This window comes from Hemitrygon akajei, chromosome 28, assembly GCF_048418815.1.
Source record: "Hemitrygon akajei chromosome 28, sHemAka1.3, whole genome shotgun sequence".
NCBI classification, from domain to species: Eukaryota; Metazoa; Chordata; class Chondrichthyes; order Myliobatiformes; family Dasyatidae; genus Hemitrygon; species Hemitrygon akajei.
Window position 1 is genome coordinate 7,107,710 of NC_133151.1, and position 276,824 is coordinate 7,384,533.

Genomic DNA, 276,824 nt, shown 5'->3' on the forward strand with positions numbered 1-276,824 from the left:
ACCGTCACTGTCAATATACTGGGGGGGGGATTATCACCCCCGACATTCACCGTCACTGTCAATATACTGGGGGGGGGGGATTATCACCCCCGACATTCACTGTCACTGTCAATATACTGGGGGGGGGGGATTATCACCCCCGACATTCACCGTCACTGTCAATATACTGGGGGGGGATTATCACCCCCGACATTCACCGTCACTGTCAATATACTGGGGGGGGGGATTATCACCCCCGACATTCACTGTCACTGTCAATATACTGGGGGGGGGGGATTATCACCCCCGACATTCACCGTCACTGTCAATATACTGGGGGGGGGGGATTATCACCCCTGACATTCACTGTCACTGTCAATATACTGGGGGGGATTATCACCCCCGACATTCACCGTTACTGTCAATATACTGGGGGGGAGATTATCACCCCGACATTCACCGTCACTGTCAATATACTGGGGGGGAGATTATCACCCCCGACATTCACCGTCACTGTCAATATACTGGGGGGGAGATTATCACCCCTGACATTCACTGTCACTGTCAATATACTGGGGGGGATTATCACCCCTGACATTCACCGTCACTGTCAATATACTGGGGGGGGATTATCACCCCCGACATTCACCGTCACTGTCAATATACTGGGGGGGGGATTATCACCCCCGACATTCACCGTCACTGTCAATATACTGGGGGGGGGGATTATCACCCCCGACATTCACCGTCACTGTCAATATACTGGGGGGGGGATTATCACCCCCGACATTCACCGTCACTGTCAATATACTGGGGGGGGGATTATCGCCCCCGACATTCACCGTCACTGTCAATATACTGGGGGGGGGATTATCACCCCCGACATTCACCGTCACTGTCAATATACTGGGGGCGGGGATTATCACCCCCGACATTCACCGTCACTGTCAATATACTGGGGGCGGGGATTATCACCCCCGACATTCACCGTCACTGTCAATATACTGGGGGGGAGATTATCACCCCCGACATTCACCGTCACTGTCAATATACTGGGGGGGGGGATTATCACCCCCGACATTCACCGTCACTGTCAATATACTGGGGGGGGGATTATCGCCCCCGACATTCACCGTCACTGTCAATATACTGGGGGGGGGATTATCACCCCCGACATTCACCGTCACTGTCAATATACTGGGGGCGGGGATTATCACCCCCGACATTCACCGTCACTGTCAATATACTGGGGGCGGGGATTATCACCCCCGACATTCACCGTCACTGTCAATATACTGGGGGGGAGATTATCACCCCCGACATTCACCGTCACTGTCAATATACTGGGGGGGGGGGATTATCACCCCCGACATTCACCGTCACTGTCAATATACTGGGGGGGGGATTATCACCCCCGACATTCACCATCACTGTCAATATACTGGGGGGGGGGATTATCACCCCTGACATTCACCATCACTGTCAATATACTGGGGGGGAGATTATCACCCCCGACATTCACCGTCACTGTCAATATACTGGGGAGGGGGATTATCACCCCCGACATTCACCATCACTGTCAATATACTGGGGGGGGGGATTATCACCCCTGACATTCACCATCACTGTCAATATACTGGGGGGGAGATTATGCACCCCCGACATTCACCGTCACTGTCAATATACTGGGGAGGGGATTATCACCCCCGACATTCAACGTCTCTGTCAATATACTGGGGGGGATTATCACCCCCGACATTCACCATCACTGTCAATATACTGGGGAGGGGGATTATCACCCCCGACATTCACCGTCACTGTCAATATACTGGGGGGGGATTATCACCCCCGACATTCACCGTCACTGTCAATATACTGGGGGGGGGATTATCACCCCCGACATTCAACGTCTCTGTCAATATACTGGGGGGGGATTATCACCCCCGACATTCACCATCACTGTCAATATACTGGGGAGGGGGATTATCACCCCCGACATTCACCGTCACTGTCAATATACTGGGGGGGGATTATCACCCCCGACATTCACCGTCACTGTCAATATACTGGGGGGGGGGATTATCACCCCTGACATTCACCGTCACTGTCAATATACTGGGGGGGGGGATTATCACCCCCGACATTCACCGTCACTGTCAATTTACTGGGGGGGATTATCACCCCCGACATTCACCGTCACTGTCAATATACTGGGGGGGGGGGATTATCACCCCCGACATTCACCGTCACTGTCAATATACTGGGGGGGGGATTATCACCCCTGACATTCACCGTCACTGTCAATATACTGGGGGGGGGATTATCACCCCCGACATTCACTGTCACTGTCAATATACTGGGGGGGGGGGATTATCACCCACGACATTCACCGTCACTGTCAATATACTGGGGGGGGGGGGGATTATCACCCCCGACATTCACCGTCACTGTCAATATACTGGGGGGGGGGATTATCACCCCCGACATTCACCGTCACTGTCAATATACTGGGGGGGGGGATTATCACCCCCGACATTCACCGTCACTGTCAATATACTGGGGGGGGGGGGATTATCACCCCCGACATTCACCGTCACTGTCAATATACTGGGGGGGGGGATTATCACCCCCGACATTCACCGTCACTGTCAATATACTGGGGGGGGGGGGGATTATCACCCCCGACATTCACCGTCACTGTCAATATACGGGGGGGGGGGATTATCACCCCGACATTCACCGTCACTGTCAATATACTGGGGGGGGGGGATTATCACCCCCGACATTCACCGTCACTGTCAATATACTGGGGGGGGGATTATCACCCCCGACATTCACCGTCACTGTCAATATACTGGGGGGGGGGATTATCACCCCCGACATTCACCGTCACTGTCAATATACTGGGGGGGGGGGATTATCACCCCTGACATTCACCGTCACTGTCAATATACTGGGGGGGGATTATCACCCCCGACATTCACCGTCACTGTCAATATACTGGGGGGGGATTATCACCCCCGACATTCACCGTCACTGTCAATATACTGGGGGGGGATTATCACCCCCGACATTCACCGTCACTGTCAATATACTGGGGGGGGGGGATTATCACCCCCGACATTCACCGTCACTGTCAATATACTGGGGGGGGGGATTATCACCCCCGACATTCACCGTCACTGTCAATATACTGGGGGGGGATTATCACCCCCGACATTCACCGTCACTGTCAATATACTGGGGGGGGGGGGATTATCACCCCCGACATTCACCGTCACTGTCAATATACTGGGGGGGGGGATTATCACCCCCGACATTCACCGTCACTGTCAATATACTGGGGGGGGATTATCACCCCCGACATTCACCGTCACTGTCAATATACTGGGGGGGGGATTATCACCCCCGACATTCACCGTCACTGTCAATATACTGGGGGGGGGGGATTATCACCCCCGACATTCACTGTCACTGTCAATATACTGGGGGGGGGGGATTATCACCCCCGACATTCACCGTCACTGTCAATATACTGGGGGGGGGGGATTATCACCCCTGACATTCACTGTCACTGTCAATATACTGGGGGGGATTATCACCCCCGACATTCACCGTTACTGTCAATATACTGGGGGGGAGATTATCACCCCCGACATTCACCGTCACTGTCAATATACTGGGGGGGAGATTATCACCCCTGACATTCACTGTCACTGTCAATATACTGGGGGGGATTATCACCCCCGACATTCACCGTCACTGTCAATATACTGGGGGGGAGATTATCACCCCTGACATTCACTGTCACTGTCAATATACTGGGGGGGAGATTATCACCCCTGACATTCACTGTCACTGTCAATATACTGGGGGGGATTATCACCCCTGACATTCACCGTCACTGTCAATATACTGGGGGGGAGATTATCACCCCTGACATTCACTGTCACTGTCAATATACTGGGGGGGATTATCACCCCCGACATTCACCGTCACTGTCAATATACTGGGGGGGAGATTATCACCCCTGACATTCACTGTCACTGTCAATATACTGGGGGGGAGATTATCACCCCTGACATTCACTGTCACTGTCAATATACTGGGGGGGATTATCACCCCCGACATTCACCATCACTGTCAATATACTTGGGGGGAGATTATCACCCCCGACATTCACCGTCACTGTCAATATACTGGGGGGGAGATTATCACCCCTGACATTCACTGTCACTGTCAATATACTGGGGGGGATTATCACCCCCGACATTCACCGTTACTGTCAATATACTGGGGGGGATTATCAACCCCGACATTCACCGTCACTGTCAATATACTGGGGGGGGGGGGAATATCACCCCCGACATTCACCATCACTGTCAAAATACTGGGGGGGGGATTATCACCCCTGACATTCTCCGTCACTGTCATTTTACTGGGGGGGATTATCACCCCTGACTTTCATCGTCACTGTCAATATACTGGGGGGGTTTAAATTTGTGTGGATCTTCATTTTTAGCTCCCCCACTCTAATACTGTACAGAGAATGTTCTTCACTCCGCTTTCGAACCCATGAGAAGTCTTGCTGATGTGCTCCTCACTTCAGTGTTGGACCTGTAGCACTGTGCATTCATGCCACATTCAGTGTTTCGTGAAAAGGCAAATTAATCTAGGTCAGAATTCAAATGAAAATAATGGTCACTGTGTTCCGCAGCCAGACCGGTGACAGATGAAGAGCCACTAAACTCAACGCGAAGTCCGAGCCGGGGGAGGACGGAGCAAGTGGCCTCACCAGTAGGTAGCACGGCAAAGCCAGAGGGTAGTACGTTTGCCCTTTGCTCAGAGAATTGAGTACAGAAGTCAGGATGGCGATATATAAAACTTGCTGGACCTCATTTGGAGCATCGTGTGGCATTCTCATCACTATTCCAGGAGGCTTTGACGAGTGCACGGATGAAATTTATTATGATGCCGCCTGGATTCGAGGGTTATCAGTTACCGGGGAGGCTGGACAAACTTGGGGTGTTTCCCAGGGTGGACGTGGCTAATATGAGGGGCATGAGGGACTGAAGAATGTATGGGGGGGAACTATATGTAAATCAGGGTGGTGGGTTCGTGGATGGCCCTGTCAGGGGTGGCGGTGAAGGAAGAGATATTAGGGGCATTTAAGAAGCTCCTTAGATAGGCGTGTGGATGACAGAAAGCTGTCATCTGTGAGGGGAAGTTCATATTCCTTAAGGGCAGGTTAAAAAGGTCAGCACAACCTCCGGTTCGGAGGTTCCGAGGACGCCTTTTTAAAAATCTGAGGAACAGATAGAGTAGATGGCCAGCTTCTTTCTCCGAGGGTCGAAAGGGCTAATACTAGAGGATGTGCATTTAACGTGAGAGGGGATAAGTGAAGGGCAAGTTGGTTTTCAAAATAAAAGTGTCAGGTGCCTGGAATGCACTGCCAGGGATGATAGAGGACAGTGGAGGGAACTATGACAGAGGCATCTGAGGCACATGAATTGTGCGGGGAGTGGAGGGGCACGGACACAGTGTAGACAGAAGAGATCAAGTTAGTTAAGCATTTAATTACCAGTTTAATTAGCTCAGCACGACACCAAGGACCAACGGGCCTGTTCCTGCGCTGCGCTTTTCAAGTCAGAATCACGTTCAATATCACCAGCATATATCCTGAAATTTGTTGTCTCTGCGGCTGCAGTACAATGCATTGCATCATTGTAGAAAAAGAATGTGGATTACTCCGTGTGTGGGTGTACGGATGAGTTCACACAAAAAAGGCCGAAGGAGATCAGCAGGGCAGGTAGCAAGAGTACAGTCGACGTTTTGGGCCGAGACCCTTCGGCAGGACTGGAGAGAAAAAGACGAGGAGTAGGTTTTAAAGGTGGGGGAGGGAGAAGCACAAAGTGAAACCGGGAAGGGGTGGGGGGCTGAAGTAAAGAGCTGGGAGGTTGATCAGTGAAAGCGATACAGGATTGGAGAAGAGAGAATCTAATAGGAGAGGACAGAGACCGTGGAAGAAAGAAAAGGGGGAGGAGCACCAGAGGTAAAAGGGGACAGGGAATGGTGAAATGCCTGGGGGAAGGTGAGGAGGTCTCCATTACACATTGGAGGCTACACACACGGAATATAAGGTGTTGTTCCTCCAACCCTGAGTGTGGCCTCATTGCATCAGTAGAGGAGGCCATGGATTGACATGTTGGAATGGGAATGGGAAGTGGAATTAAAATGGGTGGCCACTGGGAGATCCCACTTCTAGAGGACGGAGCATAGGTGCTCAGCGAAATGGTCTCCCGATCTACATCGGGTCTCCGATAGTCTACACTGGGAGCACTGGATACAGTAACTGACCCCAACAGACACACGGGTAAAGTGTCGCCTCACCTGGAAGCACTGTTTGGGGCCCTGAATGGTGGCGAGGGAGGAGGTGGAGGGGCAGGTGTGGCACTTGCTCCGGTTGCAAGGATGAGTGCCAGAAGGGAGATCAGTGGGGAGGAATGAATGGATGAGGGAGTCGCGTAGAGAGCGATCCCTGCAGAAAGCAGAAAGTGGGGGCAGGGAAAAGATGTGCTTGGTGGTGGGATCCCACTGGATGATGGAACTTCCGGAGAATTACGTGCTGGATGTGGAGGCTGGTGAGATGGTAGGTGAGGACAAGAGGAACACTATCTCTTGTAGGGTGGCGGGAGGATGGGGTAAGAGCAGACGTGCGTGAATTGGAAGAGATGCGGTTGAAGGCAGCGTTGATGGTGGAGGAAGGGAAGCCTCTTCCTTTGAAAAAGGACGACATCTCCTTCGTTCCAAAATGAAAAGCTCACCCTGAGAGCAGATGTGACGGAGACTACAGGGAAAGGTTCCTTGTGGGCTGGCGGGAGGATGGGGTAAGAGCAGACGTGCGTGAATTGGAAGAGATGCCGTTGAGGGCAGCGTTGCTGGTGGAAGAAGGGAAGCCCCTTTCTTTGAAAAGGGAGGACAAACCAAATACCCTGAAACTCCTAATGAAACACAGCCTTCTTTATAGCTGCATCAACACATTGGGTCCAGGACAGATCCTCACAGATATTTACACCCAGGAACTTGAAATTGCTCACTGATCCCTCCATGAGGACTGGTGTGTGTTCTCTCTCTTGCCCTTTGTGACGTCTACAATCAGTTCTCCGGTCTTACTGATGTCAAGGGAAAGGCTGTTGCTGTTGACACCACTCAACCAGCTGATGCATCTTGCTCCTGTACGGCCTCCCATCACCATTTAAGGCAGAGGTGGGGGATTTAAATAAAGTGGTGGGTGTCTGGAACGGTGGAAGCAGATATGACTGGTGTTAGATCAAGCCATGAAAACACAGGGGATGCAGCTATATAGGTCAGACCCTGTAGAGCCAGCGTTGTGCTTGTTGCTGTACTGTCCTCTGACTCCATCAAACGAAGGTTTTGTACCACAGGTTGGACGAGACTGGAACTAGAGGTCGTGGGTTAAGGGTGAAGGGCGAAATGTTTGAGGGGAACGCAAGGCCAGCCTGTAACGCTGAGATTGGGACAGATTAGAACCGGGGGCCATGGGTTAAGGGTGAAATGTTTAAGGGGAACATGAACTCAAAAGTGTGAAATGAGCAGCCAGCGGAAGTTGGGGAGGAGGTGCATCTGAACAGGTAATTTGGGAAGGGGTATGGAGACACAAGGTCCAGGTGCAGGTCGATGGGACTGGGCAGGATGGATGGGAACAGCTGGCCGTAGACTAGATGGGACGAAGGGCTGTGGAGTATGACTCTGGCTGGATCTGTACTTGACTTTCAGTCCTCATCTCAGAGCTGCCCACACCAAGACCACCAGCTGACTGCACGTAATGGTCTCACCCAGACCATCAATTCACCGAGGGTGGGGAGGGGGGGGGGTCAGTTCGCTGCTCACACCACAGCCACGCACTTGTGTTCCAAAATTTATTCCACAGCAATAAATACACGCACAATCACAAACGGATGCTCATAACATTCGAGTGCAAACAGACAATGGCAACAACCCCCTGCCCGTCAGTTCCGCAGGGGTAAACGAGAAAGTAGGAGAACAAATAAAGTGCGCTGGGCCGTAAAATGCTGAACAGGTTGGAGGAGAAACGCCAGCACCTGCATCAGTGGTAAAAGGACGTCAAGGTGTCCCTGACTAACACTTCCGGCAGGAGTAATGCACAGAGCTGCCATCATCCCAGCAGGTCAGGAGTTCCCCACACCCCGCAACAGCCACCACACCGCGATGCAGAACAGCAACAGAATCCCCTGGAAGTGAGCGCGACGCTCTGGCAACAGCAGGCAAACCCAGCTGTGCTCAAACGCAGACCGCACCGCGCCGTGAGGCTGCTCCGGACATTCTAGGTGAGGTGCCTGTGAGTGCACAGCCCAGCCCAGGGGGAGTTAGGCAGGGTGGTGCGTTCTAATACGGAACAAGGCAGCAGACGCAGCCCATTAATCCAAACCTGCAAAACTTCGCTTCGAGAATCGGGCTTTGGATTCCAGCAAAAACTTCACCACGGAACACGGTCCTGTGACTGCCAGGTCTGGGATCTCGTGTTAGTCAGGAAAAAGATTACGACTGGTACGCTGTTTGCGGCCTGAACTAGAAAACTGCCAACCGGGCATTTAATCTGCTCCCTGTCAAAAACCTCGAGAAAGACTCCTTCCACATTCGAACCCCGAGGGTGTTATACAGAGTCCAGTGAGGCCATACCTTCTGCCGCATGGTCTATCAGTGCAGCTGGTGAAAGTATAAGGAAATCGTGGGGCCAATCGCTATCAAACAGGGAGGCATTTTCCGGCAAGGGTGAAGAGTCCAAGTCTAGGCCGAAGTAGCATCTGGAGTGGGTACAGAGGGTGCACAATGGGGGGCTTCCGTTGGGTCCCGGCAGGGAGGGCACGATCTCTTTCTGCAAGTAACTGCGGGTCGCACCACTGTGGTGAGCTGGACGCTCTCTGTGCCAGATGTAGTGAGACGGAATGGCGGCAATCACCTGGAAGAGAGAGAGAGCTCAAATCAGAGGAGTCGAAGGTCAGTCGAAATACAATGCACGGTGGAACAAATAAAGGCTCCGGCTATTTTCTAAGTCATGCGCGAATTCAGAAATCATAAGTGCAAAAGGACTGGGGAGTCTTAATGCAGGATTCCCTGAAGGACCTTAACCATCCAGGGCAAAAGGAGTCAGTGGGTGTCGTTTACTTGGATTTTCAGAAGGTGCTGCACGAGGCTGATAAATCAAGAGCCCGTGGTGTAACAAGGAAGGACACTAGCATGGATAGAAGATTGATCGACTGGCGGGAAGCTGAAGGAAAGAATAAAGGGAGCCTTTTCTGGTTGGCTGTCAGTGACGGGTGGTGTTGGAACCATTTATTTCAACATTATATGTCAATGACTCTGATGATGGCCTTGTGGCCAGGTTTGCGGATGGTATTGTTGAGGAAGCAGGGAGTAGGCAAGAGAACTTGGAAAAATTAAGAGAATAAGCAAAGAAGTGGCCGATGAAATGCAGTCGGCCCTCCTTATCTGCGGGGGATTGGTTCTGAGACCCCCCCCCCCCCCCATGGATACCAAAAAACATGGATGCTCAAGTCCCTTATTAAACGGTATGGTGGTCTTTAGGACCCAACAGAACCCCAGACTTTATTTAACATGTATCAGTGCGGTGGTCTTTAGGACCCAGCGGAACCCCAAACTTTATTTAACCTGTCTCAGTGCGGTGGTCTTTAAGACCCAGCGGAACCCCAGACTTTATTTAACCTGTCTCAGTGCGGTGGACATTAGGACCTGGCGGTGCAGCTCTGAATCCGCAGTATTTCTGTTCACAAAAATGATCACAATCACGATTGAAAATAAGGTGGAAGTAATAATGCGATCGGAAAGAGCTGAAACGCCACCGGTCATCGGAAAATCGTTAGGCTACAGCCGGTCAGCGATCGGAACAATTTTAATGGAGAATGTGAAAGGCCCTGCCCCGATGAAAGCTACAATTATTACTAAGCAATGTGGTGGTTTAATTATTGAAATACGTATGTTTCTTAAGTGCTTTATATGCATAGAAGGATAAAATATGTACTATATACTAAGAAAAACGTTTGACTAACTGACGCTAAATAATACCGGATGTATCTGTTCCGACTTCAAATCTGACTTAAAGACGGACTCAGGAACAGAACTCGTTCATAACCCGGGGACTGCCTGTACTTTCAAGTCATTTCTAGATGACTTATAATAACTAACACAATATAAATACTATGTAAATAGTCATTATACTATATTGTTTAGGGAATAATGACAAGAAAAAATAGTCTGTACATGCTCAAGCAACGAGGGCTGGAGAGAGAACTTCCGGGTTTTCCTGATCCGCGGTTGGTTGAATCCGCGCATGTGGAATCCGCGGATAAGGAGGGCCGACTGTACTGTGTTGGGAGGTGTATGGTCACACACCTTTGATAGAAGAAATAAAGGTATAGACTATTTTTTAAAGGGGAGAAAATCCAGAAATCAGAGGTGCAGAGGGACGTGGGAGTCCTCGTGCAGGATTCCCTGCAGGTTGGAGAAAATCCAGAAATCAGAGGTGCAGAGGGACATGGGAGTCCTCGTGCAGGATTCCCTGCAGGTTGAGCCGGCGGTGAGGAAGGCAAGTTCAGTGTTAGCACTCATTTCGAGATGAATAGAAATAAAGAACAAGGATATAACGCTGAGGCTTTATACGGCACTGGTCAGACCACACTTGGAGAACCATGAGCAGTCTTGGGCCCCGTTTCTAAGAAAAGACGTGCTGGTGCAGAAGTTGCGGAAAGGCAAGGGCGTAAAACAATGATAGCCTGAGCCACTTGGAGCCAAGTGAGACTGCCGGAGACACGTCTGCTTACTACAGACGGCTGACTGCGTCAGTGTGCACTCAAGCCAAACAACTGAGGCCTCTGCGGAGAGACTTTGCCAGGAAGATCATCCTAAAACACACAATAGAGGATGCTTGAGACAGATGAGATAAGGGTAACGGAAACCCACCCGACAACTAAGGCTCTGCTATTGTCTGTACCCACTTCAAAATATCAACGGCTGTCTGCAAGGAGCTTCGATCGATTTTAACATGGTGCATGCAAATAAGGAATTCGCAATTTACAATGATCAATATCCATGACTGATAAGGCAGTTCTCTATAAAACAGCAGCTTTCTGTACAGATTTCAGTGCAGTGTGGGTGACTCGGGCCTCTGCGACTCTCCATGTGTACAAGTGAAATAAAAAGAAAGCTGGGTCGGTGAGAGTGCATGTGTCCTGGGCCCAGTTATTTCTTTACCTTATTTATTTTATTATCAGTGACACCGGCATCAGAAAGGCGAGAAGTATCCCAGGAAAGAAAGGGTTAATGCTTGAGGAGCGTTTGATGACTCTGTGCCCGTACTCGCTGGAGTTTAGAACGATGAGGGGAGATCTCATTGAAATCTCTCAAATATTGAAAGGCCGAGACAGAGAGGATGTTTCCGTGAGTGGAAGAATCTAGGAGCAGAGGGGCACACAGTCTCAGAACAGAAGGTCATCCCTTTAGGGCAGAGATGAGGAGGTATTTCTTTAGCCAGACGATGGTGGATCTGTGGAATTCATTGCCTTTGAAGGCTGTGGAGGCCAAGTTGTTGGGTATAGTTAAAGCGGAGTTTGATAGGCTCTCGATTAGCAAGGACATCGAAGGGTACGGGGAGAAGGCAGGAGAATGGGATTGAGAGGGACATGATGGAATGGCAGAGCAGACTCGATGGGTCAGTTCTGCTCCTGTGTCTTGTAGCTCATCTTAAGACCATGAGGCACGGAAAGACCCAACAGGTAATGAGCAGCACCCACCTTGCACAAGTGACGGTTTATCGATCGGCATAAGGCGCTGCAAACGTTGTAGCAGCAGCACCGACATCTCACCTGCTCACAGCAGTGCCGGCTCACGGCCGCCCGGTAATTCATCTGCGCCCAGAGGTCCAGCCGGAGCTTCAGGAAATTCGGGACGAACTTCCTCCAATTCTCGCCCAGCGCCCAGGGGAATATCTCGTACTTGTACTGCTCTTCGTCCTCTTCCATGTCATTCGCCAGGTACCTACGGGAGAATCAGATGGCAGCGATCTGACGCTATTCCAAAAGGGCCGAGAAAGGCTGTTCAGCCCACCACATCTCTGCTGACTGTCACACCCACCAATACTAATCCCAATTACCCACATTCGAGAGGGCAAGTTTTCTGTTTAGAAAAGCAGAGAGGTAGGAGTCTGGAGAACATTACGGGGGTTGGTAGTGGAACCGGTTTGACGCAGTTTTAGAGGCTTTTAGATACACGCATGAATATGAGGCCAGACATCATATCACAGGATCCATCCTGGGACCAGCTCGTAAATGCCATTTCAAAGAAGCATGGTCGTGCCTCTGCTTTCTTAGAAGTTTGCACAGATTTGGCATGCCATTTAAACATGGAAACATAGAAAACCTACAGCATAATACAGGCCCTTCGGCCCACAAAGCTGTGCCGAAAATGTCCCTACCTTAGAACAACCTAGGCTTTACACCCATAGCCCTCTATTTTTCGAAACTCCATGTAGACATCCAGGAGTCTCTTAAAAGACCCTGTCGTATCCACCTCCACCACCGTCGCCGGCAGCCCATTCCACGCACTCACCACTCTCTGCGTAAAAACTTACCCCTGACATCTCCTCTGTACCTACTCCCCAGCACCTTAAACCTGTATCCTCTTGTGGCAACCATTTCAGCTCTGGGAAAAAGCCTCTGACTATCCACATGATCAATGCCTCTCATCATCTTGTACACCTCTATCAGGTCACCTCTCATCCTCCGTCGCTCCAAGGAGAAAAGGCCGAGTTCACTCAACCTTTTCTCATAAGGCATGCTCCCCAATCTAGGCAAGTCTCCTCGGCACCCTTTCTATGGTTTCCATGTCCTTCCTGTAGAATTGAACACAGTACTCCAAGTGGGGTCTGACCAGGGTCCCATATAGCTGCAACATTACCTCTCAGCTCTTAAACTCAATCCCACGATTGATGAAGGCCAATACACCATACGCCTTCTTAACCACAGAGTCAACATGCACAGCTGCTTTGATTGTCCTATGGACTCGGACCCCAAGATCCCTCTGATCCTCCACACTGCCAAGAGTCTTACCATTAATGCTGTAAGTGTGAACCACCTTACACTTATCTGGGTCGAACTCCACCTGCCATGGACCATGATAAACTTCTACAGATGCACAGTTGTGAGTATCCTGACTGGTTGCCTTGTGGTCTGGCATGGAAACCCAAGAGCGGAAAAGGCTACAGAAAGCCCCTGTGCATTACAGGATAAGCTCTCCCATCATTAAGCACATCGATAAAGAACACAGCCGCAAGAAAGAACTGAGGCAGGGCATTGGGCACTGCTAAAGAACAAAGAGATCTGAGAATACTGGTCGATAATGCTTAGAAATGTGGTTTTTGGGGTCGTAAAGAAAGATTTTGTCACATCGGCCTTCATAAATTATTCAACTCTGGAGATGGAATGTTATGTTGAAGTTGTACAAGACACTGGTGAGGCTCAGTGTCTCAGTGTACAACAGGAGGCTCAGTGTCCGGTTTGTGACAGTGGTCACTACAACCGGACGCTGAGTGCCCGTTTTGTGACAGTGGTCACTACAACAGGAGGCTCAGTGTCCGGTTTGTGACAGTGGTCACTACAACAGCGGGATCTGTGTCCGGTTTGTGACAGTGGTCACTACAACAGGAGGCTCAGTGTCCGGTTTGTGACAGTGGTCACTACAACAGGAGGCTGAGTGCACGTTTTGTGACAGTGGTCACTACAACAGGAGGCTCGGTGTCCGGTTTGTGACAGTGGTCACTACAACAGGAGGCTCAGCGTCCGGTTTGTGACAGTGGTCACTACAACAGGGGGCCCGGTGTCCTGTGTGTGACAGTGGTCACTACAACAGGAGGCTCGGTACCCGGTTTGTGACAGTGGTCACTACAACAGGGGGCCCGGTACCCGGTTTGTGACAGTGGTCACTACAACAGGAGGCTCAGTATGCGGTTTGTGACAGTGGTCACTACAACAGGGGGCCCGGTACCCGGTTTGTGACAGTGGTCACTACAACAGGGGGCCCGGTACCCGGTTTGTGACAGTGGTCACTACAACAGGGGGCCCGGTACCCGGTTTCTGACAGTGGTCACTACAACAGGGGGCCCGGTACCCGGTTTGTGACAGTGGTCACTACAACAGGAGGCTGGTTGTCCGGTTTGTGACAGTGGTCACTACAACAGGAGGCTCGGTGTCCGGTGAGTGACAGTGGTCACTACAACAGGAGGCTCAGTGTCCGGTTTGTGACACTGGTCACTACAACAGGAGGCTCCTTGTCGGGTTTGTGACACTGGTCACTACAACAGGAGGCTCCTTGTCGGGTTTGTGACAGTGGTCACTACAACAGGGGGCCCGGTACCGGGTTTGAGACAGTGGTCACTACAACAGGAGGCTCAGTGTCCGGTTTGTGACAGTGGTCACTACAACAGGGGGCCCGGTACCCGGTTTGTGACAGTGGTCACTACAACAGGAGGCTCAGTGTCCCGTTTGTGACAGTGGTCACTACAACAGGAGTCTCGGTACCCAGTTGTGACAGTGGTCACTACAACAGGGGGCCCGGTACCCGGTTTGTAAGAGTGGACACTACAACAGGGGGCCCGGTACCCGGTTTGTGACAGTGGTCACTACAACAGGAGGCTTGTTGTCCGGTTTGTGACAGTGGTCACTACAACAGGAGGCTCAGTGTCCGGTTTGTGACAGTGGTCACTACAACAGGAGGCTCGGTGTCCGGTTTGTGACAGTGGTCACTACAACAGGAGGCTCAGTGTCCGGTTTGTGACAGTGGTCACTACAACAGGAGGCTCGGTGTCCGGTTTGTGACAGTGGTCACTACAACAGGGGGCCCGGTACCCGGTTTGTGACACTGGTCACTACAACAGGAGGCCCGGTGTCCGGTTTGTGACAGTGGTCATTACAACAGGGGGCCCGGTGTCCGATTTGTGACAGTGGTCACTACAACAGGAGGCCCAGTGTCCGGTTTGTGATAGTGGTCACTACAACAGGAGGCTCCTTGTCGGGTTTGTGACAGTGGTCACTACAACAGGAGGCTCGGTGTCCGGTTTGTGATAGTGGTCACTACAACAGGAGGCTCCTTGTCGGGTTTGTGACAGTGGTCACTACAACAGGACGCTCGGTGTCCGGTGTGTGACAGTGGTCACTACAACAGGAGGCTCCTTGTCGGGTTTGTGACAGTGGTCACTACAACAGGAGGCTCGGTGTCCGGTTTGTGACAGTGGTCACTACAACAGGAGGCTCCTTGTCGGGTTTGAGACAGTGGTCACTACAACAGGAGGCTCAGTGTCCGGTTTGTGACAGTGGTCACTACAAGAGGAGGCTCAGTATGCGGTTTGTGACAGTGGTCACTACAACAGGAGGCCCGGTGTCCAGTTTGTGACAGTGGTCACGACAACAAGAGGCTCGGTGTCCGGTGTGTGACAGTGGTCACTACAACAGGAGGCTCGGTGTCCGGTTTGTGACAGTGGTCACTACAACAGGAGGCTCGGTGTCTGGTTTGTGACAGTGGTCACTACAACAGGGGGCCCGGTACCCGGTTGTGACAGTGGTCACTACAACAGGAGGCTCGGTGTCCGGTTTGCGACAGTGGTCACTACAACATGATGCCCTGTACCCGGTTGTGACAGTGGTCACTACAACAGGAGGCCCGGTGTCCGGATTGTGACAGTGGTCACTACAACAGGAGGCCCGGTGTCCGGATTGTGACAGTGGTCACTACAACAGGAGGCCCGGTGTCCGGTTTCTGACAGTGGTCACTACAACAGGAGGCCCGGTGTCCGGTTTCTGACAGTGGTCACTACAACAGGAGGCTCGGTGTCCGGTTTGTGACAGTGGTCACTACAACAGTGGTCACTACAACAGGAGGCCCGGTGTCCGGTTTCTGACAGTGGTCACTACAACAGGAGGCCTGGTACCCGATTTGTGACAGTGGTCACGACAACAAGAGGCTCGGTGTCCGGTGTGTGACAGTGGTCACTACAACAGGAGGCTCGGTGTCCGGTTTGTGACAGTGGTCACTACAACAGGAGGCTCGGTGTCTGGTTTGTGACAGTGGTCACTACAACAGGAGGATCAGTATGCGGTTTGTGACAGTGGTCACTACAAGAGGAGGCGCAGTGTCCGGTTTGTGACAGTGGTCACTACAACAGGAGGCCCGGTGTCCAGTTTGTGACAGTGGTCACGACAACAAGAGGCTCGGTGTCCGGTGTGTGACAGTGGTCACTACAACAGGAGGCTCGGTGTCCGGTTTGTGACAGTGGTCACTACAACGGGAGGCTCGGTGTCTGGTTTGTGACAGTGGTCACTACAACAAGGGGCCCGGTACCCGGTTGTGACAGTGGTCACTACAACAGGAGGCTCGGTGTCCGGTTTGCGACAGTGGTCACTACAACATGATGCCCTGTACCCGGTTGTGACAGTGGTCACTACAACAGGAGGCCCGGTGTCCGGATTGTGACAGTGGTCACTACAACAGGAGGCCCGGTGTCCGGATTGTGACAGTGGTCACTACAACAGGAGGCCCGGTGTCCGGTTTCTGACAGTGGTCACTACAACAGGAGGCCCGGTGTCCGGTTTCTGACAGTGGTCACTACAACAGGAGGCTCGGTGTCCGGTTTGTGACAGTGGTCACTACAACAGTGGTCACTACAACAGGAGGCTCGGTGTCCGGTTTGTGACAGTGGTCACTACAACAGGAGGCTCCTTGTCGGGTTTGAGACAGTGGTCACTACAACAGGAGGCTCAGTGTCCGGTTTGTGACAGTGGTCACTACAACAGGAGGCTCAGTATGCGGTTTGTGACAGTGGTCACTACAAGAGGAGGCCCGGTGTCCAGTTTGTGACAGTGGTCACGACAACAAGAGACTCGGTGTCCGGTGTGTGACAGTGGTCACTACAACAGGAGGCTCGGTGTCCGGTTTGTGACAGTGGTCACTACAACAGGAGGCTCGGTGTCTGGTTTGTGACAGTGGTCACTACAACAGGGGGCCCGGTACCCGGTTGTGACAGTGGTCACTACAACAGGAGGCTCGGTGTCCGGTTTGCGACAGTGGTCACTACAACATGATGCCCTGTACCCGGTTGTGACAGCGGTCACTACAACAGGAGGCCCGGTGTCCGGATTGTGACAGTGGTCACTACAACAGGAGGCCCGGTGTCCGGATTGTGACAGTGGTCACTACAACAGGAGGCCCGGTGTCCGGTTTCTGACAGTGGTCACTACAACAGGAGGCCCGGTGTCCGGTTTCTGACAGTGGTCACTACAACAGGAGGCTCGGTGTCCGGTTTGTGACAGTGGTCACTACAACAGGGGGCCCGGTACCCGGTTGTGACAGTGGTCACTACAACAGGAGGCTCGGTGTCCGGTTTGCGACAGTGGTCACTACAACATGATGCCCTGTACCCGGTTGTGACAGTGGTCAATACAACAGGAGGCCCGGTGTCCGGTTTGTGACAGTGGTCACTACAACAGGAGGCTCGGTGTCTGGTTTGTGACAGTGGTCACTACAACAGGGGGCCCGGTACCCGGTTGTGACAGTGGTCACTACAACAGGAGGCTCGGTGTCCGGTTTGTGACAGTGGTCACTACAACAGGAGGCTCGGTGTCTGGTTTGTGACAGTGGTCACTACAACAGGGGGCCCGGTACCCGGTTGTGACAGTGGTCACTACAACAGGAGGCCCGGTGTCCGGATTGTGACAGTGGTCACTACAACAGGAGGCCCGGTGTCCGGATTGTGACAGTGGTCACTACAACAGGAGGCCCGGTGTCCGGTTTCTGACAGTGGTCACTACAACAGGAGGCCCGGTGTCCGGTTTCTGACAGTGGTCACTACAACAGGAGGCTCGGTGTCCGGTTTGTGACAGTGGTCACTACAACAGTGGTCACTACAACAGGAGGCTCGGTGTCCGGTTTGTGACAGTGGTCACTACAACAGGAGGCTCGGTGTCCGGTGAGTGACAGTGGTCACTACAACAGGGGGCCCGGTACCCGGTTGTGACAGTGGTCACTACAACAGGAGGCCCGGTGTCCGGAATGTGACAGTGGTTACTACAACAGGAGGCTCGGTGTCCGGTTTGTGACAGTGGTCACTACAACAGGGGGCCCGGTACCCGGTTGTGACAGTGGTCACTACAACAGGAGGCCCGGTGTCCGGAATGTGACAGTGGTCACTACAACAGGAGGCCCGGTGTCCGGAATGTGACAGTGGTCACTACAACAGGAGGCTCGGTGTCCGGATTGTGACAGTGGTCACTACAACAGGAGGCTCGGTGTCCGGTTTGTGACAGTGGTCACTACAACAGGAGGCTCGGTGTCCGGTTTGTGACAGTGGTCACTACAACAGGAGGCTCGGTGTCCGGTTTGTGACAGTGGTCACTACAACAGGAGGCTCATTGTCCGGTTTGTGACAGTGGTCACTACAACCGGATGCTGAGTGCCCGTTCTGTGACAGTGGTCACTACAACAGGAGGCTCAGTGTCCGGTTTGTGACAGTGGTCACTACAACAGGAGGCTCAGTGTGCGGTTTGTGACAGTGGTCACTACAACAGGAGGCTCGGTACCCGGTTTGTAACAGTGGACACTACAACAAGAGGCTCGTTGTCCGGTTTGTGACAGTGGTCACTACAACAGGAGGCTCGTTGTCCGGTTTGTGACAGTGGTCACTACAACAGGAGGCTCAGTATGCGGTTTGTGACAGTGGTCACTACAACAGGGGGCCCGGTGTCCGGTTTGTGACAGTGGTCACTACAACAGGAGGCTCGGTGTCCGGTTTGTGACAGTGGTCACTACAACAGGAGGCTCGGTGTCCGGTGTGTGACAGTGGTCACTACAACAGGAGGCTCAGTATGCGGTTTGTGACAGTGGTCACTACAACAGGGGGCCCGGTGTCCGGTTTGTGACAGTGGTGACTACAACAGGAGGCTCAGTGTCCGGTTTGTGACAGTGGTCACTACAACAGGAGGCTCAGTGTCCGGTTTGTGACAGTGGTCACTACAACAGGAGGCTCAGTGTCCGGTTTGTGACAGTGGTCACTACAACAGGGGGCCCGGTACCCGGTTTGTGACAGTGGTCACTACAACAGGGGGCCCGGTACCCGGTTTGTGACAGTGGTCACTACAACAGGAGGCCCGGTGTAGGGAATGTGACAGTGGTCACTACAACAGGAGGCTCGGTGTCCGGATTGTGACAGTGGTCACTACAACAGGAGGCTCGGTGTCCGGTTTGTGACAGTGGTCACTACAACAGGAGGCTCGGTGTCCGGTTTGTGACAGTGGTCACTACAACAGGAGGCTCGGTACCCGGTTGTGACAGTGGTCACTACAACAGGAGGCTCATTGTCCGGTTTGTGACAGTGGTCACTACAACCGGATGCTGAGTGCCCGTTCTGTGACAGCGGTCACTACAACAGGAGGCTCAGTGTCCGGTTTGTGACAGTGGTCACTACAACAGGAGGCTCAGTATGCGGTTTGTGACAGTGGTCACTACAACAGGAGGCTCAGTGTCCGGTTTGTGACAGTGGTCACTACAACAGGAGGCTCAGTGTCCGGTTTGTGACAGTGGTGACTACAACAGGAGGCTCAGTGTCCGGTTTGTGACAGTGGTCACTACAACAGGGGGCCCGGTACCCGGTTTGTGACAGTGGTCACTACAACAGGGGGCCCGGTACCCGGTTTGTGACAGTGGTCACTACAACAGGAGGCCCGGTGTCCGGAATGTGACAGTGGTCACTACAACAGGAGGCTCGGTGTCCGGATTGTGACAGTGGTCACTACAACAGGAGGCTCGGTGTCCGGTTTGTGACAGTGGTCACTACAACAGGAGGCTCGGTGTCCGGTTTGTGACAGTGGTCACTACAACAGGAGGCTCGGTACCCGGTTGTGACAGTGGTCACTACAACAGGAGGCTCATTGTCCGGTTTGTGACAGTGGTCACTACAACCGGATGCTGAGTGCCCGTTCTGTGACAGTGGTCACTACAACAGGAGGCTCAGTGTCCGGTTTGTGACAGTGGTCACTACAACAGGAGGCCCGGTGTCCGGAATGTGACAGTGGTCACTACAACAGGAGGCTCGGTGTCCGGATTGTGACAGTGGTCACTACAACAGGAGGCTCGGTGTCCGGTTTGTGACAGTGGTCACTACAACAGGAGGCTCGGTGTCCGGTTTGTGACAGTGGTCACTACAACAGGAGGCCCGGTACCCGGTTTGTGACAGTGGTCACTACAACAGGGGGCCCGGTACCCAGTTGTGACAGTGGTCTCTACAACAGGGGGCCCGGTACCCAGTTGTGACAGTGGTCACTACAACAGGGGGCCCGGTACCCGGTTTGTGACAGTGGTCACTACAACAGGAGGCCCGGTGTCCGGTTTGTGACAGTGGTCACTACAACAGGAGGCTCAGTGTCCGGTTTGTGACAGTGGTCACTACAACAGGAGGCTCAGTATGCGGTTTGTGACAGTGGTCACTACAACAGGAGGCTCAGTGTCCGGTTTGTGACAGTGGTCACTACAACAGGAGGCTCAGTGTCCGGTTTGTGACAGTGGTGACTACAACAGGAGGCTCAGTGTCCGGTTTGTGACAGTGGTCACTACAACAGGGGGCCCGGTACCCGGTTTGTGACAGTGGTCACTACAACAGGGGGCCCGGTACCCGGTTTGTGACAGTGGTCACTACAACAGGAGGCCCGGTGTCCGGAATGTGACAGTGGTCACTACAACAGGAGGCTCGGTGTCCGGATTGTGACAGTGGTCACTACAACAGGAGGCTCGGTGTCCGGTTTGTGACAGTGGTCACTACAACAGGAGGCTCGGTGTCCGGTTTGTGACAGTGGTCACTACAACAGGAGGCTCGGTACCCGGTTGTGACAGTGGTCACTACAACAGGAGGCTCATTGTCCGGTTTGTGACAGTGGTCACTACAACCGGATGCTGAGTGCCCGTTCTGTGACAGTGGTCACTACAACAGGAGGCTCAGTGTCCGGTTTGTGACAGTGGTCACTACAACAAGAGGCTCAGTGTGCGGTTTGTGACAGTGGTCACTACAACAGGAGGCCCGGTACCCGGTTTGTGACAGTGGTCACTACAACAGTGGGCCCGGTACCCAGTTGTGACAGTGGTCTCTACAACAGGGGGCCCGGTACCCAGTTGTGACAGTGGTCACTACAACAGGGGGCCCGGTACCCGGTTTGTGACAGTGGTCACTACAACAGGAGGCCCGGTGTCCGGTTTGTGACAGTGGTCACTACAACAGGAGGCCCGGTGTCCGGATTGTGACAGTGGTCACTACAACAGGAGGCTCAGTGTCCGGTTTGTGACAGTGGTCACTACAACAGGAGGCACGGTGTCCGGATTGTGACAGTGGTCACTACAACAGGAGGCCCGGTGTCCGGATTGTGACAGTGGTCACTACAACAGGAGGCCCGGTGTCCGGATTGTGACAGTGGACACTACAACAGGAGGCCCGGTGTCCGGTTTGTGACAGTGGTCATTACAACAGGGGGCCCGGTGTCCGGATTGTGACAGTGGTCACTACAACAGGAGGCTCGTTGTCCCGTTTGTGACAGTGGTCACTACAACAGGAAGCTCAGTGTCCCGTTTGTGACAGTGGTCACTGCAACAGGAGGCTCGGTGTCCCGATTGTGACAGTGGTCACTACAACAGGAGGCCCGTTGTCCGGATTGTGACCGTGGTCACTACAACAGGAGTCTCGGTACCCAGTTGTGACAGTGGTCTCTACAACAGGGGGCCCGGTACCCGGTTGTGACAGTGGTCACTACAACTGGAGGCCCAGTTTCTGGTTTGTGACAGTGGTCACTACAACAGGAGGCCCGGTGTCCGGATTGTGACAGTGGTCACTACAACAGGGGGCCCGGTACCCGGTTGTGACAGTAGTCACTACAACAGGAGGCCCGGTGTCCGGATTGTGAGTGGTCACTACAACAGGAGGCCCGGTGTCCGGATTGTGATAGTGGTCACTACAACAGGAGGCCCGGTGTCTGGTTTGTGACAGTGGTCACTACAACAGGAGGACCGGTGTCTGGTTTGTGACAGTGGTCACTCGCTCAGTGTCCGGTTTGTGACAGTGGTGACTACAACAGGAGGCTCAGTGTGCGGTTTGTGACAGTGGTCACTACAACAGGGGGCCCGGTACCCGGTTTGTAACAGTGGTCACTACAACAAGAGGCTCGTTGTCCGGATTGTGACAGTGGTCACTACAACAGGGGGCCCGGTACCCGGTTTGTAAGAGTGGACACTACAACAGGGGGCCCGGTACCCGGTTTGTGACAGTGGTCACTACAACAGGAGGCTTGTTGTCCGGTTTGTGACAGTGGTCACTACAACAGGAGGCTCAGTGTCCGGTTTGTGACAGTGGTCACTACAACAGGAGGCTTGTTGTCCGGTTTGTGACAGTGGTCACTACAACAGGAGGCTCAGTGTCCGGTTTGTGACAGTGGTCACTACAACAGGAGGCTCGTTGTCCGGTTTGTGACAGTGGTCACTACAACAGGAGGCTCAGTGTCCGGTTTGTGACAGTGGTCACTACAACAGGAGGCTCGGTGTCCGGTTTGTGACAGTGGTCACTACAACAGGGGGCCCGGTACCCGGTTTGTGACACTGGTCACTACAACAGGAGGCCCGGTGTCCGGTTTGTGACAGTGGTCACTACAACAGGGGGCCCGGTGTCCGGTTTGTGACAGTGGTCACTACAACAGGAGGCTCAGTGTCCGGTTTGTGACAGTGGTCACTACAACAGGAGGCCCAGTGTCCGGTTTGTGATAGTGGTCACTACAACAGGAGGCTCCTTGTCGGGTTTGTGACAGTGGTCACTACAACAGGAGGCTCGGTGTCCGGTTTGTGACAGTGGTCACTACAACAGGAGGCTCCTTGTCGGGTTTGAGACAGTGGTCACTACAACAGGAGGCTCAGTATGCGGTTTGTGACAGTGGTCACTACAAGAGGAGGCGCAGTGTCCGGTTTGTGACAGTGGTCACTACAACAGGAGGCCCGGTGTCCAGTTTGTGACAGTGGTCATGACAACAAGAGGCTCGGTGTCCGGTGTGTGACAGTGGTCACTACAACAGGGGGCCCGGTACCCGGTTTGTGACAGTGGTCACTACAACAGGAGGCTCGGTGTCTGGTTTGTGACAGTGGTCACTACAACAGGGGGCCCGGTACCCGGTTGTGACAGTGGTCACTACAACAGGAGGCCCGGTGTCCGGATTGTGACAGTGGTCACTACAGCAGGAGGCCCGGTGTCCGGTTTCTGACAGTGGTCACTACAACAGGAGGCTCGGTGTCCGGTTTGCGACAGTGGTCACTACAACATGATGCCCTGTACCCGGTTGTGACAGTGGTCACTACAACAGGAGGCCCGGTGTCCGGATTGTGACAGTGGTCACTACAACAGGAGGCCCGGTGTCCGGATTGTGACAGTGGTCACTACAGCAGGAGGCCCGTTGTCCGGTTTCTGACAGTGGTCACTACAACAGGAGGCTCGGTGTCCGGTTTGCGACAGTGGTCACTACAACATGATGCCCTGTACCCGGTTGTGACAGTGGTCACTACAACAGGAGGCCCGGTGTCCGGATTGTGACAGTGGTCACTACAACAGGAGGCCCGGTGTCCGGATTGTGACAGTGGTCACTACAACAGGAGGCCCGGTGTCCGGTTTCTGACAGTGGTCACTACAACAGGAGGCCCGGTGTCCGGTTTCTGACAGTGGTCACTACAACAGGAGGCTCGGTGTCCGGTTTGTGACAGTGGTCACTACAACAGTGGTCACTACAACTGGAGGCCCGGTGTCCGGTTTCTGACAGTGGTCACTACAACAGGAGGCCTGGTACCCGGTTTGTGACAGTGGTCACTACAACAGTGGTCACTACAACAGGAGGCTCGGTGTCCGGTTTGTGACAGTGGTCACTACAACAGGAGGCTCGGTGTCCGGTGAGTGACAGTGGTCACTACAACAGGGGGCCCGGTACCCGGTTGTGACAGTGGTCACTACAACAGGAGGCCCGGTGTCCGGAATGTGACAGTGGTCACTACAACAGGAGGCTCGGTGTCCGGTTTGTGACAGTGGTCACTACAACAGGGGGCCCGGTACCCGGTTGTGACAGTGGTCACTACAACAGGAGGCCCGGTGTCCGGAATGTGACAGTGGTCACTACAACAGGAGGCCCGGTGTCCGGAATGTGACAGTGGTCACTACAACAGGAGGCTCGGTGTCCGGATTGTGACAGTGGTCACTACAACAGGAGGCTCGGTGTCCGGTTTGTGACAGTGGTCACTACAACAGGAGGCTCGGTGTCCGGTTTGTGACAGTGGTCACTACAACAGGAGGCTCGGTGTCCGGTTTGTGACAGTGGTCACTACAACAGGCGGCTCATTGTCCGGTTTGTGACAGTGGTCACTACAACCGGATGCTGAGTGCCCGTTCTGTGACAGTGGTCACTACAACAGGAGGCTCAGTGTCCGGTTTGTGACAGTGGTCACTACAACAGGAGGCTCAGTGTGCGGTTTGTGACAGTGGTCACTACAACAGGAGGCTCAGTGTCCCGTTTGTGACAGTGGTCACTGCAACAGGAGGCTCGGTGTCCCGTTTGTGACAGTGGTCACTGCAACAGGAGGCTCGGTGTCCCGTTTGTGACAGTGGTCACTACAACAGGGGGCCCGTTGTCCGGATTGTGACCGTGGTCACTACAACAGGAGTCTCGGTACCCAGTTGTGACAGTGGTCACTACAACAGGAGGCTCAGTGTCCGGTTTGTGACAGTGGTCACTACAACAGGGGGCCCGGTGTCCGGATTGTGACAGTGGTCACTACAACAGGAGGCTCGTTGTCCCGTTTGTGACAGTGGTCACTACAACAGGAAGCTCAGTGTCCCGTTTGTGACAGTGGTCACTGCAACAGGAGGCTCGGTGTCCGGTGTGTGACAGTGGTCACTACAACAGGGGGCCCGGTACCCGGTTTGTGACAGTGGTCACTACAACAGGAGGCTCGGTGTCTGGTTTGTGACAGTGGTCACTACAACAGGGGGCCCGGTACCCGGTTGTGACAGTGGTCACTACAACAGGAGGCCCGGTGTCCGGATTGTGACAGTGGTCACTACAGCAGGAGGCCCGGTGTCCGGTTTCTGACAGTGGTCACTACAACAGGAGGCTCGGTGTCCGGTTTGCGACAGTGGTCACTACAACATGATGCCCTGTACCCGGTTGTGACAGTGGTCACTACAACAGGAGGCCCGGTGTCCGGATTGTGACAGTGGTCACTACAACAGGAGGCCCGGTGTCCGGATTGTGACAGTGGTCACTACAGCAGGAGGCCCGTTGTCCGGTTTCTGACAGTGGTCACTACAACAGGAGGCTCGGTGTCCGGTTTGCGACAGTGGTCACTACAACATGATGCCCTGTACCCGGTTGTGACAGTGGTCACTACAACAGGAGGCCCGGTGTCCGGATTGTGACAGTGGTCACTACAACAGGAGGCCCGGTGTCCGGATTGTGACAGTGGTCACTACAACAGGAGGCCCGGTGTCCGGTTTCTGACAGTGGTCACTACAACAGGAGGCCCGGTGTCCGGTTTCTGACAGTGGTCACTACAACAGGAGGCTCGGTGTCCGGTTTGTGACAGTGGTCACTACAACAGTGGTCACTACAACTGGAGGCCCGGTGTCCGGTTTCTGACAGTGGTCACTACAACAGGAGGCCTGGTACCCGGATTGTGACAGTGGTCACTACAACAGTGGTCACTACAACAGGAGGCTCGGTGTCCGGTTTGTGACAGTGGTCACTACAACAGGAGGCTCGGTGTCCGGTGAGTGACAGTGGTCACTACAACAGGGGGCCCGGTACCCGGTTGTGACAGTGGTCACTACAACAGGAGGCCCGGTGTCCGGAATGTGACAGTGGTCACTACAACAGGAGGCTCGGTGTCCGGATTGTGACAGTGGTCACTACAACAGGAGGCTCGGTGTCCGGTTTGTGACAGTGGTCACTACAACAGGAGGCTCGGTGTCCGGTTTGTGACAGTGGTCACTACAACAGGAGGCTCGGTACCCGGTTGTGACAGTGGTCACTACAACAGGAGGCTCATTGTCCGGTTTGTGACAGTGGTCACTACAACCGGATGCTGAGTGCCCGTTCTGTGACAGCGGTCACTACAACAGGAGGCTCAGTGTCCGGTTTGTGACAGTGGTCACTACAACAGGAGGCTCAGTATGCGGTTTGTGACAGTGGTCACTACAACAGGAGGCTCAGTGTCCGGTTTGTGACAGTGGTCACTACAACAGGAGGCTCAGTGTCCGGTTTGTGACAGTGGTGACTACAACAGGAGGCTCAGTGTCCGGTTTGTGACAGTGGTCACTACAACAGGGGGCCCGGTACCCGGTTTGTGACAGTGGTCACTACAACAGGGGGCCCGGTACCCGGTTTGTGACAGTGGTCACTACAACAGGAGGCCCGGTGTCCGGAATGTGACAGTGGTCACTACAACAGGAGGCTCGGTGTCCGGATTGTGACAGTGGTCACTACAACAGGAGGCTCGGTGTCCGGTTTGTGACAGTGGTCACTACAACAGGAGGCTCGGTGTCCGGTTTGTGACAGTGGTCACTACAACAGGAGGCTCGGTACCCGGTTGTGACAGTGGTCACTACAACAGGAGGCTCATTGTCCGGTTTGTGACAGTGGTCACTACAACCGGATGCTGAGTGCCCGTTCTGTGACAGTGGTCACTACAACAGGAGGCTCAGTGTCCGGTTTGTGACAGTGGTCACTACAACAGGAGGCCCGGTGTCCGGAATGTGACAGTGGTCACTACAACAGGAGGCTCGGTGTCCGGATTGTGACAGTGGTCACTACAACAGGAGGCTCGGTGTCCGGTTTGTGACAGTGGTCACTACAACAGGAGGCTCGGTGTCCGGTTTGTGACAGTGGTCACTACAACAGGAGGCCCGGTACCCGGTTTGTGACAGTGGTCACTACAACAGGGGGCCCGGTACCCAGTTGTGACAGTGGTCTCTACAACAGGGGGCCCGGTACCCAGTTGTGACAGTGGTCACTACAACAGGGGGCCCGGTACCCGGTTTGTGACAGTGGTCACTACAACAGGAGGCCCGGTGTCCGGTTTGTGACAGTGGTCACTACAACAGGAGGCTCAGTGTCCGGTTTGTGACAGTGGTCACTACAACAGGAGGCTCAGTATGCGGTTTGTGACAGTGGTCACTACAACAGGAGGCTCAGTGTCCGGTTTGTGACAGTGGTCACTACAACAGGAGGCTCAGTGTCCGGTTTGTGACAGTGGTGACTACAACAGGAGGCTCAGTGTCCGGTTTGTGACAGTGGTCACTACAACAGGGGGCCCGGTACCCGGTTTGTGACAGTGGTCACTACAACAGGGGGCCCGGTACCCGGTTTGTGACAGTGGTCACTACAACAGGAGGCCCGGTGTCCGGAATGTGACAGTGGTCACTACAACAGGAGGCTCGGTGTCCGGATTGTGACAGTGGTCACTACAACAGGAGGCTCGGTGTCCGGTTTGTGACAGTGGTCACTACAACAGGAGGCTCGGTGTCCGGTTTGTGACAGTGGTCACTACAACAGGAGGCTCGGTACCCGGTTGTGACAGTGGTCACTACAACAGGAGGCTCATTGTCCGGTTTGTGACAGTGGTCACTACAACCGGATGCTGAGTGCCCGTTCTGTGACAGTGGTCACTACAACAGGAGGCTCAGTGTCCGGTTTGTGACAGTGGTCACTACAACAAGAGGCTCAGTGTGCGGTTTGTGACAGTGGTCACTACAACAGGAGGCCCGGTACCCGGTTTGTGACAGTGGTCACTACAACAGTGGGCCCGGTACCCAGTTGTGACAGTGGTCTCTACAACAGGGGGCCCGGTACCCAGTTGTGACAGTGGTCACTACAACAGGGGGCCCGGTACCCGGTTTGTGACAGTGGTCACTACAACAGGAGGCCCGGTGTCCGGTTTGTGACAGTGGTCACTACAACAGGAGGCCCGGTGTCCGGATTGTGACAGTGGTCACTACAACAGGAGGCTCAGTGTCCGGTTTGTGACAGTGGTCACTACAACAGGAGGCACGGTGTCCGGATTGTGACAGTGGTCACTACAACAGGAGGCCCGGTGTCCGGATTGTGACAGTGGTCACTACAACAGGAGGCCCGGTGTCCGGATTGTGACAGTGGACACTACAACAGGAGGCCCGGTGTCCGGTTTGTGACAGTGGTCATTACAACAGGGGGCCCGGTGTCCGGATTGTGACAGTGGTCACTACAACAGGAGGCTCGTTGTCCCGTTTGTGACAGTGGTCACTACAACAGGAAGCTCAGTGTCCCGTTTGTGACAGTGGTCACTGCAACAGGAGGCTCGGTGTCCCGATTGTGACAGTGGTCACTACAACAGGAGGCCCGTTGTCCGGATTGTGACCGTGGTCACTACAACAGGAGTCTCGGTACCCAGTTGTGACAGTGGTCTCTACAACAGGGGGCCCGGTACCCGGTTGTGACAGTGGTCACTACAACTGGAGGCCCAGTTTCTGGTTTGTGACAGTGGTCACTACAACAGGAGGCCCGGTGTCCGGATTGTGACAGTGGTCACTACAACAGGGGGCCCGGTACCCGGTTGTGACAGTAGTCACTACAACAGGAGGCCCGGTGTCCGGATTGTGAGTGGTCACTACAACAGGAGGCCCGGTGTCCGGATTGTGATAGTGGTCACTACAACAGGAGGCCCGGTGTCTGGTTTGTGACAGTGGTCACTACAACAGGAGGACCGGTGTCTGGTTTGTGACAGTGGTCACTCGCTCAGTGTCCGGTTTGTGACAGTGGTGACTACAACAGGAGGCTCAGTGTGCGGTTTGTGACAGTGGTCACTACAACAGGGGGCCCGGTACCCGGTTTGTAACAGTGGTCACTACAACAAGAGGCTCGTTGTCCGGATTGTGACAGTGGTCACTACAACAGGGGGCCCGGTACCCGGTTTGTAAGAGTGGACACTACAACAGGGGGCCCGGTACCCGGTTTGTGACAGTGGTCACTACAACAGGAGGCTTGTTGTCCGGTTTGTGACAGTGGTCACTACAACAGGAGGCTCAGTGTCCGGTTTGTGACAGTGGTCACTACAACAGGAGGCTTGTTGTCCGGTTTGTGACAGTGGTCACTACAACAGGAGGCTCAGTGTCCGGTTTGTGACAGTGGTCACTACAACAGGAGGCTCGTTGTCCGGTTTGTGACAGTGGTCACTACAACAGGAGGCTCAGTGTCCGGTTTGTGACAGTGGTCACTACAACAGGAGGCTCGGTGTCCGGTTTGTGACAGTGGTCACTACAACAGGGGGCCCGGTACCCGGTTTGTGACACTGGTCACTACAACAGGAGGCCCGGTGTCCGGTTTGTGACAGTGGTCACTACAACAGGGGGCCCGGTGTCCGGTTTGTGACAGTGGTCACTACAACAGGAGGCTCAGTGTCCGGTTTGTGACAGTGGTCACTACAACAGGAGGCCCAGTGTCCGGTTTGTGATAGTGGTCACTACAACAGGAGGCTCCTTGTCGGGTTTGTGACAGTGGTCACTACAACAGGAGGCTCGGTGTCCGGTTTGTGACAGTGGTCACTACAACAGGAGGCTCCTTGTCGGGTTTGAGACAGTGGTCACTACAACAGGAGGCTCAGTATGCGGTTTGTGACAGTGGTCACTACAAGAGGAGGCGCAGTGTCCGGTTTGTGACAGTGGTCACTACAACAGGAGGCCCGGTGTCCAGTTTGTGACAGTGGTCATGACAACAAGAGGCTCGGTGTCCGGTGTGTGACAGTGGTCACTACAACAGGGGGCCCGGTACCCGGTTTGTGACAGTGGTCACTACAACAGGAGGCTCGGTGTCTGGTTTGTGACAGTGGTCACTACAACAGGGGGCCCGGTACCCGGTTGTGACAGTGGTCACTACAACAGGAGGCCCGGTGTCCGGATTGTGACAGTGGTCACTACAGCAGGAGGCCCGGTGTCCGGTTTCTGACAGTGGTCACTACAACAGGAGGCTCGGTGTCCGGTTTGCGACAGTGGTCACTACAACATGATGCCCTGTACCCGGTTGTGACAGTGGTCACTACAACAGGAGGCCCGGTGTCCGGATTGTGACAGTGGTCACTACAACAGGAGGCCCGGTGTCCGGATTGTGACAGTGGTCACTACAGCAGGAGGCCCGTTGTCCGGTTTCTGACAGTGGTCACTACAACAGGAGGCTCGGTGTCCGGTTTGCGACAGTGGTCACTACAACATGATGCCCTGTACCCGGTTGTGACAGTGGTCACTACAACAGGAGGCCCGGTGTCCGGATTGTGACAGTGGTCACTACAACAGGAGGCCCGGTGTCCGGATTGTGACAGTGGTCACTACAACAGGAGGCCCGGTGTCCGGTTTCTGACAGTGGTCACTACAACAGGAGGCCCGGTGTCCGGTTTCTGACAGTGGTCACTACAACAGGAGGCTCGGTGTCCGGTTTGTGACAGTGGTCACTACAACAGTGGTCACTACAACTGGAGGCCCGGTGTCCGGTTTCTGACAGTGGTCACTACAACAGGAGGCCTGGTACCCGGTTTGTGACAGTGGTCACTACAACAGTGGTCACTACAACAGGAGGCTCGGTGTCCGGTTTGTGACAGTGGTCACTACAACAGGAGGCTCGGTGTCCGGTGAGTGACAGTGGTCACTACAACAGGGGGCCCGGTACCCGGTTGTGACAGTGGTCACTACAACAGGAGGCCCGGTGTCCGGAATGTGACAGTGGTCACTACAACAGGAGGCTCGGTGTCCGGTTTGTGACAGTGGTCACTACAACAGGGGGCCCGGTACCCGGTTGTGACAGTGGTCACTACAACAGGAGGCCCGGTGTCCGGAATGTGACAGTGGTCACTACAACAGGAGGCCCGGTGTCCGGAATGTGACAGTGGTCACTACAACAGGAGGCTCGGTGTCCGGATTGTGACAGTGGTCACTACAACAGGAGGCTCGGTGTCCGGTTTGTGACAGTGGTCACTACAACAGGAGGCTCGGTGTCCGGTTTGTGACAGTGGTCACTACAACAGGAGGCTCGGTGTCCGGTTTGTGACAGTGGTCACTACAACAGGCGGCTCATTGTCCGGTTTGTGACAGTGGTCACTACAACCGGATGCTGAGTGCCCGTTCTGTGACAGTGGTCACTACAACAGGAGGCTCAGTGTCCGGTTTGTGACAGTGGTCACTACAACAGGAGGCTCAGTGTGCGGTTTGTGACAGTGGTCACTACAACAGGAGGCTCAGTGTCCCGTTTGTGACAGTGGTCACTGCAACAGGAGGCTCGGTGTCCCGTTTGTGACAGTGGTCACTGCAACAGGAGGCTCGGTGTCCCGTTTGTGACAGTGGTCACTACAACAGGGGGCCCGTTGTCCGGATTGTGACCGTGGTCACTACAACAGGAGTCTCGGTACCCAGTTGTGACAGTGGTCACTACAACAGGAGGCTCAGTGTCCGGTTTGTGACAGTGGTCACTACAACAGGGGGCCCGGTGTCCGGATTGTGACAGTGGTCACTACAACAGGAGGCTCGTTGTCCCGTTTGTGACAGTGGTCACTACAACAGGAAGCTCAGTGTCCCGTTTGTGACAGTGGTCACTGCAACAGGAGGCTCGGTGTCCGGTGTGTGACAGTGGTCACTACAACAGGGGGCCCGGTACCCGGTTTGTGACAGTGGTCACTACAACAGGAGGCTCGGTGTCTGGTTTGTGACAGTGGTCACTACAACAGGGGGCCCGGTACCCGGTTGTGACAGTGGTCACTACAACAGGAGGCCCGGTGTCCGGATTGTGACAGTGGTCACTACAGCAGGAGGCCCGGTGTCCGGTTTCTGACAGTGGTCACTACAACAGGAGGCTCGGTGTCCGGTTTGCGACAGTGGTCACTACAACATGATGCCCTGTACCCGGTTGTGACAGTGGTCACTACAACAGGAGGCCCGGTGTCCGGATTGTGACAGTGGTCACTACAACAGGAGGCCCGGTGTCCGGATTGTGACAGTGGTCACTACAGCAGGAGGCCCGTTGTCCGGTTTCTGACAGTGGTCACTACAACAGGAGGCTCGGTGTCCGGTTTGCGACAGTGGTCACTACAACATGATGCCCTGTACCCGGTTGTGACAGTGGTCACTACAACAGGAGGCCCGGTGTCCGGATTGTGACAGTGGTCACTACAACAGGAGGCCCGGTGTCCGGATTGTGACAGTGGTCACTACAACAGGAGGCCCGGTGTCCGGTTTCTGACAGTGGTCACTACAACAGGAGGCCCGGTGTCCGGTTTCTGACAGTGGTCACTACAACAGGAGGCTCGGTGTCCGGTTTGTGACAGTGGTCACTACAACAGTGGTCACTACAACTGGAGGCCCGGTGTCCGGTTTCTGACAGTGGTCACTACAACAGGAGGCCTGGTACCCGGATTGTGACAGTGGTCACTACAACAGTGGTCACTACAACAGGAGGCTCGGTGTCCGGTTTGTGACAGTGGTCACTACAACAGGAGGCTCGGTGTCCGGTGAGTGACAGTGGTCACTACAACAGGGGGCCCGGTACCCGGTTGTGACAGTGGTCACTACAACAGGAGGCCCGGTGTCCGGAATGTGACAGTGGTCACTACAACAGGAGGCTCGGTGTCCGGTTTGTGACAGTGGTCACTACAACAGGGGGCCCGGTACCCGGTTGTGACAGTGGTCACTACAACAGGAGGCCCGGTGTCCGGAATGTGACAGTGGTCACTACAACAGGAGGCCCGGTGTCCGGAATGTGACAGTGGTCACTACAACAGGAGGCTCGGTGTCCGGATTGTGACAGTGGTCACTACAACAGGAGGCTCGGTGTCCGGTTTGTGACAGTGGTCACTACAACAGGAGGCTCGGTGTCCGGATTGTGACAGTGGTCACTACAACAGGAGGCTCGGTGTCCGGTTTGTGACAGTGGTCACTACAACAGGAGGCTCGGTGTCCGGATTGTGACAGTGGTCACTACAACAGGAGGCTCGGTGTCCGGTTTGTGACAGTGGTCACTACAACAGGAGGCTCGGTGTCCCGTTTGTGACAGTGGTCACTACAACAGGAGGCTCGGTGTCCGGTTTGTGACAGTGGTCACTACAACAGGCGGCTCATTGTCCGGTTTGTGACAGTGGTCACTACAACCGGATGCTGAGTGCCCGTTCTGTGACAGTGGTCACTACAACAGGAGGCTCAGTGTCCGGTTTGTGACAGTGGTCACTACAACAGGAGGCTCAGTGTGCGGTTTGTGACAGTGGTCACTACAACAGGAGGCTCGGTACCCGGTTTGTAACAGTGGACACTACAACAAGAGGCTCGTTGTCCGGTTTGTGACAGTGGTCACTACAACAGGAGGCTCGTTGTCCGGTTTGTGACAGTGGTCACTACAACAGGAGGCTCAGTGTGCGGTTTGCGACAGTGGTCACTACAACAGGAGGCCCGGTGTCCGGTTTGTGACAGTGGTCACTACAACAGGAGGCTCGTTGTCCGGTTTGTGACAGTGGTCACTACAACAGGAGGCTCAGTGTCCCGTTTGTGACAGTGGTCACTACAACAGGAGGCTCAGTGTCCCGTTTGTGACAGTGGACACTACAACAGGAGGCTCAGTGTCCGGTTTGTGACAGTGGTGACTACAACAGGAGGCTCGGTGTCCCGTTTGTGACAGTGGTCACTGCAACAGGAGGCTCGGTGTCCCGTTTGTGACAGTGGTCACTACAACAGGGGGCCCGTTGTCCGGTTTGTGACAGTGGTCACTACAACAGGGGGCCCGGTGTCCGGATTGTGACAGTGGTCACTACAACAGGAGGCTCGTTGTCCCGTTTGTGACAGTGGTCACTACAACAGGAAGCTCAGTGTCCCGTTTGTGACAGTGGTCACTGCAACAGGAGGCTCGGTGTCCCGATTGTGACAGTGGTCACTACAACAGGAGGCCCGTTGTCCGGATTGTGACCGTGGTCACTACAACAGGAGTCTCGGTACCCAGTTGTGACAGTGGTCTCTACAACAGGGGGCCCGGTACCCGGTTGTGACAGTGGTCACTACAACCGGAGGCCCAGTTTCCGGTTTGTGACAGTGGTCACTACAACAGGAGGCCCGGTGTCCGGATTGTGACAGTGGTCACTACAACAGGGGGCCCGGTACCCGGTTGTGACAGTAGTCACTACAACAGGAGGCCCGGTGTCCGGATTGTGAGTGGTCACTACAACAGGAGGCCCGGTGTCCGGATTGTGACAGTGGTCACTACAACAGGAGGCTCGGTGTCCGGATTGTGACAGTGGTCACTACAGCAGGAGGCTCGGTGTCCGGTTTGTGACAGTGGTCACTACAACAGGAGGCTCGGTGTCCGGTTTGTGACAGTGGTCACTACAACAGGAGGCTCGGTACCCGGTTGTGACAGTGGTCACTACAACAGGAGGCTCATTGTCCGGTTTGTGACAGTGGTCACTACAACCGGATGCTGAGTGCCCGTTCTGTGACAGTGGTCACTACAACAGGAGGCTCAGTGTCCGGTTTGTGACAGTGGTCACTACAACAAGAGGCTCAGTGTGCGGTTTGTGACAGTGGTCACTACAACAGGAGGCCCGGTACCCGGTTTGTGACAGTGGTCACTACAACAGGGGGCCCGGTACCCAGTTGTGACAGTGGTCTCTACAACAGGGGGCCCGGTACCCAGTTGTGACAGTGGTCACTACAACAGGGGGCCCGGTACCCGGTTTGTGACAGTGGTCACTACAACAGGAGGCCCGGTGTCCGGTTTGTGACAGTGGTCACTACAACAGGAGGCCCGGTGTCCGGATTGTGACAGTGGTCACTACAACAGGAGGCTCAGTGTCCGGTTTGTGACAGTGGTCACTACAACAGGAGGCACGGTGTCCGGATTGTGACAGTGGTCACTACAACAGGAGGCCCGGTGTCCGGATTGTGACAGTGGTCACTACAACAGGAGGCCCGGTGTCCGGTTTGTGACAGTGGTCATTACAACAGGGGGCCCGGTGTCCGGATTGTGACAGTGGTCACTACAACAGGAGGCTCGTTGTCCCGTTTGTGACAGTGGTCACTACAACAGGAAGCTCAGTGTCCCGTTTGTGACAGTGGTCACTGCAACAGGAGGCTCGGTGTCCCGATTGTGACAGTGGTCACTACAACAGGAGGCCCGTTGTCCGGATTGTGACCGTGGTCACTACAACAGGAGTCTCGGTACCCAGTTGTGACAGTGGTCTCTACAACAGGGGGCCCGGTACCCGGTTGTGACAGTGGTCACTACAACCGGATGCTGAGTGCCCGTTCTGTGACAGTGGTCACTACAACAGGAGGCTCAGTGTCCGGTTTGTGACAGTGGTCACTACAACAGGAGGCTCAGTGTGCGGTTTGTGACAGTGGTCACTACAATAGGAGGCTCGGTACCCGGTTTGTAACAGTGGACACTACAACAAGAGGCTCGTTGTCCGGTTTGTGACAGTGGTCACTACAACAGGAGGCTCGTTGTCCGGTTTGTGACAGTGGTCACTACAACAGGAGGCTCAGTGTGCGGTTTGCGACAGTGGTCACTACAACAGGAGGCCCGGTGTCCGGTTTGTGACAGTGGTCACTACAACAGGAGGCTCGTTGTCCGGTTTGTGACAGTGGTCACTACAACAGGAGGCTCAGTGTCCCGTTTGTGACAGTGGTCACTACAACAGGAGGCTCAGTGTCCCGTTTGTGACAGTGGACACTACAACAGGAGGCTCAGTGTCCGGTTTGTGACAGTGGTGACTACAACAGGAGGCTCGGTGTCCCGTTTGTGACAGTGGTCACTGCAACAGGAGGCTCGGTGTCCCGTTTGTGACAGTGGTCACTACAACAGGGGGCACGTTGTCCGGTTTGTGACAGTGGTCACTACAACAGGGGGCCCGGTGTCCGGATTGTGACAGTGGTCACTACAACAGGAGGCTCGTTGTCCCGTTTGTGACAGTGGTCACTACAACAGGAAGCTCAGTGTCCCGTTTGTGACAGTGGTCACTGCAACAGGAGGCTCGGTGTCCCGATTGTGACAGTGGTCACTACAACAGGAGGCCCGTTGTCCGGATTGTGACCGTGGTCACTACAACAGGAGTCTCGGTACCCAGTTGTGACAGTGGTCTCTACAACAGGGGGCCCGGTACCCGGTTGTGACAGTGGTCACTACAACCGGAGGCCCAGTTTCCGGTTTGTGACAGTGGTCACTACAACAGGAGGCCCGGTGTCCGGATTGTGACAGTGGTCACTACAACAGGGGGCCCGGTACCCGGTTGTGACAGTAGTCACTACAACAGGAGGCCCGGTGTCCGGATTGTGAGTGGTCACTACAACAGGAGGCCCGGTGTCCGGATTGTGATAGTGGTCACTACAACAGGAGGCCCGGTGTCTGGTTTGTGACAGTGGTCACTACAACAGGAGGACCGGTGTCTGGTTTGTGACAGTGGTCACTCGCTCAGTGTCCGGTTTGTGACAGTGGTCACTACAACAGGAGGCTCAGTGTCCGGTTTGTGACAGTGGTCACTACAACAGGAGGCTCAGTATGCGGTTTGTGACAGTGGTCACTCGCTCAGTGTCCGGTTTGTGACAGTGGTCACTACAACAGGAGGCTCAGTGTCCAGTTTGTGACAGTGGTCACTACAACAGGAGGCTCAGTATGCGGTTTGTGACAGTGGTCACTACAACAGGGGGCCCGGTGTCCGGTTTGTGACAGTGGTCACTACGACAGGAGGCTCAGTGTGCGGTTTGTGACAGTGGTCACTACAACAGGAGGCTCAGTGTCCGGTTTGTGACACTGGTCACTACAACAGGGGGCCCGGTACCCGGTTTGTAACAGTGGTCACTACAACAAGAGGCTCGTTGTCCGGATTGTGACAGTGGTCAGTACAACAGGAGTCTCAGTGTCCCGTTTGTGACAGTGGTCACTACAACAGGAGTCTCGGTACCCAGTTGTGACAGTGGTCACTACAACAGGGGGCCCGGTACCCGGTTTGTAAGAGTGGACACTACAACAGGGGGCCCGGTACCCGGTTTGTGACAGTGGTCACTACAACAGGAGGCTTGTTGTCCGGTGTGTGACAGTGGTCACTACAACAGGAGGCTCAGTGTCCGGTTTGTGACAGTGGTCACTACAACAGGAGGCTCGGTGTCCGGTTTGTGACAGTGGTCACTACAACAGGAGGCTCAGTGTCCGGTTTGTGACAGTGGTCACTACAACAGGAGGCTCGGTGTCCGGTTTGTGACAGTGGTCACTACAACAGGGGGCCCGGTACCCGGTTTGTGACACTGGTCACTACAACAGGAGGCTCCTTGTCGGGTTTGTGACAGTGGTCACTACAACAGGAGGCTCGGTGTCCGGTTTGTGACAGTGGTCACAACAACAGGAGGCTCAGTGTCCGGTTTGTGACACTGGTCACTACAACAGGAGGCTCCTTGTCGGGTTTGAGACAGTGGTCACTACAACAGGAGGCTCAGTGTCCGGTTTGTGACAGTGGTCACTACAACAGGAGGCTCAGTATGCGGTTTGTGACAGTGGTCACTACAAGAGGAGGCGCAGTGTCCGGTTTGTGACAGTGGTCACTACAACAGGAGGCCCGGTGTCCAGTTTGTGACAGTGGTCACTACAACAAGAGGCTCGGTGTCCGGTGTGTGACAGTGGTCACTACAACAGGAGGCTCGGTGTCCGGTTTGTGACAGTGGTCACTACAACAGGAGGCTCAGTGTCTGGTTTGTGACAGTGGTCACTACAACAGGGGGCCCGGTACCCGGTTGTGACAGTGGTCACTACAACAGGAGGCCCGGTGTCCGGATTGTGACAGTGGTCACTACAACAGGAGGCCCGGTGTCCGGTTTCTGACAGTGGTCACTACAACAGGAGGCTCGGTGTCCGGTTTGCGACAGTGGTCACTACAACATGATGCCCTGTACCCGGTTGTGACAGTGGTCACTACAACAGGAGGCCCGGTACCCGGTTGTGACAGTGGTCACTACAACAGGAGGCCCGGTGTCCGGATTGTGACAGTGGTCACTACAACAGGAGGCCCGGTGTCCGGATTGTGACAGTGGTCACTACAACAGGAGGCCCGGTGTCCGGTTTCTGACAGTGGTCACTACAACAGGAGGCCCGGTGTCCGGTTTCTGACAGTGGTCACTACAACAGGAGGCTCGGTGTCCGGTTTGTGACAGTGGTCACTACAACAGTGGTCACTACAACAGAAGGCCCGGTGTCCGGTTTCTGACAGTGGTCACTACAACAGGAGGCCTGGTACCCGGTTTGTGACAGTGGTCACTACAACAGGAGGCTCGGTGTCCGGTTTGTGACAGTGGTCACTACAACAGGAGGCTCGGTGTCCGGTGAGTGACAGTGGTCACTACAACAGGGGGCCCGGTACCCGGTTGTGACAGTGGTCACTACAACAGGAGGCCCGGTGTCCGGAATGTGACAGTGGTCACTACAACAGGAGGCTCGGTGTCCGGTTTGTGACAGTGGTCACTACAACAGGGGGCCCGGTACCCGGTTGTGACAGTGGTCACTACAACAGGAGGCCCGGTGTCCGGAATGTGACAGTGGTCACTACAACAGGAGGCTCAGTATGCGGTTTGTGACAGTGGTCACTACAACAGGGGGCCCGGTACCCGGTTTGTGACAGTGGTCACTACAACAGGAGGCCCGGTGTCCGGAATGTGACAGTGGTCACTACAACAGGAGGCTCGGTGTCCGGATTGTGACAGTGGTCACTACAACAGGAGGCTCGGTGTCCGGTTTGTGACAGTGGTCACTACAACAGGAGGCTCGGTGTCCGGTTTGTGACAGTGGTCACTACAACAGGAGGCTCATTGTCCGGTTTGTGACAGTGGTCACTGCAACCGGATTCTGAGTGCCCGTTCTGTGACAGTGGTCACTACAACAGGAGGCTCAGTGTCCGGTTTGTGACAGTGGTCACTACAACAGGAGGCTCAGTGTGCGGTTTGTGACAGTGGTCACTACAACAGGAGGCTCGGTGTCCGGTTTGTGACAGTGGTCACTACAACAGGAGGCTCGGTGTCCGGTTTGTGACAGTGGTCACTGCAACAGGAGGCTCGGTGTCCGGTTTGTGACAGTGGTCACTACAACAGGAGGCTCGGTACCCGGTTTGTAACAGTGGACACTACAACAAGAGGCTCGTTGTCCGGTTTGTGACAGTGGTCACTACAACAGGAGGCTCGTTGTCCGGTTTGTGACAGTGGTCACTACAACAGGAGGCTCAGTGTGCGTTTTGCGACAGTGGTCACTACAACAGGAGGCCCGGTGTCCGGTTTGTGACAGTGGTCACTACAACAGGAGGCTCGTTGTCCGGTTTGTGACAGTGGTCACTACAACAGGAGGCTCAGTGTCCCGTTTGTGACAGTGGTCACTGGAACAGGAGGCTCGGTGTCCCGTTTGTGACAGTGGTCACTACAACAGGGGGCCCGTTGTCCGGATTGTGACCGTGGTCACTACAACAGGAGTCTCGGTACCCAGTTGTGACAGTGGTCTCTACAACAGGGGGCCCGGTACCCGGTTGTGACAGTGGTCACTACAACAGGGGGCCCGGTACCCGGTTGTGACAGTGGTCACTACAACAGGAGGCTCAGTGTCCGGTTTGTGACAGTGGTCACTACAACAGGAGGCTCAGTATCCAGTTTGTGACAGTGGTCACTACAACAGGAGGCTCAGTGTCCGGTTTGTGACAGTGGTCACTACAACAGGGGGCCCGGTACCCGGTTTGTGACAGTGGTCACTACAACAGGAGGCTCGGTGTCCGGTTTGTGACAGTGGTCACTACAACAGGAGGCTCAGTGTCCGGTTTGTGACAGTGGTCACTACAACAGGGAGCCCGGTACCCGGTTTGTAACAGTGGACACTACAACCGGAGGCCCGGTGTCCGGTTTGTGACAGTGGTCACTACAACAGGAGGCTCAGTGTCCGGCTTGTGACAGTGGTCACTACAACAGGAGGCTCAGTATGCGGTTTGTGACAGTGGTCACTACAACAGGAGGCTCAGTGTCCGGTTTGTGACAGTGGTCACTACAACAGGAGGCTCAGTGTCCGGTTTGTGACAGTGGTGACTACAACAGGAGGCTCAGTGTCCGGTTTGTGACAGTGGTCACTACAACAGGGGGCCCGGTACCCGGTTTGTGACAGTGGTCACTACAACAGGGGGCCCGGTATCCGGTTTGTGACAGTGGTCACTACAACAGGAGGCCCGGTGTCCGGAATGTGACAGTGGTCACTACAACAGGAGGCTCGGTGTCCGGATTGTGACAGTGGTCACTACAACAGGAGGCTCGGTGTCCGGTTTGTGACAGTGGTCACTACAACAGGAGGCTCGGTGTCCGGTTTGTGACAGTGGTCACTACAACAGGAGGCTCGGTACCCGGTTGTGACAGTGGTCACTACAACAGGAGGCTCATTGTCCGGTTTGTGACAGTGGTCACTACAACCGGATGCTGAGTGCCCGTTCTGTGACAGTGGTCACTACAACAGGAGGCTCAGTGTCCGGTTTGTGACAGTGGTCACTACAACAAGAGGCTCAGTGTGCGGTTTGTGACAGTGGTCACTACAACAGGAGGCCCGGTACCCGGTTTGTGACAGTGGTCACTACAACAGGGGGCCCGGTACCCAGTTGTGACAGTGGTCTCTACAACAGGGGGCCCGGTACCCAGTTGTGACAGTGGTCACTACAACAGGGGGCCCGGTACCCGGTTTGTGACAGTGGTCACTACAACAGGAGGCCCGGTGTCCGGTTTGTGACAGTGGTCACTACAACAGGAGGCCCGGTGTCCGGATTGTGACAGTGGTCACTACAACAGGAGGCTCAGTGTCCGGTTTGTGACAGTGGTCACTACAACAGGAGGCACGGTGTCCGGATTGTGACAGTGGTCACTACAACAGGAGGCCCGGTGTCCGGATTGTGACAGTGGTCACTACAACAGGAGGCCCGGTGTCCGGTTTGTGACAGTGGTCATTACAACAGGGGGCCCGGTGTCCGGATTGTGACAGTGGTCACTACAACAGGAGGCTCGTTGTCCCGTTTGTGACAGTGGTCACTACAACAGGAAGCTCAGTGTCCCGTTTGTGACAGTGGTCACTGCAACAGGAGGCTCGGTGTCCCGATTGTGACAGTGGTCACTACAACAGGAGGCCCGTTGTCCGGATTGTGACCGTGGTCACTACAACAGGAGTCTCGGTACCCAGTTGTGACAGTGGTCTCTACAACAGGGGGCCCGGTACCCGGTTGTGACAGTGGTCACTACAACCGGAGGCCCAGTTTCCGGTTTGTGACAGTGGTCACTACAACAGGAGGCCCGGTGTCCGGATTGTGACAGTGGTCACTACAACAGGGGGACCGGTACCCGGTTGTGACAGTAGTCACTACAACAGGAGGCCCGGTGTCCGGATTGTGAGTGGTCACTACAACAGGAGGCCCGGTGTCCGGATTGTGATAGTGGTCACTACAACAGGAGGCCCGGTGTCTGGTTTGTGACAGTGGTCACTACAACAGGAGGACCGGTGTCTGGTTTGTGACAGTGGTCACTCGCTCAGTGTCCGGTTTGTGACAGTGGTGACTACAACAGGAGGCTCAGTGTGCGGTTTGTGACAGTGGTCACTACAACAGGGGGCCCGGTACCCGGTTTGTAACAGTGGTCACTACAACAAGAGGCTCGTTGTCCGGATTGTGACAGTGGTCACTACAACAGGAGGCTCAGTGTCCCGTTTGTGACAGTGGTCACTACAACAGGAGTCTCGGTACCCAGTTGTGACAGTGGTCACTACAACAGGGGGCCCGGTACCCGGTTTGTAAGAGTGGACACTACAACAGGGGGCCCGGTACCCGGTTTGTGACAGTGGTCACTACAACAGGAGGCTTGTTGTCCGGTTTGTGACAGTGGTCACTACAACAGGAGGCTCAGTGTCCGGTTTGTGACAGTGGTCACTACAACAGGAGGCTCGGTGTCCGGTTTGTGACAGTGGTCACTACAACAGGAGGCTCAGTGTCCGGTTTGTGACAGTGGTCACTACAACAGGAGGCTCGGTGTCCGGTTTGTGACAGTGGTCACTACAACAGGGGGCCCGGTACCCGGTTTGTGACACTGGTCACTACAACAGGAGGCCCGGTGTCCGGTTTGTGACAGTGGTCACTACAACAGGGGGCCCGGTGTCCGGTTTGTGACAGTGGTCACTACAACAGGAGGCTCAGTGTCCGGTTTGTGACAGTGGTCACTACAACAGGAGGCCCAGTGTCCGGTTTGTGATAGTGGTCACTACAACAGGAGGCTCCTTGTCGGGTTTGTGACAGTGGTCACTACAACAGGAGGCTCGGTGTCCGGTTTGTGACAGTGGTCAATACAACAGGAGGCTCCTTGTCGGGTTTGAGACAGTGGTCACTACAACAGGAGGCACAGTGTCCGGTTTGTGACAGTGGTCACTACAACAGGAGGCTCAGTATGCGGTTTGTGACAGTGGTCACTACAAGAGGAGGCGCAGTGTCCGGTTTGTGACAGTGGTCACTACAACAGGAGGCCCGGTGTCCAGTTTGTGACAGTGGTCACGACAACAAGAGGCTCGGTGTCCGGTGTGTGACAGTGGTCACTACAACAGGGGGCCCGGTACCCGGTTGTGACAGTGGTCACTACAACAGGAGGCCCGGTGTCCGGATTGTGACAGTGGTCACTACAGCAGGAGGCCCGGTGTCCGGTTTCTGACAGTGGTCACTACAACAGGAGGCTCGGTGTCCGGTTTGCGACAGTGGTCACTACAACATGATGCCCTGTACCCGGTTGTGACAGTGGTCACTACAACAGGAGGCCCGGTGTCCGGATTGTGACAATGGTCACTACAACAGGAGGCCCGGTGTCCGGATTGTGACAGTGGTCACTACAACAGGAGGCCCGGTGTCCCGTTTCTGACAGTGGTCACTACAACAGGAGGCCCGGTGTCCGGTTTCTGACAGTGGTCACTACAACAGGAGGCTCGGTGTCCGGTTTGTGACAGTGGTCACTACAACAGTGGTCACTACAACAGGAGGCCCAGTGTCCGGTTTGTGATAGTGGTCACTACAACAGGAGGCCCGTTGTCCGGATTGTGACCGTGGTCACTACAACAGGGGGCCCGGTACCCGGTTTGTGACAGTGGTCACTCGCTCAGTGTCCGGTTTGTGACAGTGGTGACTACAACAGGAGGCTCAGTGTGCGGTTTGTGACAGTGGTCACTACAACAGGGGGCCCGGTACCCGGTTTGTAACAGTGGTCACTACAACAAGAGGCTCGTTGTCCGGATTGTGACAGTGGTCACTACAACAGGAGGCTCAGTGTCCCGTTTGTGACAGTGGTCACTACAACAGGAGTCTCGGTACCCAGTTGTGACAGTGGTCACTACAACAGGGGGCCCGGTACCCGGTTTGTAAGAGTGGACACTACAACAGGGGGCCCGGTACCCGGTTTGTGACAGTGGTCACTACAACAGGAGGCTTGTTGTCCGGTTTGTGACAGTGGTCACTACAACAGGAGGCTCAGTGTCCGGTTTGTGACAGTGGTCACTACAACAGGAGGCTCGGTGTCCGGTTTGTGACAGTGGTCACTACAACAGGAGGCTGAGTGTCCGGTTTGTGACAGTGGTCACTACAACAGGAGGCTCGGTGTCCGGTTTGTGACAGTGGTCACTACAACAGGGGGCCCGGTACCCGGTTTGTGACACTGGTCACTACAACAGGAGGCCCGGTGTCCGGTTTGTGACAGTGGTCACTACAACAGGGGGCCCGGTGTCCGGTTTGTGACAGTGGTCACTACAACAGGAGGCTCGGTGTCCGGTTTGTGACAGTGGTCACTACAACAGGAGGCTCAGTGTCCGGTTTGTGACAGTGGTCACTACAACAGGAGGCTCGGTGTCCGGTTTGTGACAGTGGTCACTACAACAGGGGGCCCGGTACCCGGTTTGTGACACTGGTCACTACAACAGGAGGCCCGGTGTCCGGTTTGTGACAGTGGTCACTACAACAGGGGGCCCGGTGTCCGGTTTGTGACAGTGGTCACTACAACAGGAGGCTCAGTGTCCGGTTTGTGACAGTGGTCACTACAACAGGAGGCCCAGTGTCCGGTTTGTGATAGTGGTCACTACAACAGGAGGCTCCTTGTCGGGTTTGTGACAGTGGTCACTACAACAGGAGGCTCGGTGTCCGGTTTGTGACAGTGGTCACTACAACAGGAGGATCCTTCTCGGGTTTGAGACAGTGGTCACTACAACAGGAGGCACAGTGTCCGGTTTGTGACAGTGGTCACTACAACAGGAGGCTCAGTATGCGGTTTGTGACAGTGGTCACTACAAGAGGAGGCGCAGTGTCCGGTTTGTGACAGTGGTCACTACAACAGGAGGCCCGGTGTCCAGTTTGTGACAGTGGTCACGACAACAAGAGGCTCGGTGTCCGGTGTGTGACAGTGGTCACTACAACAGGGGGCCCGGTACCCGGTTTGTGACAGTGGTCACTACAACAGGAGGCTCGGTGTCTGGTTTGTGACAATGGTCACTACAACAGGGGGCCCGGTACCCGGTTGTGACAGTGGTCACTACAACAGGAGGCCCGGTGTCCGGATTGTGACAGTGGTCACTACAGCAGGAGGCCCGGTGTCCGGTTTCTGACAGTGGTCACTACAACAGGAGGCTCGGTGTCCGGTTTGCGACAGTGGTCACTACAACATGATGCCCTGTACCCGGTTGTGACAGTGGTCACTACAACAGGAGGCCCGGTGTCCGGATTGTGACAGTGGTCACTACAACAGGAGGCCCGGTGTCCGGATTGTGACAGTGGTCACTACAACAGGAGGCCCGGTGTCCCGTTTCTGACAGTGGTCACTACAACAGGAGGCCCGGTGTCCGGTTTCTGACAGTGGTCACTACAACAGGAGGCTCGGTGTCCGGTTTGTGACAGTGGTCACTACAACAGTGGTCACTACAACAGGAGGCCCAGTGTCCGGTTTGTGATAGTGGTCACTACAACAGGAGGCTCCTTGTCGGGTTTGTGACAGTGGTCACTACAACAGGAGGCTCGGTGTCCGGTTTGTGACAGTGGTCACTACAACAGGAGGCTCCTTGTCGGGTTTGAGACAGTGGTCACTACAACAGGAGGCACAGTGTCCGGTTTGTGACAGTGGTCACTACAACAGGAGGCTCAGTATGCGGTTTGTGACAGTGGTCACTACAAGAGGAGGCGCAGTGTCCGGTTTGTGACAGTGGTCACTACAACAGGAGGCTCCTTGTCGGGTTTGAGACAGTGGTCACTACAACAGGAGGCACAGTGTCCGGTTTGTGACAGTGGTCACTACAACAGGAGGCTCAGTATGCGGTTTGTGACAGTGGTCACTACAAGAGGAGGCGCAGTGTCCGGTTTGTGACAGTGGTCACTACAACAGGAGGCCCGGTGTCCAGTTTGTGACAGTGGTCACGACAACAAGAGGCTCGGTGTCCGGTGTGTGACAGTGGTCACTACAACAGGGGGCCCGGTACCCGGTTTGTGACAGTGGTCACTACAACAGGAGGCTCGGTGTCTGGTTTGTGACAGTGGTCACTACAACAGGGGGCCCGGTACCCGGTTGTGACAGTGGTCACTACAACAGGAGGCCCGGTGTCCGGATTGTGACAGTGGTCACTACAGCAGGAGGCCCGGTGTCCGGTTTCTGACAGTGGTCACTACAACAGGAGGCTCGGTGTCCGGTTTGCGACAGTGGTCACTACAACATGATGCCCTGTACCCGGTTGTGACAGTGGTCACTACAACAGGAGGCCCGGTGTCCGGATTGTGACAGTGGTCACTACAACAGGAGGCCCGGTGTCCGGATTGTGACAGTGGTCACTACAACAGGAGGCCCGGTGTCCGGTTTCTGACAGTGGTCACTACAACAGGAGGCCCGGTGTCCGGTTTCTGACAGTGGTCACTACAACAGGAGGCTCGGTGTCCGGTTTGTGACAGTGGTCACTACAACAGTGCTCACTACAACAGGAGGCCCGGTGTCCGGTTTCTGACAGTGGTCACTACAACAGGAGGCCTGGTACCCGGTTTGTGACAGTGGTCACTACAACAGTGGTCACTACAACAGGAGGCTCGGTGTCCGGTTTGTGACAGTGGTCACTACAACAGGAGGCTCGGTGTCCGGTGAGTGACAGTGGTCACTACAACAGGGGGCCCGGTACCCGGTTGTGACAGTGGTCACTACAACAGGAGGCCCGGTGTCCGGAATGTGACAGTGGTCACTACAACAGGAGGCTCGGTGTCCGGTTTCTGACAGTGGTCACTACAACAGGGGGCCCGGTACCCGGTTGTGACAGTGGTCACTACAACAGGAGGCCCGGTGTCCGGAATGTGACAGTGGTCACTACAACAGGAGGCCCGGTGTCCGGAATGTGACAGTGGTCACTACAACAGGAGGCTCGGTGTCCGGATTGTGACAGTGGTCACTACAACAGGAGGCTCGGTGTCCGGTTTGTGACAGTGGTCACTACAACAGGAGGCTCGGTGTCCGGTTTGTGACAGTGGTCACTACAACAGGAGGCTCGGTGTCCGGTTTGTGACAGTGGTCACTACAACAGGCGGCTCATTGTCCGGTTTCTGACAGTGGTCACTACAACCGGATGCTGAGTGCCCGTTCTGTGACAGTGGTCACTACAACAGGAGGCTCAGTATGCGGTTTGTGACAGTGGTCACTACAACAGGAGGCTCAGTGTCCGGTTTGTGACAGTGGTCACTACAACAGGAGGCTCAGGGTCCGGTTTGTGACAGTGGTCACTACAACAGGAGGCTCAGTGTCCGGTTTGTGACAGTGGTCACTACAACAGGAGGCTCAGTGTGCGGTTTGTGACAGTGGTCACTACAACAGGAGGCTCGGTACCCGGTTTGTAACAGTGGACACTACAACAAGAGGCTCGTTGTCCGGTTTGTGACAGGGGTCACTACAACAGGAGGCTCGTTGTCCGGTTTGTGACAGTGGTCACTACAACAGGAGGCTCAGTGTGCGGTTTGCGACAGTGGTCACTACAACAGGAGGCCCGGTGTCCGGTTTGTGACAGTGGTCACTACAACAGGAGGCTCGTTGTCCGGTTTGTGACAGTGGTCACTACAACAGGAGGCTCAGTGTCCCGTTTGTGACAGTGGTCACTACAACAGGAGGCTCAGTGTCCCGTTTGTGACAGTGGTCACTGCAACAGGAGGCTCGGAGTCCCGTTTGTGACAGTGGTCACTGCAACAGGAGGCTCGGTGTCCCGTTTGTGACAGTGGTCACTACAACAGGGGGCCCGTTGTCCGGATTGTGACCGTGGTCACTACAACAGGAGTCTCGGTACCCAGTTGTGACAGTGGTCACTACAACAGGAGGCTCAGTGTCCGGTTTGTGACAGTGGTCACTACAACAGGGGGCCCGGTGTCCGGATTGTGACAGTGGTCACTACAACAGGAGGCTCGTTGTCCCGTTTGTGACAGTGGTCACTACAACAGGAAGCTCAGTGTCCCGTTTGTGACAGTGGTCACTGCAACAGGAGGCTCGGTGTCCGGTGTGTGACAGTGGTCACTACAACAGGGGGCCCGGTACCCGGTTTGTGACAGTGGTCACTACAACAGGAGGCTCGGTGTCTGGTTTGTGACAGTGGTCACTACAACAGGGGGCCCGGTACCCGGTTGTGACAGTGGTCACTACAACAGGAGGCCCGGTGTCCGGATTGTGACAGTGGTCACTACAGCAGGAGGCCCGGTGTCCGGTTTCTGACAGTGGTCACTACAACAGGAGGCTCGGTGTCCGGTTTGCGACAGTGGTCACTACAACATGATGCCCTGTACCCGGTTGTGACAGTGGTCACTACAACAGGAGGCCCGGTGTCCGGATTGTGACAGTGGTCACTACAACAGGAGGCCCGGTGTCCGGATTGTGACAGTGGTCACTACAGCAGGAGGCCCGGTGTCCGGTTTCTGACAGTGGTCACTACAACAGGAGGCTCGGTGTCCGGTTTGCGACAGTGGTCACTACAACATGATGCCCTGTACCCGGTTGTGACAGTGGTCACTACAACAGGAGGCCCGGTGTCCGGATTGTGACAGTGGTCACTACAACAGGAGGCCCGGTGTCCGGATTGTGACAGTGGTCACTACAACAGGAGGCCTGGTGTCCGGTTTCTGACAGTGGTCACTACAACAGGAGGCCCGGTGTCCGGTTTCTGACAGTGGTCACTACAACAGGAGGCTCGGTGTCCGGTTTGTGACAGTGGTCACTACAACAGTGGTCACTACAACAGGAGGCCCGGTGTCCGGTTTCTGACAGTGGTCACTACAACAGGAGGCCTGGTACCCGGTTTGTGACAGTGGTCACTACAACAGTGGTCACTACAACAGGAGGCTCGGTGTCCGGTTTGTGACAGTGGTCACTACAACAGGAGGCTCGGTGTCCGGTGAGTGACAGTGGTCACTACAACAGGGGGCCCGGTACCCGGTTGTGACAGTGGTCACTACAACAGGAGGCCCGGTGTCCGGAATGTGACAGTGGTCACTACAACAGGAGGCTCGGTGTCCGGTTTGTGACAGTGGTCACTACAACAGGGGGCCCGGTACCCGGTTGTGACAGTGGTCACTACAACAGGAGGCCCGGTGTCCGGAATGTGACAGTGGTCACTACAACAGGAGGCCCGGTCTCCGGAATGTGACAGTGGTCACTACAACAGGAGGCTCTGTGTCCGGATTGTGACAGTGGTCACTACAACAGGAGGCTCGGTGTCCGGTTTGTGACAGTGGTCACTACAACAGGAGGCTCGGTGTCCGGTTTGTGACAGTGGTCACTACAACAGGAGGCTCGGTGTCCGGTTTGTGACAGTGGTCACTACAACAGGCGGCTCATTGTCCGGTTTGTGACAGTGGTCACTACAACCGGATGCTGAGTGCCCGTTCTGTGACAGTGGTCACTACAACAGGAGGCTCAGTGTGCGGTTTGTGACAGTGGTCACTACAACAGGAGGCTCGGTACCCGGTTTGTAACAGTGGACACTACAACAAGAGGCTCGTTGTCCGGTTTGTGACAGTGGTCACTACAACAGGAGGCTCGTTGTCCGGTTTGTTACAGTGGTCACTACAACAGGAGGCTCATTGTGCGGTTTGCGACAGTGGTCACTACAACAGGAGGCCCGGTACCCGGTTTGTGACAGTGGTCACTACAACAGGAGGCCCGGTGTCCGGTTTGTGACAGTGGACACTACAACAGGGGGCCCGGTGTCCGGTTTGTGACAGTGGACACTACAACAGGGGGCCCGGTGTCCGGTTTGTGACAGTGGACACTACAACAGGGGGCCCGGTGTCCGGTTTGTGACAGTGGTCACTACAACAGGAGGCTCGTTGTCCGGTTTGTGACAGTGGTCACTACAACAGGAGGCTCAGTGTCCCGTTTGTGACAGTGGTCACTACAACAGGGGGCCCGGTGTCCGGATTGTGACAGTGGTCACTACAACAGGAGGCTCGTTGTCCCGTTTGTGACAGTGGTCACTACAACAGGAGGCTCAGTATGCGGTTTGTGACAGTGGTCACTACAACAGGAGGCTCGGTGTCCGGTTTGTGACAGTGGTCACTACAACAGGAGGCTCAGTATGCGGTTTGTGACAGTGGTCACTCGCTCAGTGTCCGGTTTGTGACAGTGGTCACTACAACAGGAGGCTCAGTGTCCGGTTTGTGACAGTGGTCACTACAACAGGAGGCTCAGTATGCGGTTTGTGACAGTGGTCACTACAACAGGGGGCCCGGTACCCGGTTTGTGACAGTGGTCACTACAACAGGAGGCTCAGTGTCCGGTTTGTGACAGTGGTCACTACAACAGGAGGCTCGGTGTCCGGTTTGTGACAGTGGTCACTACAACAGGAGGCTCAGTGTCCGGTTTGTGACAGTGGTCACTACAACAGGAGGCTCAGTATGCGGTTTGTGACAGTGGTCACTCGCTCAGTGTCCGGTTTGTGACAGTGGTCACTACAACAGGAGGCTCAGTGTCCGGTTTGTGACAGTGGTCACTACAACAGGAGGCTCAGTATGCGGTTTGTGACAGTGGTCACTACAACAGGGGGCCCGGTGTCCGGTTTGTGACAGTGGTCACTACAACAAGAGGCTCAGTGTGCGGTTTGTGACAGTGGTCACTACAACAGGAGGCTCAGTATCCGGTTTGTGACACTGGTCACTACAACAGGGGGCCCGGTACCCGGTTTGTAACAGTAGTCACTACAACAAGAGGCTCGTTGTCCGGATTGTGACAGTGGTCACTACAACAGGAGGCTCAGTGTCCCGTTTGTGACAGTGGTCACTACAACAGGAGTCTCGGTACCCAGTTGTGACAGTGGTCACTACAACAGGGGGCCCGGTACCCGGTTTGTAAGAGTGGACACTACAACAGGGGGCCCGGTACCCGGTTTGTGACAGTGGTCACTACAACAGGAGGCTTGTTGTCCGGTTTGTGACAGTGGTCACTACAACAGGAGGCTCAGTGTCCGGTTTGTGACAGTGGTCACTACAACAGGAGGCTCGGTGTCCGGTTTGTGACAGTGGTCACTACAACAGGAGGCTCAGTGTCCGGTTTGTGACAGTGGTCACTACAACAGGAGGCTCGGTGTCCGGTTTGTGACAGTGGTCACTACAACAGGGGGCCCGGTACCCGGTTTGTGACACTGGTCACTACAACAGGAGGCTCCTTGTCGGGTTTGTGACAGTGGTCACTACAACAGGAGGCTCGGTGTCCGGTTTGTGACAGTGGTCACAACAACAGGAGGCTCAGTGTCCGGTTTGTGACACTGGTCACTACAACAGGAGGCTCCTTGTCGGGTTTGAGACAGTGGTCACTACAACAGGAGGCTCAGTGTCCGGTTTGTGACAGTGGTCACTACAACAGGAGGCTCAGTATGCGGTTTGTGACAGTGGTCACTACAAGAGGAGGCGCAGTGTCCGGTTTGTGACAGTGGTCACTACAACAGGAGGCCCGGTGTCCAGTTTGTGACAGTGGTCACTACAACAAGAGGCTCGGTGTCCGGTGTGTGACAGTGGTCACTACAACAGGAGGCTCGGTGTCCGGTTTGTGACAGTGGTCACTACAACAGGAGGCTCAGTGTCTGGTTTGTGACAGTGGTCACTACAACAGGGGGCCCGGTACCCGGTTGTGACAGTGGTCACTACAACAGGAGGCCCGGTGTCCGGATTGTGACAGTGGTCACTACAACAGGAGGCCCGGTGTCCGGTTTCTGACAGTGGTCACTACAACAGGAGGCTCGGTGTCCGGTTTGCGACAGTGGTCACTACAACATGATGCCCTGTACCCGGTTGTGACAGTGGTCACTACAACAGGAGGCCCGGTACCCGGTTGTGACAGTGGTCACTACAACAGGAGGCCCGGTGTCCGGATTGTGACAGTGGTCACTACAACAGGAGGCTCTGTGTCCGGATTGTGACAGTGGTCACTACAACAGGAGGCTCGGTGTCCGGTTTGTGACAGTGGTCACTACAACAGGAGGCTCGGTGTCCGGTTTGTGACAGTGGTCACTACAACAGGAGGCTCGGTGTCCGGTTTGTGACAGTGGTCACTACAACAGGCGGCTCATTGTCCGGTTTGTGACAGTGGTCACTACAACCGGATGCTGAGTGCCCGTTCTGTGACAGTGGTCACTACAACAGGAGGCTCAGTGTGCGGTTTGTGACAGTGGTCACTACAACAGGAGGCTCGGTACCCGGTTTGTAACAGTGGACACTACAACAAGAGGCTCGTTGTCCGGTTTGTGACAGTGGTCACTACAACAGGAGGCTCGTTGTCCGGTTTGTTACAGTGGTCACTACAACAGGAGGCTCATTGTGCGGTTTGCGACAGTGGTCACTACAACAGGAGGCCCGGTACCCGGTTTGTGACAGTGGTCACTACAACAGGAGGCCCGGTGTCCGGTTTGTGACAGTGGACACTACAACAGGGGGCCCGGTGTCCGGTTTGTGACAGTGGTCACTACAACAGGAGGCTCGTTGTCCGGTTTGTGACAGTGGTCACTACAACAGGAGGCTCAGTGTCCCGTTTGTGACAGTGGTCACTACAACAGGAGGCTCAGTGTCCCGTTTGTGACAGTGGTCACTGCAACAGGAGGCTCGGTGTCCCGTTTGTGACAGTGGACACTACAACAGGGGGCCCGGTGTCCGGTTTGTGACAGTGGACACTACAACAGGGGGCCCGGTGTCCGGTTTGTGACAGTGGACACTACAACAGGGGGCCCGGTGTCCGGTTTGTGACAGTGGTCACTACAACAGGAGGCTCGTTGTCCGGTTTGTGACAGTGGTCACTACAACAGGAGGCTCAGTGTCCCGTTTGTGACAGTGGTCACTACAACAGGGGGCCCGGTGTCCGGATTGTGACAGTGGTCACTACAACAGGAGGCTCGTTGTCCCGTTTGTGACAGTGGTCACTACAACAGGAAGCTCAGTGTCCCGTTTGTGACAGTGGTCACTGCAACAGGAGGCTCGGTGTCCCGATTGTGACAGTGGTCACTACAACAGGAGGCCCGTTGTCCGGATTGTGACCGTGGTCACTACAACAGGAGTCTCGGTACCCAGTTGTGACAGTGGTCTCTACAACAGGGGGCCCGGTACCCGGTTGTGACAGTGGTCACTACAACCGGAGGCCCAGTTTCCGGTTTGTGACAGTGGTCACTACAACAGGAGGCCCGGTGTCCGGATTGTGACAGTGGTCACTACAACAGGGGGCCCGGTACCCGGTTGTGACAGTAGTCACTACAACAGGAGGCCCGGTGTCCGGATTGTGAGTGGTCACTACAACAGGAGGCCCGGTGTCCGGATTGTGATAGTGGTCACTACAACAGGAGGCCCGGTGTCTGGTTTGTGACAGTGGTCACTACAACAGGAGGACCGGTGTCTGGTTTGTGACAGTGGTCACTCGCTCAGTGTCCGGTTTGTGACAGTGGTCACTACAACAGGAGGCTCAGTGTCCGGTTTGTGACAGTGGTCACTACAACAGGAGGCTCAGTATGCGGTTTGTGACAGTGGTCACTCGCTCAGTGTCCGGTTTGTGACAGTGGTCACTACAACAGGAGGCTCAGTATGCGGTTTGTGACAGTGGTCACTACAACAGGAGGCTCGGTGTCCGGTTTGTGACAGTGGTCACTACAACAGGAGGCTCAGTATGCGGTTTGTGACAGTGGTCACTCGCTCAGTGTCCGGTTTGTGACAGTGGTCACTACAACAGGAGGCTCAGTGTCCGGTTTGTGACAGTTGTCACTACAACAGGAGGCTCAGTATGCGGTTTGTGACAGTGGTCACTACAACAGGGGGCCCGGTACCCGGTTTGTGACAGTGGTCACTACAACAGGAGGCTCAGTGTCCGGTTTGTGACAGTGGTCACTACAACAGGAGGCTCGGTGTCCGGTTTGTGACAGTGGTCACTACAACAGGAGGCTCAGTGTCCGGTTTGTGACAGTGGTCACTACAACAGGAGGCTCAGTATGCGGTTTGTGACAGTGGTCACTCGCTCAGTGTCCGGTTTGTGACAGTGGTCACTACAACAGGAGGCTCAGTGTCCGGTTTGTGACAGTGGTCACTACAACAGGAGGCTCAGTATGCGGTTTGTGACAGTGGTCACTACAACAGGGGGCCTGGTGTCCGGTTTGTGACAGTGGTCACTACAACAAGAGGCTCAGTGTGCGGTTTGTGACAGTGGTCACTACAACAGGAGGCTCAGTGTCCGGTTTGTGACACTGGTCACTACAACAGGGGGCCCGGTACCCGGTTTGTAACAGTAGTCACTACAACAAGAGGCTCGTTGTCCGGATTGTGACAGTGGTCACTACAACAGGAGGCTCAGTGTCCCGTTTGTGACAGTGGTCACTACAACAGGAGTCTCGGTACCCAGTTGTGACAGTGGTCACTACAACAGGGGGCCCGGTACCCGGTTTGTAAGAGTGGACACTACAACAGGGGGCCCGGTACCCGGTTTGTGACAGTGGTCACTACAACAGGAGGCTTGTTGTCCGGTTTGTGACAGTGGTCACTACAACAGGAGGCTCATTGTCCGGTTTGTGACAGTGGTCACTACAACAGGAGGCTCGGTGTCCGGTTTGTGACAGTGGTCACTACAACAGGAGGCTCAGTGTCCGGTTTGTGACAGTGGTCACTACAACAGGAGGCTCGGTGTCCGGTTTGTGACAGTGGTCACTACAACAGGGGGCCCGGTACCCGGTTTGTGACACTGGTCACTACAACAGGAGGCTCCTTGTCGGGTTTGTGACAGTGGTCACTACAACAGGAGGCTCGGTGTCCGGTTTGTGACAGTGGTCACAACAACAGGAGGCTCAGTGTCCGGTTTGTGACACTGGTCACTACAACAGGAGGCTCCTTGTCGGGTTTGAGACAGTGGTCACTACAACAGGAGGCTCAGTGTCCGGTTTGTGACAGTGGTCACTACAACAGGAGGCTCAGTATGCGGTTTGTGACAGTGGTCACTACAAGAGGAGGCGCAGTGTCCGGTTTGTGACAGTGGTCACTACAACAGGAGGCCCGGTGTCCAGTTTGTGACAGTGGTCACTACAACAAGAGGCTCGGTGTCCGGTGTGTGACAGTGGTCACTACAACAGGAGGCTCGGTGTCCGGTTTGTGACAGTGGTCACTACAACAGGAGGCTCAGTGTCTGGTTTGTGACAGTGGTCACTACAACAGGGGGCCCGGTACCCGGTTGTGACAGTGGTCACTACAACAGGAGGCCCGGTGTCCGGATTGTGACAGTGGTCACTACAACAGGAGGCCCGGTGTCCGGTTTCTGACAGTGGTCACTACAACAGGAGGCTCGGTGTCCGGTTTGCGACAGTGGTCACTACAACATGATGCCCTGTACCCGGTTGTGACAGTGGTCACTACAACAGGAGGCCCGGTACCCGGTTGTGACAGTGGTCACTACAACAGGAGGCCCGGTGTCCGGATTGTGACAGTGGTCACTACAACAGGAGGCCCGGTGTCCGGATTGTGACAGTGGTCACTACAACAGGAGGCCCGGTGTCCGGTTTCTGACAGTGGTCACTACAACAGGAGGCCCGGTGTCCGGTGTCTGACAGTGGTCACTACAACAGGAGGCTCGGTGTCCGGTTTGTGACAGTGGTCACTACAACAGTGGTCACTACAACAGGAGGCCCGGTGTCCGGTTTCTAACAGTGGTCACTACAACAGGAGGCCTGGTACCCGGTTTGTGACAGTGGTCACTACAACAGGAGGCTCGGTGTCCGGTTTGTGACAGTGGTCACTACAACAGGAGGCTCGGTGTCCGGTGAGTGACAGTGGTCACTACAACAGGGGGCCCGGTACCCGGTTGTGACAGTGGTCACTACAACAGGAGGCCCGGTGTCCGGAATGTGACAGTGGTCACTACAACAGGAGGCTCGGTGTCCGGTTTGTGACAGTGGTCACTACAACAGGGGGCCCGGTACCCGGTTGTGACAGTGGTCACTACAACAGGAGGCCCGGTGTCCGGAATGTGACAGTGGTCACTACAACAGGAGGCTCAGTATGCGGTTTGTGACAGTGGTCACTACAACAGGGGGCCCGGTACCCGGTTTGTGACAGTGGTCACTACAACAGGAGGCCCGGTGTCCGGAATGTGACAGTGGTCACTACAACAGGAGGCTCGGTGTCCGGATTGTGACAGTGGTCACTACAACAGGAGGCTCGGTGTCCGGTTTGTGACAGTGGTCACTACAACAGGAGGCTCGGTGTCCGGTTTGTGACAGTGGTCACTACAACAGGAGGCTCATTGTCCGGTTTGTGACAGTGGTCACTACAACAGGAGGCTCAGTGTGCGGTTTGTGACAGTGGTCACTACAACAGGGGGACCGGTGTCCGGTTTGTGACAGTGGTCACTACAACAGGAGGCTCAGTGTGCGGTTTGTGACAGTGGTCACTACAACAGGAGGCTCGGTGTCCGGTTTGTGACAGTGGTCACTACAACAGGAGGCTCGGTGTCCGGTTTGTGACAGTGGTCACTGCAACAGGAGGCTCGGTGTCCGGTTTGTGACAGTGGTCACTACAACAGGAGGCTCGGTACCCGGTTTGTAACAGTGGACACTACAACAAGAGGCTCGTTGTCCGGTTTGTGACAGTGGTCACTACAACAGGAGGCTCGTTGTCCGGTTTGTGACAGTGGTCACTACAACAGGAGGCTCAGTGTGCGGTTTGCGACAGTGGTCACTACAACAGGAGGCCCGGTGTCCGGTTTGTGACAGTGGTCACTACAACAGGAGGCTCGTTGTCCGGTTTGTGACAGTGGTCACTACAACAGGAGGCTCAGTGTCCCGTTTGTGACAGTGGTCACTACAACAGGAGGCTCAGTGTCCCGTTTGTGACAGTGGTCACTGCAACAGGAGGCTCGGTGTCCCGTTTGTGACAGTGGTCACTACAACAGGGGGCCCGGTGTCCCGTTTGTGACAGTGGTCACTACAACAGGGGGCCCGTTGTCCGGATTGTGACCGTGATCACTACAACAGGAGTCTCGGTACCCAGTTGTGACAGTGGTCTCTACAACAGGGGGCCCGGTACCCGGTTGTGACAGTGGTCACTACAACAGGGGGCCCGGTACCCGGTTGTGACAGTGGTCACTACAACAGGAGGCTCAGTGTCCGGTTTGTGACAGTGGTCACTACAACAGGAGGCTCAGTATCCAGTTTGTGACAGTGGTCACTACAACAGGAGGCTCAGTGTCCGGTTTGTGACAGTGGTCACTACAACAGGGGGCCCGGTACCCGGTTTGTGACAGTGGTCACTACAACAGGAGGCTCGGTGTCCGGTTTGTGACAGTGGTCACTACAACAGGAGGCTCATTGTGCGGTTTGCGACAGTGGTCACTACAACAGGAGGCCCGGTACCCGGTTTGTGACAGTGGTCACTACAACAGGAGGCCCGGTGTCCGGTTTGTGACAGTGGACACTACAACAGGGGGCCCGGTGTCCGGTTTGTGACAGTGGTCACTACAACAGGAGGCTCGTTGTCCGGTTTGTGACAGTGGTCACTACAACAGGAGGCTCAGTGTCCCGTTTGTGACAGTGGTCACTACAACAGGAGGCTCAGTGTCCCGTTTGTGACAGTGGTCACTGCAACAGGAGGCTCGGTGTCCCGTTTGTGACAGTGGACACTACAACAGGGGGCCCGGTGTCCGGTTTGTGACAGTGGACACTACAACAGGGGGCCCGGTGTCCGGTTTGTGACAGTGGACACTACAACAGGGGGCCCGGTGTCCGGTTTGTGACAGTGGTCACTACAACAGGAGGCTCGTTGTCCGGTTTGTGACAGTGGTCACTACAACAGGAGGCTCAGTGTCCCGTTTGTGACAGTGGTCACTACAACAGGGGGCCCGGTGTCCGGATTGTGACAGTGGTCACTACAACAGGAGGCTCGTTGTCCCGTTTGTGACAGTGGTCACTACAACAGGAAGCTCAGTGTCCCGTTTGTGACAGTGGTCACTGCAACAGGAGGCTCGGTGTCCCGATTGTGACAGTGGTCACTACAACAGGAGGCCCGTTGTCCGGATTGTGACCGTGGTCACTACAACAGGAGTCTCGGTACCCAGTTGTGACAGTGGTCTCTACAACAGGGGGCCCGGTACCCGGTTGTGACAGTGGTCACTACAACCGGAGGCCCAGTTTCCGGTTTGTGACAGTGGTCACTACAACAGGAGGCCCGGTGTCCGGATTGTGACAGTGGTCACTACAACAGGGGGCCCGGTACCCGGTTGTGACAGTAGTCACTACAACAGGAGGACCGGTGTCCGGATTGTGAGTGGTCACTACAACAGGAGGCCCGGTGTCCGGATTGTGATAGTGGTCACTACAACAGGAGGCCCGGTGTCTGGTTTGTGACAGTGGTCACTACAACAGGAGGACCGGTGTCTGGTTTGTGACAGTGGTCACTCGCTCAGTGTCCGGTTTGTGACAGTGGTCACTACAACAGGAGGCTCAGTGTCCGGTTTGTGACAGTGGTCACTACAACAGGAGGCTCAGTATGCGGTTTGTGACAGTGGTCACTCGCTCAGTGTCCGGTTTGTGACAGTGGTCACTACAACAGGAGGCTCAGTATGCGGTTTGTGACAGTGGTCACTACAACAGGAGGCTCGGTGTCCGGTTTGTGACAGTGGTCACTACAACAGGAGGCTCAGTATGCGGTTTGTGACAGTGGTCACTCGCTCAGTGTCCGGTTTGTGACAGTGGTCACTACAACAGGAGGCTCAGTGTCCGGTTTGTGACAGTTGTCACTACAACAGGAGGCTCAGTATGCAGTTTGTGACAGTGGTCACTACAACAGGGGGCCCGGTACCCGGTTTGTGACAGTGGTCACTACAACAGGAGGCTCAGTGTCCGGTTTGTGACAGTGGTCACTACAACAGGAGGCTCGGTGTCCGGTTTGTGACAGTGGTCACTACAACAGGAGGCTCAGTGTCCGGTTTGTGACAGTGGTCACTACAACAGGAGGCTCAGTATGCGGTTTGTGACAGTGGTCACTCGCTCAGTGTCCGGTTTGTGACAGTGGTCACTACAACAGGAGGCTCAGTGTCCGGTTTGTGACAGTGGTCACTACAACAGGAGGCTCAGTATGCGGTTTGTGACAGTGGTCACTACAACAGGGGGCCTGGTGTCCGGTTTGTGACAGTGGTCACTACAACAAGAGGCTCAGTGTGCGGTTTGTGACAGTGGTCACTACAACAGGAGGCTCAGTGTCCGGTTTGTGACACTGGTCACTACAACAGGGGGCCCGGTACCCGGTTTGTAACAGTAGTCACTACAACAAGAGGCTCGTTGTCCGGATTGTGACAGTGGTCACTACAACAGGAGGCTCAGTGTCCCGTTTGTGACAGTGGTCACTACAACAGGAGTCTCGGTACCCAGTTGTGACAGTGGTCACTACAACAGGGGGCCCGGTACCCGGTTTGTAAGAGTGGACACTACAACAGGGGGCCCGGTACCCGGTTTGTGACAGTGGTCACTACAACAGGAGGCTTGTTGTCCGGTTTGTGACAGTGGTCACTACAACAGGAGGCTCAGTGTCCGGTTTGTGACAGTGGTCACTACAACAGGAGGCTTGGTGTCCGGTTTGTGACAGTGGTCACTACAACAGGAGGCTCAGTGTCCGGTTTGTGACAGTGGTCACTACAACAGGAGGCTCGGTGTCCGGTTTGTGACAGTGGTCACTACAACAGGGGGCCCGGTACCCGGTTTGTGACACTGGTCACTACAACAGGAGGCTCCTTGTCGGGTTTGTGACAGTGGTCACTACAACAGGAGGCTCGGTGTCCGGTTTGTGACAGTGGTCACAACAACAGGAGGCTCAGTGTCCGGTTTGTGACACTGGTCACTACAACAGGAGGCTCCTTGTCGGGTTTGAGACAGTGGTCACTACAACAGGAGGCTCAGTGTCCGGTTTGTGACAGTGGTCACTACAACAGGAGGCTCAGTATGCGGTTTGTGACAGTGGTCACTACAAGAGGAGGCGCAGTGTCCGGTTTGTGACAGTGGTCACTACAACAGGAGGCCCGGTGTCCAGTTTGTGACAGTGGTCACTACAACAAGAGGCTCGGTGTCCGGTGTGTGACAGTGGTCACTACAACAGGAGGCTCGGTGTCCGGTTTGTGACAGTGGTCACTACAACAGGAGGCTCAGTGTCTGGTTTGTGACAGTGGTCACTACAACAGGGGGCCCGGTACCCGGTTGTGACAGTGGTCACTACAACAGGAGGCCCGGTGTCCGGATTGTGACAGTGGTCACTACAACAGGAGGCCCGGTGTCCGGTTTCTGACAGTGGTCACTACAACAGGAGGCTCGGTGTCCGGTTTGCGACAGTGGTCACTACAACATGATGCCCTGTACCCGGTTGTGACAGTGGTCACTACAACAGGAGGCCCGGTACCCGGTTGTGACAGTGGTCACTACAACAGGAGGCCCGGTGTCCGGATTGTGACAGTGGTCACTACAACAGGAGGCCCGGTGTCCGGATTGTGACAGTGGTCACTACAACAGGAGGCCCGGTGTCCGGTTTCTGACAGTGGTCACTACAACAGGAGGCCCGGTGTCCGGTGTCTGACAGTGGTCACTACAACAGGAGGCTCGGTGTCCGGTTTGTGACAGTGGTCACTACAACAGTGGTCACTACAACAGGAGGCCCGGTGTCCGGTTTCTAACAGTGGTCACTACAACAGGAGGCCTGGTACCCGGTTTGTGACAGTGGTCACTACAACAGGAGGCTCGGTGTCCGGTTTGTGACAGTGGTCACTACAACAGGAGGCTCGGTGTCCGGTGAGTGACAGTGGTCACTACAACAGGGGGCCCGGTACCCGGTTGTGACAGTGGTCACTACAACAGGAGGCCCGGTGTCCGGAATGTGACAGTGGTCACTACAACAGGAGGCTCGGTGTCCGGTTTGTGACAGTGGTCACTACAACAGGGGGCCCGGTACCCGGTTGTGACAGTGGTCACTACAACAGGAGGCCCGGTGTCCGGAATGTGACAGTGGTCACTACAACAGGAGGCTCAGTATGCGGTTTGTGACAGTGGTCACTACAACAGGGGGCCCGGTACCCGGTTTGTGACAGTGGTCACTACAACAGGAGGCCCGGTGTCCGGAATGTGACAGTGGTCACTACAACAGGAGGCTCGGTGTCCGGATTGTGACAGTGGTCACTACAACAGGAGGCTCGGTGTCCGGTTTGTGACAGTGGTCACTACAACAGGAGGCTCGGTGTCCGGTTTGTGACAGTGGTCACTACAACAGGAGGCTCATTGTCCGGTTTGTGACAGTGGTCACTACAACAGGAGGCTCAGTGTGCGGTTTGTGACAGTGGTCACTACAACAGGGGGACCGGTGTCCGGTTTGTGACAGTGGTCACTACAACAGGAGGCTCAGTGTGCGGTTTGTGACAGTGGTCACTACAACAGGAGGCTCGGTGTCCGGTTTGTGACAGTGGTCACTACAACAGGAGGCTCGGTGTCCGGTTTGTGACAGTGGTCACTGCAACAGGAGGCTCGGTGTCCGGTTTGTGACAGTGGTCACTACAACAGGAGGCTCGGTACCCGGTTTGTAACAGTGGACACTACAACAAGAGGCTCGTTGTCCGGTTTGTGACAGTGGTCACTACAACAGGAGGCTCGTTGTCCGGTTTGTGACAGTGGTCACTACAACAGGAGGCTCAGTGTGCGGTTTGCGACAGTGGTCACTACAACAGGAGGCCCGGTGTCCGGTTTGTGACAGTGGTCACTACAACAGGAGGCTCGTTGTCCGGTTTGTGACAGTGGTCACTACAACAGGAGGCTCAGTGTCCCGTTTGTGACAGTGGTCACTACAACAGGAGGCTCAGTGTCCCGTTTGTGACAGTGGTCACTGCAACAGGAGGCTCGGTGTCCCGTTTGTGACAGTGGTCACTACAACAGGGGGCCCGGTGTCCCGTTTGTGACAGTGGTCACTACAACAGGGGGCCCGTTGTCCGGATTGTGACCGTGATCACTACAACAGGAGTCTCGGTACCCAGTTGTGACAGTGGTCTCTACAACAGGGGGCCCGGTACCCGGTTGTGACAGTGGTCACTACAACAGGGGGCCCGGTACCCGGTTGTGACAGTGGTCACTACAACAGGAGGCTCAGTGTCCGGTTTGTGACAGTGGTCACTACAACAGGAGGCTCAGTATCCAGTTTGTGACAGTGGTCACTACAACAGGAGGCTCAGTGTCCGGTTTGTGACAGTGGTCACTACAACAGGGGGCCCGGTACCCGGTTTGTGACAGTGGTCACTACAACAGGAGGCTCGGTGTCCGGTTTGTGACAGTGGTCACTACAACAGGAGGCTCAGTGTCCGGTTTGTGACAGTGGTCACTACAACAGGGAGCCCGGTACCCGGTTTGTAACAGTGGACACTACAACCGGAGGCCCGGTGTCCGGTTTGTGACAGTGGTCACTACAACAGGAGGCCCGGTGTCCGGTTGTGACAGTGGTCCCTACAACAGGGGGCCCGGTACCCGGTTTGTGACAGTGGTCACTGCAACAGGAGGCTCGGTGTCCGGTTTGTGACAGTGGTCACTACAACAGGAGGCTCGTTGTCCGGTTTGTGACAGTGGTCACTACAACAGGAGGCTCAGTGTGCGGTTTGCGACAGTGGTCACTACAACAGGAGGCCCGGTGTCCGGTTTGTGACAGTGGTCACTACAACAGGAGGCTCGTTGTCCGGTTTGTGACAGTGGTCACTACAACAGGAGGCTCAGTGTCCCGTTTGTGACAGTGGTCACTACAACAGGAGGCTCAGTGTCCCGTTTGTGACAGTGGTCACTGCAACAGGAGGCTCAGTGTCCCGTTTGTGACAGTGGTCACTGCAACAGGAGGCTCGGTGTCCCGTTTGTGACAGTGGTCACTACAACAGGGGGCCCGGTGTCCCGTTTGTGACAGTGGTCACTACAACAGGGGGCCCGTTGTCCGGATTGTGACCGTGATCACTACAACAGGAGTCTCGGTACCCAGTTGTGACAGTGGTCTCTACAACAGGGGGCCCGGTACCCGGTTGTGACAGTGGTCACTACAACAGGGGGCGCGGTACCCGGTTGTGACAGTGGTCACTACAACAGGAGGCTCAGTGTCCGGTTTGTGACAGTGGTCACTACAACAGGAGGCTCAGTATCCAGTTTGTGACAGTGGTCACTACAACAGGAGGCTCAGTGTCCGGTTTGTGACAGTGGTCACTACAACAGGGGGCCCGGTACCCGGTTTGTGACAGTGGTCACTACAACAGGAGGCTCGGTGTCCGGTTTGTGACAGTGGTCACTACAACAGGAGGCTCAGTGTCCGGTTTGTGACAGTGGTCACTACAACAGGGAGCCCGGTACCCGGTTTGTAACAGTGGACACTACAACCGGAGGCCCGGTGTCCGGTTTGTGACAGTGGTCACTACAACAGGAGGCCCGGTGTCCGGTTGTGACAGTGGTCCCTACAACAGGGGGCCCGGTACCCGGTTTGTAACAGTGGTCACTACCACAGGGGGCCCGGTACCCGGTTTGTGACAGTGGTCACTACAACAGGAGGCCCGGTGTCCGGAATGTGACAGTGGTCACTACAACAGGAGGCTCGGTGTCCGGTTTGTGACAGGGGTCACTACAACAGGGGGCCCGGTACCCGGTTGTGACAGTGGTCACTACAACAGGAGGCCCGGTGTCCGGAATGTGACAGTGGTCACTACAACAGGAGGCTCAGTGTGCGGTTTGTGACAGTGGTCACTACAACAGGGGGCCCGGAACCCGGTTTGTGACAGTGGTCACTACAACAGGAGGCCCGGTGTCCGGAATGTGACAGTGGTCACTACAACAGGAGGCTCGGTGTCCGGATTGTGACAGTGGTCACTACAACAGGAGGCTCGGTGTCCGGTTTGTGACAGTGGTCACTACAACAGGAGGCTCGGTGTCCGGTTTGTGACAGTGGTCACTACAACAGGAGGCTCATTGTCCGGTTTGTGACAGTGGTCACTACAACCGGATGCTGAGTGCCCGTTCTGTGACAGTGGTCACTACAACAGGAGGTTCAGTGTGCGGTTTGTGACAGTGGTCACTACAACAGGAGGCTCGGTGTCCGGTTTGTGACAGTGGTCACTACAACAGGAGGCTCGGTGTCCGGTTTGTGACAGTGGTCACTACAACAGGAGGCTCGGTGTCCGGTTTGTGACAGTGGTCACTACAACAGGAGGCTCGGTGTCCGGTTTGTGACAGTGGTCACTACAACAGGAGGCTCGGTGTCCGGTTTGTGACAGTGCTCACTACAACAGGAGGCTCGGTGTCCGGTTTGTGACAGTGGTCACTACAACAGGAGGCTCGGTGTCCGGTTTGTGACAGTGGTCACTACAACAGGAGGCTCGGTGTCCGGTTTGTGACAGTGGTCACTACAACAGGAGGCTCGGTGTCCGGTTTGTGACAGTGGTCACTACAACAGGAGGCTCGGTGTCCGGTTTGTGACAGTGGTCACTACAACAGGAGGCTCAGTGTGCGGTTTGTGACAGTGGTCACTACAACAGGAGGCTCGGTACCCGGTTTGTAACAGTGGACACTACAACAAGAGGCTCGTTGTCCGGTTTGTGACAGTGGTCACTACAACAGGAGGCTCGTTGTCCGGTTTGTGACAGTGGTCACTACAACAGGAGGCTCAGTGTGCGGTTTGCGACAGTGGTCACTACAACAGGAGGCCCGGTGTCCGGTTTGTGACAGTGGTCACTACAACAGGAGGCCCGGTGTCCGGTTTGTGACAGTGGTCACTACAACAGGAGGCTCGTTGTCCCGTTTGTGACAGTGGTCACTACAACAGGAGGCTCAGTGTCCCGTTTGTGACAGTGGTCACTGCAACAGGAGGCTCGGTGTCCCGTTTGTGACAGTGGTCACTACAACAGGAGGCTCGGTGTCCCGTTTGTGACAGTGGTCACTACAACAGGGGGCCCGTTGTCCGGATTGTGACCGTGGTCACTACAACAGGAGTCTCGGTACCCAGTTGTGACAGTGGTCTCTACAACAGGGGGCCCGGTACCCGGTTGTGACAGTGGTCACTACAACAGGGGGCCCGGTACCCGGTTGTGACAGTGGTCACTACAACAGGGGGCCCGGTACCCGGTTGTGACAGTGGTCACTACAACAGGAGGCTCAGTGTCCGGTTTGTGACAGTGGTCACTACAACAGGAGGCTCAGTATCCAGCTTGTGACAGTGGTCACTACAACAGGAGGCTCAGTGTCCGGTTTGTGACAGTGGTCACTACAACAGGGGGCCCGGTACCCGGTTTGTGACAGTGGTCACTACAACAGGAGGCTCGGTGTCCGGTTTGTGACAGTGGTCACTACAACAGGAGGCTCAGTGTCCGGTTTGTGACAGTGGTCACTACAACAGGGAGCCCGGTACCCGGTTTGTAACAGTGGACACTACAACCGGAGGCCCGGTGTCCGGTTTGTGACAGTGGTCACTACAACAGGAGGCCCGGTGTCGGGTTGTGACAGTGGTCCCTACAACAGGGGGCCCGGTACCCGGTTTGTAACAGTGGTCACTACCACAGGGGGCCCGGTACCCGGTTTGTAACAGTGGTCACTACAACAGGAGGCTCGGTGTCCGGTTTGTGACAGTGGTCACTACAACAGGAGGCTGGTTGTCCGGTTTGTGACAGTGGTCACTACAACAGGAGGCTCGGTGTCCGGTTTGTGACAGTGGTCACTACAACAGGGGGCCCGGTGTCCGGATTGTGACAGTGGTCACTACAACAGGAGGCTCGTTGTCCCGTTTGTGACAGTGGTCACTACAACAGGAAGCTCAGTGTCCCGTTTGTGACAGTGGTCACTGCAACAGGAGGCTCGGTGTCCCGATTGTGACAGTGGTCACTACAACAGGAGGCCCGTTGTCCGGATTGTGACCGTGGTCACTACAACAGGAGTCTCGGTACCCAGTTGTGACAGTGGTCTCTACAACAGGGGGCCCGGTACCCGGTTGTGACAGTGGTCACTACAACCGGAGGCCCAGTTTCCGGTTTGTGACAGTGGTCACTACAACAGGAGGCCCGGTGTCCGGATTGTGACAGTGGTCACTACAACAGGGGGCCCGGTACCCGGTTGTGACAGTAGTCACTACAACAGGAGGCCCGGTGTCCGGATTGTGAGTGGTCACTACAACAGGAGGCCCGGTGTCCGGATTGTGATAGTGGTCACTACAACAGGAGGCCCGGTGTCTGGTTTGTGACAGTGGTCACTACAACAGGAGGCTCAGTGTCCGGTTTGTGACAGTGGTCACTACAACAGGAGGCTCAGTATGCGGTTTGTGACAGTGGTCACTCGCTCAGTGTCCGGTTTGTGACAGTGGTCACTACAACAGGAGGCTCAGTGTCCGGTTTGTGACACTGGTCACTACAACAGGGGGCCCGGTACCCGGTTTGTAACAGTGGTCACTACAACAAGAGGCTCGTTGTCCGGATTGTGACAGTGGTCACTACAACAGGAGGCTCAGTGTCCCGTTTGTGACAGTGGTCACTACAACAGGAGTCTCGGTACCCAGTTGTGACAGTGGTCACTACAACAGGAGGCCCGGTGTCCGGATTGTGAGTGGTCACTACAACAGGAGGCCCGGTGTCCGGATTGTGATAGTGGTCACTACAACAGGAGGCCCGGTGTCTGGTTTGTGACAGTGGTCACTACAACAGGAGGCTCAGTGTCCGGTTTGTGACAGTGGTCACTACAACAGGAGGCTCAGTATGCGGTTTGTGACAGTGGTCACTACAACAGGAGGCTCGGTGTCCGGTTTGTGACAGTGGTCACTACAACAGGAGGCCCGGTGTCCGGTTTGTGACAGTGGTCACTACAACAAGAGGCTCAGTGTCCGGATTGTGACCGTGGTCACTACAACAGGAGTCTCGGTACCCAGTTGTGACAGTGGTCTCTACAACAGGGGGCCCGGTACCCGGTTGTGACAGTGGTCACTACAACCGGAGGCCCAGTTTCCGGTTTGTGACAGTGGTCACTACAACAGGAGGCCCGGTGTCCGGATTGTGACAGTGGTCACTACAACAGGGGGCCCGGTACCCGGTTGTGACAGTAGTCACTACAACAGGAGGCCCGGTGTCCGGATTGTGAGTGGTCACTACAACAGGAGGCCCGGTGTCCGGATTGTGATAGTGGTCACTACAACAGGAGGCCCGGTGTCTGGTTTGTGACAGTGGTCACTACAACAGGAGGACCGGTGTCTGGTTTGTGACAGTGGTCACTCGCTCAGTGTCCGGTTTGTGACAGTGGTCACTACAACAGGAGGCTCAGTGTCCGGTTTGTGACAGTGGTCACTACAACAGGAGGCTCAGTATGCGGTTTGTGACAGTGGTCACTCGCTCAGTGTCCGGTTTGTGACAGTGGTCACTACAACAGGAGGCTCAGTGTCCGGTTTGTGACAGTGGTCACTACAACAGGAGGCTCAGTATGCGGTTTGTGACAGTGGTCACTACAACAGGAGGCTCGGTGTCCGGTTTGTGACAGTGGTCACTACAACAGGAGGCCCGGTGTCCGGTTTGTGACAGTGGTCACTACAACAAGAGGCTCAGTGTGCGGTTTGTGACAGTGGTCACTACAACAGGAGGCTCAGTGTCCGGTTTGTGACACTGGTCACTACAACAGGGGGCCCGGTACCCGGTTTGTAACAGTGGTCACTACAACAAGAGGCTCGTTGTCCGGATTGTGACAGTGGTCACTACAACAGGAGGCTCAGTGTCCCGTTTGTGACAGTGGTCACTACAACAGGAGTCTCGGTACCCAGTTGTGACAGTGGTCACTACAACAGGGGGCCCGGTACCCGGTTTGTAAGAGTGGACACTACAACAGGGGGCCCGGTACCCGGTTTGTGACAGTGGTCACTACAACAGGAGGCTTGTTGTCCGGTTTGTGACAGTGGTCACTACAACAGGAGGCTCAGTGTCCGGTTTGTGACAGTGGTCACTACAACAGGAGGCTCGGTGTCCGGTTTGTGACAGTGGTCACTACAACAGGAGGCTCAGTGTCCGGTTTGTGACAGTGGTCACTACAACAGGAGGCTCGGTGTCCGGTTTGTGACAGTGGTCACTACAACAGGGGGCCCGGTACCCGGTTTGTGACACTGGTCACTACAACAGGAGGCTCCTTGTCGGGTTTGTGACAGTGGTCACTACAACAGGAGGCTCGGTGTCCGGTTTGTGACAGTGGTCACAACAACAGGAGGCTCAGTGTCCGGTTTGTGACACTGGTCACTACAACAGGAGGCTCCTTGTCGGGTTTGAGACAGTGGTCACTACAACAGGAGGCTCAGTGTCCGGTTTGTGACAGTGGTCACTACAACAGGAGGCTCAGTCTGCGGTTTGTGACAGTGGTCACTACAAGAGGAGGCGCAGTGTCCGGTTTGTGACAGTGGTCACTACAACAGGAGGCCCGGTGTCCAGTTTGTGACAGTGGTCACTACAACAAGAGGCTCGGTGTCCGGTGTGTGACAGTGGTCACTACAACAGGAGGCTCGGTGTCCGGTTTGTGACAGTGGTCACTACAACAGGAGGCTCAGTGTCTGGTTTGTGACAGTGGTCACTACAACAGGGGGCCCGGTACCCGGTTGTGACAGTGGTCACTACAACAGGAGGCCCGGTGTCCGGATTGTGACAGTGGTCACTACAACAGGAGGCCCGGTGTCCGGTTTCTGACAGTGGTCACTACAACAGGAGGCTCGGTGTCCGGTTTGCGACAGTGGTCACTACAACATGATGCCCTGTACCCGGTTGTGACAGTGGTCACTACAACAGGAGGCCCGGTACCCGGTTGTGACAGTGGTCACTACAACAGGAGGCCCGGTGTCCGGATTGTGACAGTGGTCACTACAACAGGAGGCCCGGTGTCCGGATTGTGACAGTGGTCACTACAACAGGAGGCCCGGTGTCCGGTTTCTGACAGTGGTCACTACAACAGGAGGCCCGGTGTCCGGTTTCTGACAGTGGTCACTACGACAGGAGGCTCGGTGTCCGGTTTGTGACAGTGGTCACTACAACAGGAGGCCCGGTGTCCGGTTTCTGACAGTGGTCACTACAACAGGAGGCCTGGTACCCGGTTTGTGACAGTGGTCACTACAACAGGAGGCTCGGTGTCCGGTTTGTGACAGTGGTCACTACAACAGGGGGCCCGGTACCCGGTTGTGACAGTGGTCACTACAACAGGAGGCCCGGTGTCCGGAATGTGACAGTGGTCACTACAACAGGAGGCTCGGTGTCCGGTTTGTGACAGTGGTCACTACAACAGGGGGCCCGGTACCCGGTTGTGACAGTGGTCACTACAACAGGAGGCCCGGTGTCCGGAATGTGACAGTGGTCACTACAACAGGAGGCCCGGTGTCCGGAATGTGACAGTGGTCACTACAACAGGAGGCTCGGTGTCCGGTTTGTGACAGTGGTCACTACAACAGGGGGCCCGGTACCCGGTTGTGACAGTGGTCACTACAACAGGAGGCCCGGTGTCCGGAATGTGACAGTGGTCACTACAACAGGAGGCTCAGTATGCGGTTTGTGACAGTGGTCACTACAACAGGAGGCTCAGTGTCCGGTTTGTGACAGTGGTCACTACAACAGGGGGCCCGGTACCCGGTTTGTGACAGTGGTCACTACAACAGGAGGCCCGGTGTCCGGAATGTGACAGTGGTCACTACAACAGGAGGCTCGGTGTCCGGATTGTGACAGTGGTCACTACAACAGGAGGCTCGGTGTCCGGTTTGTGACAGTGGTCACTACAACAGGAGGCTCGGTGTCCGGTTTGTGACAGTGGTCACTACAACAGGAGGCTCATTGTCCGGTTTGTGACAGTGGTCACTACAACCGGATGCTGAGTGCCCGTTCTGTGACAGTGGTCACTACAACAGGAGGCTCAGTGTCCGGTTTGTGACAGTGGTCACTACAACAGGAGGCTCGGTGTCCGGTTTGTGACAGTGGTGACTACAACAGGAGGCTCGGTGTCCGGTTTGTGACAGTGGTCACTGCAACAGGAGGCGCGGTGTCCGGTTTGTGACAGTGGTCACTACAACAGGAGGCTCGGTACCCGGTTTGTAACAGTGGACACTACAACAAGAGGCTCGTTGTCCGGTTTGTGACAGTGGTCACTACAACAGGAGGCTCGTTGTCCGGTTTGTGACAGTGGTCACTACAACAGGAGGCTCAGTGTGCGGTTTGCGACAGTGGTCACTACAACAGGAGGCCCGGTGTCCGGTTTGTGACAGTGGTCACTACAACAGGAGGCTCGTTGTCCGGTTTGTGACAGTGGTCACTACAACAGGAGGCTCAGTGTGCGGTTTGCGACAGTGGTCACTACAACAGGAGGCCCGGTGTCCGGTTTGTGACAGTGGTCACTACAACAGGAGGCCCGGTGTCCGGTTTGTGACAGTGGTCACTACAACAGGAGGCTCGTTGTCCGGTTTGTGACAGTGGTCACTACAACAGGAGGCTCAGTGTCCCGTTTGTGACAGTGGTCACTACAACAGGAGGCTCAGTGTCCCGTTTGTGACAGTGGTCACTGCAACAGGAGGCTCGGTGTCCCGTTTGTGACAGTGGTCACTACAACAGGGGGCCCGTTGTCCGGATTGTGACCGTGGTCACTACAACAGGAGTCTCGGTACCCAGTTGTGACAGTGGTCTCTACAACAGGGGGCCCGGTACCCGGTTGTGACAGTGGTCACTACAACAGGGGGCCCGGTACCCGGTTGTGACAGTGGTCACTACAACAGGAGGCTCAGTGTCCGGTTTGTGACAGTGGTCACTACAACAGGAGGCTCAGTATCCAGTTTGTGACAGTGGTCACTACAACAGGAGGCTCAGTGTCCGGTTTGTGACAGTGGTCACTACAACAGGGGGCCCGGTACCCGGTTTGTGACAGTGGTCACTACAACAGGAGGCTCGGTGTCCGGTTTGTGACAGTGGTCACTACAACAGGAGGCTCAGTGTCCGGTTTGTGACAGTGGTCACTACAACAGGGAGCCCGGTACCCGGTTTGTAACAGTGGACACTACAACCGGAGGCCCGGTGTCCGGTTTGTGACAGTGGTCACTACAACAGGAGGCCCGGTGTCCGGTTGTGACAGTGGTCCCTACAACAGGGGGCCCGGTACCCGGTTTGTAACAGTGGTCACTACCACAGGGGGCCCGGTACCCGGTTTGTGACAGTGGTCACTACAACAGGAGGCCCGGTGTCCGGAATGTGACAGTGGTCACTACAACAGGAGGCTCGGTGTCCGGTTTGTGACAGTGGTCACTACAACAGGGGGCCCGGTACCCGGTTGTGACAGTGGTCACTACAACAGGAGGCCCGGTGTCCGGAATGTGACAGTGGTCACTACAACAGGAGGCTCAGTATGCGGTTTGTGACAGTGGTCACTACAACAGGGGGCCCGGAACCCGGTTTGTGACAGTGGTCACTACAACAGGAGGCCCGGTGTCCGGAATGTGACAGTGGTCACTACAACAGGAGGCTCGGTGTCCGGATTGTGACAGTGGTCACTACAACAGGAGGCTCGGTGTCCGGTTTGTGACAGTGGTCACTACAACAGGAGGCTCGGTGTCCGGTTTGTGACAGTGGTCACTACAACAGGAGGCTCATTGTCCGGTTTGTGACAGTGGTCACTACAACCGGATGCTGAGTGCCCGTTCTGTGACAGTGGTCACTACAACAGGAGGCTCAGTGTGCGGTTTGTGACAGTGGTCACTACAACAGGAGGCTCAGTGTCCGGTTTGTGACAGTGGTCACTACAACAGGAGGCTCGTTGTCCGGTTTGTGACAGTGGTCACTACAACAGGAGGCTCGTTGTCCGGTTTGTGACAGTGGTCACTACAACAGGAGGCTCGGTGTCCGGTTTGTGACAGTGGTCACTACAACAGGAGGCTCATTGTCCGGTTTGTGACAGTGGTCACTACAACCGGATGCTGAGTGCCCGTTCTGTGACAGTGGTCACTACAACAGGAGGCTCAGTGTGCGGTTTGTGACAGTGGTCACTACAACAGGAGGCTCGGTGTCCGGTTTGTGACAGTGGTCACTACAACAGGAGGCTCGGTGTCCGGTTTGTGACAGTGGTCACTACAACAGGAGGCTCGGTGTCCGGTTTGTGACAGTGGTCACTACAACAGGAGGCTCGGTGTCCGGTTTGTGACAGTGGTCACTACAACAGGAGGCTCGGTGTCCGGTTTGTGACAGTGGTCACTACAACAGGAGGCTCGGTGTCCGGTTTGTGACAGTGGTCACTACAACAGGAGGCTCGGTGTCCGGTTTGTGACAGTGGTCACTACAACAAGAGGCTCGGTGTCCGGTTTGTGACAGTGGTCACTACAACAGGAGGCTCGGTGTCCGGTTTGTGACAGTGGTCACTACAACAGGAGGCTCGGTGTCCGGTTTGTGACAGTGGTCACTACAACAGGAGGCTCAGTGTGCGGTTTGTGACAGTGGTCACTACAACAGGAGGCTCGGTACCCGGTTTGTAACAGTGGACACTACAACAAGAGGCTCGTTGTCCGGTTTGTGACAGTGGTCACTACAACAGGAGGCTCGTTGTCCGGTTTGTGACAGTGGTCACTACAACAGGAGGCTCGGTACCCGGTTTGTGACAGTGGTCACTACAACAGGAGGCTCAGTGTGCGGTTTGCGACAGTGGTCACTACAACAGGGGGCCCGGTGTCCGGTTTGTGACAGTGGTCACTACAACAGGAGGCCCGGTGTCCGGTTTGTGACAGTGGTCACTACAACAGGAGGCTCGTTGTCCCGTTTGTGACAGTGGTCACTACAACAGGAGGCTCAGTGTCCCGTTTGTGACAGTGGTCACTGCAACAGGAGGCTCGGTGTCCCGTTTGTGACAGTGGTCACTACAACAGGAGGCTCGGTGTCCCGTTTGTGACAGTGGTCACTACAACAGGGGGCCCGTTGTCCGGATTGTGACCGTGGTCACTACAACAGGAGTCTCGGTACCCAGTTGTGACAGTGGTCTCTACAACAGGGGGCCCGGTACCCGGTTGTGACAGTGGTCACTACAACAGGGGGCCCGGTACCCGGTTGTGACAGTGGTCACTACAACAGGGGGCCCGGTACCCGGTTGTGACAGTGGTCACTACAACAGGAGGCTCAGTGTCCGGTTTGTGACAGTGGTCACTACGACAGGAGGCTCAGTATCCAGCTTGTGACAGTGGTCACTACAACAGGAGGCTCAGTGTCCGGTTTGTGACAGTGGTCACTACAACAGGGGGCCCGGTACCCGGTTTGTGACAGTGGTCACTACAACAGGAGGCTCGGTGTCCGGTTTGTGACAGTGGTCACTACAACAGGAGGCTCAGTGTCCGGTTTGTGACAGTGGTCACTACAACAGGGAGCCCGGTACCCGGTTTGTAACAGTGGACACTACAACCGGAGGCCCGGTGTCCGGTTTGTGACAGTGGTCACTACAACAGGAGGCCCGGTGTCCGGTTGTGACAGTGGTACCTACAACAGGGGGCCCGGTACCCGGTTTGTAACAGTGGTCACTACCACAGGGGGCCCGGTACCCGGTTTGTAACAGTGGTCACTACAACAGGAGGCTCGGTGTCCGGTTTGTGACAGTGGTCACTACAACAGGAGGCCCGGTGTCCGGTTTGTGACAGTGGTCACTACAACAGGGGGCCCGGTACCCGGTTTGTGACAGTGGTCACTACAACAAGAGGCTCAGTGTGCGGTTTGTGACAGTGGTCACTACAACAGGGGGCCCGGTACCCGGTTTGTGACAGTGGTCACTACAACAGGGGGCCCGGTACCCGGTTTGTGACAGTGGTCACTACAACAGGGGGCCCGGTGACCGGTTTGTGACAGTGGTCACTACAACAGGGGGCCCGGTACCCGGTTTGTGACAGTGGTCACTACAACAGGGGGCCCGGTGTCCGGTTTGTGACAGTGGTCACTACAACAGGGGGCCCGGTGTCCGGTTTGTGACAGTGGTCACTACAACAGGAGGCCCGGTGTCCGGTTTGTGACAGTGGTCACTACAACAGGAGGCTCGGTGTGCGGTTTGTGACAGTGGTCACTACAACAGGGGGCCCGGTACCCGGTTTGTGACAGTGGTCACTACAACAGGGGGCCCGGTGTCCGGTTTGTGACAGTGGTCACTACAACAGGAGGCCCGGTGTCCGGATTGTGACAGTGGTCACTACAACAGGAGGCCCGGTGTCCGGTTTGCGACAGTGGTCACTACAACAGGAGGCTCGGTGTCCGGTTTGTGACAGTGGTCACTACAACAGGAAGCCCGGTACCCGGTTTGTGACAGTGGTCACTACAACAGGAGGCCCGGTACCCGGTTTGTGACAGTGGTCACTACAACAAGAGGCTCAGTGTGCGGTTTGTGACAGTGGTCACTACAACAGGGGGCCCGGTACCCGGTTTGTGACAGTGGTCACTACAACAGGGGGCCCGGTGTCCGGTTTGTGACAGTGGTCACTACAACAGGAGGCTCGGTGTGCGGTTTGTGACAGTGGTCACTACAACAGGAAGCCCGGTACCCGGTTTGTGACAGTGGTCACTACAACAGGAGGCTCGGTGTCCGGTTTGTGACAGTGGTCACTACAACAGGAAGCCCGGTACCCGGTTTGTGACAGTGGTCACTACAACAGGAGGCCCGGTACCCGGTTTGTGACAGTGGTCACTACAACAAGAGGCTCAGTGTGCGGTTTGTGACAGTGGTCACTACAACAGGGGGCCCGGTACCCGGTTTGTGACAGTGGTCACTACAACAGGGGGCCCGGTGTCCGGTTTGTGACAGTGGTCACTACAACAGGAGGCTCGGTGTCCGGTTTGTGACAGTGGTCACTACAACAAGAGGCTCAGTGTCCGGTTTGTGACAGTGGTCACAACAACAGGAGGCTGGTTGTCCGGTTTGTGACAGTGGTCACTACAACAGGAGGCTCGGTGTCCGGTTTGTGACAGTGGTCACTACAACAGGAAGCCCGGTACCCGGTTTGTGACAGTGGTCACTACAACAGGAGGCCCGGTACCCGGTTTGTGACAGTGGTCACTACAACAAGAGGCTCAGTATGCGGTTTGTGACAGTGGTCACTACAACAGGGGGCCCGGTACCCAGTTGTGACAGTGGTCACTACAACAAGAGGCTCAGTGTGCAGTTTGTGACAGTGGTCACTACAACAGGGGGCCCGGTACCCGGTTTGTGACAGTGGTCACTACAACAAGAGGCTCAGTGTGCGTTTTGTGACAGTGGTCACTACAACAGGGGGCCCGGTACCCGGTTTGTGACAGTGGTCACTACAACAGGGGGCCCGGTGTCCGGTTTGTGACAGTGGTCACTACAACAGGAGGCTCGGTGTCCGGTTTGTGACAGTGGTCACTACAACAAGAGGCTCAGTGTCCGGTTTGTGACAGTGGTCACTACAACAGGGGGCTCAGTGTCCGGTTTGTGACAGTGGTCACTACAACAGGGGGCCCGGTGTCCGGTTTGTGACAGTGGTCACTACAACAAGAGGCTCAGTGTCCGGTTTGTGACAGTGGTCACTACAACAGGAGGCTGGTTGTCCGGTTTGTGACAGTGGTCACTACAACAGGAGGCTCGGTGTCCGGTTTGTGACAGTGGTCACTACAACAGGAAGCCCGGTACCCGGTTTGTGACAGTGGTCACTACAACAGGAGGCTCAGTGTGCGGTTTGTGACAGTGGTCACTACAACAGGGGGCCCGGTACCCGGTTTGTGACAGTGGTCACTACAACAAGAGGCTCAGTGTGCGGTTTGTGACAGTGGTCACTACAACAGGGGGCCCGGTACCCGGTTTGTGACAGTGGTCACTACAACAGGGGGCCCGGTGTCCGGTCTGTGACAGTGGTCACTACAACAGGGGGCCCGGTGTCCGGTTTGTGACAGTGGTCACTACAACAGGGGGCCCGGTGTCCGGTTTGTGACAGTGGACACTACAACAGGGGGCCCGGTGTCCGGTTTGTGACAGTGGTCACTACAACAGGAGGCTCAGTGTGCGGTTTGTGACAGTGGTCACTACAACAGGGGGCCCGGTACCCGGTTTGTGACAGTGGTCACTACAACAGGGGGCCCGGTGTCCGGTTTGTGACAGTGGTCACTACAACAGGGGGCCCGGTGTCCGGTTTGTGACAGTGGACACTACAACAGGGGGCCCGGTGTCCGGTTTGTGACAGTGGACACTACAACAGGGGGCCCGGTGTCCGGTTTGTGACAGTGGACACTACAACAGGGGGCTCGGTGTCCGGTTTGTGACAGTGGTCACTACAACAGGAGGCCCGGTGTCCGGTTTGTGACAGTGGTCACTACAACAGGGGGCCCGGTACCCGGTTTGTGACAGTGGACACTACAACAGGAGGTTCAGTGTCCGGTTTGTGACAGTGGTCACTACAACAGGGGGCCCGGTGTCCGGTTTGTGACAGTGGTCACTACAACAGGAGGCCCGGTGTCCGGTTTGTGACAGTGGTCACTACAACAGGAGGCTCGGTGTCCGGTTTGTGACAGTGGTCACTACAACAGGAGGCCCGGTACCCGGTTTGTGACAGTGGTCACTACAACAGGAGGCTCAGTATGCGGTTTGTGACAGTGGTCACTACAACAGGGGGCCCGGTGTCCGGTTTGTGACAGTGGTCACTACAACAGGAGGCTCGGTGTCCGGTTTGTGACAGTGGACACTACAACAGGAGGCCCGGTGTCCGGTTTGTGACAGTGGTCACTACAACAGGGGGCTCAGTGTCCGGTTTGTGACAGTGGTCACTACAACAGGAGGCTCGGTACCCGGTTTGTGACAGTGGTCACTACAACAGGGGGCTCAGTGTCCCGTTTGTGACAGTGGGCACTACAACAGGAGGCTCGGTGTCCGGTTTGTGACAGTGGACACTACAACAGGAGGCTCGGTGTCCGGTTTGTGACAGTGGTCACTACAACAGGGGGCCCGGTGTCCGGTTTGTGACAGTGGACACTACAACAGGAGGCCCGGTGTCCGGTTTGTGACAGTGGTCACTACAACAGGGGGCCCGGTGTCCGGTTTGTGACAGTGGTCACTACAACAGGAGGCTCGGTGTCCGGTTTGTGACAGTGGACACTACAACAGGAGGCCCGGTGTCCGGTTTGTGACAGTGGTCACTACAACAGGGGGCTCAGTGTCCGGTTTGTGACAGTGGTCACTACAACAGGAGGCTCAGTGTGCGGTTTGCGACAGTGGTCACTACAACAGGAGGCTCAGTGTCCCGTTTGTGACAGTGGTCACTACAACAGGAGGCTCAGTGTCCGGTTTGTGACAGTGGTCACTACAACAGGAGGCTCAGTGTGCGGTTTGTGACAGTGGTCACTACAACAGGGGGCTCAGTGTCCGGTTTGTGACAGTGGTCACTACAACAGGAGGCTCAGTGTGCGGTTTGTGACAGTGGTCACTACAACAGGAGGCTGGTTGTCCGGTTTGTGACAGTGGTCACTACAACAGGAGGCTCGGTGTCCGGTTTGTGACAGTGGTCACTACAACAGGAAGCCCGGTACCCGGTTTGTGACAGTGGTCACTACAACAGGAGGCTCAGTGTGCGGTTTGTGACAGTGGTCACTACAACAGGGGGCCCGGTACCCGGTTTGTGACAGTGGTCACTACAACAGGAGGCTCAGTGTGCGGTTTGTGACAGTGGTCACTACAACAGGGGGCCCGGTACCCGGTTTGTGACAGTGGTCACTACAACAGGGGGCCCGGTGTCCGGTTTGTGACAGTGGTCACTACAACAGGGGGCCCGGTGTCCGGTTTGTGACAGTGGACACTACAACAGGGGGCCCGGTGTCCGGTTTGTGACAGTGGTCACTACAACAGGGGGCCCGGTGTCCGGTTTGTGACAGTGGTCACTACAACAGGAGGCTCGGTGTGCGGTTTGTGACAGTGGTCACTACAACAGGAAGCCCGGTACCCGGTTTGTGACAGTGGTCACTACAACAGGAGGCTCGGTGTCCGGTTTGTGACAGTGGTCACTACAACAGGAAGCCCGGTACCCGGTTTGTGACAGTGGTCACTACAACAGGAGGCCCGGTACCCGGTTTGTGACAGTGGTCACTACAACAAGAGGCTCAGTGTGCGGTTTGTGACAGTGGTCACTACAACAGGGGGCCCGGTACCCGGTTTGTGACAGTGGTCACTACAACAGGGGGCCCGGTGTCCGGTTTGTGACAGTGGTCACTACAACAGGAGGCTCGGTGTCCGGTTTGTGACAGTGGTCACTACAACAAGAGGCTCAGTGTCCGGTTTGTGACAGTGGTCACTACAACAGGAGGCTGGTTGTCCGGTTTGTGACAGTGGTCACTACAACAGGAGGCTCGGTGTCCGGTTTGTGACAGTGGTCACTACAACAGGAAGCCCGGTACCCGGTTTGTGACAGTGGTCACTACAACAGGAGGCCCGGTACCCGGTTTGTGACAGTGGTCACTACAACAAGAGGCTCAGTATGCGGTTTGTGACAGTGGTCACTACAACAGGGGGCCCGGTACCCAGTTGTGACAGTGGTCACTACAACAAGAGGCTCAGTGTGCAGTTTGTGACAGTGGTCACTACAACAGGGGGCCCGGTACCCGGTTTGTGACAGTGGTCACTACAACAGGGGGCCCGGTGTCCGGTTTGTGACAGTGGTCACTACAACAGGAGGCTCGGTGTCCGGTTTGTGACAGTGGACACTACAACAGGAGGCCCGGTGTCCGGTTTGTGACAGTGGTCACTACAACAGGGGGCTCAGTGTCCGGTTTGTGACAGTGGTCACTACAACAGGGGGCCCGGTACCCGGTTTGTAACAGTGGACACTACAACAAGAGGCTCAGTATGCGGTTTGTGACAGTGGTCACTACAACAGGGGGCTCAGTGTCCGGTTTGTGACAGTGGTCACTACAACAAGGGGCCCGGTACCCTGTTTGTGACAGTGGTCACTACAACAAGGGGCCCGGTACCCTGTTTGTGACAGTGGTCACTACAACAGGGGGCCCGGTACCCGGTTTGTGACAGTGGTCACTACAACAGGAGGCTGGTTGTCCGGTTTGTGACAGTGGACACTACAACAGGAGGCCCGGTGTCCGGTTTGTGACAGTGGTCACTACAACAGGAGGCTGGTTGTCCGGTTTGTGACAGTGGACACTACAACAGGAGGCCCGGTGTCCGGTTTGTGACAGTGGTCACTACAACAGGGGGCCCGGTACCCGGTTTGTAACAGTGGTCACTACAACAGGAGGCTGGTTGTCCGGTTTGTGACAGTGGTCACTACAACAGGAGGCCCGGTACCCGGTTTGTGACAGTGGTCACTACAACAGGAGGCTGGTTGTCCGGTTTGTGACAGTGGACACTACAACAGGAGGCCCGGTGTCCGGTTTGTGACAGTGGTCACTACAACAGGGGGCCCGGTACCCGGTTTGTAACAGTGGTCACTACAACAGGAGGCTGGTTGTCCGGTTTGTGACAGTGGTCACTACAACAGGAGGCCCGGTACCCGGTTTGTGACAGTGGTCACTACAACAGGAGGCCCGGTGTCCGGATTGTGACAGTCGTCACTACAATAGGAGGCTCGGTACGCGGTTGTGACAGTGGTCACTACAACAGGAGGCTCGGAGTCCGGTTTGTGACAGTGGTCACTACAACAGGAGGCCCGGTGTCCGGTTTGTGACAGTGGTCACTACAACAGGAGGCTCAGTGTCCGGTTTGTGACAGTGGTCACTACAACAGGAGGCTCGGTGTCCGGTTTGTGACAGTGGACACTACAACAGGAGGCTCGGAGTCCGGTTTGTGACAGTGGTCACTACAACAGGAGGCCCGGTGTCCGGATTGTGACAGTGGTTACTACAATAGGAGGCTCGGTACGCGGTTGTGACACAGTGTCTAGAGACAACCTATCAGGAGAAAATCCTAAGTGCCCCAATCTTACAATCTGTAGTGCATATGAGACTGAAAACTATCTGCCAGGGTTTATACACTTGTACTTACAAAGCCAAGAAGAAGTTCATCCTTGAGTATTCACTTGTATGAAGAAATGCCCGTTTGAAATAGCTGAGGACCATGGCCAGCAAGTACTGAAAGAGAATGAATCTGTCAGGCAAATGGTTGGACAAAGCCCCCCTGCTCCACCCACCACCCACTCCGACAGTTTACTGTACAGAGAACCACTCATGTATACAAACAGTTGGGTTCTATGGCAACTTGGGGTCATTTCAGTCCATGGATTTGCTAGACTGCCCAGGATTATAGAGTTATAGAATAATACAGCACAGAAACAGGCCCTTCAGCCCATCTAGTCCGTGTCAAGCCATTTAAACTGCTTATTCCCATTGACTTTCACTGGGACCGTAGCCCTGTATAACCCTTACCACCCAAACTTTCTTAAACGTTGAAATCGAGCTTGCAGGCACCATTCACACAGGCAACTCATTCCACACAGTGATTGAAGATTCCCCTCAAATTCCCCTTAAACCTTTCACTTTTAACCCATGACTTCTGGTTGTAGTCCCACTCAACTTCAGTGGAAAAGCCTGCTTGCATTTATCCTATCTATACTCCTCATAACTTTGTATACCTGTATCAAATCTGCTCTCAGTCTTCTACATTCCAAGGAATGAAGTCCTAACCAGTTCCAGCTTTCCCTATAACTCGGGTCCACTAGACCCGGTAACATTCTTGTAAATTTTCCCTGTACTTTTTCAACCTTATTTACATCTTTCCTGTAGGTAGGTGACCAAAACTGCACTCAATACTCCAAATTAGGCCTCACCAACATCTTGTACAACTTCAACATTATCTGGACTTGGTTCCAATACCTGCTGGAGTTAACTTCCTATCCACTCCCTTAAAGGTTTGAACAGTGAGAGAGAGGGTTGCCTAATGTCAGGACAGAGTTCAGCACCAAAATGCGAACTTTCAAAATACAACTGGTAAACCACTTGGGTTTATTCTGGTGTGGAGAGAGAGAAAAACAATTCATCCATGTCACTAAACTTCAGTCCTGAGGAAAAATCGGAAATGTTGGTATTAATTCAGGCAGGTTGGCATCTATGGGAAGGTGCCCCCTGACCTACTGAGTACTTCCAACACTTGGCTTTTAATTTATTTTTCTATACAGTTACAGTGCACAACAGGGCCGTCTGGTCCAGCAGGCTGGCCCACCCAGCAACCCACCTGTTTAACACCAGCCTAACAACAGATCCACCTCTTCTTTGGACCAAATAGACTGAGGTCCTTTTCTAACCGTATCCTTTAGATTCTGAGGCACCATAGCTCCCCTCTTAAGATTACACAGAGCAGGGTGGTGTTTTTGGTGTCTTAAAGTTGTCATTGCCAGAGGAAGGTAATGGTGATGAGCTCCCGCGACCTATTAAATGCTCCCAATGGCGTGCACCTCAAACAGCCTCTGACAACCCAGTCCAGCTCCCAGCCTTCACGTGTGGCTTAGCTACCAAGCTCGGCGGAACTGTTTCTACTGACAGGAGAAGGGGCAAAGGCAGGTTATTGGTGCCTTAGAACCAGCCGCTTTGGGGAGATAAGGCTCATTAACCCAAGGTAGGCAATAAGAAGCAGAAAATTTATCTCAAATCACTGCTGCCTTGTAGCTATACCCACTCACAGGGAAGGCTTTGGGAGTAAGCCCCGAGGGAAAAATCTGGAGCTGGAGCTGGAGCCTCTAAGGCAGACCTACGTTGAGTTCAACGCAGACTGGCAATTCCTGCGACGCCACTGGTACCGATCAATAATCGGTCTCTGCCATTCCTTTGGATTCATCAGCTGCGTGAAGAGGGGAAGCCTCCTGCATGGGCAAAAGCTTGCTCTCCATATCATACTGACCTGGCTTGCATGTCACGTCGACTGCTGGGACGCAACATCCACAGTCAACCTCGCCCAATGGAGCTCCGTCAGAGGACAATTTACAATGACCATTTAACCTACTAACCAGTGCATCTATGGAACACCCGGGGGAAACCACGCGGCCATGGGGCGAACGTATAGACTCCTTACAGACGGCGCTGGAAGTCCCATCTCCCAACGCCCCAATGTTAATTTATATTAGGTTCTCATCACCTGACGGATCCTCCCCTCCCACTTTGGAACCGGACTCAAGCCAGTCAGACAAGTTAGACGGTAATTAAATGCATTCTCTGCCCCGAACTCCAGCTGAAATGGAAAAAGACAGCTCCTTCCTATTTATGGGAAGATGGGAGCTGAGTTTACAGACAGATCAGTCATGTTCTTATTGAACGGCGGGGCAGGTTTGATGGGCCGGATGGCCGACTCCCCCTACTATTTATGTTCTTACCCCACTGAGGAGCATTCAGTAATTTCAGAACTGGGGCCAAAGATGACTGACTTGGGGAGGAAAGGTGCCAAGTCTGAGTTCTGTGCTGTGCTGGGGTTGGTGTGTCTCTGCACAGAGGGAGGTAAGGGGCTCGCTCTTCTCTTGTTGCTCGTGTGTCTTGCGGATATGGTGGGCACGCTACACTGGTTTCAGAACGTGCGGCCGCTCTTTGCACCCGCTTACGGTTGTGTTGGCTGTTAAGGCAAACGACACGCGTGGGTGATAAATAAATGAATCGGAATCCTGATGACACCGATGGCCTGTGAGCCGCTCCTCTCTCGCATTCAGTGGCCGCTACCGATCGCGGTCCGGTCTGGCTGTCATTTAGCCACGGGAAGCCTGCTGAAACTCAGAGCGAGCTTTTGCACCGAGTAGCGATGAGGTACTGTAGATTCACCCGAAGAACCAGTCACCACTCCTCCTCAGGACTGGGTGTGACGGCGAGCGTACTGCAGGTCACTAAAATTAAAACTGGTGCATCCTCTTGTGCTAATATCTTTATCTATGGCAGTGGGTCCTGAATTTCAACTCATACGCAGAGCACAGGCCAGAATAATACAACATGGAAACAGGGCACGTCAGGAGTTTGTGCATTCTCCCTACCCCCCCCCCCCCCACCCCCGTGACTGTGCAGGTTTCCTCCTGGTGCTCTGATTTCTCCCCCACCCCAGTCAAAAGACGTACCGGTTGGTAAATTAATTGGTCATTGTAAATGATCCCGATTAGGCTAGGATTAAATCAGGGGTTTCTTGCACCTCCAGAAAGCAAAACAAAATTACAGTGCAGTTGCCTCTATCTTTTCTCTGGACATTTCTTGGTTTCGATGATGGGTGTCACATGGCTTGAATCAGGCTATTTTTTGTTTGTGTATCTGTTATCAATGGAATTTGTGGCATCTGGTACGAGAGGGTCACGACTACATTTTAGACTTTTATTTCTCTCTACGCTTCTCTTCCTTCTTTGCTCTTGCTTCAGGCCCCATTGTTAGCTTCCGAAGAACGCTTGGATCGCAAGAGTATTGGGACCCAACAGAGCTTTATTAACGACCTTCTCCGAGTACCTTGTCTGCAATCCTGCAGCAACTGTCCATCCACAGGAAGTCCTGAATCACCTCATCATCTGTAAGCAACAGCAGTTTGGTTAAAACGCGCGCCGTTATCACCGACTAATTTATAAACACAAGAGACTCTGCAGGTGCTGGTAATCTTGAGGAGCTCAGCAAGTCAGGCGGCATCTACGGAAAGGAACAAACAGTCAACATTTCAGGCAGAGACTCTTTCTTCATCTGGACTGGAAAGGGAGGGCGAAGAGGCCAGGACAAGGTGGTGGGGGGGGGGGGGGGGGGGAAGAGGGGAAGGGGTACAAGCTGGCAGGTAATAGGTGACATCAACCGAGGGGAATGGAAGGGGGAGAAATTACCAGAAGCTAGAGAAATCGGCGCTCGTGCCATCAGGTTGGAGGCTACCCAGACGGAATGTGAGGTGTTGTTCCTCCACCCAGAGAATCCCCCTCAGTACAGATTTGGTGTGGATCATTAAACCCAGCGGATGACTCACAGACGGATTAACTAACTCCCGGAGTGCGACTCACTGAAGAGAGAAGTGTCGGAGCAAACACTGGTGGGGGAGGCAATCCTGACTAAAATCCCAGCCATGCAGCAATGAGACGTAGAATAACGTTGACTGAGTTTCTGCCAAGGGCTGCGTGATCACCTCCCATTTCGTACACACTACTCGGCAGCCTGAACCAGAAGGCATAGGAGCAGAATTATCGAGACCGCTCTACCATTCATCACGGCTGATTTACCTCCCCTCTCAACTCCATCTTCTCCCCATGACCTTTGACACCCTTACTAATCAAGAACTAATCAACTTCTGCTTTAAATATACCCAAGGACTTGGCCTCCATAGCCACCTGCGGCGATGAATTCCACAGATTCATCATCCCTTTTCGAAAGTGACATCCTAGACTCCTCCATAATAGGACAAATCTTCTCCATGTCCACTCTATCCAGACCTTTCAATTTTCTATAGGTTTCAATGAGATTTGCCCCCCCAGCCCCAAATTCTATTGAAGTCCAGGCCCAGAGCCACCAGACACTCCTCAAATATTAACCCTTTCATTCCTGGGATCATCCTCGTAACCCTTCTCTAAATCAGGGGTTCCCAACCTGACACCCACGGACCCCTCGGTTAAAGGTAGGCGTCGAAGGCATTAAAAAGGCTGGTAAACCCCTCCTCGGGATCCTCTCCAATGCCAGCACACCCTTTCTTAGCCCTGAAGCTCTCATCCAGAGATTCTGTGTTGCGTGTGGACATTACATACCCCCCATGTCCCAAAAAACAAAACATGCAGGCTGGCACGTCGATTGGTGTGCAGGTGAAAGGCAGAATTGGGGGAGAGTATACGGGATTGTGGGGAGCAGAGATTACAGGAGAAATCAGATTGATCCTTGAGAAAGCCCAGACTTGATGGGCTGAACAGTCTTGCTTACTGAAGGGCAAATGAAAATAAGACTCTGCCTTGTTAAAATGCTAAGCGAACACTTTAGTTACTAAAGCAGCACCCACCAAACGCTGGAGGAACTCAGCAGGCCAGGCAGCGTCTGTGGAAATGAATAAACAGTCAAGGTTTCAGGCCGAGACCTTTCCTTGAGGACTGGGGAGGAAGGGGGAAGGTGTCAGAATAAAAAGGTGGTGGGGTGGGGGAAAGGGAAGGAGACTAGCTGGAAGGTGATGGGGAAGCCAGGTGGGTGGAAAAGGTCAAGGGCTGGAGAGGATGGAATCTGATAGGAGAGGAGAGTGAAGGAGGAGGGAATGATAGGCAGGTGAGAAGAGCTAAGAGATCAGAGCGGGGAATAGAGGAAGGGGGGAATTTGTTAACTAGTTTTCTTATTCCCCCCCCCCCCCAGTTAACTGCATTTCCAACACTAACTTTACAAAATGTCAACATCCTCTAAATTTAAAGTTATCTTTCATGACAGAAAAGGAAACCTTTAAAAAAAAACCCAGGACCAGCAAAAGTAATTCAGGAGGATGAGGAATTTGCCCAACATACCGAGCAGCTTAAGAAAGGCGTCCAACTCTTGGTCTTTTATTACAAATGGAGGCTCTTTTGACATCTTGCTTACTTCCCCTTCGTCCCTCTCCTGCAGCCTGGGCCTCCGAGGCACCAGATCCCGGCCGTGACGTGACAGCTTGGAGACACCCGGCTTCACCAGAACAGTGACCGAAGAGTGGCTCTCGGGGCGGGTCTGCTGGTGCCTCATGATGGCAAAGGGGAGGCAGTCAGGGGAGGTCTGCGACGAAAACAGGAAAATCAAGCCCCGATCGCAGGTGCACCGGCGAGACTCGCGCAGCGCTTTGCCCAGCCCGCGGCAGTCGCCTCGAGATCCTCCTGACCGCGTGCAGCCTCCTCCGCTGCCACGGCGAGGCAAAGCGCAAACTAGAAGAGCAGCATTTCACCTTCCACCTGCAGTCCGATCGCACCCGTGTGCCCGAGTGAGCTACTAACCCGTGTGTCTGTGGGACGCGGGAGCGCCCAGCAGAGATGGTTATAAACTCCTTGCAGCCCGGTCACTGACACCGTATTAGTGTTTGGCTCACTGCAACCCCAATAAACGTTGAACAATGAATGCACGGACATTAAATTTTCCTCCCAGCCGAGCACACCCTGTGCTCCTTCCACACCGCTACCAGTCCTCCCAAGGTCTCTCTTCCTTTGCTCACCTTTCCCAGCTCCCCCACACAATCAGGCAACATTACGCCCGCCCATCTTCCCTCCTGCTCCCCCCCCCCCATCAGTTACACATCCCCACAACTTGCCTGGTTCTCACTTCTACCTTCCACCTCCACGGGAGAAGATTGAGGACGGAGATGAGGAGAACTGTTTCTCCCAGAGAGTGGTGAATCTGTGGAATTCTCTGCCCAGGGAAGGAGTTGGGGCTTCCTCACTATTTAAAATACAGTTAGATAAGTTTTTATATAATAGTGGAATTAAGGGTTATGGGGAAAAGGCAGGCAGATGGAGCTGAGTTTACGGACAGATCATCCACGATCTTATTGAACGGCGGGGCAGGCTCGACGGGCCGGATGGCCGACTCCTGCTCCTGTTTCTTATGTTCTTATCCCTCGACCTCGTTGCACTGCCAATCTCTCAGTCCCGATGGAAGATCTCGTCAATCACCCCTTTACCTCCACAGATGCCGCTGGACCCGCCAAGATCCCCTCGCGGTTTATCTTAGCTCCAGATCACAACACCCGTCATCGCCCGTGTCTCCACGCTTAGCCATTAGTCAAGGCCGCTGGCTCCCAGAGCACCCTCCTCAGAGACATTTACCCTCTCTTTATTTGCTCTTCTGCAAGTCTGGAATTTTTTTTCTGCTGAAACGGGTAATTCACAGCCATCAATTAAACCACCAGCAAATTTCTGGCGTCCCGGAGGAGACTCCATCTCCTGGAGTGAGCCCACACGTTCGTGAGAATATGTGAACTCCACACAGACCTCCGCTTAAGGACGTGTCCCTGGAACTCCAGGGTGATGGGTCAGCTGTCTCACCAGGACCCTGAGTCCAGTACACACTTTAATCTTGGGACACGAGACCCTGCAGGTGCTGGAATCTGGATAATCTGCTGGAGTAACTTGGTGGGTCGAGCAGCATCCGTCGGGGGAGAGAAGGGAAAGGAATCGTTACAGTTTCAGGTCGAGGACCCTGCATTGGGACTGATACAAGATTTTGACCAAAACACAAGACCGTAACCAACAGGAGCAGAATGGGGCCATTTAAACCCATCGAGTCTGTTGCACCATTCACTCGTAACTGAACCCCATTTTCCTGCCTTGCCCTATAACCTTTGACACCATTACTAATCAAGAACCTATCACCCTCCTTTTCAAATATACCCAACGACTTGACTTCCGCAGCCGTCTGTGGCAATGAATTCCACAGATTCACCAGCCTCTAGCCAAAGGAATTTCTCCTCATCTCTCGATCATTCCTTCTCCCCGCAGCTGTTCCTAAACCCACCGTGTTCTACCAGCAGTTTTCTTCTTCTGGCACTTAGTTTAACCTCAACAGCTTGAAATTCCTTATGAAGCTCTCTCGGACGCTAGTTCTCTACCCACGTTAAACCCTGTCTGCCTCACTGGAGAGCTTGTTGTATCAAGGTGTGGAAACTGTAACAAAAAGAGTGAATCAGCGTAGCAGTTAGCAAAACACTACTGCAGCGCCAGTGACCCAGGTTCAATTCCCACCACGGTCTGTAAGAAGTCTGCATGCTCTTCACTTTCCTCCCTCTCTCCAGAGACGTACAGACGGGTTAGTAAGTCAATTGGTCACATGGGTGTGGGCTCGTTGGGCCAGAAGGGCCTGTTACTGTGCTAAATGGATACATAAATAAATGGAAAGTGTGTTGGTGTATTAACGAGCAGATATTAATGTACAAATGTGTCAATGCAGCAAGACTGCAGTACGAGATTATTGGAGATCTACATGGCAAGTCGCATGATTGGTACTCAGTTATCAACCAGCTGGTAGCTGGTACAAACACAATATTCCTCGTGTTTTTGTTTGGGTGGGAGGGGGTGTTGGAATACAACTAGGGGAAGGAAGAGGTGCAGGAGACTTAACGCTCTTCAGAGAGCAGGCTGTCATGGCTATAGTCTACCAGCTCAAGTATGCTGGCAGAAGCACAGAGACTCTTGCAGGCTGCCCCAAATGTCGTCCTGTTTCGGTTGGAAATTCCAGCTGATTTGATTCGCTGCAACCGAAAGTCCAGGATCCTAATCAAATGAAGGAAGGCTTTGCTACATAGACAGCCAAAGAAACAGAAAAATGAACTTACAGAAGTATCGAAATTTTGGAAGATGGTTGCAACAAGAGTTTTGTCCATTTTGAAATGCTTCGTAAACTAGGATAACTCCCAAGCCGGGGAGGGGCAGAGACGTCCATCCCGTAAAAACCAAGAGCTATGGAAACGGCAGCAGAAGCTCATAGGACCTCACTCCTGGGACAGAAAGTACTTTCGCCATAGTTGTTCAGAAGCCACAGGCCCAATCAACCTTCCGTCATCCAGGACCACCACTAGACTGGCCCAGGAGAGAGGACACAGGCAAGTTGTCATCAGCAACCTATGTTCCTGTAGGGGTGGCAGCCTTAACTAAACTAACTTGTGTGTGAGAATACAAGTGAAATAAAGTGTTCTGGCTAATGAAAGGGTATTAATTGAAGAGCATAAAGATGAATATTTTCTATTATTTCAAAAGATTCATTGTTTCATCCAAATAAAGTGATTCTTGCCATATTGCGAAGGAAGGCAGGAACCTCAGCACAAAGAATCTCAAAAAATTATTTCGTATATTTGGGTTTAAATCAACACCCAGTGATGCCGTTATTCTTGACAGCCAGTATGAACTCTTTCTTGAGAAATATGGATAAGGCAAGAGAATGGGGTTGATACAGATAATGAATCAGCCATGATGGCAGAGCAGACTTGATGGGCCAAATGGCCTAATTCTGCTCCCGTGTCTCTTATTTGCTTAGAATGATTTAACCTGGGGCACCTCAGCAGGTTAGGTCGCATCTGTGAGGGAGAAAGAATCGTTGACAATTTTTTTTTTGATAGTATAAATAAATATTGTGTAAATCAACTTTGGCCACCCAACCCCAGCCCAAGCGAAAGCAGTTAATTTCACTGCCCAGTCAATACTGGAATTGGGCTTCCCTGAATGTACCCAACGTCCTTCCAACCCTCACCGGCTCACAGAGGCGACACACAGACCACCAGAGGGGCAGTTAAGGACGGGTTATAGACATTGGTACTGCCAACATCAATAGGTACAGTTAATGTGAGTATACATGTACAATATACATTCTGAAATTCAAATAATAGAATTAAAGGGAAAACAAAATTCAGCCAGGCACCCCAAACTAGAATTAGGCAATGTTAACACGAGGAAATCGGCAGATGCTGGAAATTCAAACAACACACGCAAAATGCTGATGTAACACAACAGGGCAGGCAGCATCTATAGGGAGAAGCACTGTTGACGTTTTGGGCCGAGACCCTTCGTCAGGACTAACTGAAAGGAAAGTTACCAAGAGATTTGAAAGTAGTGGGGAAAGGGAAAAAGCGAAATGATAGGAGGAGACCGGAGGGGGTGGGATGAAGCTAAGAGCTGTAAAGGTGATTGGCAAAAGGGATACAGAGCTGGAGAAGGGAAAGGAACATGGGAAGGGAGGCCCAGGGAGAAAGAAAGGGGGAGGGGGGGAAGTACCAGAGGGAGATGGAGAACAGGCAGAGTAATGGGCAGAGAGAGAGAGAGAAAAAACAATTAAGTATGTCAGGGATGGGGAAAGAAGGGGAGGAGGGGCATTAACGGAAGTTAGAGAAGTCAATGTTCATGCCATCAGGTTGGAGGCTACCCAGCCGGTATATAAGGTGTTGTTCCTCCAACCTGAGTTTGGATTCATCTTGACAGTAGAGGAGGCCATGGATAGACATATCAGAATGGGAATGTGTGGCCACTGGGAGATCCTGCTTTTTCTGACGGACCGAGCGTAGGTGTTCAGCGAAATGGTCTCCCAGTCTGCGTCGGGTCTCACCAATATATAAAAGGCCACACCTGACGCAGTACACCACACCAGCCGACTCACAGGTGAAGTGTCACCTCACCTGGAAGGACTGTTTGGGGCCCTGAATGGTGGTGAGGGAGGAAGTGTAAGGGCAGGTGTAGCACTTGTTCCGTTTACAAGGATAAGTGCCAGGAGGGAGATCGGTGGGAAGGGATGGGGGGGACGAGTGGACAAGGGAGTCGCATAGGGATCCCTGCGGAAAAGCGGGGGGGGGGGGGGGGGGGGGAGGGAAGGATGTGCTTGGTAGTGGGATCCCCTTGAAGGTGGCAGAAGTTACAGAGAATTATACGTTGGACCTGGAGGCTGGTGGGGTGGTAGGTGAGGACAAGGAGAACCCTATCCCGAGTGGGGTGGCAGGCGGATGGGGTGAGGGCAGATGTGCGGGAAATGGGAGAGATGCGTTTGAGAGCAGAGTTGATGGTGGAAGAAGGGAAGCCCCTTTGTCTAAGAAAGGAAGAAATCTCCTTCGTCGTGGAATGAAAAGCCTCATCCTGAGAACAGAAAAGATCAATCTCTTCCCACCCATGTTCGTGACACTTCTCACACTATAAAACCCGCTGATAATGGGGGAGCTGTGTTGTCTGGTGTACTGACCTCTGCCTGGCCGAGGCACAGCGACAACTCTCTTATTTACCCCTTGATCATGACCCTACCCCTAAGAGAGCATCAGGCAGCTGTCTCCTATACAATCACCAACCTTATCAGCTCTGGGGATCTCCCATCCACTGCCACCAACCTCATAGTTCCACACCCCGCACTTCCCGTTTCTACCTCTTACCCAAGATCCACAAACCTGCCTGTCCAGGTAGACCTATTGTCTCAGCTTGCTCCTGCCCCAACGAGCTCATTTCTGCATACCTTGACACTGTCTTATCCCCCCCCCCTATTCAGTCTCTTCCCACCTACGTTCATGACACCTCACGCTTTTAATTTTTTCAATGATTTTAAGTTCCCTGGACCCCACCACCTTATTTTCACTATATACCTCCATCCCCCTCCAGGATGGTCTCAAAGCTCTTCACTTCTTTTTGGACTCCAGACCCAACCAATTCCCCTCTACCACCATTCTCCTCCGTCTAGCGGAATTAGTTCTTACTCTCAATAATTTCTCCTTTGGCTCCTCCCACTTCCTCCAAACCAAGGGTGTAGCCATGGGCAGCCGCATGGGTCCCAGTTATGCCTGCCTTTTTGTTGGCTATGTGGAACAGTCCATGTTCCAAGTCTATACGGGTATCCGTCCCCCTCTTTTCCTTCACTACATCGACGACTGCATTGGCACTGCCTCCTGCATGCATGCTGAGCTCGTTGACTTCATTAACTTTCACCCTGCCCTCAAATTTCCATTTCCGACACCTCCCTCCCCTTTCTTGATCTCTCTATCTCTTTCTCTGGAGACAGCCTATCTACTGATATCTACTACAAGCCTACAGACTCTCACAGCTACCTGGACTATTCCTCTTCCCACCCTATCTCTTGCAAAAATGCTATTCCCTTCTCACAATTCCTCCGTCTCCGCCGCATCTGCTCTCAGGATGAGGCTTTTCATTCCAGGATGAAGGAGATGTCTTCCCTTTTTTTTAAACAAAGGGGCTTCCCTTCTTCCACCATCAACTCTGCTCTCAAATGCATCTCTTCCATTTCCTGCACATTTGCCCTCACCCCATCCGCCCGCCACCCCACTCAGGATAGGGTTCCCCTTGTCCTCACCTACCACCCCACCAGCCTCCAGGTCCAATGTATAATTCTCTAACATCCGCCACCTCCAATGGGATCCCACTACCAAGCACATTCTGCTTTCCGCAGGGATCGCTCCCTATGCGACTCCCTTGTCCACTCGTCCCCCCCATCCCTTCCCACCGATCTCCCTCCTGGCACTTATCCTTGTAAACGGAACAAGTGCTACACCTGCCCTTACACTTCCTCCCTCACCACCATTCAGGGCCCCAAACAGTCCTTCCAGGTGAGGCGACACTTCACCTGTGAGTCCGCTGGTGTGGTATACTGCGTCCGGTGCTCCCGGTGTGGCCTTTTATATATTGGTGAGACCCGACGCAGACTGGGAGACCGTTTCGCTGAACACCTGCTCTCGGTCCGCCAGAGAAAGCAGGATCTCCAAGTGGCCACACATTTTAATTCCGTGTCCCATTCCCATTCTGATATGTCTATCCATGGCCTCCTTACTGTCAAGATGAAGCCACACTCAGGTTGGAGGTCAGCCTCCAACCTGATGGCATGAACATTGACTTCTCTAATTTCCATTAATGCCCCTCCTCCCCTTCTTACCCGATCCCTGACATATTCAGTTGTTTTTTCTCTCTCTCTCTCTCTGCCTGTTCTCCACCTCCCTCTGGTGCTTCACCCCCTTTCTTTCTCCCAAGGCCTCCCATCCCATGATCCTTTCCCTTCTCCAGCTCTGTATTACTTTCATCAAACACCTTCCCGGCTCTCAGCTTCACCCCGCCCCCCTCACCCTCCTATCATTCCCCCCCCCCCCCCACTACTTTCAAATCTCTTAGTATCTCTCCTTTCGGTTAGTCCTGACGAAGGGTCTCAGCCTGAAACGTCGACAGTGCTTCTCCCTATAGATGCTGCCTGGCCTGCTGCGGTCCACCAGCATTTTGTGTGTGTTGTTAGGCAATGTTAGTTGCATACTTAGATCAGGCATGTCCATAGAGGAAAAACTAATGAGGAGTTTCTATCTCACTTTTTACCCCCCCCCCCCGGAAATGGGAGAGACTTGTCAGGTAACACTACCTGTCAACCCCCTCAAGGGGGGTCCAGCCCCTTTCTACCCCTCTACCTGACAAACTGAGCCCTCAGGACTGCCCACCCTCCCCAACAGGCCGATGCTGATGCTGCTGCTGCCGCCGCCATCACCTGGCCGTCCGCTCACCTGAGGGGAGGCAAATAGCCACACTTGACGGCGCATGCGCAGCCCGCCCCGCTTTATCAATGGCTGGACGTCCCGCCCACGTCAGCGGCGCCGCGCCCAATCGCCGTGCGCCACCCCCTCCCCGCCCGCCCGCCCGCCCGCCCCGCCCAAGCCACGAGCGCTGGCGTCATTTCCAAGGGAAGACCCTTCCCCGGCTGTCAATAGTCGATCTGTGGAAATGAGGCTTTCACAATAATATCAGTGATTTTTTAAAAATATATGAGCGTGTGTGATGTCTTAACCAGGCTACCGGAAATATCTTATTTTAATCGTCGAGACGCGTTTATTACCACACGCCGGGTTCCGATTGGGTATGGCCCACGTGGGGCTGCAGCAGGTCCTGCGTTTTGATTGGCCGCGGGCCGAGGTCGGGCGCCGGGAGCGCTGCCTTTTGATTGGGTGGAGATGTCCGGCGATAATGGCGGTACGGCCAATGGGAAGAGGCCACGGACTCGGTGCCCGGAGGGGGAGGGGAGCCGCGGCGCAAAGTTAGAAGGAAGTGGGACCGAGTGGCCGAGGAAACGGGGGCGGAGGGGTGTCCGCAGGTAACAGCATCTGCCTCCAGGGGTGGTCCGAGGCATCCCGTTCCGAGGGGGTGGGACCGTTTGTCCGGGGGTTGGGGAGCCGAAGAGGGCGGATTCTGAAGGAAGAAAACGGGGGGTGGGGGGAAATTCCCCTGACGTCGAAGGGGGGAAGCAGAAAAGCGACGGACAACGCTGGGCCGGAAGTGAGGTGTCTGAGGGTATTTCTTACCTCTTCTGAGGTTGGGGGAGTCGGTCAGGTGAGGTCCGGGCGTGAAGGACTGGGGTTGGGGTAGGGGTCGGGGAACGGTGGGGGGTTCTTTGACTGCTGGGTGTGGGGGATGGAGAGGGTTCTATGCCCGAGTGGAATTAGAGATGTGCAGAGAGTGAGAATTGGGGAGGGGGTGGGGTCTGTTCGAATAGCAATCCCATCTCCTAGTTCCCTTAACAACATTTCTTCGCGGTGTGTTAAGTTATGTTAATTGATGCCTGTAAATGCACTGTCCATTTTTAATATTCCTGGCACTTACACCTGAGAGATACGTGGCTGCGACTATAAATGTTAACTTGGTACTTCAGACCCCTCCTTTACCCTTCAGCTGATGTAATAATGACCATAAATCCCTCCGCCCCAGTGAATTACTCCAGTTTCGTGCGCTATTCCAAAGCAGAGTTAGACGTATAAATACCGACATATAGTACGTCATGAAATATTTTGTGTAGTGGTAGATAGATAACGTTATTGATCCCGAAGTTACAGTGTCGCAGTAGCATTGCAAGTGTACAAATGCATTAAATATGCTGGAAGTTACAAGACACAGTGAAATTACGTATGTAGTGCGAAAGGACCTCAAAAATAGTGAGGTGGTGGTTCGTTGGGTTCTGAAATCTGATGGCAAGCTGTTCCAAAAGCGTTGAGTGTGATTTCACACAATGCAATCTCCATTGCATATAATTTCCACCTGCTTTGCCCAGTTAAGTATCGTTACTGGTTCTGTCCCCATTCCCATCTCCCGAGGACAGCTCTAGGCATTTATATTATCGAACATATGGCGTGAAATTTGTTAACTTTGCAGCAGCAGTACAACGCAATGCATGATGAGTGTAGATTAAAAACTGAATTACAGTGGCTATATATATATATATATTTAAGACTTAAATAAGTAGTGCAAAAAAAGAATTTAAGAAAAAGTCCTAAACTTTTTTTAACTCAAAACTAGTATTGAGGTAGTGTTCATGGGTGCAATGTCAATTCAGAAATCGGATGGCAGAGGGGAAAGAAGTTGTTCTTGAATTGTTGAGTGTGTGCCTTCAGGCTTCTGTGCTTCCTACCTGGCAGTAATAATGAGAAGAGGGCATGTCCTGGGTGATGGGTGTCCTTAATGATAGATGCTGCCTTTTTGAAGCATTGCTCCTTGAAGATGTCATGGATAATATGGAGGCTAATACCCATGGGGGAGCTGGCTAATTTTATAAATCTCTGCAGCTTCGATCGTGAACAGTAGACCCCCCCCCCCCCCATAGCAGACCGTGGTACAGCCAGCCAGAATACTCTTCACATTACATCTGCAGAAATTTTCATCTTTCTGGTGTGCATAATCTCTCTGTCTTTCTTTTGTAGTTCTGTTACCCCAGCTGAGGAGGCTCAGCAAGACCAGACTCGCCTGTGGTGGGACTTGCCAAGGAACCTGCGGTGGACAGCCGTGAAAGAGCTGGTTTAATTTCTGCTGCTGTCTGGTTCCGGGGACTGGAGTCCCCGGCGATCTCCCAGCAAGCTGTTTCCTGCGGCAAGGAACGAGATGGTCCGATCGATGTTGGCCACGGCCACCAGCCTGGTGCTCACCACCACGGTGATCACCCACGCCTACTACCTGAAGCGTCAGTTCTACCCCACAGTGGTGTACCTCACCAAGTCTAGCCCCAGTATGGCGGTGAGTACTGGGGGATGTGAGCAAGGTGGTGTGGGGGGGGGGGGGGGGTTTGCTGGAGTTGTTATCATCTGACTCTGGAGCTCTTGATCAAGACGCTACTGTGCGAAATGCACGACATAAAAGATGCAGTGTTATAGCCGAAAAAGCTAGCCTTTCACAGACTTGATGGCCGACACTTGTTTGAGCAAAGCTTTGTACTGTGGTAATGTGAATACCTGGCAAACAGTTTGCATTCAAAATCTTGTGACGCTGGCCAGCTGTTATCACTGTTGGTGAGGAGTAAACATTGCACAACTTTCCCTGCTCTCGAATGACGTGCGAGGTTCGGGGTACAATGGACAAAGAGTGCAGTGGGATCTGGACCAGCTGGAAAGATGGAACTTAATGTGGGACAGTGTCAGCGAATGGTGGGGCACTGTGGATTGAGGGAAATGCCAGTCTGTAATTCTTGAAACTGGCATCACCACAGGTAGGTAGAATTGTAAAGAAAGCTTTTGGAGCGTTAGCCTTCGTAAATCAAAGTGTTGGGTACAGGGAAATCTGGGATGCGGGAATCTGAGCAACACGCACAAAATGCTGGAGGAACTCAGCAGGCCAGGCAGCATCTATGGAAAAGAGTCAACAGTCGACGCTTCGGGCCGAGATCACGCCGAAGGGTCTGTTGACTGTTTTCTCTTTTCCACAGATGCTGAACAATAACAGCGTGTGTGTGTGTGTATATAATCTGTGTATATATAGTAGTTGAATTTTATTTAATAAGTCATACAAAAACAGAAATGAAGTATAACCATATAACAATTACAGCATGGAAACAGGCCATCTCGGCCCTTCCAGTCCGTGCCGAATGCTTACTCTCACCTAGTCCCACTGACCCGCACTCAGCACATAACCCTCCATTCCTTTCCTGTCCATTATACCTATCCAATTTTGCTTTAAATGACAATGCAGAACCTGCCTCTACCACTTCTACTGGAAGCTCATTCCACACAGCTACCACTCTCTGAGTAAAGAAATTCCCCCTCATGTTACCCTTAAACTTTGCCCCCTAAGTCTCAACTCATGTCCTCTTGTTTGAATCTCCCCTACTCTCAATGGAAAAAGCCTATCCACATCAACTCTATCTATCCCCCTCATAATTTTAAATACCTCTATCAAGTCCCCCCTCAACCTTCTACACTCCAAAGAATAAAGACCTAACTTGCTCAACCTTTCTCTGCAACTTAGGTGCTGAAACCCAGGTAACATTCTAGTAAATCTTCTCTGTACTCTCTCTATTTTGTTGACATCTTTCCTATAATTTGGTGACCAGAACTGTACACAATACTCCAAATTTGGCCTCACCAATGCCTTGTACAATTTTAACATTAAGTCCCAACTCAATGCTCTGATTTATAAAGGCCAACATACCAAAAGCTTTCTTCACCACCCTATCCACATGAGATTCCGCCTTCATGGAGCTATGCACCATTATTCCTAGATCACTCTGTTCTACGGCATTCTTCAATGCCCTACCATTTACCATGCATGTCCTATTTGGATTATTCCTACCAAAATGTAGCACCTCACACTTAACAGCATTAAACTCCATCTGCCATCTTTCAGCCCACTCTTCAAACTGGCCTAAATCTCTCTGCAAACTGAAAACTTACTTTGTTATCCACAACGCCACCTATCTTAGTATCATCTGCATACTTACTAATCCAATTTACCATCCCATCATCCAGATCATTAATGCATATGACAAACAACATTGGACTCAGTACAGATCCCTGAGGCACACCACTAGTCACCGGCCTCCAACCTGACAAACAGTTATCCACCACTACTCTCTGGCATCTCCCATCCAGCCACTGTTGAATCCATTTTACTACTTCATATTAATACCTAACGATTGAACCTTCCGTGCAGAACCTTGTCAAAGGCCTTACTGAAGTCCATATAGACAACGTCCACTGCCTTACCCTCGTCAACTTTCCTCGTAACCTCTTCAAAAAATTCAATAAGATTTGTCAAACCTGACCTTCCACACACAAATCCATGTTGACTATTCCTAATCAGACCCTGTCTCTCCAGATAATTATATATACCATCTCTAAGAATACTTTCCATTAATTTACCCACCACTGACGTCAAACTGACAGGCCTATAATTGCTAGGTTTACTCTTAGAACCCTTTTTTAAACAATGGAACCACGTGAGCAACACGCCAAACCTCCGGCACCATCCCCGTTGTAGTAGTGAGGTAGTGTTTGTTAGTTCAATGTCCATTCAGAAATGGGATGACAGAGGGGAAGAAGCTGTTCCTGAAGAGAGAGGGAGTGAGAGTGTGTGTGTGTTCAGGTTTCTGTACGTCCTTCCTGGCGGTAGAAGTGAGAGCAAGGCACGACCTGGGTGGTGGGGCTCCTTGATGATGGGCGCTGCCTTCCCGAGGCATCGCTCCTTGAAGATGTCCTGGATACTATGGAGCACCTTCTGACTCGATGGCCTCCTACAGACCTCTAATACATTGAAAGACGAACTCTTGATCTCCTTATCTACCCCGTGGACCGTTCACTTCATTTGTCTGCCTGCCCTGTACTTCCTCGGCAACTACAACATGAGATTGCGCATTCCATTTTCCTTTTTATATACTTGTGTATAGGCAAAGTAGAGAGTCAATGGCGGGATTCGTAGCACTGTGGAGGAACTAGGATATTGGGGTTCACATCGATGGATCCCTCAAAGTTGCCGCACAATTGGATGTGTGATTAAGACGGTTTATGGTGTGTTGGCCTTCAACGTTCCAGAGCCAAGAAGTAATGTTGCAGCTCTGTAAAACCCTGGCTAGAACACACTTAGAATATTGTGTTCAGTTCTGTTTGCCTCATTAGGAGGGATGTGGAAGCTTTAGAGGGGGCGCAGAGGCGATTCACCAGGATGCTGCCTTGATTAGTGAGCATGCTTTATGAGGTAGGTTGACTGAGCTCGTGCTTTTCTCTTTGGAGTGAAGGAGGGTGAGAGGTCTACTAGGTAAGAGGCATAATTAGAATGAACAGTTCACATTTCCCTCCCGGGTGAAGATAGTTAATTCGAGAGGGCGCAATTTTAAGGTGATTGGTTGAAAGTAAAGGGTGATGTCAGAGCCAAGTGTACTTTTTTTAATTACAGCATTAGGTGCCTGGACCACCTGATTAGGGGCGGTGATAGAGGGAGACACATTAGGAACATTTAAAAGACTGTTAGATAGGCACATGGATGGTAGAAAAACAGAGAGCAACGTCAGAAGGAAGAATTAGATTGATCTGAGAGTAGGTCGGTACCATGTCGTGGACTGAAGGGCCTGTACTGTTGCACCTGGAGCTATCACCTGTAGCTCTTGCTCGAACCTCCCCACCCACACCCGCTCTCCTATTAGGGAATCCCTGATACTGAGCAGAGTATCAAGCTGAAATGGAATTGGTGGATCCGCAATGTGCAGATTGCGAGCAGGGAATGCAATAACCGGCTGAACTAAATTGGTGTGTGCAGATCCTGGAGTTGGAATAATTGGAACTGCAAAGCTGGAGAAATGTCAGGCACCTTGGGTGTTGGAAATAAGTTTATTTTAAATAATATTTTCTATAAGATTTATACTCTTTAACAAACTTGTGTATTTTTCACACTCACTGACAGAAAACAGTACAGCAGCTAAACTAACGGTTTATCACCTTTCTCTGTTTTCATTGGCTAAGTATAACCACATGGCCCACGCGATGTGGTCAGTTTTAATGATGCAGCCTATCAACTGATTTATCAAGGGCCTCTTCATCACAGTTCACCTGTAGCCTTGATGAAATGGACTTCTTGAGGGCATGCAAACCATGAGATATAGGAGCAGAATTAGGCCATTCGTCCCATCGAGTCTCTCCTTCCCCTTCCGGAGGTCCAGAGCCAATTCCTTGGTCCTGCTGTTGCACCACCACTCAACCAGCTGAAAACCAGGCGGGTGTGAGCAAGTGTGAGGTCGTACACTTCTGCAAGAGAAACGGAAACATGGACAGTAATCTCAATGGAGAGAGACTGGAGATGGGTGACTCGGGAACCCAGCGACCTCCACTTTAAAGACGGGCAAATTGGAGCTCAGAATCAGATTGGCTTTGTGGAGGAAGAACGGTGGAAAGACAGAAAACCACTAATTACAAACACGTAGTCCAAGCAAAAAAAGATGGTGCTGATCGACCATTCAGGAATTGGGCCAAGGGGAAAAAGGCTGTTCCCGTACTGTTGACTGTGGATCTTCGGACTCCTGTCCCTCTCCTTTTTCAATTTGCAAAGATTCAGCACGCCACCAAAAACTTCGGCAGACTTTTAGCGATGCATAGTAGAGAGTATCTGACTGGTGGCGTCACGGCGTGGTACAGGGACACCGGTGCAGGAACGAAAACGTCTGTAAGATGCAGGAGCAGAATCGGCCCATCGTGTCAACACCGCCATTTTGCTCCATTTGCTTCCATCCCATAACCCTTCATGCCCTGGCTAATCGAGAATCTATCCATCCCTGCCACAAGTATATTTAATGATGAAGCTTCCGCCATAAATTCTACAGATTCATGCTGAAGAAATTCCTTCTCATCTCCTTTCTAAATGGATGTCCCTCTAATCTGAGGCTGTCCCCTCTGGTCTTGGACTCCCCCACCATAGGAAACAGCCTCTCCATATCCACTCTATCGAGGCCTTTCAACACAGCCCAGTCCATCACAGGCAAAGCCCTCTCTGCCGCTGAGCACGTCTACAAGGAACCCTGACACAAGAAAGCAGCGATCGAGGACCCCACAATTCAGGCCATGCTTACTTCTCACTGCTGCCGTCAGGCAAGAGGTACCGGAGCCTTGGGGCCCACACCACCAGCCTCAGGAACGGTAATTACCCTTCGACCATCTGGCTCCTGGGCCAACACGGATAAACTCGCTCAACTCAACACTGAACTGACTCCAGAACCAACGACACACCCAAAATGCTGGCAGGAACTCGGCAGCCCGGGCAGCACCGATGGAAAAGGGTCGACGTTTTGGGCTGAGACCCTCCATCAGGAACCTGAAAAAGAGCGCCAGCCCGGAGCATCGACTGTTTATTCCTTCTCACAGATGCTACCCAATCCGCTGAGTTCATCCAGCATTTTGTTGGTGTTGCCCTGGATTCCTGCAGATTTTCTCGTGTTCGTAATTTCATAACCCGCAGATTCACTTTCAAGAGCTCTACGACTCGTATTCTCAGTATTTATTCATTTTTTAAATATTTTCCCAAGTTGTCTTTTGCACATTTTTTCAGATTTTCAATGCAGTTCATGATTCTGTTGTGTTTTATTTTCTCGGACATACCTGAAAATGAACCTCGTGGTTTATAGTAAAGTAGGTGTACTCCTGTCTTCTATCATTTCTGCTCTCCCCTCTCCCCCTCCTGGGCCATGGCACCAGGAGTTGAGCCAGAGCGGAGAGAAACCCTGCAAAAGCGATCAGAATTTTGTGCAGTCTTTGCGGATCCTGGCGCCGAGCCAGTGTCGCTGGTCTCCGTCGGTGCAACAATAGCAGGAAGGCGGGGAACTTGTCAACAAAGGGTGCAAGCTGACGTGTTGCAACTGTGAGGATTCGTTCCAGAGACTGCGGGCCGTACGTTTACAGGCTAACCTGCACCTTCAGTAAATAGGCTATCGTTCTTCTTTAATCCCAGGAGTAAAATTAGTAGTTTGAGACTGTAAGACGTAGGAGAAGAATTTTACATCTGTAAAATGTTACAGAACATGGAGCAGTGCAGATCCTTCAGTCCATGATGTTGTGCCAACCTTTTAATCTACAAGATCCATCCAACCCTACCCTCTTGTATGGCCCTCCATTTTTTTTTCTCTGCCATCCATGTACCTATCTTAAGTGTCTCCTGAATGTCCCTGATGAAATCCGGCTATTTTCTTGATTAGTTTTTGTTCTTTGAGGTAAGCGGCTTCCCAGATTAACCAGTGGACTGATAACCAGAATCCATGGTATGCTTAAATTTTAATTTATAGTATATTTCATACGTTGCTGCAAAACAACAAATTTCACAACGTATGTCGGTATAGGCCGGCTGGTGGCGCAGTGACATCAGCGCCGGACTCCGGAGCGAAGGTTCCCGAGTTTGAATCCAGCCGGGCCGCTCCCGGACACGCTTTCCGTCCGTGCCGGGTTGAGTGTCACACTCGCAACTCATCCTCGTAAAGAATAAGAAAACTGCGCTGTGAGAAGGACGTGGGGAACCACTCACAGAATCTTTCCTTAAGGCAGCTGCTTGAATAAATCAATGGTCGCTGAGGCTCTGGCAGAGTGTGGCGCACAAAAAAAAGTCAGTGATAGTGAACCTGATTCTGATTATTGACTCTGCTTTGGAAGCATGGGTTAGAGATTTGTGATCTGCAGAGCTTGAACCTGTAGCCTACAGACGAGAGTGATTTGAACTGGGCAAGAGTGACCAGTTGTCTGGGCTTATTTTAGGAGGGTGAGGGATGGTGATAGAGTAACTGGAGTAGCGGTAACAAGTGACCTTCCCTCCCCGATGAGCTGACGGATCTTGTTCTCCTTCCTCGGACAGGTTCTGTACATCCAGGCGTTCGTCTTGGTCTTCCTGGTCGGCAAGTTCATGCGAAAGGTGTTCTTCGGGCAGCTGCGTGCTGCAGAGATGGAGGTGAGGCTGCTCAGTGTCCTGGTGTGTGTGTTGGGGGTACCCTGTTACTGCCTGGAGCTCTGGACCGGATCTGAGGTCCTTCTGAGAGGAAAAACATCAGTAAATTAGCTCAGGATTGGCTCAGTGTCGTGGGCTTGAATGACTTGTCCCACGATCTCCACTCCTATCCGATTCTTCTGCTCTTTACCTCTTCCGCCTGTCACCTCCCAGCTTCTCACTTCAGCTCTTCCTCTCCCACCCACTTTCCTTCCCCCCCACCCCTCACCTGCCAGCTTATACCCCTTCCCCTCCACCTTCAGATTCTGGCTCCTTTCCCCTTTCTCTTCAGTCCTGAACCATCGACTGTTTATTTCCACACCCACCCGCCACAATCCACTGATGCTGCCTGGCCTGCTGTTCCTCCAGCATTTTGTGTGTGTTCCACCCCCTCCCTCTTACAGCATCTGCAGAATCACCGTCCCTCTCCCAGCAGAATCTCGTTTGTGCATAAATGTGATAGCTCACAAAACCCATCAGTACCTCTTCCACCTCAGATGATTATGGATAAACTTCAACCCGAACCAAAACCCCAAGATGTTTCCTGAAAAGTATTGGAAAAAGCACTTTAAAAACTCCATATCGATTGGTGATTATATAAAATACGAATGAGCATAGAGTGAAACCGCAAGGACGACGACAATTCTGAAGTGCAATCCAACGTCCTCATGGAGAAATGACCGAGCCTTCCTTTTTGGTGGCGCTCTCCTCGTAATAACATCATTTCCAGCTGCCGATCTGGTCCACGGCCCCAATCAACCGCTTTAGAATCTGCGGCAGTGCAACCTCACATCCCCAACACAGAGACTGCCCAAGGAGAACTCTGAATTGCACCCACAAAATGCTACAGGATATTGGCAAGTTGGGGGGGAGGGGGAGGGGGAATACAGCCTCTCTTTCGCCCTGCCCCCATCCCCTCCCAGTCGTGCCTGAAAGACTCAGCCCGTAATGTCAACTGTTCATTCCCCACCACAGATGCTTCCCGGACCGCTGGAGATCTGTCTCTAACTCCAGAGGCGGTCTATCTACTGGTATCTTTTACGAAGCCACTGATTCTCACAACTACCTCATCCCACAGTCACTTGCAAAAATGCCATCCCCTTCTCTAAATTCCTCCGTCTCCACCGCATCTGCTCTCACTTTGAGGCTTTTCAGTCCAGAACTGATGAGATGTCGTCCTCCTCCAGAAAAAGGAGCTTCCCTTCCTCCGCCATCAACGCCGCCCTCGCCCATCCACCCCTCCAGGGGTAGGGTTTCTCTGACCTCGCCCATCCACCCCTCCAGGGATAGGGTTTCTCTGACCTCCCCCATCCACCCCTCCAGGGGTAGGGTTTCTCTGACCTCCCCCATCCACCCCTCCAGGGGTAGGGTTTCTCTGACCTCGCCCATCCACCCCTCCAGGGATAGGGTTTCTCTGACCTCGCCCATCCACCCCTCCAGGGATAGGGTTTCTCTGACCTCACCCATCCACCCCTCCAGGGATAGGGTTTCTCTGACCTCGCACATCCACCCCTCCCGGGATAGGGTTTCTCTGACCTCCCCTACCACCCCTCCAGGGGTAGGGTTTCTCTGACCTCGCCTACCACCCCTCCAGGGGTAGGTTTTCTCTGACCTCGCCTACCATCCCTCCAGGGGTAGGGTTTCTCTGACCTCACCCATCCACCCCTCCAGTGGTAGGGTTTCTCTGACCTCCCCCATCCACCCCTCCAGTGGTAGGGTTTCTCTGACCTCCCCCATCCACCCCTCCAGGGATAGGGTTTCTCTGACCTCGCCCATCCACCCCTCCAGGGGTAGGGTTTCTCTGACCTCACCCATCCACCCCTCCAGGGGTAGGGTTTCTCTGACCTCCCCCATCCACCCCTCCAGGGATAGGGTTTCTCTGACCTCCCCCATCCACCCCTCCAGGGGTAGGGTTTCTCTGACCTTCCCCCATCCACCCCTCCAGGGATAGGGTTTCTCTGACCTCCCCTATCCACCCCTCCAGGGGTAGGGTTTCTCTGACCTCGCCCACCACCCCTCCAGGGATAGGGTTTCTCTGACCTCGCCCACCACCCCCAGCAGCCTCTTCGTCCAGCGCATAATTCTCCATAACTTCTGCCATCTGCAACAGGATCCCACCGTCAAGCAAATCTTTCCCTCTCCTATCAGCACCCCCACCCCGCAACTTTCAGCTTTCCACAAGGATTAGCGTACTCCCTATGTGACTCCCTCGTCCACTCCTCCCTCCCCACTGATCTCCCTGCTTGCAAGCGGAACAGTGCCACCCCTCCTCCCTCACTACCGTTCAGGGCCCCAAACAGTCCTTCCAGATGAGGTGACACTTCATTGGCGAGTCCGTTGGGGTATCTGGTTCTTCCAGAGTGGCCTCCCCTATATCGACGCAGATTGGGAGACAGCTTCGCCAAGCACCTCCGCTCCATCTGCCCGAAGAAGTGGGATCTCCCGCTGGCCACCCATTTTAATTCCACCTTCCGCTCCCGTTCTGGCGTTTCAGTCCGTGGTCTCCTCCATTGTCGCGATGAGGCCACACTCAGGTTGGAGGAGCAACATCTTCTATTCCGTCTGGATAGCCTCCAACCTGATGGCATGAACATCGATTTCTTGAACTTCTAGTAACTGCCCTGCTCTCCTTCACCATTCCCCATTCCCATTTCCCTCTCTCACCTCATCTCCTCACCTGCCCATCACCTCCCTCTGGTGCTCCTCCCCCTTCCCTTTCTTCCCTGGTCTCCTGTCAGACTCCCCCTTTGCCAGCTCTGTCTCTTTTACTAATCATTTTCCCAGCTCTTCATTTTACCTCCTCCCAGTTTCACCTATCACCCGTTACCCTGTATTCTGTCCTGCCCCTACCTTCTGTCCATCTGTTTTTTGCCAGTCCTGATGTAGGGTCTTGGCGTGAAACATCGACTGTTACCCACCCGCGATGCTGCCCGGCTTGCCGAGCTCCTCCAGCATTTTGTGTGTATAGTACTGATTCTTGTTTCACCATGGGGTCCAGCCCCCTTTAGGGAAGGAGAGAGCATCTTGCATCCTGTGCAGCCGGGTTCTGGTGCTGAGCGGAATCTGCATCAGCTACTTCCTCTCGCCCCTGCCCCACACCGCCGGCATTGCTCCTGGAGTCTCCACTCCCTTCTCTTCTGTCACCCCCCCCCCCCAGCCGCCCGATTTAATCCGAGACCAATCACGGGGCAGTTTACAATGTCCGATTAACCTGCCAGTTGCGGGTGGGCTGTGGGAGGAAACTCGCGCGGTCACGGGGGGGGGAGAGAACGTGCAAACTCCTCGCAGGCAGCGGTGTGAGATGAACCCGGGTCGCTGGTACAGTCTGCCCCCTTCTGGCATGGACCGTTCATTCCCCAGATGGTTCCTAACATCTGCCCATAAACATCCAACTCAGAACCCTGTACCTGCTTTCTCTCCATACCCCCGATCCCTTTAGCCACAAGGGCCATATCTAACTCTCTCTTAAATATAGCCAATGAACCGGCCTCAACTGTTTCCTGTGGCAGAGAATTCCACAGATTCACCACTCTCTGTTTGAAGAAGTTTCTCCTCATCTCGGTCCTACTGTGTCACAGTGATACAATATACATTCTACTACTGTGTCACTCCAGCATTTTAACGCGGGGACTGTAAAGAGTATCACAGATACACACAGGACAGGGAGAGTAGTGCTAGCCACTGCACCCCCGGCCCCCCCCCCCCCCACCAACTTCCTTATCATTCCCAGCTTCCTTGTGTCCCTGTTTAAATGTTTATCAGATGGCCGAGTCTGATCATTTTTATTGGTTTATATGGTCTGGTTTATAAAATTAGAACAATTCCTTACCCCAGCTGGGGCAGTTGCCAGAGTCCTCTGTCCCGGGCCGGTCTTTCCTCTCCCAGGGACGAGGTCTCCGGAGCTTCTGTCGGCTTTTCTGTAGCTCTGGGTTTTTACAGGACGGGGTCACTTGCCCCTTGTGCAGCTGCCCTCCTCTGGGACCGTCCACGGCAGAGTTAAAACAGCTGCTCCAGCTGTAATTCTGCAACCCCTGTCAGGAGAAGGCAATTGTAAGGGAGGGGTGGTGTTAGAGGCAAGTTCCAGATGCATTCAGGGCACGGAGATCAGCACATGGGTGATGGAGAACTGAAGGACCGTGCAGGAGATCAGAAAGATATTGGGAGTAGATCGAGGTTGGCACAGTGTTGTGGGCCGAAGGGCCTGTGTTGTACTGTTCTATGTTGCTTGGACTCGAGGGCCTGAACTATAAGGAAAGGTTGACTAGGTTGGGGCTTTATTCCCTGGGAACATAGAAGACTGGGGGGGAGATTTGAGAGGGGTAGAATGGGGTAAATGCAAGCTGGCTTGTTCCACTGAGGTTGGGTGGGATGACACAACTCAAGGACATGGGTGAAGGGTGAAATGTTGCTTGCTGCCACTTACATGCGGAAGGGAGGGCAGATGGGGGGACTTTGGGGTTTGACATTTAACTGTCGTTCATTCTTTGGGGCACTCCTCTGTTTTTGTGGACAGTTACGAAGGAAAAGAATTTCAGGATGTATATTGTATACATTCCTCTGACATTGAATGTACCTTTGAAACCCTTCTTTAAGGGGAGCCAGATGGGGAACGGTGGATGCAAGTTGGCCCTGCTCCTGCGTCTGAATTGAATTGACTTTATTTCTTCAATCCTCCACATATGAGAGAAGTAAAAATATTTGTGTTACGTCTCCATCTAAATGTGCAATCACAGTAATTTATAACAAATAGAACAGTGGATGTAATAGAGAGTACTCTCAAATCAGCATGAGTTCATCAGTCTGACAGCCTGGTGGAAGAAGCTGTCCCGGAGCCTGTTGGTCCTGGCTTATATCCTGCAGTACTGTTTCCCAGATGGTAGCAGCTGGAACAGTTTGTGGTTGGGGTGACTCGGGTCCCCAATGATCCTTCAGGCCCTTTTTACACACCTGTCTCTGTAAATGTCCTGAATAGTGGGAAGTTCACATCTACAGATGTGCTGGGCTGTCAGCACCACTCTCTGCAGAGTCCTGCGATTGAGGGAGGTACAGTTCCTGTACCAGGCAGTGATGCAGCCAGTCAGGATACTCTCAACCCTGTAGAAAGTTCTTAGGACTTGGGGACCCACACCAAACTTCCTCAACCATCTGAGGTGAAAGAGGAGCTGTTGTGCCTTTTTCACCACACAGCCAGTGTGTACAGACCACGTGAGATCCTCGGTGATGTGGATGCCGAGGAACTTGAAGCTGTTTACCCTCTCAACCCCAGATCCATTGATGTCAATAGGGGTTAGCCCGTCACCATTCCTCCTGTAGTCCATAACCAGCTCCTTTGTTTTTGCGACATTGAGGGAGAGGTTGTTTTCTTGACACCACTGTGGGAGAGAGATGATTTCTTCCCTGTAGGTCCCCTCATTATTGTTTGAGATAAGGCCAATCAGAGTAGTGTCGTCTGCAAATTTAATTAGCAGATTGGAGCTGTGGGTAGCAATACAGTCATTGGTATACAGGGGGTTAAGGAAGGGACTCGGTACGCAGCCCTGAGGGGCTCCTGTATTGAGAGTCAGAAGGTTGGAGGTGAGGGAGCCCACTCTTACAATCTGCTGGCAATCAGATAGGAAGTCCAGGATCCAGCTGCACAAGGCAGGGTCAAGGCCGAGGTCTGTATAGTTCAAAGTAAATCTTATTATCAGGGTACGTGTATGTTACCACATACAACCCTGAGATTAATTTTCTTGCAGGCATACTCAGCAAATTTATAGAATAGTAACTGTAAACAGGGTCAGTGAAAGATCAATCAGCGTGCAGAGGACATTTTGATTCCGAAGTTGCCTAGTCGGACGTAGGTACTGACTGATGGAGATCTTGTGCTTCCTTGTGTGAATTCATTATTTGCATAACCATCACAGTATAATAATAGTGTTAAAAGCCAGTAGAAACGACAGTGGCCAACAATGCCTCAGAGTTTCCGTGCTTGCCTGTTATGCCGCTGGTGTTTATGTCCTCTATCTCTGGCAGAATGTTCAGAACTTCCTCTCGATTTTCACTACTACGCAAGATTCAGGAGCACTCAGGTACAGAAGGAATCTTCATTGCTATTTCAGTGACAGTTTTGTTTTGCCAGTCAGGGTTGTGAGCCCCAAACCCAGAGGACTGGTGGGCCGCTCTTAGTCTGACCTCTCTCCTTCGACCTGGGTGACCCTACCAGGAGCCAAAACGCAAAGCCCGGACCCCAGCCAGCAGAGCTCTCTGGTTCACTAAGGCATGCAGGCCCCCAACCCAACAACAAGTTTGTGGTCCTGTTGAAGGAGTTGATTTGTAGCCTGCGTCTTGTCTTGGAATGTTAGATGTTCCCAGGCTGGAACAGAGAAACTGTACAAAGGAGAGTTAGGCTTTCAAGGGCTGTGTTCAGCCTGGGAGATGGCACAGTGTCTGAACACTGTCGGCTTGTTATCTTAATGCTTGCCTGACTGAACTTCCACACTCAAAAGGTGGTACAAACGAAAGATGTCAATAAGATTGACAGAGTACAGAGAAAATTCAGCAGGTTGTTGCTGGGTCTGGAAGACCTGAGTGAAAAGGAAAGATCGAATAGGTTAGGACTTTGTTCCTCGGAGAGTTGGAGGAAGTTTGATAGAAGTGTTACAAAATGGAGGGGTCTAGATAGGGTAAATGCAAGCTGGCTTTTTCCACTAAGGTTGGGTGGGACTATAACAAGAGGTCATGGGTTAAGGGTGAAAGGTGAAAAGTTAAAAGGAAACTTCTTCATGTCTTTGAGCTGCCAGCAGAAGTGGTGCGCGCGAGCTCCATTTCAATGTTTAACGGAAGTGTGGATGGTAGGGGTATGGAGGGCTGTGGCCCCAGTGGGGATAGGCTGTTTCGGGATGGATTAGATGGGCTGAAGGGCCTGCTTGTCTGCAGTACTTCTCTAAAGGGGAGTCCAGGTCTCAACCCTATACCTCGGAGGGACGTAGAGGAATATTATTGCCTCAAGCCTCAGGAGCTAAAATGTTCAAAGTCCATCCCATCTAGATAGGTGCGAAGTGACTGCAACGGGGTGTCGCGGCGTTAGAGTAACGCTGCCGCAGTGCCACCGGCCGCAGTCTGCAAGGAGTTTGTACGCTCCACCTGTGAACGCGCGTGTTTCCTCCCACGTTCCAAAGATGTGCAAGTTAATGAGGGAAGTGTGGCCACACTTGCATGCTGCCCCCCTCACCCAGCACATCCTCGGAGGTCATTAACGTAAACGGCCACTTTGCTGTCTCCTTCAATGTACGTGTTATAACGTAAACAGTCACCAGAGACACACTATCATAGATGTAGAAACGTTTTATCAACAAAAACGAGCAGCAGGCATCGTATCGGAGGAAGAGGCCTCCCTGACCCGGTACACGACACTTTTATACATTAAGGATCAAAGTTAACAGCAGGACAATTCCATAGCTGCAATGCTTCCTTTGAATTACACATAGATTTGCCACACCACCTCCTTCGCACTCGTACTCCGGACACCCTAACTGAATATTGATCAACATTGTCTGGCTTGCAGTCAGCTCTGGGGAAAAATATTGGTTCAGAGCTACATTGTAAATTCAATCTACAATCCACGTTCAGGTCCGAAGATTGGTTGCTGGTGAAATTAATATTTGCAATGTACCTTGACTCCAGAGCATACTTTAACGCATGTCGTCCTTGCTCTCGAATGTGATCTCTGGCACGTCGAGCTGTTACTGGGAATCGTCAGCGGAGGAAGCTTCCTGTTGCTGGCTGCTTGTTTACTGTTTTTGTTTTAAAACAGTTCCTCCCAGATGGTTAGTGAGTTAAGGGTGTGCAACCGCAGACGTGAGTGAGAGGGACTCCTGCGCTGCTGTTGGTGGCTGATAAGTCCGATCTTAAAGCTTTGAAAGCTGAAGACCAGGGAGCGATGAAATGTGCAACACACTTTAACAGAGAGCGGTCGAGCCGCGAAAGAAAATCTCACTGGGAAGCTGGCTGAGCACGAGGGAGGGAGTGATAGAAAGTACAAGGAGGGTTATTGAGCATAATCTCTCCTGTGGCGTTCAAAGGCTTCTCACACCGGCAAAGAGAACAGCACGATCCCAGCTGCAGAGACGCTGGAATCTGGATTCCAGCTCAGTGGGTCAGGCTGTGACTGTGGAGGCGAAGAGATGGTCGGCCTTTCAGGGCGACAGCCCTGCGTCCAGGGTCTCGATGCTCGAGCCACATCCACAGACGTTCCAGAGTTCCTCCAGTACCTGGTCCAGGCCTTGTTTCTAAACGCAAGTGACAGACAGACAGACGTACTTTATTGATCCCGAGGGAAATCGGGTTTCGTTACAGTTGCACCAACCAAGAATAGTGAATAAATATAGCAATATAAAACCATAAATAATTAAATAATAAGTTAATCATGCCAAGTGGAAATAAGTCCAGGACCAGCCTATTGGCTTAGGGTGTCTGACACTCCGAGGGAGGAATTGTAAAGTTTGATGGCCACAGGCAGGAATGACTTCCTATGATGCTCAGTGTTGCATCTCAGTGGAATGAGTCTCTGGCTGAACGTACTCCTGTGCCTAACCAGTACATTATGGAGTGGATGGGAGACATTGTCCAAGATGGCATGCAACTTGGACAGCATCCTCTTTTCAGACACCACCGTCAGAGAGTCCAGTTCCACCCCCACAACATCACTGGCCTTACGAATGAGTTTGTTGATTCTATTGGTGTCTGCTACCCTCAGCCTGCTGCCCCAGCACACAACAGCAAACATGATAGCACTGGCCACCACACCCTCGTAGAACATCCTCAGCATCGTCCAGCAGATGTTAAATTCTGGAAATCTAGAGCAACGCACACAAAATCCTGGCAGAGCTCGCGATGGCTCAGTCACGTAGCGTTTGTCAAAAGGCTATTCCGGCACCAGCGGCCCGGGTTCAATTCCAGGGCCATGTGTAAGGAGTTTGTAAGTTTTCCACCCCCCATGACTGCGTGGATTTCCTGTGTTCTCCAGCTTTCTTCCCACGTTCCAAAGACGTACAGGTTAGTAGGTTAACTGGTCACATGGGTGTAATTGGACAGCACAGTCTTGTTGGGCTGAATGGACCTTTTACCACGCTGTACCTCTAAATTAAAACTCAGCAAGTCAGGCAGCCTCCATGGAGGGAAATAAACAGTTAATCTTGGCCTTAAAAAGTCCTTCGTTAGGACAAGAAAAGCTGCATCCCTTTTCCAGTCCTGACAAAAAAAAGTCTCAGGCCGAAACATCGTCTGTTTATTCCCGAACTTCCGCCACCTCCAACGGGATCCCACCACCAAGCATGTCTTTCCCTCCCTCCCTCCCTGATGCTTATCTCAGGGATTGCTCCTTTCGCGATTCCCTTGTCAATTCGTCCCTCCCCACTGATACCCCTCCTGGCACTTATCCTTGGAAATAGAACAAGTGCCACACTTCCCGCTCCCCCTCCTCCCTCACTACCATTCAGGGTCCCAAACAGTCCTTCCAGGAGAGGCGACACTTCACCTGTGAGTCTGTTGGGATCATGTACTGTGTCCGGTGCGCCTGGTGTGGCCTCTTGCACATCGGTGAGACCGTTTTGTCGAGCAACTGCATTCCGTCTGCCAGAAAACGTGGGTTGTTCCAGTAGCCGCCCGTTTTAATTCCACTTCCCATTCCGATATGTCAGTCTATGGCCTCTACTGTCGTGATGAGGCCACACTTGGGCTGGAGGAGCAACACCTTGTATTCCATCTGGGTAGCTTCCAACCTGATAGCATGAACATCGATTTCTCGAACTTCCGGTAATGTTTCCCCCCCCCCCCCCCCCTTCACTATTACCCATCCTCTTTTCCCTCTCACCTATCTCCTTGCCTGCCCATCACCTCGCTCTGGTGCCCCCCTCCCTTTTCCTTTCTTCCATGGCCTTCTCCAACCCTGTATCTCTTTCACCAATCAGCTTCCCAGATCTTTACATCCTCTCCCTCCCAGTTTCTCCTATCAGTTTGTGTTTCTCTCTCCCCTCCCCCCTTCCATCTTTTAAATCTACTCCCCATCTTTTTTTTTTCTGTCCAGTCCTGCCCAAGGGTCTCGGCCGGAAACGTTGACTGTACTCTTTTCCACAGATGCTGGCAGGCCTGCTGAGTTCCTCCAGTGTTTTGTGTATCATTTGGATTTCCAGCATCTGCAGATTTTCTCTTGTTTCTGTTTATTCCTGTCCATTCCTGCTGGCAGGCCTGCTGAGTTCCTCCAGCATTTTGCGAGCTTCAACACCCGTACACTGACCAGATTCCAGGATCACTTGTTTTGTTACCCTTCCCTTCCCAAAGCTGAATTTGTTCTTCTGATGCTTTTAGGTGAGGAAGCGAGTTCCAGCCAGCTAGATTTGCTTCATCAGAACCATAGTGCGTGATTAATTTAAAATTGGGCTCTTTTCTTCCCCCCTCTGTTTCCAGCATTTGATCGAGCGCTCCTGGTACGCTGTGACTGAGACATGCCTGGCCTTCACCGTCTTCAGGGACGACTTCAGCCCGCGCTTTGTGGCCATCTTCACCCTGCTGCTCTTCCTCAAGTGCTTCCACTGGCTGGCTGAGGACCGCGTAGACTTCGTAAGTGTCTCTACCGCGGGGGCTGGGGGAGGAGGGGGTCCCTACTGCGTCCGATTCTCCGCTGATTGAAAAACAAACGGCATGGAATAGGCCTTCCTTGGCAATCCCCCGATTTTAACTGGCGCCTAATCTTGGGACGATTTACAATGACCAATCAACCTACCAACCGGTAGGTCTTTGGACTGTGGGAGGAAACTGGAACACCCACAAGAACTCCACGCGGACACGGGGAGAACGTACAAACTCCTTACAGGCAGCGGCGGGAATTGAACCTGGGTCCAAAGCGTTTTGCTAACTGCCGTGCCACCCCAATACAGCAAGGCTCACTTTGGGCTCTGCATTAAGTACCGACTGTATCGCTCCGAAACCCTTTAAGTGTTTCTGGAGAAGGCATTCCCAAAAATCAAAATCAAAAATCTTTAGGCATCCCTCCCACTCCCTGACGCAGATTTCCGGGGGGAAAGCAGGAAGAAGAAAAGGCGTTGCGCTTAAGTGGGCACGCTGTTGCTGGTGTGGACTTGTTGAGAAGGACTAGTTTCGGTTGTAACCCGAACTAATCATAGTGCCAGTATCTCCTTTTCCAACGCGGATCCTGCTCTCTGTCACCTACATCCGGGCGACTGATAGCTCGGTAAGTTAGCAGAAGCTAAATGTGACTGAGACTAGAGGTGGAAGCCAGACTAATTTGCCCATCCAAAAGTACCACCAAGTCCTGTTCACCCGGGGTCCGCCTTCCCTCTGCTTCGCCGATGTGATGGCTTCCAAGCAGGACTCCTGTGCACCAAGCGGGTAAATTACGGTCTCTCGGGTTGGCGTTGCTTCAGGAGGGAGCACCAGTTAAAATTGATGAAATAAGGAGATTGAGAGGGATAGTACGTCGGCCATGATGGAATGGCAGAGCAGGCTCGATGGACTGAATGGTCTCGGTCGGCTCCCTATGATCTAAAATACTCACCTCAGAGCAGTCTAAGCCTTTATCTTTTGTTAACTCAGCATTAGCAGTTCAATGCCATACAGAATATAGAAAGAAAAAATAAGTAATAGATAAATTACATTAAGTATATGTGTATTAAATAATTAGATTTAGAGTAATACGGAACAGAAATAATACATTTTTTAAATTGAGGTAGTGTCCTTGGTTTTATCGTCCATTCAGAAATCAGATGGCGGAGGGGAAGAAGCTGTTCCTGAATCACTGAGTGTGTGCCTTCAGGCTCCTGTACCTCCTTCCTGATGGTAACAATGAGAAGAGGGCATGTCCTGGGTGGTGGGGGTCCTTGACAATGGACGCCACTTTTTTGAAGGCATCGTTCATTGAAGATGTCCTGGATGCTCCCTGAAGTTGGCATCTGGGGGTTCCTTTGGCCAATATAGGAGCAATACACAACAGGTATTGTCACCTGCAGACCGGTAGGGAGACAAACTCCGCCCTAGCGTTTTTAATGTGTTTGAAAACCTTGCCTCTTGCAGAGTATTTTGGGGGTAATATTAGTGTTCCAGCCGAGACATTGTGGAGTCTTTTACGGGGCTGGTATTGTCAGTAGCAACCGTGCAGTTTCTAACCCACGGGTTCCACTGTCCTCACCCGCTTGTTTATCTTTCTGCACAGATGGAGCGGAGTCCGAACATCTCGGTGCTGTTCCACTTCCGGGTCACTTGTGAGTACCGAATGCTGGGCGGGGCTCTGGGCGTTGGTTGTCCTGTATGGGGGGGGGGGAGGTGGTCAGTGGGCTAACTCAGGAGCCAGGTGGGAGTGCAGACCATGCCAGTCCAATCCATTCAGAGTTAAATCACTTCCCCCAAAGCCCTTCTCCCCCACTCTTCACATCTGAGCCACTTGGAATAATATCATTTATGTGTGGTGCGGTGCAGATTGGCCTCGACTAAAGGTGGTATAAGGCACTCCTTCCCTCTGCTAGCCTGCAGGTCACCCTTCGGCAAGCTCTGATCAGGGTCATGCGAAGCCCTGGGAACAGGTGGTGGACAGTCGTACAAGCAGCCGGTGCAGATCACAAGTCCTGGTTACGCGACCACTGACGCCAGGCAGACAATCTCTGAAGAGTACCGATAATCGGTGGGGGGGCGGGAGTGTCTTACACTGCCTAGAAGGACACAATGGCAAACCACTTCTGTAGAAAAATTTGCCAAGAACGATTGGTCACGGAAAGACCATGATCACCCACATCGTACATCACGGCGCATAATGATGACTATCGATTGTTGCATTGTCCTTGTTTGGGGATCAGACAGAATTTCTGAATGTAACCCTCGAAAGGCATTTTGGGAATCCTTTTGACCTCCTTATTCATTTCTAACAGTTAGCTCCTAACACTAATAGTAATAGGTAGTAATATTATCTGTTTATTGAGATGCCCATCAAGCCTCACTGCCCAGCAGTCTCCCCAGACTTAACCCTAGCCTAATCACAGGACAATTTACAATAACCATTTAACCTACCAACCAGTACATCTTTGGACTACGGAGGAGACCGGACCACCAAAAGGCTAATTCTGCTCCTATATCTTACGGTCACCCGGAGGAAGCCCACGCGGTCAGGGGAGAATGTACAAACTCCTTCCAGGCAGCAGCGGGAATTGAACCCGGGTCACTTGTGCTCCAAAGTGTCTTGCTAACCACTACGCTACCGTGCTGCTCCTAATAATAATAATAATTGTGGTTGTAGATCACTTTTCATACTAACAATGTAGTTCAAAGAGCTTCGCAATGGGGTAAAATTACAAACATGAAAGTACAGTTTTTAAAAAAGTGAAAATAAAAGACAAAATGACGTTAGTTAAAAGCAAGATTAAATAAATAGGTTTTGAGCTGGTGTTTAAAAATGTCAACTGAGTTGTAAATGTCAACTTATGGTTTTAGATGATAAATTTTGCAAGAGTAGTTCAAAAAAGGCTGACCTGCCAATTACCTTTTGAGGGAGATAGTTTAAATATGAGCAATTGTCTCTTGAGGGAGATAGTTTAAATATGAGCAATTGTCTCTTGAGGGAAATTGTTTAAATTTAAAGACAGGCGGGAGAAGACCCGACAGCTCGAGCAGTATTATCAAACGAAAGCAATTCCATGACGTACTCCGGTCCGAGACCATAAAGAGCTTTAAAATCAATTCTAAAAGATACTGGAAGCCATTGCAGAGTAGCAAGGATGGGAGTGATGTGTTCCCTCATCCTGGATCTAGTTAAATGTCTGGCTGTGGCATTCTGAATGAATTGAAGTTTGACAATAGGTTGCTTTGGAAGGCCAGTAGAAATTGCATGACAGTAATCCAGTCTATTTGATATAAAAGGCGTTAATTAGTGTTTTTTTTTTTTAGCTTCATGACTTGACAGAAATGAACGTACCTTTGCAGTATTTCTGAAGTGTGGAAATGCTTCTCTAGTCATGTGGGATTTGAAATTCAAATCCCAGGCTAGTTACTTCTGGTTTTACAAGTTTATCGAGAAGTTTCTCTTTCGGCTTTAGGACCAACCGACAGTATTTCAGTTCTATCCTCGTCTAGTTTCAGGAAATTATTGCTCATCCGTTTTTATTATCGCTGCCGGACCGGAAGTCAGAGAAGATGGGGTGCTATCATCATCATCAGGCTCAACTGAGATATACAGTTGTGTGTCGTCCGCGTAACGGTGGAAATCAAGTTTATACTCTCTGCTAATGTCTCCTAAGGAGAGCATGTACAGGAGGAGAGTAGGGGACCAAGACAGCTTCCCTGAGCAACACCAAAACGTACACTGTATCTCTCAGAAAACTGGTCTCCAAGATCGACAAAAAGTCTCAGTAAGATATATGAACAAAACTAATTAAGGGCACGACCAGAGAGGCCAGCCCTGTTCTCAGGGTGATCTAGGCAAATGTTGTGGTCGATTATGTCAAAGGCATCACTTAGAGAGAGAAAGAGAGAATCAGAACTGAGACTCCGGCATCAGTGCTGAGCCGAAGGTTGCTGTCTCTGAACTGTGGGGTTTGATCTGAGGCAGGAGCTCCCGGCCAGTTTTATGCTGCGGTCCCCAGGTTGGGTCTAAAACCTGACAGAAACTTTTACAGGATATTTTCCTCATTCAGAAGGTGACAATAAGCAGGATGTTGGGTCAGGCAGTATTCGTGGAGGGAAATGGATAATTGGCGTTTTAGGTCAAAATCCTTCCTCTGGGCTGGAACGAAATCTGCCGAGCGACTGGTGGATCCAGCTGAGGGAGGGGAGAGACTGGCAAATGATGGGTGGTTACCACCCTTTGACCATCAGGCTGCTGAACCAGCATGGATAATCTCGCTCACCTCAGCAAAGAGCTACTTAAACAGCTTACAGACTCTCCTTCAATTACTTTAAAGCTCGTTCTCTGTATTTTCATGGGCACAGTTTGTCTTTGGTTGTTCGCCAGTCTTTGCTTATGTGTAGTCCTAAATTCTATAGTGTTTTTTTTCTTGTAAATGTATATAAGGAAACGAATCTTAAGGTAGCATTTCACTTATCTGTGCTTCGATGAAAAATTTGTGCTGAATTGTGGCACGGAGCAGAATTTGGTTATAAACCCCCCCAGCCCTAAGCAATTGTGGTTTGAAATTTGCATAGGTGATTCAAAAATTTTCCAGGCGGGGACAGCCCCATCCCCAGGATGGTGCCTCTTCAAGCTGACGTGTCCTCTCTGAAGAGCCATCGCCGCTCCTGGGTGTCCGCTGGCCGAGCACTGCGCTGCCGTCAGCCTTGGCTTCGGTGACGTGGCCGCACCAGGGTCGGTAACGCTAAATGCCGGAGGAACTCCGCGGGCCAGACGGCCTCCGTGGAGAGGAATAAAGAGTCGAAGTTTCGGGCCAAGGCCCTTCAACAGGAAACACCTGCCACTGTGGGGGTGGGGCTGCATTTTAACGGTGAAGCCCCAGGCAGCGTCACCCACTCTGACTCAGCACATCCTCCCTCACCTTGTGTGCCGACCAGGGCCCCTTCCAGTTCAATAATACTTAATTAAAAAGGAGAACTCTACCCAAATATAATTTTGTTTAAATTTACAAGGCCAGGAAGCTGATGAGACTCAGCACCTTGTTTATTATTGAGATATAGCACAGAATCGGCCTTTCCCTTTGAGGATTAAATCTGGGATCTAGCCTAATCACGGAACAATTTACAATGGGATTTTGGACTGTGGGAGCACCCGGAGGAAACCCACTCAGTCACGGGGAGAGAACGTGCAAACTCCTTACAGGCAGTGGCGGGAATTGAACCAGGGTCATCTGTACTGTACAGTAGTGGTGCTGACCACTACGCTACTGTGCCGTTCTACTTTTTTTGAACACCAGCAAGAGGAATATTTAAAAGCCCTGTACCTGTATAAGTGTGATGTTTAGACACTATTATGGAGTGTAACATCAGTATTTGGAGCCGGAGTAGGCCAATTTGGCCCATCAAACCATCAGCGGGTCAGCATGGTAGTGTGGCGATTTGTGTAATGTCTTACAGCACCAGTTGAAAGAGTGAGGTTCAGTTCCTGATGCAGTTTTTTTAAGGAGTTTCTACGTTATCTCCGTCTCCGAGTGTGTTTCTCCCGCAGTCTAAAGACGTACGGGTTAGGGTTAGTGAGCTGTGGGCATGCTATTGGCAGAAGTGTGGCGACTCTTGTGGGCTGCCCCCCCAGCATATCTGCTGGTCGTAGACAGAAATATTTTTCACTGTTTTGATATGCATGTGACAAGTAGAGTTAACCTTTATCTTCTAGCTTCACCACCATTCAGCAAGATCACGGTTAATCTGGCTGTGTGTGGACACATCTCCACTGAACTGCCTTCTTCCCTCCCCCACCCCCATAATCCCCCTGCTGTACAAAAATCTAACTGTTGACTGAAATATATTTCATGAGGTAGCCTGACCTGCTCCAAGATAACATTTGACGCATAGTGCAGTTGTTTAGATTGGGTAGCATAGCGGTTAGCACGACGCTTCACAGTACAGGCGACCCGGGTTCAATTCCCGCCGCTGCCCGTCAGGCGTTTGTGCGTTCTGCCCTGTGACCGTGTGGGTTTCCTCCGAGTGCTCCGATTTCCTCCCACAGCTCAAAAACTGTAGGTAATTGGTCTTCGTAAATTGTCCTGTGACTAGGCTAGTGTTAAATTGCTTTGTGGCATGGCTGGAAGGGCCACACTCCACACTCTATCTCAATTGGGGGGAAAAAATTGGTTATATTGTCATATCTATCAGGATGCAATGGAGTTCCTTGCTGGCATGAAGCTCATTAAGTACATGAGAGAATATTCATGGTAATAAATATAACAAGCACAAAATTAAATGGTGTAAAGATTGCAAAGGAATGCTGAAGTAACAATAACAGAGTGAAGGGTCAGAGAATGTGACATGACTACTGGGGAAAAAGATGTAAGGGAGGCAGTTCAGGAGCCTGACAGCAGTGGGGAAGAAGCTGTCCTTGAGTTCTTGTCATCTGGGCTTTCAAGGTCCTACATCTTCTGCCAGAAGGTAAAAAAGGTTTGAGGTGTGGGGGGCAAGTGACCAACCAGGCATCTTTGACTATACTTGTAGGTTGAGTTGGTGGTGAGGAAGGCAAATGCAATGTTAGCATTCATTTCAAGAGGTCTGGAGTACAAGGGCAGGGGCTGAGGCTTTGAGGCACTGGTGAGGCTGCACCTTGAGTATTGTGAACAGCTTTGGGCTCCTCATCTAAGAAACGATGTGCTGGCACTGGAGAGGGTCCAGAGGCCGTTCACAAGGACGATTCCAGGAATAAAAGGGTTATCAAACGGAACGTTTGATAGTCCTGGGTCTGTTCTTGCTGGAATTTAGAAGGATGAGGAGGGATCTCATTGAAACATTTTGAATGTTGAAAGGCCTAGACAGAGTAGATGTGGAAAGGATATTTCCCATGGTGGGGGAGTCTAGGACAAGAGGGCACAGCCTCAGGATAGAGGGGCGCCCTTTCAAAACAGATGTGGAGAAATTTCTTTCGCCGGAGGGTGATGAATTTGTGGGATTTGTTACCACAGGCAGCTGTGGAGGCCGGGTCATTGGGGCAGAGCTTGATTGGTTCTTGATTGGCCACGGCATCAAAGGTTACAGGGAGAAGGCCGGGGAGTGGGGCTGAGGAGGGGGAGAAAAGGATCAGCCATGATTGAATGGCGTAGCAGACTCGATGGGCCAAATGGACTAATTCTGCTCCGATGTCTTGTGGTCTAATCACAAGATTCTGCAGGTGCTGGAAATCCAGAACAAGAGAGACAGACACATAGAGACTGAGACGTGTACACACAATGCTGTAGGAGCTCAGCAAATGAGGCAGCATCTATGCAAGGGAATGACCAGCTGGCATTTTGGGCTGAGATTTTTCATCAGGACTTGGTTACACTGCGTAGATGCTACCTGAGTTGCTGAGTTCATCCAGCATTTTGTGTGTTTCACTTGACAGTGCTATGCTTCAGGAAGTCTGACAGTATCATCAAGAAATGGCTGAGATAATTGTTGTTAATTCTGACTTGAGCAGGCCAATGCGATTGGGGGAGAGGTTTCTCTGTCTGTGTAATAACCCCTGTCAGTGCTGGGGTTTATGCTCTGACTACACCACTACCTAACGCTCTTATGGGCTGACAGACATCACAACCCAGTGCTGTCCTTGCCTTGGGAATCTGTGGAATGGGACGGTGTTGAGGGCAATTTATTTGTCGTAAGACACGAGCAGAATTTGATTAGTTGGCCCATCGAATCTGCTACACCATTCCATCACTCTCCCTCTCAATCCTATTCTCCTGACTTCTCTAACCATCGACACCCTGACCAATCAAGAACCTATTGACTTCTTAAAGTATCCCCAATGACTTGGCCTCCACAGCAGTCTGTGTAATGTTTTCCACAGATTCACCACTGTCCGGCTAAAGAAAGTCCACTCCATTTTTGTTCCAAATAGATGTCTTGTGTCCCCTTCTCCTAGACTCCCCCACTATAGAAAACATCTTCTCCGTGTATGCTGACCAGGCCTTTCAATATTCAATAGGGTTCAATAAGATCTCTCCCCAACCCCCTCCTCCTAGACTCATTGAGTACAGGCCCAGAAATGTCCAACGCTCCTCGTGTGATAAGCGATAAGCCTTTCCTTCCTGGGATTATTCTCATGAACCTCCTCTGGAACCTCTACAACGCCAGCACATCCCTTCTTAGATAAGGGGCCCAAAGCTGCTCTCAATACTCCCACTGTGGTCTGACCAATGCCTTACAGAGCCTCAGCATGACATTCTTTTATCTTCTCATCCTCTCGAAACAAATGCTAACATTGCGTTTGCCTTCCTTACCACTGGTTAGCCTTTAGGACAAGATCTGCCAAGTCCCTGTGCACCTTGGATTTTTCAATTACCTCCTTGTTTAGAAAATAGCCTCTGCCTTTAGTGCATGACTGTACACTTCCTGCACTGTATTCCTTCTGCAACTACTTTACCCGTTCTCCCAATCAGTCAAAGTCCTTTTGCAGACTCCCCACTTCCGTAACGCAACTTGCCCCTCCACCTTTCGTCGGCAAATTTGCCTACAAAGCCATTAACTTTGTCATCCCAGTCACTGAATTTGAATTGACTTTTATTTCTTACATCCTTCACGTACATGAGTAAAGATCTTATGCCTCCATCTAAATGTGCAATCAGAGTAATTCATAACAAATAGAACAGTGGATGTAATAGAGAGTACTCTCAAATCAGCGTGAGTTCATCAGTCTGACGGCCTGGTGGAAGAAGCTGTCCCGGAGCCTGTTGGTCCTGGCTTTTATGCTGCGGTACCGTTTCCCGGATGGGAGCAGCTGGAACAGTTTGTGGTCGGGGTGACTCAGGTCCCCAGTGATCATTCAGGCCCTTTTTACACACCTGTCTCTGTAAATGTCCTGAATCGTGGGAAGTTCACATCTACAGATGCGCTGGGCTGTCCGCACCACTCTCTGCAGAGTCCTGCGATTGAGGGAGGTACAGTTCCCGTACGAGGCAGTGATGCAGCCAGTCAGGATGCTCTCAATCGTACCCCTGTAGAAATTTGGGGGCCCACACCAAACTTCCTCAACCATCTGAGGTGAAAGAGACGCTGTTGTGCCTTTTTCCCCACACAGCCAGTGTGTACAGACCTCGTGAGATCCTCGGTGATTTTTATGCCGAGGAACTTGAAGCTGTTCACCCTCTCAACCCCAGATCCATTGATGTCAATGGGGGTTAGCCCGTCTCCATTCCTCCTGTAGTCCACAACCAGCTCCTTTGTTTTTGCGACATTGAGGGAGAGGTTTTCTTGACACCACTGTGGGACTTCTTCCCTGTAGGTCCCCTCATTATTGTTTGAGATAAGGCCAATCACAGTAGTGTTGTTGACAAATTCAATTAGCACATTGGAGCTGTGGGTGGCGATACAGTCAGAGGTATACAGGGAGTAAAGGAGGGGACTCCTGTATTGAGAGTCAGAGGGTTGGAGGTGAGGGAGCCCACTCTTACAATCTGACAGGAAATCCAGGATCCAGCTGCACAAGGCCGATGTCTCTGAGCTTCTTGCCGAGCCCGGATGGAACTATGGTGTTGAATGCTGAATTGTCGCGTAAAGAAGCGTTCCCAAACATCAGGGTTAGCGTGACGCCATTACAGCTCGGGGCATCGGAGTTCAGAATTCAATTCCGTTGTCGTCTGAGGAGTTTTTGTGTCCTTCCAATGACTGTGTGGGTCCCCCCCCACAGACCAAAGACTTAATGGTTAATTGGCCATTGTAAGTTGTCCTGTGACAAGGCTAGGGTTAAATAGGAGAGTTGCTGGGCTGTGTGATTTGGCCAGAGGGGGCTGTTCCATCTCAAAATAAATGGAAGGAAACCAGCCTCTGCGGCACACCACTAGTCACCGGCAGGAACGCGTTCTGTTCACCGCGTTCACATGTTGGCCTTCAATAACTCAAACCTGTGCCCTTTCTGTCTCCTGCAGCGCTCATGGGCTTGCTGACCGTGCTGGACCTGCTCTTTGTGAACCACGCCTGTCACAGCATCATCACTCGAGGAGCCTCTGTCCAGCTGGTGTTCGGCTTCGAGGTGAGACTGGGTCCTGCTTTTTTAAAAACTGCCGTGACTCTCAAAGTGTGAGTTGGAACTGGTACCTCCTGTGGAATTGGCTTCAAAGGAGTTGTGTGAGCGTAACCCATCTGGGGCCTCCATCGGTCACAGTCGGCTGTGGATACGCAAGCCCGGGCACTATGATACAGAGAGCAAGCTGTTGCCCGCGTAGCAAGCTCCCCCTCTCTACGTATCTGGTGAGCCCAAAGGAACGGCAGAGACCGATAGTTTGGCCACCAGCAACGTCACAGGAGCTGCCAGTCAGCGTTGAACTGAACGTAGGGCAGCCTTGGAGACTCCAGCTCCGGATTTTTACCTCGGGGTTCACTCCCAAAGCCTTCCCCGTGTGTGGGTACAGCCGCAAGGCAGCGGAGGTTTGAGATCAGAGGTTTCCTTCCCCCAGGCGGGCTGCCAACCACGGCTGATGAGTCCCATCTGCCCAAAGTGCCAGTAAACCCTCCTTGGCCCATTTACCTGCCTGTAGAAACGGTTCTGCCAAGCTTTTTAGTGGCCGGGAGCTGGGCTTGGCTGTTAGAGGCACACGCCACTGGGAGCGTTTAGTAGACAGTGGGAGCTTGTCCCCACCAACACTCCCGGCTATAGTAAGCTTAAGGAATTGCCCAAAGTTTGTCAACTTGGCTTCTTTCCTATTAAAGTGATCTAGTCTGCCCTGTTCCATCAACCTGCACCTGGACCTCCCATATCCTCCCACCAGACTTCTCCAAATGTTGAAATCAAAGCCGCGTACGTTGGCCGCCTTTTTGGCGAGGAGAGTGGAACGTCGAGTTACTACGCAAGTTGAGGGAAGTGTTGTGCTGAGGTTCCGGAATCATCGCAGAGTGGTTGGCGTGGTAACGTAGCGGCTGGTAACGCTGTAACAGCACCGCTGAGTTCAAACCCTGCCACTGCCTGTAAAGGAGTTTGTACGTTTCCCCTCGTGGCCGCGTGGCTTTCCTTCGGGTGCCCAAGATTCCTCCCACATTCCAAAGACGTACCGGTTAGTCAAGTCAAGTTTATTGTCATTTAACTATATGCGTGTATCCAGTCGAAGGAGACGACGTTTCTCTGCCCCAGGGTTCAGAGAGAAGAAACTGTTTCTCACCCTGACCGTTCTTGTCTTTATTCATCGGAGTCTCCTGCCTGATGGTAGAAAGTCAGAGGATGCTGGATGAGTGGGTGGGAACCTTAATAATGCTAAGGGCCCTGTGTGTGCAGCTACTGATAAACGTCCCTGATGGACGGTAGGGAGACCCCTATGATCCTCTCGGCCGTTCTCACAGTCCTTTGTAGGGACTTCCGGTCCGATGCTCGGCTGCTCCCAGACCAGATGGAGATGCAGCTTGTCAGGATGCTGTCAATGGTGCTCCTGTAAAACACAGTTAAGATGGTGGGGGGAGTTAGTAGATTAATTGGTCACACGGTGTAATTGGGCAGTGCAGGCTCATGCGCCGGCAGCACCTGTCACCCCGCTGTATTTCTAAGTAAATAAAATGTATAAAAGCTGGTAGTTTTAATGTAACTTCACAGATTGCTGTTAAGACTGCAGCTGAAGTCTTGTCCAATTTTGATCTAGTACTTTAAGCTGATGTTGGTAGTGCAGGGAAGGTTTGGGTTTGTTCCTGAAGTGAAGAAGTAAGAATTTATTAACCTTAATGTGACTTATCCCTGAGAGTCAGGGTGTATATGCTAACCGCGGTGCTGTTTCCTTGCAGTACGCCATCCTGCTCACCATGGTCCTCACCATTTTCATCAAATACGTCCTGCACAGCATTGACCTGCAGAGCGAGAACCCCTGGGACAACAAGGCCGTTTACATGCTCTACACAGAACTCCTGACTGGTATGTAGGGTTTGCCGGCCGACGAGGGCCTCTTCCACCACCCACGGGTTTGCACCCCTATGCGGTGTGGAGAGTCGTTGCTCGACACTTCCGGGCGAATGAGAACAAGAGTTTACGAAAGCGTGAGGACCCACGGGTAAGGGGAAAATCATAAGCACGAGAAATCCAGAGCAACGCATGCACAAAATGCTGGAGGAACTCAGCAGGTCAGGCAGTCTCTGTGGAAAAGATGGGTCCTCCTTGAAACGTCAGCTGTTCCTCCAGCTTTTTGTGTGAGTTGCCAAGGGAAAAGCCAGATTCTTTTTCCCAAGTTAGTGGAGGCCAAAGCTAGTAAGGTGAGAGGGAAAGACTTAAAGGAGATCTTGGGGCAACTTTGCCAAATGGAGGTTGGTGTATTAATGGAATCAGCTGCCAGGGACAGTGGTAGAGAGGTGGGTGCAATTATAGTTAAATATCAAATGTTGAAAGGCCTTGATAGAGCAGATGTGGAGAGGGTGGTGGGGGAGTCCAAGACCAGAGGGAGTCAGAGGTTATGGGGAGAAGGTGGGAGAGTGGGGTTGAGAGGGACAATAAATCAGACATGGGATGTCAAACCAGATTCGAGGGACCGAATGGCCTAATTCTGCTCCTGTGTCTTACGGTTTTCCTCCCACAGTCGGAGACGTACCAGTTGGTAGGTTAATCGGTCATTGTAAATTGTCCCGTGATTAGACTTGGGGGAATTGCTGGACGGCCGGGCTCTGTGCTGTGTCTCAATAAACAGCTGCCATCAGTAGGAAGGGTTTAGAGCAGGGTGTTCGCAAGCTGGCAACTACAGACCCCTCAGTTAATGGCAAGGCTGCATGGCATAAAAAAAACGTTGGGAACCCAGAATTCTGAGGGATGTGGGTGAAACACCGGCAAATAGGGGCAGCATGGTCAGCATCGCATTGTCGGAGAGACAGTACTGATGGAGAAGGAGGGGCGGTATCGAGGGGCGCCACACTGTCATAGCGTCGATATCAATTTCTCCCTCCGGTGAACAAATTCCTCTCCAACGCGCCCCTTCTATTCCCCACTCCGACCTTTACCTCTTCTCCCCTCCTCCTGTCTCCTCAGCTCCACTCTTCTCTCCTATCAGATTCCTTCCTCTCCAGCCCTTGACCCCCCCCCCCCCCCCCCGGCTTCACCCATCACCTTCCAGCTATCTTCCTTCCCCTCCCTCTGCCCTTTTATTCTTGTGGTCTTCCCCTTCCTTTTCAGTCCTGAAGAAGTGTCTCGGCCCGAAATGTTGGCCGTTTCCCCATTTCCATCGGTGCTGCCTGACCTGCTGAGTTCCTCCAGCATTTTATGCTTTGGACTTCCACGAGCTGCAGATGTTCTCGTGTTTACGATAAACGCTGAACTAGTTTCGGTCATCATAATCACCAACTTAGCTTTAACCTTTTGCGTATAGTCAGGTAAATCGCAAAATTTCGTATTTATGCGTTCCGGCCTGCAGAACCCCTTTGACTATTCAAATACTGGTGCGGTGGGCAGGGCTGTCCTATAATCCGCGGTTTAGTCTGTCAACAAGTTTTGTCACCGACTCTGATCTCTCCCTTCAGGGTTCATTAAAGTCCTGCTCTACATGGCCTTCATGACCATCATGATCAAGGTGCACACGTTCCCCCTGTTCGCCATTCGCCCCATGTACCTGACCATGAGGTAAGTGCCCAGAGCTGACCGCTGCCGTCCTCGGGACGCAAGCCTTGCCTGAGTTGTAGAAGGCAGGGGGGAGAGACCTGAGGGAAGTGTTGGCCGTAAAGTGCCAAATGTTAATTCCTTGTATGGCTGAATAGTTGGAGTTTTTTCAGAATTGGAACATTATTTGTGTTCAAAGTTAACCTTGAAACAAGAACTTGACCTTACCATCCCATGAGCCCCCTCTCCCTCCCCCGCAGCTTCTGCCGTCTCACCACTAAACGTACCTTCACCTTCCCCACCACCTCTGCTTTCCACAAGGGTTGCTCTCCCCGTGATTCCGGTGTCTGTTCACCCCTCCCCACTAATCTCCCTCCCAGCAAGCTCTACACCTGCCCATTCCCCCCCCCCCCACCCCCCCCCCCCCCACCTCCAGGCAGTCCTTCCCGGTGAGGCGACACTTCGCCTGTGACTCTGTCGGGGTTGTTTGTCCTGTCCGGCGCTCCCGACCGGGGGACCCGCTTCGTCAAGCACCTCCGCCCCATCCACAGCAAGCAGAGCTTCCCGTTCCCATTCCACATCCTCTCGTGCCAAGGTGAGGTCACCCTCATGGATGGAGGAGTGATCCCTCATACCATCTGGGTAGCCTCCAACCTGATAGCATGAACATTACCCTTCAGGGCTGCCCTTTTACCTGTCTTCACCTGCCTACCTTCTCCATTTTGGTCGCCTCCTTTCTCCCATGGCCCACTCTCCTCTCCTATCAGACTTTACCTTGTCCACCTATCGCCCCTCAGCTTCTCACTTCAACCCTCCTCCCTCCCACATGGTCTCGCCTTCACTTGCCAGCTTGTCCTCCACCCCCGCTCCCGCCTTATCCCGGTTTCCTTTCCCGTCCCGATGAAGGGTGTCCGCCCAGAATGACATCTGTTTGATCCCCTCCATGCTGAGTTCCCCCAGCTTCGCTTGCCTGTTACTATAAATCAGATGAGTTTTTACGAAAGTCCTCTAATCTTCACGAGAGTGAAAGGGTTAATGTGTGGGGTGCGTTTGATGCCTCTGGGCCTGACGGAATTGATGGCTTTGTGGCCCGGTTTGCGGGCGATACGAAGATGAGTTGAGGGGCGGGTTGAGGGATCAGGGAGTCTGCGGTGGGACTTCAGACAGATTAAGAGAATGAGCAAGGAATTGGCAGGTGGAATACGAAGTCGAGAAGTGTATGGCCTCTGGCATGCAGAGGGACTTGGGTGTCCTCGAGCAGTATTCCCTGGAGTTTAACCTCCAATTGAGTCTATGAGGTTGAGGAAGGCAAATGAAACGTTAGCATTCGTTTGGAGAGGACTAGAGGATGAAAGTTGAGGATGTAATGCTGAGGCTTTATGAGGCATTGGTCAGACCCCACGTGGAGTATTGTGAGCGGTTTGGGGCTCCTTATCATAGAAAGGACAAGCTGACAAGGGTTCAGAGGAAGGTCCCGAGAATTATTACAGGAGTGAAAGGGTTATCATATGGGGAGCATTTGGCTCTGGGCCTGTACTCAGAAGATCTTCAGATCTCATGGAAACGTATCAGGTATTGAGTGGATGTGGAGAGGAATCTAGGACCAGAGGGCACAGCCTCAGATTGGAGGGGTGTCCATTTAGAACGGAGATGAAGGATCTCTTCAGCCAGAGGGTGGTGAATCATTGCCACAGACGGCTGTGGAGGCCAGATCTTGGGGTGTATTTAGGTTGGAGGTTGAGGAGTCCTTGATTAGTCAGGGTGTGAAAGGCTGTGGAGAGCAAGCAGGAGAATGGGGTTGAGTGGGAAACGGACCAGCCATGATGAAATGGGCTGAATGGCCTAATTGTGCTCCTGTAAGGGGGGGACTTCAAAGACTAACTTTAGTTGCAAATTCGAATAATTATTTCTATCTGAAGCCCCAGCCGAGGTGGCTGGGTTTGAGCTCGTGCTCTGGTTCAGAGGCTCGTGGTTTTTCTCCGCCCGCTGCTTTGGAAAATGCGCGGGTGATTGAATGACAAGCAAGCTCAGAAGAGCTGATAAAACAGTTCTCGGAGTGTGACCGCAGCAAAAGGTTGCTTAAACAGGTGACGTTTTCCCTGGTATCTGAGCCAAGAATGTGCTAGAAACTCCCGGCTAAATATGGAAAATGAAATGCTGCCGTTGGCCTTCTGCAGCGAGAACCGGGTCTCTCCCTGAAGCTTGCCTTAAAGGCATTTAAGGCGTCATTGGAGTGTCCTTTTCCATGAAGATCCCTCATCGCTCCGTCTCCTGCTACCTATCGGTGAGCCTTTGCGGTCAGACTTGACGCTGTCTCGTTGTCTCCCTTGCAGGCAGTTCAAGAAGGCGGTGACAGATGCCATCATGTCAAGACGAGCCATTCGCAACATGAACACGCTGTGAGTATTGGTTTTCTGGCTCCTCCCCTCGCCCCGGCTCGTCTGGGCCATCTGGCTCAGCTGTGGAGGGCAAGTGGTTGGGTATTTAAAGTGGACGTTGCTAAGTTAGACCACAAGACGACAAGACATAGGATCAGAATTGAGCCATCGAGCCTGCTCCGCTGTTCCATCGTGGCTGATCCCGGATCCCACTCAACCCCAAACGCCTCCCTTCTCGCCGTAACCTTTGCTGCCCCGACCGATCAGGAAATTATCAACTTCCAACTTAAATATACCCACAGACTTGCCCTCCACCGCGGTCTGTGGCAGAGCGTTCCACGGATTCACTGCTCTCTGGCTTAAAAAAAGAATTCCTCCTTACCTCAGTTCTAAAGGGTGAGTCCTCAAATTTGAGGCTGTGCCCTCTAGTTCTGGATACCCCCCACTGTAGGAAACGTCCTCTCCACGTCCACCCTATCTAGTCCTTTCAGCACTTGGTAGGTTTCACTGAGATCTCTCTTCTCCCCCGCCATTCCTCTAAATTCTGGTGAGTGCGGGCCCAAAGCTGCCAAATGCTCCTTGTATGTTAACCCCTTCATTCCCGGGATCTTCCTCATGATCTAACGCATCCTTTCTGAGATGTGGGGCTCAAAGCTGTTGACAATACTCCAAGTGCAGCCTGACTAATGTCTTACAAAGCCTCTGTATTATCTCCCGTAAAGGCTCAGCATTATCTCCTTGCTTTTATATTCTATTCCCCTTGAAATAAATGCCAACATTCCATTTGCCGCCTTTACCACAGATTCCACCTGTAAGTTGTAGGTTCTTGATCAGTAATGGGTTAAAGATTAAGGGGAGAAGGCAGGACAAGCGGGGTAGAGGGGGAAAATAAATCAGCTGTGATTGAAGACTCGTTGGGCCGTATGTCCTGATTCTGGTCCTACATATTATGGAGTAGCTGATTCTGTGAAACCAGTTTCCCATCAGGTAGTTAACCTTCTCTAAGATCAATCTAGCCCTCCACTTTTCTGTCATCCATTGCGCCTAAAGGTACATTTAATGTCAGAGAAATGTATACAATATAGATCCTGAAATGCTTTCTCTTCACCCCCAAAGAATGAATGACAGTTAGATGTTTGAACCCCAAAGCCCCCCAGCTCCCCGCCCTCCCGCGAGTAAGCGGCAGCAAGCAGCAATTTCCCCCCTCCCCCCCCCACCAGCCTCGGCACCTGCCACCGAGCCCTCAGACCTGAGCAAAGCAACGGTAAAGACACAGACTCGCAGTACGCCAAACACTGCCCCTTCACCCGGTATTCGACATTCCACAAGCTCTCTCTCCCTAATAAGGGACAAAGGTGTCTCCGTTTCACAGCAAGAGGGGAGACATAACAGACAACTCGCTGGTTTATGATGTTAAAAGTCCATTGCGTCGCTTTTTCCGAGCTCCGTGCCCAAAGATCTCGGGTCTCTGGGCAAACAGCCTCAGATCTTCCATCCCCCACATCACACCGACCTCCAATTTTTCTCTCCCACCCCCTGTCTAGAGGGCCACGAAATCTCTGCCCTCCAAAGGCGAGCGAAGCTCTTAGGCTGTGCCTTTGGCATGCCGAGTAATGGCCAGTCGAGAGCAGGTCCCATTCCCGCAAAGAGCCGTAGTCAGCGTGTAACTCCAGGTCAGGGTCTTCAGAAGAACCCAGAAAAGGGGAAAAATAGAGATATAGAAGATGGAAATAGAGCTGCTTCCCAAGATGCAAGCAAAGGAGTCACATTAGGCATTGTTGTCTCCTCCTAAGCATTGTCTCCTCTCCAAGAGTCTCTTACATGTCCCTAAAATGTATCTGCCTCTGCCACCTCCTTTGGCAGCACGCTTCACATTCCGCACACACCCCCCCCCCCACTCTGTAAAGTACTTGCCTCTGACATTCCCCCCCCCCCCCACTCTGTAAAGTACTTGCCTCTGACATTCCCCCCCCCCCCCCCCGTACTACTTCCAATCACTTTAAAATCATGCTTTGTATTAGCCATTTCAGTCTCTGGCTGTCATCTGGTATAGCACAATCAAGTCGCCTCTCGCCCTCCTACACCTCCTACACTCCAAAGAGAAAAATCCGTAGCTCACTCAGCCTATCCTCATGAGGCAGCATCCTAGTAAATCTCCTCGGCACCCCCCCAAAATCTTCCACACGGTTCCTGTAATGAGGCGACCAGAACTGAGTTAGCATTTTGGGGCTGAATCCTTTGCCTGAACCAGGAAAAAGAAGTGACGGCTGGTGCCTGACCTTACTGATATTTCCACTTAATTCAAAATGTTTCTCTTTCCATAAGTGCTGCCTGAACCAAATTTTATTTATTTTTTTTATTTTTTTTTATTTTTATTTTTTTATTTTTTTTTTTTTTTTTATTTATTTTTATTTTTTTATTTTTTTATTTTATTATTAGATTTTTTATTTTTTTTTATTTTTTTGCCTCCTCTTTTTTTAAACTCCCGGGGAACTTACCTGTCCTCTCCTTCAGGTACCCTGACGCCAGCCCAGAGGAGCTGCAGCTGACGGACAACGTCTGCATCATCTGCCGGGAGGAGATGGTGACCGGGGCCAAGCGACTACCCTGTAACCACATCTTCCACACCAGGTGAGTGCAGCCAACCGTACCTGGCCATGAGCCGCCTCGGGTTAGCGTTCGCACTGGGCCAACGTGATCCTCCCAACGCCGACAGCCTCCTCCTGGCTGCGGGTCCTATCTTTAAATAAAGAGCTGGCCCTTGCTGAATTCTTGATCCATCAGGGCATCAAAGGCTATAGAGAGACGGCAGGAGAAGGGGTTGAGAGGGGAAAGTCATTGGATGACAGTAACTGGATGGGCCGACTGGCCTAATTCTCCAACGCGTAAAGATCGGAGGTTGTCGTGATTGGGACAGAAAGTACTCCAGCTATGATCAGAGTACCATTGGCATTGTCATGAAATTCGTTGTTTTGCGGCAGCAGTACAGTGTAATACGTTTCAAGTGAGTAGTACAGAAAGTTTTTGAATATCTTTTGTGAGGTGTCTTCAGGGGTTGGTTCACTGTCCGTTCGGAAACCTGACGGTGAGGGGAAGATGCTGTTCAGGACGTTGTCTGTGGCCTCGGGCTCCTGTGCCCTCCTCCCTGATGGTAGCACTGAGAAGAGGGAGTGTCCTGGGTGACAGCGGTTCTTTTTGAGGCATCACCCTTTGGAAATGTCCCCGGTGCTAGGGACGCGATGGAGCCAGCCGAGTCTACAACGCTCTGCAGCTTTTTCCGATCCTGCGCAGTGGCCCCTCCGTGCCAGACGGTGATGCAACTCCACAGTACGCCTGTAGAAATTTGCCGTGCCCTCGAACTCCTGATTCGATACAGTCGCTGGCCGCCTTTCTAATCGCATCGGTACGTTGGGCCCAGGATAGATCCTCAGGAGATGTTGACACCCAGGAACTTGAAACTGCTCACCCTTTCCTTGAGGAGAGGTCAGTTCCTTGGTCTTACTGACGCTGAGTGCGAGGTTATTGTGACACCACTCGTCCAGCTGATCTGTCTCGCTGCTGTACACCGCCTCGTCGACATCTGAAATTCTGCCCACAGCCCCTCTCATCGCCGGCAAGTTTATCGATGGCTTTTGAGCTGCGCCTAGCCACGCAGCCATAGGCCTAGAGTAGAGCCGTGGGCTCGGCGTGCATTCTTGAGGCACGCAGGCCTAACCTGCATCTTCTTATCGGGCGCAAAACTGCAGAGGCTGGAATCTCAGCGACGCGAAATGTCGGAGGAGCTCAGCTGGCCGGGCAGCATCTGTAGAAAAGAGTAAACAGTCGGCGTTTCATCCGAGATGTCTGGACCAGAGCCAGTTTTGGTGTATACCTGAGGCAGTAGATGCTTGATTAGTCAGGGCACAAAGGTGAGGGGAAAGCAGAAGATTGGATCTGATGGATCAGCCTTGATGAAATGGCGGAGCAGACGATTAGCCGAATGGCCTCATCTGCTTCTATTTCTTACGGTGTTGTGGCCTTGTAGGGACTTCAGCCTGTTCATAACCTGCTAAGTTCCTTCATTTTCCACGTGTTGCCCTGGATCTCCAGAAACTGCCGGTGTTGCCTCCTCCAGGGGTATTTGGATGACCCTTTAGTTCCCTCAAGCCCTCCCGTTCGCGGCACCCCTCCTCCCCTTGCGAAGCGTCTGCCAGAAAGCAATCGGCCCGTCCTCTCCACCCCGAGGCTTCTGCTCGGGCAGGTGGTCGTAACCCCTTTCTCACTCTCTCTCTCTCTCCCTCTCTCTCCGTTCCTCGCACACAGCTGCCTCCGCTCCTGGTTCCAGAGGCAGCAGACCTGCCCCACCTGCCGCATGGACGTGCTGCGGACCACACTGCCCGCTCAGACGCCCGCGCCGCCGCCGGCCCAGCCGCAGGCGCCCATCGTGCCCCAGCAGCCAAACCGTGAGTGCCCTTCTGAGCCCACGCCGCTTGCAGGCTGAGCTCCCGCGGGGTGGGGGGATTGTGGTTACAGGTGAAGGGATAGGTCCCGGCATGTAGCCGCTTCCAAGGGAATGCGGTTTGAATCCGCTTCAGAGGCACATCCCCGTGGAATCCGTCGGCGTTCTCCCAGTCCTCCCACAGTCCAAAAAGTTAATTGGCCATTGTAAATTATCCCATGATTGATTTAGGGATAAATCGGGGCTGTCAGGTTTCTGCATTTTTTTTTTTAAAAGCCCAAGGTCTCTATTCTTGCCCCACCTTTTATGATAAATGTCTTGCCCCCCTATCTGACTTCTGTCAGTGCATCGTCCTGCACTCACTGGGATTAAGTTTCATCTGCCATCTCACCCCCCAGCTTGGCGTCTGATTGATATCCTGCTGTAGCCTTCGACCTTCCATCGCCGCCCACCTCCAGAGTAATTCAGGATGCAGTTCAGCAGCTCGCCGTTCTGACCCGGACTTGGTCCTTCGTGGAGCATTAGACTATGCCTACTGCCCTGCCAACGTCAATCATCCTAGTTGCCTCTTAGTCTGTTTTTTTTTGTCTTCCAGACCCCCTCTTGTGTTAATAAAATCTACGCCCTCTCCTCCCACTCACCCGGACTCGAATGCCAACCTCCTCCCTGTCTCTAACCACAGAACTGTTCCCAAAATGTTTTTCGCTCCCCAAGTAACGCTTAACCCACCTACGCAGTTTCATTTCTGAAGATGAGGTCAAGTTCTGCCTCGCTTCTCTTCAGACCATAATTCGGCCTGGTCCCACCGACCTGCACCTGCTCTGTAGCCCGCCATGGTCAACCTGGGCCAGAACTTCTTCCCTCAGAAGTGCTCACCCAAACTTCTCAAACGTCGAAGTGGAACCTCATCCGCTGGCAGCTCATTCCCCACTCTCACCACCCTCCTGAGTGAAGTTCCCCTTAACGATTTCACCTTTCACCCTTAACCTATGACCTCGACTTCTGGTCTTGCCCAACCTCATAAGAAAAAGACCGCTTTAATTTATTTTATCTTTTTGTTGATCCTCTCCGTGCCCTGTGGTGCATCGGGCAGTGACCCTTCTGTTTCGCGCATTTTGTCTTTTTTTTTACCGCCAAGTTGCTAGCTCAGCGCTCAACCCAGCACCAGCGGGAAGCGTGCAAAGAGCTGGCCGGATTTGAACCTTGGAAGTCCGGTGTGGAATACCACTACACCACCGGCCAAACGCCCTCAAAGTTTGTATATTCAATCAAATCTCCCTTCACTTTCCAACGCTTTTGAGAGTAAAGCCCGAACCTATAAAATATTTCCTTACAAATCAGGTACTCAATCCCCAGCAACAACCTTATAAATTTTCTCTGTATTCTTTCAATCTTATTGATAGCTTCGAAGAATTTAAACCCAACAGGTGAGGTACAGGGGGATAATCACCAGGGAAAGACTTCCTTGCCCTCTCTTTGTGGAACAGATGGTCAGGGCGCTGGGCTGTCTCCTGCGGTGGTTTGTGATCACTGTCATCTCCTGTCGAAACAGTGGGCACAGCCGGCGGTGGGTTTCTGTGAGGGGGTCGGTCGAGTGCTCACCCTGCCCTCCCTTTCTGCTTCCAGTGCCTCCGGGGATGATGCCACCCTTCCCACCGGGGCTCTTCCCCTTCTGGCCGCCCGTGGCAAACCTCGGCCAGAACTTCTTCCCCCAGGCTCCGGGTGTGGCCCCCAACACGCCGCAGCCCGGCCCTTCGGCTCCCTCCGGCTCGGACGCTCAGTCTAACGGTAAGTGTTCGACTGCGTGTGAAGGCGAAGGAAAACGTCTTTTACATAGCTGAAGTGCTGGGCTAATAAATTAAAGTTAGTCCTGCACCCTCTGCAGCTTGCTGCTGGACTGTCAGATTTTCCCACCTATTTTATTCGTATCATTTTCCTCCCATGTCCCAAACACCTACGGGGTTAGTAGGTCACACACACACAATGCTGGAGGAACTCGGTAGGCCAGGCAGCTTCTATGGAAAACAGTAAACAGTCAACGTTTCGGGCCGAGATCCTTCGGCAGGGCTGCAGGGAAAAAACGGTGAGGAGTCGTCATTTTTTTTTCTCCCCAGTCCTGATGAAGGGTCTCGGCCCAAAACGCCGATAGATGCTGTATAGATTCCCGTAGATGCTGCCTGGCCTGCTGAGTTTCTCCACCATTTTGTGTGTGTGTGTGTGGCTTGGATTTCCAGCATCTGCAGAATTTCTCCTGCTCGGGTTAGTAGGTTAATTGGTCACGTGGGTGGAATTGAGCAGTGGCCCTGTTACTGTGCTGCATCTCTGAAGTAATGAGTTTTTCAGCAAGCTCCTTTAAGGGAGAGCAGGAAACTTTGGGAAGTGAGCTTCCACGGGTTAAACTGTATGTTCTAAGCAGATTTACTGGGTGAGCAAAAGGAGAGGCTCGTCCTGCATCGGAGCTGGAGGAGGCGTGGGTACCCTGGCTCACTGACCTGAAACTAGTTGTAAACGTGTCCCAAATTCAGCGTAAATTGCCGTTTGTCGCCGATTCTCAAGTCAAGGGGGACTCGAAATAAAGGTGACGAATTGTAATGTCGAAACGGCGAGCTGTTACCCTCCCCTCTCATTTGGGGAGAGACAGATACCTCTCCCTCTCTCATGAGAGAGCGAGCCTGAGAGGTGTGGAACTGTTGGGATTCGTTCTTTGGGATTCCCGCCCCCCCACCCCCCCCATTTCATGGCTGTCTGCGAAGAGTAAGAATTTCAGGTTGTATACTGTAGGCGTTGTCTAATTGTAAATGGAACTACTGAAATTGCTGGACCAGAAGAATGAGGAGCAGGGATCTCATAGAAGCCTGTCACATATGGAAGGACCTAGATAGAGTGGATGTGGAGAGGATGTGTCCTATTGGGGGGGGGGGAGGGGAGTCTCAGTCCAGAGGGGGCTGCCTCAGAATAGAAGGACGTCCTTATAGAACAGTTGAGGAAGAATTTCTTTAGCCGGGGGTGGCAAATCTGGAATTTGTTGGTACAAACCGCCATGGAGGCCAAGTCATTGGGTATATTTAAGGTAAAGGTTGATAGGTTCTTGATTATTAAGGTTGCGGGGAGGATGCGGTTGAGAGAGAATAAATCACCCATGATGGAGTGGCAGAGGAGATCCGATGGGCCGAATGGCCTAATTCAAGTCCCATGTCTTGCAGTCTTAGGAAGGCATACTCCAGTAGCAGGCAGAAAGGTCATTTCTCTCTGTTGTGGCAGCCAGGGTCCCAGTAGCCCTGTCACCTCACAGAGGGGTAACACCATCACTGACCAACCGGGTATCAGACCAGGCACAGGGGTTCCCTGGCTTCCTACCTCCGCTCCCAGGCCCCCGACATGGAATTGAAAAGTGTCAGGCATCGCGTTAAGTGGGAAAAGACCGTGGCCAGGTCAAGGAGTTACTCAAAAACAGATGTCGGTGGTGAGGCAAAACAAACGCCTTTTATTTAAAACGGAAACCCAGAAAACTGCAGGCGCTGGAATCTGGAGCAACAAGCTAAACACCAGCTCGGGCAGCATCTGCAGAGGGAAATGGGCAGTTGATGTTTGGATTAAGGTCTTGCATCTGGATCTCACTGTGGTCTAGATATCTGGACCTTGTAAAGACACCATTCCTTACAGTTTTGCCTCCTCCCAATAAAGCCATCCACTCCAGGACATCTGAGAGGTTCTCTTTCAGAAACTGGGGCTTTTCCCCCTCGCTGTTATTGACAGAACTTCCACCCACATCTCCTCTATTTCCTTGGATCTTCCCCCATCTCCTCCCAATCTGAGATCCCTGTCCTTGCCCTTCGTCCCACAGCCCAGCACGTTCTTCGTGGTCCATGTGAAGGGACTCTGCCTGAAACCTTGACTGCCTGTTTCCCGCCACAGATACTGCCCGACTCGCTGTGCTCTTCCAGCATTTTTGTTTTTAGAGATCCGACCTGTGCTGCCCAGCTACATCAAGGTGACCAATTAACCCGGACATCTTTGGAATGCGGGAAGAAACGGAGGGAGCCCACTCAGTCATGGGGAGAATGTACAAACTCCTTTCATCCCGTGACAAGAATTGAACCCAGCTCGCTGGCACTCTAGTAGTGTTACGCCACCATGCCACCTAATTTTGTCTGCTGTTCTTCTGTTTACATTTGGAAGTGAGCCTGTGGAGAATTGCTCGGGAACTAAGGGAAGGACTCCGAAGCCATCTTGAGGGCATCGGCATAGTTTCAGTGAGGGGAAGCTGCCATAGACTGTCCCGAACGTTGAACAGTCCAGTGGTTCAATTTAATATGAGTACATATACAGCATATAACTTGGAATTCTTACTCTTCACAGGCAGCAGCGAAACAGGAGGGGGGGAACCCAAAGAATGAATGACAGAAAAGTGTGAGAATCCCAAAACCCCACCTCTGTGCAGCAGCTAATCAACCATCCCCCCCTCACTTGTTCCAGCAAAGCATCAGCACCCACCAAGTAGACAATAGCAGTTTGCTTCCCCCCTCCAAAAGACCATCAAAGACTACTGTTCATCCCAACGCCTCCCTCTTCCCCCTCCCCGCTAGTGAGAGAGAGGGAAGACAAACAGCTTGCTGTTTCAGTGTCACAGTGTGCCACGTTGTTTACTTCGAGTTCCCTCCCGACTCGAATCAGCAAAGCCCCCCCCCCCCCCCCCCCCACAACTTGCCTGCTATATTAAGAAAATAGCTTCTGTCATCTTGGTAATTGTTTTATAATTGTCATGTGTATGGGGATGCAGTGAAAAGATTTATTTCACATGCCATCCAGACAGATCATTCCAAAAATACATCACGGGAGTACAAGGAAAACGTAACAGATTGCAGAATGTTCACTGTGGCCACTTCATTAGGAACAGGAGTTTGCTGCTGTTGACCAGCCACTTTAAGGGTCGACGTGTTGTGCATTTGCCACTGTTGAATTTAGAAGATTGAGGGGGGATCTTATTGAAACGTATAAAATTCTAAAGGGATTGGACAGGCTAGATGCAGGAAGATTGTTCCCGATGTTGGGGAAGTCCAGAACGAGGGGTCACAGTTTAAGGATAAAGGGGAAGCCTTTTAGGACCGAGATGAGGAAAAACTTCTTCACACAGAGAGTGGTGAATCTGTGGAATTCTCTGCCGCAGGAAACAGTTGAGGCCGGTTCATTGGCTATATTTAAGAGGAAGTTAGATATGGCCCTTGTGGCTAAAGGGATCGGGGGTATGGAGAGAAAGCAGGTACAGGGTTCTGAGTTGGATGATCAGCCATGATCGCATTGAATGGCGGTGCAGGCTCGAAGGGCCGAAGGGCCTACTCCCGGGCCTATTTTCTATGTTTCTACGTTGCAACGCGTGGTGATTTGAGTTACCATCGCCTTCCTGTCAGCCTGAACCATTCTCTGTAAACTCTCGAGACTGCTGTGGGTGAAAATCCCAGGAGATCAGCAGTTTCTGAGGTACTCAAACCACCCCGTCTGGCACCAGAATCATCCCACGGTCAGAGCCACTGACATCACATTCCTCCCCCACCATTCTGACGTCTGGTCTGAGCCTCTTGGCCACGTCATCGTGCTCTTAGTACATCAAGATGCTGCCACATGATTGGCTGGTTTGATATTTGCATTAATGAGCGGGTGTTACCTCATAAAGTGGACGTTACAGGGAAATGCAGTGCTGATGGTCAGTGTCAGGGCCAAAACGAGATAAAATTGGGGCTCCCTGCCCCCTTCCCACTCCCAGTCCACAATAGAGACCCATATCAGACTCGGGTTTATCATTCACATGCCAAAATTTTTCTTTTGCGCTGTAGTATAGTGCAATGCATAAAATTACTACATTACTCTGCAAAAGTCTCAGGCAACCTAGCTATAGTGTTTAAGACTTCTGCACAGTGCTGTATATACTTTGAACTGGGACAGATGAGGCCAGGATGTTGGTTTGTCGCTTCTGAGGTGTGAGAGGGGAAATGGAAACAGAACTGGCCCCTTTCTATTTCTCTTTGCTCGGTCACTGTCGTCTGCCCACCAACCGCTGCGGTTTTTGTATTCCAGCTGCTAACGGCGACGCATCGCGGGCCAGCGAACCAGCGGCAGGGACCAGTCTGGAGCCGCCGCCTGCGGGAGCAATCCCGGGATTCCCCTTCTCCCTCCCTCCCTTCCCGTCGGCCCCCTGGATGGGAATGCCACCGCCGCCCTTTGGTAAGAGTTGAGTGCTGGGTGTATTAATGGCAGTGGGTGGTTCTCTGCCCCCGCAGCTGGCATCGGGTGAAGTTCCTCCAGATCGAAACTTTTCTCCAAAGACACAAAATGCTGGTGGAACGCAGCAGGCCAGGCAGCCGACGCTTCGGGCCGAGACCCTTCGTCAGGAGTGACAAAGGGTCTTGATCCGAGACGTCGACAGCGCTTCTTCCTATAGCTGCTGCCTGGCCTGCTGCTTTCCAACAGCATTTTGTGCGTGTTGCTTGAATTTCCAGCGTCTGCAAATTTACTCGTGTTTGCGTATTCTCTAAAGACACAGGAGCGGAATTAGGCCATTCGGCCCATCAAAAGGGTCGTTATCTAAAGGACAGAACTCAGCAGGTCAGGACTGAAACTGAGCCTTGCAGAAGTGTCTCAGCCCGAAACGTCAACTTTTTATTCCTCTCCATAGATGCTGCCCGACCTGCTGAGTTCCTCCAGCATTTTTTTGTGTGTCCCTCCCCCTCCCCGTGTTTTTTTAGCGTGGACCACTGGGGACGAGGATAAATTGCTTTCACTCTGCGTCTGTGGGGTCTGAGGTGGCTGGTGACCTGTTGTGGAGTCAGATAGATCAGTCAAGTTTATCATCACTGTACACGTATTAAGGGTGCAATGAAAACCTGCAGCATCATTCACAAGCTCAGAGAACAGTACAGGCCCTTCGGCCCACAATGTTGTGCCCACACTAAGATCAGTCTACCTTTCCCTCCCAAGAGTTTCTAAATCCCCTTAATGTACTTGCCTCTACCACTAACTCTGGGCAGCTCGTTCAACATACCTACCAGCCTCTTGTGCCTAAAGGTTTACCTTTGACTCACACACCCCCCCATATTTCATCTTGAAGTTATGCCCCTTGTATTAGCCATTTTCCCCCTTGGGGTGGGAAGGTCTCTTGCCTTGTACGCCTCTATCAAGTCACTTCACCCTCCTTCTCTCCAAAGAGTTCACTCAACCTTTCCTCACGTGACGTGCTCTCTAATCCAGGCAGCATCTTGCAAAAACTCCTCTGCACCCTCTCTAAAGCTTCCACGTCCTTCCCCTAATGAGGTGGGCCAGAACTGAACACAATATTCCCAGTGTGGTCTGACCAGCATTTTGTAGCCTCCCCCCACTAATAAAGGACGCCTTCTTAACAACCCCACGTGGCAACTTTGAGGGGTCTGGATGTGAACCCCAAGCTCCCTCTGTTCCTCCACTCCGCTAAGAATTCTGTCGTTAACCCTGTAAGCTGCCTTCAAATTTGACCTTGCAACATGAATCGTCTCACACTTTCCAGTGTTGAACTGCATTTGCCTCTTCTCAGCACAGCTGTCCACCCGATTAATATCCCATTGTAACCTATGACAACCTTCTACACTCTCCACAGCACCACTGACCTTTGTATCCTCTGTATATTACTCTGCACAACAAATTTTCTCCAAAGTTTTGCTTCCTCGGATTTTTATTGTTTCCGATAGACTGCTTGAAGCCGAGCTCAAATATAATATCAGACTATTAGTATCACGTAGGAATTTGGAGAAACAAGAAATCAGCTTTTATTGAATCTAATGCTTAATAGTGCTGACTTTTTGCAGTAATTCAACTGAGCTAAAAACGTTCTGTTGATGATTTTCCAAAAGTATTCGGGAAGCAAAATCTTTCTTGTCCAGAGGTCCCAGCACAAATGGCTGCAGAACGTCACTGGTCAGTAAACTGCAGGAAGAATACATTCCTCTGCCAGCTCTGAATCCACACAACGGCCACGCTTCCCCAGAACCCTTGTCACCCGCGTTTCTGAATAAGCCTTCTATCAAACGTCGTACTGAAATCCATGTACACCAGATCCATTGCTCTGCATTCATCCACATGCTGTGTCACATCCTCAAAGAACTCAACCAAGCTTGTGAGGCATGACCTGCCCCTCGCTAAGCCACACTAATTATCCTGTTAAAGAACAACGTATAAATTATGTACAGATTTTTACAGAATTCTATTAAAAGGAAGTTGGTTGAGGTGCAAAGTGAGGCAGTGTACATGGGTTCAGTGTCCGTTCAGAAATCAAACGGCAGAGGGGAGAAAACTGTTCCTGAATCGTTGAGTGCGTGCCTTCAGGCTCCTGTACCAACTCCCTGATGGTAGCAATGAGAAGAGAGCATGTCCTGAGTGGTGGGAGGTCTTTAAGAATGGACGTCAATTATCTGAGGGACCGCTCCTTGAAGATGTTCTAGATACTACAGAGGCTGGTGCCCATGAGGGAGCTGACTGAGTTTACAACTTTCTGCAGTTTATTTCGATCCTGTACAGTAGCCATCCCCCCACCCCATACCAGACGGTGATGCAGCCAGTTAGAATGCTCTCCACGGTACATCTGCAGAAATTTGCAAGTGGTTTAGGTGACAAACCAAATCTCCCCAAACTCCTAATGAAATATAGCTGCTGTCTAGCCTTCTTTGTAGTTGCATCGATATGTTGGGTCCAGGTTAGGTCCTCAGAGATATCAACGTACAGGAATTTGCGATTGCTCTGTCCCTCACTTCTTATCCCTCTGAGGACTAGTGTGTGTTCCCTTGTCTGACCCTTCCTGAAGTCCACAATCAGCACTTTGGTCTTGCTGACGTTGAGTGCCAGGTTGTTGCTGCGACACCACTCAACAGGCTGGTACATCTTGCTCCTGTACGCCCTCTTGTCATCGCCTCTGAGATTCTGCCAACAATAGTCAGCAAATTTATAGATGACATTCAGTTTGTAATGAAAAACCTGGTTGGAACTCTCTCTCTCTGTCTGCCTTCTCTAGCGATGCCTCCGATGCCGATGCCCCCGTCTGGTTTTGCCGGGCTGACGGAAGAGGAGCTGCGGACGATGGAAGGGCAGGAGCGGCAGAACCTGGAAGCCCGGCTCCAGTGCCTCCAGAACATTCACACGCTGCTGGACGCGGCCATGGTCCAGATTCACCAGTACCTCTCGGTCGTCGCTACCCTCAGGTAGGTTGAGGTCCAGGCCTTCTGTCTCAAAGCTGATATAGCAAGCAGAAAAGTGGTCAACCACGTCCCTCGGCTTGTACTCCTTGCTGCCCTTCTCGCGCTAAAACTAGGAGCAGGAGTGGGCCACTTGCCCTCCTGGGGTTGAGGGGGGTCACGATGGAATGGCAGAGCAAACGGGACAAGGCTGGATGGCCTGACTGTGCTCAAATGGCTTGCGCCTGCCCCGCCATTCAATGTGAGCGTGCTTGACCTGCCCTGGGAGTAATAGAGAGAGCCAAAGTAACGCAGCTCGGAAAAAGGCCCCTCAGCATCTTCTATACTTGTCCAACATGCCCGCGTTGGCCCCAAACCCTCCAATGTACAAATCCAAATGTCACAAATCAGACCGTGAGACGTAGGATCAGAGCTGGGCCCCTCGAGTCTGCTCTGCCAATCCATCATGGCTGATTTATCATCCCTCTCCCCTTTCCCTTTGATGCCCTGCCTGCTCAAGAGCCTCACAGCCTCCACTGTACATGTCCCCAATGACTTGGCCACCCACGTGCGCCTGTGGCAATAATTCCACCGATGAGATCCTTCCCCATCTGCTTTGAAGGGACGCACTATTCTGATGCTGTGCCCTCTGGTCCTAGATTCCCCCATTATCTCCTTCACTTTATCTAGGCTTTTCAATATTCGATGAATTTCAATAAGTTTCTCCCCCACCTCCTTCATTCTTCTAAATCCAGCAGAGACAGGCCCAAAGCCATCGTGCTTCTCGTGTGTTAACCCTTTCATTCCCTGTGAGCCTCCTCTCGACCCTCCCCAATGCTGGGACATACTTGGATAAGGGCCTCAAAACTGCTCTCGACACTCCAAGTGCGGTCTGACCAATGCCTTATAAAGCCTCAAAATTACATCCTTGCATTTACACTCTGGTCCTCTCAAAGTGAATGCTTAACTTTGCATTTGTCTTCCTCACCACCGACTCAACCTGCAAGATGACCTTTGTGAGCACTGCATGAAGACTCTGATTTCTGAATTTGCTCCACAGTCTAATCCTTTATTCCATCTGCCACTTCTTTTGGGACTTCGACTAGGAGAATGGGCAGACTCCCTGTTTCCTCAGCACCACCTTCCAAACCTGTCTTTGATTCGTCTGCAATCTTAACCACAGAGCCGTCAATTCCATCGTCGAAACCATCGACATATGATGTGAAAAGAAGCAGGCCCAGCCCTGATCCCTACACTGGCAGCCTGCTAGAAAAGGCCCCCTTTATTCCCACTCTGCCTCCTGCCAGCTGGCTAATCTGACCGTGCTACTACCTGTCCTGTAAGACTCTGGGCTTGTCTTGTTAAGCATCCTCTGAGCAGCACCTTGTCTGTCAAAGGCCTGAAAATCCAAGTAAATTGCATCAACTCGTTCTCCTTTGTTATTTCCTCAAAGAATTCCAACTGATTTGCTAAGCAAGATTTCCCCCATATAAAGAAACCGTGCTGATTTTGGCCTATTTTTATCAAGCACCTCCAAAGTATTCTGAAACCTCCTGCTTAATAATGGACTCCGACATCTTCCCAGCCACTGAAGTCAGGCGAACAGGCCTATAATTTCCTGCCTTTTGCCTTCCTCCCTTAAAGAGCAGACCCATCCTTGTTATGCCCCCTGTCATGTGACATGGGCGATCGTGGTCGTTCCATGACCGCGATTGTTCCTGGCAAATTTTTCTTCAAAAGTGGTTTGCCATTGCCGCCTTCCGGGCAGTGTCTTTACAAGACAAGGACCCCAGCAGTTATCAATACTCTTCAGGGATTGTCTCCCTGGCGCCAGTGGTCACATAACTGCAACCAGCTGCTCGTACAACCCTCCACCACTGGCTTCACGTGACCCTGATCAGGGAGGCTAAGTAGGTGCTACACCTTGCCCAAGGGTGACCTGCAGGCTAGCGAAGGGAAACCGCACCCTGTTCCACTTTTGCTAGAGACTTATCCCCACCCTGCCATGCCCAGAGCGACATTTCAGAACCATTCCAGAATCTAGTGATTCCTGAAGGACCATTACTAATGCTTCCATAATCTCTTTCCCTGGGGTGTAGTCCATCTAGTCCAGACCTACCTTTAGACCTTTCATTTTCCCTTGTGGTGACAACTGCACTCACTTCTACACAGTAAAGACTGATGCAAAATCCATCTGTCATTTCTTTGGCCCCGTTACAACCTCTCCAGCATTATTTTCCAAAGGTCTGATATCCCCTCTCGCCTCTGTAGCTATCTGTCGAAGACGTTTACCCTGTAAGATAACTTACCCTGTTACCAAACAGAAATAGACCTCGGTATACAGTTAACCCTTTAATACTTGATCACGGGGAGTCGTTCCCTTATGACTCCGCCAGTGTCACTGGTGTCTTGAATTTATACAGTAAACTTTGGGCAATGGCCAACAGCCAAACATACTTGGGGATTTAAAGAAGCACTTGTTAGGTGTCAGCCAGTAGACAAATGTCCCAGAACTGCACGGCTACAGTCAGTTCCTCTATTATCCAGACAGTCTCGGACAAAGGTTAGCGGTTCCTCATTGGTGGCATGATCGATTGTTAGCTAGCTGAAGAGGCGTCTGTCTCTTATCCTGTCACCCCCATGACCCAAGTCTTGGTCAATACTTAACTAGTCAAGCTCGACAACAAAATTTAATTCAAAATTTACTTTCCTTAATTTCCTTCCTCAATATCTGAAAAACACTGTTGGTGAAGCCTTGTGTATTTTTTGCTCTCTTGCCTTCATAGCTTATTGCTTCTTTAGTTGCTTTCTGTTGGATCTTAAAAGCTTTCCAAACCTCTTATCTTCCCGATAATTTTTGCTTTATTATCTGCACTCTTGATTTTATACTTCCACTTAACAGCCACAGCTGCGTCGTCCCCCTTTAGAATACTTTGGGATACCTGTGCCTATCCTGTGCCTTTGGAATTGCTCCCAGAAACTCCAGCCATTGCTGCTCTGCCATCATCCCTGCTGGTGTTCCCTTACAATCAACTTTGGCCGGCACTTCTCCCTTGCCTCGGCAGTTCCCTTTACTTTCACCGTAATGCTGATTCATCTGTCTTTAGCTTTTCTCTCTCAAACTGCAGGGTGAATTGCTGTCTCTTAAGGGTTTGTTTCCCTTGAGCTGAAATCAAATCTGTCTCATTACACAGTACCCAATCCAGAATTGATTTTTGGATCGTGGGCTTGACCACAAGCTGCTCTAAAAAAGCCATCTCTTAGGAATTCTACAAATTCCTTTTCTTGGGATCCATCACTAGTCTTGTTTTTTTTTCCAATCTACCTGCATATTGAAATCCCCTGTGACTACTGTAACATTGCCCTTTTTTTAAAATGCTTGTTGTAATTTTATTCCCACACCCTAGCTACTCATCCTGCATATAGCTCCCATCCGAGTCTTTTTACCCTCTGCGGTTTCTGAACTCTACCCACAAGGAGTCTACATCTTCCAGTCCTCTTCACTTCTTTCTGAGGAATTTCTTGCCAACAGAGACTCCCCACATTAAGGTTGCAATTATTGAATTCTGCACAAGAGCATTTTTGATGTGACCCTATGGTAAAGGAACAGTCGGCAAGCAAGAGGCTTTTCAGTCGATCCCCTGCTTGGTCCTGCTCCGGTTCAGGATTTATTCTGTCTTTTTCCATAACTATTTTAAAACGTACAGAATTATCCCTGGAGCCAAAGTGCATTTTAGCCACTTGGCCCACCTTGTTACCCTCGGAGGAGGCCCAGTCTTGCTCCTTCCCGAGTCCCTCAGCTCCCCATAGCCCCCAACTCCACGATATAGTGCGGTGGAGGAAAGGAGCTGTTCTTGAAACAGCGAGTAGGGGTCTTCAGAGTCCTGTACGTTCTCTCTGGGTTTAATGAGAAGAGGGCATGTCCCGGATGCTGGGGGTCCTTAAAGAGGGAGGCGTCACCTTTTAAAGATGTCTGTGGCGAGGGAGCTGATGACCATGATGGAGTTGGCTGAATTTACAAATCTCTGTAAATATTTATATTTTTTTAAATACACAAAAAAATAGTGCAGAAACCAGAATAAAATTAATGAGATGGTGTTCATGGGTTCATTGTCTATTTGGAAATCTGGTGAAGGGGAAGAAGCTGTTCCTGAATCGTTGAGTGTGTGCCTTCAGGCTCCTGTGCCTCCTCCCTGATGGTAGCAATGAGAAGAGGGCATGTCCTGGGTGACAGGGGTCCTTGGTGATGGCTGCCGCCTTTTTTATGAGACATTTGAAGATGATTTTGGGGTGGGGGGGAGCGAATTTTACATGAGGCTGATCCACCTGCCTTTTCCTAGCCCCCCAAGGCCGCCGGCAGCAGCAACGGCCGAGAGCACGGTACCAAGCACAGAGACGGCGGAGCTGGCGGCTGGATCACAGACGAGTTCACCGGAAGAGCCCGGCCCCTCTCCAGCCCCGGTGGCTGACAACAGCTCGGCACAACGCGCTCCAACGCCTGAAGAAATAGGTAGGTTTCCGCAAGGAGACGGGATTGGAATGGTAGGCGTCACACCGCGCGCGCGTGCCCCTTCCCGAAATCCATGTACCCAGGAGAGTATATCCCCAGAACGTGGAGTCAAGTGAGGAGGAATTCGGGGTGGGGTAGCCTGTGCGACAGGCAGGCTTGTCCGCAGTTTGGTGACTTTCAAATCTCATGTCTTTGAAACAGCACAATTACTGTGAGCAAGCCGTTCCCGTGACCAAACAGCTTGCTGATGGAAATTCCACTCCTGTCCTCTGTTAATCCCAAGGTGCCAGGTGGAACTTTGGTAGTGCAAACGGGCCATTCAGCCCGTCTGCTCCATGCCAGCACCTGTGCTCTGCCACTAGCAGCTTCTCACTCCACCCCGACTTGTCTCTTTGGCCTTTTCCCCCCCTCCGTATCCGGAGGAGGAGTGACAGGCAGATGGGGGAGGAGAGAGTGCGAATGGTGACGGAGGGCCGCAGACGGCGGCATCTACCGGGAGAGGAAGGTAGAGCGTGGAACCAGGAGCCATACCTCACCCGGGCAGCAACGACAAAGTATTCTCCAGCTTCTGGTAACTGTGCTCCCTCTTCTCCCCTCTCCCATCGGGCAGGAGGTACCAAAGCCTGTAAGCACACATCATCAGGCCCAAGGACAGCTTCCCTCCAACTGCTACTAAACTCTTGAAGGGACCTCTCGTACAACGAGATGGACTCCTGACCGATGTTCCCTCTAAGGTGTTCACCGCACACAAAGGACTTGTGCCATGAGGATGGTCTTTAGCACCCAGGGGAGCTCAGGACCCGCAGCTGCTGCCGGATCCACAGTGTTTCTGTTCCGTTGACGGATGCCGTTAGCGCATTAAAATTCTCAAATGGTGTTTATTTCACTCTCCGCATGTTTATCTTTACGCTGACTTGCTCCTGACTCCAGGCTCAGCAGCTGCCCTGGGCGGTGGTTCCTGAGCTCTCTGGCTCCCCAAAGTCCGTCACGATGCAATTCCTTTCTGTGCTAGTCGCAAAAGAAGTGCGTGCGCACACCTTGGGGGGAACATTGCTCTTGACCCCAATCCATCTCGTCACGTTGTTCCGCACCTGCACTGCACTCCGAGGCTGTTACACTTCATTCACAACTGTGATTGTTTTACCTGGTTCTACCTCAATGCATGATGTAATGATTTGATCCATTTGACAAGCTTTTTACTACACCTGACAATAATAAACCAATACCGCCCTCCCTTTATACCATGTTCCACCATCCTGTTAGATTTCAATATCTTCAGCCCTTTGTCACTTCCACCTGTCACCTCCCGCCTGTCACTATCCCCACTCTCCCCTCCATCTGCCCATCATCCCTGCTCACCCTCATCCACCCATCCCCTCCCAACCTGTGTCACTATCCCCACTCTCCATCTGCCCATCATCCCCTCCCAACCTGTGTCACTAACCCCACTCTCCCCTCTCCATCTGCTCATCATCCCCTCCCAACCTGTGTCACTATCCCCACTCTCCCCTCCATCTGCCCATCATCCCCTCCCAACCTGTGTCACTATCCCACTCTCCCCCCTCCATCTGCCCATCATCCCCTCCCAACCTGTGTCACTAACCCCACTCTCCCCTCTCCATCTGCCCATCATCACCTCCCAACCTGTGTCACTATCCCCACTCTCCCCTCCATCTGCCCATCATCCCCTCCCAACCTGTGTCACTATCCCACTCTCCCCCCCTCCATCTGCCCATCATCCCCTCCCAACCTGTCACTAACCCACTCTCCCCCTCTCCATCTGCCCATCATCACCTCCCAACCTGTGTCACTATCCCCACTCTCCCCTCCATCTGCCCATCATCCCCTCCCAACCTGTGTCACTATCCCACTCTCCCCCCTCCATCTGCCCATCATCCCCTCCCAACCTGTGTCACTAACCCCACTCTCCCCTCTCCATCTGCCCATCATCACCTCCCAACCTGTGTTACTATCCCCACTCTCCCCTCCATCTGCCCATCATCCCCTCCCAACCTGTGTCACTATCCCCACTCTCCCCTCTCCATCTGCCCATCATCCCCTCCCAACCTGTGTCACTATCCCCACTCTCCCCTCCATCTGCCCATCATCCCCTCCCAGCCTGTGTCACTATCCCCACTCTCCCCTCTCCATCTGCCCATCAACCCTCCTCACCTTCATCCACCCATCACCTCCCAGCCTCAGTCACTAACCCTACTCTCCCCTCCTCCACCTGTCCATCCCCTCCCAGCCTGTGTCACTATCCCCACTCTCCCCTCCATCTGCCCATCATCACCTCCCAGCCTCTGTCACTATCCCCACTCTCCCCTCCATCTGCCCATCATCACCTCCCAGCCTCTGTCACTATCCCCACTCTCCCCTCTCCATCTGCCAATCATCCCTCCTCACCAGGATCCACCCATCACCTCCCAGCCCCTCCTTCCACCCTCCGTACTGGCCCTCCTCCCATAGTCTCTGTGTCCCGGTGAAGGGTTTTGACCCGAAGCATTGCCCGTCCATTCCCTCCCGCCCACAAAGATCCTGAAACTGCTCCAAGTCCGCAGAGTCGCCCCGCGGTGAGGGGAGTTCCTCGGCATTTTGTGCTTTGCTTGGGAGGTGGTTGCATTTCTCGGAGGGGGGTAGGGATCCTCCACCCATCCCCCGTGCTAATGTGACCCACGTTCACTTCTCACAGGGCAGAGTGACCTGGAAGGCGCTGTGGGCTACACCCCGCTGCCCTCGGACAACCTCCCGGAAGATGGGGAAGAGTCTCTCGGAGAGCCGGACACTGCCGAACTGCGCCGACGGAGACTACGGAAGCTCGAGCAGCCCAACGCCCAGCAGTAACTGCCCCCTCCCGGACTGGACTGCACGGCTTGAGAGTAGGGTGGACGGGAGGGTGTGAAGATGCCTCCAGGGGCAGGGATGGAGGAGGATTTCTCTGGTTTCCTTCCCCACCCCACCCCCCCCCCCCCAAACCCTTGACCCTCGACATTCGCATCAAGTGACACTGATTATCCGATTAATGAGACCCGGCCGGCCGCCTGCCCGCCCGCCCGCCGCACCGGATGTCTCCACTGAATGAAAGCATACACCAGCTGCCACCTTTCGTCCGGTCCCCTTCACTCAGGTGGCCTTGAACTATCGAAGCAACACGGAGCGGCCTCGCTTTGTCCTCCGAGGGCTGCCGTCGCCCGTCTCCCGTTCACCGCCAGCAGCTCCCCCCGCCAAACCCCACCACACAAGCCTTGTGAGAACACCCACTGACACAGTCTCCGCATGAAGACCCGGATCTGACGTACCTGCTGGTGATGTCCTGTCCCTCCTCCCCTCCTCCCCTCCCCAGCACAAACACCGCTCTCCTCCTGGTCACCCAGCTTAGTCTGGTAGTGCCGCTTATTGCAGGGGTCGGAACCACTTGTGAGACAGAACTGTGATAAATATCGATGACCAGACCTCTCCTCTGTCTATCGCTGATTAACTCGACAAACTCAGCACCCTCGGTTGAAACCTTGGAGCAGGGCGGCCCTGAAATAACTTCCGATTCGTTACCTGGTCTGAATATGAACCTGTCGCAAATGTGCGGATGACTTTTTTTTACTTCAGAGGGCAAAAAACGGGAGATGAGGGACAACATCTTCTGCCGTCAAGTAGGGAGTTCGTGGGCAGGGAAAGAATCTGAGACGAGGGTTTTGCGAAACGAGATGAGGCCTGACTGGTATTGTGAGCCCCAAAGTTCAGAAATGGAAATGATCCCAGACTCGGACTGGAGCTAGCTGTGATTTGTATCATCCCCAGATCAAATTATTTCCTTTTTTTTTTTGCTTCAAGCATTTCATTTTTGGTTTGAAACCTTACAGGAGAATTTTGGCTTTGAGTGCAAGTTGGGTACTCAGTGCAGGGAGATTACAAGCCAGTAGAGTGTTCATAGTCCTCTCCTGAGGATCATGTGGCAAGTTCAGCAAGATGCCAGGTTTGTTGTGAGTGTGTGTGTATCTGAAGCTCTGACGGGGTCCGCGAGAGTGACCTCAATGGATTTGATTGGTGAGTGGACGCTGTGTACTCAAACCCAAGGGTCGAGGGGACAGGCACTTTTTGTTCCTCATTCACTCTGTTCTTTCCAAGATATTTAATAGGTCAGAATTAGTGAGGAGTTGGGGACTGTGTGGGTATTCAGTCCTCTCTCTTCCCCTCTTTATCTGCTCAATTTTCCGAGTGTTAATTTAATACGGTGGAATTGTTGGAGCTGTCTCATTAAGTGCACAGATTTAATAAAGTTTGCCCTTTATCACTGCCACTCCAACGGGTGCCATCTGAATCGGGGTGTTATGAAATTGGAGTTCCCTGCTGCGGTGGACTGTGACTTCATGACAGGACGTTTAAGGTTCGTCTCTTCATTCCCTCCCCACCACCTTTGGGATTGCTTGATCTATTGACTCGGGGGCATCCAGCTTGCACCAGTGGGCCACTCGAGTTTGGCTGGCGCAGGGGGTCTCGGCGGCGTTTGAGTCTGGGGACTCGTCGGAAATTGCTTCGTTTCTGAGCAGGTCCTCCCAGTCCTTCACCCTGTGATCATCGGCCCAGCGTGCTGTTCACGAAGACCCTTTCCTGTACCAGTTCACCTTTCTTTTTGTTTTTAAACGTTTCCACTATTGGGGAGGAGGGTGCGGAACAAAGGGCGGGATAGATTAAATAAGGTGAGATTAATTGCTGTAGTGCACGAGATCTGCCACCTATCGCTGCAAGTCTTTGTGCTGCATCTCAGAATCCCGGCATCAAGCTCGGCCCGTGCTGCGTACCTTGCTGCTGGCTGCAGTCAGCCCAACAGGGAGGTCGGGGAGTGCTCCCGTTCCTTTCCCACGGGCCGCCAAAACATTTTTACCCTGCGTGTGGGCTTTGATTCGGCGAATGTCTGTGCCGCCAGTGGTTCATTCCACTCTGGGGTATTCCAGAGGTGGGGTGGGGGGGACAGATTGGTAGGATTAGTGAGTGTTAGCCATTTCCCAAAGGTTGACAAACTCATTTGGATCACTGTGCCCTGTAACGGAAATCCACAGTTGGTTTCGACCCGGTCGCTCGCTCCCAAAGGTGAGGGACTCTGGGTTACGTCGCTCCCTTCAGCCTGCATGCTGATATTCGGGAGCAGAGTGGGGTTGTGTCCCAGCATAGTCTCTTTTCAGTTGACCTGGGCCAGGATGCCATTGAACTTCAGGTGGTGGGGGGAAGTGGCCTGGGCTGACACAGAAATATCCTTCCCTCTACCACTTCTGAAGGATCTCTCCTTAGAATCCTTGCATCTAAGTCTGAACTCTATAGGGGTGAGGGTTTTGTGATTTGATTATTTAATTTGTATATATTGTATAAATTTTTAATAGCTGGAGTTGTACATAGAGCACAATAAAAATCCGCTGGTTCTGTCTTGCCTGCGTTGTTTCTACCCAAGAATGCAGTGGGTGTGATTCTCTGAGCAGAATTAATCTTTGCTGTTTTGTCAGCCAGCATGGGCACAATGTGTTGAATAATCTCATTCAATAGGTGCATTTAATCATCTAATGTGTACAATATACGTCCTGAAATTCTGCTTTCTTTGCACAAAAACAGGGGAGTGCCCCAAAGAATGAATGACAGTTAAATGTCCCCGATGGGCCGAATTAATGTTGTCAAAATGAACATCTTTCCTCAATTCTTTCACCTTTTTCAATCCATACCAACTTTCATTCCTGAAGTCTTTTTTGACTCTCTAGACTCAGTCATATCGTCCTACTTATAGAAGGGCAAGTGTCCCCGACCGAATAAAGTCCATCTTCAAAAATCTAAAAGTGTTGGGGGCTTGGCTCTGCCCAATTTCCACTTTTATTACTGGGCAGCTAACATATGCTGTCTCATCTTTTGGTCTCATTTCCACAACCAATCTGACTGCCCAATATGGGTGGCAACGGAGCTGAACTCTATTAAGAATTTCTCTATTTCCACACTCCCTTTTCTTATGCCTAAACCAATTGCTAATCCTGTTATCAGGCACACTGAGAGTATGGGTTCAGTTCAGAAAGTATAGTGGTCTCTATGGCTTCTCTCGTTCAAGTCCTATTCTACATAATCACCTCTTCCAGCCTTCTATGCACGATGCAACATTTTCAAGACTGGTATAGAAAGGGCATCAGGCACTTTAAAGATCTTTTTATAGACAACTGCTTTGCATCATTTGAACATTTGTCTGCAAAGTTTAACTTAACCAACACTCATTTATTCAGATATTTGCAAATTAGACATTTTATCAGCCCTTTGTTATCAAACTTCCCTGAGGCACCGGACACAAACGTCGTTATGTTTCTCTACGTGAATCCATTGAGCAAAGGTCTAGTATCTACTATTTGTGACAAGCTAGTGGTTCTGAGGCGATCTCCCCCCCCCCCCCGACAAAATTAAAACTGCCTGGATGCAAGATTTAAATTTCTCACTGTCAAGAAGGTTCAACCCTCCTTCCTCTGCACACAACTCCCTGACTTTCAGCGTCCTCCAGTAAAATTCTACGAACTCAGACGTGTAAACATACAACAGTTTATGTGTTAGGAAAATACACTTTCTCTATACCAATGCAGCTCTGTGGGGATAACGATTCTGTTTAACCCTTTTTGCTAAAGCAATGATGGCTCGGAGATGGGACTTGGGAGGGGTAGGTCAGGGCAGGGAGGCAACCAAAGCATGATTGTACTATGGGTGAATCTCCTTCGTATCTGAATTGTACATTTGTTACGTACTGCACCAACCTCCTTTGTACTATGCTTTCTTGATTTAAAACAACAGTAGAAATATTGCCGAGGGGAAAAGAACAGTAGAACCCTAAAGACCCTCCAGCTACCCCCTCCCACACAAACCAGCAGCAAAGCAATGAGCCCCCCCAAGCAAAAAAGCATCAGCACCCTCCACCGAGCTCTCAAGCATCAATAAAGACACAGTACCCCAAAGACTACCCGGTAATTTGACACACTGTAGACTCTCTCCCTAATACTGAAAGAAAGAGGTGTCCCCATTTCACAGTGAGAGGGGAGACATCAACTGATTTATGATGTTTTTTCTGAGCTCTGTGCCCAGAAAGGCTCAGGTCTCTGGACATGCGACCCATGGCGGCTAACCTGATGGTCCGTTTTCTCCTGCGAAGCCTCAGTTGGAGGCACCGGCCTCCAGAGCCACGAAAATCCGGCACCCTGAAGGCGGGCCAGTCTTCCAGACCGTGCCCTTAGCATATCAAAAAGCAGCCGGTGGCGAGGTCCCGAGAGTGGGTCCCATTCCTTCAAAGACCCGAAGCCAGTGTGTAACTCCAGGTCGGGGTCTTCAGAAGAAACTTGAAAAGGGGGGAAAAAAGAGATACCAAAGATAGAAACAGAGCTGTTTCCAAAGATTTGGTGCTGCAAGTGGATTGTGCTGTTGGTCGCGCCAACAGATGTCACGGGGTTTCTTGTTTCATGGCTGTTTGCGAAGAGTAAGAATTTCAGGCTGTATACGTCCTCTGATATTAAATTGAACTGTTGGAAGAGTCCCATTACACTGTAGTGCGGAAACTAGTCCTTTGGCACAAAAAGTCCGTGCCAAACTATCCTGCGTAGTCCCATCGACCAAACCACTCCATCTACGTACTTATTCAAACTTTGCAATCAAACCCATGTAAGCACAGGAATTTGGCCCATCGAGTCTGCTCCGCCATTTCATCATGGCTGATTCATTTTCCTTCTTAGCCCCCAATCTCCTGCCCTCTCCCCGTATCCCATCACGCCTGACCGATCAAGAATCTGTCAACCTCTGCCTTAAATATACCCAATGACTTGACCTCCACAACTGTGGCACCTCTCTCTGGCTTAAAAAATTCATCCGCATCTCGATTCTAAAAGGACGTCCCTCTATTCTGAGGCTGTGTCCTCTGGTCCTAGACTCCCCCACTATAGGAAACATCCTCTCCACATCCACTCTTATCTGTGTCCTCTGGTCCTAGACTCCCCCACTATAGGAAACTTCCTCTCCACATCCACTCTATCTGTGTCCTCTGGTCCTAGACTCCCCCACTATAGGAAACATTCTCTCCACATCCACTCTATCTGTGTCCTCTGGTCCTAGACTCTCCCCACTATAGGAAACATCCTCTCCATATCCGTTCTACTGGGGCCTTTCAACATTCAATGCAGTCACCCCTCAACCTTCTGAATTCTAGTGAGGGCACAGAGTGACCACTCCCCGCTGAACATCGACGAGTCCTCGGTAGAGATATTTAAGAGCACCAAATTTCTTGGTGTTCACCTGGCGGAGAATCTCACCTGGTCCGTCAACACCAGCTCCATAGCAAAGAAAGCCCAGCAGCATCTCTACTTTCTGTGAAGGCTGAGGAAAGTCCATCTCCCACACCCCCCCATCCTCATCACATTCTACAGGGGTTGTTTCGAGAGCATCCTGAGCTGCTGCATCACTGCCTGGTTCGGAAATCGCACCATCTCGGATCGCAAGACCCTGCAGCGGATAGTGAGGTCAGCTGAGAAGATCATCAGGGTCTCTCTTCCCGCCATCACGGACATTTACACTACATGCTGCATCCGCAAAGCAAATAGCATTATGAAGGACCCCACACACCCCTCATACAAACCCTTCTTCCTCCTGCCATCTGGGAAAAGGCACCGAAGCATTCGGGCTGTCACGACCAGACTATGTAACAGTTTCTTCCTCCAAGTCATCAGACTCCTCAATACCCAGAGCCTGGACTGACACCTTACTGTCCTATTGTCCTGTTTATTATTTATTGTAATGCCTGCACTGTTTTGTGCACTTTATGCAGTCCTGGGTAGGTCTGTAGTCTAGTGTAGTTTTTCTTCGTGTTTTTTAATGTAGTTCAGTCTAGGTTTTGCACTGTTTCATGTAACACCATGGTCCTGAAAAATTTTGTCTCGTTTTTACTGTGTACTGTACCAGCAGTTATGGTCGAAATGACAATAAAAGGTGACTTGACTTGATGACTTGAATACAGGCCCAGAGCCAGCAAACGGTCTTCATATGAGAAGCCGTTCAATGCTGGAATCATTTTCATGAACCTCCTCTGAACCCTCTCCAGTGTCAGCACATCCTCTCTTAGATGAGGGGCCCAAAACTACTCACAATACTCCAAGTGAGGCCTCACCAGTGCTTTATAAAGCCTCAACATCACATCCTCGCTTTTATATTCTAGTCCTCTTGAAATGAATGTTAACATTGCATTTGCCTTCCTCACCACAGACCCAACCTGTAAATTAACCTTTAGAGAACCAGCACAAGGACTTCCAAGTCCTTTTACACCTCAATTTTTTGTATTTTCTCTCCTCTTAAAAAATGGTCAACCCTTTCATTTCTTCTACTAAAAAACTGTATTTCATCTGCCACTTCTTTGCCCATTCTCCTAATCTAAGTCCTTCTGTGGCCTCTCTGCTTCCTCAAAACTACCTGCCCCTTCACCTATCTTCATATCATCTGTGAACTTAGCAACAAAGTCATCTATTCCATCTTCCAAATCATTGACATAACGTAAAAAGAATCGGTCCCAATACAGACCCCTGTGGAACACCACTAGTCACCGGCAGCCAACCAGAAAAGGCTCCCCTTCATTCTCACTCTTTGCCTCCTGCCAATCAGCCACTGCTTTACCCATGCTAGAATCCTTCCTGTAATACCACGGGCTCATAGCTTGTTAAGCAGCCTCATGTGTGGCATCCTGTCAAAGGCCTTCTGAAAATCCCAGTACACAACATCAACAGATTTTCCCCAAGGCCTATTTTATCATGTGCCTCCAAGTACCCTGAGATCTCACCTTAATAATCTTCCCAACCACTGGGTGGGGTTAGAGTATCCTTTCTTCTGCCTCTCTCCCTGAAAAGTGGGGTGACATTTGTAATTTTCCAGTCTTGAATCCAGAATCTAGTGATTCGTGAAGAATCATTACTAACGCCTCCCTGATCTCTTCAGCCTCTTCTTTCAGCATCCTGTGGGGTGCACCATCTGGTCCAGGTGACTTATCCACCTTCAGCTTCCCGAAAAACACCTCTCTAGTTATGGTAACTTCACGACCTCTGACAGCTGGAACTTCCACTATTCTGCTAGCACCTTCCACAGCGAAGACTGATGTTGTTATGAGTGCTGGACAGACCTGATGGAAATGAGGTGAAGAGTTAACCATTCCCCCCCCCCCCCTTGAGAACAATGAACTATTGCTATTGCTATGCTGCTAATGAGAGAGAGAGATGCAGAACAGAGGTAAAGGCATCTGCTACAGATAAGAGAGAGACAGACGACTGATTTATGTGTTATGGCTTCTTCACTGATGGAAAGGTAAACAATCTTTCGCTGCAAGGACGTTACTTTGCTCGTTAACATTCCTAAGGAGACAGCAGGAGTGGCCTGATTTGATGGACATGGTCATTTTGAGTTGATGGATGGTTGATACCCCGTCAATAGGGATAAAAGACAGATGTGGGGAGACACACTAGTGGACGCTGACTGAGTGTTATGCACCCACAGGAAGGTGGGGGCTTCGAGGACCGAATCAGGAGATCGGTCACAGTGTGACGGCAGGGCCGGTGGGGACTTGTGTGTGTGTCCACTCATGCCAGAGTGACGAGTCCACCACAGAAGAACGGCCTGGCCGAGAACGGAGGGGTCATAACCGAATGACCACAACGGTACAACGGAATCAGAATACAACAGAAGGTTTGCTGGCTGCAGCTGCTCAATCTCTTGCTCGCTCTCTTTCTCCAATAAATTACAATACAACAACCGCAACTACCTCAGCACACATGAACTGAACTGAACTCTATATTCTCCTATGACAATTCATTTACCCCTAGACACTGATAGAGCTTGTTTATTATTGTTGATTATTATTCCTACACTTCTATGTTTATTATTGCTAACCTGTTTTATATGTATATTTGCATTTTCGATATTGTATTGTGTAGTTTACTAATAAACACCTTTAGTTTTCGGTACCATCAGACTCCAACGGATTCTTCTATTTCTGCTGGTCTGTAAATCCAGTTACGGGGTACGTAACAATGTGAAATGCTTATTCAGTTCATCCACCGTTCCCTTGTCCCTCTCCGCCATCGCTTTCCAGTGGTCCGATATCCACTCTCACCTGTCTTTTGCACTTTATGTATCTGAAGAAACTTTTGATATCCTCTTTAGCATTATTGGCCAGCTGACTTTCATATTCCATCCTTACCTTAATGACTCTCTTTTGTTGCCTTCTGTTGGCATTTAAAAGCTTCTCACTAATCTTTGCTCTATTCTGTGCCCTCTCTTTGGCTTTTATGTTAGCTTTGGCTTCCCCTTTAGCCATGGTTGTGTCATCTTGCCTTTAGAATACTTTTTCCTCTTTGGAATGCATGTATCCTTTGCCTTCCGAATTGCTTCCAGAAGTTCAGTGTTCTTTTCCAAATAATTCTGGCCAACTCCTCTCTCAACTCTCTGTAATTCCCTTGACTCCACCGTCGTACTGACACATCTGACTTTCGCTTCTCAAATTGCAGGGTGAATTTGATCACATGTGATCACTCACCGCCGTTTGAGCGAAGAATTTCCCCCTTTCACCCTTGACCTGTGACCTCTGGCTGTAATCTCACCCAGTCGCAGTGGGGGGAGGGGAGCCTCTGCCCTTAACCTGTCTTCACCCCTCAATATCGCGGGGAGGCTCGATAACAGAGCTGTTAGCGCTAACGCTATCCAGCGCCCACCCGCTGTAAGATTGGGGTTCCATTCCTGCCACTGTCTGTAAGGAGTTTGTGTATCCTCCCCATGGTTTCCACTGGGTCCTCCCACATTCCAAAGTCGTACGGTTAAGATTACATCGGCGCCTGAAGCACGGCAACACTGGAGAGTCGCCCAGCACGTCCTCACTGATTTAACTTTATGCAAAGCCACGCCTTTTACTGCAGGCTTTGGAGTAAGTGTGACAGAGAAAGCTGATCGTCTCTCAAATCTTCCCTCATCCCTGAGTAACTGACGGTCGCTGAGTAATGTTCCTCCTGAGGGTGGCAGGGGTGGTACTGGAGTTGGAGACTCGCTTGCCAACCTGGACTTGGTTCATTTCCAAGCAGGAGTTCAATAGTTCCCTTCAGTGTCAGAGAAATGTACGCGATATACAGCCTGAAAATCCTGCTCTTTGCAGACATCCACAAAAACAAAACAGCATCCGAAGGAATGGGTGACAGTAAAAAAAATTTAGAACCCTGAATTACCCCTCCCACACACAAGCAGCAGCAAAGAAATGCCCCTTTCCCCATCCCGCAAACAAAAAGCGTCATCTCCACCCACCAAACGTGCAATCGCAAGGCACCCGATGAAGACCGCGGTCTGCAGAACAGCAAGAACTGGCGTTCACCCCGATAAATCCTTTCGCCCGAAGTTGGTGAAGTCGGGTTTGGGATCTGCTCCTCCCTCGGAGTCGTGAATACCAAAGGTTCGAAGGTCAAAGTTAATGTCCGAGAAACAGACGTCCTGAAATTCCTTTCCTTCACAAACATCCACGGAAACAGAGAAGTGCCCCCAAAGAGTGAACGGCAGATAAACATAAGAACCCCAGCTCCACTCCCTCCCTCCGGCACGTAAGCAGCAACGAGCAACAAACCCTCCCTCCCCCGCCACTGGCCAAAAAAAAGCAAGCAACGACACTGCCACGGAATACGTGGGACTTTCTATGCCCGGGGAAGCAGCGGAGGCTGCTTGTAAAGACACCGTTGGGTAGGTCGTTGAATTGCAGGGGAATTAAAGGCAGGTGAGTGGAGTCGCGTTCACAGCCAGATTAGCCATGATCTTATTGAGCGGCGGAGCGGGCTGGATAACCGACTCCAGCGTCCGTTTCCTGTTTCTTCAACTTGCGCTAAGTCCGTAGATTCTTAACGTCCTTTTATTGAGACACGGTGCAGAATCAGCCCGCCGCCCAGCCATCCCCCGATTTAATACCAGACTAATCACGGGGCAATTTTACACCAACCAATTACCCCTGTCAACCCCTGTCCCTGTCTTTGGACTCTAGCTCCTGCTGGGGTCGCCCATGGCGGTGAGGCCCCGGGGGCAGCCCCCAAAGAGCGATCCCGCCAAGACCCCAACGGCAGAGCTGGCGGAAAGCAGAGGAAGGCTGCGGCCGATCATAAACGCAAGAGGTCCTGCAGGCGCAGGAAATCCAGAGGGGCATGGTTACGTACCCCGTAACCGGTTAAAAAGAACCAGCAGGAGTCTGGGTCTTCTGTTATAAACTCTATTTTGTTACTTGATAAAGTAATACAAAACAAGATAAAGTAAACGGGTTAGCAGAGTATATGTGTGTGTGCCTATATCTGAGTAAATACAGTTCCCAAGCTTCCCCAGCTCAGGTGATCCAGTCTTACGGTGGGATGGTAAGTAATCAGTTCAGTTCTGGAATTTGGTTTGAGTAGAGTTGGAGAGAGAGATAGAGTGTTGGTTTATCTTCCGATGCCGATCCTCCACATCGTCCTCCTGCTCCCGAAACTTATTTAAAAGTCACCAGCATGTGACCACAGAAAAGGCGATGCCATCTTCTGTGGTGGAGTTATCAGCCCCAGGACAGGGTTGAACACACCGATGTAGCATTCCACCCCTTTATCCACACTGCGAGCAAAAGCCCCACCCTTGTCGTGGGCACACAAAGCTCACCAGTGTCCACCTTGCCTCTGGCGTCGTGTGTCTCTGTGTGTGTCCTGTGTGTCTGATTAAAAAGTTGGCTGACCTTGGCTCTCAGGGTGCAGAACACCATGGTATAGCTCGGCCTTTCAGTTTCCAGGGCAACTCACAGGCTTTCTCTCTCGTCCTGCTGCTGAATTAGCACACAAGCGGTTCGCTCCCTCGCTCTCTCTCTCTCTCTCTCTCTCTCTCTCGTTTAAAGGAAAAGTCCACTTTAGAATAATCCTTCAGATCTCGTCACTGCACACACAAAATGGTGGAGGAACTCAGCAGGTCAGGCAGCGTCTATAGGTATGACTAAACTGTTCCGGGCCGAGACCCCCCTTCCTCAGGACTGAGAGGGAAGGGGGAAGACGACATTATAAAAAAGATTGGGGGGGGGGTAGGCCGGCCGGAAGGTGATGGGTGAAGCCAGGCGGGTGGGAAAGAAGGAAGACGGAGGAATGTGATAGGGGAGGAGAGTGGACCAGAGGAGAAAGGGAAGGGGGAAGGGTCACAGGAGGAAGTGATAGGCAGGTGAGAAGAGGCAAGAGTGGGGACGGAGGGATTCTAGCTGAAGGGTTCTGAGTGAATGTTAGAAACCTGAAATGTAACTACTACTACGTCAACTCAGGCCTAGGGGGCTGGCATCGGGCACGATGACGGACTCTCCACTCCTCCCTCTCCCTCATCAGTATGTTCAGTGTGTGAACTCTTTTCATTCCATAAGTACTGCCGGACATGCTGAATCTTTCTGGAACACTCGGCGGTAACAGTTATTTCGTTCTCCACAACGACCAGTTAAACCTCCCAACCGGCACATCTTTGAGTTAGTGGGTTAATCGCCTTGGACGTTTCTCTTGCAAGACCCTGTCGGACGTTGACAGCGGTAAGGTGCCGCGGGCCCTGTTTCCCTCGGCTGTAGCGAGGACCAGGCCCCGAGCTGCGGTCCAGGTGAGGAGACGCCGGAGGCGGCACAGCGTGGCGTCCGTGCTCAGCTGGTGCTGCCCTCCCGTGTTCGATCGGTGGAATTACAGCGTCTGCACGCTGCCAGGAGACTGGACCATCGACCCACGGGACGTGTCGCCAAGGGTCTTGGACTATATCTGCGGGCTGTATTTTTTTTAGTGTGGCAACTGATCTGCCCGAGACCACAAGAAACTGCAGAGAGCTTGCGCTCGTGTTCACGGTAAAACAGCCTCCCCTCCAGTCTACACTCCTTGCTGTCTCAGCGTAAATTATACACCTTGAGATCTGCCTGCTCACAGGGAGCGAGAAACCCGAAAGAACCCAATATTGAAAAAAAAAGACCAGCCCTTCCCCCCAATTCACAGAGAGAGAGATGGGGGGAAAAACACAAATCATGCAAGCGGTAAAAGCATTCGGAACAAAGTCGAGTCCGTAGACGCAAAGCCTGTAGGAGTCCCGTAGACTCGGTTCATCACAGAGCGGGGCAAATCACCGTGAAGCCCGGGGCAGCCAGCGCAGGCTCACGGCCCTTCGAGTTGCCCCACCCAACAATCCCCCAATGTGATCCGAGCCTAATCACGGGACGATTTACAATAATCAGTTAACCTCCCGACCGGTATGTCTTCGGGTTAGCCAGTGAATTGTCCTGAATGGTTCTCCCTGCCATCGCAGGACCCCATTGGGCAATGATGCTGCAGGCCCGTTCGCTTGTTTGGTGGGGAGACAGGCGGCACGGGAGCTGCACGGAGTCGGCCCCAAGCCGCGGGCCTGCCTGCTGCTGTAGTTCGGGTGAGGGGAGTCCATGCCCAGTTGGGTCGGGGGGGGGGGGGTCTGTCCTCTCCCGCCGGTGTGGAGAGAGGAGAAAACGTCGCAGGGAAGCAAGCAGAACCGGCCCGACCCTCTGCCTCCGGTCCCGACAACTTGCTTTTCCAGTCTATCTGGTCCAAGCCAGCATATTCAAGGATCCTTCCATGCTGGCTGGAGTCGGGGCCTTGTGCTGTTGACCCTTGATGAGGTCACCCATGCCAAACAGGTCAAAGGGCAGAGGTCAGACTGAGAGTGGTCCAGGTTCAGGGCCAACAACCCGGACTGGTCAAACAAAACCGTTACGGAAACAGCAATAAAGAATCCTTCTACAGCTGAGTGTGACGGTATTCCTGAGTCTCCACCCGGGACTTGTGGGACTGACAGTAGTGAAAACCGAGAGGAAGCTACTGACACAGTGAAGGAAGCCCTGAACACTCCAGAGATGGAGGACCTTCATTGCTGCCCCGAATGCCAGCGGCTTAGTGGGCATTAAATATGTCCCTATCTTACCCGAATGCCTCTACTACCTTTCCTGCGCTCTTGGGCAACACCAAGCTGTGAGAAGGCCCGCGGTTACCATGGTGATACACTTGAGCAGCAGGACGCAAGCGAGGGAACATGCGAACGCTGTATCGACCACGGAGAGCGTCACAGACTACGACCCGCCACAGGTCGAGCGAGCTCTGGTACCAGCACGCACCCCAAGACTGTTCAGTGGCATCGGGAGCAAGATGCCCAGGCGGGAGATGAGATGTACTCCCATCAAGGGCGTACGGTTACTATGGGAGGAGGAGCTCATCGATATGGTTCAGCTCTGGTCGCCTCACTACAGGAAGGATGTGGAAACCATAGAAAGGGTGCAGATGAGATTTACAAGGATGTTGCCTGGATTGGGGAGCATGCCTTATGAGAATAGGTTGAGTGAACTCGGCCTTTTCTCCTTGGAGTGACGGAGGATGAGAGCTGACCTGATAGAGGTGTTGATGCACCATCAATAACTCTCTGAGACGTGAAGGCGAGGTATTGGCTTTATTGACTGGAAGAAAGAACAAGTAGTAGTTGACCACCATACTACATCGTGGAGACTGAGGGCCGGGCTCAGGCCTCAATCGCATTTATACCGGGGTCTGTGGGAGGAGCCACAGGAGCAGTCAGCAGGGGGCATGTCCAGACAGGTATATGTAGTTCACCACATTCACCCCCCCCCCTTTGTTTTAAAAGAGAGTCCCCATGGGGCGAAGTTTCTTACAAGTATATTTACAGGTTAAGTCTATCAGGTGGTCGAATCTGTCGCTGCGATCTACGTAGCACCGGCTGTGATTGCACAGGTGCCGGTGGTGATTGAACCGGAGATGGTGGTTGTGCTGGTTCCGGCCTAACTGGAGGTGTCAGCCCACTAGGCGTCAGTGTCCCTCATGCGTGTGCGAGGCGCCTGGTATATGCGTGTACGAGAAAAGAATGCTACTGGCCTGCCTGCCTGATTGAGGGTAACAGCCAGCGCGAAATCGGAGGCGTCACTCTCTACTTGGAAGGGAATGATCTTGTCCACCGCATGCATCATTGCTTTGACAATGTCCCCTTTAATGCAGCTGAAGGCCGCACAGGCCTCGGCAGAGAGGGGAAAAGTGGTAGACTTGACCAGGGGGCGGGCCTTGTCCGTGTAATGGGGGACCCATTGGGCGTTATAGGAAAAGAAGCCCAGGCACTGTCTGAGGGCTTTGAGGGTGGTGGGAAGAGGGAGTTCTAACATACGGTCGGGATCAGGGCCAATGACCCCGTTTTCCATGACATACCCAAGGATAGCGAGTTGGGTGGTTCCGAACACACACTTGTCCCTGTTATAAGTAAGGTTCAGGGCTTTGGCCACTTGGAAAAATCATTGGAGGTTGGCGTTGTGATCCGGCCAGTCGTGACCACAGATGGTGATATTATCCAGATAGGGAAATGTGGCCTTCAGTTGGCACTGGTCCACCATCCGGTTCATTTCCCTCTGGAAGACAGAGACACCATTCGTGACACCGAAGGGGACACGCAGGAAGTGATAAAGCCTGCCGCCCGCCTCGAAGGCGGTGTAGGGGTGGTCCTCTGGGCGGATGGGGAGCTGGTGATAAGCGGATTTCAGATCTATGGTCGAGTACACCTTGTACTGAGCTATCTGGTTGACCATATCCGCGATGCGGGGTAGGGGGTACGCGTCAAGCTGCGTGAATCTATTGCTGGTCTGGCTATAGTCCATGACCATCCTATTTTTCTGCCCGGTCCGAACAACAACCACCTGGGCCCTCCAAGGGCTTGTGCTTGGCTCAATGATCCCCTCCCTGAGCAGCCGCTGCACCTCTGACTGAATGAAAGCCCTGTCCCCAGCGCTGTACCTCCTGCTTTTAGTTGCCACAGGTTTACAGTCGGGGGTCAGGTTGGCGAACAGCGGTGGGGGAGGGATCTTGAGGGTGGAGAGGTTGCAAGTGGTGTCGGTAGCGCAGCTGTCGGCATGGTGCTGGGTGGGATGTGTGGGTCAGTGTGTGTGTGTGGTCAGTAGCGGGGTATATGACGAAGTCCCACAAAACTGAGGATTCCTGACAGAGAGTGGTGGGAGGGGCCCGTCATATGCCATAGTCACACTTTTTAGGTGGCTCTGAAAGTCCAGCCCCAGTGCCACAGGCGCGCACAGTTGAGGCATGACCAGTAGCGCAAAGTCCCGATATTCTGTGCCCTGCACCACCAATGTCGCTATACAACCCCCCCGGATGTCTGTGGAATGCGACCCAGAAGCCATGGTGACCCTCTGGCTTACCGGCCGTGTCACGAGTCCGCAGCGTTGCACCGTGTCCGGGTGAATAAAACTCTCAGTGCTGCTCGTGTCAAATAGGCAGCTAGTCCTGTGCCCCTCCACCAGGATGTCCGTCATTGACCTTGCAAGTTGGTGTGGGGCGCTTTGGTCGAGGGTTACGGAGGCCAGAGTTCAACTGCCGTCTTGGTGCCCGGTAAGCACTGGTGGGTAGGGGGCGGGACAAGGTGGCACCGACAAAGATGGCCGCCCCCATCCGGGCAGGCAAGATGGCGGCCCCCATGCCTCGCACGAGGCCGGCAGGCAAGATGGCGACCCCCATGCCTCACATGCAGCGCTGCCCGACCCCGCTCGTGGTTTAGACTTACAGACCTTGGCAAAATGGCCCTTCTTCCCGCAGCTGGAGCAGGTCGCTTCTCGGGCCGGGCAGCGTTTTCAGGGGTGCTTTTCGAGTCTGCAGAAGTAACATTGCGCGGGCTTGCGACTGGCAGCAGCTGTGGTCGGGTTCGGGGAGTTCGTGGAATCGCGACTGGCAGCGGCGTTGGCGAATTCGCTTGCGGGAACCGGCGGCGGCGTTGGCGAATTCGCTTGCGGGAACCGGCAGCGGCGTTGGTGAATTCTCTCGCGGGTGGCGGGGTCTGAGGTGTCCATGGAACCGGCGGGGGATCGTGCGGCTGGACAGTGTCAGCGTTGTGCAGAGCAGCCTCCAGCGTGTCGGCCGTCTCGATCGCTGAGCATAAGGTAAGATCGGCATTTTCCAGCAGCCGCTGGCGCACGTACACTGACCTGATCCCTGTAACAAAGGCGTCTCGTACGAGGAGCTCTGCATGCTGTTCCGCCGTGAGAGTTTTGCAGTCGCAAGTTCGCACGAGTGTCTGTAGGGCTCAGAGAAACTCGGCGCTCGACTCTCCAGCCCGCTGTCATCGCGCAGCTAAGCGATGTCTTGCGTAGACGGTGTTCATCGGCCATAGGTACTGTCTTTTGAGGGCATCCAGTGCCCCTTGGTAGGTTGGCAGGTCCCTGATAAGTGAGTAAACTTTCGGGGTGACCCTCGAGAGGAGAATTCGGTGCATAACAGCGGGTTCAGTTGCACTAACCTCCTCCAAATATGATTGGAAGCATGCAAGCCAGAGTTCAAAGGCAAGAGCTGCTTCAGGGTCTTGGGGATCCAAATCCAATCTTTCCGGACGTAAAATACTTTCCATGTTTTAAAACTTCCAGTCAATAAAATTGATGTACCATCAATAACTCTCACTGAGACGTGAAGGCGAGATATCGGCTTTTATTGACTGGAAGAAAGAACAATTCATCTCAGAAAGGATGGAGAAGGTTCAAAGGAGGCTCACAAAAATGATTCCAGGACTGAACGGCTTGTCACGTGAGGAGCGTCTGAGGGCCTCTGCGCCTGCACTGACCGGACGGAATTCAGAAGGATGAGGGGTGACCTATCGAATGGTGAAAGGCCTTGACAGAGTGGATGTGGAGCGGATGCTTCCTATGGCGGGAGAGGTCTGAGACCAGGAACACAGCCTCGGTACAGAGGGACGTCCTCTCACGATGGAGATGAGGAACAATTTCTTTAGCCAGTGTTTAGGCAGCTATGGAGGCCAAATCTTTCTGTATATTTCAGGCAGAGGTTGATAGATTCGTGATTGGTCAGAGCATGAGGGATACGGGGGTGGGGGGGAAGTTCATTGGATATATTTAAGAGGGAGTTAGATATGGCCCTTGTGGCTAAAGGGATCAGGGGTATGGAGAGAAAGCAGGTACAGGGTTCTGAGTTGGATGATCAGCCATGATCATACTGAATGGTGGTGCAGGCTCGAAGGGCCGAATGGCCTACTCCTGCACCTATTTTCTGTGTTTCTATGAAAGTCTCTCCTAATTGACTGTGTGAATCATTTGGACTTTTGCAGTTACCACTTTTAAGAACTGTGTTTGCATTTATCGCTTTAAGAACTGTTTGAGTTGCCGCATAGCTGTTAACTTCCGGTTAAGTTAACCGGAAGTTAAGTTAAGGGGGGGAAGTGTTTACTTCTGGGCCGTGTCTTCACAAGACGGGTGACCCCAGCCATCATCAATACTCTTCAGAGATCGTCTGAAATTAGACCCGCCATGATGAAATGGGAGAGCAGGTTTGATGGGCCAAATGGCCTAATCGTGGTCCTATATCTTATGGTCTTGTAATGAGGCAGATTCTGAGATTAAGGGTCTGCCTAATCATACTAAAGAACTGTTTGACAGACTTATAACGGAGGGGTAGACAATATCCTTGAGGTGATTTCAGACTTTGGTATCTTCTGCCCGATGGAAGGGGGGAGAAGATAGGATGTCAGGGGTAAGTGAGGTCTTCGATCTTCATCATCATTATGTGCCGAGTCGCATGATATCATCATTATGTGCCGCGTCCTCTGACGTGGGTGATCCTGGTCTCGCGACCATGATTGTTTCTGGCAATTTTTTTTCCGCAGGAGAAGGTTGCCATTGTTTACTTCTGGGCCGTGTCTTCACAAGACGGTGACCCCAGCCATCATCAATACTCTTCAGAGATCGTCTGCCTGGCGTCAGTGGTCGCATCACCAGGGCTCGTGATCTGCACCGGCTGCTCGTACGACTGTCCGCCACCTGTTCCTGCGGCTTCACATGACCCTGATCGTGGGGGAGGGGAGGCTAAGCAGGGGCTACACCTTGCCCCAGGGTGACCTGCAGGCTAGCGGAGGGAAGGAGTGCCTCACACCTCCCCTGGTAGAGGCGTATCTCCACCCCGCCACCCTACACTGGCTGCTTTACCGAGGCCGCGAGAAACTCAGTCAGGTTTATGGAGAGGAAGCTGGTTTTGGTGATGAGCTGTGATCCAAGGACCAGCCTCTCCTCTGCGGAGTGTTATGATACAGCAAGGATGAATATAGAATTGAGACAGGTTTGTTTTTATAAACAAAGAAACATTTATTTAAACTCAGCTCAACAACGAATGAAAAGTAAACAAACGACTAACTTAACCGGAAGTTAACAGCTATGCGGCAACTCAAACAGTTCTTAAAGTGATAAATGCAAACACAGTTCTTAAAAGTGGTAACTGCAAAAGTCCAAATGATTCACACAGTCAATTAGGAGAGACTTTCATAGAAACATAGAAAATAGGTGCAGGAGTAGGCCATTCAGCCCTTCAGTATGATCATGGCTGATCATCCAACTCAGAACCCTGTACCTGCTTTCTCTCCATACCCCCGATCCCTTTAGCCACAAGGGCCATATCTAACTTCCTCTTAAATATAGCCAATGAACCGGCCTCAATTGTTTCCTGTGGCAGAGAATTCCACAGATTCACCACTCTCTGTGTGAAGAAGTTTCTCCTCATCTCGGTCCTAAAAGGCTTCCCCTTTATCCTTAAACTGTGACCCCTCGTTCTGGACTTCCCCAACATCGGAAACAATCTTCCTGCATCTAGACTGTCCAATCCCTTTAGAATTTGATATGTTACAATAAGATCCCCCCTCAATCTTCTAAATTCCAGTGAGTATAAGCCTAGTCGATCCAGTCTTTCTTCATATGAAAGTCCTGCCATCCCAGGAATCAATCTGGTGAACCTTCTCTGTACGCTCTCTATGGCAAGAATGTCTTTCCTCAGATTAGGGGACCAAAACTGCACACAATACTCCAGCTGTGGTCTCACCAAGGCCTTGTACAACTGCAGTAGAACCTCCCTGCTCCTGTACTCAAATCCTTTTGCTATGAATGCCAACATAACATTTGCCTTTTTCACCGCCTGTTGTACCTGCATGCCCACTTTCAATGACTGGTGTACAATGACACCCAGGTTTCGTTGCACCTCCCCTTTTCCTAATCGGCCACCGTTCAGATAATAATCTGTTTTCCTATTCTTGCCACCAAAGTGGATAACCTCGCATTTATCCACATTAAATTGCATCTGCCATGAATTTGCCCACTCACCTAACCTATCCAAGTCACACTGCATCCTCTTAGCATCCTCCTCACAGCTAACACCGCCGCCCAGCTTCGTGTCATCCGCAAACTTGGAGATGCTGCATTTAATTTCCTCGTCTAAATCATTAATATATATTGTAAACAACTGGGGTCCCAGCACTGAGCCTTGTGGTATCCCACTAGTCACTGCCTGCCATTCTGAAAAGGTCCCGTTTACTCCCACTCTTTGCTTCCTGTCTGCCAACCAATTCTCTATCCACATCAATACCATACCCCCAATACCGTGTGCTTTAAGTTTGCACACTATTCTCCTGTGTGGGACCTTGTCAAAAGCCTTTTGAAAATCTAAATATACCACATCCACTGGTTCTCCCCATCCACTCTACTAGTTACATCTTCAAAAAATTCTATAAGATTTTCGTCAGACATGATTTTCCTTTCACAAATCCATGCTGACTTTGTCCGACGATTTCACCTCTTTCCAAATGTGCTGTTATCACATCTTTGATAACCGACTCTAGCATTTTCCCCACCACTGATGTCAGACTAACTGGTCTATAATTCCCCGGTTTCTCTCTCCTTTTTTAAAAAGTGGGATTACATTAGCCACCCTCCAATCCTCAGGAACTAATCCAGAATCTAAGGAGTTTTGAAAAATTATCACTAATGTATCTACTATTTCTTGGGCTACTTCCTTAAGCACTCTGGGATGCAGACCATCTGGCCCTGGGGATTTATCTGCCTTTAATCCCTTCAATTTACCTAACACCACTTCCCTACTAACATGTACTTCCCTCAGTTCCTCCATTTCACTAGACCCTCGGTCCCATACTATTTCTGGAAGATTATTTATGTCCTCTTTAGTGAAGACAGAACCAAAGTAGTTATTCAATTGGTCTGCCATGTCTTTGTTCCCTATGATCAATTCACCTGTTTCTGACTGTAAAGGACCTACATTTGTCTTGACCAATCTTTTTCTTTTCACATATCTATAAAAGCTTTTACAGTCAATTTTTATGTTCCCTGTGAGCTTTCTCTCATAATCTTTTTTCCCTTTCCTAATTAAGCCCTTTGTCCTCCTCTGCTGGTCTCTGAATTTCTCCCAGTCCTCAGGTGTGCCGCTTTTTTTTTGCTAATTTATATGTTTCTTCTTTGGACTTGATACTATCCCTAATTTCCCTTGTCAGCCACGGGTGCACTACCTTTCCTGGTTTATTCTTTTGCCAAACTGGGATGAATAATTGTTGTAGTTCATCCATGCGATCTTTAAATGCTTGCCATTGCATATCCACCATCAACCCTTTACGTATCATTTGCCAGTCTATCTTAGCTAATTCACGTCTCATACCTTCAAAGTTACCCTTCTTTAAGTTCAGAACCTTTGTTTCTGAATTAACTATGTCACTCTCCATCTTAATGAAGAATTCCACCATATTATGGTCACTCTTACCCAAGGGGCCTCGCACAACAAGATTGCTAACTAACCCTTCCTCATTGCTCAATACCAAATCTAGAATGGCCTGCTCTCTAGTTGGTTCCTCAACATGTTGGTTCAGAAAACCATCCCGTAAACATTCCAAGAAATCCTCTTCAACACCCTTACCAATTTGGTTCACCCAATCTATATGTACATTGAAATCACCCATTATAACTACTGTTCCTTTATTGCACGCATTTCTAATTTCCTGTGTAATGCCATCCCCAACCTCACTACTACTGTTAGATGGCCTGTACACAACTCCCACCAGTGTTTTCTGCCCCTTAGTGTTATGCAGCTCTACCCATATCGATTCCACATCCTCCAGGCTAATGTCTTTCCTTTCTATTGCGTTAATCTTTCCTGAAGTAACGAATTCGACGTGACTTTACTGCTGATCCCAGCCAAAATATGCCTTGCCCGAAGGATTTGCGACAAAGGAAATAAAAATGGCTGAAAGGAACTGATCTTTTCCCTGGTGAATAACACTGCCCCAACCCTTTCTGCTTTACAAGGCAGGGGTTATCTCAGATGCAGGTTACTATTTCCTGAACGATGATCCAATAAGGTCGATCCTGTATTAAACTGTCGACGACACCAACTTTACTCGATCCTTCGGGTTCCCGTACTTCGATAGATTCTTCACTCTCCAACTGGATTACAAAGGAAGATCAAAACAAAATTGGCAGTGTTTGGTGAGACTGCCGGCAACAACCTTTGTGACTTAAGACAGAAAGTAAAACTCCACTTTAAAACAAAACTGTGTCATGAGACGAATACGCAGCATAACGGAGTCACTGACGGACTAAACCACCAACTGACCTGTGTCACAGCAGGGCTTCCCCCTTTTATTAGCAAATTTGCCGATGACACAAAGCTGGGTGGCAGTGTGAAATGTCAGGAGGATGTTATGAGAATGCAGGGTGACTTGGACAGGTTGGGTGAGTGGGCAAATGTATGGCAGATGCAGTTTAATGTGGATAAATGTGAGGTTATCCACTTTGGTGGCAGAACAGGAAGGCAGATTACTATCTAAATGGAGCCAAGTTAGGAAAAGGGGAAGTACAACGAGATCTAGGTGTTCTTGTACATCAGTCAATGAAAGCAAGCATGCAGGTACAGCAGGCAGTGAAGAAAGCTAATGGCATGCTGGCTTTTATAACAAGGGGAATTGAGTATAGGAGTAAAGAGGTCCTTCTGCAGCTGTATAGGGCCCTGGTGAGACCCCACCTGGAGTATTGTGTGCAGTTTTGGTCTCCAAATTTGAGGAAGGACATTCTTGCTATTGAGGGAGTGCAGCGTAGGTTCACAAGGTGTGGTGAACTAGATATACCTGTCTGACTGCTCCTGTAGCTCCTCCCACAGACCCTGCTGACTGCTCCTGTGGCTCCTCCCACAGACCCCTGTATAAAGGCGACTGTGGTCTGCTGCTCTCCCTCATTTTCCCAGGATGTAGTGTTGTTCTTCCAGTCAATAAAAGCCGCTATCTCACTTCCTAAGTCTCAGCGTGAGTTATTGATGGTGCATCACAAGGTTAATTCCCGGAATGGCGGGACTGTCATATGTTGAAAGATTGGAGCGAGGCTTGTATACACTGGAATTTAGAAGGATGAGAGGGTATCTGATTGAAACATATAAGATTATTAAGGGATTGGACACACTGGAGGCAGCCAGCATGTTCCCGCTGATGGGTAAGTCCAGAACCAGAGGCCACAGTTTAAGAATAAGGGGTAGGTGATTTAGAACAGAGTTGAGGAAAAACTTTTTCACCCAGAGAGTTGTGGGTCTGTGGAATGCTCTGCCCCAGAAGGCAGTGGAGGCCAATTCTCTGGATGCATTCAAGAGAGAGTTAGATAGAGCTCTTAAAGAGATCGGGGTCAAGGGATATGGGGAGAGGGCAGGAACGGGGTACTGATTGTGTATGATCAGCCATGATCACAGTGAATGGCCTACTCCTGCACCTACTGTCTATTGTCTATTATACCTGTTGAGAACAGGCCATCACATGACCTCACACTGGTGGGAAAATTACATCATGTGACCTCACACTGGCAGGAAAGTACATCACCCCACCATCACAAGACCATTACATCACGCTCACCAGATACCCAATTACATCATGGTCATAAGACAGTCACAAGATACCCACGGGGTATGTAATAGGAGTCTCTCTGCACTTCTCGCAAACATGAACTAGCATGAAACTTTTCACTGCACCTGGGTGCCTCCATAACAACACAATTGTTATGAAATTTGCATGGGGGCCATTGTAAACCAGCACACACAAATGCTGGAGGAACTCAGCAGGTTAGGCAGCACCCACGGAGGTGAATAGGCAGTCGACGTTTCGGGCCGAGAAGGAAAGGGGGGAAGGCGCCAGAAGAAAAAGGGTGGGGTGGGGTGGAAGGTGAGAGGTAAAGCCAGGTGGGTGGGAAAGGTCAAGGGCTGGAGAGGAAGGAATCTGATAGGAGAGTGGACCGCGGGAGAAAGGGAAGGAGGAGGGGATCCAGGGGGAGGGAAGTGACAGGCAGGTGAGAAGAGGAATATTTTCAAAGAGAAATATTTCATTGATTATTACAGAAAGTTTGCATGATGGACGGTAACTTGTAGAGGTATCGCTACTCGAAGTTGTCCTGGATACTGCGGAGGCTGGTGCCCGTGAGGGAGCTGACTGAGTTTACAGCTCTGCAGCTTGTGCACAGCAGACGGTGATGCAGCCAGTTAGAATGCTCTGTACGAACATTTGCAGTAGTTTTACATACATTCAAACTGTATTTTACAGTTTTTTTAATTCACAGTTTTCTTTTCTAATTTATTATGTTTTGCATTGTATTGCTGTCGCAAAGACAACAGATTTCACGACACACGTCGCTGAAATTAAACCTCGTTTCTGATAATTTGCTCCACTGACTCTGCGCCTGCAAGTTTGTGCCACGCACACGATAAAAACTACAAAGGGAGGGCGGGAGCAGCTCCTCCTTCCGCTCCGTGGCGTTTCCGGCTCCGGTTCGGAGGGCAATGGTGACGGCGACGGAGTAATGGCGGCGGCCGCTGATCGGTGGCCGGAGCCGGAGCCGAATCCGCTGGCATCGGCTGCTGCGGGCGGTGAGTGGGGGAGCCGCGGGGCCGGGCGGCGGGCGGCTGGAGGCGGGGGGTCGGCAGGAGCCGAAATTGACGGGTGTCGAGGCCTCGGGGCTGGGGAAGCGGTGACAGAGCCGGGGCGGGGGATGGGGGAGGGGCGTCCTGGGGGAGGAGTGGAATGGCCGCCTGCAGACACCCCCCCCCCCCCCTCCTCAGTACAGTCAGGGTGGGTGGGTACACCCTGTACAGACTGAAACCTCTGTGAGGGAGTTGCACTCTGCACAAGCAGTTTGGGGGCATCCTGTGTCTCCTCCCCCTGGGTTCCCTCCTCTCCTGTCAGATTCACCCCTCTCCAGCCCTTTGCCCTTTACCCTTTCCCTCCCGCCTGGCTTCGCCTATCCCCTTCCAGCTAGTCCTCCCTCCCCTCCCACCTTCCTGTTCTGGCATCCTCCTCAGTCCGGGTGAAGGGCCCTGGCCCAAAACGTCGACTGTCTGTTCATTTCCATAGATGCTGCCTGACCCCCTGGTTAAGTTAGAGTCAGTCCAGAGCCTTACATAGGGGCTTCAGGCCGGTGCTGATGCCGGTTTCCGTGGCGTGAAGCGACTGATACGAGACTGCCCCCCCTCCCCCCCCCCGGATAGGACGCCAGTCTATCGCGAGGTTACTGACCCCCTGGATCCCTCCAATATTTTGTGTGCACGTTGCTGTGGTGTAGGTGTACCTGCACGCCTCCTGAGTCTCTGTACATGTGTGCCAGAGCACTTCCCCTTGTACAGAAGAACAGGGTGATGCCGTTGCGCCCAGCTTCTGTGTTTGGTTGGGCTACCCCCCCCCCTCCCCCCTGTCCAGAAGCCCAGCAGGGCAAAGCCAGCGTTCCGAATTCTTGAGGGCAGTCACTTACCAAGAGAAAATCCGTAGGTGCTGGCAGTCCAGGCCACAAAAGCAAAATGCTGGAGGAGCTCAGCAGGTCAGGCGGCGTCTACGGAAAAAGGGTAAACCAGTCGACCTATCGGGCCGCGACCCATTACAGGCAGGCTGGGTGTTCTGGAGTCTCTCAGGTTTCCTGTTCTGTAGCCGCCTGCAAGGAGATGGGATCTCAAGGGTTGTACATACTTTGATAAGTAAATGTGCTTTGAACTTTAAAACGTCGAGCATTTGCTGGAGGAGCTCAGCAGTCCAGGCAGCATCTACGGAGGGGAGACCCCTCACGAGGACTTGATGTTGTCTGTCTGTTCACTTTTGTAGGCAGGGTAGAAAGACTGCCCTTGGCCTATTTGGAAAAGTGTGTGACTGGTAATAAAGTCTTGGGGTCTTTTTGAAGCTTTCCAGTTCTGCTTAAAATTCTGCAGATTACACCAAATGTGTAGTTTACAGTCAGTGACCATTTTATTAGGTGCATTCTTATGTACCTGATAGAGTGGCCACTGGGTGTACGTTCGTGGTCTGCTGCTGGAGCCCATACACTTCAAGGTTGGATGTGTTGTGCGTTCAGAGATGCTCTTCCGCACACCGCTGTTGTAACGTGTGGTTGTTTGAGTTACTGTCAGCTTGACCAGTCTGGCCCATTCTCCTCCGACCTCTCTCATGAACGAGGCGTTTTCACCCACACAACTGCCGCTCACTGGGTTTAAATTTCTCGCATCATTCTCTGTAAACTCCAGAGACAGTTGGCATGAAAATCCCAGGAGATTGGCCGTTTCTAAGGAACTCAAACCACCCTGTCTGGCACCAACAATCACTCATCGGTCAAAGTGACTGAAATCACTATTTTTCCCCATTTTTGTGTCTGGCCTGAGCCTCTTGATGATGTCGGCGTGCTTTTATTGCATTGAGCTGCTGCCACGTGATTGGCTGGTTAGATATTTGCACTGAGTAAAGTGGCCGCTCAGTCTGGTGCTCGCCTGACGTATGGTGAAAGATCACGGGGTTAGCTCCTGTTGTGGACTCACCATACAGACCCTCGCTGTCGAAGTTAGAGGAGTCTGCTCCGGAGGGCTGACTGCCTGAGAGGCGCTGAGCTGCCTCCCCAGATTTAAAGTGCGCACAGGGTCGGTATTTATCAAAGGGACTGCAGATCATGAGATGGTCCGGCCAAGTAGACGCTTCCAGGGAAAGGGCAAACAGACGACATTTCAGGAGAACGGACAAAGGAGAGAAGATCATCTTTTCTCTGGTCCTGCCGGAGGATCTCGGCCCGACACGTGGACTGTTTGCCCTTTTCCAGAGAAGTGGCCCAGCCTGCTGAGTTCCTCCAGCGTTTTGTGTGTGTTTCCCCCACCCCTGCGAGAACTCCGTCTACACTTCCCGTTGCCCTCGGTAAAGTGGTTGACATAACAGAGACCCCACCCCGACATCCTCCCTTCTCTCACCCCAGATTAAAAAGCCTCGACAGAACATACCATCAGGCTCCTGGAGAGCTTCTATCACGGGTCGTCTGAGGGGAAACTTCACTCAGAGGGCGGTGAGAGTGTGGAACGAGCTGCCAGCGCAAGTGGTGCAGGCGAGCTCGATTTCAACGTTTGAGAGAAGTTTGGATGGTCGGGGTACGGAGGGCTGTGGTCCCGGTGCAGGTCGATGGGAGTAGGCTATTTAAGCATGGACTAGATGGGCCAAAGAGTCTGTTCCTGTGCTGTACCCTTCTTCGTTCAGTCTAAGTCTCCACAAAAGTTTTTATAAAACCGTCTTTCTTTTTTAAATTCAAATCTTTGGCAAACTTCCCATGGAGTTTGGGAGTAACTCTTGCTTCACGTGCCCTGCTAAGACGGGGCTGTTGATCAAAGCGGAGAAAAATGTATGAGGAGTGTTTGATGGCTCTGGGCCTGTGCTGTCTGGGATTTCACTGAAACCTATTGAATATCGAAAGGCCCAGATAGAGTGGACGTGGAGAGGACATTTCCAGTAGTTGGGGGGGGGGGGGGGTAGTCTAGAACTAGAGGGCACAGCCTCAGAACAGAAGGATGTCCCTTTAGAATGGAGACGGGGAATTTCTTTGGGCAGAAGGTGGTGGATCTGTGGAATTCGTTGCCGCAGATAGCTGGGGAGTGCAAGTATATTTAAAGTGGAAGTTGATAGGTTCCGGGGGATAGGTTTAATGGGGGATGATTAATCAGCCATGATAGAACGGTGGAGAAGATTTGATGGGCTGAAGGGCCTAATTCTGCTCCAAGGCCTTGTGGCCTAATAGAACCTTGTTTGGGTCAGGCAGCATCTGTGGGAAGGGGACTGGTCGTAAGGTTTTTGTTTTCGATCAGGAAGGCTGTTTCTCATTCGCACTTGGTACAGTTGAATAAATGTGTACAGTTATGCCAGCTTCGGAGAGATGGCACGGGCGTGAGCACCTCCAGACAGTCGCTGTCTTTAAAGAGGTGCAAGCCGGCGGCCCTGAAGGTTTGCAAGCCCCCAGTGCCAATGGACTGCAGCCCAGAGTGCTGACAGAAATGGCAGAAGTGATAATAGGCGCGTTTGTGATCATTTACTAAACTGCCCCGGGCTGGCAGAGCGAAAGGCAGCGAATGTCACGCCATGCTTCACAAAATGGACGTCGGCAAAAGGGAGGCAACCACAGAGTCTTGTTGGGAAAATGCTGGCAGCTATCGTTGAGGAAGGATTCTTTAGAAGTGACTCCGTCAGGCTGACACGTCATGAAGGGCAGGTCTTGTTTGACAGACTTGCTGGAGTTCTTTGGGGATATGGAGTTGAAGTCAGAAGCTTACGTACACCTTAGCCAAATACACTTAAACTCAGCTTTCCACAATTCCTGACATTTACTTTGTTGGTATCTGGTAGCATTGCCTTTAAATTGTTTAACTTGGGTCAAACGTTTTGGGTTAGCCTTCCACCAGCTTCTCTCACACAGTAAGTTGCTGGAATTTTGTTCCATTCCTCTGGACAGAACTGGTGTAACTTGAGTCAGGTTTGTGGGCCAATTTAAAGGCAATGCTACCAAATACTGATGAAGTGTGTGTCAACATCTGACCCACTGGGAGAGTGAGAGATATAAAAGCTGAAATAAATCATTCTCTCTACTATTATTCTGACATTTCACATTCTTAAAATAAAGTAGTGATCCGAATCCTAAAATGTTTTCTAGGATTAAATGTCAGGAATTGTGAAAAACAAATGTATTTGGCTACGGTGTATGTAAACTTCTGACTTCAACTATAATGAGTGAAGGGGGATAGAGGGGAACAGGTGGATGTGTACACCTGGGTTTATAAAAAGATTTATCTATTAGAAATAAGCATGCAACTGAGAGGTAATGTGTTGGCGTAGACAGAGGATCGGTTTGTGAATAAAAGGCAGGGAGCTGGGAGGAATAGGTTTTGCCTGATTTCAGCTTGGGAACAGGACCTTGGAAGCGTGTAGGCGACACGAAATTGAATCGTGAGTGCCGAGGAGGCGGGGAATCGGCTGGGCGAGCTGAGTGGGCAGGGTCGCCCACTTCGGGAGGAAGAGCCGATCGGGTCACTGCTGAAAGCTGCAGCGGGCGGTTACGCTCGAGGACGGGGGAGTGTTTTGTGTGTGAATCACAGGAAGAGGTGGCTTTGCGGGTGCAGCAGGTTGCACAGAGGTGTGAATTTCAGATCGGGAAGGTTGTACTGCAACTGTCCAGGATATTGGTGAGGCGGCGGCTGGAGCACAGTGTCCAGTTCTCCCCCCCCCCAAGAGAGGAGATCGAATTGGCGGAGAGGAGATTCCAGAGATGAGGGGGGTTAGCCTGAGGAGAGATTGAATTGCCTGAGACTGCAGTCGTAGAAAAGTACAGCACCAAAACAGGTCCATGCTGAAACCATTTGAACTGCCTACGACCATCGACCCACGCTGGGACCACAGCCCTCCACACCCCTGCCATTAATATACCTACCCACGCTTCTCTTAAACCCTGAAATCGAGCTTGCACGCTCCACTTGCACTGGCAGCTCGATCCCCACGCTTGTGACCCCCTGCGTGAAAAACTTTCCCCTCGTGTTTCCCTTCAACTTTTCACCCTTAACCCCTGACCTGTGGTTGTAGTCCCGCCCAGCCTCAGTGGGAAAAGCCTGCTGGCATTTACCCTGTCTGTACCCCTCATAATTTTGTACAGTGGTCCCCAGCCACCGGGCCACGAGGAAACGATATGAGTCAGCTGCACCTTTCCTCATTCCCTGTCATGCCCACTGTTGAACTTGAACGCACGCGAGGTCATCAGTCGCCTAAACGCAGTGATACCCTCGCGCCAGGGGTCACTGGTTGGCCTCGGGTAACTGGCCGGCGGGAAGCGCCGATGTTACTGGCCTGGAGCACGGACAGATGGGCGCTGCCTCTAAACCTGTTTAGCGCACCCGATGTTCGTGGGGAACCCGGTGCTAAAGTATTCACAGACGACCTAATTTGGGCTCAGGGTTTCGTAAGTAGCAGAGCAGCTACCTCGCTGCGATCTACTGAAAGTCATCCCTCGAGCCAAACTTCTGTCGGTCGATAGATCCTACCTACCTACAGGTTGGGGGGGGGGGGGGTGCTGTGTGGCACTCCTCGCTCGCTCTCTCCGGACTGTGACCGCCGCGACCCTGGTACGGGGACCTCTGGCCCTTACCTTGTCCTCTCACTGGTGTGTTGTAATGATTTTATACATTCATACCAGGAAAATATGCGCTGTGTGTTTAATATTGAATTCATTAGATAAACCCTTTTAGAAACGAAATTGAGTGTATTAGCCACATAAGTGACTCATGGTTGACTTATCACCTATATTCCGGTTGTGATTACCCCCCCACCCCTGGTCGGCCGGTCCGCAAGAATGTTGTCAATATTAAACCGGTCCACGGTGCAAAAAACGGTTGGTGACCCCTGATTTTGTATACCTCTATCAAATCTCCTCGCAATCTTCTACATTTAAAGGAATAAAGTCCTAACCTATTCAGTCTTTCCTTATAACTCAGCTCCTCCAGACCCGGCAACATCTTTGTAAATTTTCTGTGTACTCTTTCAACCTTATTCTCATCTTTCCTGTAGGTCGGTGACCAAAACTGCACACAATACTCCAAATGAGGCCTCACCAACATCTTGTATGTCTGAGCAACACACACAAAATGCTGGAGGAACTCAGCAGGCCAGGCAGCATCTATGGGAAGAAAGTACAGTTGACGTTTCGGGCTGAACTTTTTTCCACAGATGCTGCCTGGTCTGACTTCCTCCAGCATTGTGTGTCTGTGTGTGTGTTGCTCGGATTTCCAGCATCTGCAGACTTTCTCTTGTTTGTTGTACGTCTATGCTTGCTGGAATTCAGAAGAGCAAGATAAATAAAATTTTGGAAGAGATGGGTAACTTGGAGGCAGGAAAGTTGTTTCCACCGGGTGCTGAGACTAGAATTAGGGGATGTAGCCTCAAGATTCGAGGGAGTAGATTTAGGATGGAGGCGAGGTGAACCTTTCTCCTAGTGAGCAGGGAATCTGGAATTCTGGAAGCAGTGGAGGCTCCCTCGTTAAATATATTGAAGATAGATTTGTGCATAGCAGGGGAATTGAGGGTTCTGGGGAGAAGACAGGTGGGTGGATCTGAGATCAGACACTATCTCGTTGAATGGCAGAGCAAACTCGATGGGCTGAATGGCCGTTCCTCCTCCTAGTTCTCATGTTTTAGCCCAACTCATCCATACCAATCAAGTGTCCTGCCTCAGCTAGTCCCTCTTAGCCTGTGTCCCTCTAAACCTTTCCTATCCACGAACCTGTCCAAGTATCATTTAATTTTTATAATTGTACCCACCTCTGGGAGCTCGTTCCACATACCCAATCCCCTCTGAATGGAAAATGTACCCTCTCACCTTAAAACTAAGCCCTCCAGTTGTAGATTTCCCTCAGGAAAAGGGCCCGTGACTATCTGCCCTTCACACCTCTATAAGGTTGCCCCTCATAATTATAGAAACATAGAATTATGAAAGGGATAGAGGCAGGAAAGTTGTTTCTACTAGGAGGTGAGACTAGAACTAGGGGACGGAGCCTCAAGATTCGGGGGAGTAGATTTAGGACGGAGATGAGGAGGAACTGCTTTTCCCAGAGAGTGGGGAATCTGTGGAATTCTTTGCCCAATGAAACAGTGGAGGCTGCCTCAGTAAATATATTTAAGACAAAGTTGCATCGATTTTTGCAGAGTAGGGGAATTGAGGGTTATGGGGAAAAGGCAGGTAGATGGAGATGAGTCCGTGGCCAGATCAGCCATGATCTTATTGAATGGCGGAGCAGGCTCGATGGGCCGGATGGCCGACTCCTGCTCCTGTTTCTTATGTTCTAAATTCTTGACCCTCAGTGAAAATGGCCCCACCCTGCCTGGTCTCCCCTTGCAAACCGAGTCCTCCAGTCCCGACATCGCACTCGTGAATCTTTTCTGCACCCCGTTCGGCTTAATGGCATCCACCCGGTAGGTCAGCGCACGATGTGCAGGTCAGGGCAGCATCTATGGGGAGGAACGAACAGTCGGAGACCCTTCCTCAGGACAGGAAAGGGGGCAGATGACAGAATAAGAAGGTGGGGAGAGGGGAAGGGGAGCGAGCTGGAGGGGCAAAGGGGAGGGGAGAAGTTAAGTGGGTGGGGAAGAAGCTGACAGGTGATTTGAGGTGGGGTATGAAACAAGAAGCTGGGAGGTGATAGGAGGAAGAGGTAAAGGGCTGAAGAAGAAGGAATCTGATAGGAGGAGACAGTCGACCGTGGAAGAAGGGGGTGCCCTATCCACCGGGTGATTGTTTATCAGTCTGTCACGTGACATGGCGGGATTGGCGGATTTCGCCCATCACTTAACACTTCTCCCGCCGATCCTGTGCTTGCGAACGCGCCCGGTGCAGCCGGATAGGTTGGCCTGATCCAGAAACAGTGGGCACGCGCTAAACCGGCAGGTCAGACATTAGCTGATAGGCGGACAGGTCCGCGGAACCAGCCAATCCGGTGACGCCACGTGACAGACCAATAAAATCAGCCGGTGGATGGGGGGGTGGGGAAGAGTACAAGCCTGCAGGTGATAGGTTGAGACTATTTGGGTGGGGGGGGGGTGTTCGTTCCGGTCCTCATCACCGAATTTGTTAATTCCTGCGAAGACTCTCCTGCTGTGAGCTGCGATGGTTTCAGACAGCACTGGTGCCTGTGCGGGAGAGCTTTTAAGATGGAGAAGCTGTTGCACTGGGGCAGGGGTGGTTCCCCTCCCTCATCCTCACCGTTCCGAACAAGCTTCACAAGCCGGGCTCGGTCTCCTGCAGCTGGCCGCGCCCGTCTCGCAGGGCCGCCTTCCCGGCCGTTGGATCTCGCTCACCCAATCCGCCAGAGCTGATCTCGCACGCCCGGGCAGACCTGTCCCCATCTCGCCAGGGTACGAGGCCACCCTCGCCTGGTTTAGACAGACACGGGTGAGGGAGGCGGGGGGGGGGGGGGGGCCAAAGTGAGTGAGGGGCACAGCAAGACCCTTCGCCAGGGATGCTGCCCCGTACGCCTGACACGTGGCCTAATTAACCTGTCTTTCATTCACAGACGCCGAACAGCTGTTGCTGAACAAGGAAAGCCTGAACGGGAATCGTCCTTTCATCTCATACGCCCGGACTCCAAGCCTCGGGACGGCTGGCTCTCCCACCCCTCAGGGAGCGAGTGCGCTCGAGGACTCCGAGGCCCGGCTGGGCGGCGGAGGGACCGGCGAGGACTTGCCCGCCGGTGCCAGTGACGCGCACAGCACTGAGGCGACGGCGACCGGCAGTCCTGGCCCGCCCAACGGTGATGCCGCGGCGGACGACAGGCTGGGCAGCGGGGAATTCAGCGAGCCGGCGGCCGGAGATGCCCGTCTCCGTGACTCTCAGGAGCCGGGGGAGAACGGTCTTGGCCCTCGAGTTGGGGCCAGTGCCGCAGAGCCAGCGGGAGGGAGCTCGGACCCGAGCGACGGGGTCCCGGGGGGCCGCAGTCCTGCTCCGTGCAACGGCAGCGGGGCTGATGAAGAGTCGACTGCTGACCATCACGGACACCCTGGCCTTGTTACTGATCTGATTGCCACGCAGGACCCGGCTCAAGCGTACCGGCAGGGCGCTGTGATGGAAGTGGACACGGACGTGCCCGGCGTTGGAGAGTCCACGGCTCTGTGGGGCACCATGGCGGACTTGTCCGCCGGCACTTATGACCCGCCGCTGCCCGACGGGCAGGCCGCTGGCGCCCACTTTGCCGATGGGCTGGAGCTGGCGGCGGATCCCGACGGGCTGGCACACTACCAGCCGGCTGGCGGCGACTACGAGGCGGCGGAGTCCGGCGACGGCGTCCCGCCCTACCCGGCCGACTTCGAGAAGTACTGGAAGATCGTGGAGGACAACCCGTACGACTTCACGGGCTGGACGTACGTGCTCCAGTACGTGGAACAGGAGGTAAATCCCTCGTGTCGTTTGTGAATTTGCTTTGATAATCGTCTTCCACGTCCTCCTTTGCCCCGCGTCGCATTCTGTTTTCCCGCACTCTGCTGCTGCCGCAACACATTCGTACGTTCCGTAGCATCCCGATGAAAGGTGTGGGTCTGAAATTTAGAATATTACAGCATGGGATACTGACCTTGTAACCCACTCCAAGACCAACCCTAACCCGTACCCCTCCATTTCTGTTTCATCCACATACCTCTCTAAAAATCTCTTAAACGTCTGGAATGTATCTGCCTCTAACATCACTCCCGGCTGCGTTGCACGCACCCACCAAATACTGTATTTTAAAAAAACTACCTCTCAAATTGGCCACTTAAACAGGTACATTTAATGTCAGAGAAATGTATACAATATACATCCTGAAATTCTTTTTCTTCGTAACTGTCCACAAAAACAGGAGTGCCCCAAAGAATGAATGACAGTTAAACTCTAGAACCCCAAACCCCCCCATTCACAAGCAGCAACAAAGCAACGATTCCCCCCCCCACCCACTTCCCCACCTGCAAAAAAGCATCAGCACCCTCCACCGAGCACTCGAGCATCAATAAAGACACAGATTTGCAGCACCCCAAAGACCACTCGTTCACCTCTCATACCACAAGCTCTCTCTCTCTCTCTCTCCCTAATAAAGGGAAAAAGAGGTGTCCCTATTTCACAGCGAGAAGGGAGACATAACAAAACAACTCGCTGGTTTATGATGTTAAAAGTCAGTTGCGTCGCTTTTTCTGAGCTCTCTGCCCAAAGAACTCGGGGTCTCCGGGCACGCGGCCGGCAGCCAGCTCGCTGCTTACGATCTCCCGTCTCCACCGGCCTCGAGTCCACCCGCCTCCAGAGCCACGAAAATTCGGCACCCTGGAGGCGCGCTAGCCTTGCAGGCCGCGTCCTTGGCGTATCGAAAGGCGGCCGGTCGCAAAGCCCCGAGAGCGGGTCCGGTTTCTGCAAAGAACCGGTCAGTGTGTAACTCCAGGTCGGGGTCTTCAAAAGAACCTTGAAAAAGGAAAAAAGAGATATTAAAGATAGAAATAGAGCAAGATGCAAGCAAAGGAATCACCTTTTAGGCGCCATTGTCCTCCTAAAAAAACTCTGGCTATCCAATCGATCTGTGCCTCTTGTCGTCTAATCTCAAATCACGTCTCAACCTCCTCTGATGCAAAGTGAGGAATGCTGCAGGTGATAGGTGGAACACAGTAACAGAGGGAGATGATGGACAGATAGAGTTAGGAAAGCAAGAGGGAGAGGTGAGGGTCAAGATTCAAGCATGTAGCGGGGTGCCAGAAAGTTTGTGGAATTTCCTCTATTTCTGCATAAATATGACCTAAAATGTGATCAGATCTTCATGCAAGTCCTAAAACCAGATAAAGAAGAACCCAATTACACAAATAACACAAAAAAATGTTAGGCTTGTTTATTGAGAAAAATGATCCGATATTACATGTATTTGTTGGAAAAAGTATGTGAGCCTTTGCTTTCAGTGACTGGTGTGACTCGCTTGTGCAGCATAACTTCAGCCAAGTGTTTCCTGTAACTGTTGATCAGTCCTGCACATCGGCTTGGAGGAACTTCAGTCCATTCCTCCTCACAAAACTGCTTCACCTCTGGGAAGTATTGATGGGCTTCCCTGCATGAACTGCTTGCTACAGATCCTTCCACAACATGTATTAAGGTCAGGACTTTGACTCGGCCGTTCCAAGACATGAATTTTCTTCTTTTCAAACCATTCTGTTAGTGATTTTTCAGTCGTTTCCGATCATTGTCCTGTTGCATTATCCAATTTCTATTACGCTTCGGGTGACGGACTACTACCCTGACATTCCCCTGTAAAATGTCCCGATGCAACTGTGAATTCATTGCTCCCTCAATGATTGTAAACTGCCCAGACCCTGAGGCAGCAAGATGCTCTTCCACCGTGCTTCACAGTTGGGATGAGGTTTTGGTGTCGGTGTCCCTCCAAACATAACAATGTGCGTTTCTGCCAAAAAAAATTCAACTTCAGTCTCAATGTCTACAAAGCGTTGTCCCAGAAGTGTGGTAGAACATCCAGGTGGCTTTGCAAACTTGAGACTTGCAGTAATGTTTTTCTTTGGAGAGCAGTGGTTTCCTCTGAGGTGTCCCTCCATGAACACCGTTTTTGTTCAGCGTTTTCCTTACAGCGGACACCTGAACAGAGACTTTAGCAAGTTCGAGAGATTTCTGCAGGTCTTTTGCTGTTACCCTTGGGCTCTTTCTCACCTTCTTCAGCATTGCACGTTGTGCTGGTGGTGTGACCTTTGCAGGACGCCCATTCCCAGGGAGAGCATTCCCTCGTTTGTAGATCCTTCCTTTTCCTGTGGACTGATGGACACTCAGGTCTTCAGAAATGCCTTTTCCTGCTTCGTGCATCTCTACAATTTTTCTTCTAAGGCCCTCTGAAAGTTGTTTTGATCAAGGCATGGTGCACATCAACAGATCTTAATCTTGAGAAGAGCAGCCTGACTTTGTCTTTATAGGGCAGGGAACCTCTACAACCCACACCTCCAATCTCCTCTCGTTGATTGAAGTACCTGAGTCCGAATAGCTTTTGTAGAAGGCATTGCCCCAGAGGTTCACGTACTTTTTCCAACAAATATGTGTAATATCGGATCATTTTTTGCAATCAGTAAATGAGCAAGTATAATGTTTTTTTGTGTTATTTATTTAATTGGGTTCTCTTTATCTAGATTTAGGATTTGCGTCAAGATCTGATCACATTTTAGGTTGTATTCGTGCAGGAATAGAGGACATTCTACAGTGTTCACACACTTTCTAGCACCACTGTGTCTATCGCGTGTACGTGGCAACATCCGGGGACTAACAGTCAATGTGCCCGAGAGTGTACTGGGGGGGGGGGGGGGGGCAAGTGTCGCACATTCCGGCGCCGGTGTCAGGGGTAGAGACAGAGGCGGGAAGGCGATAATCGGTGGCAGGGCCCCCACCCTGAAACGTCGACTGTCCCTCTGCCCCCACAGGCGCTGCCTGACCCGGTGAACTCCTCCTTCACTCGATTGCAAAAGTTTCCATCTCTGGTGTCACCACGTCCCCTGTTTTTGCCCGCAAGCTCCGGGCTACTTGCCCCACCTTCCCTCAGATAATGCCACCAGCAATATTCCAACAGAGCTTAAAGATTCACTTTATTTGTCACGTACCTCTTCTTTTCAAACCTCCCGTTCCGCCTCTGGCGTTCGGGGCAGTAATGAGGGTCCTCCATCTCTGTCTGTCCAGATGTGGAAAGACTCCTCGTTGCTGTTTCCATAACTTTTATTTCCTAGCCAGGGTTGTTAGCCGCGAGCTGAACCCCTGAACCTGGAGGACCGATGGGTCACTCTTAGTCTGGCCTCTACCCAGCCCCGACCCCAGCCAGCATAGGTCTCCGTCCCGCAGGGTTGTGCTGGGGGCAGCCCGCCGCGAGCATCGCCACGCTTCCCGCGGTAACGTCGCCTGCCCGCAGCTCACCGATGCTGACCCGTGTGTCTTTGGACCGTGGGAGGGTGGGGGAGCTGGAGCACCCAGCGGAAACCCACGCGGTCATGGCGAGAGCGTGCAAACACCTGATAGATTGTGGCGGTAGCTGAACCCCAGTTGGCGATCGCTGGCGCTGCGAAGCGATCGCGCTAACTGTGCCGCCCCCTTAGAGCGTCACTTGCGTGCTACAACGCGTTCAGCAACGTCGGTCCAGTTTACCCCTCTCCATTCAATCTGCCTGCCCACCATGAGGGAGCCTTCAAAGATTCATCTAATATCAGAGAATGTGTACAGCCTGAAATTCTTCCGCTTCACAGACAACCACAAAACAAGAAACCCCATAGAATGCGATAGAAGCATCAAAGCCCCCTTACTTCGCACAAGAAAAACCTCCAGCACAATACAGGCCTTTCAGCCCACAAGGTTGTGCCGAACATGTCCCTACCTTAGAAATTACCAGGCTTACCCATAGCCCTCGATTTGTCCAAGCTCCATGTACTTATCGAAAAGTCTCTTAAAAGACCCTATCGTATCCGCCTCCACCACTGTTGCCGGCAGCCCATTCCACTCACTCACCACTCTCTGAGTAAAAAACTTACCCCTGACATCTCCTCTGTACCCACTCCTCAGCACCTTAAACCTGTGTCCTCTTGTGGCAACCATTTCAGCCCTGGGAAAAAGCCTCTGACAATCCACACGATCAATGCCTCTCATCATCTTATACACCTCTATCAGGTCACCTCTCATCCTCCGTCGCTCCAAGGAGAAAAGGCCAAGTTCACTCAACCTATTCTCATAAGGCGTGCTCCCCAATCCAGGCAACATCCTTGTAAATCTCCTCTGCACCCTTTCTATGGCTTCCACATCCTTCCTGTAGTGAGGCGACCAGAACTGAGCACAGTACTCCAAGTGGGGTCTGACCAGGGTCCGATAGAGCTGCAACATTACCTCTCGGCTCCTAAATTCATTTCCACAGTTGATGAAGGCCAACACACCGTACGCCTTCTTAACCACAGAGTCAACCTGTGCAGCAGCTTTGAGTGTCCTATGGACTCGGACCCCAAGATCCCTCTGATCCTCCACACTGCCAAGAGTCTTACCATTAATACTATATTCTGCCGTCACATTTGACCTACCAAAATGAACCACCTCACACTTATCTGGGTTGAACTCCATCTGCCACTTCTCAGCCCAGTTTTGTATCCTATCAATGTCCCGCTGACAGCCCTCCACACTATCCACAACACCCACAACCTTTATGTCATCAGCAAATTTACTAACCCATCCCTCCACTTCCTCATCCAGGTCATTTATAAAAATCATGAAGACTAAGGGTCCCAGAACAGATCCCTGAGGCACCCCACTGGTGACCGACACCGTAGAGGTGTATATGAACCCTGAGGGGCACAGATTCGGTGGGCACATGCGGCCTTTCCTCCCCAGGAAAGGGAATTGAGGGCTGGAGGGCGTAGGCGAGGGAGAGAGACGCCGTGGTGCGGCGGTAACGTGGCGGTTAGCGTCGGAGTGCAGTTCCAAAGTCCTCTGTAAGGAGGCCCATGGAATGGGCCGGTTTGCTCCGGGTTCACCCCACGGTCTAAAGATACACCAGCTGGTCGTTGTAATTTGTCCAGCGATTGGTTCAGTGCCAGATCGGGGATGGCTGGGCGGTGTGGTTTGAAGGGCCGGAAAGTCCTCTGCTGTGATGTGTCGAAATACCTATTAAAAATCATCTTGAAGGTTATGGGGAAGTCACTGTTCCTGAACCCGAAGACGTGGGATATCAGGATTCTGCACCTCGTGCCCAATGGGATAAAACACAGAATAGGCCCCCCTCCCGGCCCGTCGAGCCACATCGCCTAGCAACCCCCCGGTTTAACCCCAGCCTGACCACGGGGCAGGTTACACTGACCGGTTCCCCTGCCAACTGTTTCGTCTTTTGGACTGTGGAGGAACCCCGCCTCACGGGGGTGGGGGAGGACGTACAACCCTCTTACTGGCAGCCACGGGAATTGCACCCAGACCACCGTGTAGTCTGCGTTCTCCCCGTGGAGTGCATGGGTTTTCTGTGCGTGCTCCCGGTCTGAAGACGCACCGGTTGATCGCTTAATTGCCCCACAATTAGATTCGGGTCAAATCTGGGGGATAGCTGGGTGGCGCGGCCCGAGATTCCGGAGGGGCCTATTCCGCGCCGTATCCCGATGAATTGATTGAAAAGGGATCTGGGATGGCAATCTTCACGTAGGGAGTGGAACGAGCTGCCAGAGGAACTTTGGAGGTGGGTACTGTCACGATAGGTACTTGGACGCGAAGTGGGCCTAATTGAGCCAGATGGGACTAGCTTAGTCTGGAGAGCAGTACAACCCTTTGGCCCACCATTGTGTTCCAGACCAATTAAATCAGCAATAAAATGGCCAGCTAAACTAATCCCTCTGCCTACTCAGTGTCCGATTTCCCTCATGTTCATGTCCCTATCTGAACGCCTCTTAAAAGTCCCGAATGTATCGGCCTCCATCACCACCGTGGGCGGCACGCTCATCACCCGTCACTCTCTGCGTAAACCAAAACAAACTTGCCCCTCCCATCCCCTTTGAACTTGCCCCCCACTTGCCTTAAATGTGTGCCCTCTGCTATTGAACATTTTGCCCCCGCCGGGGGGGGAGGTGTGGGGAAGGTGCTTCCTGACCACTGACATGGGCCTCTTGGCCGGCACGGGTGATGTGGGCTGAAGGGCCTGTAATTGTGCATCGTTACGTATGCTCTGGCTGTGCTCCTCCGGCTCGCTGTCTGGGCCAGTCTCACGTCTGCTTCACACATTTCCTTCCTTTCAGAATCACATTTGGGCTGTCCGGAGGACGTTCGACTCGTTCTTCACCCGCTACCCCTACTGTTACGGCTACTGGAAGAAGTACGCTGATATTGAGAAGAGACTGGGGTTCACCAAAGAGGCAGAGGAGGTGAGAACCGATACCGGCCCTTCTTTTTCACTGTCTTTTAACCCAGATGACCGATCGCCCTGGTAAGGATACCTGTGCGATTAAGTGAATTGGACTTAGCACTCTCCCGGGCGCGCCGCCAGTTAGCCGTAGTGGAACGGCCTGCCTCGCTGGCTGAAAGGCGCTTGCCACTTCTGAAGTGTGTTAGCGAGCCCAAGATCAAAGGTGGAAGCGTTCAGCCAGTCTACCGGTAAAAGAATCAAAAATTTCAGATCAAAGACTCTTCGTCAGAACTAGGAAAAGCCGTTAAAAAGAAAAGTTAGTTTTCAAACTTCCTGAGGGAGTAGGAGTGGGTCAGATACGATAAAGGAGATGAATTGGTACATTATTGACATGTGTACCTACAGAGGGTAAAAGTTTTTTCATGTATCTATTGAGAAAGAGTGCAGATCACCACCAAGTAATCCCCTAGCCTAATCATGGGACAATTTAGTGATCAACTAACCTACCAACAGGCAGGTCTTTAGACTGTAGGAGGTCACGGGGGAGAGAGTGCAAACTCCTTACAGGCAGCGGTGGGAATTGAACCCGAGTCACCTGTACCGTTACGTACCACTACGCTACTGTGGCATTGGGGTATCGTGGCAGCACGAGGCAAAGCAACAGAATATTGGATGTAGTGTTGAGGTTGGAGAAGGTGCGACGCAGGCAGATAAGGTCATAATGGGGTCGAGAGGAGCAGGAGTAGGCCATCCAGCCCATTGAGCCTGCTCCGCCATTCAATAAGATCATGGCTGATCTGGCCATGGACTCATCTCCACCTACCTGCCTTTTCCCCAGAACCCTTAATTCCCCTACTCTGCAAAAATCTATCCAACCCTGTCTTAAATATACTTACTGAGGTAGCCTCCACTGCTTCACTGGGCAGAAAATTCCACAGATTCCCCACTCTCTGAGAAAAGCCCCTCATCTCCGTCCTAAATCTACTCCCCTGAATTTTGAGGCTATGTCCCTCAGTTCTAGTCTCACCTACCAGTGGAAACGACGTTCCTGCCTCTATATCTTATTTATGCCTTTCATAATTTTATATGATTCTGTAAGATCCCTGCTCATCCTTCTGAATTAGAACCACAGAACATTACAGCACAGAAACAGGCCTTTTGGCCCTTCTTGGCTGTGCCGAACCATTTTTCTGCCTAGTCCCACTGACCTGCACCTTTGAATTCCAGCTTCGAACTTCCTTGCTCTTCTCAGAGCACGGAGGTGGTGGTAGAAGCAGATTCACTGTCCTGCCTGTTACGCCGCGGTGGTCCTCCATCTCTGGTGGCGTTCACGGCTCCCTCTGTAGTTTCAGTAGCTTCCCCTCGGTTTTCACGACCGTCAGTCATGCAAGTCCCGGGCCGTGGAGGAATTACAGTGACCTGGAAGTGAAGCTCTGTTGTCACCGATGTCGCTTGGTTTCTCTCCGCAGGAGACGGAGAAGGACTGCTTTTCCCAGAGAGGAGTGAATCTGTGGAGTCCACCTCGTTAAATATATTGAAGACACAGTTGGATGGGTTTTTCCATGGCAGGGGAAAGGGCCCGTAGGTAGAGCTGAGTCCACTGCCAGATCACTCTACTCTCTGTTATGCTGTCGGCGTTTCGGGCAGCAATGAATCCTCCATCTCTGGTGGTGTTCAGGGCTTCCTTCATCGTGTCAGTAGCTTCCTCTCGGTTTTCACTACTGTCAGTCACGCGAGTCCCGGGTGGAGACTCAGGAATACTGTCACACTCAGATGTAGAAGGATTCTCCGTTGCTGTATCGGTTTTGTTTGACCAGTCAGGGTCGTTAGCCCCGAACCTGGACCACTCTCAGTCTGACCTCTGCCCTTTGACCTGTTCGGCACGGGTGACCCCGCCAAGAGCCGAAGCACAAGGCACGGACTCCAGCCAGCAGAGCTCAACGGGTCATTGAGGCAAGCGAGCCTCCAAACCCTACAGCGAGGCTGAGGGAGCAGATGCATTAAGGACATTTAAAAGATAGGCACATGGGAGATTGAAAAATGGAGCACTCCGTAGAGTTGGTTAACAGGTTGGCACAAACATCGTGGGCCCAAGGGCCTGAACTGTTCTGGGTTTTTTTTCAGTCTGTCTCTTATTAATAGTAAAACATTAAATATAACTCCCTCTAGCAAACTTTAGTTCCAAATTTCCCGTCTGGTGGTCTCACCTGGCGAAGGGTCTCGGCCTGAAACGTTTATCCCCTTTCATAGATGCTGCCTGGCCCGCTGAGTTCCTCCCGCATTTTGTGTGCGTGTGTGTGTTGCGTTGCTCTGGAATCCCAGCATCCGCAGGATCTCTTGTGTTACAGTTCTGCTGCTCTCCCGGTGCAGGTTTATCAGCGAGGGTTGCAGTCCATCCCGCTCAGCGTGGATCTGTGGGTCCACTACATCACTTTCCTGCAGGAAATCCTGGAGCCCGCCAGCCCCGATACCTCAGTGAAGCTCCGCAGGTAAGCAAATGGAGTTGGGGGGGTGGGTGGTGGTGGGAGGTGTTCTGTCCCAGAAATTCGAAAGTTCATTTATTATCACGGTATTCAACTTGAAATTCTCCTTCTCCGGGTAGCCGCGAAACTGAGAAGGGCAGCACGACAATTAACCCCCGAATCCCCCCTCCCCGTTTAAAAAGGAAAACACAAATGAAGGTAGAACAGGCCCATCAGCCCACCCGCGCAGCACCTACCTCACTTACCACCCCACCAGCGTCCGCGTCCAGCACATAATCCTCCGCAACTTCCGCCATCTCCAACGGGATCCCACCAGTAAGCTCATCCTCCCCCCCCCCCCATTTTCTCCTTTCCCTACACGACTGCCTTGTCCATTTGCCCCTCCCCACTGATCTCCCTCCTGGCACGTATCCTTGCAAGCGGAACAAGTGCCACACCTGCCCTTGCGTCTCCTCCCTCACTACCGTTCAGTCCTTCCAGGTGAGGTGACACTTCACCTGTGAGTCTGTTGGGGTCACGTACTGTGTCCGGTGCTCCCGGTGTGGCCTCCTGTATATTGGTGAGACCCGACGCAGATTGGGAGACCGGTTCGCCGAGCACCCACGCTCCGTCTGCCAGAACAAGCGGGATCTCCCAGTGGCCACCCATTTTAATTCCACTCCCCATTCCCATTCCGATATGTCCGTCCATGGTCTCATCTACTGTCGTGATGAGGCCACACTCAGGTTGGAGGAACAACACCTTGTATTCCATCTGGGTAGCCTCCAACCTGATGGCATGAACGTTGATTTTTCAAACTTCTGGTAATTCCCCCCCCCTCACTTCATCCCCTTTTCCCTCTTGTTATCTTCTTGCCCACCCATCGCCTCCCTCTGGTGCTCCCCCGTTTTTTCTTTCTTCCATGGCCTTCAGTTCCTTCGCCACTGAACCTCCCAGCTCTTTACTTCATCCCTCCGCCTTCTGGCTTCACCCGTCAACTCGCGTTTCTCTCTCCCTTCCTCCCGCCTTGTAAACCTCTGCTTTTCCTCTCTGGTCCTGCCGAGGGGTCTCGGCCCGAAACGCCGACTGTACTTTTTTCCCTTGGACGCTGCCTGACCCGCTGGGCTCCCCCGGAATGTTGTGTGCGTTGCTCGGATTTCCAGCATCTGCAGATTTATAAAGCCCTGGTTAGGTCACACTTGGAATATTGTGTTCAGTTCCGGTCGCCCCATTACAGGAAGGATGAGGGTGCAGAGGAGGTTTACGCTGGATGGAAGAGCACGACCGTAAGACATAGGGGCAGAGCCAGGTTACTCGGTCTACGAGTCCGCTCCGCCATTTCATCGTGTAATCCCTCCCCACCCCATTCCAATCCGGGCAGCATCCTGTCTTTCCTCTTTGGAGCGAAGTGACTCGATAGAGGAGGACAGGACGTTAAGAGGGTTTGAGTGGAGAGCCAGGGCCTCTTCCCCAGGACGGAAGTGGCTAACACGAGGGGGCACAGTTTGACGGTGATTGGATGAAAATATTGGGGGGGGGGGGGGGGCAGAATTTTTCACACAGAGAGTGGTGGGCGTGTGGAACTACCAGGTTGGTAGAGGCAGATACATTAGGGGCATTTAAGAGACTCTAAGATAGGCAGATGGATGAAAGAAAAATGGAGGGGGATGTGGGAGGGAAAGGTTAGTAGGTTCAAACGGAAGAATGTCGTGGGCCAAACTGCCTGTTATCACACTGCATCTCTAAATGAAAAAAGCATTTTTCTCTGCACATTAGTTCTTTGTTTATAGATTTTCCCATAAATTCTATTATTTTTCCCGCAAGAAAATGAATCTCGGAGTGGTGTGGGTACTTTGTAATAAATTTACTGTGAACTTCTTTAAACGGCCCCCGCGCGGTGCCGCTCCCTGCTGCTGTGTCGCGCCTGACGAGCGGTTCTCGCTTTCTGTTCCCCCCACCCCCGCCCCCGCAGCGTGTTTGAAATGGCGCTGGCTGCAGCCGGCACGGATTTCCGCTCCGACCGCCTCTGGGACCTGTACGTGACCTGGGAGAAGGAGCAGGGGAACCTGAAGGCTGTGACCGCCATCTACGACCGGCTGCTGTCCATACCCACCCAGCTGTACAGCCACCACTTTGAGAAGTGAGTGAGTGAGGGCTGTGGGGCGGGGGGTGGGGGAGGGAGGGAGGTTGATGTGTGGGTCACGGCACGGAGTCTGTGTTAGCGGAGTTCTCTGTAAGTTCATACGGGTTTCCCCCGCTATCCGAAGGTAGAGCGTTCCTATGAAACCGCTCATAAGCCGAAATGGCGTAAAGCGAAGAAGCAATTACCATTCATTTATATGGGAAAAATTTGTGAGTGTTCCCGGACCCAAAAAAATATCCTACCAAATCATACCAAATAGCACATAAGACCTAAAATAACATGAACATATCGTAAAAGCAGGAATGATATGATAAATATACAGCCTATATAAAGTAGAAATGTTGTACGTACAGTGTAGTTTCACTTACCGGAATCGTGAGAACTGATTTGTAGGAAAAAAAACACGCATGCGCACAGACCTGCCCGCTCAGGGCTTCGCGGTCATGGTCGTCTTTCTCGGGGTAAGCACAAGTTGAAAGCGGGCGTCTTTTCTCGTAAAAGCGAAAATCCTCTTTCAGTTAGCAAAAACAGGTACTAATGTAAGTCTTTTGTAAAAGCGAAGCTGCGTAAAGCGAACGTTTGGAAAGCGGGGGACTCTTGTACTGGGAAAACTCGGTCAAAACTAGATAGGTGGAGAGCTTTGGAGGCTTCTTGAGTTAATGTCTATTATTCTGGAGACCAAGAGGCTGGTGTAGTGGGTGGAGGCGCTGGGTCACGGCTCCAGCGATGATAGTTCGATCCCGGCTTGTGGCGTTCTCAGTGCGTGGGATGTGCACACGGGCTTCCCTCTGATAGAGATCACCCCTCGTGTTGGGTGGCTCTCCTTTTTGAGTACGTGTACCCAAATTGGCAAAAACGTTGGACAACAAATTTTTCCAGAAGTGTTGCTTCCTCAGAATTATTTTTTTCTTTTTGTTCATGATAGACCGCTCAAAACTGAGCACAAATATAATTTCAGACTTCTTGTATCACGTAGGAATTTGGAGAAGCTAGAAATTAACTTTTTATTGAGTATGATGCATTTAATTGCACAACGGTGCAGACACTTTACAATAATTCAACTCTGCTAAAAATGGTTTGTTGATGATTTTCATTTGTACTCAGTGTCTGAGGCTTCCGGTTTAAATGTCCGACAATAATCAGTCAGCATTGATGGATTCCAGTTGCCCGATACCGTTTCTCCATGACCGCAATGTCCCGGGGAAACCTTTCACCGTGCTTGTCACTGACAGCGCCAGGATTTGCAGGGAAGTGGGAATGCAGAAAGTGAATCTTTAGTGACAAGTTGCACTTCATGGTTTTGTGTGCTCGAAGCACTTTGTCAACCAGCTGCACATAGTTTGGTGCTCTGTAGTTGCCAAGGAAATTTTCAACAACATCCTCTAATGCCTTCCCTGCGATTTTCTCCTGTCCCGCCAGAAGACCTTCGAATTGCCTGTCATTAATGACCTGTTTGTGCACCAACAAAACTGCCTTCCTGAAATCTTTGCATCAGTAACTCTGAGAAACATCCGTCTCCGATATCGAATTCCCTCACGGAAATTTATAGCCTTTCTAAAAGCTGTCCCACCCTGCCTAAGCGTGCCTCGACAAGATAGAAAACCTCTCGGCTCACGTCGTGTGGGCAGCATTTTAATTGACTCAAACTACGTTTTGAAATCGCAAATATAGCCGACTTCAAAAAGTGGTGTGTGACTGGGAAATCTCACGGTGACTTTCACCATCAACAGCCCAAAATCCGTACGATCACCCAGAGGTTTTCAGGAAGCAAAATCTTCGTTGTCCAGAGTAATCTTTAAAATGAAACTTCCTTCCAATATTTCAAAATTCGGACAAGTCCAAAACATACGAATTAATGAAGCTTCTCCATTAATACATCTGTCACAATAGGGAGAGATATCTGAATGAAAACGAGATAGCTTATCCTTAGTCATATGAGCTCAATGCACCAACTTAAATTGTACGAGGGAACGACGAGCACGTAGCGATGAAGTATTAACCAGTTTAAGAATTTCATTCCAAGTTTCCTCAGATATTGATATCTGTAAATCTTGTTCCCAGAGATTCTTAATTTTGTCTAAAGGAACATTCCTCGTCTCCAGTAACATACCATAACTATTAGATAATGAACCATTATGAATTTTAAGTTTTATTACTGGGCAGTTAATATACAATATGTTATGTTTTGGCTATATTATATCAATCGTGTAGACTGTCCGGTATGGGTCTCTTTAGAAGCTAACTCTGTTATTTCTCTTCTCAGATCCTCACTTCCTTTATCTGTAAGTGATAATCTAACTGATAATTTAATAATTAAACATACTCTGAGGATCTGGATACAATTTAGAAAACACTTTGGTTTCCCATTATTTTCCCTTTCAAGTCCCATTTATTCTAAACCCTCCATGACTGATTTAGTTTTTAAAGAGTGGGACAGATTGGGTATCAAATGTGTTTGGGATCTGTTTGTTGGAGGAAACCTTTTCTCATTTGAGCAATTGTCGGCTAAATATAGCCTACCCAAAACTCAACTTTTTTAGATATTTACAAATCAGAGACTTTTTAAGATCTCAATTATGCACATTTTCCATAAGCTCAGATAAGAACTTACTAGACGTCCAGAGTAATCTTTAAAAACAAAATCGTCTCGTGTGCTGAGGTAAATTTTGAGCTGAGATGAGTGAATTAAGGCACTGTGGGTCTGGGGACGCGGGGTGGCTAGCCGTTATATCAGCAGCTCTGTCCCTCGCGCAGGTTCAAGGAGCACGTGCAGAGCTATTCTCCCAAGGACATCCTGTCCACCGACGAGTTCCTCAGGCTGAGGTCGGAGGTCGTGACCAGCCTCGCCGCAGCCGAAGGGGATTCCGACGAGGGTCCACCCGGCGACGACCCTCCGCCTGGCGTTGGCACCACAGACCAAGAGAAGGTGACTTCCCAAGTACCACCGGAAGCCGTAATTAATTGGTAGCCGCTCGTTAGCCCCAGCAGTCGTGGTCCCAGGACCAACATAATTATCTCAATGTTTTTTAAGAGCAGTTTGGATATGGTAGGGATGTGGAGGGCTGTGGCCCCAGTGCAGGTGGATGGGAGTGGGCACAGATTAGATGGGCTGAAGGGCCTGCTTCTGCGCCGAGCAACATGCGCAAAGTGCCGGAGGAGGTCGGCATCCCTGGGAATGAATAAACAGTCGACGCTCGTTTGGGACTGAGAAGGAAGGGGGAGATGCTGGAATAGAAAAGGTGGGGGGGGGGGTGGGAGAGAGGGGATGGAGGCTAGCTGGAAGGTGACCGGTGAAAGCGGGTGGGAAACGCCAAGGGGGCTGGAGAGGTAGGAATCAGATGAGGAGCATAGGAGAAAGGGAAGGATGTTGTGATGGAAATAACTGGTTCTTTGAGTCTCAACAGTAGAAGCCTGGACACACACAGTTTTAATAATAAGTAATTTATTATTAAAGGGGAAGTCGGGTCAACACAAGCAACTACAATACACAGGAAGCGGTGTGGGGACAGGGTACGGTTACACAAACAAAGAACAAGGGAAAAGCACTACGTCAGCTATCCCCCTTGACCTTGGATAGCGGCGGCTCCCTTACCAGGACAAACGATAGACCTTCCCAAACATAAATCAATGCACTTACCTTCAATGAGGTGGTCTGTAAGAGAGGGCGAGCCAGGGACAAGTCTCACCTTTTATAGCTTGGGGCTGGGCGAGATGATCTAGTTAAGGTGACCAATAATTTAGGTGTGCATTGATTAGTTGGGAGGGACCAAATGTTGATTGGCATGTGGTGTGTCCTCTGACCAGCCAGGTGGCAGTGCGTCTGTCACGTGGCCGGTATCTCTGGATACGGGGGGGAGGGGAAGCAATAGGCAGGTGAGGAGAGGTAAAGGGCCAGAGTGGGGAATGGAGAAGTGGAGGGATTTGTTTACCAGAAGAACACTGTGTGACTCATAAAACAGTACAGACCCTTTCACTCACAATGTCCTTCACGATGCATCTAACCCTTCCCTCCCGCAGCACCCTCCATTTTTCTTTCATCCACAGGCCTATCGAAGAATCTCTTAAATGTCCCTGACGTGTCTTCCTTCACCAGTGCGTTGCACGCACCCGCCCACTGTGCGCTTTAAAAAAGACCTTCCTCTTGACGCACCCCCTACCCTTTCCTCCAGTCCCCTGAAAATTTTATTCTCTCATGTTAGAAATTCCTGCCCTGATGAGAAATCCGTTGGCTCACCCCTCTCTCAATGTCTCTCACCATCTCGCAAACCTTTATCAAGTCACCTCTCGCCCTCCTTCGCTCCCGAGAGAAAAGCCCTCGCTCGCTCAACCTGTGCTCTCTAATCCTGGCGAACCTCCCCTGTGCCCTCTCTAAAGCTTCCACGCCCTGCCTATAATGAAGCGGCGAAACTGAACACAGTACTCCAGAGTGTGGTCTATCAGCCAGCAGCTCTCAATCTCAGTCCCCCGACTAATAGTTGTCCTTTCCACCTGTTTTTTAGTCTGTGGTGATGGGGAGAAAGTACAGTCGCTCTTACTGACTGATGGGCTGCAGTTTGCTGAACCGTGTACGCGGTAAGGGCCGTGCGATGCCAGGCGTCCTAAGGTCATATTGTCTGCCGACGTCGCCTTTAATCACAGGGTAGTCCATTGACTCCCAGTGTCAAAGGATGGGCGTGACATAATTGACTTTTCAGGAGACTTTTCATGTCTCTCCCTCCCCCGTCCCCTTCCTCCCTCGACAGTCTCGAGAGTTTACAGAGAACGGTGTGGAAAACCAAAAAAAAATCCCGTGAGGAGCAGTTCTGTGGGTGAAAACACCTTGTTAATGAGAGAGGTCGGAGGAGAATGGCCAGACTGGTTCACACTGACAGGAAGGCGACAGTAACTCAAATAAACTCCCGTTAACAACAGCGGCGTGCAGAAGAGCATCTCTGAACACACAGTCCGTTGAACCTTGCAGTGGAAGGGCTACAGCAGCAGATAGTGTAGATTTAGTGTGTGGTCCGCTGTGAAGATGGTGCCATTTTATGTGTGTTCCAGGTTGCGTTGCCGCGAGCTGTTGTGTACGGAGGGGTGGTGACCCGCTTTCCCCCATTTCGTTAAATGTGCTGCTCTGTGCCGAGACGCTGGTCCTCCCACCCCCGCTGATCTGTGTCCCCTTCCTCTCCCTCCAGGCCGACACCGAGATGGGGAGAATCAGAGCCCACCTGGAGGCCACTCGGCAAGAGATGTACCTCCTGAACGAGGAGGAGGTCAGCAAGAGGTGGCACTTCGAGGAGGCGGTAAGGGCGAAGCTGCGCTGCCTCGCTGGGCACGGGGTCGCGCTCGACTCTGGGGGCTGCGCTGGGGGGGGGGGGGGGGTCGGCTTGCCCTGCAGACGGAACCTGCCCCTCTCTCAATGCGTCCGACACCCCAAATCATTGCCAGTGTTACACCCTCATCTCAGCTTTATAAAGGTACAGACGGGCGCTGAATTAAACAAAGATGGCTTGTTTCCAATGCTGGGGGAGTCTAGGACCAGGGGGCACAGCCCCAGTATAGGACATCCCTTTAGAATAGAAATGAGAAGGAATTTCTTTAGCTATTTGGCCCATTGAGTCCGCTCCGCCATTCGACCAACCCCTCCTGACCCTGTTCTTCTGCCTTCACCCCACAACCTTCAACCAATCAAGAACCCATCAGCCTCTGCTTTAAATATACCCGATAGCTTGGCTTCCACAGCCGTCTGTGTTCCAGCGATTCGGCAACCCCTAGCAAATGAAAAAAAATCCCTCTTCATCTCTGTTCTGAAGAACAGAACATCTTATTCAATGCGTACAACAAGCTGGAGGAACTCAGCAGGTCGGGCAGCATCCGTGGAAATGAGCAGTCAATGTTTCGGGCCAAGACCCTTCGTCAGGACTGAAGAGGGAGGGAGCAGGCCCTCTATAAAGAAGGTGCCAAGTGAAAAGCCATTCAGAGGAAAGATCAAGGGGTGGGGAGAGGAAGCAGGGAGGGGATAGGCAGGAGAGGTGATGGGCATCTAGAAGAGGAGGCAGAGTGAAAGTGGGATGGGGGAAGGGAGAGGGAGGGAATTACCGGAAGTTGGAGAATTCGATGTTCATACCAAGGGGCTGGAGGCTACCCAGGCAGTATATGAGGTGTTGCTCCTCCAAACGGAGTTTGGCCTCATCATGGCAGTAGAGGAGGTATGTATGGACACATCGAATGGGAATGTGAAGGAGAGTTGAAGTGGGTGGCAACCGGGAGATCCTGTCTGTTGTGGCGGACGGAGCGGAGGTGCTCGACGAAGCGGTCCCCCAATCTGTGTCGGGTCTCGCTGATGTAGAGGAGGCCGCACCGGATGCAATAGATGACCCCGACAGACTCACAAGTGAAGTGTTGCCTCACCTGGAAGGACTGTTTGGGGCCCTGAATGGTGGTAAGAGAGGAGGTGTAGGGGCAGGTGTAGATCTTTCATCTGATTGGTTTTTCACCTGGCACCTACCAGCCTTCTCCTTAGCACCCTCCCCACACCGTCTTTATGGGGCCCCTGCCCCCTCCTCCTTCGGTCCTGACAAAGGGTCTCGGCCCAAAACGTTGACTGGTCGTTTCTACGGATGCTGCCCGACCTGCTGAGTTCCTTCAGCTTGTTGTCTGTGTTGATAGGAATTATCCTGTCTACATCCGCACTATCTGGGCCTTTAAATATTTGGTAGGTTTCAATGAGATTCTCCTCTGTCTTCTAAACGCAATTGGGTATAGGCCCAGAGCCATTGAACGTTCCCAGTATGTTTAAGCCTTGACTCTTGTGGAGCTGCTCTGGGCCCCAATGCCAGCATGTCCTTCCGTAGATCGGCGGTCTGATTCGGCGTGGAGGGAGGCTTAGCAAGGGTTTGCAGAAAAGCGAAGGTGCTGCGCGGCTGAAGGAGCCGGGAAGGGGGGGGGGGAGGCCTACTTCTCAGCCTCTTGCCCCGCTCACTGCCACCTCTCGCTGCCCTCTCCCCCCCAGATCAAACGCCCTTACTTCCACGTGAAGCCCCTGGAGAGGGTGCAGCTGAAGAACTGGAGGGACTACCTGGACTTCGAGATCGCCAGCGGCACCAACGAGCGAGTACTGGTACTATTCGAGCGCTGCGTGATCGCCTGTGCTCTGTACGAGGACTTCTGGATCAAGGTGAACCCCCCTTTCTCAGAAGCTCGCCCTCGGGAGGGGGTGCGGACCCCGGCAGTCCTGCCCGGTCTCCCCCACCACCCCCCCCCACCAGCGGCTTCTTGAACCTTTTGTTTTCAATTTGTGTTTTGTTGTTTTTGTTTGCAAGCGTTCCAACAAAAGAATTTCACGTTTTTCTTTGATGACTTGACTTCTAACATAATCTTTTAATTCCATTGCTGTTTTATCTGCTCGTGTTGCTTCAAACTAAAGAAGTTAAGGGATTGCGGAAGAAATGTGTAAGCGTGTTATCACTATCACTGTGAGTGACCCCTCCAGTTCTCAATAAGCTGTACCATGATGTCTTTTTATTTTCTAACGCGGCGCAGAGGCGCCGGAGCGGTCTGTGGCCCGTCTGGCCTCATCCTTCTCTGACCTCCTTGTCCCCGCAGTACGCCAAGTACCTGGAGAACCACAGCGTGGAGGCCGTCCGCAACGTCTTCCAGAGGGCCTGCATGGTCCACCTGCCCAAGAAGCCCACCCTCCACCTGCTGTGGGCTGCCTTCGAGGAGCAGCAAGGTAGGCCGCTCGGGCAACTGCGCCCAGAGTTTCTACGTTCCCCCGAGGGCTTCCTCCGAGCTCCCCGGTTTCTTCCACGTGCACGGGGTTGGGGTTAGTAAATCGCGGGCTTGCTGCCGGGTCGCCGGAATCCCTGGGCTGCCATTGGCGACGCCGCCGCGTTCCGATGCGCAGGCGGCAGACAAACCGGCTTGTCACCCGCTGGCGAGATGTTGGCCTCCCACTAGGAGCAACCCCCGGTAGCGGAGAGAAAGCTTGCCAAAGTGCTGAGGGCCCAGTGGTCTTCTGATTAGAGCCCAGGTTATGGGGGGGGGGGGGGTTCGATTGCCTGCATGGTGGGGTGGGAGGGGTTTTGCTGGAGCAGATAAGGGGAGGGGGGATTTGGGGTTCTGACGTTTCTGTCACTCAATTGGGATTTTTTTCTCTCGTGGCTGTGTGTGAAGAGTAAGGATTTCAGGTTGGATACATTCTCTGAAATACTCTGGTTTCCTGCTTAGCAAGTCTGTGGAGGAGAATCTCTAGCCCCGCCAAACGTGTGAGATTGAGGCGCAATCTCCCCCCCCAACCCCAACCCCATTTGTGTGGACGCTGTGTAATTTGCTCCCCTGATATAAATTAATTCCTCAAAATAACAGACAGGACACTGCGTATGATGAAAGGAATTATATTTATGAATCCTAACGGAAGGGTCAGTGACGAATAACAAAAAGAAAAGGGCCCATCCTAATTAAACAGTCAAACGTGCACCTTGGAGCTCACCTTGAACTTCTCTGTCGCTCACACACTGGGCCCTCGGACAATGTGAAAGCCCACACCACCTTCTGAACGTCGCTAGCAACCCATCTCGGTCAAACGGGCCTCCCGCTCGATCGCATGCTGCGACCGGTTCTCCCCGGCGTCACCTCTCTTCATCTCCTCTCGAACAAAAGCCTGAGACCAACCTTATTGTCCCTCACCAAGGAAAGCCTCCCGCTAATTGGAGGGCACACATTCCTCCTCATCCCTCATCTTCAGCAGTAACCCAAACAAGCTGACGGCAGGGCAGGCTGCTCGTACGGAGCTGCTAAATGAAACACCTACAGCATATCAGTAAAGCTGTGAACCAGGGCATTACATTTGGTTAAACCACTGAACTCAGCTCTGTGCAGGGCAAAGCGGCACCCCACCCCACCCCAAACACTTCCTCCGTCCACCCCCAGCGCGCACTGTCCACACAACGCACCACAGTATCACCTGAGCACATCAAAGCTCACCCGAAGATCTTTCTTTGGAGCTCCGCACGCGGTTCTCGTCGCCCAGCAACAGAAAGGATGTCGTGAAGTCGGAGAGAGTTGCAGGAGAGGGCACTGCCCGCGCTGGGGGCAGCGGGGGGCGCGGGTGAGCGCTTGAGTTGTAAGGAGAGGCGGTATAGGCTGGGACTTGACTCTCTAAGGGGTGACCTTGTGGAGGTTTGTAAAGTCCTGACGGGCACAGATAAGGCAAATGGTCACAGAGTAAGGGAGTCCCGATCTAAAAGGCACAGGCTTAAGGTAAGAGCTTATAGGACTTCAATAGGATCTGAAGGAGGAGATTTCCACACTAAAGTTGGTGGGTAAATGGACTGAGTGACCAGAAAAGGTGGTAAATGCCTCCAACCTGATGGCGTGAACATTGATTTCTCTAACTTCCAGTAATTTACCCCTCCTTTCCCCCTTCCCTTTTCTTCCATTCTGGCTCCCCCTTGCCTCTTCTCGCTAGTGTATCACCTCCCCCTAGTGCCCTCCTTCCCCTTCACCGGTGCGGTCCACTCTCTGCTCCTATCACATTCTTCCTCCTTCAGCCTTCTCCCTTCCCCACCTATCACCTGCCAGCTTCCAACATTATCCCACCTTCCCCCCACCCATCTGGCACCTTGTACTCTTCCCCGGCTTCCCCACTCCCCGCTTCGCACTCTTGACATCTTCCCTCCCTTCCCTTCCAGTCCTGATGAAGGGTCTCAGGCCGAAACGTCCTTCCGAGGGCCATGCCTGGCCTGCTGAATTCCTCCACCATTTTGTGTGTGTTACGCGGGATTTCCAGCGACTGCAGGATCTCTTGAGTTTAGGGTAGAGGCAGGGGCAATTGGAAAACGTTTGAGTGGGCAGTAAAGGTTGAGAGGGACGTGGGTCGAGCTCAGATTGTTAATTTGGTCTGCGTGGTTGAATTGGGACGAAGGTAGCTTCTGTCCTTGCGTAACACTATGAAGAATAATGGCTCTATCTATGCCTTTCCTTTTGTGTATATAATATTTACTAATATTGAGTAAATATGATTAAACATTCTGTGTTTAAATAATTCATTATGTGTACATGAATGACCTTAAGACATAGGAGCAGGATGAGGCCATTTGGCCCATCGAGTCTGCTCCACCATTTCATCATGGCTGATCCAATTCCCCCTCAGCCCCAATCTTCTACCTTCATGCCCTGGCTAATCAAGAATCTATCAACCTTTGCCCTAAATGGCCTCCACAGCCACCTGTGGCAACAGACTCCACAGATTCACCAGCTCTGGCTAAAGAAGTTACTCCTCGTCTCCGTTCTAAAAGAACGCCCCCTCTATTCTGAGGCAACACGAGTGAATCTGCAGATGCTGGAAATAAATAAAAACACAAAATGCTGGCAGAACTCAGCAGGCCAGACAGCATCTATGGGAGGAGGTAGTGACGACATTTCGGGCCGAAACCCTTCATCAGGAGTGAAGTTACGTGGGATGGTCGAGGGGGGATGAGAAGTGGGGGGAGGGATGAAGTAGAGAGCTGGGAAGTGATAGGCTGGGCAGAAATGGGCTAGGGGGAAGGTGGAGAATTATGGGAAATAAAAGGGAAACCTTCCCCCAGCCCATTTCTGCCCAGCCTATCACTTCCCAGCTCTCTACTTTATCCCTCCCCCAATTTTTATCCCCCCTCGACCATCCCACGTAACTTCACTCCTGATGAAGGGTTTTGGCCCGAAACGTTGTCACTACCTCCTCCCATAGATGCTGTCTGGCCTGCTGAGTTCTGCCAGCATTTTGTGCTTTTATTCCCTCTATTCTGAAGCTGTGTCCTCTGGCCCTAGACTCTCCCACGACAGGAAACATCCTCTCCACATCCACTCTACTGTGTCCTCTGGTCCTAGACTCTCCTACCACAGGAAACACCCTCTCCACATCTGCTCTATCTGTGTCCTCTGGTCCTAGACTCTCCCACCACAGGAAACACCCTCTCCACATCCACTCTATCTGTGTCCTCTGGTCCTAGACTCTCCCACCACAGGAAACACCCTCTCCACATCCACTCTATCTGTGTCCTCTGGTCCTAGACTCTCCCACCACAGGAAACACCCTCTCCACATCCACTCTATCTGTGTCGTCTGGTCCTAGACTCTCCCACCACAGGAAACACCCTCTCCACATCCACTCTTATCTGTGTCCTCTGGTCCTAGGCTCTCCCACCACAGGAAACATCCTCTCCACATCCACTCTATCTATGTCCTCAGGTCCTAGACTCTCCCACCACAGGAAACATCCTCTCCACATCCACTCTATCTGTGTCCTCTGGTCCTAGACTCTCCCACCACAGGAAACATCCTCTCCACATCCACTCTATCTGTGTCGTCTGGTCCTTGACTCTCCCACCACAGGAAACACCCTCTCCACATCCACTCTATCTGTGTCCTCTGGTCCTAGACTCCCCCACCACAGGAAACATCCTCTCCACATCCACTCTGTCTGCGTCGTCTGGTCCTAGACTCTTCCAGAAACACCCTTTCCACATCCAATCTATCTGTGTCCTCTGGTCCTAGACTCTCCCACCACAGGAAACACCCTCTCCACATCCACTCTTATCTGTGTCCTCTGGTCCTAGGCTCTCCCACCACAGGAAACATCCTCTCCACATCCACTCTATCTATGTCCTCAGGTCCTAGACTCTCCCACCACAGGAAACATCCTCTCCACATCCACTCTATCTGTGTCCTCTGGTCCTAGACTCTCCCACCACAGGAAACATCCTCTCCACATCCACTCTATCTGTGTCGTCTGGTCCTTGACTCTCCCACCACAGGAAACACCCTCTCCACATCCACTCTATCTGTGTCCTCTGGTCCTAGACTCCCCCACCACAGGAAACATCCTCTCCACATCCACTCTGTCTGCGTCGTCTGGTCCTAGACTCTTCCAGAAACACCCTTTCCACATCCAATCTATCTGTGTCCTCTGGTCCTAGACTCTCCCACCACAGGAAACATCCTGTCCACATCCACTCTATCTGTGTCCTCTGGTCCTGGACTCCCCCACGGTAGGAAACTTCCTGTCCACATCCACTCTATCTGTGTCCTCTGGTCCTGGACTCCCCCACAGTAGGAAACATCCTCTCCACATCCACTCTATCTGTGTTCTCTGGTCCTAGACTCCCCCACTATAGGAAACATCTTCTCCACATCCACTCTATTGATGGCTTTCAACATACAGTCAGTTTCACTGAGGTCACCAGAGTCCTTCTGAATTCCAGTGAAATACTGGAAATTCCAGATCCGTCAAACGCACCTCAAACGACAAACCTTTCAATCCCAGAATCTTCATGAGCCTCCTTTGAACCCTCTCCAGTGTCGGCACTTCCTTTCTTACACCATCCTGTCAGAAGCACGCGCCTGACTAAAGTTTAAAAAAAATTCTCGTTATCTCCGGTTATCTCTTGACAGTTAGTTTGATGTGTTGAAGTTACAAAACGTAACATCTGCTAATCTTGTAAACCTCTATCAGATCTCCCCTCAGAAAACAACCCAAGATTGTCCAGCCTCTTGTTTATAGCTCACCAGGCAGCACCCTGGTAAACCGCTTCTGCACTCTCTCCGAAGCCTCAACGTCCTTCCTGTTAATGGGGCAAGCAGAACTAAGAACATAAAAACCAGGAGCAGGAGTCGGCCATCCGGCTTGTCGAGCCTGCCCTGCCCCTCAATAAGATCATGGCTGATCTGGCCACGGGCTGATCTCCACCGACCCACAACCCTTAATTCCCCTACTACGCAAAAATCTCTCCAGCCTATTTACTGAGGCAGCCTCCATTGCTTCACTGGGCAGAGAATTGCACCGATTCCCCACTCTCTGGGAAAAGCAGTTCCTCCTCATCTCAGTCCTAAATCTACTCCCCCGAATCTCGAGGCTTTGCCCCCTAGTTCTAGTCTCACCTACCAGTGGAAACAACTTTCCTGCTTCTGTCTTATCTATCCCTTTCATGATTTTATATATTTCTATGTTCTCTCATGGTTCTGAATTCCAGTGAGTACAGGCGACTCAAATCTCTCCTCATAGTCTAACCTACCTAATCTGTGGAGTTGGCAATACTCCAGAACTGAATGCAGTTTTCAGGACGCAGCCTAACTAGAGTTTTATAAAGTTGTATTCTATAACTTATCAACTCAAACTCCGTGCCTTGCCAAATGACGTTAGCACATCACAAGCCTCCGTTGCCTCCAGCCAGTCAGTCAGGTTGATTGTCACTGACTTAATGTATGTTGTGAAATTCATTTTCTGGCAACAGAAAAATGATTATAAACTATAGAAAGAAATGGATGTATTAAAAAAAATAGTGAGGTAGGGTCCATCGTCTGTTTAGATATCTGATGGTGGAGAGGGGGGCAGAAACTGCAGAGTGCGTACCTCCAGGTTGCTGGGACTGTTTATAGAGCACATCCTGGGTGATATAGACAGTGACCGTGTGTGGGAGATGGACCGACGGCAATTGAGCTGTGTAGGGATGGTAGAGCAAAGGACAGAGCCCACGTCCTTGAGGTGTCGATTGTCGGCGAGGAGGATCCGCGGTGGCTGGTCTCCCGATGAGGAGGGCGCAGATCCAGTAGCCGAGGGAGGCGTACGCTCTCAGGCAAGCCGGTGGCCCACGGGTTTGAAGCTGTTTCTGTTTTTTTTATTTTATTGAGATACTTTGAGCTGAACCGCCGACTAAACCTCCCCAATTTAAACGTAGTCTAATCATGGGACAATTTGCCCAATTAACCTACTAACGGGTATGTCTTTGGACCGTGGGAGGAAACCCGGGCAACTGCAGGGAGCCCAGCCAGTCACGGGGAGAGAACGTAGAAACTCCTCACAGGCAGCGGCAGGAATCGCACCTGGGCCACCGGCACCGTAGAGCGTCGTGCTGGCTGCGCCGCCCCGAAGCTGCAGTAATTCTCCCTGCCCCGGGCAGGAGGGTGACCTCTCCAGCAGGAGGGTAGCAGGTGAGGGGGGGGGGTCTGGAAAACTCCTCGTTCTGTGTCCAGTCTCCTCTCTGATATTTCTCACATTTGGTGATGATGAATCGAAGCCTTTCATTGGCCCGTTGTAAAAACATCTACAGTGTGGTTTAATTTGCTTCAAGTGTTCGGTCAGCCCTTGGATCCATCGTTATACAGGGGAAAACAGGCCCTTCGGCCCACTGGCCCATGGTCAGCCCTCGGATCCTTCGTTATACAGGGGAAAACAGGCCCTTCGGCCCACTGGCCCATGGTCAGCCCTCGGATCCTTCGTTATACAGGGGAAAACAGGCCCTTCGGCCCACTGGCCCATGGTCAGCCCTCGGATCCTTCGTTATACAGGGGAAAACAGGCCCTTCGGCCCACTGGCCCATAACCAAGAAACACATCCAAGCTGCTCCCATTTACCAGCATTCGGCCCACAATCCCTCTGAACCAGGAGTCCTCGGACCCCTCCATTAACGGTAAGGGTCCGTGGCATGAAAAATAAGGCTTGAGAACCCCCTGCTCTAAACCGTTCCTATCCGAGTATCTATTCAACTGTCGTTTTAAAGTTGTTAATGCTCTGCGCCTGCCTCTAGCACTTCTCTGGCAATTCGTTCACCGTGCGTTGCCACCCTCTGGGGAAAAATAAAGTGGTCCCTCAAGTTCCGATAAGAATCTCTCCCCAGGAACCAGAAGTAAACTGTGAGTCTTCAGTGAGTAAGCTGGGATATAGAGCTGACAGTTAAATCCTTGTATTTAACACTACTGCCAGTAATACATCCTCCTGACCCTGTCACACTTGCAGTGGAGCTTTCTGTAACTTCACTTGCACGACACTCTCTGGTGCCCGATAGTTTTTAATACTCCTACCCTGGAGAAGAGACGAACTGCATTCAGCCCATCTGTGTCTTTCACTCACCCGGTTTAACGGGGCTTTCGGCTGATGGAATCCTTGCCGACCATCAGCCATCTTTACTCCTTCATTCTCCCTCCTCCTCCCCTCCCCCGCGCCACTACACCCCTCTCGCCCCCACACAGATGTAGACGGGGTGGGGATTGAACCCGGGTTTCTGGAGCTGTCCCACTCACCGACCCACACGGTAAACTGAACGGCAGGCTGGGAGAGCCCGGGTGGCATAGGGCGGGGTCCCCGGAGCAGAAAGGGGCAAATCTGAGTGGCGCGAGGTCAGGGAGATCTCGAGCGGAGGTGCCCAGGACGAATTTTCCCCACTCCCCAGCGCGGAGCCGCCGGTTCACGGGCGGACTGCTGAGACGTGCCTTGCCTTGGAAAACCGCTTCCGAGCGGCAGTACCTGTGACCGTGCAATATTCCTTCCGCCTCCACGGGATATTCCCAGTTTAGATGTATGGAATTTCTGCTAAAACTCTACCCCCGAGTGGTTTGCTGCGTCTACAGGAGGACGACTAGCTGAGATTTGCGCGCTCGCCAGGCAGTGGCTGCCCCCACTCAATGGCCTGCCGTGTTCTCCCCCCCCCGTAGGTGAGTTCAAGGAGGCGCAGCGGATCCTGCGGTCCTTCCAGGCGGTGATGCCAGGCCTGGCCATGGTCCTCCTCCGGCGGGTGAGCCTGGAGCGGCGCTGCGGCAACACCGACGAGGCGGAGGCCCTGCTGCGCGAGGCCATCGAGCAGCACCAGGACACGCCGCTGGCCTCCTTCTTCGCCATCAAGCTCTCGCGGCAGCTCCTGAAGGTGCAGCGGAACCTGGCCAAGGCGAGGAAGGTGCTCCTGGAGGCCATCGACAGGGACAAGGTGAGGGGCAGAGGTCCGGGCAGGCTGTCTGTGTCAGCCAGCTCCCAGCTGTAGTTTTCATTGATTCTGTTGTATTTCTTTGTTCGACTCTGAATGCCTCATTTGTCGGGTAAGTTGCTATGGTAGAACCATAGAACATTACAGCACAGAAACAGGCCTTTCGGCCCTTCTTGGCTGTGCCGAGCCATTTTTCTGCCTAGTCCCACTGACCTGCACCCGGCCCATATCCCTCCATACACCTCTCATCCATGTACCTGTCCAAGTTTTTCTTAAATGTTAAAAGTGAGCCCGCATTCACCACTTCATCTGGCAGCTCATTCCACACTCCCACCACTCTCTGTGTGAAGAAGCACCTCCCCCCAATGTTCCCTTTAAACTTTTCCCCCTTCACCCTTAACCCATGACCTTTTTTTTCCCCCCTAGCCTCAGTGGAAAAAGCCTGCTTGCATTCACTCTATCTATACCCATCATAATTTTATATACCTCTATCAAATCACCCCTCATTCTCCTACGCTCCAGGGAATAAAGTCCTAACCTATTCAACCTTTCTCTGTAACTCAGTTTCTCAAGTCCCAGCAACATCCTTGTAAACCTTCTCTGCACTCTTTCAACCTTATTAATATCCATCCTGTAATTCGGTGACCAAAACTGCACACAATATTCCAAATTCGGCCTCACCAGTGTCTTATACAACCTCACCATTACATTCCAACTCTTATACTCAATACTTTCATTTATAAAGGCCAATGTACCAAAAGCTCTCTTTACTACCCTATCTACCTGTGACACCACTTTTAGAGAATTATGTATCTGTACTCCCAGATCCCTCTGTTCTACTGCACTCCTCAGTGTCCTACCATTTACCTTGTATGTTCTACCTTGGTTTGACCTTCCGAAGTGCAATACTTCACACTTGTTCGCATTAAACTCCACACTTGTTCGCATTAAACTCCATCTGCCATTTTTCAGCCCATTTTTCCAGCTGGTCCAGATCCCTCTGCAAGCTTTGAAAACCTTCCTCACTGTCCACTACACCTCCAGTCTTTGTATCATCAGCAAATTTGCTGATCCAATTTGCCACATTATAGGGCAGTGGTTCAATGACAAGTTTACTTTCAGCGCTATACAAATTCGCTTGCCCAGCAGACAGCCTGCCCCAAAAACTCCCCCCTGAGAGCATCGCAAAGCTTTTCAAAGAAACGCTTCACACCACCTTTCGAAGTTTCTTCCTCCCAGATCAACCGTTCGAGTTGTAAACAGGAGAAAGCCTGCGGATGCTGGAAATCCAGAGCAACGCTCAGAGAGAGAGAGACACACACACACACGTGACACGTGCGCGTGTGCACACACATACCCCCCCCGGCTGTGCAGTTCTTGAACCGACTGGCACGACCCCAGTCACTACCTCACCACAGCGATCAGACGTAACTTGAACCGACCGGCACGACCCCAGTCACTACCTCACCATAGCGATCAGACGTAACTTGAACCGACCGGCACGACCCCAGTCACTACCTCACCATAGCGATCAGACGTAACTTGAACCGACCGGCACGACCCCAGTCACTACCTCACCATAGAGATCAGACGTAACTTGAACCGACCGGCACGACCCCAGTCACTACCTCACCATAGTGATCAGACGTAACTTGAACCGACCGGCACGACCCCAGTCACTACCTCACCATAGTGATCAGACGTAACTTGAACCGACCGGCACGACCCCAGTCACTACCTCACCATAGTGATCAGACGTAACTTGAACCGACCGGCACGACCCCAGTCACTACCTCACCATAGTGATCAGACGTAACTTGAACCGACCGGCACGACCCCAGTCACTACCTCACCATAGTGATCAGACGTAACTTGAACCGACTGGCACGACCCCAGTCACTATCTCACCACAGCGATCAGACGTAACTTGAACCGACCGGCACGACCCCAGTCACTACCTCACCATAGTGATCAGACGTAACTTGAACCGACAGGCACGACCCCAGTCACTACCTCACCATAGTGATCAGACGTAACTTGAACCGACCGGCACGACCCCAGTCACTATCTCACCACAGCGATCAGACGTAACTTGAACCGACCGGCACGACCCCAGTCACTACCTCACCATAGTGATCAGACGTAACTTGAACCGACCGGCACGACCCCAGTCACTACCTCACCATAGCGATCAGACGTAACTTGAACCGACCGGCACGACCCCAGTCACTACCTCACCATAGTGATCAGACGTAACTTGAACCGACCGGCACGACCCCAGTCACTACCTCACCATAGAGATCAGACGTAACTTGAACCGACCGGCACGACCCAGGTCACTACCTCACCATAGAGATCAGACGTAACTTGAACCGACCGGCACGACCCCAGTCACTACCTCACCATAGCGATCAGACGTAACTTGAACCGACCGGCACGACCCCAGTCACTACCTCACCACAGTGATCAGACGTAACTTGAACCGACCGGCACGACCCCAGTCACTACCTCACCACAGCGATCAGACGTAACTTGAACCGACCGGCACGACCCCAGTCACTACCTCACCATAGCGATCAGACGTAACTTGAACCGACCGGCACGACCCCAGTCACTACCTCACCACAGCGATCAGACGTAACTTGAACCGACCGGGACGACCCCAGTCACTACCTCACCACAGAGATCAGACGTAACTTGAACCGACCGGCACGACCCCAGTCACTACCTCACCATAGCGATCAGACGTAACTTGAACCGACCGGCACGACCCCAGTCACTACCTCACCATAGAGATCAGACGTAACTTGAACCGACCGGCACGACCCCAGTCACTACCTCACCATAGTGATCAGACGTAACTTGAACCGACCGGCACGACCCCAGTCACTACCTCACCATAGAGATCAGACGTAACTTGAACCCACCGGCACGACCCCAGTCACTACCTCACCATAGTGATCAGACGTAACTTGAACCCACCGGCACGACCCCAGTCACTACCTCACCATAGAGATCAGACGTAACTTGAACCGACCGGCACGACCCAGTCACTACCTCACCACAGCGATCAGACGTAACTTGAACCGACCGGCACGACCCCAGTCACTACCTCACCACAGAGATCAGACGTAACTTGAACCGACCGGCACGACCCCAGTCACTACCTCACCATAGCGATCAGACGTAACTTGAACCGACCGGCACGACCCCAGTCACTACCTCACCATAGAGATCAGACGTAACTTGAACCGACCGGCACGACCCCAGTCACTATCTCACCACAGCGATCAGACGTAACTTGAACCGACCGGCACGACCCCAGTCACTACCTCACCATAGTGATCAGACGTAACTTGAACCGACCGGCACGACCCCAGTCACTACCTCACCATAGAGATCAGACGTAACTTGAACCGACCGGCACGACCCCAGTCACTATCTCACCACAGCGATCAGACGTAACTTGAACCGACCGGCACGACCCCAGTCACTACCTCACCATAGCGATCAGACGTAACTTGAACCGACCGGCACGACCCCAGTCACTACCTCACCATAGAGATCAGACGTAACTTGAACCCACCGGCACGACCCCAGTCACTACCTCACCATAGTGATCAGACGTAACTTGAACCGACCGGCACGACCCCAGTCACTACCTCACCATAGAGATCAGACGTAACTTGAACCGACCGGCACGACCCCAGTCACTACCTCACCATAGTGATCAGACGTAACTTGAACCGACCGGCACGACCCCAGTCACTACCTCACCATAGAGATCAGACGTAACTTGAACCGACCGGCACGACCCCAGTCACTACCTCACCACAGCGATCAGACGTAACTTGAACCGACCGGCACGACCCCAGTCACTACCTCACCATAGAGATCAGACGTAACTTGAACCGACCGGCACGACCCCAGTCACTACCTCACCATAGCGATCAGACGTAACTTGAACCGACCGGCACGACCCCAGTCACTATCTCACCACAGCGATCAGACGTAACTTGAACCGACCGGCACGACCCCAGTCACTACCTCACCATAGCGATCAGACGTAACTTGAACCGACCGGCACGACCCAGTCACTACCTCACCATAGCGATCAGACGTAACTTGAACCGACCGGCATGACCCCAGTCACTACCTCACCATAGAGATCAGACGTAACTTGAACCGACCGGCACGACCCCAGTCACTATCTCACCACAGCGATCAGACGTAACTTGAACCGACCGGCACGACCCCAGTCACTACCTCACCATAGTGATCAGACGTAACTTGAACCGACCGGCACGACCCCAGTCACTACCTCACCATAGAGATCAGACGTAACTTGAACCGACCGGCACGACCCCAGTCACTACCTCACCATAGAGATCAGACGTAACTTGAACCGACCGGCACGACCCCAGTCACTACCTCACCACAGCGATCAGACGTAACTTGAACCGACCGGCACGACCCCAGTCACTACCTCACCACAGCGATCAGACGTAACTTGAACCGACCGGCACGACCCCAGTCACTACCTCACCACAGCGATCAGACGTAACTTGAACCGACCGGCACGACCCCAGTCACTACCTCACCATAGCGATCAGACGTAACTTGAACCGACCGGCACGACCCCAGTCACTACCTCACCACAGCGATCAGACGTAACTTGAACCGACCGGCACGACCCCAGTCACTACCTCACCATAGCGATCAGACGTAACTTGAACCGACCGGCACGACCCCAGTCACTACCTCACCATAGTGATCAGACGTAACTTGAACCGACCGGCACGACCCCAGTCACTACCTCACCATAGAGATCAGACGTAACTTGAACCGACCGGCACGACCCCAGTCACTACCTCACCACAGAGATCAGACGTAACTTGAACCGACCGGCACGACCCCAGTCACTACCTCACCATAGTGATCAGACGTAACTTGAACCGACCGGCACGACCCCAGTCACTACCTCACCATAGCGATCAGACGTAACTTGAACCGACCGGCACGACCCCAGTCACTACCTCACCATAGCGATCAGACGTAACTTGAACCGACCGGCATGACCCCAGTCACTATCTCACCATAGTGATCAGACGTAACTTGAACCGACCGGCACGACCCCAGTCACTATCTCACCATAGAGATCAGACGTAACTTGAACCGACCGGCACGACCCCAGTCACTATCTCACCACAGCGATCAGACGTAACTTGAACCGACCGGCACGACCCCAGTCACTACCTCACCATAGTGATCAGACGTAACTTGAACCGACCGGCACGACCCCAGTCACTACCTCACCATAGAGATCAGACGTAACTTGAACCGACCGGCACGACCCCAGTCACTACCTCACCATAGAGATCAGACGTAACTTGAACCGACCGGCACGACCCCAGTCACTACCTCACCACAGCGATCAGACGTAACTTGAACCGACCGGCACGACCCCAGTCACTACCTCACCACAGCGATCAGACGTAACTTGAACCGACCGGCACGACCCCAGTCACTACCTCACCATAGAGATCAGACGTAACTTGAACCGACCGGCACGACCCCAGTCACTATCTCACCATAGTGATCAGACGTAACTTGAACCGACCGGCACGACCCCAGTCACTACCTCACCATAGAGATCAGACGTAACTTGAACCGACCGGCACGACCCCAGTCACTACCTCACCACAGCGATCAGACGTAACTTGAACCGACCGGCACGACCCCAGTCACTACCTCACCATAGAGATCAGACGTAACTTGAACCGACCGGCACGACCCCAGTCACTACCTCACCATAGTGATCAGACGTAACTTGAACCGACCGGCACGACCCCAGTCACTACCTCACCATAGTGATCAGACGTAACTTGAACCGACCGGCACGACCCCAGTCACTACCTCACCATAGAGATCAGACGTAACTTGCCTGACAGATTAAAGAAAGATAAGATAAGAAAGACAGACTGAGGTAGCGTTGGAGATTCTCAGGTCAGTTTGAGAATCAGAATCAGGTTTATTATCACCGGCATGTGGCATGATATTTGTTAATTTAGCAGCAGCAGTTCAATGCAATACATAATATAGAAGAAAAAAATATATAATAATATATAAATAAGTTACAGTAAATATATATTGAGTAGATTAAAAATTGTGCAAAAAACAAACAATATAAAAAAAGTGAGATAGTGTCTAAGGGTTCAATGTCCATTTAGGAATCGGATGGCAAAGGGGAGGAAGCTGTTCCTGAATCGTTGAGTGTGAGCCTTCGGGCTCCTGTACCTCCTCCCTGATGGTAGAGGGGAAGAAGCTGTTCCTGAATCGCTGAGTGTGAGCCTTCGGGCTTCTGTATCTCCTCCCTGATGGTAACAGTGAGAAAAGGGCATGCCCTGGGTGCTGGAGATCCTTAATAATGGACGCTGCCTTTGTGAGACACCGCTCCCTGAAGATGTCTTGAGTACTTTGTAGGCTGGTACCCAAGATGGAGCTGACTAGATTTACAATTCTCTATATAAGTTTTTGAGTGTATTTGTTGACATTCCAAATCTCTTCAAGCTCCTAATGAAGTATAGTCGCTGTCTTGCCTTCTTTATAACTGCATCGATGTGTTGAGACCAGGTTAGGTCCTCAGGGATCTTGACACTTGACGGCAGTGGGGAAGAAGCCCTTGTTGAACCTTGACCTGTGGATCATCAAGCTCCTGTACCTCCTGGCTGACGGTAGCATTGATAAAAGGTGGGGGTCCCTGATGACCTTCTTGAGGCGTCACCTCCGTGATGGTAGGAAGAGCTGAGTCCTCCGATCCTCGTGGCCTTTTGCGTTCAGGTCCATTGGAGTTCCCACATCAGAGCAAGGTACAACCAGTCAGAAATTCCTCCTCGTCTCCGTCCTCCAAGGGCACCCCTCGGTGGAAATGAGTAAACAGTTGACGTTTCGGGCCTAGACCCTTCTTCAGACCGAGGTACAGACTGCTGTCCACCGCACATCTCGTTGCAGCCACAAAGATGGCAAGATGGTGGTTGTATTTCACGAGGAGTTTGAGGAGATTTGGTTTGTCAACTAAAACACTTGAACTTCTACAGATGTACTGTGGAGAGCGTTCTGACTGGCTGCGTCACCGTCTGGTATGGAGGTGGGGGGCACTACTGCACAGCACCAAAAGAAGCTGCAGAGAGTTGTAAACTCGGCCAGCTCCACCTTGGGCACCAGCCTCAGTAATATCCAGGACATCTTCAAAGAGCGATGTTCATCGTTAAAGTCCTTCAGCACCCTGGACGTGCCCTCTTCTCATTGCTGCCATCAAGAAGGAGGTACAGGAGCCTGAAGACACACACTCAGCGATTCAGGAACAGCTTCTTCCCCTCTGCCATCAGGAAGGAGGTACAGGAGCCTGAAGGCACACACTCAGCGATTCAGGAACAGCTTCTTCCCCTCTGCCATCAGGGAGGAGGTACAGGAGCCTGAAGACACACACTCAATGATTCAGGAACAGCTTCTTCCCCTCTGCCATCAGGGAGGAGGTACAGGAGCCTGAAGACACACACTCAATGATTCAGGAACAGCTTCTTCCCCTCTGCCATCAGGGAGGAGGTACAGGAGCCTGAAGACACACACTCAACAATTCAGGAACAGCTTCTTCCCCTCTGCCATCAGGGAGGAGGTACAGGAGCCTGAAGACACACACTCAGCGATTCAGGAACAGCTTCTTCCCTTCTGCCATCAGGGAGGAGGTACATGAGCCTGAAGGCACACACTCAGCGATTCAGGAACAGCTTCTTCCCCTCTGCCATCAGGGAGGAGGTACAGAAGCCTGAAGACACACACTCAGCGATTCAGGAACAGCTTCTTCCCCTCTGCCATCAGGGAGGAAGTACAGGAGTCTGAAGACACACACTCAGCGATTCAGGAACAGCTTCTTCCCCTCTGCCATCAGGGAGGAGGTACAGGAGTCTGAAGACACACACTCAGCGATTCAGGAACAGCTTCTTCCCCTCTGCCATCCGATTTCTGAATGGGCGTCTAACCCATGAGCTCTACCTAACTTTTTAAAAATTGTTTCTCTTTATGCACTATTTTTAATTTTTATATATATATATATATATAATGTCTCTCCAACATGTATTGCATTGTACTGCTGCAGCTAAGTTAACGAATTTCACGACATATGCCGGTGATGCTAAACCCTGATTGTGATCTGGAGAAGTGTCTCAGAATCTTTAAAATTGGTGAAATGCTGGTGTGCTTTCTCCCCGGTCGTGTCCCCGTCGGGCTCAAGACGCCGTAGATCGACCGCCCCCCCCCCCCCCCCCCCCGAGATGCTGTCGCGCTGCTCCCTCTGACCGCGGTGCCCCTGTGCCCTGCAGGACAACGTGAAGCTCTACCTCAACCTACTGGAACTGGAATTCAGCTGTGACGTCCGTGCCAACGAGAGCAACATCCTGGGCTGCTTCGACCAGGTGCTGGCCGGTTCCCTCCCGCTAGAAATCAAGATCGTCTTCTCCCAGCGGAGGGTGGAGTTCCTCGAGGACTTCGGCTCCAGCGTGCGCAGGTGAGACTCGCCGTTGGCGCCTCCCTTGCGTGTCCGCGGGGCGTAAGATTCTGGCGTAGCAGGAGAGTTGTGTGTAGCTGCAGTTGAGAGCTGGACAGCGGAGCAGACTCAACGCGTCAGAAATCCTAGTTCTTATCACACACCAGTAAAACAGCATGTTTAGCAGATTTCCCAGACTTCTGTAAACACAAAATTATGCAGATACTGGAAATCTTGAACAATGCGCGTGCACACACAAACTGCTGGAGGAGCTCAGCAGGTCTGGCAGCGTCTGTGGAGGAGAATGAACAGGTAATATTTTGGGCTGAGGCCCTTCATTACCGGTGAAAGATCTCACCCTGAAACTTCAATTGCTCTCTGGAAAATTGCAAATGTTACTCTGCTATTTAAGAAGGGTGGGAGGCAGCAGAAAGGAAACTATAGACCTGTTAACCTGACCTCAGAGGTCGGGAAGTTGTTGGAATCAATAGCGATGAGATTGCGGAGTACCTACAGGCACATGACAAGAAAGGAAAATCCTGCCTGACAAACCTACTGGGAAGGCCGGAACGAGGGGTCACAGTTTAAGGATAAAGGGGAAGCCTTTTAGGACCGAGATGAGGAAAAACTTCTTCACACAGAGAGTGGTGAATCTGTGGAATTCTCTGCCACAGGAAACAGTTGAGGCCGGTTCATTGGCTATATTTAAGAGGAAGTTAGATATGGCCCTTGTGGCTAAAGGGATCAGGGGGTATGGAGAGAAAGCAGGTACAGGGTTCTGAGTCGGATGATCAGCCATGATCATACTGAATGGTGGTGCAGGCTCGAAGGGCCGAATGGCCTACTCCTGCACCTATTTTCTATGTTTCTAAATTCTTTGAGGAAGTTACAAGCAGGCTAGACAAAGGAGATGCAGTAGATGTTGTGTACTTGGATTTTCAGAAGGCCTTTGACAAGGTGCCGCACATGAGGCTGCTTAACAAGGTAAGAGCCCATGGAATTACAGGGGAGTTACTAGAGTGGGTGGAGCATTGGCTGGTCGGCAGGAAACAGAGTGGGAGTAAAGGGATCCTATTCTGGCTGGCTGCCAGTTACCAGTGGAGTTCCACAGGGGTCGGTGTTGGGACCGTCACTTTTTACGATGTACATCAATGATTTGGATCACGGTATTTGTATTTGGATCATGGATTTGTGGCTAAATTTGCTGATGATACAAAGATAGGTGGAGGAGCGGGTAGTGTTGTGGAAACAGAGAGCCCGCAGAGAGACTCAGATAGTTTAGGGGAAAGGACAAAGAAGTGGCAAATGAAATACAATGTTGGAAAGTTCCACTTTGGTGGAAGAAAAAACGGGCAGACAATTATTTAGATGGGGAGAGAATTCAGAATGCAGAGATGCAAAGGGACATGGGAGTCCTTATGCAGGGTACCCTAAAGGTTAACCCCAGAATGTAATGTTGGCATTCGTTTCTAGAGGTATAGAATATAAGAGCAGGGATATGATGTTGAGGCTCTCTAAGGCACTCGTTAGACCACACTTAGAGTATTGTGTGCAGTTTTGGGCTCCTTATTTTAGAAAGGATATACTGACATTGGAGAGGGTTCAGAGTAGATTCACGAGAAAGATTCCAGGACTGAGAGGGTTACTGTATGAGGAACGTCTGGCAGCTCTTGGGCTGTATTCCCTGGAGTTCAGGAGAATGATGGGATCTCACAGAAACATTCTGAATGTTAAAAGGCCTGAACAGATTAGATATAATTAAGTTATTTCCCATGGTAGGGAATCCTAGGACAAGAGGGCACGTCTTCAGGATTGAAGGACGTCCTTTTAGAACTGAGCTGCGGAGAAATTACTTTAGTCAGAGGGTGGTAAATCTGTGGAATTTGTTGCCACGAGCGGCCCTGGAGGCCAAGTCATTGTGTGTATTTAAGGCAGAGATAGATAGGTTCTTGATTAGCCAGGGTATCGAGGGGTTTAGGGAGGAGGCAGGGGAGTGGGGATGACTGGAAGAATTGGATCAGCCCATGATCGAATGGCGAAGCAGGCTTGGAGGGTTGAATGGCCTACTTCCACTCCTATATTTTATGGTCTATTCTGTAGATGCTGCCTGGCCTGCTGAGTTGCCCCAGCAATTTTGTCTGTCTGAGTGTGTGTGTCCACGTGCGTCTGTCTGCACGCGTGCTTGTGTGTGTTAGTGTGTCTGTGTGTGTGTGTGTATATTTGTGTCTGTTGTGTGCGTGCATCTGTGTCTGTGTGTGAGCGTCTGTCTGTGTATGTGTGTCTGTGTCTGTGTGTCTCTGTGTGTGTGCAAGTGTCTGTGTCTGTGTGTGAGCGTCTGTGTCTGCGTGTTGCTCTGGGTTTCCAGCATCTGTGGAATGGCTCATGCTTCAGATTGGCGTTCTTCTCTCTGAAGGTGGGGGAGGTTTCCAGATGCCATTCTAGCATTCGCTTTTCTTTACCCCTCATTACCCCCCCCCCAAAAAAAAACAATATTGCATGGTATAAAAATGAAATTTTCAGTCAAGTAACACACAAAAAATGCTGGAGGGACTTGCATGTCAGGCTCTCTTTTTGACCTTCAATGTGTGTGTGTATCTTTCTATCTATATCTGTGTTTCTGTCTCTTACCTCTTTTGAATTATCTCTGCCATGCACACACACACCTTACACATGTATAAACTCCTTATAAACTGTGCCAGAACTGAACTTCAAGCCCCAAGATCGACCGAGCCCTCCTCTCCCATATAGCCCTCCAGTTTCCTTTCATCCATGTGCCTGCCTCGATATCTCTGCACCCTGGGAACTGGTGTTCCCGTATTCTGGATACTCGGCACCCTGCGTCTGTCAGAGTTTGACGGAGTCTGCACAAACTTCAAAGCAAGTGTGGTGGGTGGCTGATGTGGCTTCACTGAAGAGCTGGTGCTGGAACAGAGCCTCTGATACGACAACACTGACAAATTTAAAGTTCCTCACCCTCTCCCCCTCCGATCCACTCATGAGAACTGGCTCTTGACCCAGTGAGGCTGCCTGATGCTATTCTGTTTGTTTCTTCCTCATCCCCGCCGTTGCAGCCTGCTCCAAGCCTACGACGAACACCAGAAGCTCCTCAAGCAGAACGCTAGCAAGAAGCGGGCAGCGGAGAACGGGTGAGTACGGGGCTCGGGCGTTCTTCTCCGCGCTGCCCCTCGCTCCGTCTGATTGCCGGCGGGGTGGGAGCTGGGCTGCTTGACCAGGCAGGAGGGAGGGCGGAGGCGAGAGCTCAGCTTCCAGCTAACCCACCCGGGGGACGCCCACTGTCCCGTGGCTAACCCACCCGGGGGGCGCCCACTGTCCCGTAGCTAACCCACCCGGGGGGCGCCCACCGTCCCGCGGCTAACCCGCCCGGGGAATGACCGCTGTCCCGCGGCTGTCAGCGACCACCCAGGAAACTCTGAGTGAGGGTGGCATGCCTGCCAAATCGGTCACTGGCAGTCGGGGGAGCCAGGAAAACTTGGGGATCAGTCTGTGTGCTTTATCAGAGGAAGTCCCCACTGCCCTGTGTAGGGGTGAGTGACTGGTTAAACTGTTACAGGTGTCCCCCGCTTTACGAATGTTCACTTTACGCCACTTTGCTTTTACAAAAGACCTACATGGGGGTACATGTCCACAGATCCCTGAAAGTTGCCTCACAGGTAGATAGGGTAGTTAAGAAAGCTTATGGGGTGTTAGCTTTCATAAGTCGAGGCATAGAGTTTAAGAGACGCGATGTAATGATGCAGCTCTATAAAACTCTGGTTAGGCCACACTTGGAGTACACGGTCCAGTTCTGGTCGCCTCACTATAGGAAGGATGTGGAAGCATTGGAAAGGGTACAGAGGAGATTTACCAGGATGCTGCCTGGTTTAGAGAGTATGCATTATGATCAGAGATTAAGGGAGCTGGGGCTTTACTCTCTGGAGAGAAGGAGGATGAGAGGAGACATGATAGAGGTGTACAAGATATTAAGAGGAATAGGTAGAGTGGACAGCCAGTGCCTCTTCCCCAGGGCACCACTGCTCAGTACAAGAGGACGTGGCTTTAAGGTAAGGGGAGGGAAGTTCAAGGGGGATTTTAGAGGAAGGTTTTTCACTCAGAGAGTGGCTGGTGCGTGGAATGCACTGCCTGAGTCAGTGGTGGAGGCAGACACACTAGTGAAGTTTAAGAGACTACTAGATAGGTATATGGAGGAACTTAAGGTGGGCGGTTATATGGGAGGCAGGGTTTGAGGGTTGGCACAACATTGTGGGCCAAAGGGCCTGTAATGTGCTGTACTATTCTATGTTCTATGTACATTAGTATTAGAAACCTGTTTTCGCATTACAAAGAGGATTTTCGCTTTTAAGATAATTTTCCCCATATAAATTAATGGTTCTTAGCTTTACACCATTTCGGCTTAAGAAAGGTTTCACAGTAACGCTGTCCCTTTGTACAGCGGGGGGCACCTGTACCAATTAAACCACACCGATAACTCTTGGTTCCTCTTGGTGTGACCTCTTGGTTCGCACAACTCTCTCAGCAGATTCATAATCTCCAAAAGACCCGCAAGTCTATTCCTCCTCCTGGAACGCCCTGAAACGATGAAAATAGCACAGCACAGGCCCTTTGGCCCGTGATGCTGTACTAGCCCTTTAGCCAACTCCAAGAGCCATCTAACCCTTCTGAGGGGTGAGGCAGAGAGCTAGGGGTTGGGGTCATTCCCTCCCGGGGGAGGCGTCCCGTTCCCCACCGTGTGTTTGTTCTGACCGTCTTGTTGTCGCCCCCGACCTCGCAGCACGGAAGAGCCGGACGAGAAGCGGGCGCGGGCGGAGGACGGTACGCCCGTGGTGGCCGCCACCAGTGCTGCCGCCCTGACCAGCGGAGACGCCGTCGGCAGCCAGGCAGCGTACAGCTACAGCGCGTGGTACCAGGTACGGCGGGGGGTGCATGCCGGGGTGGGGGGGGGGCCTGCATGCTCGCGCGTGTCCTGGGGTCCCTTGTTCCCTCCCAAACCCCAGCGCACAGGTTAGCCAGAGTGCACGCAGGAGCAGCGGACCAGACCCGCCGAGACGGAAAGTGTGCGCACTGGCAAGTCCGCGCCTGAGAGAGAGAGCCCTCCGCACGTAGGACGCCCAGTCAATTCGCTGCGCGGTAGATCGGACGCGGGCGCGCTCGCTGTTCCTCTTGCGGCCGATCTGAAAGGGTGGTGCGGGCAAGGGCAGAGAACCAGTGACATGCTGCCACTCTGACCATTCGTTTCTCTCCTCCCTTCCAGCCCTACGCATCTTACGGCTACCAGAGCCCGTGGAACTATAATCAGTACTACCCACACAGCTGAAGGAATGCAAATTGTACAGACGGAAACCAAGGGGCTCGTTTCCCTCCCCCCCCCTCCCCTCCCAACCCCTTCACCGTTTCCGAACTCGTCCGTCGGAACAGCATCGCCCCGCTCCTGACGAGCGCCGAGACGCGGCCAGATTGGACAGCCGCCCGCCGGGTGTTTGGGCTGCCTCCGGTGGAATGAAATCCCGGGGCGGGGGGGGGGGGGTGGTGCAAAGAAATGTGAAATTCTGGAAGAGCCTGGGAGCCGTTGCCCTCCCTGTACCTGGAGCGCCTTCTCCCTCTACGTTCTAGCAAATAGAAACACCCCACCCCCAGTGGATTCCCAACATGGCGGTGCTCCACAGTTTTTTTTTTTGGGACCGTTGCGGTTTGAGGGGCTGGCAAGGTTCGGCCCGCGGGAGCTTCAGGGACCCTGAGCGGCTGGAACTGAATTTGCCCCCGTCCTCCGCTCACGCCCGCTCCCGGATCGTTTCCAGCCCTGACCGGGACGGCGCCCGAGACTCCCAGTTACTCTCTGCGTGAGGGGGTTGCATCGGGCCGACGCATCAGCACAGGAATTTCCTACACCGGTGAAGCACAATTTGTCCCTTTTGTCCCACCCGTGGAAGAGACGTGGTCCCCACCGTCACCAGCACCACAGGCAGACGATGTCTGTGTTCCGCACAGGCCCCTGCCCTCACACAGGAGCCTCAGGGTCCTCATCTCGCCCACACAGGAGCCCGGAACCCCTTCGCCTCGTCACCGTGCACTCAGCACTTATCCCGCTGCAACACAGGGAGACGGCATAGCTCTCGGTCCACGATTAGCACACGGGTCTATCTGTGCCGCGGATATCGGCAGCAGATACCAAACTACTCAACTCCATCCTGCTACTTTCTGTACAGACTCTTGCTGGGGAAGAACTGTTTCTCTTTCGCGTTGACGTTTATTTTTTAAACGAATGTAATGTTCCAAATTTGGTTTTTGAATAGACTGTAAATAAAAAAAGAATTAGACTATAAGTATAGAGATGCCATTCTCACCGCAGACGTGCGCAGCCAGGGCCATCCTTAAAGTTATCCGAGTGTGTTCCTGAAGTGGTGTGATTTCTGTTTGGTGACCGTAGTGTCAGAATCACTGAAATCTGTCGTTTTAGGTGAAATATACTATAAATTATAATAATTAGGTAAAAATTTAAATATGTACTGCGAAAAGAGATCAAGAGGTGAGGAACTCAGCAGGTCAGGCAGCGAACGTGGGAAGGCCCTGATGAAGGGTCTCGGCCCGCAACGCCGACTGCTTCTTCCTTTCTGCCTGACCTGCTGAGTTCCTCCAGCATTTTGTGTGTATGGTGTTGAAGTTGTTCCTGAATCGTTGAGTGTGTGCGTTCAGGCTGCTGTACCTCTTCTCTGATGGTGACAGTGAGAAGGGGGCTTGCCCCGGGTGATGGGGGTCCTCGACAATGGATGCCTCTATTGAAGATGTCCGCGATGGTGGGGCGGGCTGGGCCGTGATGGAGCAGCTGAGTTTACAAGCCTCGGCAGCTTTTTCTGACCCTGTGCGACGGCCCCTCCGTGCCGGTGAGGAAACCAGTTACGATGCTCTCACCGTGCGTCGGTAGGAACCCGGTCACCTTCGGTGACGGGCCGAAGCTCCTCAGACTCGGAGTGGAATACAGCCGCTGATGTGCTGCCTTCACTCGCTGCCACGCAGGAAACCCTTGACTGGTCCTGTCTGTCGGGCCGTAATGAGAAAAGGTTGAGTGAGCGAGGGTTTTTGTCTTTGGACCTACGGAGGGTGAGGAGTGACCTGATGGAGGAGTACAAGATGATAAGAGGCACAGATCGAGTGGACAGAGACTGTTCCCCCAGGGCGGAAATGGCTGATACGAGGGGCGTATAGGGGGGATGCTAGAGGTAAGTTATTTACAGAGAGAGTGGTGGGTGCGTGGAACGTCCTGCCATGGGGTGGTGGCAGAGAACATGTGAGAGACTCTTAGTTCGGCAGAAAAATGGAGGGGTGGGTTAGATTGAGGGTAGGTTAAAAGGTGAGCACAACATTGTGGGCCATCACCCTGCACGCGGGACCACAGCCCTCACACCCCTCCCATCCATGGACCTGGCCAAACTTCTCTTAAACGTTGAAATCATTCACCACTTGAACTGGCAGCTCATTCCACACCTTTCACCCTTAACCCATGACCTCTGGGTGTAGTCCCACCCAACCTCACTGGAAAAAGCCTGCTTGCATTTTCCCTATCTATACCCCTCATAATTTTGTATACCTCTGTCAAATCTCCCCTCAATCATTTACACTCTAGGGAATAGAGTCCTAACCTATCCAATCTTTCCCTATAACTCAGGTCCTCCAGATCCAGCAACATCCTTGTAAATTTTCTCTGCACTCTTAAAATCTTTTTGACATCTTTCCTGTAGGTCGGTGACCAAAACTGCACACAATACTCCAAATTAGGCCTCACCAATGTCTCACATAACATCAGTTCTCTGATTTACAAAGGGCAATGTGCTAGAAAGCTTTCTTTACAATCCTATCTATCTGTGGCACCACTTTCAATGAATTCTGGACCTGTATTCCCAGTTCCCTCTGTTCTATCACACTCCTCCGTGCCCAGTTCTGTAAGATCTACCCTGGTTTGTCCTCCCAGACTGCAGAACCTCACACTTGTCTGCATTAAATTCCATCTGTGTGGCAACTTGGGACTGGATCTGTGTCAACTTGCCCGGTCGTGACAACCAGCTCGCCGACTGAAAGCTCGTGCAGTAGGTACAGTGAGGCGTGACCTGTACCTTCTGACAGTGAGCAGACTAGATAGAGGGGTATCTGCAGGTGCAGGAACAAAGTTTTCCCAACTCATAAATGCCTAACTGAACTAATCCCCTCTGCTGACACAATGTCCGTATCCCTTCATTCTCTGTACCGACTCGCCTCTGTCGTATTTACCGCCCCCGGCAGCGCGTTTCGGGACCCACCACCTTCCACCTCTCGCCGTAAATGCGTGGATTCTAGTGGTAGACATTGCTGACCCTGGGAAAAAGATGTCAGCTATCAACCCCATCTGTAATAAATTACTCTCAGGTCTCCCCTCCAGAGAAAACAACTCGCGTTTATGTATTTCACCAAAGAACGATAACAGGCCCTTTGCCCATGTGACCAACTAAAGGAATATTTAGGGGCGATGTCAGGTCGGGTTTCCCCCTACAAAGAGAGGAGTAAGTGTCTGGAATGCACTGTCAGTGTTGCTGGTTGAGGCAGATGCATTTCGGAGGTTTAAGAGACTCAAGGGTGATCGAAAAGTGTTCACTTCTTCCACCATCTGCGCTGTCTTCAACCCTGTTTCTTGTAAAAATGCCACCCACTTCTCCCAGGTTTCTCCGTCTCCGCTGCATCTGCTCTCAGGATGAGGCTTTTCATTCCAGAACGAAGGAGATGTCCTCCTTTTTCAAAGAAAGGGGCTTCCCTTCCTCCACCAAGAGATGTGCCCTTAACCACATCTCCTCCATTTCGCACACATCTGCTCCCACCCCACCAGGGACTCACCTACCACCCCACCAGCTTCCTTGTCCAGCACATAATCCTCTGTAACTTCTGCCATCTCCAGTGGGATCCCACCACCGAGCATGTCCTTTCTTCTCTCACCTCTGCACCCCCCCCCCCCCAATTCACAACTCACTTTCTGCGTTCCGCAGGAATCGCTCCCTACGTGACTCCATAGAACATTACAGCACAGAAACAGGCCTTCTGGCCCTTCTTGGCTGTGTCAAACCATTTTTCTGCCTGGTCCCACTGACCTGTACCTGGCCCATATCCCTCCATACCCCTCTCATCCATGTACCTGTCCAAGTTTTTCTTAAATGTTAAAAGTGAGCTCGCATTCACCACTTCATCTGGCAGCTCATTCCACTCTCCGCGTGAGAAATCCTCCTCCCCCCCCCAATGTTCTCTTTAAACTTCTCCCCTTCACCCTTAACCCATGTCCTCTGGTTTTTTCTCCCCCCTAGCCTCAGTGGAAAAAGCCTGCTTGCATTCACTCTATCTATACCCATCATAATTTTATATACCTCTATCAAATCTCCCCTCATTCTTCTACGCTCCAGGGAATAAAGTCCTAACCTATTCAACCTTTCTCTGTGACTCAGTTTCTCAAGTCCCGGCAACACCCTTGTAAACCTTCTCTGCACTCTTTCAACCTTATTAATATCCTTCCTGTAATTCAGTGACCAAAACTGCACACAATACTCCAAATTCGGCCTCACCAATGCCTTATACAACCTCATCATAACATTCCAACTCTTATACTTAATACTTTGATTTATAAAGGCTAATATACCAAAAGCTCTCTTTACTACCCTATTTTCCTGTGATGCCACTTTTATGGTATTTTGTGTCTGCATTCCTAGTTCCCTCTGTTCTGCACTCCGCAGTGCCCTACCATTTACCTTGTATGTTCTACCTTGGTTTTTCCTTCCAAAGTGCAATACCTCACACTTGTCTGTATTAAACTCCATCTGCCATTTTTCAGTCCATTTTTCTAGCTGGTCCAGATCCCTCTGCAAGCTTTGAAAACCTTCCTCACTGTCCACTACATCTCCAATCTTTGTATCATCAGCAAATTTGCTGATCCAATTTACCACATTATCATCCAGATCATTGATATAGATTACAAATAACAATGGACCCAGCACTGATCCCTGTGGCACACCACTAGTCACAGGCCTCCACTCAGAGAAGCAATCCTCCACTACCACTCTCTGACATCTCCCATTGAGCCAATGTCTAATCCAATTTACTACCTCACCATGTATACCTAGCGACTGAATCTTCCTAACTAACCTGCCATGCGGGACCTTGTCAAAGGCCTTACTGAAGGGCATGTAGACAACATCCACTGCCTTCCCTTCATCCACTTTCCTTGTAACCTCCTTGAAAAACTCTAATAGATTTGTTAAACATGACTTACCATGCACAAAGCCATGTTGACTCTCCCTAATAAGTCCCTGTCTGTCTAAATACTTGTAGATCCTATCTCTTAGTACTCCTTCCAATAATTTACCTACTATTGACGTCAAGTTTGCCAGATTATTTCCCGGATTACTTTTAGAGCCTTTTTTAAACAACGGAACAACATGAGCTATCCTCCAATCCTCCAGCACCTCACCTGTAGATATTGACATTTTAAATATATCTGCCAGGGCCCCTGCAATTTCAACACTAGTCTCCTTCAAGGTCCGAGGGAATACCCTGTCAGGTTCTGGGGATTTATCTAGTCTGATTTGCCTCAAGATAGCAAGCACCTCCTCCTCTTCAATCTGTATAGGTTCCATGACCTCACTACTTGTTTGCCTCATTTCCGTTGACTCCATGCCAGTTTCCTTAGTAAATACAGATGCAAAAAAAACCATTTAATTTCTTTTGGTTGCATATATAGCTGACCACTTTGATCTTCAAGAGGATCAATTTTATCCGTTACTATCCTTTTGCTCTTAATATACCTGTAGAAGCTCTTTGGATTATCCTTCACCTTGACTGCCAAAGCTACCTCATGTCTTTTAGCCCTCCTGATTTCTTAAGTTTTTTTTTGCACTTTTTATGCTCAAGTACCTTATTTGCTCCCTGTCTCCTATACATGTCATACATATCAGAGTTCCAATATCCCTCGAGAACCAAGGTTCCTTTTTCTTATTCACTTTGCCTTTAATCCTGACAGGGACATACAAACTCTGCACTCTCAAAATTTCTCCATTGAAGGCCTCCCACTTACCAATGACATCCTTGCCAGAGAACAACCTGTCCCAATCCACGCTTTTTAGATCCTTTCTCATTTCTTCAAATTTGGCCTTTTTCCAGTTTAGAACCTCAACCCGAGGACCAGATCTATCTTTATCCATGATCAAGTTGAAACTAATGGTGTTATGATCACTGGAACCAACGTTTCCCCTACACACACTTCTGTCACCTGTCCTAACTCATTTCAGAATAGGAAATTTAATATTGCATTATCTCTAGTCGGTACCTCTATATATTGATTTAGAAAACTTTCGTGAATACATTTTACAAACTCGAACCCATCTAGACCTTTAACAATATGGGAATCTCAATCAATACATGGAAAATTAAAATACCCTACTATCACAACTTCCTGTCTCATGCAGTTATCTGCTATCTCTCTGCAGATTTGCTCCTCCAATTCTCGCTGACTATTGAGTGGTCTATAATACAACCCCACTGATGTGGTCATACCTTTCCTGTTTCTCAGCTCCACCCATATGGCCTCGGTAGACAAGCCCTCTAATCTGTCCTGCCTGAGCACTGCTGTAACATTTTCCCTGACTAGCAATGCCACCCCCACCCTTCATCCCTCTGCCTCTATCAAGTCTGAAACATCAGAACCCTGGAACATTGAGCTGCCAGTCCTGCCCCTCCTGTAGCCAAGTTTCACTAATGGCTACAATGTCATAATTCCACGTGCAAATCTTTGATCCGGAGGAAACCCACACGGTCCCAGGGTACAAACTCTTCACGGGCAGTGGCAGGGTAGGATTGTACGGCACAGTCTAATCCTGGTAAATTGCCTCTGCACCCTCTTTAAAGCTTCCGCGTCCTTCTATCCCAATCCAGAGTTTTGAATTGACTGTGCGGCGGCCATCATCTGAGTGGGCAGAGTCAGGGTGGTCATCTTGTGGCTTCGGCTCTTCGAGGGAAAAAGAAAACCTCTACGTTAAGTTTTTTTCTCCCCTTCCCTTTAGTACCGTGGAGTTGCCAGGCAGGGTAGTGTAACGCTCCTCCTGAGGGGTGTGGGAAGGCGGGGAGGTCTCCAGAGTCCCTGGCGGCTACAACTACGAGAAGCGCCTCTGGCCGCAGCTTCTAACAATCCGTGTGAGGTTGGAGCTGGAACTCTGGAACTGGATGAGCTCCGGATCATTCTGGTGGCTGAGGGAGTGATAGGAAGGGTATATAGAGAGGCAGTTACACACAAGGTGCAGGACATGGGAGACTGGGTGCCAGTCAGGAAGTAGAAAGGGGTTACGGAGCCAGTGGAGAGTAACCCTGTGGCCATTCCCCTCGACAACAGGTATTGTCGGGGGGGGGGGGGTTGACCTAACAAGGAAAATCACAGGTCTCTGATTCAGAAGGAAAGCGGGTGGGAGGAGGCACGGTGTGGTGAAGGGGAACGGACTGGAGGTTCTGTGGCCGAGAGTGAGATTCCCTGGCGGTATGTTACCTCTGGGGTATCTTGGATCAAATCCTCAGCATTCTGGGGTGGGAGGTCGCTGTCTATGTAGGTACCAATGAAATGAGTAGGGCGAGTGATGAGGTTGTGCAGAGGGAGTTAGGGGCAAAGTGAATGGGCAGGACCTCCAGGGTTGTGATCTCAGGATGGCTACCCATGCCACTTGCCGGTGAGGCCAGAACGAGGAAGATTATACAGTTTGATATGCGGCTAAGGAGTTGGTGCAGGAGGGAGGGCATAAGATTTTTGGATCATTGGGCTCCCTTCCAGAGAAGGTGGGATGGGACAGTTTGCACCCGAGGGGGGCTGGTATCCCAGCGGGCAGGTTTGTTAATGCTGCACGGTGGGGTTTAAACTCGAGTGACAGGGGGATGGGAACCAGAGCGCCAGAACAGATTGTGGACAGGTTGTCGAGGCAGATGGGGGGTAAGACCTCAGAACGTGAACACTGGTTCCAGCCTGCTGCGGTCCGTGTTGTAAGAGTGGCTTCTGCTATCTGCCCTTCAGGCTTTGGATATTCTGTGCTCTGCATCCCTTTTACCAACAAAATGCTGTACAATAATCGTTTTAATTAAAATACACATTTGAAGCCCAGGGGCCGGCCCCACGGTTCTCAGAAATCCCCACAGATAACAGGTAAGCTGGGCGTAGGTATAACACTGAAGATGAACAGTCAACGTTTCGGGCCGAGACCCTTCATCAGGACTGAAGAGGGAGGGGGGAGGGTGGAAAACCAGTCAGAGGAAAGATCAAGCGGTGGGGAGGGGAAGCAGGGAGGGGATAGGCCGGAGAGGTGAAGAAGGAATGTAAGGGGAAAGCACTATGGGTAGTAGAAGGCAGAATCATGAGAGAGGTGATGGGCATCTAGAAGAGGGAGAGTGAAGGTGGGATGGGGGAAGGGAGAGGGAGGGAATTACCAGAAGTTGGAGAATTCGATGTTCATACCAAGGGGCTGGAGACTACCCAGACGGTAGATGAGGTGTTGCTCCTCCAACCTGAGTTTGGCCTCATCATGGCAGTAGAGGAGGCCATGTACGGACATATCCGAATGGGAATGTGAAGCAGAGATGAAGAGGGTGGCAACCGGGAGAAACTCTCTGTTGTGGTGGACGGAGCGGAGGTGCTCGATGAAGCGGTCCCCCAATCTGCGTCGGGTCTCGCCGATGTAGAAGAGGCCGCACCGGGAGCACTGGATGCAATAGATTACCCCAACAGACTCGCAAGTGAAGTGTTGCCTCACTTGTTTGGACTGTTTGGGGCCCTGAATGGTGGTAAGAGAGGAGGTGTAGGGATAAGTGCCAGGTGGGAGATCCATGGGGAGGGACGTGTGGACCAGGGAGTGGCGGAGGGAATGATCCCTGCGAAAAGCGGAGAGGGGTAGCGAGGGAAAGATGTGCTTAATGGTGGGGTCCTGTTGAAGGTGGCGTAAGTTGCGGAGGATAATATGCTGGATTCGGAGGCTGCTGGGGTGGTAGGGAGGACAGGGGGAACTCGGTCCCTGTTGTGGTGACGGGAGGATGGGGTGAGGGCCGAAGTGCAGGAAATGGAGGAGATACGGGTGAGGGCATCATTGATGATGGCAGAAGGGAAACCATGATTCTTAAAGAAAGAGGACATTTGAGATGTCCTGGAACGGATAACAGGTACAACCCTGGAGAGGTGGCTGAAACCGGCTCGGGCAGAGGCCTCAGCTGCCCACTGCCTGGACCCATGAACCAGCTTCTCCGAGAAAGCGTGCTGGCATCAGGGGTGGGGAGTTCCAGAGGAGGCTTGTGAAAATGATCCTGAGAAAGTAAGGTTTAACGTGTGAGCAGCATTGGATGGGCGAATCTCATTGAAACCTATTGAATATTGAAAGGCTGAGATAGAGTGGACATGGAGAAGATGTTTTCCATAATACGGGGTGTCCAGGACCAGAGGGCTCAGCCTCAGAATTGAAGGATGTCAACTTGGAACGGAGATGAGGAGGAATTTCTTCAGTCAGTTCATTGCTGTGGGTGTATTTAAAGGCCTTGGTTCGCAAAGGAGTCGAGGGCGATGGGGAGAATGGGATTGCGGAGGATAATAAACCAGCCGTGATCAAACGGCAGAGCAGACTCGATGGGCCAAAAGGCCTAATTCTGCTCCTATTATCAGTCTCGAGAGACCATGGATCTGCGCCTGGAGTTTCCAGGGCGCAGGCCTGGGCAGGGTTGTATGGGAGACCGGCAGTTGCCCAAGCTGCAGGCCTTCCCCTCTCCACGCCACCGGTGTTGTCCAAGGGAAGGGCACTAGGACCCATGCAGCTTGGCACCGGTGTCGTCGCAGAGCGACGTGTTGTTGCTCAAGGACACAAACACGCTGCCTCAGCTGAGGCTCGAACCAGTGACCTTCAGGTTACTAGTCCGATGCCTTGTCACTAGGCCACGCGTCAGCACAACGAGTTACCGTCACAAATAAATCTTTATTCTCACACACGGTAATTGATTTGTACATTAAAGATTGCAATTGCGTCAAAATTTCCGATAACCTCAAGAAGGTTCAGATTGTCAATCTCCAAGGGCTCCCTCTCCTTTCCAACTCCCTGATTCGGGGTCTGTGAGGAAGCCTGAGCAGCCAATCCTCCCCTCCCTCGGTGACAGGGGAGTGGGACCTTGTTGGGGTTGGGAGGTGGGTAGAGACAAGGGCAGGTGGTCTCCCACAAGGGCCTGCCAAGTGAGACGGGGCATTTGTGCTGGGTGAACAGGGGCAGAACTGGTGCCCAGTAACCGAAATTGCTTTTACACCAGCCCAAGATGCGTGGCTCGGTACCCCCTCCTCGCCGGCCTACATGCCAGGACCCATGCCCCGACCCCCACCCAGCTCCCTCAAAGCCAGCGGCTCGTAATCCTCCTACCTGCGGAGGCCCTCCCTCCACTGTCCTGCTCCCATTGGATGGGAGCTGGCTGACGCAGAGAGACCTGTTATCACAGTCTCTCTTGCCCCGCCCCTGTGGGGACCGCTGGCCAGCTGGGTTCCTGTGCACCATCGGTTCACTTCAGGGGGATAAAGGAGCTGAGCCGGGTCCCCCCGGTGATTCCAAATCACCTCTCGTTCACTCCCCCGCCCCCGCCCTGGGACATCCCCTCCCCTTTAAATGCGGGAAGCTTTCTCCAGCGTGAAGTACCCGAACCCCCATCTCAACCCAGGCCCGCCTCTCCCCGAATACGGGTCCGACATCTGCATTTGCACTGTGCGACGCCTCAGCGAAACTAAATCGGACTGCGTGGAATATAAACGAGTGCGGTGAAAACATTCAGTCAGAGTGACCCCGACAGTTTCACGTACAAAAAATGCCTGGACACACATACACACGATATCAGGCACTTCCAGAAAGGCAAAGATAGACTCTCTGTTCCGCAGACACAACACGTCCCTGCCAGACGGTTTCAGACACTGAATGCCAAACAGAGACAAAAGTATCCCAGGCCCGTGCACTCGATCGGACAGATTCAGACCTCGGCAGGCACCCACACGCAGGTCAGAGATTTAGGCCTCTGTGGACAGCCACACACACACACACAGTGTTGGACTTGTAGAGAGTACAGGGCAGTGAAGGGGACACAGGATTAGACAGACAGTGGGTGATTTGTTCACAGTATCGAGGCACAGTCGATCTCTCACACACACACAGAGCCCGCACAAGCTGACTGCGACCCCAGTTCCCCTCCCGCCCATCTGTCAGTAGTTCGGGCCCCTCGGGGCTCGCCCGTCTGCCATCCAGCCGCCGACGGAGCCCCCTCTCCCGCCGGCCCTCACGGCCTGGGCTGGGAGGCGATCAGGCGTTCCGTCTCGGACACCGGGCCCGAAGCCTCCGGGCTCCCTGCCACGGCCGTGCTCCACTCGGGATCGGTGCCGGAGAGCAGCCGGACGCTGCTGCCCTTCCTCCACTGGACGGCCAGCAGGCTGAGGATGACGACCCAGAGGAAGAAGTTCACCCAGGTGGCAGTCTGTGGGGAGAGGAATCGGCCTCGTCAGTGGGCAGGGGTCACCCCCCCCCATCTCCCACATTAACAGCGGACTCGAAATGCCAACTTCCTGCTCGAGCGCTCATTCTTAATCTCCCTCACAACCTACCCTGCCCTCGTGACCTTCTGTATCCGGAAACCTAGCACCCTGTGTCCACAGTTGTGTGTGTTTTTTAAATAAAAGGGTGGAAGGGCGGGTTCATAAATCCGTAGGTGCCACAGAGGTTGGAGTTGTGGACAACAGAGCATCGGGGTGTGGAGCTGGGCTGAGCAGTGGCAGACGGATTTCAACCAGGAGAACTGTGAAGTGATTCCACTTGGAAGGTCAAATTTGAAGGCAGAGTACAGAGTAAACAGAAACAGAAAATCTACAGCACAATACAGGCCCTTCAGCCCACAAAGCTGTGCTGAACATGTCCTTACCTTAGAAATTACCTAGGGTTACCCATAGTTCTCTATTTTTCTGAGCTCCATGTACCTGTCCAGGAGTCCCTATTGTTTCCGCCTCCACCACTGTTGCCGGCAGCCCATTCCACGCACTCACCACTCTCTGTGTAAGAAACTTACCCTAACATCTCCTCTGTACCTACTCCCCAGCACCTTAAACCTGTGCCCTCTTGTGGCAACCATTTCAGCCCTGGGAAAAAGCCTCTGACTATCCACACGATCAATGCCTCTCATCTTATACACCTCTGTCAGGTTACCTCTCATCCTCTGTCGCTCCAAGGAGAAAAGGCTGAGTTCACTCAACCTATTCTCATAAGGCATGCTCCCCAATCCAGGCAACATCCTTGTAAATCCCCTCTGCACCCTTTCTATGGCTTCCACATCCTTCCTGTAGTGAGGCGACCAGAACTGAGCACAGTACTCCAAGTGGGGTCTGACCAGGGTCCTATAAAGTTGTGACATTGCCTCTCGGCTCCATGGTAGGATTCACAATAGTGTGAAGGAGCAGAGAGATTCTAAGGTCCATGTCCACAGTTCCCTTAAAGTTCCCATGCAAGTTGAACTGAACTGTCCACAATACCCCAGGTGTAGAGGTCATTTCTTCGGCAGTTTGAACGGGGAACGACTGCGCAAGCGTGTGAAAGTGTGAGGCAGCGGGAGAATTAAAAAAGCGAGCAGATTAACAGAGTAGGGGAGACAGTAGGAAGGATTTGGCTCGAGAGGCTGAGGACGAGCTTGCTGCAAGTGAGGTAAGGCCGGGTAAGTTGCTTTAATTGATTTGATTACCTTAGGAGTAGGTAATGGAGACAGCAGTCAAGGCAGTCGAGTGCTCCGTTTGCAGTATGTGGGAAGTCAGGGACAGCACAGCTGTCCCTGATGACTACACCTGCAAAAGGTGCATCCAGCTGCAGCTCCTGACAAACCGTGTTAGGGAACTGTTGCTGGAGCTGGATGAACTTCGGATCATTTGGGAGGCAGAGGCCGAAATAGACAGGAGTTTCAGGGAGATAGTCACCCCTAGGAGTCAGGAGACAGATAGCTGGGTGACTATCAGGAGAGGGAAGGGGATTAGACAGAATGAGCAGAGCACCCCTGTGGCCATTCCCATCAACGATAAGTACACCATTTTGGATACTGTTGGTGGGATGACCTACCAGGGACAAGTTGCAGTGGTTGCGTCTCTGGCACCGAGACTGGACCCTCAGCTCAGAAGCGAAGGAGGGAAAAGAGGAGAGCAGTAGTGATAGGGGATTCGATAGTTAGGGGGACAGATAAGAGGTTCTGTGGAAGAGATCGAGAAACCCGGATGGTCTATTGCCTCCCTGGTGCCAGGGTCCGCGATATCTCGGTTCGAATTCTCAGTATTCCCAAGAGGGAGGGTGAACAGCCAGATGTCGTGGTCCATGTAGGGACCAATGACGTGGGTAAGAAGAGTGAGGAGGTCCTGAAAGGTGAGTTTAGGGAGCTAGGTGCCAAGTTAAAGGACAGGACCTCCAGGATAGCAATCTCAGGATTGCTACCAGTGCCACGTGCAGGTCGGTTTAGAAATAGTAAGATAGTGCAGATCAACACGTGGCTGAAAACATTGTGCAGGGGGGAGGGCTTCAGACTTATAGATAATTGGGCAGTTATTCAGGGAAGGTGGGACCTGTTCCGGCGGGACAGTTTACATCTGAACCTGAGGGAGACAAATATTCTTGCAGGTAGATTTGCTAGAGAGGCTCCAGTGGATTTAAACTAGATACAAGGGGGGAGGGGAACCAGAGTGTAGGAACAGATGTATGGGAGAAGGAAGAAAAAAAGATAGTAAAGATGTTTGCACTGTTAGAGATAAGCAGAGAGTAAGAGGTGGAGAATTTCTTAAATGCATTTATTTTAATGCTAGGAGCATTGTGAGAAAGGTGGATGAGCTTAGAGCATGGATTGATACCTGGAAATATGATGCTGTAGCTATTAGTGAAACATGGTTGCAGGAGGGGTGTGATTGGCAACTAAATATTCCTGGATTTCGTTGCTTCAGGTGTGATAGAATCGGAGGGACGGGGGGGGGGGGGTGTTGTGTTGCTTGTCAGAGAAAATATTACAGCGGTGCTCTGGCGGGATAGATTAGAGGGCTCATCTAGGGAAGCTATTTGGATGGAACTGAGGAATGGGAAAGGTGTAGTAACACTTACAGGGGTGTATTATAGACCACCTAATGGGGAGCGAGAATTGGAGGAACAAATTTGTAAGGAGATAGCAGATATTTGTAGTAAGCACAAGGTTGTGATTGTGGTAGATTTTAATTTTCCACACATAGACTGGGAAGCCCATACTGTAAAAGGTCTGGATGGTTTGGAGTTTGTAAAATGTGTGCAGGATAGTTTTTTTGCAGCAATACATAGAGGTACCAACTAGAGAAGGGGCAGTGTTCTGTTAGGGAATGAGATAGGTCAGGTGACGGAGGTATGGGTTGGGGAGCACTTCGGGTCTAGTGATCACAATGCTATTAGTTTCAATATAACTATGGAGAAGCATAGGACTGAACCCACGGTTGAGATTTTTGATCGGAGAAAGGCTAACTTTGGGGAGATGCGAAAGGATTTAGAAGGAGTGGATTGGGACAATTTGTTTTATGGGAAGGATGTAATAGAGAAATGGAGGTCATTTAAAGGTGAAATTTTGAGGATACAGAATCTTTATGTTCCTGTTAGGTTGAAAGGAAAGGTTAAAAGTTTGAGAGAGCCATGGTTTTCAAGGGATATTGGAAACTTGGTTCGGAAAAAGAGAGATATCTACAATAAATATAGGCAGGATGGAGTAAATGAGGTGCTCGAGGAATATAAAGAATGTAAAAAGAATCTTAAGAAAGAAATTAGAAAAGCTAAAAGAAGATACGATGTTGCTTTGGCAAGTAAGGTGAAAATAAATCCAAAGGGTTTCTACAGTTATATTAATAGCAAAATGATAGTGAGGGATAAAATTGGTCCCTTAGAGAATCAGAGTGGACAGCTATGTGTGGAGCCCAAAGAGATGGGGGAGATTTTGAACAATTTCTTTTCTTCGGTATTCACTAAAGAGAAGGATATTGAATGGTGTAAGGTGTGGGAAGCAAGTAAGGAAGTTATGGAAACTATGACAATTAAAGAGGAGAAAGTACTGGAGCTTTAAGGAATATAAAAGTGGATAAATCTCCGGATCCTGACAGGATATTCCCTAGGACCTTGAGGGAGGTTAGTGTAGAAATAGCAGGGGCTCTGACAGAAATATTTCAGATGTCATTAGAAATGGGGATGGTGCCGGAGGATTGGCGTATTGCTCATGTGGTTCCATTGTTTAAAAAGGGTTCTAAGAGTAAACCTAGCAATTATAGGCCTGTAAGTTTGATGTCAGTGGTGGGTAAATTAATGGAAAGTATTCTTAGAGATGGTATATATAATTATCTGGAGAGACAGGGTCTGATTAGGAATAGTCAACATGGATTTGTGCGTGGAAAGTCATGTTTGACAAATCTTATTGAATTTTTTGAAGAGGTTACTAGGAAAGTTGACGAGGGTAAAGCAGTGGATGTTGTCTATATGGACTTCAGTAAGGCCTTTGACAAGGTTCTGCACGGAAGGTTAGTTAGGAAGGTTCAATCATTAGGTATTAATATTGAAGTAGTAAAATGGATTCAACAGTGGCTGGATGGGAGATGCCAGAGAGTAGTGGTGGATAACTGTTTGTCAGGTTGGAGGCCGGTGACTAGTGGTATGCCTCAGGAATCTGTACTGGGTCCAATGTTGTTTGTCATATACATTAATGATCTGGATGATGGGGTGGTAAATTGAATTAGTAAGTATGCAGATGATACTAAGATAGGTGGCGTTGTGGATAATGAAGTAGGTTTTCAAAGTTTGCAGAGAGGTTTAGGCCAGTTAGAAGAGTGGGCTGAGCGATGGCAGATGGAGTTTAATGCTGATAAGTGTGAGGTGCTACATCTTGGTAGGAATAATCAAAATAGGACATACATGGTAAATGGTAGGGCATTGAAGAATGCCGTAGAACAGAGTGATCTAGGAATAATGGTGCATAGTTCCCTGAAGGTGGAATCTCATGTGGATAGGGTGGTGAAGAAAGCTTTTGGTATGCTGGCCTTTATAAATCAGAGCATTGAGTATAGGAGTTGGGATGTAATGTTAAAATTGTACAAGGCATTGGTAAGGCTGAATTTGGAGTATTGTGTACAGTTCTGGTCATCGAATTATAGGAAAGATATCAACAAAATAGAGAGTACAGAGAAGATTTACTAGAATGTTACCTGGGTTTCAGCACTGAAGTTACAGGGAAAGGTTGAACAAGTTAAGTCTTTATTCTTTGGAGTGTAGAAGGTTGAAGGGGGACTTGATAGAGGTATTTAAAATTATGAGGGGGATAGATAGAGTTGACGTAGATAGGCTTTTTCCATTGAGAGTAGGGAGATTCAAACAAGAGGACATGAGTTGAGAGTTGGGGGCAAAAGTTTAGGGGTAACACGATGGGGAATTTCTTTACTCAGAGAGTGGTAGCTGTGTGGAACGAGCTTCCAGTAGAAGTGGTAGAGGCAGGTTTGATATTGTCATTTAAAGTAAAGTTGGATAGGTATATGTACAGGAAAGGAATGGAGGGTTATGGGCTGAGTGCAGGTCGGTGGGACTAGGTGAGAGTAAGTGTTCCGCACGGACTAGAAGGGCCGAGAAGGCCTGTTTCCGTGCTGTAATTGTTATATGGTTATGGAGACCAGAACTGTCCACAATAGCCCAGGTGTAGAGAGACCAGAACTGAATTGACCATAATATCCTAGGTGTAAGGGGACCAGGTTCTTTAGGGTTGCCCTAGCCAGGGGTGATAATGGGGACGAGCTCCCACTGCCTATTAAATGCTCCCAAAGGCGTGCGCTTCAAACAGCCTCTGACAACCCAGTCCAGCTCCCGGCCGTCACGTGTGGTTTTGCTGCTAAGCCTGGCAGGACCGTTTCTACTGACAGGAGCAGGGGTGAAGGCGACCTACTGTCGCTCCAGGTAGATGGGCTCATCAGCCACGGCTCGCAGCTCATCTAGAAGGAAAATTCCCATCTCAGACCTCCGCTGCCTTGTACCCGCTCACAGGGAAGGCTTTGGGAGGGAGATATAGGCCGCCCTACGCGTATAATTAAAGTCGACTGTTGACCTCCCTCCATAGATGCTGCCCGACCAGCCGAGTTCTCCAGCATCGTGTGCGCATTACTCTGGATTTCCAGCATCTGCCAAATCTCCCGTGTTTACAACAAGCAGACTGTTCGCTGTTTTTAAATCACCTCTGAGGCACTCTGTGGGCGTGGGAGGAATTTGGTGCTGTCGTTATTGACTCGTTTCTGCTGGACTTACCCTAGAAGAAGCTGCTTTCATTCTGTGAGGCTGGATTCCTTCTGAGCTTTACCCCAGGAAGGGGGGGAATTGCACAGACAGGGGGAAGGATCGGGGATACGGGGCGAACTCCGGGCCTGACAGACTGGATAGGCTCTCCCCGGAGTGATGGGGGCCGAGGGGCAGAGGTGAGGTGGATGCTGGGGGAGATATCAAACTGGAGGGCATAGGTTAAAGGTGAAAGGGGAAGGGTTTAAAGGGACAATTTTCTCCCCCACACAGAGGGCGGTGGGCATGTGGAACAAGCTGCCAGAGGATGTTTTGGGGTCAGTGGTTTGGACAGGTACGTGGATAGGAAGGTTTTAGACACACGTGGGTCAAATGAGGGACTAGCTCAGGCAGGTCAGCAGGAGCGGATTGGGCTGTCTCTACATAACTAAAAGATAAGTAAGATAAGAACTTCAGAACCAGAGGCAGAAGTCGGCTAACCGGCCCATCGAGTCTGCTCCACCGTCCAATAGGATCTCATCTGATCCAGCTTTCTCCAAGTACATTTACTATCAAAGAATGTATACATTTTCACAACCTTGAGAGGTGCTCGCTCACAGAAGGTCACAAAGCAAGAAGCCCGAAAGAACCCAATTCAGACATCCCACCCGGCAAATAACTCATCTCAGGGATATGGTAGCACCATCGATTTGCAGGAGACTCCCGGGAGAGGTGGGAGGTCTGCAATCGAGTCGCTCCTTAGTAGCTAGCCAGCTAGTTCAAATAACCTTAGCTATGTTAATGAATGACTGACTCATGTTAAACTCACCTCAACGTGTCTTTTACATTTTAAGCTACCACGGGCAATAGAAAAGTCACTGTTGCAAACAGCGCAGCTAGCAACACGGTCATTATTTTTTACCCCTATTAGGCAGGGGTACACTTTAGTGTAGTCTGGGATGAAGTACGTTTTATATTTTCTTTTTTTGGAATGCTCTTGCCATCTCTCTCTATATAAAAAAAATCAATTTCCGGAATATTGTATATAATTTGCGGGCGTCAGGGAGCCGCTATCGATATGCGGGAGACTCCCAGAACTTCCGGGAGAGGTGGGATGTCTGACAATTAAAGCAAAAAATTGAATAAAAATAAAAAGACCAACCTCCGACGCCCAAGAGAAAGAAAAGAAAAAACAAATGGTGTAAAGAACTGGAGCGAACAACAGCATTCCGAACCGAAAGGAGTCCTCAGATCCGAACTCCGGAGTAGGCCCGAAGCCTCGCTTGTTGGGCACGGGGCGCAGCAGCCAGGTCGGTCTTCGTGGCCTCAGCGCCGTGGAGACGGCCATCGCAGAGATCGGGTGGGATCGGCTCTCGCCCCGGATCCCGACACCCTGCCTCTTCCGCCCATCTGAGCCGATGCTTAGGTTGACCGGATAACGGAACAGCGAAAGGCTCCGGCGCCCTAGAGGGAGGAGCGGCCGTCGTGGAGAGCGAGCAAAATCGGGGCTCGCCCCCAACGTGGGCAAGCGCCAATACCGCTTGGCATCGGTGTCGTCGCAGAGGTTGCCAGAGTGAAGTTGGAAACAACATCAAACTGCCTTAGGGACCCCGGCTCCAGATTTCTTCCTCGGGGTTTACTCCCGAAGCCTTTCCCACGGTTGGGTGTGGCCACAAGGCAGCGGAGGTTTAGAATCAGAGATTTCCTTCTCCAAGGTGAGCTGCCGTCCCAAGGCCAATAGGCCCCACCTGCCCGAAGCAACTGGTTTTGAGGTGCCTTTGCCCTTCCCTTGTCAGTAGAAACGGTTCCGCCGGGCCTAGTAGCCAAGCCACACGTGAAGGCCGAGAGTTGGACTTGGTTGTCAGAGACGCACGCTGTTGGAGCACTTTATAGGTAGTGGGAGCCTATCCCCACTAGCACCTCCCCACCCCCCCCCCCCCCCCCCCGGCTACGACAACCTTAAAACTGTGCCCCTGCTCTGGCCCCCCACTCGATCTACGCCTCTCAGCCTCTCATCCTTCTCCGCTCCATAGAAAAAAGCCCTCGCTGGCTCAGCCTGTTCTCATAGGCCCCGCTCTCGAAATCAAGGTTCCATCCTCCTCAGAGTTTTGTTCGAACTGGGCTGGCTTACACAGGGGACACACTCCCACTGGCGCATGGTGCAAGACTGGGGGGGGGAGAGGGGAGCGGACCGCAAAGGGCCCAGAACTCGCTGTGGAGAGGAAATTGTTAATCAGAGGCAGTGCAGAGGAGGTTCACCAGGTTGATTCCAGAGAAAGGGGGGGGGGGGGGGGGGGGCGGTGGGGTTAGACTATGAGGAGAGATAATTATGAAAGGGATAGATAAGACAGAAGCAGGACAGTTGTTTCCACTGGTAGGTGAGACTAGAACTAGGGGACAGAGCCTCAAGATTCGGGGGAGTAGATTTAGGACGGAGATGAGGAGGAACTGCTTTTCCCAGAGAGTGGTGAATCTGTGGAATTCTCTGCCCAGTGAAGCAGTGGAGGCTGCCTCAGTAAATATATTTAAGACAAGGCTGGATAGATTTTTGCAGAGTAGGGGAATTAAGGGTTATGGGGAAAAGGCAGGTCGGTGGAGATGAGTCCGTGGCCAGATCAGCCATGATCTTATTGAATGGCGGAGCAGGCTCGACGGGACAGATGGCCGACTCCTGCTATTTCTTGTGTTCTTGTGAAAGGACGTGCAGGGGACAGAGGGGAAGGTGGGGGTGGGAGGCCTGAGACTTGGATCTGAGGGATCGATGCGGCCTCTGAATATCCCTTTAGAGCTGAGATGAGGCGCAATTTCTTCAGCGCTGATCCTGTCACGTTACTTAAGGGTGTGTTTAAAGCAAAAGAAATCGATAGGTTCTTGATTGGTAAGGGGGTTAGGGGTGGCAGGAAGAAGGGGCTGTGAGAGTGGATCACACTAAGCGCTGAGCCGATTTGGAAGAGCTCGAGAACGGCTTCCGAAGCGAATCATGGTGGCGTGTTCCAGACCCGGAGTGATTCGCGGAGCCTGGGTCCTAGTGTGAGGCACGATCCGCCATTTAAAGGGCGAACCAGATAGACTGGGGGGGGGCTCCTCTGTCCGCAGTGGGAGGCTGTGAGACTGCCCCCGGCTGCTGTGCTTCGTGCGATTTGCCCCCCCCAATATGATGAACTGAACACCGAGGCTCCGGGAATTCGGTTTGGTTGGGAATGCTGTCGCTCGCTTCTGGTGTTTCCGTGATTTGTTTTTCTCTCTCTCTCTGCGTGTTGGGGGTTGGTCTTTATTTCTGCAATTGGGCTCTTTCGTGTTTCTCGCCTTGCGGCTGCCTGTCAGCCAACAAATCTCGAGGTTGCATAATTTATACATCCTCTGATAATCAGCATACTTTGAACCTTTGATCGGAGGGCGGAACAAGCACAATCCCGCTCGCGCCTGGGGCCAGACTACCCCACGGCGTTACAGGGCGCGCAGGGACGAAGCCTCACCTCGGCGCTACTGAAGTTCTGGTTGAAGCTGGTGCCATGGAACAGGGGTGTCCACTTCACCTTCTCGGCCTCTGAGCAGCTGTGGAACAAGAGATCGCCCGGTCAGTTTGAGAATGCCGGCCGCCCTCGCCATCCTGGGCTGGGGGCGGCAGCGTAGCCTCAGGGTCCCACCCCCCTCCCCCGGCAATCGGCCAGTTCACCCGCTGTCTGCTATCCACCCCCCGCCCTCCCGATCGTTCCCGGCATCAAAGGATGTGGCGAGAGAGCAGGTGTGTGGGGTCGAGTGGGATCCAGGACCAGCCATGATAGGATGGCAGAGCAGACTCGATGGGCCGAATGGCCTAATCCTGCTCCTGTACCTTATGGCAGGAGGGTTAACATCATTAATAAATTGGTGCAAGTCCATATCGCTATGAAAGAAACGACAGAACTCGACATGGTGGTAAGGAGGGCGTATGGTGGTGGTCAGGGCATTGGGTACGAGGGTCAGGAAGTCAGGTTACAGTTGTATAACACTCCGGTTCAGCCGAGCTTAGAGCTCCGCGTCAAGTTCTGGTCGCCCCGCTACAGGAAGGGTGTGACGGCTTCAGAGAGGGTCCGTCGGGCCGCTGCCTGGATTAGAGACGGCCTGAGCTACAAGGGACAGGTTGGGCCAGCTTGTGTTGTTCACTCGAGGCTGTGGGGGCGACCCGATAGAAGTTTTAAAACCCCCCACTTCCCGAGCCACAGAGAGGGGAGATGGTCAAGTCTTTTCCCGAGGCAATGCTCCCTCCCGGTTTGCCAGGTGTGCACGAGAGGGATTTGAGCCGCGCAGGGAAAGGCCGTCGCCCTCCACCCCGGCGGCACGTTCAGTATGTCGCGCGTTTCTGGCCTCCGGCACGGACGGTGCGGGCGACGAGGAGTCTGCGATGACGTCTCTGCAGATTCGCAACGGGCTCATTTGTACCGCTTTTAGCGAAGAAGTCACTCGGAGCGCGCGTGATGTCGTCCCTGGGCAGAAAACTGCACAGCTCAAGGACATTTTCGTGCACTGGTCATCACAAATCGGCGGGAACTTCGATAGACGAGTCCAGTACTTGAGGGCGCGCATCTGAGGTGGGGTGGGGGGGGGAATTTAAAGATGTGTGAGGCAAGATATTCTCTCCACACACACACACACACACACACACACACACACACACACACACACACACACACACACACACACACACACACACACACACACACACACACACACACACACACACACACACTCGCACAGAGTGCTAGGTGCATGGGACGTTCTGCTGGGGTGGGGAAGATACGATGGTGGCATTTAAGAGGCCGTTAGCCAGGGACGTGGGCTTGCAGGGAAAGGAGAGAGACGGATCGCGTGCAAGAAGAATAGATTTAGTTGAACTTGACATTGCGACCCAAAGGGCCTGTTCTCGTACTGCGCTGTGTTCAGTCGCGCCGGGGCCGTTCTCCGCTCTGATGGTATCGACTGTCCGAGACGCCCTGCGATGTAAACACTCCCCCCCCGCCCCCACAACTCTCCGAGGTGCCATCGTTTCAACAGTGAGCCTCCCTGACGCCCCAGGCCTCTGAAATTCCTTCCACGCCACAGGGGCGTCGAACACTACAGTGCAGAGACAGGCCCAGCTAGTCCGTGCTGACATTATTCTGCCTAATTCCAGACGGGAACCCTCCCTTCCACGTACCGGCCCAAGCTTCCCTTGGACATTGAAATCGAGCTCGCTCGCTCCACTTCCGCTCGTTCTCACACACTCTGAGTGAAGAAGTTCCCCCTCGTGTTCCCCTTAAACTTCTCCCCTTTCACCCTTAACCCATGACCTCTGGTTGTAGCCCCACCCAGCCTCATTAGAAAAAGCCTGCTTGCATTTACCCTACCTCATAATTTTGTATACCTCTGTCAAATCTCCCCTCGATCTTCTACAAGGAATAAAGTCCTAACCTATTCAATCTTTCCCCATAACCCAGCTCCTCTGGACCAGGCAACATCCTTGCCAATGGCCCAACTGGCATCCATACTTCCCACAGTGCAGTGGTTACTGGTCTCCCTGGTGACCTTAGGACATCCCATAAAGTTAGGTCACTCTGGAGACCGGTCAACGTCGCTCTGGTGAAAGGTGCCCGCCTCCAGCCCACGGCCGGGCAGCTAGAGGGACCTCCTGCCACCACAGCCACATGGCCACTTGCCTCGGAGGGGGCAGGAGCACCCCAGGCCAAATGCTCCAGGAATCCATAAGACCCTAAGACACAGGAGCAGATTTAGGCCATTCAGCCCATCGAGCCTGCTCCGCCGTTCCATCATGGCTGATTTACTATCCCTCTCGACCCCATTCTCCTGTCCTCTCCCCATAACTAATCAAGAACGTATCAACCTCCGCTTTAAATCTTTCCAATGACTCGGCCTCCGCAGCTGCCTGTGGCAACGAATTCCACGGATTCACCATCCTCTGGCTAAAGAAATTCCTCCTCATCTCTGTTCTGAAGAAACATCCATCTATTCTGAGGATGTGCCGCCCGGTCCTAGACTCGCCCGCTCCTGGAAACATCTTCTCCACGTCCACTCGGTACCTTTCAATATCCCGTAGGTTTCAACGAGATCCCCCGCCTCGTTCTTCTAAACTCCAGTGAGTACAAGCATCAGATGCTCCTCAAATCCCTAATCTTCCTAAACCTATTCACGGCCGGGGGGGGTGGGGGAGGCAGTATAGCAGTTAGTACAATCGCTCCATCGCGGTGACCCGGGTTCAATTCCCGCGGCTGCCTGCGAGGAGTTCGTACGTTCTCCCCTGTGACCGCGCAGGTTTCCCACGGGTGCTCCCGTTTTATCCCACGTCCAAAGACGTACTATACGGGTTAGGACTAGCGAGTTGCGGGCACGCTGGGTTGGACTGTATGCATGGGCCACACCTGTGAGCTGGCATACATTAAGGATATACATCCGGGATCCCACCCGTCCATCTAGCATCCTCGTCCGACCATCGGGCAGGAGACTCTGATGCACAAAGACAAGAACGGTCAGGATGGGAAACAGTCTCTTCCCTCAGGCCACAAGGCTTCTGAACTCCCTGACGCATCGCATTCGAAGTGTCACTGATTTGTACCTCAAGATATTTAAGTTAAATGCTTCATTTTGTTTATCAATGTGTAATCTACCTTTCCTTCATTATCCTGTGTACTGCTGGGCTTTACACCCAGGGAAATGCCGCCTCGCTTGGTGGTGAGCGTGTGGAGAGAGTTAAGTGACGACAGACTCGCCGTGTGGCAAACAGCCGATCTGTCTCCGGCATCCGTTGAGGTGGGGCAGGGGTCTGCCCCCACGGCCCTGTCGCCCGAGAAGAGAGACCACCACCTGCTGAAGGACTGCCGCCCGGTCTCCCTCTCGTGTGCGGGCTACACGACAGCCAACCGTCTCGGCCTGGTATTGAGACAGGCAATCCACCCTGGCCGATCTCACACAGCCCCGGGCTGCTCCGCTCAATACGGGGCAGGGTCCCCTCGCTTGACCCGGGGAAGGCGTTGGGCGGGGCAGACCCCAGATTCCTAGCGGGCCCCGTGCAGGCATTTGGGCCCGGACGACACTCTGCAGCCCAGTCAATTACCCTTCCCCCCAGATCCCCCTCGACGGCCTTACCTTTTGATTCGAGCCTCCTTGATGACGGACTGGCAGAAGGTGCTGAAGCCGACTCTGATCAGGCAGCCGCACACCAGCAGGAGGAAGAGGAAGACGACGGAGACCACCAGGCAAGCCGTCAGCCAGCGCGAACCCCTGGACAGAAACCGAAGAGGTAAGCAGGGTCTCAGAAACCACGGACTAGCCTCCCCTCTCCCCGGGCACCCTCCCGCACTGACCGGTCAACGCACACTTTTCCGTTCACCCTGTATCGCCGCACACAGAAACCGCTGGAGGGAATCCGCCAGTCAGGCAGCCTCACGGGGGAAGGATAAACAGCCGACGTTTCGTCGGGACTCTGACCAATTTTTATAGGTGCGCCTGAGAGAGGTTCCCCTTCCTTTCCTGTCCTGAAGAAGCAGGGAGACCCACAGATTTCCTCCTAATCACTGACCGCCCCGCTGGCGCTTACATGACGCTCCCTCCACGGTCCTGTCAACTCCTCCTCACCCACGGGGATCAGGGGTTTAAAGTGGCCGCTCTGCCCACCCACCAGCGCATTGTTGGGGTGCGAGGACGAACCTGGAGCACCCGGAGGTGGGGGCCTACAGTCAGAGGGAAATTGTGCACGCTCCACGCACGAGATTCTGCCCGTCGCCGCTTACTGTTTGCGAACCCACGCGCCACAGGAAGCGCTCTGGCTCGACGCGTCGTGGCCTGGTGCGGGAGACTACTCTGACCGCGGCCACGAGGGCCCGCAGAACCGCGGGCGTCGCCCAGCAACTCCTACCTACACCATATCCATATCCCTCCATCTTCCTCTCATCCAAACGTCTCTTAAAAGCCTCCAATGTACCCGCCTCTACCACCATTCCAGGCATCCACCACTCTCTGGGTAAAAAAACTCACCCCTCACCTTCAGTGCACGCCCTCATTTCAACAGATTCTCCCTGTCCACGCCTCTCATAATGGTATCAACCTCCATCAGATCTTCCCTCAGCCTCCGCCTCCCATGAGATCCAGGTAAACCCGCTCTGCACCTTCCCCAAAGCCTCAACACCCTCCCTACAACGGGGCAAGCAGAACTGTACACGATACTCCAGAGCAAACACGAGGAAATCTGCAGATGCTGGAAATTCAAACAACAACACACACAAAATGCTGGTGGAACGCAGCAGGCCGGGCAGCATCTACAGGGAGAAGCGCTGTCGACGTTTCGGGCCGAGACCCTTCGCCTGTGGCCTGGCCAGAGTTTTAGAAAGTTTTAGAAGTGACATGACCTCTGACTTTTGAACTCAATGCCTCAGCCAATAAAAGCAAGCGCCCCACAGGGCTTCTTAATCCCCTTTATCGACCGGTGTAGCCACTTCCAAGGAGTGGGAACTTGGACCCCGAGATCTCTCTGCCCAGTAGCACTGTTACCGACGCAAACATGAGGTTTTTATATTCACGACTGCGAAGCCTCTCCCAGCAACACCTCCACTGAAGAAGTTTAAATCTTCTCTTCGATGGGAGCTCAGTGAAACCCTCTCTCACTGCTCCCCGTCTATAACTTCTTCAGCCCTTCAACTTTTATTGCCCCTCCCCCTTTCAAATCTCTTACCATCTCTTCTTTCAGTTAGTCCTGACGAAGGGTCTCGGCCTGAAACGTCGACAGTGCTTCTTCCTATAGATGCTGCCTGGCCCGCTGTGTTCCATCAGCATTTTGTGTGTGTAACACTGTTAAGGATTTTGCCCTTGACAGTGAACTATTTCCTTGCATTTGCCCTTCCGACGTGCAACACCCCACATTTATTTGGGGTTAAACTGCATCTGCCATTCCTCTGCCCATGACCAGGCTGGGTCTCCCGAGTTAGGCCACATGGTTCCAAACGCTCACATAACCTATCCCTAAAAACTTCCTCCTGCAATTTCCCCACAGCTGACGTGAGACTCACCAGGACTTTTCCTTGCCCTGAAAGTGACTTTAAAAAATCACACGATCCTCAGGCGTGATTCAACTCTGGGCAGAGCAGGGAGACCCACGTACGATCCCAAACTCCGGTGTTTTGTGTTCTCTCACTGCCACCGTCCGGGCTCCCCCTGCCCCAGGGTACCCCAGTTCCCTCCCGTGTCCCAGCAATGCGTGGGGTTAGTGGGCAGGACCTGCAGGAGATCGATGGCAGTGTAGGAAGAATTATATGGGATCCGTGCAAATGGTCAGTGGCAACTCGATGGGCTGAGTGGCCTGCTTTGTGCTCCATCTCGCTCTGTGATTCTCTGACACCCCGTAGGGAAATTAGGGCAGAGATGGGGAGGGGTGTCGGGGCTGGAGGGGGGGTCCCAGAGATGGGGAGGGCTGTAGGGGCTGAAGGGGGTCACAGAGATGGGGAGAGGTGTAGGGGCTGGTGGGGGGGTCACAGAGATGGGGAGGGGTGAAGGGGGGTCACAGAGATGGGGAGGGGTGTCGGGGCTGGAGGGGGGTCACAGAGATGGGTAGGGGTGTAGGGGCTGGAGGGGGGTAACAGAGATGGGGAGGGGTGTCGGGGCTGGAGGGGGTCACAGAGATGGGGGAGGGGTGTAGGGGCTGGTGGGGGGTCACAGAGATGGGGAGGGGTGCAGGGGGGTCACAGAGATGGGGAGGGGTGTAGGGGGTCACAGAGATGGGGAGGGGTGTAGGGGCTGGAGGGGGGTCACAGAGATGGGGAGGGTGTAGGGGCTGGAGGGGGGTCACAGAGATGGGGACGGGTGTAAGGGCTGGAGGGGGTCACAGAGATGGGGAGGGGTGTAGGGGCTGGAGGGGGGTCACAGAGATGGGGACGGGTGTAAGGGCTGGAGGGGGTCACAGAGATGGGGAGGGGTGTAGGGGCTGGAAGGGGGTCACAGAGATGGGGAGGGGGTGTAGGGGCTGGAGGGGGTCACAGAGATGGGGAGGGTTGTCGGGGCTGGAGGGGGTCACAGAGATGGGGAGGGGTGTACGGGCTGGAGGGGGGTCACAGAGATGTGGAGGTGTGCAGGGGGGTCACAGAGATGGGGAGGGGTGTAGGGGGGTCACAGAGATGGGGAGGGGGTGTAGTGGCTGGAGGGGGTCACAGAGATGGGGAGGGGTGTAGGGGGGTCACAGAGATGGGGAGGGGTGCAGGGGCTGGAGGGGGTCACAGAGATGGGGAGGGGTGTAGGGGGGTCACAGAGATGTGGAGGGGTGTAGGGGCTGGAGGGGGGTCACAGAGATGGGGAGGGGTGTGGGGGGTCACAGAGATGGGGAGGGGTGTAGGGGCTGGAGGGGGGTCACAGAGATGGGGAGGGGTGTTGGGGCTGGATGGGGTCACAGAGATGGGGAGGGGTGTAGGGGCTGGAGGGGGGTCACAGAGATGGGGAGGGGTGTCGGGGCTGGAGGGGGGTCACAGAGATGGGGAGGGGTGTTGGGGCTGGATGGGGTCACAGAGATGGGGAGGGGTGTAGGGGGGTCACAGAGATGGGGAGGGGTGTAGGGGCTGGAGGGGGTCACAGAGATGTGGAGGGGGTGTAGGGGCTGGAGGGGGGTCACAGAGATGGGGAGGGGTGTGGGGGGGGGTCACAGAGATGGGGAGGGGTGTAGGGGCTGGAGGGGGGTCACAGAGATGGGGAGGGGTGTTGGGGCTGGATGGGGTCACAGAGATGGGGAGGGGTGTAGGGGCTGGAGGGGGTCACAGAGATGGGGAGGGGGTGTCGGGGCTGGAGGGGGGTCAGAGATGGGGAGGGGTGTAGGGGGTCACAGAGATGGGGAGGGGTGTATTGGCTGGAGGGGGGTCACAGAGATGGGGAGGGGTGTTGGGGCTGGAGGGGGGTCACAGAGATGGGGAGGGGTGTATTGGCTGGAGGGGGGTCACAGAGATGGGGAGGGGTGTTGGGGCTGGAGGGGGGTCACAGAGATGGGGAGGGGTGTATTGGCTGGAGGGGGGTCACAGAGATGGGGAGGGGTGTTGGGGCTGGAGGGGGGTCACAGAGATGGGGAGGGGTGTTGGGGCTGGAGGGGGGTCACAGAGATGGGGAGGGGTGTAGGGGCTGGAGGGGTGTCAGAGAGATGGGGAGGGGTGTAGGGGCCGGAGGGGGGGTCAGAGATGGGGAGGGGTGTCAGAGAGATGGGGAGGGGGGGTAGGGGGATCACAGAGATGGGGAGGGGTGTAGGGGGTCACAGAGATGGGGAGGGGTGTAGGGGCTGGAGGGGTGTCAGAGAGATGGGGAGGGGTGTAGGGGTTGAGGGGGGGTCACAGAGATGGGGAGGGGTGTCAGAGAGATGGGGAGGGGGGTAGGGGGATCACAGAGATGGGGAGGGGTGTAGGGGGTCACAGAGATGGGGAGGGGTGTAGGGGGTCACAGAGATGGGGAGGGGTGTAGGGGCTGGAGGGGGGTCACAGAGATGGGGAGGGTGTAGGGGCTGGAGGGGGGTCACAGAGATGGGGACGGGTGTAAGGGCTCGAGGGGGTCACAGAGATGGGGAGGGGTGTAGGGGGTCACAGAGATGGGGAGGGGTGTAGGGGCTGGAGGGGGGTCACAGAGATGGGGAGGGTGTAGGGGCTGGAGGGGGGGTCACAGAGATGGGGACGGGTGTAAGGGCTGGAGGGGGTCACAGAGATGGGGAGGGGTGTAGGGGCTGGAGGGGGGTCACAGAGATGGGGAGGGGTGTAGGGGCTGGAGGGGGGTCACAGAGATGGGGACGGGTGTAAGGGCTGGAGGGGGGTCACAGAGATGTGGAGGGGTGTAGGGGCTGGAGGGGGGGGGTCACAGAGATGGGGAGGGGTGTAGGGGCTGGAGGGGGGTCACAGAGATGGGGAGGGGTGTCGGGGCTGGTGGGGGGTAACAGAGATGGGGAGGGGTGTCGGGGCTGGATCGGGTCACAGAGATGGGGAGGGGTGTAGGGGCTGGTGGGGGGTCACAGAGATGGGGAGGGGTGCAGGGGGGTCACAGAGATGGGGAGGGGTGTAGGGGCTGGAGGGGGGTCACAGAGATGGGGAGGGTGTAGGGGCTGGTGGGGGGTCACAGAGATGGGGAGGGGTGCAGGGGGGTCACAGAGATGGGGAGGGGTGTAGGGGCTGGAGGGGGGTCACAGAGATGGGGAGGGGTGTAGGGGGTCACAGAGATGGGGAGGGGTGTAGGGGCTGGATGGGGGTCACAGAGATGGGGAGGGGTGTAGGGGGTCACAGAGATGGGGAGGGGTGTAGGGGCTGGAGGGGGGTCACAGAGATGGGGAGGGGTGTAGGGGGTCACAGAGATGGGGAGGGTTGTCGGGGGGTCACAGAGATGGGGAGGGGTGTAGGGGGTCACAGAGATGGGGAGGGGTGTAGGGGCTGGAGGGGGGTCACAGAGATGGGGAGGGTGTAGGGGCTGGAGGGGGGTCACAGAGATGGGGACGGGTGTAAGGGCTGGAGGGGGTCACAGAGATGGGGAGGGGTGTAGGGGCTGGAAGGGGGTCACAGAGATGGGGAGGGGTGTAGGGGCTGGAGGGGGGGTCACAGAGATGGGGAGGGTTGTCGGGGCTGGAGGGGGTCACAGAGATGGGGAGGGGTGTAGGGGCTGGAGGGGGTCACAGAGATGGGGAGGGGTGTCGGGGCTGGAGGGGGGTCACAGAGATGGGTAGGGGTGTAGGGGCTGGTGGGGGGTAACAGAGATGGGGAGGGGTGTCGGGGCTGGAGGGGGTCACAGAGATGGGGAGGGTTGTCGGGGCTGGAGGGGGTCACAGAGATGGGGAGGGGTGTAGGGGCTGGAGGGGGTCACAGAGATGGGGAGGGGTGTCGGGGCTGGAGGGGGGTCACAGAGATGGGTAGGGGTGTAGGGGCTGGTGGGGGGTAACAGAGATGGGGAGGGGTGTCGGGGCTGGAGGGGGTCACAGAGATGGGGAGGGGTGCAGGGGGGTCACAGAGATGGGGAGGGGTGTAGGGGCTGGCAGGGGGTCACAGAGATGGGGAGGGGTGTAGGGGCTGGAGGGGGGGTCACAGAGATGGGGAGGGGTGTAGGGGCTGGAGGGGGTCACAGAGATGGGGAGGGTTGTCGGGGCTGGAGGGGGTCACAGAGATGGGGAGGGGTGTACGGGCTGGAGGGGGGTCACAGAGATGTGGAGGTGTGCAGGGGGGTCACAGAGATGGGGAGGGGTGTAGGGGGGTCACAGAGATGGGGAGGGGTGTAGTGGCTGGAGGGGGTCACTGAGATGGGGAGGGGGTGTAGTGGCTGGAGGGGGTCACAGAGATGGGGAGGGGTGTAGGGGGGTCACAGAGATGGGGAGGGTTGTCGGGGCTGGAGGGGGGTCACAGAGATGGGGAGGGGTGTAGGGGCTGGAGGGGGTCACAGAGATGGGGAGGGGTGTAGGGGGTCACAGAGATGTGGAGGGGTGTAGGGGCTGGAGGGGGGTCAGAGATGGGGAGGGGTGTAGGGGCTGGAGGGGGGTCACAGAGATGGGGAGGGGTGTTGGGGCTGGATGGGGTCACAGAGATGGGGAGGGGTGTGGGGGGGGTCACAGAGATGGGGAGGGGTGTAGGGGCTGGAGGGGGGTCACAGAGATGGGGAGGGTTGTCGGGGCTGGAGGGGGTCACAGAGATGGGGAGGGGTGTAGGGGCTGGATGGGGTCACAGAGATGGGGAGGGTTGTCGGGGCTGGAGGGGGTCACAGAGATGGGGAGGGGTGTAGGGGCTGGAGGGGGTCACAGAGATGGGGAGGGGTGTAGGGGCTGGAGGGGGGTCACAGAGATGGGGAGGGGTGTCGGGGCTGGAGGGGGGTCACAGAGATGGGGAGGGGTGTATTGGCTGGAGGGGGGTCACAGAGATGGGGAGGGGTGTTGGGGCTGGAGGGGGGTCACAGAGATGGGGAGGGGTGTAGGGGCTGGAGGGGTGTCAGAGAGATGGAGAGGGGTGTAGGGGCCGGAGGGGGGGTCATAGATGGGGAGGGGTGTAGGGGTTGAGGGGGGGTCACAGAGATGGGGAGGGGTGTCAGAGAGATGGGGAGGGGTGTAGGGGGATCACAGAGATGGGGAGGGCTGGAGGGGGGTCACAGAGATGGGGAGGGGTGTCGGGGCTGGAGGGGGGTCACAGAGATGGGGAGGGGTGTAGGGGCTGGAGGGGGGGTCACAGAGATGGGGAGGGGTGTAGGGGGTCACAGAGATGGGGAGGGGTGTATTGGCTGGAGGGGGGTCACAGAGATGGGGAGGGGTATTGGGGCTGGAGGGGGGTCACAGAGATGGGGAGGGGTGTAGGGGCTGGAGGGGGGTCACAGAGATGGGGAGGGGTGTAGGGGCTGGAGGGGGGTCACAGAGATGGGGAGGGGTGTAGGGGGTCACAGAGATGGGGAGGGGTGTATTGGCTGGAGGGGGGTCACAGAGATGGGGAGGGGTGTTGGGGCTGGAGGGGGGTCACAGAGATGGGGAGGGGTGTAGGGGCTGGAGGGGGGGTCAGAGATGGGGAGGGGTGTAGGGGTTGAGGGGGGGTCAGAGATGGGGAGGTGTGTAGGGGTTGAGGGGGGGTCAGAGATGGGGAGGGGTGTAGGGGTTGAGGGGGGGTCACAGAGATGGGGAGGGGTGTCAGAGAGATGGGGAGGGGTGTAGGGGCTGGAGGGGGGTCACAGAGATGGGGAGGGGTGTAGGGGTTGAGGGGGGGTCACAGAGATGGGGAGGGGTGTCAGAGAGATGGGGAGGGGTGTAGGGGCTGGAGGGGGGTCACTGAGATGGGGAGGGGTGTAGGGGCTGGAGGGGGGTCACAGAGATGGGGAGGGGTGTAAGGGCTGGAGGGGGTCACAGAGATGGGGAGGGGTGTAGGGGCTGGAGGGGATCACAGAGATGGGGAGGGGTGTAGGGGCTGGAGGGGGGTCACAGAGATGGGGACGGGTGTAAGGGCTGGAGGGGGTCACAGAGATGGGGAGGGGTGTAGGGGCTGGAGGGGGGTCACAGAGATGGGGAGGGGTGTCGGGGGGTCACAGAGATGGGGAGGGGTGTAGGGGGGTCACAGAGATGGGGAGGGGTGTAGGGGCTGGAGGGGGGTCACAGAGATGGGGAGGGTGTAGGGGCTGGAGGGGATCACAGAGATGGGGAGTGGTGTAAGGGCTGGAGGGGGTCACAGAGATGGGGAGGGGTGTAGGGCTGGAGGGGGTCACAGAGATGGGGGAGGGGTGTAGGGGGTCACAGAGATGGGAGGGGTGTCGGGGCTGGAGGGGGGTCACAGAGATGGGGAGAGGTGTAGGGGCTGGTGGGGGGTCACAGAGATGGGGAGGGGGTGTCGGGGGGTCACAGAGATGGGGAGGGGTGTAGGGGGGTCACAGAGATGGGGAGGGGTGTAGGGGCTGGAGGGGGGTCACAGAGATGGGGAGGGTGTAGGGGCTGGAGGGGGATCACAGAGATGGGGAGTGGTGTAAGGGCTGGAGGGGGTCACAGAGATGGGGAGGGGTGTAGGGGCTGGAGGGGGTCACAGAGATGGGGAGGGGTGTAGGGGCTGGAGGGGGTCAGAGAGATGGGGAGGGTTGTCGGGGCTGGAGGGGGTCACAGAGATGGGGAGGGGTGTAGGGGCTGGAGGGGATCACAGAGATGGGGAGGGGTGTAGGGGCTGGCAGGGTGGGTCACAGAGATGGGGAGGGGGTGTAGGGGCTTGAGGGGGGGGTCGCACAGAGATGGGGGAGGGGTGTAGGGGCTGGAGGGGGGGGTCACAGAGATGGGGAGGGGTGTAGGGGGGTCACAGAGATGGGGAGGGCTGAGGGGGTCAGAGGATGGGGAGGGGGTGTAGGGGCTGGAGGGGTCACAGAGATGGGGAGGGGTGTAGGGGGTCAGAGATGGGGAGGGGTGTAGGGGCTGGTGGGGGGGTCACAGAGATGGGGAGGGGTGTAGGGGGGTCACAGAGATGGGAGGGCTGAGGGGGTCAGAGATGGGGAGGGGGTGTAGGGGCTGGAGGGGGGGGTCACAGAGATGGGGAGGGGTGTTGGGGCTGGTGGGGGGGTCACAGAGATGGGGAGGGGGTGTAGGGGGGTCACAGAGATGGGGAGGGCTGGAGGGGGTCAGAGATGGGGAGGGGTGTAGGGGCTGGAGGGGGTCACAGAGATGGGGAGGGGTGTAGGGGGTCACAGAGATGGGGAGGGGTGTAGGGGCTGGATGGGGTCACAGAGATGGGGAGGGGTGGGGCTGGATGGGGTCACAGAGATGTGGAGGGGTGTCGGGGCTGGAGGGGGGTCACAGAGATGGGGAGGGGTGTCGGGGGGTCACAGAGATGGGGAGGGGTGTGTAGGGGCTGGAGGGGGGGTCACAGAGATGGGGAGGGGTGTTGGGGCTGGTGGGGGTTCACAGAGATCGGGAGGGGTGTAGGGGGGTCACAGAGATGGGAGGGCTGGAGGGGGTCAGAGATGGGGAGGGGTGTAGGGGCTGGAGGGGGTCACAGAGATGGGGAGGGGTGTAGGGGGGTCACAGAGATGGGGAGGGGTGTCGGGGCTGGAGGGGGGTCACAGAGATGGGGAGGGGTGTAGGGGGTCAGAGATGGGGAGGGGTGTAGGGGCGGGAGGGGGTCAGAGATGGGGAGGGGTGTAGGGGCTGGAGGGGGTCAGAGATGGGGAGGGGTGTAGGGGCTGGAGGGGGTCACAGAGATGGGGAGGGCTGGAGGGGGTCAGAGATGGGAGGGGGTGTAGGGGCTGGAGGGGGTCACAGAGATGGGGAGGGGTGTCGGGGCTGGAGGGGGGTCACAGAGATGGGGAGGGCTGGAGGGGGTCAGAGATGGGGAGGGCTGGAGGGGGGTCACAGAGATGGGGAGGGGTGTTGGGGCTGGTGGGGGGTCACAGAGATGGGGAGGGGTGTAGGGGGGGTCACAGAGATGGGGAGGGCTGGAGGGGGTCAGAGATGGGGAGGGGTGTAGGGGCTGGAGGGGGTCACAGAGATGGGAGGGGTGTAGGGGGTCACAGAGATGGGGAGGGGTGTAGGGGCTGGATGGGGTCACAGAGATGTGGAGGGGTGTCGGGGCTGGAGGGGGGTCACAGAGATGGGGAGGGGGTGTAGGGGGGTCACAGAGATGGGAGGGCTGGAGGGGGTCAGAGATGGGGAGGGGTGTAGGGGGCTGGAGGGGGTCACAGAGATGGGGAGGGGTGTAGGGGTCACAGAGATGGGGATGGGGTGGGGCTGGATGGGGTCCCAGAGATGTGGAGGGGTGTCGGGGCTGGAGGGGGGTCACAGATGGGGAGGGGGTGTCGGGGGGGTCACAGAGATGGGAGGGGTGTAGGGGCTGGAGGGGGGGTCACAGAGATGGGGAGGGGTGTTGGGGCTGGTGGGGGGTCACAGAGATGGGGAGGGCTGGAGGGGTCAGAGATGGGGAGGGTGTAGGGGCTGGAGGGGGTCACAGAGATGGGGGAGGGGTGTAGGGGGTCACAGAGATGGGGAGGGGTGTCGGGCTGGAGGGGGGTCACAGAGATGGGGAGGGGTGTAGGGGGTCAGAGATGGGGAGGGGTGTAGGGGCTGGAGGGGGTCAGAGATGGGGAGGGGTGTAGGGGCCTGGAGGGGGTCAGAGATGGGGAGGGGTGTAGGGGCTGGAGGGGGTCACAGAGATGGGGAGGGCTGGAGGGGGTCAGAGATGGGGAGGGGTGTAGGGGCTGGAGGGGGTCACAGAGATGGGGAGGGGTGTAGGGGGGTCACAGAGATGGGGAGGGGGTGTCGGGGCTGGAGGGGGGTCACAGAGATGGGGAGAGGGTTAGGGGCTGGTGGGGGTCACAGAGATGGGGAGGGGTGTCGGGGGGTCACAGAGATGGGAGGGGTGTAGGGGGGGTCACAGAGATGGGGAGGGGTGTAGGGGGCTGGAGGGGGGTCACAGAGATGGGGAGGGGTGTCGGGGCTAGAGGGGGTCACAGAGATGGGGAGGGGTATAGGGGCTGGTGGGGGGTCACAGAGATGGGGAGGGGTGTTGGGGCTGGATGGGGTCAGAGATGGGGAGGGGTGTGGGGGGGTCACAGAGATGGGGAGGGGTGTAGGGGCTGGAGGGGGTCACAGAGATGGGAGGGGTATAGGGGCTGGTGGGGGGTCACAGAATGGGAGGGTTGTTGGGGCTGGATGGGGTCACAGAGATGGGGAGGGGTATAGGGGCTGGTGGGGGTCACAGAGATGGGGAGGGGTGTTGGGGCTGGATGGGGTCACAGAGATGGGGAGGGGTGTGGGGGGTCACAGAGATGGGGAGGGGTGTCGGTGCTGGAGGGGGTCACAGAGATGGGGAGGGGTATAGGGGCTGGTGGGGGGTCACAGAGATGGGGAGGGGTGTGGGGGTCACAGAGATGGGGAGGGGGTGGTATTGGCGGGGGGGGTCACAGAGATGGGGAGGGGTGTAGGGGCTGCAGGGTGGGTCACAGAGATGGGGAGGGGTGTAGGGGCTTGAGGGGGGGTCACAGAGATGGGGAGGGGTGTAGGGGCTGGAGGGGGGGGTCACAGAGATGGGGGAGGGGGTGTAGGGGCTGGAGGGGGTCACAGAGATGGGGAGGGGTATAGGGGCTGGTGGGGGGTCACAGAGATGGGGAGGGGTGTTGGGGCTGGATGGGGGTCACAGAGATGGGGAGGGGTATAGGGGCTGGTGGGGGGTCACAGAGATGGGGAGGGGTGTTGGGGCTGGATGGGGGTCACAGAGATGGGGAGGGGTTTCGGGGCTGGAGGGGGTCACAGAGATGGGGAGGGGTATAGGGGCTGGTGGGGGGTCACAGAGATGGGGAGGGGTGTTGGGGCTGGATCGGGTCACAGAGATGGGGAGGGTGTGAGGGGTCACAGAGATGGGGAGGGGTGTATTGGCGGGGGGGGTCACAGAGATGGGGGAGGGGTGTTGGGGCTGGAGGGGGGTCACAGAGATGGGGAGGGGTGTTGGGGCTGGAGGGGGGTCACAGAGATGGGGAGGGGTGTAGGGGCTGGAGGGGTCACAGAGATGGGGAGGGGGTAGGCTGGAGGGGGGTCACAGAGATGGAGAGGGGTGTAGGGGCTGGAGGGGGGTCACAGAGATGGGGAGGGGTGTAGGGGGGTTCACAGAGATGGGGAGGAGTGTAGGGGCTGGAGGGGATCACAGAGATGGGGAGGAGTGTAGGGGCTGGAGGGGGTCACAGAGATGGGGAGGGGTGTAGGGGTGTCACAGAGATGGGGAGGGGTGTAGGGGCTGGAGGGGATCACAGAGATGGGGAGAGGTGTAGGGGCTGGAGGGGTCACAGAGATGGGGAGGAGTGTAGGGGCTGGAGGGGTCACAGATATGGGGAGGGGTGTAGGGGTGTCACAGAGATGGGGAGGGGTGTAGGGCTGGAGGGGGGTCACAGAGATGGAGAGGGGTGTAGGGGCTGGAGGGGGTCACAGAGATGGGGAGGGGTGTAGGGGCTGGAGGGGGGGTCACAGAGATGGGGAGGAGTGTAGGGGCTGGAGGGGATCACAGAGATGGGGAGGAGTGTAGGGGCTGGAGGGGGTCACAGAGATGGGGAGGGGTGTAGGGGGTGTCACAGAGATGGGGAGGGGTGTAGGGGCTGGAGGTGGGTCACAGAGATGGAGAGGGGTGTAGGGGCTGGAGGGGGTCACAGAGATGGGGGAGGGGTGTAGAGGGGTCACAGAGATGGGGAGGGGTGTAGGTGGGGTCACAGAGATGGGGAGGGGTGTAGGGGGTCACAGAGATGGGGAGGGGTGTAGGGGCTGGAGGGGGTCACAGAGATGGGGAGGGTGTAGGGGGTCACAGAGATGGGGAGGGGTGTAGGGGTCACAGAGATGGGGAGGGTGTAGTGGCTGGATGGGGATCACAGAGATGGGGAGGGGTGTAGGGGCTGGAGGGGGGATCACAGAGATGGGGAGGGGTGTAGGGGCTGGACGGGGATCACAGAGATGGGGAGGGGTGTAGGGGGGTCACAGAGATGGGGAGGAGTGTAGGGGGTCACAGAGATGGGGAGGGGTGTAGGGGGGGTCACAGAGATGGGGAGGGGTGTAGGGGCTGGGAGGGGGGTCACAGAGATGGGAGGGGTGTAGGGGCTGGAGGGGGGTCACAGAGATGGGGAGGGGTGTAGGGGCTGGAGGGGGTCACAGAGATGGGGAGGAGTGTAGGGGCTGGAGGGGGTCACAGAGATGGGGAGGGGGTGTAGGGGCTGGAGGGGGTCACAGAGATGGGGAGGGGTGTAGGGGCTGGAGGGGGGTCACAGAGATGGGGAGGGTGTAGGGGCTGGAGGGGGTCACAGAGATGGGGAGGAGTGTAGGGGCTGGCAGGGGGTCACAGAGATGGGGAGGGAGTGTAGGGGCTGGAGGGGGTCACAGAGATGGGGAGGAGTGTAGGGGCTGGAGGGGGTCACAGAGATGGGGAGGAGTGTAGGGGCTGGAGGGGGTCACAGAGATGGGGAGGAGTGTAGGGCTGGAGGGGGTCACAGAGATGGGGAGGGGTGTAGGGGGGTCACAGAGATGGGGAGGGGTGTAGGGGCTGGTGGGGGGTCACAGAGATGGGGAGGGGTGTAGGGGCTGGAGGGGGTCACAGAGATGGGGAGGGGTGTAGGGGCTGGAGGGGGTCACAGAGATGGGGAGGAGTGTAGGGGCTGGAGGGGTCACAGGAGATGGGGAGGAGTGTAGGGGCTGGAGGGGGTCACAGAGATGGGGAGGGGTGTAGGGGGGTCACAAGATGGGGAGGGGTGTAGGGGCTGGTGGGGGTCACAGAGATGGGGAGGGGTGTAGGGGCTGGAGGGGGGTCACAGAGATGGGGAGGGGTGTAGGGGCTGGAGGGGGTCACAGAGATGGGGAGGAGTGTAGGGGCTGGAGGGGGTCACAGAGATGGGGAGGGGTGTAGGGGCTGGAGGGGGTCACAGAGATGGGGAGGGGTGTGGGGGTCACAGAGATGGGGAGGGGTGTAGGGGGTCACAGAGATGGGGAGGGGTGTAGGGGTAGAGCAGAGTTTCAGAGTCAGGAGGGGAGTTATGGGAGGGGACACTCACCGGGCGGTCTCCTCCAGGCAGATGGTGGTAGATTGAAGTAAAAGATGGTGCAGAAGCAGTAGATGGCGACCAGCAGCGAGACGAAGTCCACAAAGTTGCAGTGCGAGCTGTTGCCGAAGCTCGCCACGCCCAGCGCCTGGCCCGTGACATTCCAGCTGCCCTGGCCGTACAGGATGCAGCCTCCTTTGAAGTCCCCCTGCAGGTGGGACGCAAGCACTGGTCAATCTCGACGGAGAGCGCCGCACGCAGGACTAGAACCAGCCACCCAAGGGAGACGGCGGACACCCCCCCCACAATCTCTGTCGGCCCGAAAGCTGGGTGGGGGAATGGTCGCAGACGAGCACACAGCAAGATCCCACAGCCTGGCGTTAATTAGAGTCAAAAATAGACCCTTCGGACCATTTGGGCCGTTCCGACCACAGCATTTGCTGATCCCACTTTGCCCGCTTGAGGCAGTGCAGGAAAGTCAGCTTGAGCGAGCGAATTATCCACGCCGGTTCAGGAACCTGACGGTCGAGGGTAGTAAACGTTCCTGAGCACGGTGGTGTGGGGCCTAAGGCTCCTGCACCTCCTGCTGGTGGCGGTAGGGAGAAGACAGCACGGCCTGGGAGGGCTCCTCGGCGGTGGGGACGGAACTGGGCTTCGTCTGCCACTGGTTAGGCGGCAGGGGCTGTATATTAGGAGCAGCTTTGGGAGAGATGGACGGGAGAAAACGAGGAGGTTTCCAACCTACCTCCCTCTGCAACCAGGCCCTCGACCACAATCTGTGTAGATTGGAAATAACACCTCCACCTCACTGACAGTCAACACTGGCGCACCTCAGGGGTGTGTGCTTAGCCCACTGCCCACGACTGTGTGGCGAGGCCCAGCTCAAATGCCAGCTGTAAATTGCTGATGACACAACCATTGTTGGCAGAATCTCAGAGGGCATACAGGAGCGAGATGTACCAGCTGGTGGAGTGGTGTCGCAGCAACAACCTGGCACTCGACGTCCGTAAGACCAAAGAGCTGACTGTGGACTTCAGGAAGGGTAGGACGGGGGAAACACACACCAATCCTCATAGAGGGATTAGAATTGGAGAGGGAGAGCAGTTTCAAATTCCTGGGGTGTCAATATCTCTGAGGATCTAACCTGGGCCCAACGTATCGATGTAGACACAAAGGAGGCAAGACAGCGGCCATATTTCATTAGGAGCTTGAGGAGATTTGATCTGTCACCAGAAACACTCGCCGATTTCTACAGCATTCTAACCGGCTGCATCACCGCGTGGTGGGGGGGTGGCGGTTACGACACAGGATCAAAATAAGCTGCAGAGAGTTGTAAACTCAGTCAGCTCCATCACGGGCACCAGCCTCCGTCGTATCCAGGACATCTTCAGGGAGCGGTGCCTCAGTCCAGAGGAGGCGCAGATGGGGTTGATAGCTGGCCTCTTTTTCCCAGGGTAAGCAATGTCTACCACTAGAATCCACGCATTTACGGCGAGAGGTGGAAGGTGGTGGGTCCCGAAACGCACTGCCGGGGGGGGGGGGGGGGGGGGGCGGTAAATACGACAGAGGCGAGTCGGTACAGAGAATGAAGGGATACGGACATTGTGTCAGCAGAGGGGATTAGTTCAGTTAGGCATTTATGAGTTGGGAAAAACTTTGTTCCTGCACCTGCAGATACCCCTCTATCTAGTCTGCTCACTGTCAGAAGGTACAGGTCACGCCTCACTGTACCTACAGCACGAGCTTTCAGTCGGCGAGCTGGTTGTCACGACCGGGCAAGTTGACACAGATCCAGTCCCAAGTTGCCACACAGATGGAATTTAATGCAGACAAGTGTGAGGTGTTTACAGTCTGGGAGGGCAAACCAGGGTAGATCTTACAGAACTGGGCACGGAGGAGTGTGATAGAACAGAGGGAACTGGGAATACAGGTCCAGAATTCATTGAAAGTGGTGTCACAGGTGGATAGGGTCGTAAAGAAAGCTTTTGCCACATTGGCTTTCATAAATCAAAGTACTGAGTACAGGGGATGGGATGTTATGTTGAAGTTGTACAAGACGTTGGTGAGGCCTGATTTGGAGTATTGTGTGCAGTTTTGGTCACCGACCTACAGGAAAGATGTAAATAAGGTTGTAAGAGTGCGGAGAAAATTTACAAGGATGTTGCCGGGATTTGAGGAGGCGAGTTATAGGGAAAGATTGAACAGGTTAGGAGCTTATTCCTTAGAACGTAGGAGAGGAGTTTTGACAGAGGTATACAAAATTATGAGGGGTACAGATAGGGTAAATGCAAGCAGGCTTTTTCCACTGAGGTTGGGTGGGGCTACAACCAGAGGTCATGGGTTAAGGGTGAAAGGTGAAAAGTTAAGTTGACATTCCCCCCCACCCATACCTTAAAGTTACGCCCCTCGTATCAGCCATTTCCACCCTGGGGAAACAGTCTCTGTCCACTTGATTTGTGCCTCTTGTCATCTTGTACGCCTCCATCAGGTCACTCCTCACCCTCCGTAGGTCCAAAGACAAAAACCCTCGCTCACTCAACCTTTTCTCATTACGGCCCGACAGACAGGACCAGTCAAGGGTTTCCTGCGTGGCAGCGAGTGAAGGCAGCACATCAGCGGCTGTATTCCACTCCGAGTCTGAGGAGCTTCGACCCCGTCACCGAAGGTGACCGGATTCCTACCGACGCACGGTCAGAGCATCGTAACTGGTTTCCTCACGGGCACGGAGGGGCCACCGCACAGGGTCAGAAAAAGCTGCCGAGGCTTGTAAACTCAGCCGCTCCATCACGGCCCAGCCCGCCCCACCATCGCGGACATCTTCAATAGAGGCATCCATTGGACTTTCTACAGGGGCACGATTGAGAGCCTCACGACTGGCTGCATCACTGCCTGGTACGGGAACTGTACCTCCCTCAATCGCAGGACTCTGCAGAGTGTGGTGCGGACAGCCCAGCCCGTCTGTAGATGTAAACTTCCCACCATTCAGGACATTTACGGTGACAGGTGTGTAAAAAGGGCCCGAAGGATCACTGGGGACCCGAGTCACCCCAACCACAAACTGTTCCAGCTGCTACCATCCAGGATCCGGTACCGCAGCATAAAAGCCAGGACCAACAGGCTCCGGGACAGCTTCTTCCACCAGGCCGTCAGACTGATTAACTCACACTGACACAACTGTATTCCTATGCTATTGTGACTGTCCAGTTGTACATACTATCATAAATTACTATAAATTTATAACGTAAAGATTTTTACTCCTCATGTATATGAAGGTTGTAAGTAATAAAGTCAATTCAATTCAAATATCACGAGGCAAGCAAACTGATTTGTGAAGAGATATTACAAGAGGGCTGATGATAGATTAGCTTCATCTGTTGCATTTATATCGAACCGTCCAGCGAATGGGTCAGCTGCGTCACGTGAAATTGGCGAGGATTGCGGTGTGGGGAGGTGGGCAGCCTGCCAGCGTCGCCAACACCGCCACTCGCTAACTCTAACCGTACATCTTAGGAACGTGGGCACAGTGGTAGACAGTGGCGGGAATCGAACCCCGATCGCCAGCGTTGGGAGGCCAACACGCCCCAACCGCTACGTTACCGCAACGCCCTTTCCTGAATGTAATTAAGGCTTCTCTTTCAGTATCGGCTGAATAATTAAAGTTAATTTGAAAACAAAGTGGCCAAGAGATGGGTTTGGTGGGCAGGTTAGAGGGGGTGGTGAAATCCCCCCCCACCACCCCAGGGGTGAGGTGGGGCTCACCTCTGCTGTGCTCGGTACGGTGCACAGCACACCAGGACACCAGCACACAGGAACTTCACCCACATCGCAGCTCGTGCGGAACGCCAACCCCTCCCGCGGGGGGAGCGGCCTAACCGTGCGGCAGGGGAACGACACCGTCGACGGCCACAGCAGCTCCTTCGGGCGGTGACCCGGGACCGCGTTCGCTCACCCCACCAGCAAGAGGCGAGGAGGGAGCCCCACGCCACGCGGAGGGCAGCAAAGAGGGAACTTGGCAGGAGGCGCGGTGCGGGGTGACCAGTTCCCTTCACTGTTGGGCAAAACCTCACAGAGCCACTCTCAGACACGGGCTGGGGGGGGGTCTTGCGGGAGGAATTCAACCCCCGCCCCCCCCCGGCACAGCATCACCGAATGCAGAGGTCCGATCGCTGGCAAGCTCGGTGAGAGTTGGTGGTTTCTCCCCAGAGGCTCCGAGGCAGGTGGTGGTGGTGGGGTTACAATGGGGGAGGTGAGCTCTGCTAGGGAGAGTGGATCCCAGCTCGGCCCGGCTGCCTGATAAATCAGATCACAGGACCAGTCAGGAACTGCTCATTATCTCGTTAATCCTTGGCACAAACCACCGGAAGAACAGGAGAGGGAGGACAGAAAGGGATTGGGGAGGGGGTTAGGGAGAGAGGGGGCAAATCAGGAGGAAGGCAGAAAAGGGAGGGAGAGGCTGAGAGGGGCAGTCAGCCCAGAGAAGGGGAAAACGTCTGGGAGAGGGGCAGAAGATTGGCCTTCATCAATCGTGGGATTGAGTTTAGGAGCCGAGAGATAATGTTGCAGCTGTATAGGACCCTGGTCAGACCCCACTTGGAGTACTGTGCTCGGTTCTGGTCGCCTCACTACAGGAAGGATGTGGAAACCATAGAAAGGGTGCAGAGGAGATTTACAAGGATGTTGCCTGGATTGGGGAGCATGCCTTATGAGATAGGTTGAGTGAACTCGGCCTTTTCTCCTTGGAGCGACGGAGGATGAGAGGTGACCTGATAGAGGTGTATAAGATGATGAGAGGCATTGATCGTGTGGATAGTCAGAGGCTTTTTCCCCAGGGCTGAAATGGTTACCACAAGAGGACACAGGTTTAGGGTGCTGGGGAGTAGGTACAGAGGAGATGTCAGGGGTAAGTTTTTTACCCAGAGAGTGGTAAGTGCGTGGAATGGGCTGCCGGCGACGGTGGTGGAGGCGGATATGATAGGGACTTTTAAGAGGCTCCTGGATGGCTACACGGATTTTAGAAAACTAGAGGGCTGTGGGTTATCCTAGGTAGTTCTAAGGTGGGGACATGTTCGGCACGGCTCTGTGGGCCAAAGGGCCTGTGTTGTGCTGTAGGTTTTCAATGTTTCTATGTCTAATAGTGGTTTGGGGAGAGTTGGAAGAGCTCAGGCTGAGCAAGCGGGGAGACCTCAGGGGGGAAAGAGGGTTCGGGAGACCGGGAAGAGAGCACGCGGGGTGATCTCGGGAGAGAGGAGGGAGGTACAGCTCCAGTGAGGCACGGTGGGTCGACTCGTCCCAGTCCTGACGGAGGACAGCGAGTCGGAGAGACAACCCCATCCCACTGAGGCACCTTTATCCCTTTAAATTCTGGTGGCTGGAAGGGATTTCAAGCGGCGGGGGGGGACACCGGATCTAGTCCCGGGCCCAGAGTTACTGATAGCCCCAGGTGAGCAGGGAGGCAGATCCCTTCCCCAGAGAGCAGTCTGGAGCAGAATGGGGAACAGTTCAGCCCGGGAGCAGGCCCTTCGGCCCATCACATCCATGCTAGACTAACCTGCTACTGGGCACGGGGGGACCCCGCAGACGCCGGAAACGCACAGCAACTCACTCACACGGCTGCGCAAAACTGGTCAGGTTGGGCAGCATCGACGGAAAGGAACAAACTGTTGACGTTTCGAGCCCAGACCCTTCATTAGGACTGAGAAGGAAGGGGGGAAGACGGCAGAATAAAATGGTGGGCGTGGTGGGGGAGGACTAGATAGAAGGTGAGAGGTGAAGCCAGGTGGGTAGGACATGTAAAGGGCTGGAGAGGAGGAATCTGATAGGAGAGGAGGAATGGGAAGGAGGAGGGGCACCAGAGGGAGGAGAAGACGTAGGAGGCCAGATTGGGGATCACAAGGTCCGTTGGGGGGGGGGGGGGGGGGGGGGCAGGTCAATTCCCAATTCCCCGCCACTGCCCATAAAGGAGTCCCGAATCACAGGAGAATTTACGGTGACCAACTAACTGGGTCACCCTCGGTCTCTGGGAGGAAACCGGAGCACCTGGAGGAAACAGCCCGGGACGGGAACGTACAAACTCCTCACAGGCAGCGCCGGGAATCGATCCCCGGGCCGCTGGCAACCGTACACCCGCCGTGCTAACCGCTACGCTACCGTGCCGCCCCCAGCATGCCGCGGGCAAGGTTGGGCGTCATCGCAAATGAGGTGTTTCACTGGACAACTAAATCCGATATCCCAACTCTCTTCCACCCCGGGGAGCGGGGCTCGAAATTCCACGGTGCGCGTTCCAATTTACTTTCTGTAATAAGTTAAGCTGCACTCTCTGGATTTGACGAACTTTCGAGTGCAGATCACGACTTTAGATAATGATCAGGTCTGCAATGGTACGTTTGGGTACCATTACAATGGTACGTTTAAGGGGGCAATAACCAGGCTGAGGTAATTTAAGTTGTGAAGGCACACAGGCCTGCGCCGGACTCTGGAGCTCGACAGCCGGTTGAAAGGCCCATCTGACATCAACACAGAGGGAGGCCATTCAGCCCACACAAGTTATGCCGGCCCAACTCAAAATCCATCACTGCCCCGCCAAATGATTCTCTCCTCACGCTCCCCCAACACTAAGGGGCCGACGCCACGGCGGGCAAGTGACCCTCCCACCCCCTCAAGCGGGAGGGAAACGCACGGGGAGACCCTCAGCGCGGACCACCGCCCGCACGCAGCACCGGGGCTTGGAGTCGGACCGCAGCCTCCATCCGTGGCCACCAAGGAATAGCGGGGCAGCCTGCTGGAGAAATGCTCGGGTTAAAGTTTTAGGAGATACCCGGGGATCGAATCAGGGCCCGGGCTTGAAGGCACAAGGCCGGCGATAAGCTGGAGGGTCAAGAGGGCTGAATCGGAGGAATGCAGACACCTTAGTGGGGTGAACGGGTTGCCAGAGGTGGGGGAAGAGGGGCTGGCTCGATAGGTACTTTATTGATCCCAAAGGAAATTACAGCGTCACAGTAGCATTACAAGTGCACAGATATAAATATTAGAAGTAAGAGAGAATAAAAAATAAGTTACTACAAACAGTCTAACAGGAGTGGGGGGGGGGAGGGGGGGTCATCACTTTCCCGGCTGTAGGTTGACTCATTATCGAGCCTAATGGCCGAGGGTAAGAATGACCTCGTATATCGCTCTTTGGAGCAGCACAGTTGTCTCAGTCTGTTACTGAAAGTGCTCCTCTGTTCAGCCAAGGTGGCGTGCAGAGGGTGAGAAACATTGTCCAGAATCGCCAGGATTTTCCGTCGGGTCCTTTGTTCTATCACAGCCCCCAGTGTGTCCAGTTTGACTCCTATAACAGAGCCAGGCTTTCTAATCAGTGTTTGATGCCATTGTCCCAGCTCACCACCGCATAGAAGATTGTACTGGTGACAACAGACTGGTAGAATGTGTGAAGGAGAGGTCTGCACACATCCAAAGGGCCTCAGTCTCCTCAGGAAGTAGAGGCAACTCCGGCCCTTCTTGTACACAGCCTCTGTGCTGGAGCTCCACTCAAGTCTGTCATCCAGGTGCACCCTTGGGTTCCTCATCCAGGTGCACCCTTGGGTCCTCACCATCGATAGTAACAGGGAGCAGTGCAGGCTGAGTCTTCCTAAAGTCCATCACCATCTCCTTGGGTAAAGCCACGGAGGGAATTCAAAAGCGGGGACAGCGTGGGAGCTTCTAAACAAGTGGTGATGCCTCACAGGGAGCTAAAGCGAGACAGCGAAAGGGACAGGAGGCAACACAGTGCCAGAAACGGTCTATAAGACCGGAGCAGAACAAGGCCTTTTGGCCCATCAAGCATGGCCCTGCCATTCGATCGCGGTCCTGCTCTCCTCCGAGGCACAGCCACAGGAGGCCACTCGACCCCTCAAACCTGCCCTGCCGTTCAGTCCCATCCTGGCAGATCCCGCCCAGACCTCAGTTCCACTTCTTCTTCCCCCTTCGAAAAACTTCCCCAGTTTCTTTTGAAGAATCCCCAGTGGGCAGAACTCCAGAGGTTCTGCCTGGGAAAAAGTCCCCAGGCACCCCACAAGCTGAAATGTTTCTCTGACAATGTCTCCTCGCTCCAGGACAGGGTCTCCACAATCCTCCCCGACCCGAAGTTTAAGGGGAAACACCGGGGGTAACTTCTTCACTCGTGCGAGCTCGAGTTCAACGTTAATAAGAGGAGTTTGGATAGGTACACGGGTGGGAGGGGGTAGGGGGGTCTACGGTCAGCTTAAAAGGTTTTGGAATGGACTAGTTTCAGTGCTGTACTCCTCCCCCCCCCCCCCCCCCGACTCTAATGGCTTGAAGTCCCACCTCCCCACGGTAGGGTTGGTAGTTGAGGCAGAGTCGACGGGAGAAAGTTAACATCTTTGCAAAGGGGAGTGACCAACTGCGACTCTGAGGGCTGTGAACGGCCTGTTCCCCTCCTGTCCCTCTCTCACCCTCGGGAAAGGCTTGAGGGACTAAGGTCGAGCTGGGCACACAGTTCAGCCCAAGTCGCTTCCTTCCTCAAGCGCCGTGCTTTCACCCCCGAAACTCAGCGCTTTCCAGCAAGTCTCCCGCCGAACAGCGGAAACTCCGCCAGTTCCAGTGGGTGTGGGTGTGGGTGAGGGCGACCCTCCCTCCCTCCCTCCCTCGCCGTCCAAAGCCTGCCCCGTACCTGGGTGACAGTGACCAGGGCGGCGGTGACGATGCCGCAGATGAACGCCGCCCCGTACAACAACAGCTCCACGAACAGCCAGGCGGAACACGCCATCTTCCACAGCAGACACGGAACTGAGCTCACTCCGGAGGGAGGAGTGAGGGGAGGGGAGGGCCCGGCTCCGGAGGGAGGAGTGAGGGGAGGGCCCGGGCTCCGGAGGGAGGAGTGAGGGGAGGGGAGGGCCCGGCTCCGGAGGGAGGAGTGAGGGGAGGGCCCGGCTCCGGAGGGAGGAGTGAGGGGAGGGCCCGGCTCCGGAGGGAGGAGTGAGGGGAGGGCCCGGCTTCGGAGGGAGGAGTGAGGGGAGGGGAGGGCCCCGGCTCCGGAGGGAGGAGTGAGGGGAGGGCCCGGCTCCGGAGGGAGGAGTGAGGGGAGGGGAGGGCCCGGCTCCGGAGGGAGGAGTGAGGGGAGGGCCCGGCTCCGGAGGGAGGAGTGAGGGGAAGGGCCCGGCTTCGGAGGGAGGAGTGAGGGGAGGGGAGGGGAGGGGCCCGGCTCCGGAGGGAGGAGTGAGGGGAGGGGAGGGTCCGGCTCCGGAGGGAGGAGTGAGGGGAGGGGAGGGGCCCGGCTCCGGAGGGAGGAGTGAGGGGAGGGCCCGGCTCCGGAGGGAGGAGTGAGGGGAGGGGGAGGGGAGGGGCCCGGCTCCGGAGGGAGGAGTGAGGGGAGGGGCCCGCTCCGGAGGGAGGAGTGAGGGGAGGGGAGGGCCCGGCTCCGGAGGGAGGAATGAGGGGAGGGGGAGGGTCCGGCTTCGGAGGGAGGAGTGAGGGGAGGGGAGGGTCCGGCTCCGGAGGGAGGAGTGAGGGGAGGGGAGGGGAGGGTCCGGCTCCAGAGGGAGGAATGAGGGGAGGGGAGGGCCCGGCTCCCCCTGATGCACGGCGAGAGGGCCGCAGGCGGGGCAGGTGGTTCAGTTACCCCGGTCCAACCGTTTCAGTTCTGGGGCACCTGGGCCGGAGGATGGGCTGTTGTTTTGACTTTGGTGTGTGTGTTAGAGCGGCGCTCCCTCAGTCCTGACCCTTCCTCGGCGCGGCGCTCCCTCAGTGAGGTACTCCTCAGTCCTGACCCTCCCTCAGCGTGGCACTCCCTCAGTGAGGTGCTTCCTCAGTACTGACCCTCTCACAGCATGGAGCTCCCTCAGAACTCTCTCTCCCACAGTGGGGCGCTCCTTGGTACTGACCCTCCCACAGTGGGGCACTCCCTCGGTACTGACCCTCCACAGTGGGGCACTCCTCCACCGCTGCTCCCTACTCAACGCTTACTGAAGGTGCTCCCTCCTGCCAGGGTCTGGTGCTCCCTCCTACCCCCTCCCCACACCTAGCGCGCTCTCTCCCCACAGCACTGTCTCCTGCTCCCTCTCTCTGGTGCCCTGCCCTCCTGGGGAACAGAACTCGCTTACCAATCTCAGAGCCTCCGACTGGTCCCTGTCGACCTGCTCCAGGACCGTACCCCCCCCCCCCCCCCCGTACTCATCCAAACTTCTCTTAAACGTTGAAATTGAGCCCGCATCCGCCACTTGCGCTGGAGCTGGTGCCACCTTCTCGCCAGCCTCTGAGTGAAGAACTTTCCCCTCATGTTCCCCTTCAACTTTCCACCCTTAACCCATGGCCTCTGGTTGTAGTCACACCCAACCTCAGTGGAAAAAGCCTGCTTGCATTTACCCTATCTATACCCCTCATAATTTTGTGTACCTCTGTCAAATCTCCCGCTCAATCTTGCGCGTTCCAAGGATTAAACTCCTAATCTATTCACTCTTTCCCTCTTTCCCTCTAACTCGCCTCCTCAAGTCCCCACATCATCCTTGTGTTATGACCCCCAGCCCCCTCCTTTGTGAGAATCCCAGTGACGGGGAACGTAACACTTGTAAATTTCTCTGTATTCTTTTCCATCTTGTTTACACCTTTCCTGTAGGTAGGTGGCCAAAGCTGCACGCGATACTCCAAATTAGGCCTCAACGACGTCCCATCTCAAGAATTTGATTTAATGCTCCAGAAGGTCCTCGGTGACGTGGGGCCCGTAAATAGGCACAGCGCTCCCTGCAGAGATCCCTGGGGCCCAGAAGCTGACTGAACCGGAGGTGCCGATCGGGGTCACCACCAGAGGAACTCATTACAATGAGTGTCCCGACGGTAACGTCTGCCTCTGGGCCAGTATCGACGGGGCTTTGATGCGATGTGGGATCTTGCTGTGCACACGTTGGCTGCGTCAGTGAGGTTTCAGAAACCCTCGTCTTGCAGGGGCTCATAGAGCAGCCCTTCGGCCGACGATATTGTGATTTAACCTACTCTAACCTTACCCTTCCCCGTAGCCCTCTATTCTTCTTTCATCCAGTGCCTATCTTAACAGTCCCTTAAATGTCCTTCTACCCATCACTCCTGGCTGGCGTTTCCACACACCCACTTCTCTCTATGAAAGATAACCTACCTCTGACATCCCCCTCCCCCCAACACCTTAAAGTTATGCCCCACCCCCTCTGTACTGGGCATTTCCGCAGTGGGAGAGAGTTCGGCAGTCTTGCCGATTTGTGGACCTCTAACAAGTCACCTCCCCATCCTCCTCCGCTCTTAAGTGAGAAGGCCTAGCCCGGCCAACCCCACCTCGTAGGCACGCTCTCTAATCGGGGCAGTGTCCTGGTAAGTCTCCTCTGCACCCTCACGAGAGCCTCCAGAGGCCGCCAGAGCTGAACACACGTACTATCCAGGACATCTTCAAGGAGCAATGTCTCAAAAAGGCAGTGTCCATCATTAAGGACCCCCATCACCCAGGTCATGCCCTCTTCTCACTGTACCATCAGGGAGGAGGTACAGGAGCCTGAAGGCACACACTCAGCGATTCAGGAACAGCTTCTTCCCCTCTGCCATCAGGGAGGAGGTACAGGAGCCTGAAGGCACACACTCAACGATTCAGGAACAGCTTCTTCCACTCTGCCGTCAGGAAGGAGGTACAGGAGCCTGAAGGCACACACTCAGCGATTCAGGAACAGCTTCTTCCCCTCTGCCATCAGGGAGGAGGTACAGGAGCCTGAAGGCACACACTCAGCGATTCAGGAACTGCTTCTTCCCTCTGCCATCAGGGAGGGGTACAGGAGCCTGAAGACACACACTCAGCGATTCAGGAACAGCTTCTTCCCCTCTGCCATCAGGGAGGGGGTACAGGAGCCTGAAGGCACACACTCAGCGATTCAGGAACAGCCTTCTTCCCCTCTGTCATCCGATTCCTGAATGGACATTGGACCCATGAACTCTACCTCACTACTTTTTTATTTCCATTTTTTGCACTTCTTATTTAATTCAACTATTTAATATATATACACACTGTAATTCGCAGCTTTATTTCTCTCTATTATCATGTACTGCTGCCACAAAGATGCCATTTCACATCTATAGATGTGAACTTCCCACGATTCAAGACATTTACGGAGACAGGTGTGTAAAAAGGGCCTGAAGGATCATTGGGGACCCGAGTCACCCCAACCACAAACTGTTCCAGCTGCTACCATCCGGGAACGGTACCGCAGCATAAAAGCCAGGACCAACAGGCTCTGGGACAGCTTCTTCCACCAGGCCGTCAGACTGATGAATTCACGCTGACACAACTGTATTTCTATGCTAGTGGTTGTCAACCTGTTGATCGTGATCGACTAGTCGATCTTTGAGACTTTCCCAGTAGATCCGGGAAAAAAAAGAAAAATAAATACACAAATACCGTTGATAGATTGTTTTCGGGTTGCGGGGTTTTAGTTCCGTTCTTTCTGCCCAGTGCGCATGCGTGTAGCTCCTCCGCCACGTGCTGGTCCCCAACCACCGGGCCGCAAGGAAACGATATGAGTCAGCTGCACCTTCCCTCATTCCCTGTCACGCCCACTGTTGAACTTGAACCCACGCGAGGTCATTACCCAAGCGCGCCAGGGATCACTGGTTGGCTTTGCGCAGACAGCGGGAAGTGCCGTTGCTACTGGCCTGGAGCGCAGACAGATGGATGCCGCCTCTAAACCCTGTTTAGCACACCCGATGTTTGTGGGGAACCCAGTGCTAAAATATTCGCAGACGACCTAATTCGGGCTCAGGGTTTCGTAAGTAGCAGAGCAGCTACCTCGCTGCGATCTACTGAAAGTCATCACTCGAGCCAAACTTCTGTCGGCCAATAGATCCTACGGGGGGGGGGGGGGGGCGGATGCGCGCCCTGTCGCAATCCTCCTCCGGACTGTGACCACCGTGGCCCCGGCACGATAATAGCCGCACCTGGCCAAGGCGTCTGGTGGCAGGCGGGCAGATGGGAGGCTGGAGCTTGGGCCCGGAGGCTGTCTAATGAGGCAATGAAGCCCTCAAAACTGCTTCAGTACCCTGAGTCCAAGCACCCTGCACTTAAAGACAAACCCGTCAAGTTTTTCCAGCGGAAAAAACGTGAGCAAGCGGGACAGAAGCTAAGTGCTGAGAGCCGCGAAAACTAAATTGCGGAATAGATTGGACATAAGGAAACTGCTTCGAGTATCGCTGTATTCCAGTCGTGTTTAACACCCCCCTCCCCCCCCGATGGCCAGACCGCAACAATATTGTCAATATTAAACCGGTCCGCGGTGCAAAGAAAAGGGTGGGTACCCCTGGTATTCATACTTGGTTCTACTTCCGGTCTTTTCTGCCCTGGTGCGCATATGTGTAATTAATCGATTTGGAGTCGATCTTGCCTTTCACTTAGGCCGAGGTAGGGGATCTTGGGCTTCAAAAGGTTGACCACTACTCTAAGCTATATTGACTGTCCTGTTGTACATACTATTAAAGACTCTTAAATAGGTACATGGAGCTTAGAAAAATAGAGGGCTATGCGCTAGGGAAATTCTAGGCATTTTCCAGAGTAGGTTACATGGTCAGTATAACATAGTGAGCCGAAGGGCCTGTAGTGTGCTGTAGGCGTCTATGTTCTATATTCTATGAAAGCCAACACACCATACACCTTCAAAGCATCCAGAATCCATGAAAAGCTCCCTGAATACTTCAGTTCGAGTTTATTTCCCTGCACTAAGAATTGACAGACGTTGGGGTCACTGGGCAAGACAAATTCTCAACCCAAGCTAAGGTGGACGGCAGGAGACTTGAAAAAGACCATAAGACACAGGAGCAGAATTAGGCCATTCGGCCCATCGAGTCTGCTCCGCCATTCCATCACGGCTGATCCCGGATCCCACTCAACCCCATACACCTGCCCTCTCGTCACATCCTTTAATGCCCCAACCAGTCAGGGAATGATCAACTTCCACCTTCAATGTGTGCACGAACTTGACCTCCACCGTAGTCCGTGGCAGAGCATTCCACAGGTACACTGCTCCCTCGCCAAAAAACAAAATTCCTCCTTACCTCTGTTAAAGGGTCGCCCCTCAATTTTGAGACTGTGCCCCTCTAGTTCTGGATACCCCCACCAGAGGAAACATCCTCTCCACATCCACCCTGTCTAGTCCTTTCAATATTCGGTAAGTTTTCAATGAGATTGCACCCCCCTCCCCACGCATTCTTCTAAATTCTGGTGAGTACAGGAGGACTGAGGCGTACAAGATGTTAAAAAGCAGGGATGAAGTGGACAATGGGCAGTTTTCTCCCCAGGGTGGTAACAGCTAATACGAGGGGGCATAAAGGAAGTGTGGGGCGGGGTGGGGGGGATATCAGAAGTAGGCTTTCTTTTTGCACAGAGGCATATACGGTCAGGGCATTGAGGATAGGAACTTGGATAATTAGAAGGTTATGTGGGAGGGAAGGGTTAGAGTAGGTCAAAAGGTTGGCACAACATTGGGGCCTCAAAAAGCCCAACTAAGCTGTTTGGTTTTTGGCTTCATCTGTCCTTCACCTCTCCCCCGATGCTTCCCGTTTTCGTTGACGTTGCCTACTAGGATCTGGCACTTGGTGTGCACCGTGCCCTCACCCTCCCCGGCCCCGTCTGCCCGTTCCTTCACGGGCCGCCATCTTCAAAAGGCCGTGCTCGAGGAGGCCGCACCCACCTCCGAGGACCCTCAACGTCTTGGACCCATAGGGGCCCGAAGACGCACACACTCGCCAATTCAGGAGATGCTCCTTCCCCCCTCCGCCATCAGATTCTGGAACAGTCCCATGAACCCGTGAACACTACCTCACTGATTCTGTTTTGTAGCCGTCAATCTCTCTATTGGAACCCGTATAGTATGTCTTCCACTGCACTGAAACAGCCATTTTCACCTCAGGTTGGCTGGTGAATTGTCCCCGGGATTAGGTTCAGGGTTAAATCAGGGTCATCAGGGCTTGCTGTACGCCAGGTCTCGAAGGGCCCCCAAGGGCCTATTCCATCCTTTCTATATAAAAAAATCACAAGTCAGTGATTAAAAATCAAATTCTGTTCATTCACCTGTCTCTGTCTCCCCGATCCCATCTCTCCTCCTCCCGGTCATCCTTCAACATCCTATCCGCTGAGTTCCTCCGGCAGTTTATTTGGCATCCAGATTAGAGTGTCTGCTGCAACAAGTGGAGTGGTGCTGCAGCAACAACCTGGCACTCAACGTCAGTAAGATGAAAAGAGCTGATTGTGGACTTCAGGAAGGGTAAGAGGAAGGAATACATACCGATCCTCATAGAGGGATCAGAAGTAGAGACAGTGAGCAGCTTCAAGTTCCTGGGTGTCAAGATCTCTGAGGATCTAACCTGGTCCCAACATATCGATGCAGTTATAAAGAAGGCAAGGACAGCGGACAGTTTGAAGCAATTTGATATGTCAACAAATACACCTCAAAAACTTCTATAGTTGTACCGTGGAGAACATTTTGACAGGCTGCATCACTGTCTGGTATGGAGGGGCTACTGTATAGGACCGAAAGAAGCTGCAGAGGGTTGTAAATCTAGTCGGCTCCATCTTGGGTACTAGCCTACAAAGTACCCAGGAGATCTTTAGGGAGCAGTGTCTCAGAAAGGGCAGCGTCCATTATTTAAGGACCCTCCAGCACCCAGGGCATGCCGTTTACTCAC

At 52.9% G+C, this 276,824-nt stretch overlaps 4 protein-coding genes and 1 long non-coding RNA gene across 9 annotated transcripts; 2 read left to right on the forward strand and 3 right to left on the reverse strand.

The window, feature by feature from the left end:
• Positions 1-7,905: 7,905 nt before the first annotated feature.
• LOC140717465 (speedy protein 1-A-like) lies at positions 7,906-92,567 on the reverse strand. Of its 2 annotated transcripts, none has more exons than XM_073031046.1 (6): positions 92,547-92,567; positions 85,078-85,318; positions 83,081-83,139; positions 79,665-79,750; positions 11,901-12,072; positions 7,906-8,980 (listed from the first exon to the last, which is right to left on the reverse strand). In XM_073031046.1, exons 2-6 carry the CDS (start codon positions 85,286-85,288, stop codon positions 8,675-8,677), a joined length of 834 nt encoding a protein of 277 aa, XP_072887147.1. In that variant the 5' UTR covers positions 85,289-85,318; positions 92,547-92,567; the 3' UTR covers positions 7,906-8,674. The 2 variants fall into 2 exon arrangements, with proteins under 2 accessions (XP_072887147.1, XP_072887146.1); XM_073031045.1 differs by lacking the exon at positions 92,547-92,567 and adding an exon at positions 87,864-89,050.
• A 421-nt stretch (positions 92,568-92,988) lies between these two features.
• syvn1 (synovial apoptosis inhibitor 1, synoviolin) lies at positions 92,989-151,838 on the forward strand. 3 transcript variants are annotated; one of them, XM_073031260.1, is made up of 16 exons: positions 92,989-93,009; positions 94,728-95,037; positions 101,614-101,706; positions 112,189-112,341; positions 113,951-113,999; positions 122,280-122,383; positions 124,117-124,243; positions 125,830-125,929; positions 128,239-128,304; positions 130,798-130,914; positions 132,586-132,725; positions 134,348-134,509; positions 138,794-138,940; positions 141,753-141,939; positions 146,253-146,422; positions 149,115-151,838. In XM_073031260.1, the coding sequence occupies exons 2-16, from the start codon at positions 94,906-94,908 to the stop codon at positions 149,264-149,266; spliced, it is 1,899 nt and encodes a 632-aa protein (XP_072887361.1). In that variant the 5' UTR covers positions 92,989-93,009; positions 94,728-94,905; the 3' UTR covers positions 149,267-151,838. The 3 variants fall into 3 exon arrangements, with proteins under 3 accessions (XP_072887361.1, XP_072887359.1, XP_072887360.1); XM_073031258.1 differs by lacking the exon at positions 92,989-93,009 and adding an exon at positions 93,018-93,130; XM_073031259.1 differs by lacking the exon at positions 92,989-93,009 and adding an exon at positions 93,246-93,366.
• LOC140717648 (uncharacterized) lies at positions 98,657-109,479 on the reverse strand. 2 transcript variants are annotated; one of them, XR_012096582.1, is made up of 4 exons: positions 109,397-109,471; positions 106,316-106,413; positions 105,572-105,773; positions 98,657-99,029 (listed from the first exon to the last, which is right to left on the reverse strand). It is a non-coding gene; the product is annotated as an uncharacterized lncRNA (long non-coding RNA). The 2 variants fall into 2 exon arrangements; XR_012096581.1 differs by lacking the exon at positions 106,316-106,413 and having other exon boundaries at positions 109,397-109,479.
• Positions 151,839-173,086: 21,248 nt separating the features above from the next.
• On the forward strand, positions 173,087-224,189 carry LOC140717649 (pre-mRNA-processing factor 39-like). The gene is made up of 14 exons (XM_073031262.1): positions 173,087-173,193; positions 181,660-182,531; positions 188,885-189,010; positions 191,362-191,480; positions 193,426-193,593; positions 196,351-196,522; positions 198,771-198,878; positions 200,588-200,752; positions 201,181-201,307; positions 209,044-209,312; positions 217,688-217,872; positions 220,923-220,997; positions 222,641-222,776; positions 223,121-224,189. The coding sequence occupies exons 1-14, from the start codon at positions 173,127-173,129 to the stop codon at positions 223,181-223,183; spliced, it is 2,652 nt and encodes an 883-aa protein (XP_072887363.1). The 5' UTR covers positions 173,087-173,126; the 3' UTR covers positions 223,184-224,189.
• An 8,652-nt stretch (positions 224,190-232,841) lies between these two features.
• On the reverse strand, positions 232,842-269,964 carry tmem179ba (transmembrane protein 179Ba). Its single transcript, XM_073031163.1, has 7 exons — positions 269,815-269,964; positions 261,159-261,354; positions 247,750-247,859; positions 247,517-247,635; positions 247,299-247,433; positions 243,656-243,734; positions 232,842-234,384 (listed from the first exon to the last, which is right to left on the reverse strand). Exons 1-7 carry the CDS (start codon positions 269,908-269,910, stop codon positions 234,190-234,192), a joined length of 930 nt encoding a protein of 309 aa, XP_072887264.1. The 5' UTR covers positions 269,911-269,964; the 3' UTR covers positions 232,842-234,189.
• Between the last annotated feature and the right edge of the window lie 6,860 nt (positions 269,965-276,824).

Bases quoted from the DNA above. Each gene is read 5' to 3' on its own strand.
- LOC140717465 (XM_073031045.1), bottom strand. From the start codon at position 87,911: ATGGACAAAACTCTTGTTGCAACCATCTTCCAAAATTTCGATACTTCT. The intron at 12,073-79,664 runs GTAAGTACAAGT...ATTCTCCCGTAG, and splicing joins ATGAACTTCTTCTTGGCTTT to GTACCTGGCGAATGACATGG. The intron at 8,981-11,900 runs GTGAGATGTCGG...TCTCTCTTCCAG, and splicing joins GCCGGCACTGCTGTGAGCAG to GTGATTGCCGCCATTCCGTC.
- tmem179ba (XM_073031163.1), bottom strand. From the start codon at position 269,910: ATGGCGTGTTCCGCCTGGCTGTTCGTGGAGCTGTTGTTGTACGGGGCG. The intron at 261,355-269,814 runs GTACGGGGCAGG...TCCCACCTGCAG, and splicing joins CCCTGGTCACTGTCACCCAG to GGGGACTTCAAAGGAGGCTG. The intron at 247,434-247,516 runs GTCAGTGCGGGA...GTTTCTGTCCAG, and splicing joins GGAAAAGTGTGCGTTGACCG to GGGTTCGCGCTGGCTGACGG.
- LOC140717649 (XM_073031262.1), top strand. From the start codon at position 173,127: ATGGCGGCGGCCGCTGATCGGTGGCCGGAGCCGGAGCCGAATCCGCTG. The intron at 209,313-217,687 runs GTGAGGGGCAGA...TGTGCCCTGCAG, and splicing joins AGGCCATCGACAGGGACAAG to GACAACGTGAAGCTCTACCT. The intron at 217,873-220,922 runs GTGAGACTCGCC...CCGCCGTTGCAG, and splicing joins TTCGGCTCCAGCGTGCGCAG to CCTGCTCCAAGCCTACGACG.
- syvn1 (XM_073031260.1), top strand. From the start codon at position 94,906: ATGGTCCGATCGATGTTGGCCACGGCCACCAGCCTGGTGCTCACCACC. The intron at 112,342-113,950 runs GTAAGTGTCTCT...CTTTCTGCACAG, and splicing joins CTGAGGACCGCGTAGACTTC to ATGGAGCGGAGTCCGAACAT. The intron at 130,915-132,585 runs GTGAGTGCAGCC...CCTCGCACACAG, and splicing joins AACCACATCTTCCACACCAG to CTGCCTCCGCTCCTGGTTCC.